At 36.7% G+C, this 288358-nt stretch overlaps 1 protein-coding gene across 3 annotated transcripts; it reads left to right on the top strand.

Annotated features, from left to right (window-relative positions):
* The first annotated feature begins 65344 nt into the window (after positions 1 to 65344).
* Positions 65345 to 219683, top strand: TBL1XR1 (TBL1X/Y related 1). Of its 3 annotated transcripts, none has more exons than XM_081301145.1 (16): positions 65345 to 65838; positions 134773 to 134847; positions 171167 to 171269; positions 181520 to 181665; positions 184129 to 184351; positions 185065 to 185197; positions 185616 to 185757; positions 188592 to 188655; positions 188744 to 188841; positions 190064 to 190124; positions 205791 to 205912; positions 206052 to 206126; positions 209214 to 209341; positions 209900 to 210065; positions 213939 to 214040; positions 214874 to 219683. In XM_081301145.1, exons 3-16 carry the CDS (start codon positions 171212 to 171214, stop codon positions 214898 to 214900), a joined length of 1545 nt encoding a protein of 514 aa, XP_081157271.1. In that variant the 5' UTR covers positions 65345 to 65838; positions 134773 to 134847; positions 171167 to 171211; the 3' UTR covers positions 214901 to 219683. The 3 variants fall into 3 exon arrangements, with proteins under 3 accessions (XP_081157271.1, XP_081157273.1, XP_081157272.1); XM_081301146.1 differs by lacking the exon at positions 65345 to 65838 and adding an exon at positions 66484 to 66628; XM_081301147.1 differs by lacking the exon at positions 171167 to 171269 and having other exon boundaries at positions 65771 to 65838.
* The last annotated feature ends 68675 nt before the right edge of the window (positions 219684 to 288358 follow it).

Below are 288358 nucleotides of genomic sequence, written 5' to 3'. Positions count from 1 at the left end.
ATTATAAAAGCATGGAATATATCTTGTTCTAATTCAGACTCCAGTACCTCTCCTTCTCTTCCCCTTTCCCTTCTCTCTCCCCACTCCGTGCTCCCTTCCATCTATTAATTTTTCTGCCATTTATCCAAGTATGGAGATTCCTCAAAAAACTAGGAATGGAACCAGCACTTGATCCAGTTATCTCACTCCTCGGTATATACCCAAAGGACTTAAAATCAGCATAATATAGTGATGCAGCCACATCAATATTTATAGCAGCTCAATTCACTTTAGCTAAGCTATGGAGCCAGCCTAGGTACCTTCAACAGATGAATGGATAAAGAAAATGTGGTGTATATACAATGGATATTCTCAGCCAAAAAGAAGAATGGCTTTATGACATTAACCAGTAAATGGATGGATCAAGAGACTATCATGCTAAGTGAAATAGGCCAATTTCAAAAAACCAAAGGTCAAATGTTCTCTCTAATATGTGGATACTAACACACAATAAGGAGGTGAGTGACAAAAGTTCATTGGACTAGACAAAGGGGAATGAAGGGAAGGGAGGAGGGATGGGAGAAGGAAAGACAGTGGAATGAATCTAACATAACTTGCCTAGGTACATACATGAATATACCACGGTGAATCTCACCATCATATACATCCACAAGAAATTGTTGTTGTTGTTGTTGTTGTTGTTGTTGTTATTATTATTATTATTATTTGGTACCAGGGATTGAACTCAGGGGCATTCAACCACTGAGCCACATCCCCAGCCCTATTTTTTGTATTTTATTTAGAGACAGGGTCTCCCTGAGCTCTTAGTGCCTTGCTTTTTGCTGAGGCTGGCTTTGAATTTGTGATACTCCTGTCTCAGCCTCCTAAACCACTGGGATTATAGGCGTGTGCCACTGAACCTTTCTCAAGAAATCAATTTTTTAAAAAGTAACTCTGGGTCACTTTTAAACAACACACACATGCAGACACATACATACTCCCAAGAAGAAACAAAAACTCATTTTCCTAAAGCAATCTAATATTCAAAATTTTTCCAAACCTAAGAGAAAAATACATTTTTAAACAATTATGTAGAGGAGTTACAGACCCCTTTAGCCTGCTTCCTCAGCAGGCAAAAACTACTTGGCTGCTGGGCTCGGTGGCGCACACTTGTAATCCCAGTTGCTCAGAAGGCTGAAGCAGGAGGATCATTAGTTCAAAGCCAGCCTCAGCAAAAGCAAGGTGCTCAGCAACTCAATGAGACCCTGTCTCTAAATAAAATATAAAGTAGGGCTGGGGATGTGGCTCAGTGTTCAAGTGTCCCTGAGTTCAATCCCTGGTACCAAAACAAACAAACAAAAAAAAATTATGTGGCTGAACTGAGTATTTGCCTAAAGTCAGCTTATTCTCAGGTGGATCAATTGTCCCTTTGTTCAGAAAATTGGTATTTTTGTTTTTGTAGAACACATCTCAGTGTTGGAAATTTTTGTCTTGTTATTCATCCATTTATTCGAAGGTTGTTTTTTTTTTTTCTTAAAACATCTTGGTTATTGCTATCTAAATTCCTATAAGAACTGGAGTACTAGTTTTGATCTTTGTTGTAAAAATAAGTATCTTTCAAAATCAAAATGAAAATCCAAAGTTAACAAAGAACTCAAAAGGTGATTTTTGACCATATTAATCATGAAAAAATTCTTCTAATTTGGGCTGGGGTTGTGGCTCAAGCGGTAGCGTGCTCGCCTGGCATGCGTGCGGCCTGGGTTCGACCCTCAGCACCACATACAAACAAAGATGTTGTGTCCACCGAAAACTAAAAAAAATATTAAGAACAATTCTCTCTCTCTCTCTCTCTCTCTCTCTCTCTCTCTCTCTCTAAAAAAAAAAAAAAATTCTTCTAATGGAATTGTTATACAATTCCATGTTTCATTTGAATAATTCCAAAGATTAGTTTAACTTTTTAGTATCAAAGCAAAATCACCATGTTCTATTGTCACATTGCTTTATAAAATCCAGTTCTACCCCTGAAATTTTAAAATAGTCTTACTTGTCAGTTCAATATTGAAGAGTCCATATAGTCTTCCTCTTTAAATAATATTATTTTTGTCTATGCTTTATGTGACAAAAAATTATAATTTTCTCTAGTCTTATTCTCTGTCACTTTGGGACAGCAAAGGGATTAGCCACCCCACCCCCTGGAAAAAAAAAAAAAAAACATTAACTAAGTTTCTTAGTAATCTTCCATTGTAGATAGAAGTATCCATGTGTTCTGACTGATGACTAATTTTTGTCCCAGTACTACAAAAAAAAAAAAAAAGGCAGGGGCGGGGGGAACAGGCAGTAGGAACATATAGGTTGTACATTTGGAAAATGTACAATTTATAAAATTCTTATGATTAATAAAAATTCTAAGAATGAGATTTGTCCTACATATTTTTGATACTAACAATAGCTACTATGTAAAGTATGTCAATAATAGGCCAAGTTCTACAGTAGATTTTGGGTTTTAGAGGCAGGCCTTTTGACTGATCTCAAAATCTAGGCTTTAAATCACTGGACGGAACATAAGAATCCTATCCTTGAAGATGAGTCGCATTCGGTGGACTCATTGACGTATGACCTAGTTTATTCTTCTCCTGCCTGCGTATCTCCAGGAAAGTATTCCCAATGCATATATAAAGTGAAGAGATTTGAAGAGGCATTTTTATGCCGCTAATAATTCTCTCATTGATGGATCCTAATCACATCTGTATTCATTTTCTATTGCTGTATAACAAATTACCACAAACTTTAGCAGCTTAAACGATACCCATTTATCACCTAGCACTTTCTGTAGGTCAGAAGTCTGCCAGGGCATGCTGGGTTATGTGCTCAGGGCCTCCCAAGGCTGAAATCAGGGTTTTGGACCAGCTGTGTTCTCATCTCAAGCTCTCTGATGATGTGAGTAAAACTCAGTTCCCCTGGTAGAGGCCTGAAGTCCTTGTTTTTCTTGCTGGTTATTGGCCAGGACAGCTCTCAACTGCTCAAGATCACTCTCAGGTTCCAGGCACATGGCATCCTTCTCTCACAATTGGACAGCCTGCCTGTCCTCAAGCGAGCAGGAGAGCATTTCACTGATGCGTCACCTTCTTCTAAAGATCTCATTTGATTAGTTCAGACCCACCCAGGATCAGCTCCTTTGTGATGAACTCAAAGTCAACCAATTAGCAACCTCATCCCAGGTGTCCATGAAATTGTGGACTATGATTCCATCCCGATCACTGTTCCCACCTAGGGCATGTACACCAGGGGGCAGTATTGTGGGGATCACTTCAGAATCCTTCCTGCCCCAACCTAGAGCACTTTGTCACGTAAGGGAGTAGCTATAATGGTTACTTTTAATTCTCAGCTCTGAAGAGGGAGGCAATGCCCAGATCGAACCTAATTATGTGGAAATGCCATTGGCAACTCTGCACTTGTCACTACCGTTTTGAAATTTGGTATTCGACAGTTTAGTATGACTATTCCCCCAAATTAGGATAAACAGAGATGAACTGTCCTCCTTCCACTCTTCCATAGATGTACCTGAAGCAATGCACTTTCAGACCTCTCCTCATGGGGCTGAGACTCAGGACTTTTCTCCTAAGAGAAGTTCTGTTGCATGTCCTAAAGCTGGCAGTGAGAAACTGATGTGACTCCATTTTTGAGAAACCAGCTTCTACCTCAAGGCCTGTCCTAAGGAAGGGGGCATGACCCTTGTCCTGGGAAAAACCCACAGAGCACTCCTAAGCACATACCCATCCTCTGAGTTATTTGTCTGCAAATAACAGGAGAGATCTGTGGCGCCAGGTGTCCCTGACTCAGGCTAGGTGAAGACCCATAGCAACCCCCTAGCAACCATCAATCAGCATGAGACAAGGAAAATACCTGGGATGCCAGATGACCCCCCAGTAGTTCATGGTGGTTGGGAATGTTGGGAAACCATGTAGTTTAGCACGTACACCCCTCATGGCCTAAACCTATCGTTCAAAGGAATCCTCCTCTTGTGCTAACCAATCACCCCTACCCAAGTTGTTCCCACCAGTGAATGTGCTAATCAATGTTAAGAGTTTTTGTTTGATTTTTCCCGCGGTATGGAATGATTTGCTGTGTGATGTTGTGACGCATAGAGTATCCCTCCAAAACCTATAAAATCTCACTGAACAAAGGACCGGGACTCACTCCCTGGGACCGCTGCATCGGGAACAGTTGTGAGTCTAGGCTCGAGCTTGCAATAAAGACTCTTGTGTGATTGCATTGGAGTCGGCTCCTGGAGGTCTATTGGGGTCCCATGAATCTGGCATTACAGCAGCACTGGGGGCAAGTCCCTCCGTAGGCCAGTTCTTCAGTGTGGCCCTGGACTTTATGGAAACTGAGCAGTTTACTCTAGCCTTCTCAATTATCCCATGAGTTCCTTGATATCATTTATTAAATATATTTCAGATATATTTAACAGCAAACTCTGTTATTTGCAAACAAAAACCTTGACCATAAATATAATTGGTTTTATTATTAATGGCAGATGTGTTGATAAGCAAGGTTTTCAGGAAGAGCCTATCTGATGTGGTTGGGTTAAAAGGCAATGAGGCCCACACCGTGGCAGCTGTGGAGAGTTACTCAGATTATCATTTGGTCCCATGGAATGAGAAGCTTATCAAAGGCAAGTCTTTCAAGGACCAAGGAATTGCAATTATACAAAAAATAGAAGGACCTGTGGGGAAAAGGGATTGCACTCAGTGCAGTGGTGCATGCCTGTAATCCCAGCAAACTCTAGAGTCTGAGGCAGGAGCATTGCAAGGTCATAGCCAGTCTCAGCAGCTTAACAAAGTCCTAAGAAACTTAGCAAGACCCTGTCTCAAAATTTAAAAAGGGATGGGGATTTGGCTTAGAGGTAAATTGCTCCTGAGTTTAATACCCAAAAACAAAAAGGAAGAAAGAAAAGAAGGAAAAAAAAATGGCAGATGAGAAGAAGCCTCGATGCTTCTAATTGTTATGGAAACAAAATGGCAGTGTGATGATTAATTTTATGTGTCAACTTGGCCAGGCCATGGAATCTAGATATTTGGTCAAATGTTAGTCTGGATGTTGCTGTGAAGGAATTGTTGGAGACAAGATTAACATTCAAATTGGTCGAGTCTGAATAAAGCAGATTACCCTCCATAATAAAGGTGGGCCTTGTTCGATCAGTTGATGATTTTAAGAGAAAAAGACTGAGTTCCCTGGAAGAGAGAACTCTGCCAGTACATTGGCTTCAGAGCTGCAACAAGAACATTTTCCTGAGTCTCCAGCCTGTTGGCTTGTTCTACAGATTTCAGATTTCAGATTTGCCAGTCCCTATAATTGCATGAGCCAATTCCTTTAAAATCTCCTTCCCTCCCCTGCCCTCAGGGAAAGAGAAATCTGACTAACACAGACAGGCTTAAAGTTTGACAATGACCTGAATGAAACTATAGAAGCACATAGGCCCCATAAAGAAAGCCTAGCTCTGTGTGGCCACAGGGCTGTTACAACTGAAATTATAACACTTGGTGTTGTCCCATGGATTGTTGAATTACAACATCAGTTGATTTCACTGCCTCATCACTTCTCTAATTACTTCCCAGTCTGTAATTAGAATGGGACATACGGGAGGAGTCGGATGATTCACGGTGTTCCAAACTCCTAAATTCCATTGAGTTCCCAGGCCAGCTGAAGCTGAAGCAGCCCTTCCTGATCTGTCCGATGAGGCAATTTCTGCCTTTCCTGAACTCCTTGTAATTACTAGACAGAGGACATTACCATATAAGGGAAATATACTTCTCTGCATGCCCCTTTCCTGAGAATCCTCCTTGCCTATAGGCCAGAGACCTATTGCAAAATCAAATCAGAAAAGAGAAAGCTTATACATACATGTGTATGTGCACACAGAGGTGTTTGCACACATGCAAACAAACAAGATTTTACGAATGTTTATCAGCACAAATCTGGTGAATATCTGTGGGAATGACATGAAGGTGCAGAGTAGTTTCTAGTGAGGACAGAACACTGTCCCCCCTCCCATGTGCTGCTCTTTCACACTCCTGCCTTCAAGAGGTAAGGCCTCTGGTTCCTTCCTCTTCACTCTAAGTGGGCTTATGGCTGGTTTGGGGGCAAGGACATAAAAGACAATACATGTTTCACCTTGGCTGTCTTTGGGATGCTCAGTCTTAGAGCCCAACCAACCATGCAGTGCAAAAGTCTGGGCAACCACATAAAAAGGCCTCAGGTGGGGATCCAGCCTGCAGCCTCCACTGAGGTCCCAGGCGTCAATCAGTAACTATCCTCAGGTAGGTGAGCAGGCCTTCCCTCATCAGCCTAGCTTTAACATCTTTCATGTTGAGGCCTCAAACATCATGGAACAAAGACAAGCTGTCCACTCTTCACCTTTTCCCAACTCCTCTCAGAATCCATGAACTTAGCCATCTTTTTACTATGGCGCTGAGTTTGGAGTGGCTTCTCAGCATTAGCAACTGAAACAGTACTTAGGTCAGTTAAGAAGGGACATTAATTTAGATTGGGCTGTTATGAATATTAGTGCATTTATTACAGAACCTGGAGTCAATGCAGTAAGTCATGCAGTTGAGTCTAAGGTTTTGCTCAATTAGTTCAATGAAACTTGGGTTTGGTAGTAGTTTTCCTTAAGTGGAGATGTAAAAAAATTATATATATATATATATATATATATATATATATATATATATATATATTATGCAGTATAAATACCCAGATTTGAGATAAATAAGAACATTGGTGAATAGTTATAATTTGAAGCCATTCGCAGACATACAGATACACACACACACACACACACACACACACACACACAACTATTGCATTCAACAGAACAGAGAAGAAATTCTTTTCATCACATCACTGAAAAATATGTTGGTAAGTAAAGAGCCAACATCTTTGAAAAGTGTTATTTGCTCTGGGCAAGAGACACTGCCATGGAAACATGCTCTCTGATGAGTAGATCTTAGGTTGACAAGGGTGGAGTAACAGTTAACTTCAGGCGGGCGACCAGGGGCACAAGACTGTGATAGTATTTACTACAGTCAGCACAACAATCATTTATATAAGAGTGCCACCTTTGACAGTGCTACCTGATCATGGGATTGCCAGTGCAAAACAGGGTCAATCTACTAAGATTATATATATTTATAAAAAATACACAGCAACAAAATAATGAAAACCTCTGGTTCTGAAGAACAGAAACATAAAATGATCTGCCAAGGCAGTCAAAATCCAAAAACACATGTCAAGACTTGAGTCAGTTCATTGGCCACAAAGCCCATCAGTGAAGGAGATCCCAAAACCCTTGAGGAAAGAACTTATACTGACATCACATGAAGACAATATCTAACTCCTTCTGCTGGCCTCACTTCCAAAATGTTCATGAGGTTTATGGCCACTGTGCAAGGATGACTATGCACCACAGGAAAAGGAAGACACTTTTGGAGATGCTGAGCATTGGGTCTGAGCTCCAGTTTCTACCTGGGAACCCAGGCTTTTACTATGGTTCCCTGGCCAGAATGGGAACTATTAAGGCCAGGTGATAAGTTAGTTTTGAAGAACTAATCAGTCTTAAAGTGGATCCCATGCTTCCACTAAACTATCTTGTAGATATTTTCCCAGTTTTCAAAAGAGTTTGAATAGATACACTCAAGGACTCTCAAAATCCTCACATTAGCTCCTGATTCTCAGCCTAAAAGCTATTATGGTTGATGTGGTCAAATATAAGCCTCTGGACCTACCTTCCCTCCCAAAATGTTTGATCAAACTCTGTAACACACACCTGAGATAACATCACCTAGTGCCACAATTAAAGACTTAAAAGATGCATAACTGGTTGTTATCATCATATTCTCCTCTAATTTACCTGTCTGGCTTTTGCAGAAAAGGGATAGGTCTTACAGAATGACAATGAGTTATGTTTAACCAGGTTGTCATCGGGCATACATCAAACATCACATCAGAACATTGGTATGTTAGAGAATATCAGTTCAGTCCTGTACCTCAAAGGTAATTATTGATCTCTCTGATTCCTTGTTCTCTATTCTGATTGTCAAAGAACCCAGGGGCAGTTTTCTTTTACCTGGCAGGGACAGATACACACCTACACTGGTTTACCTGCTAAAGCACATGAACTCTCTGACTCTGTGCCATAATTTAATCCATAGAACATCATAGGAATTCATAGACTAATAACATTATGCTAATAAGTCCCTAGCCAGGAAGAGTATGTATCCTAAATACTTTCATAAAACATACATACCAAAGAAATGAAAAATGCAGAGACCTGTCACTTCGATGAAAATTCTGGGAGACCAGCAGTTTCAAGCTTCTTCAAATATCCCTTCCAATATGAAAGAAAAGCATTGCACTGTGAATTCTTTGTCACCAAGAAAGGGAAACAATGCTTGCTTGCCCAATCTTTTTGTATTTTGGAGAAAACATATGTGACGTTTAGCTATGCCTCTCCAAATGCCTGAACAAGTCACCTGAAAGTCTTCCAACTTTGCATGAGGCACAAAGCAATGGAAGGTGTCTAACAGAATTATACTGCAGTGCACACCTTCTCAAAGTAAGTAAGTAAGCAATTTGAGAAATCCTGGGCCTGCCATTGGACCCTGCAGAGACTAAATATGTGTTACAACATGTGACTAGAAATGAAGCTGCCCTCCATGAGCTATGTGTTATCTAATTTACTGAGCTAGACTCATATTTCTTGCTGCATTTCATCACTCCCCTGCAATTGCTTCTATCTGGAAAGATTCAAGAAGGTCCTGAAGAACACAAGTTGTAAGAGCAAGTGGCATCTACTCCTGCCATACTGCCACTGCTCTCTCAGGCACATCTCTAGTCTTGTTGACAGACTACTATGGCCAGGTGATAGAAAAGAAAAATATTCCAGCTTAATTTACTCTTGGCTCCATGGCCCATGCAATACTAACAGGCACCCTATACAGATCCCTGTATAATGGAAGTACCCTTTTGTGCCCATTCTATGTAGTAGATCCCTTTGTCCCTTTTTAATGCAGCACTCAATCACCCTACTTGCAGGGGTGAATGGCTGTAGCATGGAAACCCTACTTAGAGATGTCCTGGTGGTCAGCATATAAAAATAAATATTCCCAACAGGCAGAACTTCAAATAGTACATCTTGTGATCCATTTATCTAGAAGGAGAGATGAAATGCAGTTCTACATTAATTTATAGGCACTAGTTAATAACATCAACAAGCCAGGGATTTGAGAGGAATAAGATTGGAAGACTGGTGATAAAGAGAATTGAAGCAAAAACCTCTCAGCCTAAGTCTAGAGTTTGAGAATATTTATGTCCCATGTGAATAATCAAAAAGACTGACATTGTGGATGGCTTGCAGTAGATGACTGGACAAGATGATCTGCCCTATGAATTTGTTAACATCTTCTCATAGTCACCCCAGTAACTATTTAATGATCTCATGAAAAGGTGGTCATTGTTTCAGAAAGGTTTTATTCATGGGCTTACCAATCTGGCCTTCCTCTCTCTGCTGAGTGCACAATTTGAAGGCAGCAGTGGACAAATATAAGCCCTGTCATATGGTACCATATCCCGAAAAGAATAGCCAGCCACCTGATGGCAGGTTAATTAAGGACCTCTTCCAACATGGAGAGAGTTGGAATCTGTTCTCTCTGAAAGAGTTGGAATCTGTTCTCTCTGAAATTGATCCATTCTTGACATGAATTTGTCTACCTGGTCTACCAAGCTTCTGCCAGCAACACCATGTGTGGACTTACCAAATGTCACTGTAATTCACATAACATTGCTTCTGACCAGAGATTTTATCTACAGCAAAATGATTAAAATAGTGGATCGATGCATTCAGAATGCATTAAGGTTTCTAGCCAGAAGCAGTTGGCTTTATAAAGCAGTAAAATGACTTAGTTTTTATGCCTAATGGAAGATTTTCTTTTAAAGTTGGGATACTTTCCTGTAGAATACGGTATATGCTATAAAACAGCAACTAATATATGGTGCTTTTTTCTTCCATGGTCAGAACAGATGGGCTTAGAAACCAAGAAGTGAAAACAGGAATTGTACCTCTTAATATTTTTTCAATGACTTGTTAATAAAAACTTTATCTGGGGCTGCAGTGTAGCTCAGTTGAAGAGCATTTGCCAAGTATTTGTGAGGCCCAGAGTTCAATCCCCACCTCAAGAAAAAAAAAATTTACTTCACACCCTCTGAAACACAACTTGGACATGCAAGGATATTTTGTTAATATTAGCATTTCTGTAGAGTGTTTCTTTGTAAATGTTGATGGGAAACTAGAGCTCCCTCATACAGGCAGAATGACTAGATACTCAAATTCCAAAGAATAAATGTTTGTGTTACTCTACACTAAAGAAATCCCAGTTAACTGAGTCAACACTTATCTGAAAATAAAAGTAATATGGAATGGTTAGTTGATGGAGAAACTTATAAACATTAACTAAAGACCATTTGCAAAAAAAATACTACTGATTTTATGTTTTACTCTTGGTTAATTTAATGTTTTTATGGCATTCAATAATAAAATATCGAGGAAGAGACCAGGAAACATAATCACCACTACATATATTAGACCTATGAACAATTTTACTAAGAGTCTTAGAGTCTTCTTGCTTGGGGAGAGGGTAAAATTTTTTTTTTTCATTTATGTGAGAGATTGTCACCTTGTTAGGTGGGGACATAGTTTTTGTTGCTATCTTTATTTCAAGTTTGGAAAATGGATGTATGTCCAGACAAAGGGTAGACCATAGTAGATATCTATCTTGTGTGACTGCTCAAAGTGTTTAAATAATTTGCTTTCTTCTTTCGGTACTAGGGATTGAACCCAGGGATGCTTTACCACTGAGCTACATCCCAGCCCTTTTTAATTTTTATTTAAATCAGGGTCTTGCTAAGTTGCTGAGGCTGCCTTCGAATGTGCGATCCTCTTGCCTCAGCCTCCTGAGTTGCTGGGATTACAAACATGTGCCAAGGTGCCGAACATAATCTTTTTGCTTTTGATTGTTTCTTATTTTGCCTTATTTTCTCCAGCTGGAATTCCCAAAACCTATCTTTATACTCTTACAAATCGTGCAAGGAGTTACCTGTTTTCAGCAATGTGGGAAAATGAGACTATACAGAGAATTCATTTTTGGATAGTGATGGAGGCTTCCTTTTTAATTCAGTGCTGAAACATGGATTTGGAGTCAGCCCCAAGGACTCTGGCAGCTCCCTCCTCAGGCAGACATGTGGCATGGTTCTGGAGTCAGTGGTGTGACAAGTGACAGCTCCATGGTGTGCCTCAAGGTATCGCTCCTGGAGCTTAATCTGTTCCTCCTGCTCTCTCCAGGATCCTATGCAGGGTGACCAGTAGTTTATGACACCAAGTGAAGACACGTGATGTTGAAAGGGAAGCTATTCCTAACCTTCAGGGTCAACCAGGACTGCATTGAACACTGGGACGCACTGTAACCCTAATACTGTGCTTTACCAAACACTTTTTGCTACTTAAATTAGTCAGAGTTGACTTAACTTGCTTTTAATTAAGAATCCTAACCAAAGTACCATAGGGTTTTTTTTAGGATTACAACATTATTTTATAATCTAAATGGACCCTGTGTACTATATGATGCCAAATAACACAGGAAAAACAATATACATATTTATAAAGAAACATAGATTATATCAAATTTGTAGAATCTATAATAGCAATATTAGTTGATAGTATAGTCATATGCATTTTTTGTTTTGTTTTGTTTGTTTTGTTACCCAGGGACACTTTATCACTGAAGTACATCCACAGGATTTTAATTTTAAGACAGGGTCTCACTGTATGTTATTTAGAACCTTGTTAAATTGCTAAGGCTGGCTTGGAATTTGGATCCTCCTTGCCTCAGCCTCCTCACTCTCCGGGATTACAGGTATGGGCCACCAGAACTGACTTGTCATAATGCTTCTTGACCAAAAAAACATTACTTACACTGATGTTATATGTTGTTAATGAAGCTAGGAAATGGAAACAGAGTATCTCATCACAGTGATTCACTAACATAAATGTAAGCTGAAGTTTGAGAAATAAAATACTATTAGGAAAAATATATACTTAAGGAAATGAATAAGTTTATCTATTAAAATTGTCATTATCCAATTTCTGCTATAGGTACAAGTTGTTATTTTATACTACAGATACATAGCTATGTGTGTGTAAATGCATACACATACATATTGCTCGATGTTAATACAGGAATTTGTGCTGTACTACAAGAATCAAATACCGGTCTCATTCATCATTTCAATATCTACATTTCAATGACATTACTGAACCTTTACTGGAACTTTACTTGTTCGTTCAAAATTTCACCATGCTGGTAGCTGAGAATACAATGAGCAATACAGATGTGATCCTCAGGCCATGATTGTGAGTCTACCAGTCTCAGAAAAGATAAGTATTAATCAAACTATAATACCTTTAAATCAAACTACAAATCATAATGAATGTCATGAAAAAAATGCTATGATGCTCAGGGACCAAGGTCATGTGGGGACTCAAGAAAGATCTTTTTGCAGAAGTAGCATTGGAAGTGAGACCTGAAAAGGACTAAGCGATAACTAGAGTGAGTGTATATGGAATGAGCTGCTCTAGACACAGAGAAAAACACACAAAAGGTTGTGGAGCAAAACAGCATGACTCTTGGTTCAAGGCACTGAAAGGAGATGTGCCCCTGGAGTTGAGAGCAAGGGAGAGCTGGGCCCAAGTGCAGCTAGCTGCCGGTACCACAGGGCAGTACTGATAAAACAGGAAGGAGGCCTGGCCTAGATCCTCTCCCATTCTCAGGAACTGGGCAGGTCAGTAACAGCATTAAACGCAATACCAAAAATAGAAATTGGGTTCTGAGACAGCCAGTGGGAGTATGCCACTAGAAACAGTAAAAAGCAAGAGAGGTAGAGAGGGAAGCCAAGCCAAAGTCCCAGTAGGAAAGGAAAATGAGGAGTCCAGATGCCAACAACATCAAAACCAAAGTCAAAGATGAAGTTTAGGCCAAAATGTCAAGCTGAATACAGAGATCTACCTACCCTTACTCTCACCAATCCTTTTAGCCTGAAATTTTTTTAAAGAATAATTATGATAAAACCCTAAAATACTGCATCATCATCTGAAGAGAAACTTCGGGAAGAAACAAAGTGATACAAAATTGAATGGAAAGGGGGTTGGGGTGTAGCTCAGTGATAGAGTGCTTGCTTAGCAAGAGTGAGGCCTGAATAGCTTTAGGAAGCCTGGGATTTCTACAGGGTTAGTATATCTAGAAGAACAGCCCTGGGCAATTATCTCCAACTCACCTTTTCTTACAGTAAGCATTCAGGAATGTGCTGGGTGGTCACAAGTTAGCTTGCATCTGGTAAGCATTAGAAACATAACCAACGTCTCCCCAACAGTTGAAAATGATTAAGTAGAAATCTCTGAGAAGGGCAGAAAGAGAACTCTTGAAGATGTTTGAGAGTGCTTTCCATCAACAGGTGGTACAAGACACTTCTGTGGGATATGACAACCAGGTAAGTTTCCCCTCCAACGAGACTGCTACCTACCATGCCTTTTGCCCCAGATAGCTATCTGGATATAGACACAAATCTTTTTCTACTGCTATTCCAGGTATTTGAGTTATTCACCTGAAACATTTTTGTTTTCCAACATTTCATCTTTATGAAAATTACAGTTACCTATTTTTTAAATAAATAAATGAAGATAAATGATCCTTTAAGAGCACTTGGAGAAAAAGCCACATTACACATGACTGTAGTGCTGTTTAAGTTTCAAGCACAAATGGTTTTCCCTCAACATTGGATCAGAATGGTATTTCTTTGGTTAAAGACCTGATGCTGTGCTTAGCTTACATTTAGAAGCCATTTTATAGGAGAAAATCTGTATCCTCTTTGATCATTACTGTCATATTAAATATGGTGACTACTTCTACTATAAGAGGCACAGGGAGAGAAACACAATTGAAAGGACAAAATTAAATCTCCCATTCAAGATTTGCTTATTCCAGAACAAAACTCATTGAGTTGAATGAATGACAGGAAAAATTATCTGCCATATTTGAAAATTTGTTTTTTCTTTATTTTTACCCTACAATGTAATTGAATGGGGAAATTAAATATAATATAATTCTACAATAAAAGTAAAAGCCATTCCAGGTATACTGTAAGTCTAAGGGCAACAAAAATGGAAAGTAGAGTAGTTTGGACATAAAGCTACACAGACTAATTCATTAAATTGTGGCCTTTGTATAAGCTACACGAGTCATAGCTTTTTCTCCTCCTAGCAGTTAGTAAAGGTTAGCTACTACCACTTTGTCCCCCAAAAGTGAATAATCTGCCTGGAACAAGTGAGAGGAGTGTTGGAGCTGGCGAAAGGGGAACACTGAAGTAACTCCCAATCTCCATAGTGGTAAAGTGAAAAAGAGAAAGTAATGGGGGTGGGGGTGGATAGATCAAGCACTTGTCTGCTGGAGAGAAAATTTTATTGTTCTCTAAAATGGGCTATCAAACACAGCAGGATCTAACAGGGGCCAGAGAAGCAACGAAGAATTTCAGATAAGATCCTGAAGAATGATAAGGAACCTTGCCCCGATATTCAAAATTAAGCTATTCACAGACCCTACACAGACATATACACTACACAATTCTCAAAGAGCACTGAAAACATGAAGCCTTTGGGAACAAATTCCAAAATTCAATCTAAGAAAACATTGCTATGAAAATAAATAAAAAATGTTCTAAGTCAAAACTACATGTTTAGGGAATTGCCACGTATCTATTGTTGCCTAAGCAACTGAAACCATTTTACATTTTTAATTTGTTCCTTTTTAGATATACATGGCAGTAGAGTGTTTTTTGACATACATACATGAATATAACTTATTCTAATTAAGATCTCATTCTTGTGGTTGTACATAATGTCGAGTTTCACTGGTTGTGTATTCATATATAAGGATAGGAAATCTGTGTCTGATTCATTCTACTGTCTTTCCTATTCCCATCCCCACCGGCTTCCCTTCATTACCCTTTGTCTAATCCAGTGAATTTCTATTCTTCCCCTCTCCATCTTCCCTGTTTTGGGTTAACATCCACATATCAGAGAGAATATTCAGCCTTTGGTTTTATGGGACTGACTTATTTCACTTAGCATGATATTCTCCATCTTTGATCCATTTACCAGCAAAAGCCATAATTTCATTCTTCTTTAAGGCTGAGTAATCTCCATTATGTATACGTACCACATTTTCTTTATCCATTCATCTGTTGAAGGGCACCTAGGTTCATTCCATAGGTTGGCTATTGGGAATTGAACTGCTATAAACATTAATGTGGCTGTGTCACTGTAGTAGTACGCCAATTTTAAGTACTTTGGGGTATAAACCCAGGATTGGGATAACTGGGTCAAATGATGGTTCCATTTCAAGTTTTCCAAGGAATCTCCATACTGCTTTACATAGTGGTTGCAGTCCAATTTGCATATATTCCCACCAGCCATGTATGAGTGAACCTCTTTCCCCACATACACTCCAACATTTACTGTTACTTATATTCTTGATAATTCCCATTTTGACTAGGAATTATTTCATCTCACTGGAGTGAGATGAAATCTCAGTGTAGTTTTTTATTATTATTATTATTATTATTATTATTATTATTATTATTTGTTTTAGTTGTAGATGGACACAATACCTTTATTTTATTTATTTATTTTTCTGTGGTGCTGACAATCGAACCCAGTGCTTCACATGTGCTAGGCAAGCGCTCTACCATTGAGCCACAATTATAGCCCCTCAGTATAGTTTCAATTCACATTTTTCTAATTGCTAGAGATGTTGAACACTTTTTCATGTATTTGTTGACCATTCTTATTTCTTCTGTGAAGTGTTTGTTCAGTTCCTTGGCCCATTTATTGATTAGGCTATTTGTATTTTTGATGTTAATTTTTTTTTGAGTTCTTTGTATTTCCTAGAGATCAATATTCTATCTGAGGTACAGGTGGTAAAGATTTTCTCCAATTCTGTAGGCTCTCTTTTCATTTTCTTGATTGTCCTTTGCTTTGAAGAAGCATTTTAGTTTGAATCCATCCCATTTATTGATTCTTGATTTTATTTCTTACATTTTAGGAGTCTTTTTGAAGAAGTCGGTTCCTAAGTGAACATGATGGAAAGTTGGGCCTACTTTTTATTCTAGTAGGTGCAGGGTCTCTGGTCTAATGACTAGGTCCTTGATCAACTTTGAGTTGAGTTTTGTTGGGGGTGAGAGATAGGGATTCAATTTCATTCTACTACATATGGATTTCCATTTTTCCTGGCATAATTTGTTGAAGAGGCTATCTTTTCTCCAATGTATGTTTATGGTACCTTTGTGTGGGTATGTCTCTGTGTCTTCTATTCTGTTTCACTGGTCTTCATGTCTGTTTTTTGTTTGTTTGTTTGTTTTTGGTTTTTTGTTTTTTTTGGGTTTTTTGCCAGTGCCATGTTTGTTACTATAGCTTCATATTATAATATAATGTCTGATGTTGTGATGCCTCCTGCTTCACCTTTCTCACTAAGGATTGCTTTGGATATTCTGGGCATCTTATTTTGCCAAACTAATTTCATGACTGCCTTTTCTATTTCTATGAAGAGCATCATTCGAATTTTAACAGGAATTGCATTAAATCTGTATAGCACGTTTAGTAGTATGGTCATATTGACAATGTTAATTTTGCCTATACAAGACCACTTCCATTTTCTAAGGTCTTCTTCAATTTCATTATTTAGTGTTCTATAGTTTTCATTATAGAGGTCTTTCACCTCTTTTGTTAGATTGACTCCCAAGTGTTTAATTTTTTTTTTTTGAGGCTATTGTGAATGAGATAGTTTTCTTAATTTATCTTTCTGCTAATTTGTCATTGGTGTATAGGAACAGAATTGATTTATGGTTGTTAAATATATATCCTGCTACTTTGCTGAACTCTGAAACCATTTTATTATATCTCACCATTTTTCAGGGCAGGAAATCAGGTATGTTTCTGTTGGGTGATTTTCCTGTTCCTTGTCATTGAGTGAGATCACTTGGATTATACATGGTTGACAGATTAACTGGTCTAGAGGGCCTAAGACTAATTTCTATACACACTTTGTGCCTTGATGGCAATGGCTAAAAGAAGGAATTTAGTTGAAACTGTCAAGCAGAACACCTAGAAGTTGCCACTCAGCAAGGCAGTCTCAATGTAACCAAGTTTCTTATATGATGGCTGATGTATTCATTGTTTTTGTCACACTGTGACCAAAATACCTGACTTAGAGGAATAACCTACAGAAGCAAAAGCTTATTTGGGGCTCACAGCTTCAAAAGTCTCGGTTCATGGTTGACAACTCCTTTGGAAGCAGAGAGGGAGCACAGGAGCCAGGGACAAGATATAATCCTCAAAGGCACACCCCCAGAGACCCACTTCCTCCAGCCACACCCACCTTTCTAAAGTTACCACCCAATAGTCCATTCAAATTATTAATCCATCAGTGGATTAATACACTGATTAAGTTACAGCTCTCATGACCGAATCTAATCTGAAAACCTCTAACATGAGTTTCTTGTGGGGTCTTCTCACATCCAAACCCTTTTTAGCCAGCCATTGCTGGCTTCCCCAGAGCAAAAATTCCAAGAGTCAAAGATTCCAAGTGTCTCAGAACTGAGCTCACCTTCTATTAGTCAAGCAAAACTAAGACAAAGCCAGATTCAAGAGAAAAGAATTCAAAGGAAATGAGCTCACCTCTCAATATAAGAAGTAGAAAAGAATTCGTGAGCATCTTGAATATGCCAAAGATGGATAGTTTCCACTTCTGGACATATTGAAATAACTAGTACCAGAAAAAGCCTTCTAAAATAATCAACTAGATAACAGGGAAGATGTATGAAACAATTGTTTTCAGGTATTGGAAAAACTGCAGTGGAAGATTATAATCTCTGAGAAAAGAGAAACACATGAGATAACCCAACAATCACCTGGCTTTCTGCCTAGAGGCACATCACAGAAAACATTTGGGAAGGTGGAATCCAAGCAGAGCACACTGGGGTCAATGAGCTGAGAAGACAGAAATTGAACTTTGGAGAGGCTGAAGGGACTGAAAATTGAGGAAGGAGGAAGGAACACAATGAAAGTATCCCATATCTGCATCAGTGTCTTAAAATCTTGGCTTAATACTAAGCTCCTGCCATATTGGGCAAATAAAAATTATGGGGGAAGTACAGCTACCAGGGACTTGTAGGATGAACAACTACTGAAACAAGTTTAGATTAGAAAGCCAGAGTGATGTTTGCCTGCTGGGAGACAGTCAGTAATATAGAGAGCATTGGATTGTCATAACTGGCTGGGGAGTGCTGCCATGGATATCCAATGGGTAGAGGGCAGAGATGCTGCTAAAAATCCTAGCATGTACAAGACAACCCTACCAAAAGAAAGAAGTATGTGAGCCAAAATTCCAAAAGTCCTGAAGTTGAGAAAGCCTACTTTGACCTAACAAGGTATAAGAGTAAGCCTCCAATAGATCAAGCTGTTGTTACAGGAGTTAATACACAGATAAAAAAAGAAGAAAAGAAAAACTGCCTCAATATTCTTTAAAGGAAACAACAAACTAAAAGAAAACAAGGCAATTTTTTAGAAACATAATTACAGTGTCCAACTTCAAATGAAAACTTTCTAAACATTCAAGAAACAAGAAAATTTAACCCATTACAGGCAGTGATGCACATCCATAATCCCAGAGGCTTGGGAGGCTAAGGCAGGAGGATTGAGAGTTCAAAGCCAGGAGGATAGAGAGTTCAAAGCCAGTTAAAGCAAGGCACTAAGCAACTTAGTGAGACCCTGTCTCTAAATAAAAAATACAAAATAGGGCTGGGGATGTGGCTCAGTGGTTGAATGTCCCTGAGTTCAATCCCCAGTACACCTCCCCAAAAGAGTCGGGAGAGTGGGTGGAGAGTCTGCAGAAAAAAAACTCAGAAATGACAGATATGCTGGACAGGGAATTTAATACAGCTATTATGAATGTTTTCAAGAAGGCTGTGGTTGTAGCTTAGTGATAGAGCGCTTGCCTACCATGTGTGAGGCACTTCGTTCAAATTTTAGCACCACATTAAAAAAAAACATAAAATAAAGGTATTGTGTCCATCTACAACTAAAATACTATAAATAAATATTTTCAAGAACTTAAAAAGAAAACATAAATATAATGAAAAGAGAAATGGAAACTATGAAGAGCTGAACAAATTTCTAGAGCTAAATTACATATATATAAAGAGAAAATTTTACCCGAAATTCTATAAAGATTATAAAATACAGAGAAACAAAACTTTACACTGAAAACTTTTAAAAAACAGTCCTCAGAGAAAGTAAAGACATTAATAAAGAAAGATATAATGTGTTCAAGGGTCAAAAAACCATATATTGTTATGATGTCAATTTTCTACTTTGATCTATTAATTGAGTCAAGTTTTAATCAAAGTACTGGCAGTCATTTTTTTTCCCATTAGAAATTGACAAACTGATTCTGAGACTTATGAGAATGTGTCATAAGTCGTAAAATAGTTTAAAAGTCTGTTAAAAGTTAAATATGCATATATCATATGACCCAACTATTCTACTCATTCTTATTTGTCCATTAGGAATGAAACATATGGCCAGGTGTGGTGAGGCACACCTATAATCCCAATGACTTGAGAGGCTGAGGCAGGAGGATTCCAAGTTCAAGGCCAGCCTCAGCAACTCAGCAAGGCCCTATGCAACTTAGTGAGACCCTATTTCAAAATAAAAAAGAAAAGAAAAAAAAAAAAAGGGCTGGGGATGTAACTCAGTGGTTAAGCACCCCTGGGTTCAATCTCCAGTACTATAAACAAACAAATAAAAACCCCAAAGAGGGCTGGGGATATAGCTCAGTTGGTAGAGTGTTTGCCTCACATGCACAAGGCCCTGGGTTCAATCCCAAGCACCATATTAGAAGAAAGAAAAGAAAGAAAAGAAAAGAAAAGAAAAGAAAAGCCTATGCCTATGAAGGGCTTAAACACAGACCTTCATCAGCAGATCTACTTCTAATACTGCTAACAGCTCAAATTTAGAAACACTTCAATGTTCCAAACAATGGAATACTTCTCAGTAAGAAAAAGGAATGGACTCTTTTTTTTTTTTCGTTGTAGATGGACACAATATCTTTTATTTAATTTATTTATTTTTCTGTGTTGCTGAGGATCGAACCCAGAGTCTCACACGTGCTAGGCAAGTGCTCTACCACTGAGCCACAACCCCAGCCCCCAGGAATGAACTCTTAATGAATGTAAAATCACACATGAATCCCAAAATAACTGTGCTGATGGCAGGATGTTAGATTAAATGAGTAAATTCTATACAATTCTATTTCCAGGAACCCTAAGCTGATCATTAATTGGAGAAAACAATTCAGTAGTTGCTTATGAACTGGGAGCAGCAGGAGGAAGGGATTTTAAAGGTGCATAAGGAACGCTACATGAGTATGGCCATGTTATCTTTCTCCCCTGGGGCAATGGTTTCATGGATATTTATACCCCGTACTTCAGAACTCATCCGATTGTGTGCTTAAACATGTGTACTCTATTGAATGTTAATTCCAACCTCCACAAGAATTGTAAAAAAAATAAATAAACAAAAGAACTCTTAGCCCATTTTTCCAAAATTTGATAAAAATTACAAATACTTGTATTTTTAAAAAAAAGTACAATAAGGATTCATCCTTGGGATGCAAGGCTGGTTCAATATACGGAAATCAATAAATGTTATTCACCACATCAATAGACTTAAAAATAAGAACCATATGATCATCTCGATAGATGCAGAAAAGGCATTCGACAAAGTACAGCATCCCTTTATGTTCAAAACTCTAGAAAAATTAGGGATAACAGGATCATACCTCAACATTGTTAAAGCAATCTATGATAAGCCACAGGCCAGCATCATTCTGAATGGAGAAAAATTGAAGGCATTCCCTCTAAGATCTGGTACAAGACAGGGATGCCCTCTCTCACCACTTCTGTTCAACATAGTCCTCGAAACACTGGCCAGAGCAATTAGACAGACGAAAGAAATTAAAGGCATAAAAATAGGAAAAGAAGAACTTAAATTATCACTATTTGCAGACGATATGATTCTATACCTAACAGACCCAAAAGGGTCTACAAAGAAACTATTAGAGTTGATAAATGAATTCAGCAAAGTGGCAGGATATAAAATCAACACGCATAAATCAAATGCATTCCTGTATATCAGCGACAAATCCTCTGAAACGGAAATGAGGACAACTACTCCATTCACAATATCCCCCCAAAAAATAAAATACCTGGGAATCAACCTAACAAAAGAGGTGAAAGACCTATACAATGAAAACTACAGAACCCTAAAAAGAGACATAGAAGAAGACCTCAGAAGATGGAAAAATATACCCTGCTCATGGATAGGCAGAACTAACATCATCAAAATGGCGATATTACCAAAAGTTCTCTATAAGTTCAATGCTATCCCAATCAAAATCCCAACAGCATTTCTTGTGGAAATAGATAAAACAATCAGGAAATTCATATGGAATAATAAAAGACCCAGAATAGCAAAAACAGTGCTAAGCAGGAAGTGTGAATCAGGCGGTATAGCGATACCAGACTTCAAACTATACTACAGAGCAATAGTAACAAAAACAGCATGGTACTGGTACCAAAACAGGCGAGTGGACCAATGGTACAGAATAGAAGACACAGTAACCAATCCGCAAAACTACAACTATCTTATATTTGATAAAGGGGCTAAAAGCATGCAATGGAGGAAGGATAGCATCTTCAACAAATGGTGCTGGGAAAACTGGAAATCCATTTGCATCAAAATGAAACTGAATCCCTTTCTCTCGCCATGCACAAAAGTTAACTCAAAATGGATCAAGGAGCTCGATATTAAATCAGAGACACGGCGTCTGATAGAAGAAAAAGTTGGCTATGATCTACATACTGTGGGGTCAGGCCCCAAATTCCTCAATAGGACACCCATAGCGCAAGAGTTAACAACCAGAATCAACAAATGGGACTTACTCAAACTAAAAAGTTTTCTCTCAACAAAAGAAACAATAAGAGAGATAAACAGGGAGCCTACATCCTGGGAACAAATCTTTACCCCACACACTTCAGATAGAGCCCTAATATCCAGAGTATACAAAGAACTCAAAAAATTAGACAATAAGATAACAAATAACCCAATCAACAAATGGGCCAAGGACCTGAACAGACACTTCTCAGAGGAGGACATACAATCAATCAACAAGTACATGAAAAAATGCTCAACATCGCTAGCAGTCAGAGAAATGCAAATCAAAACCACCCTAAGATACCATCTCACTCCAGTAAGATTGGAAGCCATTAAGAAGTCCAACAACAACAAGTGCTGGCGAGGATGCGGGGAAATGGGTACACTTGTTCATTGTTGGTGGGACTGCAAAATGGTGCAGCCAATTTGGAAAGCAGTATGGAGATTTCTTGGAAAGCTGGGAATGGAACCACCATTTGACCCAGCTATTCCCCTTCTCGGTCTATTCCCTAAAAACCTAACAAGAGCATGCTACAGGGACACTGCTATATCGATGTTCATAGCAGCACAATTCACAATAGCAAGATTGTGGAACCAACCTAGAAGCCCTTCAATAGATGAATGGATTAAAAAATGTGGCATTTATACACAATGGAGTATTACTCTGCAATAAGAAATGACAAAATCATAGAATTTGGAGGGAAATGGATGGCATTAGAGCAGATTATGCTAAGTGAAGCTAGCCAATTCTTAAAAAACAAATGTCAAATGTCTTCTTTGATATAAGGGGAGTAACCAAGGACAGGGTAGAGACGAAGAGCTGGAGAAGAAGAATAATATTAAACAGAGATGATAGGCGGGAGGAAAAGTGAAAGTTAAGGGAAATTGCATGGAATTGGAAGGTGAGCCTCAGGGTTATACACAATTACATATAAGAGGAAAGGAGGAGTAGGAGAAAAATTATATAAGTGGAAGAAACGATTTATAGTAGAGGGGATGGAGAGAGAGAAGGGGAGGGGAGGGGAGGGGTGAGGGGACAGTGGAGAATGGGATAGACAGCAGAATACATCAGTCACTAGAAAGGCAATTTGTAAATCAATGGAAATGTAACTGATGTGACACAGCAATCTGTATATGGGGTAAAAATGGGAGTTCATAACCCACTTGAATCAATCTGTGAAATATGGTATATTAAGAACTATGTAATGTTTTGAACAACCAACAATAAAATTAAAATTTAAAAAAAAAAAAGAAGTAGTCACATACCAAAAAAAAAAAAAAAAAAGAAAAGAACTATGTAATGTGTTGAACAACCAACAATAAAATTTAAAAAAAAAAAAAGTACAATAAATTCCAAGTCGAATGACACAGAAAATCACACCAAGTGTTTTACACACAGAAACACACCACTCAGAGCCCCCTTAAAGGAAAGACTTGTCATCCCAACTCCAAGAGTGCTGTGGGCAGACAGCCTTCAGCTGTGAGCCTTCCTTCCCAACTTTGAGCCCTGAAAAAGTCTGTCTTGAGCAAGGTTGAGCCCCCAGGTGGGGCTTACATGCAGTGATTGATGTAGTTATCCAGAGTGTCCTGTGGGGCCAGCTGGGGCTGCTGGGCTTCCCTCATAGTTCCATGTCTTCCTCTGCCCACATCCTGCTGAACCTGAGCTGTACCCACAGGTGGGGACCCATAGGCACTCCCTAGTGAGCAATCTGAACACTATTGTCTCACAGTCTACTTCCCAGAGAACCCAACCCGAAATGACAAGGCACATCATAAGCCAATGTCAGTAATTCAAAGATAAAGAAACAATTCCTAAAAGCAGACAGAGATAAACAGACGGAGATAAAGACACATTACATATATGATTTTTAAATCCACTGACTTCTCATCAAAAATGCTGCAAACCAGAAAACAATGAGTAACTTCTCTAAAGTGATTTAAAAGAAAAAAGACTTCCCCATGCTAGAATTCTACATCTAGTGACGATAATGAAGGCAAAGTGAAGACCTGTTAGAAAAATAGGAAGGAGATCATTTCTCACCAGCAGACCTAGAGACCTGTACAACAAGAAAATAATTAACTTCTTTAGATGGAAAGAAAATAATACTAGGAAGAAAGGATGAGGAGTGGGAGAAGTGATAAATATCAAAGTACTTGTAAAAAACTTGCTTTCCTTTTGTTTTTAATTTCTTACATGAGAGTTAACTATTTAAAGCAAAAATAATAGCAATAGATTCTAGCATTTAAAACATGTAGGGCTAAGGTTGCGGCTCAGAGGTAGAGCATTCACCTAGCATGCGTGAGGCACTGGGTTCCTTCCTCAGCACCCCATTAATATAAAATAAAGATCTTGTGTCCACCTATAACTAAAAAATAAATATTTTTTAAAAACATGGGAAATGTGTAAAAAATAGCAGCATAAGGGACGAGAGAGAAGATAGACCTGTAAGGTCAGATTTTAACATCTTTTCCAAGATGGCCTTTGACCATCTTTGATACTCATGCAATTGTACAGCACCCTCCCACGCTGAATCTGGTGACAGTGTGACCAAAAGAATTCTACCAAAATGATTGGGTGTTGTTTTTGAAGTTAAGTTGTGGAAGGCACCATGGTTTCTGGCTTGCTCTCCTGGTTTACCTTCTCAAAGAAATCATGAAGTGGGATTCATGCCGTAATACAAGCCTCCTATATCATGAAGACAATAAATTAGCTATGCAGAGTAACTCTGTGGGAAGAACTAAGGCCACTTACCAAGAAGGGCAAGGCTCTTAGGAAGCATTTCCTTCAGCCTCAATAAACTCAATAAACTCTTCAGGTGACTACATCCCCAGATAATATCTTGACTGTAACCTCATGATAAGCCTCAAGGCAGAAATACTCAGTTAAGCCACTTGCAATTTTCGGACCCTCCAAAACTGAAAGATTTTATTTATTTTTTTCTATTTTTCTCTTAAGCTGCTAAATTTTGATGTGATTTGTTATACTGCAATGGATAACTAATAAAGATTTTAAATGCTACAGTTCTGTACAGGGAAGTATCTTAAAGTAATATGGGCAGCCAGCTCACAATCCCTACAAGGCTGTTACCACTGAAACTTGACATCTCAAGAAAGCAGTTAGGGAACAATTTAAAAAAAAAAAAAAGGAAGAGAATCAGAACTAATAGGAAAGCACAAGTATAATCTGAATGAACTAGAAGTTGTCCCAGCCTCTCTGCATCTCCAAATTTAATGAAGAATATTCTTTAAGAAAAGCTTCACTCTTTGTCAGAGAGCCAAACACTGCTGACCAAGATTCATAGAAGCTGAAGGAAGACTGGTGGTAGAAGAAATAGAGCAGTGGTACCTGGCTGTTGCCCCAGAGCCACAAAGCCAGCCAGAAAGCAAGTGACAGGAGCTGCAATTACATCTTGCATACCCGCACAACCTTTTGAAAATAAAAGCAACACGAATACTGTTTAGTTTCTGCCCTCAAATTTCACCCCAGGTATCCTTCATGGTCCATCATAACCAGAAACAAAGGAAGGGAATTCTAGCAACCAGGTTAGCCTAGCCACACTTGCACATTACAAAACCATTACATATCACACAAGAAGGAATATATTATTTAGAGGTAGAGCCTGAGAACAAATTTTATAAAAATAAAACAAAGAGGAAGACAATAAGTAAAACAAGTGGGAAACTGAAAATAAATAGAATGTAGTAAAAATTCTACTTTTACTTTTTATGGACATAATGTAGTAAAAATTTCAGTGGAAAACTGAAAAACTAAAACAAAAATAACTCTCAGTTCAAGAACTAGGAAAAAGAAATGGTGTAACCAGAAAACAATAATAAGTTTATTATTTTTTTCAACAAAATCTATCTTATCAATAATTACAATATGTAAATATTTCAATACATAAAAGGATGTAATATGCAAACACTAAACATAAGGAGTGACTGAGTATATTAGACAAAATAAATTTCAGTTAAAATATTCTCAGAAGAGTACAGTTCATAATAAAGGGTTGACTCACAAAGAAGAGAACAAATCTAAATGTATATGCATCTAATAAATTCACAATTTAGTAGAAGATGTCAACACTTCTGTTTCGCTTGTAATATAACAAGTCAGTATGGATTAACACGACAGAGTAAAGACATAGAATGGGTAAACAGAAGTATTGATCACCATAGCATTGGACATTATACCAACAACTACTGTAGGACAGAGATGTTTGCATAAGCACATTAGGGTGTGTTCACCATAACAGAGCTTATACTGGGTCACAGGACATATCTTAGTAAATGTTGAGGAAATTGAAATCATATATAGTATGTTCTATGGCGACAACAGAATGAAATTATAGAATAAAAAATATGTGGGATATTCCCAAATATTTGAAAATTAAATAGCATACTTTTAATAACTAAATGGTCAAAGAAGAAATCACAAGGGAAAGTAGAAAATCATTTATACTAAAGTATACTAAAGTATTTAGGATGAAGCTAAGTGAACAACTAGAGGGAAATGTATAGCAGTGAAGCATTTTTGTTAAAAAAGAAGTGAGAAAAAAAAAAGAAGTGAGGATTTAAAATGGTGATCCACGGTTCTCTCTTATGAAGCTGTGAAAAGGAGAACACTGAAATTTAAAAAGAGAGGAAATAAAGAACAGGCATCAGTAAAATACTGAACAGAAAAATAATCTTTTAAAGATTCCCAAAACAATGCTAGATTTTTAAGAGATTGGTAAAATAGATGAATCCATGAATATATTGATCCAAGAAAGAACAGGAAGGGGAGAGACAAGAGACAGACACACAGAGGCACAGACAGAGAAAGCAAGTGAGAAAAAGACAAAGGTTTAACACTGGAAATGAAAGATGGACCATTACTACCCATAAGATATTTAAAGGATGACAACAGAATATTATGAAGAAGGTTATGCCCATAAGTTTGACAACTTAGAGGAAACAAATTCCTTTAAAAAAAACTGCCAAAATAAAAACAAGGAGATAGAAAATCTGAGTGTACCTTTTATCTATTTACAAAATTGGATTTCTAATATAAAACCCTTCCACAAACTCAACTCAACCCAGATGACTTCACTCATGAATTCTATTAAACATTTAAGAAGTAATGCTAATTTTATACGTATCTCCTGTATAAGCATTGTCCTATCTCCCACTCATTTTATAAGCATCAAAACCGGATAAGAATATTACTCAAAAGGAAAAGAAAAATGAATGTAGAAACAAAACCCATAGAGGAAAACATGCATTTCATAATCACAAAGAAATCATGAAGTGGGATTTATGCCATAATACAATGTTTAAAACTGAAAATCAGACTACAGGATATAAGAAGGAAATTGTATGATAATATCTATAGATGTAAAAAAATAATACATGTAAAAAAATAATTTGGCAAAATCCAACACATATTCATGATTTTAAAACAAGAATTCAGTAAACTAGGAAGAAAAAAAAAGGAAAGGAAATTCCTGAATTTTTGTTAAGGACAATTATAAAAAGTCTGCAGGCTGCATTTAAGTTTATAATAAGGGCTAAGATGACAGTCCTTACAACTTCTAGTCAACAGTATATTGGGGATCCTAGTTTGGTAAAATTAGGCAAGAAAAAAAAAACACATATAGACTGAAAAGAAAAATAAGAAAAAATTGCTTCCCTTTGTAAATGATAAATATAGAAAATATCTGAAGAATATAAAAACAATTAATAGAACCAATACTTTGATTTAATATAGGCACAAGGGCTGGGGAGATAGCTCAGTTGGTAGAGTGCTTGCCTTGCATGCACAAGGCTCTGGGTTCCACCCCCCAAAAAGAAAAAAGTTCTGTTGAGATTAATATAATCACAAAATGTAGGCTGATATACAAAATCCACTTGTATTTATATATACTAGCAACAAATAATTAGAAATTAAAAAATGTAAATAACATTTCAAATAGCACCTAAACACACACACACACACACACACACACACACACACACACACAAACTTAAAGTACATGCAAAGCCTATGTTTTAGGCCAGTTTTTGTTGCTGTGACAAAAATACCTGATAGGAACAAGTTAGAGGAGAAAAGATGTATTTCTGACTCTTGATTTCAGAGGTTTCAATCCATGCCAGTGGCTCCCTTGCTTTAGGCCGGAGGTGAGACAGAATTTCATGGCAGAGGGAAGCTACCCAACTCATGGCATCCAGGAAGCAGAGAGGATGAGAAAGGACGGTGCTGGGAAGAAAATTAATCCTTCCAGGGCAACCCCTGCCTCTCCTAATGAACCACTTCCTCCAAATAGGTCCCACTCCCCGATATCCACTCAGCTATCAATGAATTAATCCATTTGCAGTCAGAGCTCTCATGATCCAACCACTGCCTAACCATCTCAGCACTGAACCTTGCTGCATTGGGGACCATGCTTTGTATGTGAGACTTTGGGGACATTCCAAACTCAAACCATAGTAGCCTATGTACTGAACCACAAAGCACTACTGAGAGAGATTAGAGAAGCCTCGTGTAAATGGAGACATTCACCATGACCGTGGCTCAAAGGACTAAAGGTTGTTATGAGATACCTTTTCCAAAAGTCACTTATAGATTTAATGCAATCTCAACCAAAATCGGAGAGGATTTTTGCATAAATTGACAAACTGATTCTAAAATTTATATGAAAATGCAAAAGACCAATAACAAACAAAACAATTTTGTAAAACATTATAATTAGAGGATCTATGCCACTTGATTTCAAGATCTACTATAAAGCAAAAGTCTGGTATTGATGTAAAGATGAACAGATTAATGAATCAAAATTGAAAGTCCATAAGTAACACAAAATATCATGGCAAAAGTCTATGGAAGAAAATATATGATCATTTTATCTTTTATTACCAAGGCATCAAAGTAATTCAGTAGGAGAAGAATAATATTTTCAATAAATTTGCTAAAACATCTGGATATCCATGTCTCCAAACAGCTATGGAAAAAAGAACCTTTTTTTGCTCACATCATACACTCAAAGCACTAACCATAAAGAAAAAATTGTCATCTGTATTTCATCAAAATTAAAAATTCTCTAGGCTTTAAAAAGTACTTCTCATCAAGAAACACTTAAGAAAATTAAGAAGTCAGGCCACAGACAGGAAAAAGTCATTTGCCACACATATAAAGGACTCATAAGCAGAATCTTTATGAGTCAATAAGAAGACAAAAGTCTACTTTAAACTAGACAAAATCTATAGATAACAATTAGTATTATGCATTTCATAAAGATATAAAAAAATATTTTGAATGTTTTTACCACATAGAAATGATAAATGAGGAGATAAATATGTTTAACCTGATTTAAAAATTAGTAATATATACATATATCAAACATTACATGATACTAATATATACATATAACTTTTATGTTTTTGTGTATCAGTTAAAAATTAAAAATAAAAATAGGACACATGTCTGAACAAACAGGAATATATATGAAAGGTTATAAAGCCATGAAAAGATGTGCATTATTATTACATACTAGAAAATGCATGTATAAATGATAATAAAATACAACAAAGACTTGAAAATGAATGTTACTAGTAAGTTCAGTCAAAATAGCCTCAAGTGGGAAACAACTCAAAAGTCCTTCAACTGGCAAATTGTGATATATTCATGTAATGAAATACTGCTCATTTGAAATAAAAGAAACAAACTACTTCTTTATGCAACAGCATAAAGAATCACTCAGATGTTATGGTTAGCAAAATGCAAAACATAAAAACATTATGTGAAGTTCTGCAACATGCAAAACTAACCTATAGTGATACATCTCAGGTCAGTGGTTGCCTGGGGTGAAAAGAATGGGGGAGATCAACTGCATCAAGGCAAAAGGAAATTTTTGAGGTGATGAAATGTTCTGTATCTTGATTTTTACATGGGTGATGTCTACATGGGTATGTACATTTGTTGAAATATTATTATTATTATTATTATTATTATTATTATTATTATTTTATACTGGGGATTGAACTCAGGGGCACTCGATCACTGAGCCACATCCCCAGCCCTATTTTGTATTTTATTTAGAGACAGGGTTTCACTGAGTTGCTTAGTGCCCTGTTTTTGCTGAGGCAGGCTTTGAACTTGCATTTCTCCTGCCTCAGCCTCCCAAGCCACTGGGATTACAGGAGTGCACCACTGCGCCTGCCAGTATTGGGTTTTCATTGGCATAATGAAATACCTGAGGCTAGCTAATTTTATAAAGGAAAGCAGTTTATTTAGCGCACAGTTTTAGATGCCACAAGTCCAAACAGCATGGTGCAGGCCCTGGAGAAGCTACACACCTAGCTGTGTCACCTCATGATGACACAGTAGAATGTGTGCAGAAGCAAGGGAGATCACATCTCAAAACACAAGACAGAATGATTCAGGGTTCAGGCTCACTCTTAAAACAACTGGATCCGGAGATTGCTCAGGAGTCCTATGAGAGCTACTTAATCCACTTGGGGGGCAGCTCCCCTTCTCAACAGTCCCATCATCTCCAAAATTATCACCCTATGGAACCAGCTTCCAACACATGAACCTTTGGGGACACGTTAAAACTGTAACACCATCGAATTGTATACTTAAAATATGACTATTTTGCTGTATGAATGTTTTACTTCTATAAAGTTGATTTTTAAAAACAAACATTCTCTTCTTGTAACTGAAAATTTATGTTTCTAAATCAATAAATGTGATAAATAAGGAATAGATTCAGTCAAAGATAAAATCAGTGAGCTAAAGAATTAAAAGTAAGATTTCTTAACTCAAAATTCATGCCAATATCAAGTGTGATAGGCTAGTTGGATATTTCAGATAATTAAAAGTTCCTGGGGATATAGCTCAGTTGGGAGAATGCTTATTTCACATGCACAAGGCCCTGGGTTCAATCCCCAGCACCACAAAAATAAATAAATAAAGAAATAAATAAAAAATAAAATAAAATAACAGCCATCAATAAGAGTTCTAAAAAAGAAAACAGGAAGAATGGAGAACTTTTTTGAAGACAAATACAATCTCCCAGAGTTTAAAATAGTAGAATGAATCACACATAACTTTCCTATGTTCATATATGAATACATGACCAGTGTAACTCCACATCATGTACAACCACAAGAATGGGAAGTTATACTTCATGTATGTATGATACATCAAAATCCATTCTACTGTCATGTATAACTAAAAAGAACAAATTTTTTAAAATCACAGAAACAAATAAATTGATACACTCATACAATGCTAGTGGGACTGCAAATTGGTGCAGCCAATATGGAAAGCAGTATGGAGATTTCTTGGAAAATTGGGAATGGAACCACCATTTGACCCAGCTATCCCTCTCCTCGGTCTATACCCAAAGGACTTAAAAACAGCATACTACAGGGACACAGCCACATCAATGTTTATAGCAGCACAATTCACAAGAGCTAAACTGTGGAACCAACCTAGATGCCCTTCAGTAGATGAATGGATAAAAAAATGTGGCATATATACATAATGGAATATTACTCAGCAATAAAAGAGAATAAAATCATGGCATTTTCAGGTAAATGGATGGAGTTAGAGAAGATAATGCTAAGTGAAGTTAGCCAATCCCCAAAAACCAAATGCCGAATGTTTTCTTTGATATAAAGAGGCTGATAGTGGGATAGGGAGCAGGAGCATGGGAGGAATAGGAGTTCGTACTCTAGATAGGGAAGAGGGGTGGGAGGGGAAGGGAGGGGCACGAGGTAATTAATGATGGTGGAATGTGATGATCATTATTATCCAAAATACAGGTATGAAGACACAAATTAGTGTGAATATACTATGTATACAACCAGAGATATGAAAAATTGTGCTCTATATATGTCATAAGAATTGTAATGCATTCTGCTTTTATATATAAATAAAAAATATATAAAAAAGGAATTTCAACAAAATGATTGCTTATGTATGTAACTTAATTAAAAATTTTATCATTAAAGTTTGTGCTTCCTTGAGAGCAAAATACCTGAAAAAAAATAATAAAAATAATTTCCCAGAGTTGAAGAAAATCAAGAAGTTTCACACTGCTACTTGAGCCTGCAGATAAAGTAGGACAAATGAAAAAAGAAAAGTTTCAATCAACACAAATACTGGTGAATTTCCAGATTCTTAGGAAAACAAGAACATTCTAAAAGCTTTCAGACCCAAAACAATGTACAAAGGAACAAGAATGGACAGGAATAAGATCTTACTTGACAACATCATTAGAAAATCGTTAAGTGACCTCTTCCCTTTTCTAGGAAAGTGATAATTGTGTAAAACTTCAAACCAGGTCAAACCAGCATTTACTTATGAAGGTAGAATAGAGATGTTTGCAGACATATGACAACTGAGAAAAATTCATCCTCCTCATACATTTCCTGAAATAACCTCGGCTCTTTCCATTGATTTCCATCTCCACTTGGTTTATTGCTACCTGGTCTCTCACTTCTGGTACTGTCCCAGCCCATACATTTCCCACTTTGCAGCTAGGTGACCTTTTTATAAAGCAAATTGCGTCCTTCACTCCTCTAGTAAAACTCCTCGGGAATTTCTTCTCTGTATTCAGCTCCAGTCACTCTGCTTTCCCACCAGCCACTTCTGCTCTCCCGAGAGCCATTCCTTCTTTCCCTTTTCTCTCTGAGTCTCCAGAATGTACCATGCTTCTTCCTAATTCCCTCTGCTAGGATTGCTCTTCCCCTGGTTCATTCTTCATCCTCCTTCAAGGCTTAGTCTTGATGCTAGCTCCTTGGAAAAGTGTTCCATAGGCCCCCAGTCCCATCCCTGCCCCTCCATCAGATTAGGTTGACTCCTCTGTTATTGACTCTAATGGCACCTGTACCTCAGCGTATAATTACAGTAATTATGTATTATACAGCTCTAATTAAATAAATATTTAGTAGTCTAATGTCTTTCCCCCTCCAATAGACGGTAAGTTCTGTAAAGGTAGTTTCATTTACCTACAGCCCTGTGGGTGAGAATGCTGTCTGTCTGTCCCCAATATTTGTTTTCCACTTCTCCGGCAACTGAGTCAATTTTCCAGTTTCTCTTGGTTGTGTAGCCAAATTCTGGCTGACGACGTGTGAGCACAAGCATGTGCAACTGTGGGTTATGCTCCTAAAAGAAATAGGTTTGATTTTCACTTCCCATTTTCCTTTCCTGATGGCTAGTAAATCATCATAAACCTGACTGAGGTTAACACCTTAGGGAGGGAGAAAAACATGGCAAGAACCAATATCCCTGACCCTAACTAAGGGGCAGCCTCATACCCATGTTAGGATGATATGCTTGGACTATTTATTTTGCAATGCTGGGGATCAAACCCAGGGCCTTATACATTGCTGGGCAAGCACTCTACTGCTAAGCTCATTCCCAGCCTTTCTTGGACAACTGCATGAATTCTACAAGATAATACCGCAGCTTAGATTGCTGAAGCCCAGCTTTCCTCCAGAAAAATAGTACCCTTCCACCCAAAGGAAAAATTCTAGTCTTGCCTCCCCATTTTCATGTATGGTTCCTTATACACGTTTTCCTTTCACTCATGGGTACCATAAATATTTATTATATTCAATGATCTATTTATATAACCTTTCAATATTTTATTATCCAGTTATCTGGATGCCCTCTCTAAGAACTGCTGCTTCCATGTTATCAATCTTAAATTATAATGGGAAAGAGAATATAACTGCAAAATGCCTTCTAAGGAGTTATATTTAGTCTAAATGTGTTCTCAACTCAAGGAGAAATAGGGTATCCATACTGAAACAAGGAAATTTCAGGTCTGTACAGGAAGGTCTTATTGTATTCTGGGTTTTAAGGGGGTTGGGCAAAGACAATCTCACACAAAGATATGACAATTGTATAAATTTAAGTATATGTGAACAATTGCAGTAGTTTCTGAGTTTACCTATTTTAAGTAGGAACAACTCAAAAGATTTTTCTAAAGTGAGAATTTGACAGGGAATATAGCTCTGTGGTCGAACACTTGCCTGTCATGTGTTAGACCCTGGGTTCAAGCCTCATCACTGCAAAAACAAAAACAAAACTAAAATGAACTTTTGATTATGTATTTTCCCCTGCTTAAATTCCTACATTGGATTTCCATTGCTCTTGGGATAAACATTAAAAACTTCCTGTGGGGCTGGGGATGTGGCTCAAGCGGTAGTGCAGTCGCCTGGCATGCGTTCGGCCGGGGTTCGATCCTCAGAACCACATACAAAGATGTTGTGTCTGCCGAAAAACTAAAAAAAACACTTCCTGTGGCCTGTGAGCCCTTTTGGGATTCTCTGCCAGCTTCTCCAAACTTCCATGCCTCTCTCTCCTTTGCTTTTGTGTGTAGCCACATTTATGTTTCTTCAGTTCCTTCAAAAGTACTATCTCCTTTTTCAGAAAACTTGGAATGGAACCACCATTTTTTTTAATATTCATTTTTTAGTTATCAGCAGACACAACATCTTTTGTTTGTATGTGGTGCTGAGGATCAAACCCAGGTCGCAGGCATGCCAGGCGAGCGCGCTACTGCTTGAGCCACATCCCCAGCCCCTGGAACCACCATTTGACCCAGCTATCCCACTCCTCACCATATACCTAAAGGACTTAATATTAGCCTACTACAGTGATGCAGCCACATCAGTGTTTATAGCAGCTCAATTCACAATAGCTAAGCTATGGAACCAACCTAGGTGCTCTTTAACAGATGAATGGATAAAGAAAATGTGGTATATATACACAATGGAATATTACTCAGCCATAAAAAAGAATGAAATTATGGCATTTGCCTGTAAATGGATGGAGCTGAAGACTATCATGCTAAGTGAAATAAGCCAATCCAAAAAAACTAAGGCCGAATGTTCTCTCTGATATGCGGATGCTAACACACAGTAATGGTGAGGGGAGAGAATAGAAGTTCATTGGATCAGACAAAGGGGAATGAAGGGAAAGGAGGGGAGATAGGAATAGAAAAGATAGTAGAGTGAATCAGACATATATGTTCATATATGAATATATGACTAGTGTAACTCCATATCATGTACAACCACAGAATGGGAAATTATACTCCATGTATGTATAATATGTCAAAATATACTCTACCATCATGTATAACTAAATAGATTTTTAAAAGTACTATATCCTTTATTGAAGAGCCTTCATAATGGTTATTTCTTTTGGTGGATGTCTTCCTTCTTCCTGCCTCACTCAACTGATCTAACCCTTACTCAACTGTCATATTTTTAGGGAAGCAAGCCTTGCCTGATCTTCAGACTTATTCCTATTCCCAACTATATATCATACTTTTTCGCAAAACATATACCGTCACGTATTTGTGAGCACATTTGACTCTAGGATGTCATCTTTACTGGTCACAATGCTCACAACAGCAAAGACATGTCTACCTTAGTCTTATGGAGAGACTTACTAAATATTATTTGAATAATATGAATGAATGGATGAAGTGTGAATTGTAAGGTAAGAGTATAAGGCACCCTCACCGATCCTTCTCTTAGGGTCTTTTCTTAGGGTCTGGAATTCTCTTCACTGTTTTCATCTGATGAAGCTGAACATAGACTGGGAAATTTATCAAGGGTTTCTGGAATTTGGTTGTTGAGTTTGAAATATGTATTGACAAAATATGTATCATCCTGTCAAACACACCAATCACCTACCACCCAAGGACAGGGCCAGGAACTCTGGATAATTTATGTAAATTAATTGCAACTGGGGTTTCATCATCCATTTCTATCCAAATACGCCATTCCAGTCAAAAGCCCCCACCCCCTAGATTACTAAGGTGTACTCTTAGGTCACTATTGATACTGATCTCTTGGTTCTGCGGAATGATGGATGTATTGACATGCATGCCATTTCTTGAGAACTCTCTCTGTTCCTAGTAGAATCAACCAACATTAAATGTAACCTGCATTCAATTTACATACCTGCCCCCTGTCCAGGCAAAATTCCACTCTCAAAAGTTACTTTTTGTATAGTTGGTTTTACTGAATGTGGGAGTGAAGGGATTTACTTTACACAATCCAAGGAACACTTTTTCTTAGAAGTTCTTCAACTCTAACAAAAAATGAAAGTACCAGAGGTAATACTCAGAATACTCTTTGGAAACACACAACAAATACACAGTTGCCACCACAGCAAATTTATAGTCTGATGGAAAAGATAACACAAATACAAATTGGCTATAAATCAGAGTAGAGGATACATCTCACCAGCCAGCTCCTTTCATACCCCACAGGATTCTGGGAAAGGAGCAAAACTGGGGGAGTTCCTCTCTATTCTAATCACTTGAGGAGAACTTTTTTAAGGACTTTAAAACAGTTTTCCCCTCACAAAAAGGGAAAGGCTTTTTTGTCTACAGCTTTTTAATTTCATAACAGTCTTTTCTCTCCGTGAGAAGAGAAAATCAAATTCCCATTCTACACTCCAATCCCAAATAGTAAATTAGTTCTAAAGAACAATTCTAATTCAAGGGTTTCTCTTGTTTTGGTTTTGTTTGTGATGAGAGCTTAAGTTAGAACCCTGGACTATACTTTCTTTGCTAGGTAATGTTATTAATGGTTTTATATTTAACACCAGCTTTGTTGTTGAAGTTATAGATAAATGGCTCTCAGCAGTAGTCACCTTGGATGCTTTTATTATGGGATGTTACATTTTAAGAAAAGCACAGTGTAGAAAACAACTCAGCACCTTAAGTCTTCAAAATGCTTCACTCTGTCATATATTAATTCTGAGCCAAAAAGCTCATCATATCAGATGATTGAGAGTACAGAAGAGAATACTGTATAATTATAATCATCCATGACAGAACTGATATTTGATAGAAAGAATTCACTGAAAATGCAGATACTATCATAGTAGTACAATCTCTGAATCAAAGGCTCAGATTTTTATTAGAATCTCCTGGTTAAACATGTCTTAATTAATAAACTGATATAATGAAGTTCTTTTCACATAAAATGATATTTATAGGTCTCAAAATATTTGTAACCTTAGGACTGGGTTGTGGCTCAGCCATAGAGTGTGTGCCTAGCATGTGCAAGGCCCTCGGTTTGATCCTCGACACCACATAAAAATAAATAAAATAAAGGTATTGTGTCCAACTACAACTAGAAAGTAAATATTTTTTCAAAATTGTGACCTCTTTTTATCCTATAAGCATCAATAGGCATAATGTTCATTTTACTATAATCATGAAGAAAAGTTAATTTCCATTACTATTTATTTCTTTATTTTTTGGTACTAGAGGTTGAACCCAGGGGTGTTTAACCATTGAACTACATCCCCAGCCCTTTTTAAAAAACATTTTATGTTGAGTCATGATTTTGCTAAATTGCTTAGGGCCTGCCTTGCTTAGTTGCTGAGGCTGACTTTGAATTTGTAATCCTCTTGTCTCAGCCTTCTGAGCCACTGAGATTACAGGTGGGTGCCACCATGCCCAGCAAATTCCATTACTATCTACTTTTCAAAAACCCATAGATTCTAAGATTCTACTCTGAATCACTGATTTTATTTCTTTCAAGAAATGGAAGATGTAAAGATTGAGAAACTGAGGTGAGTTAGAGATATTTTTCTCTGCTCTTGAAGAATGAGAAATGAAACTATTACATATGTATTCTGAGCCTTTTCTATTAGCTTTATTGATCAGATATTCAAAAACAGTTGAAAACAGAAGATCATAAATAAACTCTGCATTCTAAATTATTATTGGTTGACTGACTGGGCCTGTGAATCAGTATATTACCTTCATTCCCCCCAGAAACAGCTGCATTTCAATAAATCTTTTATATTAGCAATGTTCCCTGTGGAGTGAGAGAGCTGGACTTGACAACTGTGTATGTATTTTTCTAGCATCTATAAGAGTAACGGAAACAAAATCATAGACTTTAGGAACTACAAGGGACTTTTGACTCTTCATTTGTAAACTGGACATCCTACTTGCCATTTGTTACATCGTACTTGCTTAAACACGAAGAAAAACCTCAATCAGGCTTTGAAATACAATAAAATGTTAATCAACATTTAAGCCAATAAGAAGTAGCAGAAATGAGATTACTTCAACTGGTTTTAACTTTTTATTTATTTCTTATCATTTTAAATGTATTTATTTACTTATTTATTTCATTTAGATTTCTGGGTATTGATCCCTGGGTGCTTTACCATTTAGCTATATTTCCAGATTTTTTTTTAATGTTTTAATTTTGACACAAGGTCTTCTAAGTTGCTGAGTCTGGCCTCAAATTTGCGATTCTTCCACCTCAGCCTTGTGAGTCCCCGGGATTGCAGTGTGTATCACCATGACTGGCTTCACTTCCTTTTTAAAAAATGATTCAAGAATTTTTCATTTTAATGGGTGCATTATTTCATCATTTCCCCTTGCTTTTCCTCTACCATTACACACAATTGGACTGGACTGTAGAGAAAGCTGTGTGGAGCCTGGAGGTACAAAACAAGATAGTGAAAAGTATGAATGGGTTCCAGCAGAAGAGAGGCCTGGGAGGCAGCTTGGCCTAGTGGGTCCCAGACTGCAACGCGGTGGAAGTCCAGGGAGTTTTCAAAAAGGCAGGTTTTCAAGGACTACCAGAGAGATTTCCATTCATGTTGTAAGACAAGATCCAGGAGCATATATTAAATTTCTCAGGTAATTCTGATAAACAGCTGACCTGTCAAACCTCCATTTTAGAGAGTACATAACTGGAAATGATTTTCACAGAATTAAGTATTAGTCAGAATTGAGATTAAAACAACTATCCATATCCCATGAACACCTAGTAATTATTTTAGGTACTAATCAGAATTGAGATTCAAATGCCAATAACTGTATCCCATAGATTCCTATATTCATGTTCCTCAAGGTTACCATTCCTAGAGGAGAATGGAGGGACAAGGTGCCAGCCTGGGAGAACAGCAGACCTAGCTACATGATTTTACCTGGGATTGTTTTGGTATCATGTACTGAAGAATTTGACTCAGCAATTCTACCAGCAATTCTACCAATAACTAAATTGAATTGATTTGATTTACTGATTTATAAATTTAAATTGAATTGATTTATTGATTTATAGATTTAAATTGATTTGATTTATTGATTTATAGATTTATTGATTTATGATAGTAAAGTTGACTAACAAGGGGATATTTTATTACAGTATATGTTTATGGCGAAAGGGGAAAATACATGGCATTTAGCAATGACAATGGAGATGCATACATCTATAGAAAAATAGTCACAATATGTGTAAATACACATATAGAAAAAATTCTGAAAATATATACATCAAAATATTGACAGTAGTTTTCTATGGATAGTGAGATCATAGAATTTTTTTTTAAATTTGCTAATCATATTTCAAATACTTTGACAGCAACCTCATTTCAACTGTAATCGACACATACACACAACATATTTACATACAAATCTAGAAGTTTTATGGTTCTGGGAGCAACTTGTTACCAGTTAGTGATTTTCTCTTGATCCAAACTTCAGCCCAAACAAAAATAAAGATGATGAGAAGATTGTAGTTCTTTTCCTTGATACACTTTTCTGTGAGTATTTTTTTTGTGTTTGTGGTCTATAAAATTAAAATAAAAGCTTGTATGATGTGTATATTTGAATTAATTGTGTATTTGTTAAAGATCTGTTTCTGTGAAGACGGTTCCAAACATATAAATGTGATTTTCACAGTAAATGTTAGTTTCCTTCCACTTGAGGAATTTGATTAGTGGTTTAGAAGGATACAGTAGAAGGGGCTATAACAGTAAAAACATATAGCAGTTTTATATAGAAGGAAAGGTGTGAGATTTTGTAATTGACCCAATATTAGATCTACAGTTTCACCAAAGACCTTGCCTTTACTATGTTTATTAATAATTTAGCTATAGTGGTGCACAAAGGAAGTGGTTTGTATTTACAGAGAAAATACTGAAACCTCCATTGAAGATAAGGTTATATGGTCTAGCAATAAAACTGTAGGCATGTGTAATATATTACTATCTTTTCCTTGTTGACTGCAGTTCTAGTGAGCCAAAGGTGATTATTTCTTCTACGACACAGGGTGGTGATGGAAAGAGCATTTGCTGATTTTGTGATTTTAATCTCATCTCTTCTACTGACTAGTTCTGTGACCTTGGGTAACAGGCAAATATAAAGTTCAGGGTTCAAAATAAATCTAGAATGTTCCATAGAAAGTGCTACATTTAGATGTGTATGTATCTACATGGTTTTAGCTATTGTAGATGTGCAATGTTTATCCATGAACTCAATATGCAATGTTCTTATATTTTTTAAGCTAGTTCATGAACTAGACATCATTTTTTTACAGACCATCTAAAAATAGATTGTTTTAAGCCAGATTCCCCAGATCATTAAAAATTAAACATTAAAAGTAAAGGAATGAGCCGGGCATGGTGGTTAATGCCTGTAATCCCAGGAACTTGAGAGACTGAGGCAGGAGGATGGCAAATTCAAGGCCAGCCTGAGCAACTGAGCAAGACCCTATTTCAAAATAAAAAAATGAAGTAGTTAGCACTCTGGGTTCAATCTCTGTACTATAATAAAATAAAATAATAATAAATAAATAAAAATAAAGGAATGAGAGCACAAGATATTTTTCATGATACTAACTTCTTACTGCCTTAGAACTTCAGTTTTCTTTATTTTCTTTCTTTCTTTCTTTCTTTCTTTTCTTTCTTTTCTTTTCTTTTCTTTCTTTCTTTTTTAGTACTGGGGATTGAACCCAGAGGCACTTGACCACTGAGCCAAATCCCCAACCCTGCTTTGTATTTTATTTAGAGACAGGGTCTCACTGAGCTGCTTAGCACCTTGACATTGCTGAGGCTGGATTTGAACTCCTGTCTCAACCTTCTGAGCTGTTGGGATTACAGGCATGTGCCACCATGCCCGGCCAGGGCCAGTTTTCTAATGGCAAGTATGCCATATTGACGCAGGAGATAAGTTTCGAGGCTGGAGATGTGATTTGATGATGTGATTTTATGTTTTGGGAGCATAGTTCTATATTACCCCTAACACACCTGGGTATATTCCAGGTTTGTGATCCTAATGGTGATAACTAGTACTTGCTGAGTGCATATTGTCAAGCCCTGTGCTAAACATTTTACATGCTTTACTTCATTTATTCTTAATTGTACTGATGATGAAAGGGGGGCACTGAGAGGTTAATTAACTTGCCTAAGGGTACTTAGCTAGTAAAAGGCAGAGCCAGGTTTCAAATTTAAGGCATCTGGCTCCAAAGCCACACCCTTAACAATTCCCCCCATACAGCCTCCTCTATGGGATTACTGCCAAACTCCAAGAGGAGAAAGGTCAGTCTCTTGTGTTGGCCTTGTACTCACAGTGCCTGGTTCTGTGTAGGTGCTCAGTAAATATTGCTAAATAAGAATTAAATGATATTGGTATTTCTCAAATCAATTATAAGGTATTTTGCAAATGATTTGTTTCAAGTGATACAGTGTTAAAGTTTGCTAACTCTCAACTTAAAAAAAAAAAAAAAAGCATCAAGGTTGCCCAGGAAATAGTGTAATATCTTATATCATTTGCCTTCCAATGTGGTAATAAATACACCCAGATATCTTAGTGGCTTAATGTATCAGAATATTTTCATTTACAGCAAGTCCTCGGTAGGTTCAGTTATTCAGCCTGGCAGTTGTCCTCCACATAGTGCCTCCTCTCCTCAGAGGCCCCACCCTCCCTGAGGAGAGCTCAGAACAAAAGCCACAAGGTCACTCTGGGCTCTCCACCTCTACCTCTGCCTGAAAAGACCTGTAAATGACACACTGCTTCCTCTCTAGAGTCATTGGCCAGAATTAGTCACATGGCCCTAACTAACTCTTGGGATCTAAGAAATAATCATCTCTGTGCCCAGGAGAGAACTGGACACTGATTAGCACTAGTAATGGCTTCCACAGAGATAAAAAGGAATGGATATTTAGTAGACACTGCGATTGCTCTTAACATTAGCGAGGTCCATAATGCATGTCACACAGTGGCCAGTGTTGCCTTTAGTGTGAGAGAGACATAAGAAAGAGAGAGGGGCATAATTTTAAATATGCAGGGAAGAATTGTTATGAGAAACTGATGTGACTCCATTTTTGAGAAACCAGCCTCTACCTCAGAGCAAAGCCTATCCAAGGAAGGGGGCATGGCCCTTGTCCTTGGAAAAACCCACAGAGCACTCCTAGGCACATTCCCACCCTGCTGAGTTGTTTGTCTGCAAATAACAGGAGAGATCTGTGGGGCCAGGTGTCCCTGACTCAGTCAGGCTAGGTGGGGACCCCTAGCAACCCCCTAGCAACCACTATCAGCATGAGACAGGGAAAATACCTGGAATACCAGATGACCCTCCCAGTAGTTTATGGTGGTTGACCAATCAATTCAAAGGAATCCCCCTCTTGTACTAACCAATCACACTTACCCAACTTGTTCCGGCCAGTTAATGTGCTAATCATGTTTTAGAGTTGTTATTTGATTTTCCCGAGGTGTGTGATGATTTGCTAAGAGATGCTATGATTATGTGAAGTCCCTGTCTTCCCCAAAGAGTGTATAAAACCGCTGCAAACCCTGGGCTCAGTGCCATTCAGCGTCACCAGTTGCTGTGTGAGTGGAGGACTGAGCTAGATCACAATAAACACCTCTTTGCTGCTTACATCTATCTTGGTCTCTGGTGATCTTTTGGGGGTCCCAAATTTGAGCATATCAGTTACTGTAGGGCCTTTCTGCTCATAAATTGTAATATTCATATATCACTTGTCTTATGCACATACAAAATGAAGATCACCTCGGGGTGTGTGTGTGTGTGTGTGTGTGTATGCATATATATATAATTTCACAGAAGGTAAAGTGCCAAATATTAAAAGAAATCTGTATAAGTATTTTCAAGCAAACAGGAGAGTATTATTATTACTGTGAGCTAGGGAAGCCTATCTGAAGTAAGACACCATACAAAGCCTCTAGAGGAAAAAAACTGATTTTTTCTGCTACCTGAAAACTAAAGCTTCTCTTTGACAAAAACACTGCATGGTTAAAAGACAATTGGTATGCTAGAAGGATATATGCCTAACTTGTTGAGAAAAAAGAACTTACATCCAAAATACATAAAAAATCCTAAATATAAAAAGACCTAATAATTACAATAATAACATATTGCAAGTATCAATAGCTTATGAAAATATTTTTCCCCTCAGTAATAGAGAAGGCAAAAGCAAATTAAAACAGCAATGAGATAGATGGCAAAATAAAAATGACTAATAAAGGCTAAGACGTGCTGTACAGTAGATGGTAATGCTGTTCTGAAGGCTATTTACCAGTCGTTATTAAATTGAATATCCTCTTCAACCCAGCAATTCCTCCTTTAGATTTCTATTTTATAGAAATTTGTATGAACCAAAAAAATGCACAGGCACAATATGCATTTTGATAATTTTCATTGAAACATTATTCCTATGGGACAAAAAGGAAAATGACCTAAAATGTTCAACAATATTGAAGTGTAAAGTAAATGACAGTGCATCTATGTCATAGGTTTTTACACATAGAAGGAGGAAAAAAAATGAGACAAAGGTAATTAGAAACTCAAGGAAAAATAAAAACAAAACTCCATAAGAAAAGGTCTGATGCTAAGATTTTAAAATGTGCCATGACCTTGAGCAACTGGTTGACTAGAACAGACTAATTTAAATTACACTAAAAAACCCTGTAATTTAAAAAATTTTGCCAGCCAACATGGAACACTAAAACAATACAGAAAGAAATACATCCTATTGTTTACCTCAGCAGTGAGCGATATTTGTGTAGTCATGAGTGTTACTATTGTTCTTTATCCTCCCTCACCCCCCAGGATGCATAGGATCAACCCCAGAGCCTGGTGCATGCTAGGCAAGTGTTCCCCCACTGTGCTACATCCCAGCCCTGACTTTTCATTGTTTAGAATTAACCTACAAGCATTAAAACTTAACGTTACAAAATACTAAAATTTTTTGCCAACCATAACAATACTAGAGTTGGCATAATACATAAATAATAAAGCTCTGGGAGTAACAGTGGCAGAAAGGATCTGTGTGCTCAGATTCTTATCTTTCATAAAGGAGAGAAACACTCTTAGGAGACCTTCACTTGATCTCTACTGATTCAAATGTTTGCAATTTGGTATACTTAATATGAATTTTTGCAATGTGAATTCCTTGTGTAGTTAATAATAGATTTAAAATTTTAATTGCTATTTTTTAAGAAAGAGAAAATAAAGGGTAAGAATAATTTAGAAAGCCCTCAAAGACCTAGTTAAATACCTTAATATACCTATGAATGAGTTTGTTATCTAATTATCTGAAAAATTCTTCCTATTTTCCACTTTAGAAATGGGGACATACAAAACAAAACAAATAACCCAATCAATAAATGGGCAAAAGAACAGATACTTCTCAAAAAAAGAAACATAAATGGCCAACAAATATGTGAAAAAATATTCAACACTTCTAGCAATCAAAGAAATGCAAATCAAAAATACTTTAAGATTTCATATCACTCCAGTCAGAATGACAATTATTAAGAAATGCAAAAAATAATAAATGCTGGTGAGAATGTAGGGGGAAAGGTACACTCATACATTATTGATAGGACTACAAATTAGTACAAACACTCTGGAAAGCAATATGGAGATTCCTCAGAAAACTAGGAATGAAACTACCATATCACCCACTCCTTGGTATTTATCCAAAAGAAATAAAATCAGCATGCTACAGTGATACAGCCACATCAATGTTTATAGCAGTTCATAATAGCCCAGTTATGGAAGCACCCAAGATGACCATCTACAGATGAATGGATAGAGAAAATGTAGTATACATACACAATGGAGTTGTACTAAACCATAAAGAATGAAATTATGGCATTTGCTGGTAAATGGATAAACTGAAGAACATCATGCTAAGTGAAAAAAGCCAGATTCAGAAAATCAAGGGTTGAATATTTTCTTTCATATGCAGAAGCTAGAGTAAAATAATAGGAAAAAAAGTGTGTATGTGACAGTATCAGATATCATAAAGATATAGGGAAGATCCATGTGATAGAAGGAGATGGAGAAGGAGGGAGGGAGGAGGGATGGATAAGGGAAGAAAATTCAGAATGATTTAACAAAATCATGAGCATGTACAAATATGCCACAGTGAATTCCACCTTTATGTGTCTATAAGGCACAAATTAAAAATAAACAAATAAATGAGTGAAAAAAGAACAATAGAGTAACAGGAAGGAGAATGGGGGAGGGAGCAGAGAAGGGAGGCAGACCTAATGGATGGAGGAATGAAATGAGGAGGGTGGGGGGACAGACAGTGAATGTAGAAATGAAATGGATAAATCAAATTTATGTATGTATGATGTATTTTAAAGAATTTCCAAGTACCTCCATGTAAAGAATGTCCCTCTTTATTTTTTAAAATTCAGATAAATGTGTATTAAGTAACACATTTGGAATTCCTATAATATTCAATATAATATTAAATGAGAAAAATGATAAAGAAATATCACTCCATGACTTTAAAAACATTAAATTATCCAATATATCTCTTATGTCCCAATTGTACTATTTTCCTTGTAGAAAATCCAACTATCTTTTGTCATAGATAAAAGCAGTAACATTGGAAAAAGAATTCTTGGCTGGGTGCTGGGTCACATACTCTTATAATCCCAGTGCCTTCAAGGCTGAGGCAGGAGGATCAGAGGATTGCAAGTTCAAGGCCAGCCTCAGCAATTTGGGCAGACCCTAAACAATTTAACGAGTTGCTTAAAAAATGAAATATAAAAAGAGCTGGGGATATGGCTCAGTGGTTAAGAGCCTCTGGGTTCAATCCCCAATTTAAAAAAAAAAAAAGAGGCAAGAAGAAGAAGAGGAGGAGGAGGAGGAGGAAAGAAAAGAAGAAAGGAAGGAAGGAAGGAAGGAAGGAAGGAAGGAAGGAAGGAAGGAAGGAAGGAAGGAAGGAAGGAAGAAAAAAAAAAGCCCTTGGTCTAGTAGTTGACTACTTACTTGCTATTTTAAAACACCTAGCTTTCCTCCAAATTCCTGAGCTGTTTTCCTTTCAATCACAAATAAAAATGAAGGAAATGGTTGAGGCGGAAGTATGTTAATGAGAGCTTATTTTACTCGACTTATTATTTGTTCATTCTATACCTTCCCTGGTGAGCTGGATGGTGCCTGGCACATCCTTACACAAAGCATCAAAGAGCTTCTGCCTCCCAGAATCAGAGGCTGCTGGGAACCCTGCCGACTTCAAGGTCTGCCCAAAACCACTAATAGAAGAAAAAGCCAAGGATGGTAGCCCACTCTCTTCCGCCTTCCAAATCTCTCATCAAGATATCTGCTTGGCACAGCTCAAAGTGTACCTGAAACCCTGCTGACAAGAGAATATGAGAAAAGTTACTTCCAGGCTTCTACCTCTGCAAACGAAGGGATAATCAAGGTGTAAACATACAGACACCTCTACACAACATCTAGCCCACTGGTGTATTAACAAATCAATGCAAGTAGCCCTGTTGGACTAGAATAGAAGCATTAAACAGGAATAGGGAAGAATGATAACTGGTTGCAGAGAGGAGAAAGGACAGGGAGTGAAAGCTAGATCTAAAGATGGAAGAGAGTAAATAGATATTCACTAGTTGTCTATTATGGTTCTTAAACAGGAAAGTGACATTGTTAAGGCAGTCCTTTAGGTCAGGGAGGGAATGGATTTACGTTTGGTGTGGCAGTGGAAGGAAAAGAGAGAGGCAGGGAAGCCTTTTAATACACAATTTTAGGGAAAAACAACAACAACAACAAAAGGACAATTTTAGGGGGCTGGGATTGTGGCTCTGTGGTAAAGCGCTTGCCTAGCATGTGTGAGGCCCTGGGTTCGATCTCAGTACCACATATAATAAGCAAAATGAAGTCCATTGACATTTTATATATATATATATATATATATATATATATATATATATATATATATATACACACACACATACACACACACACACGCACACACACACACACACACACACACACACCAGCAAGATTGTGTAGCCCGCTAATTAGGGTTAAAGTAATGAGAAAGGGCTTATGGGAGAGAGATGTGGTCCCTTATTCCTAAAGATGTTCTAGTGCCCATTATCAGCAGCCACACTACCTGACTGATCCATAGCTCCAACATGATATCCTGGAGGAGCAGCAAGCCAACTGGGACTTCTATCCACAAAAAGAGCAACTAGGGGGGAAAAAAAAGAGGCTGTTAAATCACCCCTAGGTTCAATCCCCACTATAAAAGAAAAAAAGAAAAGAAAATGCTCTTGAATACCAAGAAATTAGATTTTAGGACTTTGAAGGGAAAGACAAGTCAGATGCAAAAAGTTAAAACTCTGAAGGAGGGCTGGGGATGTGGCTCAAGTGGTAGCGCGCTCGCCTGGCATGCGTGCGGCCTGGGTTTGATCCTCAGCACCACATGCAAACAAAGATGTTGTGCCCGCCGAAATCTAAAAAATAAAGATTAAAAAAATTCTCTCTGTCTCTCACTCTCTCTTTAAAAAAAAAAAAACTCTGAAGGAGAGATTATTTTAAAAGCCTTTCAAAAATGAAATTTTAGCTCAAATATTTATTGATCATCAGCAGTACAGGACAAACTGTACCTGGGGCTGTAATTCTTACTCTCAAGGAATTTATAGTCTTAGGAAAGCGCAAAACAACACGCTCAGATATCCAGCCACCATTTATTGAACATCTACTGTGAAAGACAATATGATTAATAATTTATATGATGTTTATAATATTTACAAATACTCTGCAAGGTAGATATTTTCCTCAGATAACAAACAAAGGGACTAAATGTTTAGACTGGTTAAGAAATTACTCAAAGACTCACAGCTCAGGAGGAAATCTGAGCTCTAGTCTCCCTCCTGCAATTATTGAATCTGCCTGCTCCCAAGGGCTTGGTACAGCCAAAGGAAGCTTTGATGGGTTCTGCTCCCCGCTCCCCCCACATATTCAAGAGCACTAACAATTCATTTGTATGTATTTGTTTCCTAAAACTGGTCACCATTAACAGCTGACTATAAAGGAATAAAATAAGTTCTGTCTCTGAAATTTAGAATATCCACTGGATGACTGGTAGGAGAATCAATTCATTGACTCAAAGATGCACCATGACACATTCTCCCATATTTAAAATCGCCTGTGCTGTCAGAAACTTTGGAAACTTATCTTTTAAAATAAAGCTGTTGATGGGAGGGGAGGGGAGGGGGGATAGTATAGGATAGGAAAGGTAGCAGAATACAACAGTTACTAGTATGGCATTATGTAAAAATGTGGATGTGTAACTGATATGATTTTGCAATCTGTGTTTGGGGTAAAAATGGGAGTTCATAACTCACTTGAAGCTTATGTATGAAATATGATATGTCAAGAGCTTTGTAATGTTTTGAGCAATCAATAAAAAAAATAAAATAAAATAAAGCTGTTTAATAAAACAATATTTAAAAATGATCTATCTTACCAATATAAGTTATAGAGTTTTAGAAAAAGATCAACTCCTTACTGTTGAAAATAACTTTAGAGGGGAGGGGAGGGGGGATAGTAGGGGATAGGAAAGGTAGCAGAATACAACAATTACTAATAGGGCATTATGTAAAATTGTGGATGTGTAACCGACGTGACTCTGCAATCTGCATTTGGGGTAAAATTGGGGGTTCATAACCCACTTCAATCTAATGTATGAAATATGATATGTCAAGAGCTTTGTAATGTTGTGAACAACCAATAAAAAAAAGTAAAAAAAAAAAATAACTTTAGTTGTACAATGTGTATAAGAAGCCTAAAATCTCAAGAAGTACATAAAATTACAACCTGAGAGTTTTACCTAAAATATTTAATAAGTTATATAGTAGATTAAATGGTTGACTAAACAAAATGGAATCTTCATCAATTATTCACTATCCAATTTGGGCATATTTTTACATATTTTTTTTCAATTTGAGTCAAATTAGTTAGATACCTACTTTCTTTTCTATGAGTTAACTATTGATTGAATCATTGGAAAATTAAATTTACATTCATGTTTGTTTGCCTATGTAAATTCAAATAACATGTTTTAGTTAAAAATAATAAAGCCAGGCAGGTGGTATGGTATACACCTGTAATCCCAGCAGCTACTTGGAAGGCTGAGGCAAGAGGATCACAAATTTGAGTCCAGCTGGGCAACTTAGCAAGACCCAGTCTCAAAATAAAATTTTAAAAAAGGGGTAGGGGTGTAGCCAGTGGGGATGCAGATCAGTGTCAACCTATTGGCCTGAACCCAGACCCTGAGTCAGTACCACAACTGAGAATAGCCCACCTTGTCTGGTGCTTAAGGTGGCAGCAGTGGGAGGTCCAGCCAAGGGACTTCAGGCATCAGAAGGGTCACTTAACTCCCACCATTGCTTGTGCATTCCTGGAAGAGGAAAATACCCAACAAACTAAACATGAAGAACACATTATAATAACTCTTATCAAGCACAACAAAAGCTTTCCTGAAAGTTCAGGGGAAAGTTGTCCATGCTTTTCTTTCAATAGCAAAAAAACAAAACAAAACAAAAAAAACAAAACAAAACAACAACAAAAAAAAACTATTGTTTAGCCAGGCTTAGTGACTTGGGAGAACAAGGCAGGATGATTGCAAGTTGGAAGGCAACCTGGGCAGTTCAGTGAGATCCTGTCTCAAAATTAAAAAATAAAAAAGGCTAGAAGCCAGGTGCAGTATTACATGTCTGTGATCTCAGTGGCTTGGGAGGCTGAGGCAGGATCACAAGTTCAAAGCTAGCCTCAGCAACTTAGCAAGGCCCTAAACAACTTAGCAAGACCCCATCTCAAAATAAATATAAAAATGGCTGGAGATGTGTCTCAGATGTTAAGCACTTTTGGGTTCAGTCCCCTATACACTACCTTCCCCAGCAATAAAAAAGGGCTAGAGATATAGCTCAGTGCTTAAGGCCCTGGGTTCAATTTCCACCACTGGTGGGAGCGGGGGACTATGTTTAGAAGTAAATACTGATGAGATTTCATCCATCCATATTTCTCCATACACAGATGAATTAGAAAAATTCATAAAGCATATCTAATCAGTTTTTTGCTTTGTACAGAGATACACACTTGGAGAGTTCTTCAAGATTCTCTCATTCCCTACAGGGCTGCCTTGTTGCTAGGTAGGTCGGGCCCTGCACAAGTGGTGTGAGGGGGTTGCAATCTAGCCTGCTCCCTCTGGCCAAGCCCTGCACCCAGGTGCAGCACTGGGTCCAAGAGAAGCACAGTGTACCTTGTTCTAATTGGCCACACAGCAAGGACACAAAGGACCTGGCTGGGCTGGCTGAGGCCCTCTAGGACTTTGCTTTTGTAAGGAGGAAAAAAAAAAATGTAACCTAGAAAAAGATTTCTTTATGAGAATATAAGAATAAATGCATAAGTGCAATCTCAACTTGGTTTTTCTGAGCTCTACGTATTCTGGACAGCATAGATCTGAGATAACAGAGCACAGGGTCACAGCCTCTGTGATCTGCTCAGGGAGTGGGGTGGAATGTGGTCAGGTTCTAGCTAAGCTTGCACATAAACGTGCTCTTCTCTGCCAGAGGGCATTTCCTTGATTCTGCTGGCTCTCAAAGAACATAACCATATTTGTCTACTGAAAACCTGGCCTGAAATAGATTCCTGGTCAATATTATTTTATGGCTCTGATGGGGAACATCTTCAATAATTTGCTTTCTTCCCACCTCCTTATAGTCTCCCCCCCCCCGTCCCCCACCACCTTGACCCTAATTACCACATGGCCTAGAATCCCAAAGTATTAGACAGTGAAGGATCCTTTAAGACCAAACCCAGCAGCCTCTTGCTTTCTGCATGAAAGAACTGAGGCCACTATGTGCTCTCTGCCCCACTTAATTCTTTTTTTTTTTTAAAGAGAGAGTGAGAGAGGGGGGAGAGGGAGAGAGAGAGAGAGAGAGAGAGAGAGAGAGAGAGAGAGAGAGAGAGAGAGAGAGAGAGAATTTTTAATATTTATTTTTTAGTTCTCGGCGGACACAACATCTTTGTTGGTATGTGGTGCTGAGGATCGAACCCGGGCCGCACACATGCCAGGGAGCGCGCTACTGCTTGAGCCACATCCCCAGCCCCCACTTAATTCTTCTGATATCTGCTCACATTTTGCATCATTCACAAGCTCCTGGAAAATATGAGCCAGAAAAATAGGCTCACTGAAAATCTTGCTCTGCATAATTCCCAAACAAAACTAAGGAGCATGAGTAGAGAAAGAAAACGAAAGACCTACAATGGTTTGGGAAATTAAAGCACTGTTGACATTCATTCTTTTTTTTTTTTTTTATGCCATACAAACCTTCTATTTCATTAGTTTAAAACTTCTTTGAGAGTAGGGGCTGTGTTTTTAAAATTATCTTTTAATATATATGTGAAATCTAGCATCTAGTATCAGGAATGCCCAAGAGTTTAATAAATATTATTCGTGGATGATAAGCTGGTCTATCCCCCGGCCTACCAGCACAATCCCACATAATCATCCTAGACAGATGAGAATCCGTCCTGCTTTTAAAAACCTCTAGGGAATGAGAATCTAAACCTTCTTCCATAACTCATTTTAGTGTCTAATAAGCTTTAGTTGTCTGCTGGAAGATTCTTCCTAAGAAGGTAGCATTTAGAATAGTTGCATTATAAATGCTAGACTCCCTCTGAAGGCTCTGGAGCCAGTCACTTGAATTACTAGAAACTACCCTATGGCAGGGGATAAATGAGGGAGCTTGGATGGGTACAGGTAGAGAAGGCAGTCATATCAGGAAGAAAAAAGGCAGAAATAGATCTCTTCTCTGCTCAGAGGAAACGAAGTAATACACACTTGTTGAGAGAACTGTCCACTGTTAATGGGATTTGATGGGTAGTAGCCATCAAGTTAGAGAACTGGGCAGAGCTCTCTGATGGCAGAAAGCAAGTCTTTCATTGGTTACCCAGGTTTTTACACCCCCCCCCAACAATCTATGTCAATAAAATTGCTGTTACTGTTCTCTCAGTAGTATCCCCACAACATCAGCAGTAGTTCTTTTCAATAGAAAAGGAAACTACATACATATCCTAGCCATGCAATGCCAATCTGAATATTTCCTTTGTAGCATGTGTGTGTGCATTCTTGAGTGTGTAGGTATGTGCGAAGATGCTTGCGGGCAGGGTGCAGGGGTAGAATGACAGGAGGTGAATGAAGGAAGGGGTAGTTGGGAAACTAGCAACCTTTCAGGTCAAAAGAGGCTCAGACATTGGGATATAGGTCAGGGCTTTCCATCGCCCTATATTCATGTCTTGGACTGCAGAAAGGGCAGTAGGAACACTGTGATCAGAGGACCAAAGGAAGACACATAAGGTGACCCGGATCCCTGGGGTGGGGGGATTTGGATGAAATACAACTGGTTGGAATAACTACTACTGGACAGATTTGAGGAAGTATTCAGATAGGGAACAAACCAGACAAATTTTGAATTCTGATGAGTCCTTATTGTTTAAGGATAGAACATAATGCCTATTCCAGTTATCTAGATGGAAGCATGATTTCGGGTAGCTGAGGGCAGGAGGGATGGGGCAAACAAGACCAGTAGAGGGGTTGGTACCTCAAAGGCAATCAAGAAATGAATCACTTAGGAGAATCTAGGTCAGTTTGGGTGAAAAATGTCCTGGTCTACAATGCCTTAGTCCTTCTTTTACAAGGTCTTCACAAACAGAGAAGGCATTTGACTGGAGAACAGTGGGAAACTGTGCATTTAAAAACCTAGGATAACACAAGAAGCCCTGGTGAAATTAAGAGCCTGGAGAAGAGGAGTGGGTGGAAGCCTGTGAGTCATAAGTAGTGATTTGTGAGCATTCTAAAGAGTGTCAACCCCTGGGAATAGAACAAAGGCTCCATACACTAGTTCTAGCCCCTGTTTCCTATTAGCCCCCACAAGTCATTTTCTATAGCTTTGCAGGAATCTGGTGTTATTTTGCTCAAATTGTAAATGATTTATTTTATGAATGTTGAATCACAGGATTACTGTTGAAGAAAATAATCTCCACCTAAAATAAATAAATCCCTAAACTCTGTTTTCCTCCCTCACCTGTGTGCACGGATGTGTTCATTGGGATGCCTATTCCAGTTATCAGCATCTGCTTTAGAACACACGTTTTGAGAAGGGTTAGATCAAACATCTATATTCAAATCTAAAGTTGGCCAGAGCCTTAAATACCATTCCTACTTTTCTTGGCATTTTCAAATTTCTCTGAGACATTTCTGTGAACAGTAATGAAATATTGCTGGGCATGGTGGCAAACTCCTGTAATTCCAGTGACTCAGGAGGCTGAGATAGGAGGATCACAAGTTCAAGGCCAGACTCAACAATTTAGTGAGCTCCTCAGCACCTTAGTGAGACCCTGTCTCAAAATAAAAACAAAAAGGTCTGGGGATATGTCTCAGAGGTTAAGTTCCCCTGGGTTCAATCCCTGGTACCAAAAATAAAATTAAAATTAAAAAATTAAATACTACTTATTAAACCTTTTGGTTATAATGTACATTTTGTAAACCTTTGCTTACATGTTATTATGTACTTGTTTTAAATTAAATCAGGCTGCAGCACTCACTTTATGAGTTCACCAAGTATAAGCCTGATATGCCTATGGATAAATGAAAAAATATATATACATATATAAAATACACTTTAGAGGAAAAATGTTTTAACATATATTGATTTAGGCTTAAACATTGCTAGAGTTTAGGGATGGATCTTACTTATTATTAATATTCTAATTTCATATTTTAAATGATCAGAGAAAAAGAAAGCCTTCCATATCTAAAATGTTTTTATAACATTCTTTTATATACCTACAATATTTCTACATGTAAGACTACACCTAACGGTAAAACCAGAGCTCAAACTTTTTTTTAACATTTCTTTTTTATCTCCAAACTACATAATAGTCCTTTGTTATGCTATAAAATTATCTCCCCAACTATGCCCCCCCACTAACTCATGAACAAATTGACTCTTCTAAACAATATACCATATTTATCTAATAGCTTTGTTTCTCACGTTTGTGTGAGTTTATCAGATTGACTGGTTTGGCATCAGGCTTATGCAGTGGTTGATAATATTTTATTTTTTGTCAATTTTACAAGTAGTAAACATACAGATAGCATTCTAAACAAATCCAAATGAAAAGCTGATCTGCCACTTCAGGTGTATGAAACAATAGTAACTCATCTTGAATGCTTACTCTGTGATTTGCACATTAATGAGTAAATCTAACATAATCTTTGCCATCAAGAAGCTCATAGTCTAGTGGATGAGAGACTATAAATCAAATCAGCAGACAAATACATGCAAGGTGGCTGCCACATAGGACTGTGTGATTAGTACAGGGAAGGAGCAGAGTCTTGTTGTAAAAAGAGAGTATATGAATAATAGAGACACTAAACCTCATCAGAAGTGATCAGCAAAGTCTTCTCAAGGAAGTGATGCTTGAACTGAGACCTGGAGGAGGAATGAAAGTGTAGGGCTAACTGGTGGAAGGCAGGGTGTGGAGGTTGGCAGTTTGGAAGGAAGGATGTCCCAGGCAGCTACTGCTCCAATGGCAAAGGCTTGGTGGTGAGAAGCATGGTGCATTTGTGATTCAAAAACTTGGTGTGACTGTCCCCATGGAGCCCAGGGGCAGTGGGGGCACATGAAGAGACAAAGGGGTGGGCAGGAGCCAGAACACATGAATCTTCAGAGGTTTTTCAGCTGCCTTATACAAATGTTTGGAGGAGAGCTGGAAAGTAAGCAGGCACAGTCAGGAGGTTAATGAAGATAAGAAACACAGACAGATGCTAGGTCTAATTTCCAAATATACTTTTAAAAAAATCAATTCATAGGATTTGAGATCTCTACGATAAAATTTATTTCAGAGTTCCAAACCAATTTACTTAGTCTATTCCAAGTAGATAATCAGTTATAATTTTAAACCTTCATGAAACGTAATTCTAAAATTCATTGCGGGGCAATTCTCTTCTTACCATCTGAAGTCTGGTAGGCATGCTGAAGTCCACACAGGAGCCCTTGGAGAGATCTCAATGGGCTGCCTTGTTGAACGAACGGGCTGTGCAATGAGTTCAGGAGATGCTTTTCCATACATCTTTAGGCCGGTTTTCAGTAGGGTTTGTGAAATGGGGGAAATAGTTCCCAAGATCTTTCTGCCCTAACCAGTGGCCATTCCATCCTCTAAGATACAGTAACCAAAGCTTCCCCACTGAGTTTTGCCTGCAGTCTTCCTCCTTCTTACTTTCTTCTTCATAAACTTCATGTTCCTATTAAAAACTCTTCTGTCCTTAGCCCCAGACCAATAATCTTTTTCTGTATTCCACCATAAGTAATGTCTCTGACACATTAAAACTCAGGCTAGATTATTGGGTATGAATGTGCTTTTTTTCTTTCTTTTAATAAACTCTCTCCCCTCCCCTTAATGCCCTACCTTAAAATTATGTTGCTATTTAAGAATAGATTTAGTAGTCAACACTTCACCGTTGAGGTGGGAAGAGAAGACTTTCATGTTTGGCTACGGGGAAGATAGTTGGGACAGAGGGTAGGAAAAGGACACAAAGAGTTGTCCTTTTAATAACAAGATACATAAAGTTGATTATCTTTGTATATCAATGGTGCTTCCTTATTGCAAAGCTGGGTTCTTTTTTTTTTTTTTTTTAAGAGAGAGTGAGAGAGGAGAGAGAGAGAGAGAGAGAGAGAGAGAGAGAATTTTTAATATTTATTTTTTAGTTCTCGGCGGACCCAACATCTTTGTTGGTATGTGGTGCTGAGGCTCGAACCCGGGCCGCACGCATGCCAGGGAGCGCGCTACCGCTTGAGCCACATCCCCAGCCCAAAGCTGGGTTCTTTAAAGGAGACATTATAACAGAGTTAAGTCTACTACAAGGTATACTTCCTTTTTGCTGGGGCAAGCTCTTTCCAAAGACTTTGAGATGTCCCATTTTGGGGTTCTAAGAAAGAAGGTTTGCTACTCCATTTTCCCTGGAATAGAGTAATGCTGAGTTTCATTGCTCTGCAATGTTGTCTTGGGCATCAGTTCCCAAATGGAATGTGGCATGAAACATAATTCTTGCAGAGTTGCTCATGTGTGCAGCTGTGCATGGCATGAAAATTCCCAGAGCAAACCTTTGGGTTGCCAAACAGAGTTAGTCCTAAAGTACCTCACTGGAACATACCTCAGGGTCCATGAAGCATCACCACAGTCAGACCTCCATGCCCTTTTCCTCGTCTGAGTACCTCTCTCACTTCAAGGGAGGACCTAATTCAAGTTAAGTGTCCAACACCAGAGAGGAAGGCAGCATCAGATACAGTTTACAGATTATATCTTTAGAGCAAAAATCAGCAAACTATAACCCACAGAGGAAATCTAGCTCCTGATATGAATAGTGTGTATATTTTAAAAGGTTGGGAGGGAGGAGGACAACAAAGAAAACATGGTCTGGGAAGCCTGAAATAGTTACAATTTGACAGTAAATTTTGCTAACTCAGAGCCTTTTGGTTGCCCTTGCCCTTTCCCTGTACTCCGTTCTCTTTAACACCTTCTCTTCTTCTCCAGAAAAGAGCACAGTCCAGCCCTTAGCTCCAGGTTCATTTACTCAATTAAGTACAGTTAATCCTCATATCCAGAGGCAGATCCATTGACCTGGGGAACTAGGTGCTCCCCCTCCCCACTGAAGGGAGGGGCTGCTGTTTTGATTCTTCCTCTGTTTTTCCTTCTTGCCCCTTAGAGCTTTCCCCCCTCAGGCTGTAAAAGTTTCATAGTCCAGGACTAGGGTTCTCATCAGCCAGGAGCTCATGGAACTCAGGGCCTTGTGCATCTGTTGCAGGAGCAGTGGAAAGGTCATCTCCTTGGGACTCCTTTGGCCTATGACACCTGTAGTTCCAGAGAAAATTCATGGGATCAGTGAACTCACAATTCTCTAGATGCTAGCCCTTCAATAGTTCCCTGCCTCCCTTGCTAAGCCTGGATCTGTTTGCTATACCTCATGGTGGGAAAGATTAATGAATTAATCTGCATAAGATTGTTTAGAAGAAACCCTAACACACTCTAAGTACTCAGTAAAGTACTAGTTCTTACTATTGTTGATGTTTTGAGGTTAAGATCTGTGTTCTGGCTGGTCTTGGTCTGGGTTCTTTACCTCCTTAGGCCAATGTAGCTCAAGGTAAAGTCTGTAGGGCTGGGGATGTAACTCAGTGGTAGAGCACTGCCTAGCATGCAGAAGGCCCCGGTTTTAATCCCTAGCACACCCCCCCCCCCCCCCCCCCGCAAAAAAAGTGAAATCTGCTCTCAAGTTTTAGGCAGGCTTCTCCATAGGACAGGTGAAATGTGTTAAGAGAAATTCCCATCTCTCTTGTTCTTTGTGTCTTTTACTATACAGAATAATATTGACTAAAACACTTTTTTTTTTTTTTTTAGATAAGGGCCTCCTGCTGTCATAAACAATTTGATGTATGCAACAATCCTGTGAAATTTGCTCAGGGTAGGCATCCATGAGTGAACTAAATGAAGATTATGTGCTATGAGGCTTCTAATTAGCAGAATGATCTGGTGTGGTATATTTGTTATTCTCTATTATGGGTTGGTGGCCACCTAGAACTGTCTGATAAATATTTTGAATATCCACTCTGAAACAATGTAGTTAATGTGGTTCCTAGTTCATCAATAAGGACATTGAGTTTTGGAGTTGTTTGAAGCCTTGTCTAAGAACATACATCGGTGATAGTACAGGTAGGTCCACAATCCAGTTTCTCTGGTCTCTCTTCTAGCCTTATGCCTTTTATGCCTATTGTTAAATATGTATAAAATCAAATTTGTTTTGTTTGATTACAATAATAAACATGCACAGTCATCCTGGGTTGTTGTTCAAGGAACACTCACAGTAGAAGACTGCATGTAAAGGGCAGGGAGCACTTGGGACTTCAGAGGAGTTCTCTGAAGTCTTTGCATCAACTCCTTTTCCTCAAAGGACAAATGGTTTACAGGACTATAGGAAAGGAGTGAGCTCAGCTGGTCAGTGACTCTTTTAGAGGGGCCTTGCCTCTAGACATAATGTTCCCTTGCCCTTTGTCCTTGGGTGAGGAGTTGCACTGCAGGGAAGGGCTGTGACTGTTCAGTTTTCCCTGTGGCTAGGTGGGACAAATTTAAGGGAAGGGAAATATTAGGAAGCCCATTTGGTTGCATATCTAAACCCTGATGTTCTAAATAAATAAATAGGTCAAGAAATTAAAAAAATACCAAATGCAATTTATCAAACTGTGTTCCTTACACCACCAGGTTTGCAAGATTTTTAAAAGTGTCTTATTGGGGGGCTGGAGATGTGGCTCAAGCGGTAGCGCGCCTGCCTGGAATGCGTGCGGCCCGGGTTCGATCCTCCAGCACCACATACAAACAAAGATGTTGTGTCCGCCAATAACTAATAAATAAATAAATATTAAAAAAAAAAGTGTCTTATTGGGAGTTGGGTACAGTGGTGCATGCCTGCAATCCTAGAGGCTCACAAAGTTGAGGCAGGAGGATAGCAAGTTCAAAGTCAGCCTCAGCAACTTGGTGAGGCTCTAAGCAATATAGTGAGACCCTGCCTCAAAATATTAAAAAAAAAAAAAAAAAAAAAACGGGCTGGGGATGTGGCCTAGTATTTAAGTGCCCCTGAGTTCAATCCCTAGTAACAAAAATAAATAAATAAATAGATAGATAGATATTCTGTGCATATTTGTATTTTAACACTTTATCATCTTTAAGATGATTTGAAATTTTAGAATAATAAATATCCTCATGAAACCAATTAAAACATCTAAATGAGGACCATAATTGGTTTAGATGTGTGGTTTTTAACTGAAAAGATATATAAGAATTTTATTAAATATGTAAACGTTTTTGTAATGTTTTGAGAACTTAAGATTCACATTTTATAATTAGTTTATCATATTATGAGAATTATTTAACTACCTGTGATTCTTTTATTTGTTAAGCAACCCAAGTATTTTAAAAAGGAAATTGAATGCATTTAATGTATAAATGCAGTTTAATAATTCAAGGGAATTTAATTAACCAAACTGTAAATATTCTTTTAAAAGGGAGAGTTAGATTTGTAACTCGAATTTCAAAGCAAAAAGGAAAACTAGATTTTCAAACCTGTAATAAATGCAATGGGCTGTCTTTTATTATCTTCTTTGTCTACAAGACCTGTCTTCAGGAACAGCCCAAACACACATTGCCACAAGATGGCATGCCAGGTGGTGGCGAGAGGTGGGAGTGAGTGGGACAAAGGTCTCCTTCTCTAATCAGTAGATGCACTAATAGTATTGAGAAGTGCAACAGAGGAAGTCCAACTGATTGATTACGACCAAGTCTGCATTCAATTAACATTTCTTAGATGCTAATTTAGGAGATGTGGGCCATATAAATGTGATGAAGGTGTGATTCTTCCCCTCAAGCCATTTCTCCTTTTTTCTGCTTTGCATTTCTCAGCTATTCTTCATTCACTGAAGCATTTAGCAAACACTTGTGCTTTCCTGCCTTGATTTGTTTAGTTTCACTCAGCAAAAAAGCAGACAATGCACTTGGACAGTCTTGAGTTCAGATTCTTCTTTTGCTATTTGCAGCAGACTTGAGACAAACTGTTGGGTCTCAATACTTTAGTTTCTTCATGTTAATCTGAGATAGTAATATTATTTATCTGTTATGGACAACATGTTTGTGTATCCTCTGGTATGGCATCAGTAGCTGAGGCCTTTGGGAGGTTGAAGGAGAACTGTAAGTTCAAGGTCAGCCTGGGCAACCCTGTCTCCAAATAAAAATAAAAAGATCTAGGGGTGCAGCTGAGTGGCAGAGTGCTCCTGTGTTTAATTCCCAATACCTAAATAAATTTAAAAAAATAAATAAAATAGAAGGTGGATCAAATCACTTCTTTGACCCAAATCTTCTAATGGCTTTCTATGCCAGGAGAAGGAACAAGCCCTTCAAATCTAGTCCCTGACCCGCCTCTTGCCACTCTTTGCTTTGTGTCAAATTACATTGTTTTTACTTCTAAGGTACAGCACATTTCCCCAGCTCTGTTCCTTTGCATTTAATATTTCCTCTGCCTTGAATGTTTCTTCTGATATTTGCACACTTACTCTTCTGCTTGGTTTAGTTTTCTGGTTTCATGTCATCTTGACCAAACACCCTGCTCTAAACTACCTATCTAAAATAACATGTGTCCCAGCCCCCTTCCAACCTTATTTAAGTGTGGTTACCCTTTGCCTGCCTTACCTGCAGCTGAGTGTGATTACTGCTATCTTCTGGCCAATGAAGTTGGGGGTCATAAATGCAACTGAGAACATGACACTGGAAAGGGAAGGCACAGTCCTCCATATCTCCTTTCTATCGCAACAACTGGAATTTGAATGTGATGGTAGGAGCTAGAAAAGCCATCTTACATACCAGTAGAAAATGTGTGTTAAGATAGTAATCTGGGTCTTTAACACCTTACTCTTACATTTGAATGTCAGCAACATAAGAGTAAATTTAGTTAAGCTATTTTTATATTGTCTTTGTGGTAACAAAGTATAATCTAACTAGATGTATGTATTTTTTGAAAGTCTGACTATATATTTCTAAGCTCCACTCAACATGAGACTGGAATGTAAATTCATGAAGAATAAGGGCTGTATTTGGTTCACTGTAAATGGCTTTGGGGGTTGGGGATATAGCTCAGTGATAGAGCACTTGCCTAGCATGCCCTAGAACCCAGATCTGATCCCCAGCACCAAAAAACAACAGCTTCCCCAACATTGCCTTGCACAGTAGGCATTCAATAAACATTTGTTGACTGAACAGTAAAACAATAAATATTCTATAAATGTTTGTTGAATGAATGAACAAATAGGCAAACTATCAATACTTCAAAGACCTGCCTGAGGAACTACCTGGCTAGTCAATGTAGGTAAGTGATTGGTCATGCCATACCCTGTATTATGCTGTGTGGGGTTAGTTTTGTGTTCATCCTGAGTCACAAACACAAGATATAACCTGCCATTTCCATTATCTGAGATAAATACTTGTGAGATAGTTAAGGGTTTCCTTTGTAATTTAAACGAAGACTCCCAAGTATAGTTCATGGTTGTAATGAAATCAGGTCACAGAGGCATGGAAAACTGAGACAAGTTTTCCACTGATGAGTAAAGGTCACAAGCAGCATGCTATGCACAGACAGGAAAATGAACTCTTATGTTGAGATGTGGGTTCACATGGCCAAGATGTGCATCAGTCTGAATGGCAAAAGCCACGAGACTGAAGAACCACAGATGAATTGCACAAGTTCAGTCAATGTGAAACAGAAACATATCACAGGGGATCAGCAAGATGCCTGGGGGTGAATGCTACAGACAGAAAGCCACTGCGTTCCAGGGTGAGTAAAAATACAACATGTGTTATAGCACCAGGATAATACTTGTGGTATCAAATATCTTTTTCATGCTATTAAGTTTGTTTTGAATACTTTAATTACGTAGGCCAGCTAATGTAAACAATTTAAAACACCATGGTGGTTTTAAACATACATATAGTAATAAGATCTTGTAGGCCTGGGATTAAAGCATTTTAAATGTAAAATGTTTTGTTTTTTGAGTGATGAATGTTGCCGAGGTATAGTGTCTTGCCATTCCACACTCCCTAGTATAGTATTACTGAAGTAAAACAAGTCAGGTTTCTTTTTGTTGAGTAATTAGCTAGAAAGTTCAAGAGAACCTTCTTTTTTTTTTTTTTTAAAGAGAGAGTGAGAGAGGAGGGAGGGAGGGAGGGAGGGGGAGGGGGAGAGAGAGAGAGAGAGAGAGAGAGAGAGAGAGAGAGAGAGAGAAAAGAGAATTTTTAATATTTATTTTTTAGTTCTCGGTGGACACAACATCTTTGTTGGTATGTGGTGCTGAGGATCGAACCTGGGCCGCACGCATGCCAGGCAAGCGCGCTACCGCTTGAGCCACATCCCCAGCCCAAGAGAACCTTCTTAACAATGTCTCCCTTTCCTGTAGAATTTTTTAGTAACAGAGTAATTTCTCTTTTCTAGAAACATGTTAACATTTGTATTCAAAGCATAACCGTTTTTAGATTAGGATAAGCACTGAAAATTAGTAAGGATAGTTAATTCTTTTTTTTATATTTATTTTTTAGTTGTAGTTGGACACAATATATTTATTTATTTATTTAATTTTATGTGGTGCTGAGGATTGAACCCAGGGCCTCACAAAACTAGGCGAGCACTCTACTGCTGAGCCACAATCCCAGCCCCAGGATAGTTAATTCTTTGTCCTTACCTCCCCTCGTGGGTCTAATTATTGTTTGAATTTTGGTGCTGCGTCTGATCTCAGGTGCTGGATGGATATGCTGGAATGGCCAGAGGAGTGAGGAGGCAACACATGCCTTTGTATGGGGATCATTTATTTGAGTATTTAATGTTTAAGCTCCACTGCTGTTTCACGTAAGTTTCCAGAATATAGAAATCAAAGTGATCAAAAAATAGTCTCATGTAACACACCTCTAGTTGGGGGAAAATGAAAGTTGTTTCCATATTTAACTATTTCAGGTGTCTTCAATGAGTATGGTTTAGTAACGGTGGGCAAAGTGCATTTTACTGGAACAACTAAGTGTGGTACAGATCCCCAACTTTGCTGATATTTATCATGACATGCAAATTAAGTAATTTGCATAGATTATTATTATCATCATTGTTATGAGGCTCAACTAACACTAAACAACTTTAGGAAGTAAGTTGGTGTAAGGCTGGAATTCTTGACTCTATGACTCTAAAGCAGGGTAGGACATCCTTTGTAGAGCAAGAGTCATTTAAGCAGAGGATGTCTGGCCACAGGTTTGGAGATGACCCTTTTTGTTGTTTTGTGGTACCATGATTGAACCTAGATGCACTTGACCATTGAGTCAAATCCCCAGCCTTTTTTTATTTTTTAATTTTGAGATAGGGTCTCACTAAATTGCTTAGGGTCTTGCTAAATTGCTGAGGCTGGTTTTGAATTTGCCATCCTCCTGCCTCAGCCTCCAGCCACTGAGATTACAGGCATGCACCACCATGTCTGGCTCTAAAAATGACCTTTTTAAGAATCAGTATGGTTGGGAAGTCCTTATCTACTGAAGAGTGGTTTGATTTTATAGTAGCTGTTGTCTACAGAAGACCCATCTGTAGCAGAAAGTGGCACAATGTGAAACTTCAAAAACAATCTAGGTCAAGGGCTGAGGACATAGCTTGGCAGTAAAGCATGCCTAGCATGCATGTGCAAGGTCCTGGGTTTGATCTCCAGCAGCACCATCATCACCACCACCACAACAAAACCCAGAAACACCACTCTAAGGAGGATAGTTTTTAGTGACATATATCATTAGTCAACTCATTAAAGTATTTTTAAAAGCAGGAAGATAATTATACTCTCCTTGCACCTGAAATAAGACCTTTGTTCTGGGGTAAAGAAGCATGGGCTGTAGAATCCTGCAGAAATACAAAACTGGTTTTATTTGTGCTGTTTCCCTGTACACTCTGCAGAGTGTTTTGGAAACCTGCAGTTATCTAAATTCCCATCAGGTGACATTGTTTAATCTAACATTCCCTCTTTCATATATGAAAATAGCTCTAAGGACACACCACTGATATGCTTTGAACTCTCCTTTTAGTGGTTGGAAGGGAGTTTCCAATCCCACTCTATTTTCTCTGATAGTTTTCCTGCCCCCCCTCCCCCCATCCTCTTATATTAGTCAGGAAAAGGATTCTGGCTGCTTCCCCCAACCAAGGGTTCATTAAGGGAGAAAGACACTGACCTTGGCTACAAAATCACTTGCCTAACTAATGAATTATTAGGTGACTTGGAGTCCAGAGTGGTTAAAGTTATTTCAGATAATACGTTGTGTAAAAATTTAGGTCTCTTGATTATTCAGAGGAAAGATTTGCTTTAAGATGATTACCACATACTTCCAAATATTGCTAGAAAAATATGAGAACAGAACCTCTTATCCAGCCTGCGAAAATATTATTTTACTTTGAAAACTGTAATAACTGAAAATTAAAAAAAAATTCTAAGTCATATCTTAAAATTAAAAGGGTGGCTGCTTTTTATGTCCTAGGTGTATACCGGGTGTGAGAAGCACCCTTCACCCCTGATTTCTGAGGGGCTTATAAAGATTAACACCAAATGTGCTTTAAAACAAAACAACAACAACAAAAAACATTGCACTCCTTCCCTCAATCATAATGTCGCATTATCAGTCATCTAAGTTACACTTTATAATCTGCCTTGATGTGCTACACACATGCAAAAAGTACACAAAGTGGATAAACTTCTACTGGTGACGTTGCATTGTCTGATATATATATATGTATTTATAGTTACATTATTTTATTGTTGTGAAATGAGAACCGATCAACTAAACCTTTCGAACAGACCCACCAGATGATAAATACCACCATATGTTTGATTCACAGTACATTTGGGCATACACACTTGGATTACAGTTTTGTGTTTAGTATCAAAAACCTTTTCTTGTGTGCATGTTTTCTCTACAGATCCGGTCATCTGGATTGTATTTTGAAAATCGCTGATTACAGATAAGCACCTTTCCAGGTACGCTTCCGAGAAACACATGTATTTACGCACACAAAGGTGTGCACCGAGGTTTTTCGCAAACAAATGTCCATATGATGTCGGCGCCGCGCTCCCGCACATGCCCACCGCGTGTCCGCCCAGCCAGCCGCGCCGCGCCGCCGGGGAGCCCGCGGCCTCCCCGGGAAAGTTAATCCGCGCTTCCGCACCGGCTTCAGCGCGAGCCTCCCGGCCTCCCCCGCGCCGCCCCGCACCCGGCCACCCGGCGGTGGGGGGGTGCGGCGCCGCCGGGCGCCTCCGAGAGCCCGCGGGGCTAGCTTTCTTTTTAAAAGAATGCGCCGCACACACCCAGCCCCCAGCGCCGCGGCAGCGGGCCGGGAGGGAGGGCGGGAGCCGGCCGGCGGAGCCCCCCCCCCGCCGCGCCGCCGCCCGCGTCCGCGCGCCCCTCCCCCGCCGGCCCCTCCCCCGCGCGCCCGCCCGCCCGGCGCAGGCCGCTCGGGTTTGTTTTGCTGCGCGGCCGCCGCCGCCGCCGCCGCGGGCCTCGCGAGCTCATTTGTGCCTGGCTGGTCCCCATTCCTCTCTCCCCAGTGTTGAGTGTCTGAGCCGTTGGCTGCTCCGAACCGTTTGGCTCTTTCCCTTAGTAACAGCTTTTACCTTCTGCCTCAATTCCTCTCCCCGCTCGCGCCCTTCCCCCGCGCGCCGCCTCCCCCCGCCGCCGGCCGCGTGCGCCCCCGCCCCTCCCCCCGCGGCGGGAGCACCTCCGCTCGCCACCTGGGGACCCGCGCCGCGCTCCCCGCCCCCGCCCGCCCGCGCCCATCCCCCGCGCCCTCCGCTCGCCGGGGTTATAATTGCCTCTCACCCCCCGGAGGGGTTATTTTGGGGGTGGTTGGAGGCGGTGGCGGCGGCGGCGAGGAGGGGAATTTCCTTGTGCCTCCATTCCCGGGAGGGGGGAGCGGCGTTGGAGGCCACCGTTTCCAGGTAAGCGCCGGGGGCCGGACCCTGGAGTGGGGTGGCCGCGGGCCGGGGCGGGGGGCGCGAGCCGGAGGCGGCCGGGGGCCCCGGGCCGCGGGGGGGGAGGGGCGCCCGCGGAACATGCATTTTTCAACTTGGCCCTTTGGGGAGCTGGGGCTTAGGTGGGGGAGGGGAAGGGAGGGAGGGCATTTAGGGTGCCCCCATCCCCCCTTTCCCTCTCCGGCTTCTTTGAAATGCTCACGTGCCTGCCCACCCCCTACCCTTTCCTGGTCTCGGGGGATCCTCACCCTAATTATGTTGTTGTTTTCTCGGAAAATGTGCACCTCGGCCTTCTCCCCCTCTTCCACCCTTCGTGCATTTACACCCCCTTTTTGTGCGTGTGTATGTGAGGCGAGCAAGGCTTTCAGGAAAGAATTTGCAGCAAATTGAATCAAGGAGCCATCATGAGGCCGACTCCTTTATAGCCTATTTTTAGCAGAGGAGAAGGCTCCTTTCGGTGCATGCTGTTTTGTTAAACCTTGGGCTGCGATGAGAATTCGCTCCCCTCCCGAGGCGCTTCCCTGGCCCTGCGCGGCGACCCCGGCTGGAGTGCAGGGGGCTGCGGGCGGCTGTTGGGGCCGCGCGGCCGGGGCGGGGGCGCCGGCCGGGGGGAGGGGCGCGCGGCCGCCGGGCCTCACTCCGGGACGTGTTTGTTTGTAACTTAGCGCTTTCTGCCTTCTTAGGGAAGTATTTGGTAGAGACTCTTTGAAGTTGGGTTCAGAAGTGTAGAATTGGCAAAGTTATTGCCAGCGTCCTGGTAAGTTTTGGGTGGCACGGAGTTACATTATTTTCTGACAGTGTAAAGGCCACGTTGTGAGGGTGGTTTCTCGGTAACTTCCTCTTTGCAACCGATGTCATTTTTTTTTTTAAAAGAAGCAGACTTTTATTTAAGCGAAATATTAATCGTAAATGGCAGCACTAGGAAAGCCATGCATGCGTTAACGTGTTCAGTATTTTTGGAAGTTCCTAATTTGCTGAAATAGGCATCACTTTGCAGTGGCAACCGGAATTAAATTTAGATTGTGGAAATGATGTGTTCCATGTAAAATTTGGGTTGTGATGGCTTTTAAGAAATCTCTTTGTTAGGTTATCCACACTCTGTAAAATAATTTGGTGATTACACGGGGGGTAAGTCTTAGAACCTAGTTAAAAATTATATATTCTGCGTGTTTGGAGTTTACTTAAAATCGTGGACTTTGCAGGTACCAGTTGTAGTAAGTTTCAATACCTATGTAATTTACAGTTAGGGAAGTTTACTGTTGACTTTTCCAAACAGGAGCCTTATGCTGATCTAAACATGTTGTTAATAAAATATGGTGGGTGAAATGATGGGTTATTTTTAGTTTGAATCTTTAGTATTAGTGTCTCCCCGCCCCCAATACAATTGAGTAATCATCTTCACCTCTCTTCCCTAAAGACTCCAGTTTGGATAACATAAGGTCCAATCGTTAGGATTTTTATCCTCTTACTAAAGCGACTTGCAATAAATATCCTGATTACACATTGAAGACAGTGACTTTTTGGGTTTCCCAGTGTGATTCATGTTCATTTTTGTTAAATAAGACAGATGCTCATTGGTGAATTCATTAATCCTGACTTCCTGGGGACTGTATCTACTCACCATTTCACTAAGTTTTATGATCTTTAGGGAAGTAGGGCAGCTTTGTCTCCATGAAAACATTGTATATGTTGGATTGAATCATGAGTTAATGGCAAGCTTCCCAAATTATCTTTCGGAGTTCTGGAAATAGTTTGCATTTACCAGTGGGGGAGGGGAGGCAGAAAGAAAACATGCCTGAGGGCGGTCAGGCGTGTTGTGTATTTATACTCTTGCTTTTAAATCGGTTTTCCCTGATTGTTTGGTATATGATTTTTTTTCATTTCTGCTATCCTGCACTGTCTGATGTATGCAGTTGCAATCATTAACTCCATAAATAACTACTTTTTTTTTTGGCCATTTGAATAGTTAGAATCAGATTATAGTATTTAGAACAAATTGGTGAACTGTATGGAGGATGAAAACAGTATGGGCATGAGAAAGTTTTGCTTACAGTGGAGGAACTTATTGTGACTCGCTAATGGCTTAAAAATTGCTGCTAAGCTCACCATCAGCTTAAAACATTCTTCTGTTATTAATATGGGAGAAACTGGAGTGGCCCCCTTATGGAAATTATTGTTATTTTTTATTGATTGTGTAATAGAAGTGTTAAAGTATCTTAATAACTTTTACATATGTTCAGGAATCTTCATGATACTTGTGTTCTCAACACAAATGGACGTTTTTGCACAGTTACCAAGATACCTATCTACAGAGAGAACAAGAAAAAACTGCTTCCTCTGTACTGGGAACCTTTCAAGTAAATGAGAAAGGGCAGCAGCTTAATATAAACATGGGGTTACTGACAAAAGGAGCTGTGAGTAATGAACGTTTGGAACATTAACCTGTTGATTAAATACATTAGTTCATATATAGCAATACTGTATAAATATAACCTGGTCAGATGAGTAGCTGGCAAAGGAATCCCCTTTACACAACAACTTATAGCAGGATTACTATGAAGAATTTGTTAGAACACATTTTAGATGGAGTTAGTAGAAATTATTTGTTGGGCTTGTTCAATTTCAGAGTTATTTATGTAAAAAGAATAGAGGAGAATGTGAATTGGAGGAAGTGTAGGGGAATGGCAGAAATACTGGCACTGCCTGGGACTTTGTATTTTTCTAGTACATGTGAATTTGACATTTATAACATTTATAGTGTAAGTTATTTAAATGCAAAAAAAAAAGGATCTAACATGAGGCATTTGTATTTTGTATTCAGACCTTCCCATAGCAGAGAAGGGATAGGACCTTAAGAACTGTAGAAAAGAATTGGTTAAAAGTGGTCCATTTGCAGACCACCTTGGCACTATCTCCTGCTCTACCACCACTAGAAAATGGAAGTTTGAAGATAGAAAAAGAATTCTTTGAGAAAGTAGATGCTGAAGAATTTGGCTTTACCTATTGCCTTTGGGATTGTACTCAGAGGGCAATTAATTGTCCTTTAGTTATAGAGACCAGAGGAAAGGGGCTCAGCCTGGTTTGCACCTCTAGGAGGTGGGTGGTGCTTTGTGTCATTTAGACCTTGGGCTAAGGTCAGTAGTTTTGGGCTTTCTTTGTGGAGGATGAAACATAGGTGCAAAGAAGTTAATTCACTTGTTCAAGGCTCCCAAAATGTTCAGTGATATACAAGGATTCAAGCCATGTCAGTCTGTGTTCTTTTGTGGTGACCTTATTTACAATAGATTTTCCCACCTTTTTTAGTCTTGGTTTGTAGATATCCTTACAAAAATCTTTCCTTTCCTTGGTGCTGGGGACCCAACCAAGGGCCTTGTGTATGATAAACAAGTCCTCTACCACTGAGCTATCTCCTTCCCTGTTTGTTCTTCCTTTTTTGTCCAGGCTAGCCTTGAATTTGATCCTCCTGCCTCAGCCTACTGGGTAGTTGGAGGTACAGGTGTGTGTCACTGTGGCCTACAAAAACTGTGTTTATAATCACATTTATATTTTTACAGTTTTGTAGCTCTACTAACTGGGTCAAGTGATTGTACTGGATAAATGAAAGTTGTAGGATTCATATCATTGTGCTTATTAGCTCCCTAGCACTATTTAATAAAATGCAATCTTCTTGTTAGCTGCTGTATTTCCTACCTTGAGATTAGCAGTGGTGAAAGGAGCCTCTTGAAATACCACCAGCGGAAATGTTGTTTTGGTCCAGGCATGGTAGCGCAGGCATCCCAGTGACTCTGGAGGCTGAGGTAGGAGCATCTCAAGTTTGAGGCCTATTTATTGAGGCCCTAAGCAACTTAGACCCTGTCTTAAAAAAAAAAAAAGGCCTGGGGTGAGGCTAAGTGTTATGTAAAGTGCCCCTGGTTCAATTACAGTATCCAAAAGAAAAAAAAAATGTTCTGTTCTGTGCTAGAAAATTTTTATAATTTTTTAGTTATAGAAGACAGTACAATGTTTTTTAAAAAATATTCTTAGTTGTTGATGTACCTTTTATTTATTTATTTTATTTATATATATGTGGTGCTGGGGATTGAACCCAGTGTTTCACACATGCTAGGCAAGCGCTGTGCCACTGAGCCACAACCCCAGCCCCAGTAGAATGTATTTTGACATATCATACATACATACATGGAGTATAAATCTGTGCATGAAATTAGCAAGGAAGAGCAAATAAGAGTATGCTTAACTTAAAAGTGTGCATTTCTGAAAATTTGTGTAGGAAATAGCATTTATATTTTTGTGTTGTATAGTGGTTTAAATGAGGGTCCTTGTGCAGACCTGCCTCAATTCAAACTGCCTCAATTCAAACTCAGGTTGTATCCCTCACTAGCTGTGTGATCTTGGAGTAGTAGTAACTCCTGCTGTGTAGTTATTTCACTTGGGCAATGAATGGGGCAGTCATTGAGCTCAGTTTGTTTGATAGTTTGTCAGTTGAGAAGATTGAGTTAAATGTTTGTAATATGTGTAGATGCTTGGCATACCAAGGATCCCTTAAGTGTAATGGGATGGGTTTGGTTTTGAGGTTCATTTCTTTGTATTATATTTTATTTGCTTGTTATTAGTTTTAGTAGGGTCATAATGTCAAAAAAATTTTTGCAGTTCTGTTTCCTGAGGTCTTGGGAACATTTGAAATAAAAAGCAATAATATATTTATTCTCAAAGTTGTGAATAAGGGCTTAGATACACCCTGAAGAATTAGATTGAATGTTAACACTGGGTACTACTTTTTGGTGTGGATATAGTCTTGGACCTTTTGCATGCCTTTGTTGCTATTCTTTTACTTGAGTTTTGACTTTTTAAATCTACTTGCACCATTTTGAACATTTTCCAAATCTTAAAATAAAAATGTGTAACTCCTTTGAGGCTGGATTCAGCAGAGCCTAGGATTTGCCTTTTAGTTTGGAGTGATTACTTCAAGTAGGCGTTTTTTTTTTTTTTTTTTTTTTTGGTCCCCTCTAGTTTTGACCATTTGCCTGAGTTCTTGCTCCATATTTTCAGTTTGGTCAGGAAAGTTCTTTTCCTCTGAAATACCTGTAAATCTTGTCCTGATTTCATTTCCCATTCTTATTTCAGCAGTGATTTTTGCTCATAATAATCAATGATCAAGACTGTACTGGTGCTTTGACAAGTACTGTGGCACTCTGAGCAGCTGATATCCTTAATTTAGCAGGAAAATAGAGGTTTAGGTAGTGAGGGGCAGGAGTAGGGATGTAGGCTCAGTTTGTCTGATAGTTTATGCCAGTGTTCTTACCTGGCAGTCTACTGTCTATAGTGAATGAATGAGTGAGGGAATGGTCATTAAGTTTGGGTTATTGCCTTAATTTTTTAGTTGGTTGCCCTGAGCAACCTTTCTTCTCTATCCCATCTTCTGTAACTACTGACAGTGTAATTTATTTAAAATACTGGTTTCATTATGTCAGCTCCCCTGCTGGAAAACCCATAATGGATTCCCTGTGCCAACTGGATTGAGTTCATATGCTTCAGTCTGGCTTTTAAGGTGTCATTCTACCTAGTCAGCTTTATTTCCCATTCTTCCCTAACTGGGATTCTTGCATGTCTTTCAGATCCTGCAGTTTTGCCATACTCATTACAAATTTCTGTGATTTTGTTCATTCCATTTCTTCCCTTTGTCCTTTTTATAGCCTAGTTTCAGTCCTACTACTCCTGTAAAGTCTTTTCTGGCTGTCTTGACTCAGGATATTTCTTTGAGATCCTGTTGCATTTAATGAATATAACAAACTGCATATCTGTTGTTTCTGTGGCATGTGGCATGTTGTATCAACTACATATTACAATTCTAGAAGGGAAGAACCTGTTTTCCTTTTAAAAGAAATTTTTTTTAATCAAGAGCTGAAATAATACTATTTTAATGTTAAAATGAATTGTTTATGCAGGGCCTCTGTTTAAATGAGAGCAGTGATAGCCCTATTTCACTATTACTAATAAGGTAGAATTTTCTTTTTTGAATTAGATTTCCAAGGTTTAGGTGTATTATTTATATTTAATTGTTTATTTGAATTTTAATACTGCCAGAGTGAAGGAAAAAATCCTTGTCAGTTCTTAAGAGTTAGGTGAAAGTGGATATAGGTTTGTTCTCTTACTGGTGAAATAGTAGCCACAGTAGAGAGTCAAAACATAATTAGGAACCATGTCACACTGAGTTGACTTTATCTGATTATACAGATTGACTATTTATCTGAAAGTCTTGGGTCCAGAAGTGTTTCAGATTTTGGAGTTTTTCAGATTTTGAAAAATTTTTTCAGATTTGATTTTGTGGATGGAACCCAAGTATAAGCATGAAATTCATTTGTTTCACATTCACATTGTACCCATAACCTGAAGTAATTTTATATAGTACTTTCAGTGTGCCGGTGGCTTGACTTCATCTTGTTATAGGAAATCAGGTGTGGAATTTTCCACTTGTGGGGTCATGTTGATGCTCCAAAAGTTTTGGATTTTCTGATTAGGGATGCTCCATCTGTAGGCTGGCATAAATATGGTTAAAATTTTGAATTTTTTGAAATTCTAAATCTTTTTTAAAGAATTTTTTAATATTTATTTTTTAGTTTTTGGTAGGCACAACATCTTTCTTTGTATGTGGTGCTGAGGATCGAACCTGGGCTGCACACATGCCAGGCGAGCACGCTACCGCTTGAGCCACATCCCCAGCCCGAAATTCTAAATCTTTAAGGCTTTTCTTCCTTATTTTCTCAGTGGTATACCTACATAGGTTTTTTTTTTTTTTTTTTTTTTTTTTTTTTTTTTTAAATTTTTCTAAAGCTTTAACTCTTGTTACATCATATAGCATTCTAACCACACTAGAATCTCATTTGGGCTAATACTATTGACATATTAATATTCAATATAGAGTGTGTCTATTATACAGCATAAGTGGGTTTAATCTACCAGAAGAATGTCATCTTAACCATCTTCCTTCAATAAGTTTTATGGTAGACCTGTGCGATATTAGTTCTAACCAACCAGGATAATTGACTCTACAGGTAAATAATTTGGTGTTATAGCTTTTCAACATTTAAAAAATTTTTAGAGTTTTAAAATGAAAGCTTCTTGCAAGATTTTGAGTCAAAATGAGCTATGTTGCTTTCTGAGAGCTTAGTTTTGTAACTCAGAAATAATATAATGAACTTTGTGAGAGTCATGCTGAAAGGTCGGTAATTAAATTTCAGTAAATATAGAAAGAATACCCAGATTAAGGAAAAGATTTACATGAAATGAATAAATTGAGGAATGAATGAGGAAGAGTAGGTGTTGAATATTTAAACTGGGAAGTTTGCCTGTTTCCCCCTTTGTCTACTGAAGGTTTGTTTCCTTTTTCTTTTTTATATTTTCATGTTTTTTGGGTACTGGGGATTGAACCCAGAAGGGCTTTACCATTGAGCTACATCCCAGCTCTTTTCACTTTTTATTTTAAGACAGGAGTCTGACTAAGTTGCTTAGGGCCTCTCTAAGTTGCTGAAGCTGGTCTCAAACTTGGAATTCTCCTGCCTCAGCCTCCCTAGCTGCTGGTATTGCAGGTATGGGCAACCATGCCTGGCTTGTAGGTTTCTTGTAGGAGGTAGAATTTAAGAAAAAGAAGAGAATGTGATGATCAAGAGTCAAAGATAGTTATTCCATTATCTTAATAGAACAGTTATTTGTATGAAATTTACTCTGGATGTGTTAAAACTTTTTTAAAAACAGGATGTTTAAAAATTTTAATACAGTAATTTTTTTTAAAACTCTTTAGGACTAGATATCATTCTACTTGATATTCTTTGTTTCATCAGAGGTCAGAGATATCAGTTAGTGCTTTTACTTCTTTCTTTGTCTCTCTCCCTTGCCCTTTTTTAGTATTCTAAAGAGTGGGGCATTATAAAGAGGCAGTGAACTCTACACGGTTTTTAAGCGGATGTTTTGTGTTTTTGTGTATTTTCTCGGAATGGTGAGTAGCATTTTAACAGGGATCCAATATTAAGTGAGCAGATTTTTTTAGTAATTTTTTTTTTGAGCAAAACCGTGGTTGTGTGGGGAAATCATTTCACTTCTACAAATATATATATATCAATATGATCAGATAAAATGTTACCTAAAATTTGCTCATGTATATTAAATATACTCAATCAACCAATGATTGATTGAGTATATTTAATACTTTTAATCCCTTTATTAAAACTCTCTAAGATTTGGTCATTTTAATAATTTTTGGGGGCTGGAGATGTGGCTCAAGCGGTAGCGCGCTTGCCTGGCATGCGTGCAGCCCGGGTTTGATCCTCAGCACCACATACAAACAAGATGTGTCCGCCAATAACTAAAAATAAATAAATAAATAAATATTTAAAAAAATTAATAATTTTTGAAGGATATCTATATGGAAAGTTTGCTTCAATTAATAGTTGACTCAAAAGCTATAGCCTTCTGTAGAACAATAGTCTTGAAAGCACTCTATTAGTAGTAAGCAAACACCATGCCCAGATGTGTATTAAAATAATAGAGCATTTTGGTTATTAACTACACATAGAACACAGCTGATGAATTAGGGGGAGGTGTTCTATGTGTTCCCTTAATTTGAACAGACTAATTGAGTAGAGTGTAGGCTAATTTTGTTTGATTTCTATTTAGTTTCTGTCATGCCATTAACTCACAGTATTAGGCATTTGGGTCATGGTAATAGATAATGAAATTCCTTAATATCCTTTTCTGTTTTTCTGCATAATTATTCTTTTATGAAATAGAACTTATGTATGAATTTTCAAGTATGGTTTGTGGCTATAGAATTGTTCTTTAGCACCATTTATTTATTTGGTACTGGGGGTTTAATTCAGGGGCACTTGACCACTGAGCCACATCCTCAGTCCCATTTTGTATTTTATTTAGAGAAAGAGTCTCACTGCATTGCTTAGTGTCTCACTTTTGCTGAGGCTGGCTTTAAACTCTTGATTTAAACTCTGCCTCAGCCTCCTAAGCTGCCGGGATTACAGGTGTGTGCCACTCTTCCCAGTGTTAGCACCTTTTAATAACAAAGTATAATATACATGTTTTCCCCTAGTACAGTGTTTATTTAAATCACTTTTCTCTGTAAGCAATGAACATTTATAAGATCTTAGAATGGGGTTAGGAGTAGTCTGGTGTTGTGTCTGGGAAGTAGAGATTTCCTGTTCTTGTGCAAAAACAAAAGAAGAAGAAGAACAACAACAAATAGGCCCACAGTGGTATTACATCTTTGATTTTAGACTTCCTTGTGTCCAGCCAACAGAAGTCACAAAGTTTTGACATCTGGTGAGAAATATTTGTGTGTGAATTGTTCCCTTATAGATTTGTGTAGATTTGGTGTTTTTCACTGACATTTAAAGTTTCTTCTCAAAAATGTCTAATTAAAAAAACAAGGGATTGGGAAATCCAATATCATTTACTGTCATTTTAATTTAAAAAGGGATATATAGTAAGAGTATGTGTGTTTACGTATATGCTTGTTGTACATGCTTAGCAAATGTAGAAAGATGTGTAAAAGACCAGCAGTGGTGTTGGAGTGGGGCTGGAGTGGACAGATCATTTAGTCAGGTGTGGGAGAGACTTATTCATTTATAATCTTTTGAATTATTTAAATATGTTCATATACCATTTTGAGAATGGTAATTGTGAAAAATCAAAGTATCTCCTTGAGAATTTTTAATTTTTGAATTTGGACAGTCAAAAGAGCAAAAACTGTTAATATCTTGTGCTTTTCAGGCAGTTTTTTAAAGAAGTAGAACTGTATGTACGTATGTACATACGTGTACACACAGACACAAATCTTTCTCTCTCACACATACACACACATATACATATTTTTTTGTACTGGGGATTTAACCCAGGGGTGCTTTACCACAGGGTCTCATGAGATACCTTGCTAAGTTGCTGAGTTTGGCTTTGAACCTGCGAACCTCCTGTATCAGCCTCCCAAGTAGCTGGGATTACAGGTGTGGTCCACCATACTTGACAAGATTGGAAACACTTTTATTCCTCAGATTTGTTGGCAGAATAACAGACCAGTGCTGAACTTGTGATTTATGAATTCTGTCCAAGCTTGATAATTAGAAACAATTCAGTGCCAGCTTTCAAAGGAGGTTTTGTTGTCCAGAAGTACATAAGTGTTGTCTTATTTCAAAGGTATTAGTCTTCCAAAGGTTTAGGAATCAGGTGAAAATTGGGATTCTCATAGGTTAATAGTTGATTTCAGGAATTGTGATACATTTGGGTACAGTGGGACTTATGGAACTATGCATTCTGATATTGTATGGACCTTACTGTGTGTGACCTGTGAACTTAATGTGTTATTGACTCCAAGGAGATAGAAACATTGATTTTAATTCTGTGGCACAGTTACTTAATGCTTGCAATCCTGAAGCCATGGCCCTCTCTTCATCATTAACAGAGGACGAAGTAGGATCTGATCTGGTAGTAATCTCTCACTCTTGGTTGATGCTGTGAAGAGCTAGAGCCCGGCATACCTGGTTTGAATCATGTCACTCCTATTTACTGTTAGGGCTTTGGGAAATAGATATCTAACTATTCCAGTTGGTTTCCACATCTGAAAAATGGGACTAATGGATAATTAGTTCTTCACAAAGCAGTTGTGAGCATTGAAATGGGAACACATGTAAAGTAGCATAGAGTATGGCAGAGAGAGAGAAGAGGTACTTAATAAATAAATGTTAGCTACTCTTGGTGGCCTTTGCTAGCTGCAGCAGAAACAGCTGAAGAGAGGTGGAAAATTGACACCTCTTCTGACAACTTATTCTGTAAACCTGTCTTGGCTGCTGTGCCAACTACAGAGATGAGATGGCTAATAAATGTTAGAATTTCTAATCCAGAGGGCTAAGACTGCATTTGGTGACTGAACTTTTATTGCTCAGTATAGAATAAGATTGTGTACTATGGAGCTTCATTAATGTATGATAACCATGTTCTTTTGCGTTCGTATTTTATATTGAATTTGATCACATTTTGACATTCCAAGAAAAAGAAAATTGCTACCTTCATTAAAAAGTAAATTAGGGCTGGGGCTGTAGCTCAGTGCCAGAGTGCTTGCCTAGCATGTGTGAGACAGATCCTCAGCGCCACATAAAAACAAATAAAATAAAGGCATTCTGTTCATCTACAACTACTAAAAATTTTATTTTTAAATAAATAAATTGGCCAGGTATGTTGGTGCACACCTGTAATCTCTACTATTCAGGAAACTAAGGTGGGAGGATCATAAATTTGAAGCCATCTTGGGCAACTTAATGAGACACTGTTTCAAAAATAAAAAAGGGATAGAGAGTTCAGTGGTAGAGTACCCCTGTGTTCAATTCCTAATACTGGGATGGTGGTGGTGGTGGGGAGAATTTGTACTCCTCTTCTCCAGTTCCTAGGAGATCAAACAGTACTGCTTGGGTCAGTCATATACATATACATGTTACATTTTATGCAAACTATGACATGAACTTTTATTAAAAATACATATGGTGCAACACATGATATGTATATATACAAAAGAAACTGAAATAAGTTTTCAGGAGCTGATTGAACGCCAGAACACCAGACACACAGTTATTTTCCATAATTTTCTGTCCCGCTCCGCTTTTTTTTTTTTTTTTTTTTTTTGTGGGGCTGGGGGTTGAACACAGGGCCTTGTGCATATGAAGCAAGCACTCTACCAACTGAGCTATATGTGCAGGCCCCTGTTTTCTATTTTAAATATACTTTTATAAACCTCTTATTATTGTTATTTGTGATACTGGTCATTGAATCCAGTGGTGCTTTACCACTATATCTTTAACCCTTTTTATTTTGAGACATTCTTGTTAAGTTGTCCAGGTTGGCCTTGAACTTGCCATCCTCCTATTTCAGCTTCCCAAGTAGCAGGGTTTATAGGTGTGTGCCACTGCTACTGGCATTTATTTATTTATATTTTGGGGTAAGAAAACCAGGTCCTCATACATGCTCAGCAAGCACTGTATCCCCAAGCTACATCATCATTCCTCATTTCAGTATTTAAAAATAATGATTTTATTATTCGTTGAATTTAGAAAATGCTGGGTCAAAGGAATATAGAATTGTGATTTCCTACACTCGGAATGGAAACAAGTTGACATTCCGAACGATGGAGGCCTAGATAAGTCCCATTTATTGTTGCTGTGTCTTTAATATTCTAAGGCTGTGTTAGGATTCTGAAGTTCGGATACACCAGTTTTGTAAGGTGTGAACTGTAAGTAAGATACAAAGGATAAAAAGGAATTTTGATGGCTAATAAATGTAAGCATAAAGACTTTTTGGGAAATCTGCAAGCAGCTGCAGATTAAGACCCGTGAATATTTCCCATAAAAGGTTAGTAAGGATTAACAGGAATGACTGTTACAGTAGGTTTCTTATATCCTATTAGAGAAAAAGTTTAGATAATTACTTTATACTATTTTAAGCAAAGATGAACATGCCTTAACATGTTGGTTGCATGAAATTATACTATTTGAAGATTGAGTTTCTGTGATATTTAAACTGACATTCTGATCTATGACCTCTAGTCTCTGTTTCTAGCACAGATCTCTCCTTGATCCAGAGTTAATTTGTGGACTCTTATTAGGGAGAGCCTTCCTTGAAGACAGTTGTCTTTCACTCATTTTATTTTCAGCACCTAATAGAGTGCCTGATACCCAATAGACTTGCCATTCAATTTTAGTTGAACACATGAAATTCTGAGTTATAGTTATAATACAGTAGAACTTTGATCTTAAGATGATTCACATATATAAAACTAGAAGCCCACCCAATTTCACAAATTCGTTGCCCCTTGGACTCATTGTGTTTATTATATGTAAGAATTGTGAGGGTCTGGCTCTGTGCAGTGGTACACACCTGAAATCCCAGTGGCTCTGGAGGAGGATGGTGAGTTTAAAGCCAGCTTCAGCAAAAGTGAGGTGCTAATAAGCAACTCAGTAAGACCCTGTCTCTAAATAAAATACAAAGTAGGGTTGGGGATGTGTCTTAGTGGTTGAGTGCCCCTGAGTTTAGTCCCCCCAAAATTGTGAGGGTCTGCCTGATGATCCAGCGTCCTGTCCTTCAAGGTATGAGTTCTCAGTTCATAAATCTTCTGATGCCTTTGCCTTTGAGTCTGGCTTTCCCCCAGGGCTCAGAGGATGTTTATGCTCTAAGTCCTAAACTAGCCCTTGCTCTATAAGTGAGTTTGTGGCCCAGATTGCCTCTTAATTTTGGCTGCCTCCTCTCCTACTTTAGTTAGTCTGTTGTGGAAACAATTTGCACTTTCTTCCAGTGTTTTACTATTGAGTGTAGACTGGTGGTAGCATTAGATTTTCACTTGATGCTGATAAGTGGCAACAAGACAATTGGAAGACAGATGAAGGTCCTAATTTGAATAAGAGTAGGTGATGGTAACACCATGTTGTCATGGTGAGCAGGGCCACATTTTTTTACTTATCAAAATATTCTGAGAGGGGCTGGGGATGTGGCTCAAGCGGTAGTGGGCTCGCCTGGCATGCGTGCGGCCCGGGTTTGATCCTCAGCACCACATACAAACAAAGATGTTGTGTCCGCTGAAAACTAAAATAAATAAATGTTAAAAAAAAAAATATTCTGAGACCTGGGATATTTGGAGTAGAGGTTTAAGATGAGGGAACTTGGTCTCCTTGATTCTTTTACTTGGAGCCTTCCAAATTAGGAGAGCCTTCCAAATTAGGTGACCCTTTTGTCATTAAGGGAGGCATTTGAACTGCTTAATAGAAATATTAATTTGTTGTCAGGGAAGAAAGGATTTTCAGTTTAAAAGTGAACTAAAATGATTGCTACAATATTTCAGTGGTATTTTAAAAGAATACTTAAAAATGAATGTTTTAAAAATTCATTGGTAAATTTAAAATCACCAAGGATAGTACATTTAAGAGATGAATATTTTCACTTTCCCCTAAATGTTACTAAATGGGGGAATGAATGCATCCTACAGGCTTTTTTAGCTTTATGTTTGCTTGTCTGGACCAGTGTGCTCTTGCTCAGGTAGGTAACTTGGTCTTTGGTATCTCTAAATAACTCTACTCATTGTATGCAGGTGTATTTTCTAATTTCTTTTCCACCCCACCCCTCTTTGGGTCAGATGTTGTGGGGATCTTGTTGCCTTGTTTCAGCTAGCCTCATTTGCCTTTCTTGTGTTTTCTTCTAGATGACTCATAAGTTTTGGTAGTGAATACATTGGTTTTTAGCATAGCAGTGACTTCCTACAAAGTGAGAACTGGCAATGACAGGAAAGTGTGTTTTGTTTTGTTTTTTTTATTTTTAGACTGTAACAACATACTCATGTACTTTTGATAAATATTACTATGAATGCCTATGATATAATTTAAAAGTTAGGTTTGAAGCCATCTTCAAACCGTAGTTTTCAGGACTGTTGTCAGTGTGAGGGCTGGGACTGTATTTCAGTGGTAGAGAGCTTCCCTAGCATGTGTGAGGCTTGGGTTCCATTCCCAGCACTGTAAGTAAGAGTAGTTGTCAGTGTGAATGGGGGCGGGGGTGTTTCTGGTTTGATTTCAGAATACATTCTGCATCTTCTGTTTTATTCTTTGTAAAATTTGGGTACATTTTTACTTATCTTTCTGGAGTTTCAGTTCCTCTAGTTGCAAAATACCAAATACTTACAAGGATTTAATTGGAATACAAAGATGGCGTAAGTTAAAAAGAACACTTGGTTTTACTCCAGTGTATGTCTGTTTGTGAATGGGCTCTGTATGATTGTAAATAGGGGAGTTATGTGAGTATAATGAGGAAATTGCTCTGGCTTATACATTTTCTCTGGTGTATTCATGTTTTGCACCAAGTAGCAATAGCTGAGCTCAAAGTAGGCTAAGAGCTGAATGCAACAAGCCATGGAGGTCACTCTTGAGTTCTTTCTTCCTTTTGGCCTAGTTTGGCCATGTTTTCAGTTTTGAAAGTTATTGTGTGATTCTTCCCGATCTCTGTGCATTTTGCCTATGTGCACCAACATTCTCAAGTATTTATTTATTTATTTTTTGGTAGTGGAGATCTAATCCAGGGATCCTTTACTACTAAGCCATATCCCCAGCCCCCCAACTCCTTTTTTTTTTTTTTAGTTGTAGATGGACACACAAAATCGTTATTTATTTTTATGTGGTGCTGAGGATCAAACCCAGGGCCTCACGCCTGCAAGGCAAGTGCTCTACCACTGAGCTACAACCCCAGATCCCTTTTCTATTTTTTATTTCACTTAGTTCATTTAGTTGCTCTTTAAGTTGCTGAGGCTGGCTTTGGAATTGAAATCCTCCTGTCTTAGCCTCCCCCAGTTGCTGGGATTATAGGTCTGTGCCACAATGACCAGTCTCAAGTATTCTTTTTCTTACACCCCCCCCCAACTTAATGTTGTATATTGCAATTATTTATGAGGAATTTAACATTAGAAATTTATTAGTATTTTGTATGGGTTTTAATTGCTTTTGTTAATGTTTTGCTTATAAAGTTGCATAAGTTTTGAATGTCTCCCTTAACCTTGTTTTTTTTTTTTTTAAATTTCATAAAGCTGTTACTTTTAACAGGTGATTTTGCACAAAGTGAAGTTTTTCATGAATGTATATATTGTCTTACAGAATGCACAATGCTGTGTGTGTGTGTGTGTGTGTGTGTGTGTGTGTGTAAGGTTTTGTCTGGCACTTTAGAGATACTCAGGAAATGTCAGTTTCCTTTCCTTTTCCTCAGAAGGCATTTTCATCATATTCAGCATAAAGTTCAGACATTTTTCCTTAGCCTTTGAGCCACCCCTTCTCCATGTGATCTGGTCCCCAGGCACCTCACAAACCTTTCCTAGTTCATAGTACCGTTCCCCTTGTTCCCTGTGCTCAGCCATACCAACTCCACACTCATTGAACAAGTTTATCTCTGTCTCAGCATCTTAATTACTTTGTCCTTTGCCTCATGTTCTGCCCTGATATTATCATATACCTTACTCTTTCATGTCATTCATATTTCAGTTTCAGTGCCATCACACCAAAGAGGTGACACTGAAGCAGCTGCACATTCCCAACCATTTTTAGTCATAAGACCCTTCTCATTGCACTTATCTTTTTTTTCTAATGAAGTAGCCTTAGTGGATGATTTATTTTCTTCCCTGGAGAATTTAAACTTCATGAGAACAGAAATAGGCTCTGTCTTGTCACTCTGTCTCCAGTACCTAGAACAGAACCTGGCAGGGACTTAGGAAATATTTGAGTGAATTAATGTCTTAGGAATGTTCTTGTCACCTGCTGGTATTCTTAAACTGGTTCATCCTTACAGTGGAATATTGAAAATAAGTTATTCAAAGAGGGTGTTCAGGGTAGGGTTAGAAGAGGTTTTGTTAAATTAGTAGTTATGTTTGGAAGCCCAGTGACATGATGAGAGCTGTATGTTTTTCTTAGAGGAATGTTTTTTAGAGAGAGAGAGAGAGAGAGAGAGAGAATGAATTTTAATATTTTTTTAGTTTTTTTGCGACACAATATCTTTGTATGTGGTACTGAGGATCGAACCCGGGCTGCACGCATGCCAGGTGAGTGTGCTACCGCTTGAGCCACATCCCCAGCCCTAGAGGAATGTTCTTAAAGATGGTATTTGAATCAATCTAGAAAACAGGTAAAGGGAATAATTAATGATCTGATCTTAAAATGTCATTTGTGCTAATCATAAATGCTAGATTTTTATTCATTTATTTATTTGTAGTTGGAAACAATACCTTTATTTTTATGTGGTGCTGAGAATTGAGCCCAGCGCCTTGCACATGTTATGCAAGCGCTCTACCACTGAGCTACAACCCCAGACCCCATAAATGCTAGGTTTTCAGAAATTAATATTTTGTTTCAATTAAAGATACATACTTCATCATTCAAGTAGCTTGAGGGCTAGGTACCATCATTTGTATTTAAGAAATTTCCTTTACATTTACATACAATATTGTCTTCATTAATCATGCTTATCTCCTCAAGTTGGCATTTGAGTCAGAATTCTTAGTTGTACTGTAGTAACCCAATTCCTATTTTTGGTTTCATCCAAGAGAGGTGTGGTTCATTGGAATGTGGAATCCAAAAGTGGATTGAACATTTATATATAGGAAGAACATCAAGTCAGCTGGGCTTTCTGTCAATCCAAATCAGATCCAATTTAATGCTACCGAAAGTCTGTGTCAACAGCCCTGTAGTTTTTTTATTTTTTATTTTTTAAATTGTTGATGAACCTTTACTTTATTTATATGTGGTGTTGCGAATTGAACCCAGTGCCTCACACATGCTAGGCAAGCACTCTACCACTGAGCCACAACCCCAGCCCAGCCCTGTAGTTTTTTTTTTTTTTTGAGTTGGTTTCATACTTTCATAGTAGATTGGCTTTCTTTACACAGTAGAAATATAAATTGACAGTGCCTGAATTTTTATTTTCTCTTTCCTCTCTTGTAGAGACAACTGTTGGTTTTTTTTTTTTGTTTGTTTTTGTTTTTAATTTGGAAACTTGAAAGACACTGATCAATTTGGTTTTGGAAGGTGCCCACATGGCCACATTAAAACTGATTTCTCCCAAGTTCTCAGAGGAGGCCAAGAACAGTGGTTGTGAAAGTTAAGTAAATAAGAGAGTGTCTAGGGAGACCCCTTTTTCCCTAACTGACCTTTGTATTCATTTTTAGTTGGGAAGATTAGGCCTTTAGTTCATGATACAGTGGCACTTAAAGTTCTGTTTTATCCAGAAGTGACATATTCCTTGATTAACTCTGAGCCTTTTCAAATAAAGAATTCATTTTTAAAATTAAAAATTGAGGATACTCATGTGATACTAATTGTAATTTTGTGGGAGGTACTGGGGATTGAACTCGGGGTCTTGTATGTGCTAGGCAAGTGCTTCACCACTAAGTGACATCCCTAACCCTTCTTAAAAAAAAAAAATTTTTTTTTGAGGTAGTACCGCCCAGCTGACCTTGAAGTTGATAATCTTCCTGTTTCAGCCTCCTGAGTAGCTAGGATTACCAGTATGTGCCACTGTGCCTGGCAGTAATTGTAGTATTATGTACTTTGATTGTAGCTAACAAGGGTTTTCAGATGAATTGTCTTGTTAAAATGAGATGTAAAATAAAAATTTGATGCAATTTATTTTGGTATTCTTTTTAGTATTAACATTGCTAATTTAATAATAATGGAAGCAGATATTTAAAGGCACTAGGTAATTGTCAACAGGTTCATTATACAAGTTTAGGGGATATTTTAACCTCTCAGGAAGATAACTGTCTTTATCCTAATGAGACACTTAATTTTGTTACACACTAAAATTATTTAAGTTTTAAAAATGCTTAATTAGCTTACCAAAATAAGAAAATGAGTTGCTACATAGAGGAAACTTTCTGTGACCTAAGAGATTATTAAATTCTTTTAGACTTCATTTCCTTCGTTTTTATGACATTATACTGGGTTTCCCAGGTGTCCTCTGGATCTAATGTTCTATGACCTTAGGATTACATGCATAGTTTAAAAATTGTATTGAGCCAGATTGTAGGGAAAGTATACAATACTGATATCTGCCTAAACAGTCCCCCTGCCTTTTTTTGAGTGGGGAGTGAGTATTGAGGGTTGAACATAGAGGTGCTTTGCTACTGAACTATATCTTCAGTCCTTTTTATTTTTTAAGATAGGGTCTCACTAAGTTGCTAAGGTCTGCTCTTAAGTTGCTGAGCCTGACCTTGAACTTGTGATCCTCCTGCCTCAGACTCCCTGGCTGCTGGGAGAACAGGTGTGCACCACCACACCTGGCTGAAACAGTTTGCATTTCTCAGACTCATTTTCAGTTAATATTAGTCTCAAAGAATATATTTTAGATACCTGAATATGAAAATTTTATTCATTAATTTTTCTTTCATGAGTTTCACATGCATAAGTTATATCCCATTTCATTGTAGAGAATTAGAAGAAATAGCACCACATGAGAAGATACTGTTCACATCTATAACTTTACTAATACTAAAATTTCAAGAGCTGACATGTTGACAACTAATTGAAAATTTTCATATGATAAAATAATTTGCAAAAAAATTATCTAATGTATAGGTTGTATGATAGGAGGAGAGGGTATCAAGGCATGAAGGTATCTAACAGTGTGGTCTTTTCTGGCCAACAGTTTGGTTTATGTCTAGCATGTGGTTTGTAAATTGAAAAGCAATGAGAAAGGAATAAGAAAGGTAAGCAAGAACATTGTTGCACTGAAGAGTTTGGACCTTCTTTGATGAGAACTAGAGAAGGGTTTTAAGCAGAACATCAGGATTATATTTTAGCCCTGGATGTAGTGCATGGAGAATAAGGATTTGGGAGGGAAGGGTCTTTAGCTCTGAATGGGAGTTGGGGGTGGGGGGAGAGTTAAGCTGGTAGTGTTAATAGGTGTGAATGACACCACATGGTATAGTATGGTATAATGATCAGTGTTTCTCAATTATGTAAAACAATTGGAAATTTTAGAGCTAAGGTTTTCTTCTCTGATTTGTTTTTCTGAGGAATGGGTGGGGGTAATCAAGATTGAGAATTTACGGGGATGGGGAGTTCACTTGTTATTTGTATAGCTAATAGATAAATGCTAAAATAGGAGGGCAGGAATGGGAAATTGCTTGAGAATGAGGAATCTCATTTCCATTATGATTCTCATATTTTTAAAATTCCTAAAGATTTTACATTAATACGAAAGTTATTAGAATCTGGCAACATTAGTGTGAGTTATATATTATATATTGATTGTTACTATATACTGTTTTAGTCAGCTTTTTTGCTGTTGTGATTTAAAGAATTTGCCTAGAACAACTGTAAGGAGGAAAAGTTTATTTGTGAGGCTCATGGTTTTAGAGGTCTTAGTCCATAGAAAGCTGGTCCCATTCCTTAGGGCTCCAGGTGAAGCTAAACATCATGGCAGGAGAGGATGGCAAAGGGAAGCAGCTCACATCATGGTGATTGGAAAGGAGAGAGAGATAGAGAGAGAGAGAGAGATAGATAAATATACTGCACTCTTCAGATACAAATATATAGCCAAAGCCACACCCCACTTCCTCTAGCCACACCCTTACCACTTCAGTTACTCACTGATTAGGCTAAGGCTCTAACCCAGTCATTTCTTCTCAAAACTTTCTTGCATTATGTCACATGTGAGCTTTCTGGGGACACCTCACATTCAAACCATAACATACATATATATATGTAGCTTTTATAAACTTGTTATTGTGGCCAGGAGTGTTAGCACATACCTGTTATCCCAGTGGCTCAGGAGGCTGAGGCAGGAGGATCACAAGTTCAAATCTCTCCTGAGCAACCCAGAGAGAGACCCTGTTTCAAAGAAAAGGAAAATAAAGGGGTCTGGGGATGTGGTTCAGTGGTTAAGCACCCCTGGGTGCAATCCCTGGTGACAAAACAAGACAAAACAAAACAAATGAAATAAACTTTGTATTGTGAAATAATTTAAGGCTTAAGAAGAATTTTAAAGATAGTCTAAAGTTTTCATGTACCTTTTACCCAACCTCTCTGTGGTTCTCTATAACCATGGTGTGTGTGTGTGTGTGTGTGTGTGTGTGTGTGTGTATAAAATAAAATGTAATCACTATCATTGCTTTAACAACTGGAATGGGGTATACACACACACACACACACACACACGATCTAAGCTACATTGATACAATAGTGAAATGTAGGCTGTAGTTGGATTTCCTCAGTTTTCCCCCAGTAACATCTTTTCTTTGTTCTGGGACCCAATCAAGGACCCCATATTGCATTAAATTGTTTTCTTAGTTTTTTTCTTATCTGTGACAATTTCTGTCTGCCTTATTATCCATGATCTTGACAGTTTTGAAAACAGTGTTGGGTTTTCTGATAATTTTAATGTTGGAATGAATTTATGAGTACTTGGGAAGAATACCACAGAGTCAATATGTCTACCTCATTGCCTTGTATCAAGGGAGTAGGGTACATATGGGTATGTCTTATCACAGTGGTATTAACCGTCTTCAGATGGATAAGGTCATGTGTGTCAGGTTTTATTACTGTGAAACAACTGTTTTTCGTGTTCTATACTCTGTTCATTACAAGTGAATCCACTGATTGGAAATTTAGCTCAGTGGTAGAGTGTGTCTTGGCAGTGTGAGACCCTGGGTCCAGTCTGATGGGTAACCTAGGGCATTGGAAAGTTGAGGGACCTGTTGAGGGAATTAGAGCGTCATGGTAATGTAATCTTAGCATCCTGGCAGCACCTTAAAGGATGCATTGGGTTTAAGAATCTGTTGCCTTGATAAAGGTGAGAAGTGAAAGTATTAACTAAAAACTGTGACAGTGTTTCTCAAACTTGAGTGTGGATCAGAATCACCTGGAAGGTTTACTAAAACACAGATTGCTCATCCCTCTTCCCCTCATGTTTGTTCAGTAGGCCTGGGAAAGGGTCTTAGAATTCACAGCTCCAGTAAGCTCCAATTGGTGGTAGTTTGAGGACTGCACTTTTAGAGCCACTGGGCTGTGTGTAATAAAAGTATTGGGCAGAAATGAATTAGGTGGAGGGATTTAAGAAATGGTTGTCGTGGATCTCTTTATCTCCTGTTATGTATGTTGACTATGCCTATGCAGCTTGGTCTTGGTCTACTTTAAATCCTTTAGAACCTCTAACTTTTTTTGAGAGAGAGAGAGAGAGAATTTTTTTAATATTTATTTTTTTAGTTTTCGGCAGACACAACATCTTTGTATGTGGTGCTGAGGATTGAACCCGGGCTGCACGCATGCCAGGCGAGCATGCTACCGCTTGAGCCACACCCCCAGCCCAAACTTTTTTTAAAAATATTTATTTTTTAGTTGTAGTTGGACACAATACCTTCATTTTACTTGTTTTTATGTGGTACTATGTGGTACTGAGGATCGAACCCAGGTCCTCGCACGTGCTCCCACCTTTGAGCTGCAACCCCAGCTCAAAGGAAGAGTTTGTTTTGTCTCACGGTTTCAGAATCCTTAGTTGACTGACTCCATTGCTCTGGTTCTCATGGTGAGTAGCAGAGAGAGGCTGCTCTGCTCTTGGTAGTCAGGGAGCAGAGAGAAGGGAAGAGTCCCTAGAGAAGATGCACCCTTCCAGAGTATACCCCCAGTTACTCTCATTCAGCCTTGTCCCACCTGCCTACAGTTACCACCTAGTCCATTCAAACTAGAATGGACTAATTGGGTTACGGTACTCACAATCCAATCATTTCACCTCTGACTATCCCAGCATTAACACAGGAGCGTTTGGGGGACACCTCATATTCAAACTATGACAGTTTAGTTTCCAAAGTGTTTTAATGTGACAGAATTATTTTGGATAGTTTTTTTTATGGATGGTATCTGTCATGACCATGCCTTTTCCTGCTTTAATGTTGTCTCCAGGAACCCTTGTATAATGACTGAAATGTGAACTGTATTGTTTTTGTAACTCTGAATCTGAACATATAATGCAGTATTTTTAAAAAGCACAAGTTATTTTAAAATTTAATCATTTTAGTTGAGTGTGTGTGACTGCAGTGTGGTATAGTTATTTCTTCTTTAGACTAATGATTACATAAGGTGTGCTTTCTAGATTTTAAAGTCTTTAAAAAAATGGTTACCCATGGAATTTGGTCTCTAATGAGCAGTGTATTGGAGTGATAAATGTCAATTTTTTCTTTATTGATTAATGAACAATTTAAGAAAATAATAAAATGTAGTCACTGTCATTGCTTTAACAACTGGAATGGGGTTTTCATTTTGTTAAAAGGACATATAAAATGTGTGTGTATGTAAACTTGCACGCAAGAATCCTAAAATAAAAAAGGCTAATTTTGCAGTAGGTTAGGAGACAGTGAAAAAGCTAATGCTAAATTTAACATGATTGGCCATGTGGATGGAGGATAATTGGATTGGTATGGCAAAGGCAGAGAGGGTAGGCTAACAATTGCTTATCCCCTCCCCCACGTATATATTTCTACTGGATAAAATAATAGTAAAGTATCTAAAGATTTTACTGAAATGAATACTTTAGTTGTAAATCAAATAATGGAGACTTTAGGTTTAATAGGTAAATATAATTCAGGGACAGTTGGCTTTTATTTTATACATGATATTTTAAGTAGTATATTTTGGTATTGTAATTGAATGTGTACAACTTTGTATAAAGAGAAGTGTGTTATATTTGGAGAATTTAGAAAATGGTTTGTATTTTTAAAATTTATTTAGATTTCTTTTCACTTGAAGTATATTTCTTAGAATTTTGTGCAACATGGTGAACACTTGTAAATATAATTTTGAAAAAAGGAATTCATAACTTTTTTTTGGGACTTGGGGGATTGAACCCAGTGGTGCTGTTCTGCTGAGCTATATCCCTAATCCTTTTTATTTTTTATTTTGAGATTGTGTCTTGTTAAGTTCCTGAGGGTCTTTGCTGAGTCGCTGAGACTAAACTTGTACTTGAGATCCTGAGGCTTCCAAGTAGCTGGGATTATAGGTGGGAGCCACCATGCCTGACTCATATTTTATTTTTAAGTTACCTGTGACAGAAACTTGTGTTCTTTTAAAAATATTTTTAAGTTGCCAATGGAGTTTTCACTTTGTTTATTTATATGTGGTGTTGAGGATCGAACCCAGGGCCTCACACATGCCATGCAAGTGCTCTACCACTGAGCCACAATCTCAGTCCCATGGAGTATTTTCACTGCTCTAAACATCCTCTGTGCTTTGCCTATTTCTCTTTCTTCCAACTTGCATTCCTTGACTATCACTGACCTTTTCCTGTCTACATAGTTTGCCTTTTTCAAAGTTCCCTATAGTTGGAAGTATACAGTATGAAGCCTTTTCAGATCAGCTTCTTTTACGTAGTAATATACATTTAAATTTCCTTCTTGTCTTGATACCTCATTTCTTTTTTGGCACAGAATAATACTCTCTTGTCTGACTGAACCCCTTTATCCATTGACCTACCAATGATCCTGATTAGTTCTGAGTTTTGATAATTATGAATAAAGATGCTGTAGACACCTGTGCGTAGGTTTTTGTGTATACATAAGTTTTCAGTTCATTTGTGTAGATACAAAGAAACATTGCTGGAAGGTGTGGTGAGGATATGTAGTTTTAGAGGAAACTACCAAATTGTCTTCCAAATATTTTGCATTTTTAAACAGCGGAGAATGTGAATTCCATTGCATAACATCTCCCCAGCATTTGAAATTTTTAGTCTTCTAGACTTTGACAGTTCTAATAGGTTATGTGTAGTGATAGCTCATTGTTGCCTTAATTTGTATATACATGATAATATTTGTGGAACATCTTTTCACGTGCTTATTTGCTATCTGTATATCTTCTTTGTTTAGGTGTTGGTTAAGATCCTTGACCCACTTTTTGAGTTACTTGTTTTCTTTCTGGTGAGTTTTAAGAGTTCTTTGTATGTGTGAAGGTCCTGGGTTTGATCTCTAGCACTGGATAACAGTCCTTTATCACATGTGTTTTGCAAGTATTTTCTCATAATTTTGTAGCTTATTTTCTGTACTGTCTTTTGCAGAGAAGATTCTCTTTAAAAACAAACATTTATTTATTTTTAGTTGTAGTTGTACACAATACCTTTATTTATTTCTTTATTTCTTTTTATGTGGTGCGAGGATAGAACCCAGGGCCTCGCATGTGCTAGGCAAATGCTCTACCGCTGAGCCACAACCCCAGCCCAAGAAATTTTTAATTTTAATGAAGTCTAGCTTATCACTTTTTTCATAAATTGTGTCTTTTTTGTTACTCTTATACCCAAGGTCATCTAGGTTTTTTCCCCTAGGTTCTAGAAGTTTTAGAGTTTTGTGTTTTACAGTTAGGTCTGTGATCCATTTTGACTTAATTTTTGTGAATATGATGAGGTCTGTGTAGATTATAAATTTCTATGCTGTAGATGTACAGTTAGTTGCTCCACTTCCAGCACCCTATTTGAAAAGAATGTCTTTGCTCTGTTGTTGAAGGTCAATTGAGCTGTATTTATGTGGGTATAATTCTGTGCTTTCTATTCTGTTCCATTGATATTGTCTAAACTTTCATGTATGCTGCACTGCCTTGATTACTGTAGCTTTATAAGTCTTAGGTGAAATAGTATAGTTTCTCCAATTTTGTTTTTCTCTCCTTTAGTGTTGTGTTGACTATTCTGCATCTTTTACATACAAGATATCCACAAAATAACTTGCTGGGATTTTGATTGAGATTGCATTGAATCTGTGGATCAGGCTGACAATATTGATTGTTCTATTTATGGACATGGCATCTCTCCATTTATTTAGTTCTTTGAATTCTTTCATCAAATTTTGAAGTTTTCCTGTTATAGATCTCGCATTTATACATTTATATCAAAGTATTTAATTTCTTTAGGTATTATCTTACTCTGTTTTTTGTTATTGTTATGAAATACGTGAGATTGGATAATTTATATAGAATAGAAGTTTATTTGGCTCATGATTCTAGGGGCCAGGAAGTCTAAGAGCATGTTGCATCTGCTTGGCAGCTATCGAGGGCTTTCTTAAATCATTATAATATGGTGGAGAGCATCATATAAGGTAAAATACATGCGTTCAAAATGTATGACTCAGTAAACTTTCTTTTAGTTGAGGTATAATTTACTAAAGTAAAATGGACAAATATTGTGTAAATGTAAAATTTGGATGAATTGTTGACCATCTGACCATGAAACTCACCCCAGTCAACATTTAAAACATTTTTTAAAACCTTCATTTATTTATTTATTTTTAAGAGGATTGAACCCAGAGCCTCACACGTGCTAGGTGAGTGCTCTATCACTGATCCACAACCCCAGCCCTTAAAACATTTTTATCACCCAGAAAGTTCCTTCAGAATCTTTGTTCCTTCAGTTTCTCTTCTTTGTAGCTCAGCAGTTCTTTAGTTGTGTCTATGATTTAGCAATTTTTAAAAATGTATATTAAACCCTTGTAACTACTAACAAGATTAAGATACAGAATCTTCCATGAAGATTCCCTTGTCCTTCCTTCCAGTCAGCATCTTTCTCATCAGAGGTATCCACTGTTAGCTATACATCATCTGTGTGTTTTTTTTTTTAAACATTCCCCAGACTGTCATGGGTTCAAGTGATTCTCTTGCCTCAGTCTTCCAAAGAGCTGGGACTATAGTGCCTTATTTATGTTGTATCAAGCAGTAGTTTTCTCTCTCTCTCTCTCTCTCTCTCTCCTTCCCTCCCTCCCTCTCTCTCTCCCCCTCCCTCCCTCTATCCCTCCCTCTCTCTATCCCCCTCCCTCCCTCCCTCTCTCTCTCCCCCTCCCTCCCTCCCTCTCTCTCTCCCCCCCCCTCCCTCCCTCTCTCTCTCCCCCCCCCTCCCTCCCTCTCTCTCCCCCCCCCCATATATACATGAACATAATAATACTACTATTTACGTTCATGGACAGACTTTTTTTTCCCTTCAGGATTGGGAATTGGTCTCAGGGTCTTGTGCTTGGTAGGCAAGTGTTCTCTCACTGAGCTACATTCTTGGCTACCCTTTCCTTCTTTTTTAAAGTATGATTTTTGAGACAGGATCTTGCTAGATTTCCCAAACTGACCTAGAACTTGTCATTCTCCTGCGTCAGCCTCCCAAGTAGCTGGGATTATAGGTGTGCACCACTACATCTGGCGACATTTTGGTTTTCAACTTTGGGCTATTTAAAATAAAACTGCTGTGAACATTCTGAAGTACTTACATCTTTTTTGACTGTTAGAGGTGGAATTGATGGGTAATAGGGTATAGTATATGTATGTATAATTTTAGTAGCTCACAGTTCCTCAGAGTGGTTGTATCATTGTACATTTCAGCCATCAATGTTTGAGCTCTAATTGCTCTATATCTTTAATATGTATTGGTCTCCCTTTCAGTTATTTAAGTGAAACTGGTGATGCCTCATTGTGTTTATAATTTGAATTGTCTTGGTTACAGTGTTGAAGATCTCTCTCTCTCTCTCTCTGTGTGTGCGCGTGTTTTTTTTTAATGGGTACATGATTCTTAATTGGGTGACAGAGCTTTGAATAATTGCAGGGTTTTTTTTTTTTTGTAGTTTAGAGAAATTTGCCTATTGTGATAGGAGTTTGAAAAGTGTGTGTGTGTGTGTGTGTGTTGTGTGTGTACGTATTCGTACACATGCTTCTTAACTTGTTTGAGGTATGTCTTTTTACTTTTGACTGACAAAAGTTACAATTTTAAGATTTAAATAAAAATTTGGTTACAATTGTCATTCTTCCTAAATTGCTTTTGAGTGTATTGATATAAAATTGAAAGCCCTCTTTTCCATTTTGAGATTATCATATTTTAATGAATCTAATGTGCCATCAAATATAAGACATCTTGTTATTTGGCATATCCTCATAAAGTAGGAAAAATGCTGTTAATTAAACTGACATTTTCTTGTATGTAAACTTTCTACTTTTAGATTTAATGTCTTGTTACATACTACTCTCTGCATATATGAGGGGAAAAAAGTTTAAATGAAATAAATTGGCTAAATATTTTCCTCTTTTTGACTCATTGATGTTTCTCCACTTTGCTGAGTGCCATGAAGAGTGCTGTTAGGGAGTGTTTCTTAAATGGATATGGAGAGCTAAAAGCCGCTAGTGGTGTGCCCTTAAGCTGCCTTTGCAATTGTAGAGCTAACCTTTTTTAGAAAAATTTAGTTTTAGGACTCTTGGAAAACATGTCTGATTCTCTAGCTCCCAAATTCCTTCCTTTTAACTTTTTGCTATAAATGAGTTTAAAGATTGGCCTACTTAGGTTTTAGGTTTCTTTCCAAGTTGTTGACTGACTGTCATTCTGTAAAAGTTGATTCTGTTTGCGTGTTTACAAATACAACATAATAGTAAATGACCAACATGTAAGATGAATCTTGATTTTAGTCTTTTCTTACAGTAAATAAGTACAGTGTGAAATCAAAGTAATGCATTCCTCCCCAAGTTTATCTGTTTGAACTTTTATTTTCCCAGCTCAATAAATAAATCAGATTGTCCTGTTCAGTAATGGTGTTTGTGTGTTTATATATTTAAGTTTCATAAATGCAAACTGTATATTGCCTTCTAAATATTCATGGACTTGCCAGTGCTGCCTGGGGGAATTTTCTCTGGTATTAATGGTCGTTTTACAATAATTTCATTTTATGTAGGGTTTTACATGCTTACTGATGATTTCAGAATTCTTTACTTGCATTTTATTAATTAAGACATGGAATTAATCTCATTAACTTACAATGTAAGTAAAAATGTGAGATAGCTGTGGGAAATAATCTGTTTACCAGCTGCTTGTAAAAATATACTTTCTTCAGTCAGGGTTTCGGGGAAAAGAAAACTTAAGGCACATAGACTAGCCAAACAACCATATAAAAAGTGAAGATGGGAAGAACTGACCAAAAGGTTATTAAGATAATATATAAACACAGCAGATGAACAGGAAATCATATCAAAGAATATAATACAAATAGAAAATTATGGTGTTAAGCACAAATTAAATTTCCCAAAGCAAAACAAAACAGAAACTTAAAACTAGCTGTGTTTGTATCTATTTATATATCAAAGATTGTTACCTGGCTTTGCTTGTTTAGTATTTAATACATTTTATTTGTTTATGTTTTTAGAGTGTGTTTTAAGTGTTTAAACATGTTTTGTGATTTAGAACTCTGACATAAAAAGCAATAATAGAGCTGAATGAAAAAGGAAAATTTAATGGAAAGCATCTCATGAAAACTTGATGCAGGGATGTATTCTGGTATTGGAAATTGGAACTAGGAACTAAGGACTTAGTGGAGACTGTTCTGGATGGTATTTGGTTCTTCTTTCTCCCTACATACTGGATAATTCTGCTTATCAGATCCCATGAGCAGTGGGGATGATGGTGGGGGGCTTCCAGTAGCTCTCTAATTTTCATGTGTCTTGTCTAAGCACCTCAAAAAAAAATGCAGTCTTATTCCCTCCCTTCCCATTCCCCCCCCCCTTCTCAGATAATGTAGTGTACTCATACAAATATAGCTTTCTAGCCATGCTCTTAAGCACTAATAAATATTTTTCAGTTCAACTATGGAGAATAGATACATTAACATGGTGATATCAGTGAATTTGAGCTATTTGTTAGGCTTTTAAACAATTTAAATAAACGAGCTCAGTTTACCAAAACAAGCAATACATGAGTTCTTATAAAGATGCATAGCTTGTGTCTGGAAACTAAAGGGGTTTTGGGGGCAGTTGTCCTAAACACACAAATGGTCATCCTCAGTCTTTGTCAAGCCCTGTGCACCAGGTGGCAGCAGTACGTTTCTTGCTTAGAAGGGGACTTTCTTGATCTCATAGGAGGTGGTTCTCCTCAATACTGACCCTGATTATAATTATTTACTTGGGTGACTCCCCTGTCCCTTTTCCACTAGACTGTTAAGGAATAATGTATTTTTAGTGCTTGAAAGGGATGCCATAAATGGCATATGTTAAGAAAGAGGAGAGAATGGATAAAAGAACTCACAATACTGAAAATGTGAGAATTTTGTCTTTTGTGTTTTCAAGTAGTTATTTTGATCAGACTTTTCATTTTTTTGTGTATAAATTGCATATATATTGACTTATGGTATTTCTTTTTTAATCATTCAATTCTGATAATACATGCTCTCTCTTAAAAGAGGGCCCTTATTTTATAAAATGTATACTCCAAATTGTGTTACATATGTGATTATTACTGTTTTGTGGTAAGATTTTAGCATTAGAGAATTAATATAATTTCAAGAAGTTAGTTTATTCAGTTTTAGAAGTGATTTTTTTTTTTTTTTTTACTTTTTTTTCCTCAGTAGCAAGAATCAGGCTTAGCATTTTAAACCCATGATGGAAACTGATGTCTCCTTTTTGACCATTCAATGAAGTGTCACATAAGTAAAAAACATCTTCACTACAGAAATTAAATTCTTTTCACATTTTAGAGTTGTAGAGCTAAAACCTTAGCAGGATATCTTTCTGTTAAAGCTTTTTGAATTCTAATGATGAGAGCATATTGCACTTTTTTTTTTCTTTAAGGTACTGTGGATTGAACCATCTAGGGGTGCTTAACCACTGAGCCACATTCCCAATCCCCCCTACCCCCTTTGTATTTTATTTAGAGACACGGTCTCTCTGAGTTTCTTAGGACCTTGCTAAGTTGCTGAGGCTGGCTTTTAACTCAAGATCCTCCTGCCTCAGCCTCTCAAGCCCATGGGATTGCAGGTGTGCGCCATGGTGCCCATCCATATTGCATTTTTATAGCTTTAGTTTTGGAGGCGGGAAGATAATGTGTCCTTTGAGAGGCCTTAGTAATTTAAATGTGGCTTATAAGATGGATGTTCTGTTCTTTGATATATTCAATTATTTGTAGAAGAGTATTTATTTAGTATTACATTAGAGAAGTTAGGTTAATTTTTTGGATTTATATCTTTAGGATTGTTAGTGGCTGTTCAGTTTTCTTTAAGGTGGCAGTGCTCAGCTAAGATGCATGAAGCATCACAGATAATTTCCTAACTGAATTCATCTACAGGCCTGTCGGCTTCTTAGCTCTTCTTGATTACTGCTGTTTTTTCTGTTCCTTTCCTCTTTCTTTCACACTCTCCTCCACTATCTTTCTTTTTTCCTTTTTTCTTTTGTAGTGGGGACTGAGGCCTGGGGCATTATACCACTGAGCTACATCCCCAGTGCTTTTTAATTTATTATTTTGAGTCAGATGTCTACAAGTTATCTAGGCTGGCCTTCAACTTGGAATACTCCTGTCTCAGCCTCCTGTGTTGCTGGGATTACAGGCATGCACCACTGCACCTGGCTCTAGTTATTATTTATGAACTGTCTCCTAGAAGCAACTTCATAGCAATAGGATTTTCAGTCTCTATATAATACCGTATTTTAGGATCATACTATAAGGGTGAATGACTTCTCTGCCAGAGTAGTGGCCCTTTTCCTTGTTCACATTTGTACATAGGAATTTGTAGTGTATAGTGTGGTACTTATGTCCTATTCTATTCTTATTTGTGTTATGCATTAGTTTTAATTTAATATTGTTTTATTCCTTACATACTTTGCTAAATTATTTTTGAAACGAGGATTGGTAATTCTAAATAAGAGGAGTTCTTGGTGGAGAACACTGTTAATACTGTATTAAACCTTGGCTTGTCATTAATAAAATATGGGGTGCAGTGCAGATCAGTTTGCTGCTTTCTTGGGGCTATAAAAGATAATACTTATACACGTCTTGATTATAAACCAGCCTTCAAGTTGTGTAGTTCTATGGAGGTAGTTTCAGCTGAATTGGAATGAGAGAGGGAATGGGGAAGAGTTAAAACAAGTTTTTAGGAGAGCTATATGGTGGGGGAAGCAGAGGGAGATTGAAGCAATTATAATTCAATTAGGGCTAATGAAGAGCAAAGTGAATGGGATAGCAAACTCTGAAGAAAACTATTAGAATGATAGAGAAATCTATATAGAAAATAAAGAAGAAATGTATAATCCTGGTCCAGCATTACTTGAGTAGGTGAGGAAAAGAAATAAGGTTACAACAGTTTTCTGTAGAAGCTGCCTAGAGTATGGCTTACATCAGTCAAATATGTGGCTCTGGGCAAACCAAGAATGATGATCATGGCCTAGGAGTGAAGAGTAAAACGTATGATGCAGGGTGAAGATAGCAACTTAAGGACAGGTCCTGTGGGCTGAAAGGGAAGGGCAATAGCTGGGACCATCTGTGCAGGAAGTGTTTCAGCACAACCAGGCCAAATGAGTAACTTAATTTGCTATGATTATGTTTAATATATTCCTGAATTCCCTCACATTCTTGTCTCTTTGAACCAACCTAGAACAAATTATATTTAGCAGTATTTAGGACTGTAGTCTCTAATAGAAAAACTCTTTTACCCTTGAGTGCTAAAGAATTTTGAGATTTCACAGTAGCCAAGACTGGGAAATAAACTGCTGGTGTTCTGGGTATATATCTGGTTGCACACTCATCCTGTTTGCTACATTATTATGGAAACCATTTACCAACTAAGGGAATCAGATGCACCTGTTTCTTAATATTGCCTCTCATACACACTGAAAAAGTTAAGCTATACTGAGAAACATGCTTAAAAAATATTTCATAAGTAGAGAGGGTTCAGTATGAAAAAGGTGTGCCTTTGGGAGTCATAGATTTGGCTCTTCTCCCAGCATTGATTTTACTGTGACACCTGGGACAAGTGATACTATAAAAAGAATTTGAATAGCATCTTTAAAAAAGTCTTCTGATTCTGAGATCCTGTGAAGTTTTTTCAATTTTTTTTCCTGAAATATATACAATCTTATTTACAGGAATGAATTCCAATATAGTGAGGTTGTCTCAGATTATCACAAGTTGTAATTTGTGCCTTGATTTTAAAGGAAACTAAGATTAAAAAAAAAAAACAACTTTGTGATTATTGTTGCTTGCTAATGCTTTCCTGTACTGGGTTTGAAGCTTACCTTAAGCAGGATTATGTCAAAAATTGTCCTTAAATGATTCCTTTCTGTTAGTTGCAGGGCATCTGAACAGAGGTGTTGATTTTTGCACATGGTAAGCCACTATGGGGTTTGCAGGCAGACAGATAAAGCTGGGAATACTATCTACAAGTGGGAAGAAAAGTTCTAAAATACTCAACTACATGGCCGTGAAAAATAATGCCTGGATCAAAGAGACATGATTTTATTGTTTTTGCTGGACAGTTATTGAAAGAGTAGAAAAGGATTGGGACTGGTCATTTTTCAATTTTAGTGACCTGGTAATTTTGATCTCTGGATTTTGATGTGGTTTGAAAGTACCCTTCTTGGTATGGGAGTTGTTCTTATAGGCGCACTATCATTTACCTTTGAATTTCTGTTTTGCTCATTTTACTTAGTTTTAAGGAACTGATAAGTCTTCTCTCTGCTAAAATATCAACTCCTTTTATACTACACTGTTGTTCTACTGTGTTTTTGAATCCTGTTCTCCTGTGTACCCCCTTTAAAAACTCAGTGCCAGTTAGTTTGAAAAAGTGTCAGTTACCCTTGGCCTTTTCAGTTTCTAGGGAAGAAGCATAATTAAGGGTACATTTGGTTCTTGGTTACCAGCATCCTAATTGTTCTGAAAACAGCCCTTTTTGACATTAACTTCTAGTTTGATGTTTATCCTTGTTATGGAAGCAGATCGGTATTCTCAAAGTAGAGAACTTGGGAGAGTGCAAATATCTATGTATGTACTTTCAGATTTGTTTACATTATTGTTTCCTCACATTTTTAAGAATTTTAGAGCAGAGATTAGCACAGTGTTTTTGCAAAATTTCGGAAAGCAAACATTTAAGGCAACTACTGAGGTCAACTGTAGTGGTAAGCAGCCATAGACTGGTATTTAAATGAGTAGAAATGACTGTGTTCCAGTGCATTCTTATCTATGTAGACACTGAAATTGAAGTTCATATGGTTTCACATTATTTTTCCCCTCTCACAAAACTTAAAAATGTGAAATTATTTAGCTTGTAGACCATACAAAAGTAGGTTGGATCTGGTCTACGGGCCATAGTTTGCCAATTCATATTTTAAAGCAATGATGAGTGGGCAGGGGTTGTGGTTTAGGGGTAGAGCACTTACCTAGCATGTGTGAGGCACTGGGTTCGGTTCTCAGCACCACATATAAACAAATAAAGATCCATTGACAACTAAACAATATTAAAAAAAAAAAGCAATGATGATAAAGTGTTTCAGTTGTTTTCCTATGCTGTTTAGGTAAATAATTGCAGAATTAGTAAATATAAAATTAGCAAAATAAATCTTTGAAATCCACAAAGTTTGGTATCAGTAAATTACCCAACCATTGTATTATTTTTACCCAACCATTTTAAATCTCAGTTTTCTTTTATGAAAAAGAATAATGCAAGAATTATAAATTATAGTTCTTAATTACAAACGCAGAACTCACCCTAGCTTTTGTAATCAGACTAGGGAATTAATAAAGATACTTCACAGTCACTGGGAAGTTTTGGGGATACAGGCTTTAATTCAGGCTTTTGGAAACATTTCCAAAACTAAACTGCAGAACTAGGTTTGAGAAAGTCACTGATACTGAGCATTTAGTACTAGATACTCAGTCTGAATGCAGATGGTACTGCTGTTTCATTGCTAGATATTCTGCATTTCAGCCACTGGGAAATGGTTAGCATTGTTTATATTATGTACATGTGTGTATGAATGTATCTTTTTTTTTTTTTTAAATATCAGACAGCTATAATGAGCTCTTAGCTAACAACCCTGAGTTTATGTAAAGCTTGTGTTCTAAGTTGGTATGTGAGTTTATCTAGAACCTAAAACACATTCTCTATTAAAAAAAAATGTAAATAATGGCTTTGTTACCCTGTGCCCAGAATAAGATGTATTACAAAAGCAAATTGTTTATTTTATGGAGAAAAATTTCTTAAAGGTGAGAAGATACCAATTATTATAATTTTGCTACCAGGTGGCTGCTTGTTCTTTGTGAAATGTGCTTCTGTTTGATGTAAAGGTGAGGAACACTCAGAACTCAATTATTTATTGCTTGATAGAAGATTGTATTTTAAAAAAATTTTGTTTCTCCTCTTTTACTAAGTTCTCCCTTCAGGTTTTACTATCTGTTCTATGGAAAGGGAACTTTTTTTTTGTTTCCGTTGGCATCAGATTTGATTATAGGACCTGTTTTGGCCAATGGTTGATGAATAGAAGTAGCATATATCCTGTCTAAATGGAAACATTAGGAGCCATTGCATGAAGTGATTTATTTTTTTCTCTTGCCACAAGTAAAACAGGCTGTTTTACTAGGTTCCAGAATGAAAAAAAATTCCCGTAGCAAATCTAAAGCTTACATAACAAAAATGACAACTATACTTTTGTCTTAGTAAAATAGTGGTTCTCGAAGTGCTGCTAGTTTTGAACCCAAGACCCTTTCAGGGTTAAATTATTTTTAATAATGCTAAGTGCCTTTTTCACAGTGTTGACAGTTGCACTATTGTTCAAAAGTGACTCTTTTGAAAATTGTTGGCCTCTTAGGAAAAAAATCAGTGTAGTAACTTTACCATCACCACATATTTTCGTGATAATTTTTACTTAAGAATGTGTTTGATGAAGTAATAAAGATTTTTTAAAAATATCTTGATCTTAGCATGCATCTTTTTACAAATCTTCATAATGAAACAGGGATTGTGTAAAAAACTTCTGAATGCAGTTATATGATGGTTGTCACAGAGAATAGCACTTGTGTGAATGAGTTATATGCTGAACTAGCCTCTTCATTTTCACTTGAAGTAGTGATTCAATATGGTTATTCTGACATGTGCATTTGATGGACATTTTCTCGAATGAGTTAAGTGACCCTTTACTTTAGGGAAAACAGCTGACAGTATCAGTTGACATAAAATCTGAGCTTTCGAATGAAAATTAAGATTTTTGAAAATTATCAGCAACACTGAGTCAGTACTTAGGTTTTTTCTGATTAATTTGGTATAGATAGTGAATGTTAACAATTTGCTGCTCTACAATGAAACACTAACATATGGTAGACTTGCTATTATGGTTTGGATATGGGTGTCTGCCCAGAAATCCTGTGTTAAGGCAGGAATGCTCAGAGATAAAATGATTGGACTGTGAGAGATTTAATCTAATCAGGCCGGCTGACTGGGTGCTATCTGCAGGTAGGTGGGGCATGGCTGGAGCAAGTGGATTACGGGGGCGTGTGCCCTGGAAGGGTGCATCTTCCTTGTGACCCCTTCCTTTTCTCTTTTCTGGTTGACATGAATGGAGCAGCACTATTACCAACCCTTCCAACATGATGGTTTGCCTCAGTTTGGGCCCCCCAGCAATGAAGCTGACCATCCATGGACTGAAATCTATGAAACTGAGCCTTAAATAAAATTATTTTCCTCTAAAGTTGTTCTTGTTTGGTGTGGGTCATAGTGATGAAAAACGGACACACACACCTGCTTACTTCAGTTGATCCATATTTTCTAAATGGTGAATGGTATTACAAAATCATGGATAAACAACCCATATTGCTAGACCACAAGCTTTTCATGTGACTCTGTGAAAAGTTCTTTGATAGGGTTTAAGATTTCACATCGCAGTGAACCTTTAAGAAACTACCACTTGAGTTTTGCTGTAGTGTCAAAAGATTAATAGTATCTATATCTGAAAAGTCTATAGAAAACTTTCTTCAATTACTCTGTGTGAGGTTGGATTTTCTTCATTTTTCACCCAAAATAACACACTGTAGCCGATCAGATCCAGAAGTAGATATGAAATATCTATAGTCTTATATTAGAGCAGTACTTAAGGAGATTTGCAAAAATGTAAATCACTCTTCTTAATATATTTTTTTCTGCAAAATCTTTTAAAATAGAAATTTTATTTGTGTTAACATGTAATTGGTTATTTAAAAAATGAATGCATAAAATATACATTTTAAAGATTCTTCATTTTAATTTCTGATATACTAAATATAGCTCTAAATAAAAAAGTTTTGGGTCCTCAGTTTTTATGAGATTAAAGAGATGATTAAGCTGGGCATGGTGTTGTACATCTGTAGTATCAGATACTTGGGAGACTGAGAAAGAAGACTTGCAAGTTTCAAGGCCTGCTTGGGCAATTCATTGAGACCCTGTCTCAAAAAACAAAGCACACATACACAGATACACATATAAAAGGAACTTGGTAGAACACTCAGTGGTAGAACACCACTCTCAGTGGTAGAACACTCCTTGGTTCAATCCCCAGTAATACTAAAATGTTTAGAAACCACTGCTGCAAAATACTAAGATTTTTGAATTATTACCAGATTGTAACCCAGAGTAGGATGACAGTAGCAGCATAGCTAAATCAATCTTGGTGAGAAGTACAAGTTGATACAACTTGTTGAGTTCCTCTTGGGCCATTATAGCTTCTTGCGAGGGCATTCATAAGGCACTGAGGTCACTCATTAGGGAGCATACAAATTGCCTTGCAAAGGGATGGATTATCTTTATGAGATTCAACATGATGGTGGAAGTTGCCACAGTTAGGACTTTCTGGTGAGCTTTCATGTGGGACAAAAGTATTTTTATACTTAGTCAATTCTAACAGGTCCATATACATCTCTATTATTTTTTCTCTGCTGTGTTGGGGATTGAACTAGGACCTTGCATGTGTTAGGCAAGTTTTCTACCACTGAGGTATGTCCCTAGCCCCTACTTATCTCTCAAATTCATTTTGTTTTTTTTGAGGATATAAGCTGGAAATCTAGCCTTGTGATTAAGTCTCCATGTAAGAAGCAGTATGTACCTCACTCTCTTTTCCCTTCCTCACAGTGTGGACAGTGAAATGCACTGCTTGCTCAGTGGGATGACTTTTTTTTTTTTTTTTTTTAAGCTTTTCTATAAGAAAAGAGCTACCCCAGATGATTGATAGAATCAATTTCTAGATTGTACCAGCATATTGTGCAGAGTGATCTGTAATCCAGGCTCATGTTTTTTTCTTTCTCAGCTAATCATAGAGAATTCCCTGTGTAGTTATAAGCCTTGTTTTATGAAGAAATAGCAGTGTGTCAGGAGTAGACACTGGAAATGTGAACACACAGTAGTACACACAGATTAAGTCTGTGTGTGTCTGTTTCAAAACTAGCCTGAACACTGTCTTTCTTGTACCATCACCACATGGTAATGAGCATTTCCATCTGTGTCAGCATTAATGTAGTAGTTCAGATAATTGTAATAAGCATCCCATGTTTCATAACTATCTGTGGTTAGGTCCTCATTCTTTATCAGAACAAGTATAAAAATTATTCTTTTGAAAACAGTTCTTATATTTTGGTTTGGCAAAGACGACGTGACCGCCCTTTTTAGTGGTCTAGATTGTGCTACTTTTGAGATGTTTGCCAGTGCTCATGGCACTGATCTTTTATACTTTTATTATCCCTGAAGTCATAGGCTCATCATGGTCAAGTGATAGAGCTAGTTGTATTGTAGCATAGATTGGGGTGAAAATTTTCCTCTAGGCCAAGCTTAAAACTGTGGGTTTTCAGATCACTCAGTGAATAGAACACACAGTGAGTAGTACACACAGATCAAGTCTGTGTGTATGTTTTCAGTATCCCAAGATGCCCAGAAAGCTTTTTTGTTTCTTTCATAGTTGTAGGAGATTTAAGGTATACTGCCTTATCTTTTGGAGAGTATATTCTGACATACCACAGTTCACTGATCCCTAGAACGGTATTACTGGTGGCAGGACCTTATTTCCTGGTACCTGTTTTCTATTTTCTGGCATGCATGTCTTATTAAGTCATCTAGTGTACTGCTGTTTCCCCCTCACAAAGCCCTTTTGGCCAGATACTATCAGTGTAGTGAACCAGTGTGATGTGCACTGGTGTGGTGAAATAAATTAAGCTAGAAAGTTGATTTAACCTGAAATATAGTGAATAGATACTACTTACTGTAAAAGCCAAATGAAAAGCAATTGCTTCTGGGATTCTGTTTGTAGAGAGAATCAATTTGTCAGAACCATAGTTGCTTGTAGGTACTGTACTAAATAGATCAAATTTGGGTACTGGTTATGTTTATAATCATTGTTAAAATCATTAAAATACTGTTGTTATTTAAGAATATTTGTGTTCTGCATCAGCAGTTTTGTTAAGTAAATATCTAATAGGGATTGCAATCTTTGTAGCTTTGAATTCTTTGATAATTCTCCCAGGGATTTTTTTTTTTTTTTTGGCCGGGGGTGGGGGTGGGGTGGGGAGAGCTCCAAGAGTCTCCATCTCACCTTTCCTGATAAAATACTATCATACTACTGCACCTCTCATGGTATCAGGAGGTCTTTTATCTGTTGGTGAGACTAAGCTTTGCATTCATTACCTGGGAAAATATCCATGAGCTGTAAGATAGATGGTACACTAATAAATGGACTTGGGCCAAAGCCTCAAATTCTTTGAGCATTGTAGTCCTCCATTCTGACAAACACCATAGTGGTGTTATCTAGGTCTTCAGGAGTTAGTTTAACAGTTAGATTTTATAGTCCCAGTTAGGTTTGGGTATTTTACTTTCCAGGTGCATGGTTCCCTAAGAAGTAGGAGTGGGTTGCCAAGAGGAAAATTATAGTACTTTTGATGTAATCATAGAGCCTTGTCTGAAGGATACTTTGCCTTTCCTTCATTCCAGAGGCTCTAGGTCTCGGGAGGGTCTTTGAGAGGCTATGTTTTTCTGTTTGGTGACTTATGTCTCCTTTGTCAAACCTGTCTGTATGCCAGACACAGTTGTTTATTTGTGTAGAAAGGGGTCAGCAAACATTTTCTGTTGGGGGCCAGATGTACACAGTTACTGTTAAAAACAAACAAACAAACAAAAAACTAGAGCTGTTATTGTTGTGTTGGAGCAGCTAGACAGAGTACATAAATGAATGTGTCTGTGTTCCAATAATTTTTTTTTAAATAAAAATGGAATGGGTCAGATTTGGACCATGAATTGTACTTTCTATACCTTTGGTACAGATCATGTGGTATTATGTTATGGTTTTAGAGACTATCCAGGGTTCCTGCAGACAAACTTATTTTGATGACAATAGGTTCCTGTTTATTTAACCTTGCCTGGCACCACTTGGTATTATAAAATCAGACTGTGTTATTTGGTTTTTGACTTTTGTTTTATAGCAAGGGTTGGAAAACTACAGCCTGCAGGCCAAATGTAGGCCACCACCTGTTTTTATGTGGCCTACAAACTAGAAATTTTTTTTATATTTTTAAGTCATTGGCAAAACCAAAAAGGGTTTATAAAATAATATATGATGGGTGAAAACCAGTGAAATTCAAATTTTCATATTTTATAAAGTCATACAGGAACATAGCTGCAACATTCATTTGTGTATTAGGTTATAGCTGCTTTTATTTTATAAGGGCACAGGTAAGTGGTTATGTCAGATCTACCTAGTAGGCCTTAAAATAAATCACTACCTGACCTTTTACAGAAAAATTTCTTCTAATCCTTGCTCTAGAGAATGGAGAAAGATTCTTTTATGTTAAGAATATTTCGAGGGCTTGGGATATAGCTCAGTTGGTAGAGTGCTTGCCTCAAATGTACAAGGCCCTGGGTTCAGTCCTGAGCACCACCAAAAAAAAAAAAAAAAAAGATAGTCAACCTCTCTTTGCTATACCAGAATACTTGACAAAAACGGCTTAGGGGAATAAATTGCACTAGTGGCTCAATCTCAGAGATCTCAGACCATGGTTGACAGACTACATTGCTTTGGGCCCCAGTTGAGGCAGAACATCATTGTTGAAGGGCACGCTGAAGAAAACTATTCTCTTCATGGTGACCTTGAAGCAGAGGAGTTGGGAGAGGTACTAGGGGCAAAACGTAAATCACAAAGGTATTCCCCCAGAGACCTACTTTCTTCAGCCATTCTCCATCTGCCTATTCTCACTTAATCCATTCAAACTAGGATAGACCAATTGTCACAGCACTCATAATCTAATCATTTTTTCCTCTGAACATTTCTATTTGGTGTCTTGAGTCAAGAGTTTAGACTCTGAACTTATTAACACTCTTTTTTTTTTTTAAAGAGAGAGTGAGAGAGGAGAGAGAGAGAGAGAATTTTTTTTTTTAATATTTATTTTTTAGTTCTCGGCGGACACAACATCTTTGTTGGTATGTGGTGCTGAGGATCGAACCCGGGCCGCACGCATGCCAGGCGAGCGCGCTACCGCTTGAGCCACATCCCCAGCCCCTTATTAACACTCTTAACAGTAATTGTCCTTGGACTGGGAATGTAGCTCAGTGGTAAAGCATTTACCTGGCATGCATGAGGCCTTGGTTTCCATCCCTAGCGTTGTGGAAAAAATAATAAAAATTATGCTCTAGCCAAGTGGATTATTATTTTGCTGGACATGGTGGTGCGTGCCTGTAATCCCAGAAATTTAAGAGGCTGAGGCAGAAGGTTCACAAGTTCAAGGCCAACCTCATCAACTTAAAAGAACCCTGACTCAACCTCAGGCCCTTAACGGGAGTCACCCAATCACGTGTTAGAATGGCTTCCCACAAGTAGAAAAGACAGGAGAAGTTGTGCAGTGGTGAAGTACCTAGTACCTCACCCCCTCCAAAAGTAATTATCCCATTCTACTGTCCTTGTATATCTATATCATAGCCTTCATGTTTTTCTACTGCAGTCTCTTATTTGGTTCCCAAAACCTTGGTTTCAGTATGCATTTCATTACAGATGACCACAGTTGATAAATTTTGTTATGGCCTGAATGAACTATGAGATCCATCTTGTATAATTGTCAATTATCCTAATAGAATTCAGACCTAACTAATTAGGTGGCACTTTTACATTTGCTCATACACCTACTTCACAGATTGGTTGTAAGAATTTCATAAGATATTCTACATTTGTGGGTACCAAGTTAAGTGCTTTTTACATTAAGAAATAGTAAAAATGCTTACTAGTGAAGTATCTGCCAAGTAAGTGTTTAGTAAAGGTTAGCTGGTATCTGTTTTTTAGTTGATGCCCCATCATTCCTTCATGCATTATACAAAACTTCATTGGCCTTTTAAAATTTTAAAATTAAGGTTAAAGTAGTTGAAATAAATTATTATTATTATTTTGCCTATAATAGTCCTTGTTTTTTTGACTTGTAAATAAATACAGTCAAATTTCATTATTTCTAGTACTTGTACTCTATAAAGTTGCTGTGGACATTGAATCGGCGACATTTGAGTCACTCCTCCTAGGTAAATACAGGATTAGGTTCCTGTGAACTACTTCTGGTCACAACAATTTTGTCAACTGATAGATAATAATTATTTTCTGTGCTTCTGTTTAAAAGATACCTTATTTAATATATATTGTTGATTCACTATTATTGCATTCAGAGCCAACAGCACTACAACTCATGAATGAAACTTACCTAACAGATGTTTTCTATATAAGGCACATCACAGCCTTTTTTCACTGAAGAGCATTAGATAGCATTTCATCACTGTGCTTAGGGGCTGTTTTAAATAGTGAAATGACAAATAGAGAGCACAAAGCTGTGGCACTAAATAGATCAAATAGAGGGCATTTTCTCACAGTATAATGGCTGAGACAAATTTAAACATTTGTTTACAGTGTAGTGGCAGAATGCAGCATTGTTTGACTTCAACTGAGCAACCCCAGGTTTTTGCTGTTTTGCACACTTCTTGTATGACCTTAAGAGTGCTGAAAAGTATTAATTTTGGCACATATATATTTTAGCAAACAGGTAAATTGGCAAATTTGAAGTCTCTGAATTAGTAGAGATTGACTTTCTCTGACTTCATTAATTTATCATTTTAAATTCATCTTTATTTTACATCTTTTTTTTTTTTTTTTTTTTTTTTTTTTGGTATCAGGGATTGAACCCAGGGGCACTTAACCAATGAGCCACATCCCCAGTCCTTGTAATAGTTTATTTAGAAACAGGGTCTCACTGAGTTTCTTAGGGCCTTGCTTTAAACTGCTGAGCTCCTGGGATTACAGGTATGCACCACCATGCCACCACTTAAAAGTTTTTTAAACGGTAAAATACACATAATTTATCATTTAACTATCTTAAACTGTGTGGTTCTGTACTACATTCACAATGTGGTGCAACCTATCTCAAGAAATTCTTTTAATCTCTGCCCACTAAAGAACAACTTCCTGTTCCTCCCACCCCCAGCCACTGGTTTATTTTCAGTATTTATGAATTTGAGTACTCCATATAAATGGAATCATATAGTTTGTCATTTTATGAACAGCTTTATTTCCCTTAGGCATAATATCTTCACAGTTCATCTTTGTTGCAACATGTGTTAAAATTTCCTTCCGTTTTAAGGCTTAGTAATGTAATGTTCATTAAATGCATAGATTGCATTTTCTTTTTTATTCACCTATTGAAGAATATTTGAAATGTCCAACTTTTAGCTAATTGTGAAAATTGCCGTTAGGAACTTTTAAAATGAAAATGCCCAGCTTTTATTCCCCTTAGCAGTTTATCTTTTATATGTTATACATGTATATTGTAAAAATGAGTGAACCAACCAAATAGAGCAGATGTGCTATAAAGTGACATGTAAAAGTTCTCGTTTGGGCTCATTCCATTCACCAAAGATGGCTTAATTTTGTACTTTCCTTTTTCCTGTGGTGTGATTTCAAAAAGTTGAAAAAAACAGCCACTAATTGTTATGATTCTTATTTATTTATGAGGAAGAAAATGTAATGTCATTAACCTTTGCTTTGCTATTAAAGCTTACTCTCCTGTTAGTGAAAGGTGTACCTGCTCTTTTTAATTTTCATTTGTTATTTTTTATTCACACTCAGCGATCATTGTTTCTGGTGTTTTGTTGGATTCCTTTTTTGCTTACTGCTTACCTTTTCATGTTTTTCATGTAAGTAAAATTTCAATTTTTGAATGTCTGAAACGGAGTCTCTGACTCCGTCTGGCTTATGAGAGCAGTGTTCTCCAGTGTTTTAGTTTCCTGACGTATTTATAGAAAATGAATAAGCTGCTTACACTAGGGTCTACAGGCAGCACACCTGGGAACCTGTGTAGCATACTTGCTGGGAAAGCTTTGGGTTAATAAGAATCTAGTTTCAAGGATTTTCTCTTAGAACTTTGGGGATACTGACCAGATCTTTAAAAACCAATGTTTCTGATCCAGAAGATGGCTGATACAGTGATTCTATTTTCTCTCTGGAAATTTCCTTGGTATTCTTCAGTTTTACAAATATGACTCTGTTATTCCTCTCTCCCCTATTACTCTGTCTTTTCAGTTTGATAAGGAAGTCCTTCTTTAGCTTTTCACCTGATCTTAGCCCCCCTCCCCTTTTAAATTGTTTTCTATCTCTGTTCTCCTTTTTTTTTTTTTTTTTGCTTCACCTTCTGGGAAATTGCTTCAACCAACCTTGTATTATTGGTAAATAATTTGGTGTTTAGCCATACCCATTTTGTTTCTCAACTACATTTACTTTATTTTCTTATGCTTTAATAATTCTTAATAACCATTGCTAATACTTCCTTTTAAAATGCCGCCTAATTTATCTTGCAATGTTTTCTTGAGGCCCTCTGAGGATATTAGAATGCAAATACACTTTTCTGTTTCTTGTTATTGGTTCTCAGTTAACAGTTCTGGCTATTCATCTGACTCTTCTCCTTTATACTATTAGGTTTCAGGATTGTTTGGTGGATCTTTGTTAATATTGGCAACTTCCTGTTGCAGTAGGTAATTCTTTTTCTATCAGACCTCTATTGCATGGTGAATTTTGGTGTTGATGGGTTCTATGTGAAGTTGTGTCTGGTATGAACCACAGGACTCTCCTTCTAGGGAAATCAGGCAGAGTGGCATCCTGTTTATTTGACTTGGGTAACTCTTTACTTGCATGATATTGAGAGAGCTTCTTCCTTTCCTCTCTCCCTCTTTTTATTTGCTACCCCTTTTTCTCCTCGAGCACTTTTGATTTCTTATTACATTATAAGTCTGGTGTTCTCTCCATCATCTTTACTTCTCAGGCCTGGTTATTTTCACAGGAAGCCTTAACCAGGCAAAAATTCCCACTTTATATAGAGATCACTTCTCTTATCCTATCCTAACTGAAGAAGCTGCCACCACCAGCATCTCCTTTCACAAGGTCAGAGGATGAGGTTATTTGTCCAGAATATGGGTAATACAGTGCCCTTTGAAGTACCCTATTGTTTCATTTTTTTCTTGTAGATGTGATTAGTTTGATTATAACTTGGAACTTGTATAGTGTCTATTTTCCCCTCCTCAGCGTTTTCTACTTTGTATCTGTTCAGAAATCTTTAAAATTTATGATAATCCAGCAACATCTGTTTTTGCAATAGTGGTATAATTTAATTTAAATTTAAGTTGTTTTCTGCCATTTTGGTGGGATGTTGGGAAGGAGGAGAGCTAGATTTGTTCATTCTTCAGCCTTGAACTACAGTTGATTTATTTGTAATGATTTTAAAAGCCCTTTACCTGCCTTTTAATGTGCATTATTTCTTTTGGTGTAGCATCTTAAGAGGAATTAAGAAGTCATCTTCCCTCCCTCCCAGTAACAAAGAGTATTTTAATTCTTAGCCTGTGCCATAATACTCTCTGCTGTTCTGTGGCCATCAGATCTCTTACCGAAGAAAACATGCACAGCCATAGTCATTGCTTGCCATTACTTCCTGAGGTTGCTTGTCTTTTAATAGTTATAAATTTTTATAGGGTTCAATGTGATATTTTGATACATGTATCCAGTATATAATGATCAAGTTAGGGTAATTAGCATTTCTGTCACCTCAAACATTTATCATTTCTTTGTGTTGGGGAGCATTCAGAATCTTTCCTTCTTTGAAATACGTAACACATTGTTATAAGCTATGTGAGTGCTATAAGGTTATATATGTAAGCGAAGCAATTATTTTCAAGAGAGGGTGTATGTTGGACAATATTTCTCCATTCACTCATAAAAATACTGATAAAATTGGGTTGTTAGCAAAATAGGGGAATATTTTTTGGAAAATGATTTAGTAAAAGCCCTAGGGAAAAGAGTGAAAGACAAGCCCTGGGGAAAGAATGAAAGAAGGAACAGCTAGTTCATTTTTGTTCTTTGTCATCTTATAGATGTGCAGTGTAGTTTCAGGATATACTGAAATATCTGAATATACTGGGGGAGACAGATGACACCTAACCCCAAATGCCTTTTTACTTAAGACCTTTTAAATCTTGTTTGCTTATTTATTATATATATATATATATATATATATATATATATATTTAGGGCATTAAGTGAAGGATCTTACCGGGTCAAATGTTTTAAACATTAATTTTTGATGAAAATTGATGTCAGTGCATACAACAGTAATATTGCTAGTGTCCATAGTTCTGAGGCTTTTTGACATTTAATATTGCTGCCTGTATGTGTGTATATAAAACTGAAATAGAGTTTCATGAAATAGTATTAGCCCTTCATGTGATGTATTCATATTATTTCATTATAAAAGGATCTGACTTTAATTTCATGTTATACAAATTGTTTGTGACCTGCAGGTTGGAAACTGTGAATTAGATTTTGATCTTTGGAGTAGTGGAAAAATAGAAGATTTGAATTCAAGTATATCTAGGTGGTTCTAGCTTGTGGTCTTGGGTAATTTCCTACTTTTGAGTCTATTTTTGCAGCTATAAACTGGGAATAATAACATCTTTAGCACAACTGTGAGAATTAGAAATACAAGGTGGCTAGAAGCCCTCTTTAATAATTAGAAGCCATCTATTATTGTCATTAATTTTGCTCTACCCTAGGTATTAAGTAAACACTGAGATTCAGACTTTATTTTTGCCTTTGTGGAGGTTAACATTTAACTGTAGGAACACATAGGCATAATTGCATGCAAGATGAGAAGGATGTTAGTAGAGTATATATGAGGTCTAAAAACTGAAAGGAGGGACTGGGGATGTGGCTCAAGTGGTAGCGCGCTTGCCTGGCATGCGTGTGGCCTGAGTTCGATCTTCATCACCACATACAAACAAAGATGTTGTGTTGGCCGAAAACTGAAAAATAAATGTTAAGAAAATTCTCTCTCTCTCTCTCTCTCTCTCTCTCTCTCTCTCTAAAAAAAAAAAAAACTGAAAGGAAGGAAGTCAGTGGGGAAATCATAGAGGTGTCATTTTTTTTTTTTTTTTCAAAGTAAAGTATCAGACTAAGGGTGGATTCTCTCATATTACCTCCAGCTGATTGGGTTTTTATTTTAAGGAGACATAAGGGATGTAAGAAAACAGGAATGATTTTAAAGCTCCAAAGCCTGCTGAATTGCAGAACTATTTTGACCATAAATGATTATTTTTCCTTTTTGGCTTTATGGATAATTGGCATGTGTTCTAGAATGTAATATGGTCTTAGGGACTGAATTATCATGTATTCCCCTCAGGAGCCGCAAGAAGTCTAGTGTTCTGCCATTATTAGCTCAGTTCTCTTCTTTTCCTGTGTGTAATCCCATTAGAGTAGCCTCTGCTCTGCTTTATGGTTCCTGCTACATCATGACTTCCACTGATCATTGTCACACTCTTGGTTTATTGACTCTTGGCTTTTTGTTTGCAAGCTAGAAAGTCTAGTAAAATGATGAAAAAAGAGAAAGGATATGTAGTGGTACACTAAAGAAAATCCGAAGAACAAAGAATCTGGGTGGTTGGAATCAGTGGGTTAACTGAGCAGTGATTAAGAATCAGTTTCAATTATTTCTCTTTATAGCTTCTGTCATTTTATATTGGATATTTAGGGGCATGTCTGATTTGCCCAGCTTGAGTTATGTTTCAGCCTTTTGGCCAGGGAGTAAAGGGTTACATAATTGAAAATCCCAAGACTACAGAACACACACACAAAACCAGACCTTCAATATGGTGTTAACTTTGTATGGTATGAGGGAGAGGGGGAGAGAGAGAGAGAGAAAGAGAAAGAGAATATTGAAGTCAGACTATACAGTGTGTTTTGGGAAACACATTTGATATAAAAAGTGAGAACTTTGGAGCAATGTGGAATTAGAGCTTAAAGCATGTATCTTGAAACTAATGTGAGAGGAGAGAGATAATAAAGAGAATGTTGACCCAAGGATTTTAGATTCATTTATTTTAAGCTCTGAAATTATGTGATTGTATTTCTTTCTTAGAACATTCACTCTGGAGGCATTATAATGTTGGTGGGAGAGTAAAAGGCTATATGAACAGATAAGAGCAACAAAGACATTTAATAAAGCTATTTGCTTAATTGAAATCCAAATTTATAAGATCCTCTGTGATCTTGTCCCATCTGCCTGATTTAATTTTCTACTGTTTGTCCTTTGCGTACCACTTTCTAGCCACACTTCACAATTTTTTTTCTCAGATCATACTTGTTCTTACCTTAGGGGTCATGTACTTGCTGTGTGTGGCTCTTTGTCTAAAAATTTCTTAATCCTGGTTGTCACTTGCTTACATTCTTGATGTTTTGACCTCACTGCATTATATCCTCTCAGCCTTTTCTGATAATATTTTCTAATTTCATTGCATCTATGGCTTTCAACTGTTATTTCATTCTATTTAATTTTTTAAAAATCACAGTTAATACAATCTTATTTGAATTGTTGTATTTGATTTTTGGTCCTGTTAACAGTGACAGGCAAAGAATGGTTGCCAAAGAAGACTTCAATGACCCCAAAATGGTTTGTTGCCAAGAACAATTGCATTAAAGAAAGGTACATCACAGTCAAAGGCTGCCTCACAGCAGTGGACCTGAAAAGGCAGAGGATGAGCTCCACTTGTTACCCCTTTGCAGGACCATATGTCTATCGTCATCTCAGATCAGAATTACTGATGTGTCCATGAACTCCTTGAACCAGGGAACCTAGAATGAGTCTCAGTGGACCTCCTTCTTTTTTCTCCTCCTCATTCTTTCTCCTCCTCCTTCTCCTTTTTTTTTTTTTGTTAATATTTATTTTTTAGAAGTAGTTGGACACAATACCTTTATTTTATTTATTTATTTTTATATGGTGCTTAGGATTGAACCCAGGGCATCGCACATGCTAGGCAAGCACTTTAGTGCTGAGCCACAACCCCAGCCCTCAGTGGACCTTCTTATATTCTGCTGGGCACATAGATAGACGTTTTAACCAGCAGTGTATTAGTGTAATACTACAAAGTGTCATAGAACCTTTTTAACTTTACCATACTAGTATCTTCCATTTAAAAAATACATATGATTTTCATTTTTGATAAAATATATATAATACATAAAACCCAAAGTGCAGCTTGATGGATTTCACAAATTGAAAGCATCTGTGTAAATATTAATTCAGGTAGCATCCCTACTCCACCCCTAGCCTCTGGGAATGTAACCATTATCCTGACTTAATGTCAATGCTTCATTATTTTGTACTTAATATAGACTGTATAGTATGCACTCTTACTTATGGCTTATTTTGCTTACTCTGCTCAGGTTTATATCTGAGAAAATCAAGTTGTATCAGAAGTTCTCAGTGAAATCTTAATTTGCCTTTCTCTTACAAGGAGTATTGAGCAGCTTTTAACATTTTAAACTTTACCATTTTTATATTCTGTAATCTGTATTTCCCATATTCATAAGTAGAGGATCATTTTGTCTTATGGATATCTTTATATATGAAGGGAGTTAATCATTTGTGATATAAGATATAGTCATGCCTTTTGATTTTGTATATCATTAAATTTTTTTGTAATTATTATAATTTTTACATTAACTTGTTTTTTTTTCCATGGGCCTTCTGTTTTCTAAGCATCCCATAATGTTGGTTAATTCACACCTTAATGTCAACAAAGATGAACATGGAATAAACAAAGAGTGATAATGTTCAAAGCAAAATTTGAATCAAAGACGTGTCAAATTAGAGTGTTGCCACTGTCCTTGTTCGGTAGACTCTTGATATGTTGGAAAAGTTTAGTGAAGGTGAACTTAGGATACATGTGAGGAAAGTGGCTGTAATGAGAAGGATGCTGATTCAGAGGGAGTGAAGCTGGCAAACACTTTCCGCTAAGGAAATTTCTCTGGGAGACATTTCATTACATCTAATGTACAAAAGGTAAAATATTAGAAGTTGGTCTCAAAGACAGTTCCCCAAGGTTTAGAAAAGATGCTTGCTCTATATCATTAGTTATACCATGAGAAAACAAGTGATCTTCAAAGTATTTGATAAGTTAATGTACAAAGAAAATAATTGACGATTTTCTAATGTTTTAAATTATAGTAATTTTTATTTTCCTATACATTTATAACAGTAAGGGAGTTTTTAATATTTTGGTAGAATTTTAAAGGTCATGTAACAATTGCAAAGCACTGATTAAGATTGCCTTCCTTGATTTCATCTTGCTTTGATCATTTTTATGACCACACACTACCATCTAAAATATCTTTAAACAAACAACCAACCTCAAACTCTTTGAGTGGGCTTAATAATTCTTCAGACAGTGATCCCTTCAGTTGTCTGTTTTGACCTTGGAGTCAATCATAGGTTAAACAGAACCACAGATTTGGTGTTTATACAATGTAATACTAACATACCCTTAAAATTAGTATATCCCTGTAATTGCATACTGAGCACATTTGTGGAGAAGTTGTGTTGAGAGTTTGGAGAGCTATGAGAATGTCTGGCAGTAGGCTCTACGAAACTTACTTTTAATAGGCGAGATGAGTTTTGACTATGAATAGTTGAACAAATAAAACAGGTTAGCAGTCAGTGTTATATGGTATCACAGGTGATAAATTAACGAGGCTTAAAGGAGTAAGCAGGTATTTATCCTGGGGGAATCATTTGTTAGAGGAAATAACAGAAATCTCTGACAATTTAAAAGCTTCTCATGTATCTTAATTTTATTGTATAACCCTTGTTTGATAAATGAAGCTTGACAAATGATTGCTGAATCATTAATATTATTTTTTTTTCCTAAAGAGAATATTGCTGGATAATTCAGGATAGTAGAGTACTTAGAGTTGTATCCTGGCAAAATTGATATTTCCTTGTAACTTGGTAGAAATGCCAGTTCTTGGTTGAATCCCATATACAGCAGTAGAATCAGAAAGTCTAGGCGCAGGACCTAGCAATCTGTTTGATAAGACTTTTCTTTCTTGTAGAGCAGTAGGCATTTCTAGTCCTTTTGTAAAGTATGATATTTATCAGCTTTATTAAGCTATTATGATTACTAGCTCATTCTGTAATTTGATTAAAGGTCATTGTTTTCCACCTTGCTGACTGAGAGTAAGTTCATTTGTTAATTTAAAGGACAATTGATTTTTTTTAACTTTAAAATTCGAATGTATAGAAATTGAATAATCTAGTAAGCTACTTTAATTGTCTTGTGGTTAATTACAAAGAAAATTGGGCTGGAGATGTAGCTCAGTAGTAGAGTATCTGCCTACTTGCCTAGCATGTGTGAGGCCCTGAGTTCAATTCTTAATACATTAAAAGACAAAACAAAACAAAGAACAAAGAAAATTGCCAGCACTCTTCCTTGATATGTCAACTACACTGGCTATTTCATTGCCACCTAGAATTTCATACTGAGTTATTGTAGTAACACAGAGGAAATGCATCCTTGTCTTTTTTCACATTGTGAAATCTTGTGATACCTGTCGGTTTTACACTAAGTGCTTTTTGAATTTTGTCAGTTCATTTATTATTATTTTGTCAGTGGACCTTTATTTTATATGTGGTGCTGAGAATTGAACCCAGTGCCTCAGACATCCTAGGCAAGCGCTCTACCACTGAGCTACAACCCCTAGCCCCTGTCAATTCATTTTTCCTAATTAAATTCTAATAATTAAGGAACTATCATATTGTTTTCCCTTGTGACGCCATCATTTTACATTTCTACCAGCAAGATGTGAGGGTTTTAATTTCTCACATGCTCACTAACATTTATTACTATCTTTGTTTGTAGCCATACTTGTAGGTGTGAAGTGGTAGCTCATTGTGATTTCGATTTGCATCTCCCTAATGGTTGTTGATGCTGTGCATTTTTTCATGTTCTTATTGGCAATTGGTATATTCTTCTGTGGATTAACTGTTCAGAGTTTAAAATGGGGTTCTTTTTATTGAGTTACAATATTTCTTCACACATTCTGATATAGGTCCTTATGAAGTGATGCACAAAAATTTTCTCATGTTCTCTGGGTTGTCTTTTCACTTTCTTGATGGTGTCCTTTGAGGGAAAATGCTAAAATTTGTATGATATCAGTTTCCTTTTTGTTCTATGGCAACTTGTGGTTTTAGTCCCTAAGAAGCCAATGCCAAATCTAAGGTCATAAAGATTTACTAATGTTTTAGCTCTTACTATTAGGTCTGCAATCCATTTTGAGTTAATTTCTCATGTGGAATGAAGAATGAATAAGGTTCCATCTCTCTCTCTCTCTCTCTCTGTCTCTCTCTCTCTCTCTCTCTCTCTCTCTCTTTCTTTTTTGTGGATACGGAGGTTGAACTCTGGAGCTCTCAACCACTGAGCCACTCCCCAGCCCTATTTTGTATTTTTATTTAGTTGCTAAGCACCTCACTTTTTGCTGAGGGTGTTTCAGCCTCTTCATTTATTCTTTTATATGGGAATATCCAGTTACCCCAGTACTATTTTTTATTTATTTATTTATTTATATTTTAAAGAGAGAGAGAGAGAGAGAGAGAGAGAGAGAATTTTTAATATTTATTTTTCAGTTCTCGGCGGACACAACATCTTTGTTGGTATGTGGTGCTGAGGATCGAACCCGGGCCGCACGCATGCCAGGCGAGCGCGCTACCGCTTGAGCCACATCCCCAGCCCCCCAGTACTATTTTTTAGCCTCAGTTAAAATGACAAAGTTTTTATGAATTTTTATCTAGACTTTCTGAATCTTATTAGCAGTTTAATAGATTTTGAATTTTGCTACTAATCCATTGTCCAAATTAGGAGAATAAATATTACTAAATACTGAGGAAAAGAAAATTCTGCCCAAGCACAGTTTTCAGGAGTCATTTTAAGAAGGATACAAACTGGAGCAAGGTTTTGTAATTGTAATATTGCAAATTTTTAAAACGGGAAATATAATGTGTATTTGGGGATGGAGACTGGGAGAAAAGATTTTCCTGTAGTTTGAGAGTGGAGTTTAGCTTGTTTTGTGCAACCCCAGAGGCAGTAAGTGAAAATTATAGGTAGATTTTGAATCCAAGAAAACAATTAGAGCTATCTAGCAAAATGTCACCCTTCACCTGGGAGTGAGTACTTACTGAAGGAGCTCAAGTGAGGTTGGATGATAGGTTATCATTAATAGTACAGAAAAGATTTCTACATTGAAACAAAGGTTAAGAGTTCTGAGATTTTGAGTTACTCAAATCACTTGATCAAGTTATGGTTTACATTTCACATCTGTGAAGCTTTTCTTTTCATGGCTCATTCTTTCCCAGACTTTTGTTAAGTAGTGGAATGAGAGTGAGGGAAAACAGAAGGTTATTGTGTTGAAGGATTAGATTGTAGAAGCACCCCAGTTTTTCACTAGCTAGCATTATTGTGCATTACCCTAAAAATTAGTCTCATTGCTTGAGCCAGTTCTTTTCTTTTTGGATTCCTCAGAGTAACTTTGTTGTCCAAGTAACACAAAGGGTAATGGGGATGAGGCCACTGTAGCAACAGGGAAAGTTGAGTTGAGAATTAGAAATTCAGGTATTAGTGTAACATCAAATTTTTGCATGGTTGTAATTTGTAGATTGTGGAACAAAGAACTTTTATGAATTGCAGCAAAAGCTAAATTGTGATAGTGTAAATAGAATTTCATTGTCATCTTTTCAGGAAAATAAAAAAAGCCACCATTACTGATTCAGGGAATTACGCTCTTTTAAAATGATCCATTAACAAAGTAGATTGTTAAAAATGTATTTGGGAGAAAATAGTGCTGATTTGTACTTTTAATGAGTGTATTTGAATCATTTTTTCTGAGGGGGGCTTTGAGAAACATCATGATAGTATAATCTGATTGAGGCAAATGAATGAATTGAAACACCTGGCTTTCAAGCAGAATAAGGATCTTGTAGCTACAGGGCTCTTAAACTTCGAAGAAGTTTTATTGCTCAAAATAAAATTGGGAGCATGAAAAAATTAAATGTCTTTTTTTTTTGAAGTGAGATTTTTGGAATAATCTTTTAAATAGGTAAAACCTTTTAGGCTGAGCCTGTTCCATTAAAAAAAAATGTTTCTAGTTGTTGATAGAACTTTCTCTATATATGGTACTGAGAATCGAACCCAATGCCTCATACTTGCCAGGCAGGTGTGCTACTGCTCAGCCCCATCCCCTGTTTCCATGTTTTAAAAGTTATCTTATTTGCTCAATTTTAGGAGCTTTCCCTTATTTTAAAGCTTATTCCAAAATCTCATGGAAGTACAGCTTAAAACTTCTTGGTTTGCTTCCAACAAGCAAACCAGGTGGTATGGTTGTAGACATGCCTCAGTGAACAGTTGGAGCAAGTCTATTAAAGACACCATCTAATTGTACTTTATAAAGACTTAAATTTAGAATTTTTGTTTTATATATGTATTCTCTTATGATTAAAAGGTAAAAAAAGATATTGTTCTTAGTGTGATATAAGTTCTCTAAAGTTAACTATTTTTTTTAAAGAGAGAGATACTTTTTTAATATTTATTTTTCAGTTTTCAGTGGACACAACATTTTTATTTTATTTTATTTTTTATGTGGTGCTGAGGATGGTACCCAGCGCCCTGCGCATGCCAGGGGAGCGTGTTACTGCTTGAGCCACATCCCCAGCCCCAATATTTATTTTTTAAAGGCTGTTCAAATATGCCAATAAAAATTATTTTTTCCTTTGCCTGCTTTTACTTTTTTAATATTTATTTTTTAGTTGTAATTGATTACAATATTTTATTTATTTTTATGTAGCGCTGAGGATCAAACCTAGGGCCTTGCATTTGCTTGGCGAGCACTCTACTGATGAGCCACAACCCCAGCCCCTTTGCCTGCTTTTAAAGGGACAAACAAAAGATGGTGTCAGCGGGTTTCTCTCCATGATTCTATCAGGAGTATAACACTTCATCTCCCCTCCTTAGTCACAACATTTATAGAAGACACTTCATGTGTGGGAAACAACTCACAGGTGTTTTCTTATGGCTGACTTTTGTTCATGATTTTTAACTGGAGAGGGGTTCATTGTGTTAAAATGTACCCCACATTCAACTATACTATGCTGTATTTTTTTAAAAAAATACCATTAGAGTTGGAAGATGAAGATGCTGATGTAAATTGTTCGGTATTTGTAGATGAACACAAAAGACTAGTATTTGATTACCAATCCTTTCTGCACACATATAATGCATTAATTTGCAGATATGATGACTATTTAAGGGACCAGTTGCTCTTTGCAACTACCTTGTTTTGCTCTGTCTGCAAGAAGCCATTGATCCAAGAGCTCTGCTTTTCCTCATACTTGACTGTAATAGCTATATGAAAGCTATCCCAGCAAAATTGAATTTCCACCAGTGTGATTTCAGAGTTGATGGGCTTGTATGGTTACAGTTCTTGTCTTCTTCGAGCATACAAGAGTTCAGATTAGTGTGTATATATGGCTGAATTTGACACCTGTATGAGAGGCAGATTTCATGATAGTGTTAGGGACTTTGGATCATTACTTTGCAACAGGAACATGGGGAACTTTTTGATGCTACTTTCTTGGTTCTGCCATAGCACGTTTTTTGTTATTTTAGCCTAGAGTGATATTGTTACTAAATTTCTAGATGCTTTGACACAGGCTTACAGTGTTTACATCTGTCTTACAGTGTAGTTATAGATTTTATTTTAGAGGAGGAGGAAATATTTTAATTGTGTAACCCTGTAACATCTAGTAGAATGTATTCTACTTAGTAAACAGTATTATGGAATAAGAAACTTTAAACAGTTACTATTTAGAAGTAGCAGTTTGTGAATAAATCAACATAGCATAGTGAGCCTTAATTTAAACGTATCATCTAATAGAATAAAACCTTATTAATAGTTTAGATTTTTAACTCTTTTTTTTTTTTTTTTTTAGATTTTTAACTCTTAATGATTTCACTTTTACATCATTCGAAATGCTGGGATTATCCTAAATTTGTTCATCTGTGGGGTTGGGGATGAGGGTTGCTCCTTACTGTATTTCCTTCAAATACTATTTCTCTAGGGCTTATAATAATTCCAGGTCTCTGGAAATCATTGGTTCTTTTTTGGTTGCAACTTCCATGCATTTTTACATCTTTAGCTAAGAACTACTCTTACATCTTTACATCTTTAGCTAAACCAAGGTAAAAATCTAAAAGTATGTCAGTCATGAAGGTAGTTGAACAAAAACAGCCCTGCCTACTTTACTTATCTAAATGAACAGGCTCAGTGAGATTGTGAGAATTTTATTTCCCATGTGTCAAAGAGAGCCAGGGTTCAGAGTCAGTGATGGAAAGGAACTATATAATTTACGTTAATCATTAGATAAGACCCCTTCTGTCAGGGAGTTTAGTATTTTAAAGAAACTTAATGCATAAGTAACTTGTAATCTACATAACTTTTAGTCTGGTTAAAAAGTTGCACATTTTTTGGGAGACTAATTTTTTTCTTTATTTTTTATTCGTAACTGGACACAATATCTTTATTTTATTTATTTTTATGTGGTGCTGAGGATCGAACTCAGGGCCTCACATGTGCTAGGCCAGCGCTCTACCTCTGAGCCACAATCCCAACCCCAGGGAGACTAATTTTTGAAAAATGTGTGAAGTCAAATTTTGACTTCTTTTTGGAGGGGATAGGCTCTGGGCAGGAAGAGATTAACACCTGGGAAGATGTCTCACTGAAAGGTTTGGATTTTATTTTTGAACTTCTATTGTGAAAAATTTCAAAGTATACTGAATTCGAATCTTCCTTCTGTTTAATTTAAGCAGTTATCAACACCCATTAAGTTTAGTTATTATGTTTCTTTAATCTGATATAGTTCCTCAGTCATTCTGTATCTTTTCTGACATTTATAGTTTTGAAGAATATTTTCTTTTCTGTGCATTTGATTGGTTCCTCACAGTTGGTCAGATTATATTAAATATGATTTTAATATTGTTAACGAAAGAAGCCACCAATTATAAAGGCAAGAATTGTGGAACAAGAATGAGGTCAGGAGTCTTGAAGTCTACTTCTCAGAAAAGAATTGCAGTATGCTATATTTACAGAACCTAGGCTTTGGAGGCAAAGTCAACCTAGACTTGACTCTCTGAAGTACCTACTGTGAATAATTGTGTAAATGTAAGGAAGTAACCTGAGATTTTAGGGCCACTTATGAAATAAGGCTAATAAAATTACCGTTTCTTCAAGTTGATTTGGAAGCAAATGAGATAACGTTTGAAGTCCAAAGATGCTATGCTAGATGACAGTGATTAAAATAAAGTTAATTTGGAAAAGAGACAAATCAGCTGGTTGAAAGTGACAAAAAGAAGTTCAGCTGGAGAAGATTGCACCTGGCATGTGATTTGAAGGACATGTTGGATAAATGTCTAACATTCTTGTGGAGAATCCACTGAAAATTTTTATGTGTGAGGAGATATGGTCAGATTAGTGTGGAATATAGTGTTAAGAGTGAGGCGATTAAAAGAACAGATAAACCTTGGAGTTTAAGTTTGAAGGTTTGGATTATATAGTCCAGCTTTTATCACTAGTTAATTGTATAATTTTGGTTAAATTATTTAACCTTCTGGACTTTATTTTCCAACACTGTAAAATGAATGCACGACTGGCATTTTTCAGAGAGGAATACTACGGGCAGGACAAAGTAGTGAGGAAAAGCTTTTAGCAAGGAGTTCAACAGGATCTTGAAAAATGCACAAACTCTAGGGGGAGAGGGAAACTAATAGCCAATATAACAAATATACTGAAATACAGAAGATACTACTGGAAATAAACCTATTTCACAGGTTAGGGAGGGACACACTGTTAGAAAGTAAAGAGAAGTTTTAAGGTTATCAATTATGTACTCTATAAGCAGGATCTTTGTAGTTATGTGTGACATTTAGAATTGGTGTGGTGGGAACCTGGCCCTCATAGTTATTGAAGTGAAGGTTAGTGAGTTACCTAGTGGTCTAGATTTGCCTTAATACAGCATTTTGAGATGATAGCTTGTAGTCAGTTTGCTTAAGGAGAATATCCCAGTTTTTTTCTCCCTGAAATTTGATTTAACAAACCAAGACTTAGTGGAAGGAAAGACAGCAATAAAATGACCTTGAAGGATGTGAGTGAGGTTGATGTTCAGATTCATTATAAGCCTAAGGATTCAGTCATCCAACCATGGTATTGACCTTGGAGTAACAACCAAAAGTCACACAAGTAGGAACTAAACGATGTGCAAAACTGGTTGTTGACTGAGACCAGATCTAAATGCAGCAGCATATCATAATGTAGTGAATGGCTTTTGGCCCTTTAAAATTTTTAACAATTCTGTCACGTCATATTTGAAAATCAAAGATTGTAGGTCTTTCTGCCTTAGGATTGATAAACTGTCTCCCCTTAATCACTTTATAGTAAAATCAAGGGAAGTTCTAATTATGTAGGAATCTAATCCTTCATTGAAGAAAGGGAAATGGGATCACCACATTAGATCACAAGTTGCTGGAAGACTTTCTAGGAACAAAATTAATTGCATAGGGTATAAATATTCTTGTTACATGAAACTGTTGTGATTTCTTTCAAAACTTAATAATTATCTAGGTTTTTCTTTCTTTTTATTATTAAAGAGCTTATGCGTCCAGTAAGTCCTATTTTTGTTATCTGGAGTTGCTATCTCTGGTTTGCAGTCATTACACTCCATTGGTTTGAGTGCCAAAACATACCTCTTGATTTTATGAGATTTCATTTGGAGAAATTGAGAAAATAAGACACTCCCATATATTTTAATGTGTACATTATGTTTGTCTCCACACACACACACACACACACACACACACACACACACACAAAAAAACCTCAAGGAGTTTTCTTTACAGCTATATCCTTAGTGTCTGAAATATGATGCCTGGCAAATAGTTGGCACTCAATAAATAGCTTATAGGTGAACAGTTGCGATACTTTACAGTATAACATCCTTTTAAGCCTAATAAGAATTCACAAGAAATTCTAGAAATTTCACAAGAAACACTAGAGATTCTTCCTAGGCCTTTCTTCTCCCTTCCTTCTATGGTCTTTGTTTTGAATAGTGAAAAGGTCTGACAAACCATATTTTAATTTTGTTTGGGAATTTAGTCATGCCTTTGGATAAAATACCACAAGAAGGACCTCATTAGGTGATTTTGAGTAATAAGACTTGGTGTGGAAGATATCAGGGATGGGAGCCTGCAGAAGACATGTGTAGTAGTTAATGTTTCCCATCTCTGTGAAAGTAGTTTATTTCTTGGCCCTGGAAAACTAGAAGATTTTTGTACTCTTTTAAAAATAAAGTACTATAGAAGTAATGAATGCATATAATATTGAAACATTGAGGGTTCATTTCTAGTCTTGTCTGTCTGTGAGGAGACCCTAAAGTTACGGACTTGAGTTTTGGTTCTGTTGGTGGTTACTGTTTTACATTTGTAATTCTTCAGGGTTTAGTGTTAGTGTTTATTGTGAACCTTCAGCTTATTTAAATGAAATATGCTTGATCATGTCTTTGTGAAATGTTTTTGCATGTGTAGTGTGGTTACAACTAGATTTTTTATCTCCCTTATTAGAATGTAAAATCCCCAGTAACCATGCCTGATCCTTAAATAAACTCTTAGTGAATGAATGAATATTCAAGAATACCTTAGAGACTTGAAGAGATTGATTTTTGAAAGAACCGACTAAGGTCTGGGCCTTCTATATCGGCCTGGAATGAACTACTTTTTAGAGTGTTTGAGTTAGGGTAGTCATTGCTTGAGCATTCTATAAATAAGACCTCAGTTTCTGGCATGGAATAGTGGATAAAATTCTAAATAAGGAAAAGAAAGTAAGCGACAGTTTATAAATCTATGAATGGCTATTGCCCATTTGAAAAAGTCTTGGTTTCAAATTGTTTACTACTTTGCGTAGTATGAAAAATAGCAAATTGATGGGGTCAGAAGACTCACTGGGTTTTGGCTGTCATTCTCCTCATTCTTTCTCATTGAATCCATTTTGCCCTTCAATGCTGCTTCTCTGTACTTTAAAAGAAATGGCCAGTTTTGCTTTTATATTTCTCCTGATTAATGACATGGAAATAAAGTGGAATTCATTAAAACTCCAAGTGGGATTTGCTGACTTCTTTCAAATTAGAAAATTAGTCACTGTACTAGAGCAATTTGAAGTTAGACTGAATCAAACTGTTAACAGCTTTATTACTACACTAGAGAAGATGCATATTAATAGAATTTATAGAACACATTAATTTGTCCCAGGTAGCAAACATCCAAGAGAACGGAGAGCTTATATCATTTGTAAGGAACAACCTTGAATGGAAATCTACAAGTTATTTCCTCTTAATGTTTTAAAATTATTTTGATGTCTCATCTGGAAGGGAAATAATTTCACACTATTCACTTAATAATCTATGTGACTTTCAAAACCAAAATAAAAGGTACTATTTTAAAATACTGTATAATTATGGGGGAGGCTTAATGGAAGCCTTATTAAATTTACCCATTATTTGCCATTACTGAAAATGTCTTTCCCAGGAATCCAGTGTTGCTGATTTAGGCAATAGTTTCATTTGCTTCTTAGTTACTATTTGGAAGCCAAGAAACAGGAATAATTATATTTGGACTGATGTTTGTTTAAAAATGGACATTTGATTATATAATACCCATTATAAGTACTTGGTTGTGTGTATTAAAATGGGTATTATTTCTTAGGAGCCATCAACTTTAACAAAAACATTCATACTTAAATTTTAAATATGGTTATGTATTGTTGTGCTGGCTAGAGGCCCTAATACCATACTCTTGACCCACTCCTCTAACTACTTCAGTAATCTTTTTTTCCTCTCTATTTTATATCCAATATTTAACTCAGAAATATCCTGTTTTCAGAATGCCTGTAACAGTGTGTTAAAAAATAAACCATATTTTTGTTATTATAAAGTAAGTTGCAAGATGTTTATAAGCATACTAAGTATTCTAGGTATTCTAATCGAATATATGAATTGATAGTTTATTATAGCAAATCTTTGGTTCTAATAAGGACAGCTCAGTGCTTTCTATCACAAAATCTTAGAATGATAACAATAGCTATCATTTATTAAGTGCTTTTTAAAGCCCCAAATGCTATTAAATGTTTGATACACATTCTTTTGTGTAGTTCTTACAATAACCCCTTTGAAAGTAGATAATATTATGATCTTCCTTTTACAGGTGTGTAGACAGGTTTGAGAGATTGAATAACCAGCCTAATGTTTCGTCCTCAGTAAGTGATAGAGTCATTGTATCTTTGAAGTCCTGTTCTAGTTTTGAGTAGTTTTCTCTACCCTTTTTCCTGGTATTTGGTAAGAAACAGATGAATCTGTGAAGTGGATGACAATGCAAATGTTATTGAATAAGTGAATGCATTATACAATTAAAATTATAAAGAAGACGACATTTGTGTTTTACAGTTGTATTTTTAAGGTTTTTATGTGAAATGTCCTAGTATTAAACAATGTGGAAAGAAATAAGGAATTTGGTTTGGTCAGAACAAGGACATAAAATGTTCAGATAGTAGGAGAAGGGAAGCAAGAAATAAATGGGTATGATAGAAGGGGTAAGATAGGGATATAATTACCTTCTGTTGAGTTCCATATCATATTAACTGCCAATAAACCTAGAAGACTTGAAATGTAGCTAGCTTCACAGAAAGCCAGGCCTTTCAAAGCAAAGAAGAAAATAATCTCTTGCCTTCTTTGAAATGGCACAGGTATAAACTCAAACCAGTAAACTAAAAATATCTTACAAATATCACAGAACACATGTTTTGATAATATGAAAGTTAAAAGAAAGTTTAAGAAAAGTAGTTTAGTTCAGTCCCCTTTGTTTTATGCACAAAGAGATTGAGGCCCTCAAGAGGTTAAATGTTTTTGAGTATCTTGTTTTTAACAGAGATGACAAAATAAGCATTCATCTTTGTGTTGCTTGTGTAGTTGATATCATTGAAATCTCAGACCACGTTTACAGTAGGTGTTATAAGTTCCTATTCCAAAAACAAGTTAACTGAGGTTCAAAGAAGTTCCTAGACAAAGATCACACTGCTGATAAGAGGCAGAAAGTGGACTGCAGATGACAGATCTTAAAATTCTCAGCCATCTTCCTTTAGTTGTCCCAGATCTCTTTCGAAAGACCTTCTTACCCACAAAAGATGGCCAAAGGTTTTAAGGAAAGTTTCACTTTACTAAGGGAGGTCTTTTTGACTAAAGAAGACTTTCTCTCATTTAACCTAAAAGTTGTATGCTGCATCCTGGATTTGTGGAATTTTGAGTGGTTTTAAGAATTGCTTCAGGATCAGTGATGTTTGTGGATAATATCTGGTTTGTTGCTTTTTTTTTTCCTCAATAAAATTTTATTGAAATACCCATTCATTTCTGTTTTGTCTTTGGCTGCTTTACTACTTAATATTAGAGTTAGATAGTTATGAAAGAAAGTCCAAATGACCTGCAAAACCAAAAATATTTACTTTCTGGTCGTAGATACCAACCCCTAACTCACTGCATGGCAATGTCTGAAAACTCAGATTCTGTAGTTATAGTTATATTCAGCCCTCTGAGTCTGTGAGTCCTGTGTCTAAGTATTCAACCAGCAACTACTGAAGATAATATTCAAGGGAAAAAAATTCCAGAAAGTTTAAATATGTATAAGTAAAAGAGAAAAAAATTAGAATGATTGAACATAAAAGACTTATGTGAACAGGAAAGTTTAAAAATGCATAAATAAAAGCATAACTTTTTGTGCATGTGTGTGCGTGCGCTCTGGGGATTGAATCCAGGGCCTTGTGCATTCAAGGCAACTGAGCTATATCCCCAGCCCAAATCATAACATTTTAGAGCTCTGAAACTAACACCTAATTTAATATATATGTATTTTTTAATTTGTGTCAAAAGCACTTCAAAGTGGAAGTTTTCATTTTAGTATCTTCCTGATGACTTATTCGTAATTTTTTATTTAAAGAGGCTTATCCTATTTCATCACTAACTAAAAATCAAAGACACTGTTTTTAAAATGTGCTTGAGAGGCTCTTTGCTTCAGTGAGGAACATCAGATGTGTTCAGTGTCAATCTGAGGTTACACCAATCGGACATTGGTTACATTTGGGCACATTCCAAATCTGTTATCATTAAAAAGTTTATCAACTGTGAAAATGTTTTGAGTGTTAAATTTTTAACTTACAAAAGGAATACTATAACTGGACTCTACAGGCACAGCAGCACACAAATAGCACAGTGTAAATGGCAGAACTTCACAGAAGTACCCAGCCAAGGGTGCATAGTGTTCATGGCAGTCCTGGCCATGTTGTCGGCCATGCAATTTTTCTGATATACAACTGTGTCTTCTCAGAGAAAGGTACTTCTTTTGGCTTGTTTATATTGTTAACAACTAATTGCACCTGAATCCTGTGCCACTCATTGTTTAGGGCTTTCATAAATGTTAAGTTATTAAACTCTCATTATTCATTTTACAGATTTAAAAAACTGAGGCAGTGAAAAGTTATAGTAATTTGTCTTAAATCACTTAGCTAGTGTACAGAGCCAGGATGTTCAACTCAAACTGTGTGGACCCATAGATCAAGATTCTTTACCCCTATATCTGTGACTCCCCCTTTCCCCAACTTGTCCTGCTAGAGTCTGATTTGCACAGGTATCATAGAGGCTAGTGCTGGCCCTGATAGCACACTTGATTGTTGAATTGGAAGAGACAGAACACACATATAACCAACCAACCCCATATCATCCATCTAACTAGATGATTTCCAAGATGGGTGATAGAGCCAAGTTTCATTTGCTGTGGCCATTCATTTATATGACTTTTTTTTTTCCATTATAGTGAGTAGAAAAAAAGTACTTTTCTAAAATTTGTCACAGATAGCTGAAGCTTATTTAGTCTTTTTTTTTTTTTTCTTTTTCTTTTTGAAGTCAGTGCACCTTTGGTGTCCTTCATGCCTTTTTTGGTAACTCCTGTTTTATAGTCATGGTCTCTGTTTATGATGTCTTCATCATCATTGTCTTTCCTTTGCACGTTCAGTTTTAAGAAGACAGATGAGTTTATCTTGTTTTTCATTGTTAATCTTAAAATTAATAAAACATGTACTGATTGATTGATTGATTGTACTGGGAATTGAACTCAGGGGTTCTTTACCACTGAGCTGTATACGTAGCCCTCTTTATTTTTTATTTTGAGACAGTATTGTCAAGTTGCTGAGGCTGGCCTCTAACTTGTGATCCTCCTGCCCCAAGTCTCCGGAGTCACTGGAATTAACAGGTGTGCATCACCACACACAGCTTAATTTACTCTTGATAATAGTATTTTTCTCTATGTCTGAGAACTACTTCATTTACAGTCTGATATTTGAAAGAAATCATTCTTCTGCTTCTCTTCCCCAACAGTAGATTAAGAATTAGAATCTTGGGGCTGGGGTTGTAGCTCAGTGAGGGGTAGAGCACTTGCCTAGCATGCATGAGGCACTGGGTTTGATCCTCAGCACCACACAATCAATCAATAAACAAACAAACAAACATAGATAGATATTGTGTCCATTTCCTGTTTAAAAAAAAAAAGACTCTAATTAGATCCTTTCCCTCCACATAGGCTAATGGAGCTTTTAGAGGATATGACTAACTTGCAGGTTCTACCCTAGACCAATTAAATCTGAAAGAGGGATCCACTAAATTATAGCTAGGTTTGAATTTGGAAGGTCCTTTCTGTAGTTCAGAGTTAAACTAAGACCCACCATCCTTGGCAGAGCTATTCTCATTTCTGCTAAAAAGGTATCATCCTGGTGAATGATTTTTGGGTTCTGGTAGCCTAATTAACTTTTCAAATTCTTGGTATCTTGAATAAAATATTCTGTCCTTCGGGAGAGTGAGAAAGCTAATAAGGTCTAGGAATTCTCTCTCTGACTTAAGTGCCAATGTACCTGATCGTGTTGTCTTCGACAATATAGGTTGATTTCCCTGTCCTCACTCTAGTATTTCTCAAAAAATCATGCTAATACTGCTGTCTGACCTCACTATGTTTTTACCATTCTACTGGTTTCATTATCCCAAACTACTTTATTAAAATAACAAAGGGTAGCTGCTTTGTGCTAACAAGAAAATAATGTAAAATCTGAAGTATTTTGAGGCATTGTAAGTTGTACCATTAATTTAGTACCTTGTTTTTTGTGGAAGAAGAAATTAGTTGTAATTATATATTAATGATGTGCTCACATTTTTAAAGAAACTGACAGTCATGTATATCTGTCTACATATTTTAATGTCATGTTTTTAGTATCAACTAAAGTTTGTGGAAGTTCTCATTCAGATTCTCTATTCTTGGAAGTTATTAAACTGCTGAAGGCTTTTGATGGGTTGATGTTAGTGCCCAGTTATAAGTTTGGCTTATAATAGCACTTGAAATTCCTCAAATCTTAAACTCTTTTCTTTAGATTGAGTTTGTGATTTTTATTGACTTTAATTTGCATTGCTTATTCTGTGACGGTTAAATTTTGAAATACTGATAACTTATTTTATTCCTATGCAGTATTTTGTCTTTTGTAAGTTTAATAAAATATTTAACCGTATATGAAACTAATTGGACTGAAGTACTAACTGGATGATTAGACATTAGTGCATGTTTATAAATTGTTCTTTACTTAGGTGGATGTGTGGCCTTAAGAATGACTTATTTTTAGAAAATTGGGGTTACAACACAAAATTTTGAGTCTGTTTTTCCTCAAGTCATTTGAATAACAATGAGAAGTGAAAACATAGGTGATAATAGCAAAGCTGTGTTTATTCTGACTGAGTCAGATTTCAGGGTCAATTATAGCTTATCCCCCTTCCTCCTTTCTACCTACTTTAGTTTCTGATAGTGTAGAATAATGTCTGTCTGTCTGTCTCTCTCTCTCTCTCTCTCTCTCTCTCTCTCTCTCTCTTTGTAACTCCATGGGAAATAAGGATAGGGCCAGGGGTACAGAATATAGTGCTTCAGCGGTTTTGATATATGTATAGTGGGTTATTAGGAATTGTGATGTTGAAGGCAACTAATAAAGTTTATTTTTGTAAAATGAATCAAATCAGGGAGGTTCAGCTGAACTCTGATTTTCAAATATATTCCTTTTTTAATTGATCTATTTGCAGGTAATTACTGTTGTGCTATCAATCATGCACTAAGCAATTTAATCTGAATTTCATTTGTGACCTCCCCCTCTAGGAGTTCATTTAATTAAAAAGGTATGTATATTTTAACAGTGCTGGGGATCAAACCCAGGGCCTTGTGCATGCTGAGCTACATACACAGCCATTTAGTAAAAATCTTTCTATGCTGAATCAATTCTGGTTAAGATTCTTATATTTTTCTTTTAATTTTTCAGATGATTGTTCCAAATTCTTCACATTAACTAAAAGTTCATCTTTAGCTTCTGTTTCTTTAAGCATGCCACATATATTTTCTTGAATTTATTGCTGGCCACTGGGTTGAGATTAGATTTTGTTGCTGCCCTACATAATAAGTACATTTTCTTATTGTTTTTGTTGTGTTTGTACTTTTTCCTAGGGAAAGGGTTCATAATGTCCATTTGCTTTTCAGAGGGTTCTTCAGATGAAATCAATTCCAGAGATCAGTTAAAGTACATTTTGTCATTTCACAGAATATTTACAATTAAAAAAAAATCTTACCAATTATGTGTAGGTGGACAGATCTTAGGTGTTTGTGTAGTCATCAACATCTTTCTATTCTAAAATTATTCCTTTATTTTAGGTAAAATGTTCTGAAATACAGATTATAGAAGCAAAATATTTATTTTGTTACAAGAGGAGCAATTAGGTATAAAGTAGTTTTTGTGGTGTGATTCATCATGTGCTTTTTGATTTTTTTTTTTTTTGTCAATGATGAAAGATCAACTTTTATTGGCTGCCTCCTGGAAGCAGAACTAAAATTATTGGTATAATCAGGCTTTCTTCAGTATTTTCAAAATAGCAGTTCATTGTTGAATTCTTCACCAATGTGATTTATTTGTGCTTTGAGTCTCTACTGTTTTTATTTTGAAATATGTGTGTACTATATATGAACTATATATGTCCAAGGTACTATTCTTAGTGCTGTGGAGAAACAACAGTAAAATGAATAAATCAATTCCTGGTCTCCAGACCAGAAACTTCTTCAGAAGTTTGATGGGGGTTGGGACATGATAAAAGGATAAGGTACTACACAGCTCTGAAAAGGGAAGTGTGCTGAAGGGGTTCTTATTTCTGTCTTTGAGTAGTGAGGTGAATAACCAAGGGAGGAAGCTAATTTGGATTGAAACATTGAGACAAAGAATGGGCTAGATTTGCTTGCATATAGAACCATGGAAGGATGGTTCTGGTGGGTGAATGACAGGATCATGACAGCAGAAGACTGCAGAGAACAGTCTCTATGGTGAGAGTAGGGGATGCTGAATGAGATTAGTAAGGGAGAGGTATAAAATACATATTTTCTTTACTGAATAAGGAAATACTTTGCTATAAATAGTTTTAGCACACATTGTTATCTTAAATGCATCTCTAATTTTTGTTATCACTTTATAAAATAAATGTCTTTAAAAATTCCTTTAGATTATATGGTATAAATGCATTGCACAATGGCAGGGTATGTATAAGTGAGTTGACTAGGAAAACATTTGTGACAGAAATTGAAATATGACCTTGTATATACTTCTAGAAATTCTTCAGATTTTCAGGTTGAATTGTATGTGCTAATTGGTACATCTGTTGGCACACTGTTTACCACAGATTCATTTACCTTTCAAATCCCAGAATCAGATATTTAGTTAATCATTTAATTATTTATTAAATCACTACTGTAGTCTTTTCCTTACTTAAGGAACTATAGACTAAAAGGAAATGTTAAATGAAGGAATGATTATAAGGGTAGAGGAAAAACATAAGTGAAAACTGAGAGATATCTGCAAAGGTGGTGAAAGACTCAGTGACTATTAGTAAAGTAAGAGAAAAGAGGGAGAGGGGGTAAAAACTGGAATTATCTACAAGGTATATGTGTTTTTATGTGTGTTGTATATGTACAAATGGGTCAAACCAAATATCTGTTGCTGTAGAGTGCTATATTTATTTATGTTCAGTTTTGATTAAAGCATTTCGGTTTTAATATTTAAATACAGGAGTTCAAATATGCACCCTCATTTGTTCCTAATATCAGGAGGGCATGTACAATGTGGTGTATAATGGTATTTGTAGTAGAGTGAGGACTGCACAAAGCACCAGTGGCATTTCAGTTCTTTCATTGCCATATATTTTAGCTTACCATTGTGAATTATCTCGCTTACTCACGTTCATTATGTAGATTTATGAATTATCTAGTATATTAAGCAAATGCCGCCTAAAGATTCTTGTAAAAAAACTGCATGTAGGAAGAATAGGAATGAAAAACAGAATGGTACAACTGCTAATTATAAACTACTAAAGTAAGTTCTTTCCCAGTCATGATGTTCATAGCAATAACCTTTAGGTAAATAGACTAGCAGTGTTACTCCATCACTTTATAGACCTGTGCTTGAGCACATGGGGAACTGTACTGGTGGTCAGCCTACTACTAGAGTCCTCTCTCTGAGACAGTGTGGGATTACAGTTGCTTGAAAGGTTTATGGGGTATAATGCACTGAAATTTAACAATTGAAAAGGGTTAAGGTATACTCTGTAAAATGTGAACTCTGAAAAGATTTTTAACAAGTTCTGAAGGAAATTGTTGCAAAACCAGTTATCTGTTTGTTGCTTTTTATTATTAATCAAAATGTAGAAGTTCAAGTTTATACCATTTTTATAGCTCATGATTTTGTTATGAACATAGTATATTGGACCTCAATGCAGTACTTATTGGAATGTGTTGAACTGAATTTGGGATTGAGAGCACTCTGCAGATTCATCTCTTTGAGTCTCATTTGTTCACTATGTCAACCTCTTAGAAGTGCTCTAAAGATACTCTGAATGGCACTCAAACATTGCTGCTTTTTTTTTTAAATACTTGCTTGAGACGTTTTCATTGGGTGGGGTGGGGGGTGCATTACAGGCATAAATAAAGAATACTTCAAACATGTAGGATGGTATAGAAAAATCTTAAACTGAACTTATTTACTTTTCCTTTTTTTTTAGAATCAGCAACAGCTTCTTGTGATCGGTGGTACCGGATCTTCAGTTGCGCATCCCTACATCAATGCACTGCCAATGGTAAGAGTCTCTCCAACCCCGATTGTCAGTGTTTAAAGACTGTTATTATCTTGAAAGTACTAAAACTTCTCAACAGTTTGGCAAAGTGCATGTATTTTAAAACTAAGTAAGTTAAAAACATATAATTAAGTTGAAATAATTTTTGAGTATTTAGCGAAAGAAACCCCTACTTTAAGGATTTCCATTTTGTGTAATTTTGATTACCTCTTAATAATCAGAATGGTTCCATTTTGTGTAATTTTTATTACCTCTTAATAATCAGTCTTACATAGCATTGTGTTTTGTCAAATGACCTAAACCACAAATAGAATTTTCTCACTTAAAATTCAGTAGTCTTTTGTTTTCTGTCCAGCATTTTGCTCAATTTTTGGGTATTATCTTAATATTTTTAGTTATATGCAGTTAAATGGCTAAAATTCTGCTTTCATTTTATTGAACAAATATATTTAGATACTCATTCTTGTCTACTTAAAAAGATTATTATAATCCTTTCACTTGAAATATAAATATCAAATCAGCCATTTGGTATAACAAAAACTACTGGGCTCTGTAGGGTTTGGGATTTGCTCTGTTTCCTGAATGTGCTAGGAATCTTTGGCTTTTGGCAAGGGCTCTTATAAACATTAGATGATGGATTGGATTACATTTCTAAGGTTTATTCTAGCTGTATGCTAAGGGATCTCATTTACTTAAGTACAATTCAGAATGATTTTTCTTTACAGAAGTGAATTCTTTCCTAAATAGAATTGCTGTATATTTAGGGGATCAAATAGGAGAATGAAGTTTTACTGGTTTGTTTTTGATATTGGGGATTATATTCAGGCCTTGCACATGTTAATTATTATTGTCCCACTGAGCTACATTCTAGGCCCAATTTTCACATTGCCAAAGAATTAATTGCTTAGAAATATCCTCTATTTAAAGATGTTTTCTATAGTGTATTGCCAAAAAGTTTAATTATTTTTATTTTTAGTTTTAAACATTAAATCTGGGAGATACAGAAACTGATTTGAGTTTTGTAGAATTTGGTAGGTAATCATAGGTTTATCAGTTTGAGTTAACAGGAACTAGAATAAGTAAGATACCTGTGAAAATACTGCTGGGAAATGATTCTTTTTAAAGATGGACTTTAAGGGTGTTGATGAAGAGGAAAACTTCCTTTGTCTCAATTATTTTCTGAATTCTTGTTGTGGAAAGAAGTGGATTTTTTTCCTTTTCCTCTTCCCATTCTCTATCTGCTCCTCCCTTTTCATTTTCCTACCCCCTGTAGTTGGTAGGGGAGGTTGAAGAAAAAAAAATGTTCCCCAGCTTTAGCTAGCACAGAGGATGACTTTATTTTTTCATCAATTTATGAAGCACTAGGCCCTTTAGATTGCTTGGGTGACCAATTAATTGTCATTACATTTGCTGTTTCCCATGAAGCACTGCAGAATTTCTCATTTTGTTAGAACTACTCCAGGTAAATCAGCTCTTACTGTGGTCTGTTCTTAGCTTTTTTGTTGGAAGTTCACATTTGAAACATGTTAATATTCTTGGTTGTTGGAGTATTACTACTGTGTTATATCTTCCCTGAGTATCATTTGCACAGACTTGCTGTGTGACTTAGTTGCAGGTGCTGTGCAACCAACTATTTCTTCTAAGGCCAGAACTCCAGTAAATTTTAAATGTGCTACTCACATAGACTACCCTGTTTGTTTTGTTTTTGCAACAGATCATAGACTATGTTTGATTAGATTATCCCAAACTTATTCGCCGATTTCATTGAAAACCCCTGAAATCGTGTTTATATCATGATCACAGAAGTTTAAGCTTATTGTTCATTACACATAGGTTAGTGTTAAGAGATAAAGATGGCAAAGATGACAACAGACGTGCTTGTAGTCTACCTGACGATCCAGAAACCATTTCTACATATTTGTACAATATGCTAGTAAATTTATAGATTGGTTCAAAATGGTGAGTTTCCTAGAAATAGTGGTGCTGTTAAACCTGTGTAATAGTGTACAGTAGTTCCCCTGTATCTGCACTTTCACTTTCTAAAGTTTCAGTTTTCTTCCTGTATGGTTTGACAAGATTAAATAAACAATTCACAAGCTTAAAATTGCACACTATTCTGAGTTTCAATCTAAAGTCTTGATTAATCTCACTTTTTACTGCATGGGATGTGAATCATCCTTTAGTCCAGCATAGCCACACTATCTGCCTTCCCTGCCCATTAGTCACTTAGTAGCCATCTGAGTTGTCAGATCAACTGTTGCTGTAATACAATGCTTATGTTAAAGGTATCCTTATTTTACTTAATAATCACCAAAGAGGAGCAAGAGTAGTGATACAGAAATACCAGGGTATACAGCATGGAAGAACAGATTAACTCTGGTACTATGTGGTAGTGTTGTAGGCATATAGAGGGGGGAAATGATATATATATATATATATATATATATATATATATATATATATATATATATATGACCATTGGAGTTCCAGACATCCACTAGGGGCCCTAGTAGATAAGGGGCGACTACTGTATCTTATGTTTTTACTTTAAAATTTTATATGTGAATACTTTAGGGAAATAAGTAGTTACCTTCAGTACACCTGTACCCACTCACAACAAAATTATCATTGTTCTTGATAAAGTAACCCTGAGGGATTTATAATAATCTTTATTTGCCTTTACTCTTTACTTACTCATTACTTATTACTACACAAATCACTACACTTACTTATTACTACACAAATTACTTTAAGTTGTACCTTAAATGTCCATGATTGTTACTTTCCTATATGAATGTTTCACACTCCTTTTGTAATTATTCATTGCATTAATAGGACCCATTGGCCAATAGGTATATATAATTATTTTGACCTATTGTTAAAAAAATACTTATATTTTAGTTGTAGTTGGACACAACACCTTTATTTTATTTATTTATTTTTATTTGGTGCTGAGGATTGAACCCAGGGCCTTGCATGTGCTAAGCGAGTGCTCTACTGCTGAGCCACAACCCCAACCCCTTGACCTATTATTAATTTGGAAAGAATAGGCAGGTGCTAATAGGCTCTTATCTGGCTGCAGTAGTTGCCAGTCTTGTCTTTAACAACCCTGTGCCCATAACAATTTCCACTGGCAGATTATTTTGAAGTCAATAATTTATCATATAATTTTATTCATAAATATTTCAGTATTTGTCTATAAGAGATATAGACTATCAAGAATACACAACTTCAGCACCATATTACACTTTAAAAATTGATATTTCATTTTCATTTGAAAAAGGATTTAAGTATACTTTTTAAAAATTGTGGTAAAACCAAATAATATAAAGTTTAAGTTTACCATCTTGTATATGTATGAGAGGAGGTAGGTAGAGTGCTGGGGATTGAACACATAGCCTCTTGCAAGCTAGGAAGGTGCTGTGCTACTGAGCTACATCCCTGTCTCTTTAAAAAATAAAATAAAATTGTATTTGCTTGCCATGGTGGCTCATACCTGTGATCTCAGCCACTTGGGAGGCCAAGGCAGAAGGATTACAAGTTTGTGGCCAGCCTCAGCAATTTAGAAAAACCCTCAGCAATTTACACTGTTTTAAAGTAAAAAAAAAAAAAAAAAAAAAAAGGAGGGGGGGAGTGGGGCATTGGGTAAAGTGCCCCTTGGTTCAATCCCCAGTATGTATGTATGTATGTATGTAATTTACATACATGCATAACATTTATTTTTATTTCTTGAGATAGGGTCTTGCCTAGGCTGGCCTGGAACTTGGATCCCCTACCTTAGCCTCCCATGTAGCTGGGATTATAGGTGTCTACCACCTTGCCTACCTAAGTTTACCATCTTGACCATTTTAAGTATACACTTCAGCATTGTTTGCTATATTCACATTGATTTGTAATTGATCTCTATAATTTTTTTTTCATGGTGTACAACTGTTACCTGTGCCCTGTTTCCTCTAGTCCCAGGCAGTAACCTTTTTACTTCTTGTCGCTACTACTTTGTTAGTTTGACTACTTTAAATAGCTCATAAAATAACATCATTACAATATTTGACTTTTTAAAATTGTCGTCTTCTGTTTAGTATAATGTCCTGAAGTTTGTGTTGTAGCCTCTAACGTTATTTCCTTTTTATTTTTTAAAAGGCCGAATAATACTTGGTTGTCTATACATACCACATTTTCTTTCTCCTTTTATTTGTTGATGGACATTAGGATTGCTTCAACCTTTGGGCTCTTGTGAATAGTGCTGTTGTTAACATGGATGTGTTATATTTCGTTGATATCCTAGTTTCAATTCTTTTGGAATTCATTTTTGGAATACTAGAGGTGGGATTGCAGATTTTAACAGTAATTTTAGTCTTACTTTTTTTTTTTTTTTTTTTTTTAAGTAAGGTTGGGGGATTGAACTCAGGGCCTTCCACATGGTAGTCGAGTGCTCACTGGGCTTACATGTATCTCAGCTCTAGTTTATCTTTTTCAAGGAATTTTCATACGCTTTTATGTAGCAGCGTCACCATTTTACATCCCCACCTTAACCTTAACAGTACACAAGATTACAGTGTGTACACATTCTAAACAACTTTATTTTCTGTTTGAGAGTGGCCATCCTAATGGATGTGAGGTATTGGCAATAATATCACCAACATAAGTTAGTTGTTCCTAAACCGCTATTAAAAAATGTTTCTATAGAATCTGAACACAATTCATACATTTTACTTGGTTGCCGTGTACAGGTTATGCTGCTACCCGTTTATTTAAATTTTTCCCCTTTTTTTTGGTCCTGAAAAACTTCCCACGTTATATATTTTGTTAGTTGTATCTTTGTAGTAAAAAAGTACCTCTTTTTCTTGTATTTTCTGCAAATCCTAATTAGATATACAGCTCCTCTTTTGGGGAGGCACAATATTTCATAGGTGGTGCTAAGTGCTCCCATGAAGAGGCATATAACACTTGTTGATTCCATTCATGATATTGTCATGATCATTGTATAGGTTCATTATTTCCTTGAGAATGTACTAAAATGTCAATATACAAATGACATCATGCTTAGCTGTGATATTTCTGTAAAGAGAAACTTCCATCATATATTTGGTTACTCTATGGCACAGTTCTGTTTGTGCAGGTAAGTTACATTGGAATGTTGTTTGTTTCCTTTCTTTGCTGATTTTCAAGGACTTAGTTGTTACCTAGATTCCTGGAAAGGTAACCACTAAGGGTTTTTTTATTGTTGTTGTTTTTCCCAGTGTTATTTTGAACTTGTACATGTAAACATACAATGTGTTTTACTGCTTTGTATTAGCATTCTTACTAATGTCAGATTGTCTTGGCCAGAGGAAGCTTTCCAAGTTGATTTTGAGTCTTTGACATGATGCCACTAGTCTGGTATTGTTCGTACAAGATGTTTATAATCTCTTGTGCATGCTCTTCCTTGGTCCCCAAATCATCTCTGTCTCTGAGAAGATCTCGGTTCCTTTTAGTGAAAAATAGTAATCAGAGCCACAATCTAGTGCTAACAATGTTCATTGCTTCTGATTGGGGGAAGCGAAGTATGTGTATGGTATTTTTGATACAGATATAGCATTTTATTTTTTTAAATGTAAATTCTTTGTGAGTGTTTTTTCCTTTTTATTGATGGATGCACATTTGGATTTGTTGTTACTTATTGGTACATGCACACAATATCATATTTTTAATTTCATCAGTTTTATTCCTTGGTACACTGTCTTCTGCCACTCCACTGCTCTCTTTTCTGTTGTGAGGAGCTGCCCCCTCTCCCCTACAGTCCCCACACTCCTTCGGGCCTTCCCTCCTTCCTAGTTTCCATATGAGAGAAAACATGTGACCCTTGACTTATTTCACTCAGCATGATATTCTCCAATTCCATCCATTTACCAGAAAATGATATAATTTCTTCTTTATGGCTTAATAAAACTACTGTGTATATATATCATATTTGCTTTAACTGTTGATGGATACCTAGGCTGCTTCTATAATATGACTCTTGTGAATTATGCTGCTGCTATTATGGGTACGCATGTATAGTATGCTGATTTTAGATCTTTTGGAGAAATATCAAGGTATGGGGTAGTTTGTCATATGATGGTTCCATTCCTCATGTTTTGAGGAGCCTGATTTCTATAGTGATTATACTAATTTACAGTTCTATTACCAATATAAAATTATCCTCTTCAGCGTTTATTCTTATTTGTATTCTTGATGGCTGCAGTTCCAACTGGAGTGAGATGATATCTCTGTATAGTTTTAATTTGCATTGCTAAAAAATGTTAAACATTTTTTCATGTATTTGTTGGCTATTGGAATTTCTTTTGACAAGTATCTGTTTAGTTCATTTTTCATTTGCCCATTTGTTTATTATCTTATTTGTTTTTCTGTGGTAAGTTTTTTGAGTTCTTTATACATTATGTATTTTAATCCTCTGTGTGAATATGAGGTAGGAAGGATGTTTCTCCCATTCTGTAAGTTCTCTCTTCCAATTCTTAATTGTTTCCTTTGCTCCGTAGAAACTTTTAAATTTGATACCATATCATTTATTCTTAGGATTATTTCTTGAACTTTACGAGTTCTATTGAGGAAGTCATTGCCTCTGCCTAGATATTGGAGTATTAGCCCTGTTTTCTTCCAGCCAATGCAGTTTTTGGTTTAATTGCAAGATGTTTGATCCATTTTTAATTGACTTTTGTCAAAATGATTGATACGGGTCCTTTGTTTATTCTGATATGTGTGGATATTCAATTTTCCTAGCACCAGTTGTTAAAAAGATGCTCTTTTCCAGCGTATGTTTTCGGTGACCAGTTGACTATATCTTTGTGGGTTTCTTTCTGTGTTTTCAGTTCTTTTCCATGGGTCTAGGTGTCTATTTTTATGCAGTACCATGCAGTTTTTATTACTATAGGTCTGTAGTACAATATTGTGATGTCTCTAGCATTTATTTCTCTCCCTCCCCCCCCCCCCCCCAAATGGTTTTGGCTCTTCTGAGTCTTTTATTCTTCCATATGAATTTTAGGGCGGCCCCTCCCCCATTTCTTTGAAGAATGTTATTGGTATATTGCTGGAAATTACATAGAATCTGTAGATCACTTTTGATAATATGGCCATTTTAACACTTTTTAAAAAAAATTGTGCTTATCTGGTTTAGTCAGCTTTTTTGCTGCTGACTAAAAGATCTGACCAGAATAATTTTAGGAAGAAAAGTTATATTTGAGGCCTCATAGTTTCAGAGGTTTCCATCCCTAGAAGGCAAGCTCCATTCCTCATGGCTTGAGGTGAGGCTGAACATGATGGGGGGAGAGTGTGGCAGAAGGAAGCGGCTCACATGATGATCAGAAGCAGAGAGAGAGAGAGAGAGGGAGAGTGGATCTCTACTCTCCAGATACAAAATTCCATAGCCATCACCCCAATGAACCACTTCCTCCAGCCACAGCTCACCTGCCTCCAGTCACCACTCAGTTAATCCTATCAGGGATCAGCTCACTAATTATGTTAAGGCTTGACCCAATCATTTCTCTTCCAGACCTTCTTCCATTGTTCCCCTTGTGAGCTTTTCAGGGACACCTCATCTCCAAACCATAACACTATCCATGAACATAGGAGATCTTTCCATTTTGTGGTGTTTTCATTTTCTTTCTTTCTTTCTTTCTTTCTTTTTTTTTTTTAAGAAAGAGAGAGAGAATTTTAATATTTATTATTTTTTAGTTTTCGGCAGACACAACATCTTTGTTTGTATGTGGTGCTGAGGATTGAACCCGGGCCGCACGCATGCCAGGCGAGTGCGCTACCGCTTGAGCCACATCCCCAGCCCCGTGTTTTCATTTTCTTTCTTTAGTCTTCTATAATTTTCATTCTATAGGTCTTTCATGTCTTTGGATAGATTTATTCCTAGGTTGGTTCAGTTTGTTCATTCGTTCGTTCCTCCCTCCCTCTCTCCCTCCTTCCCTCCCTCCCTCTCTCCCTCCTTCCCTCCCTCCTTCCCTCCCTCTTTGAGGCTATTGTGCATGGGATTCCCCCCCTCCCCCATTTCTTTCTCAGCAGATTTATTATTGGTGTACATGAAAGGCATTATTTTTGTATATTAATTTTGTGCCCTGCAACTTTACTGAATTTCTTTATCAGCCCCAGCAATCTTCTGGTAGAGCTATTTGGATCTTCTAAGTAAAGGATCTGCGAACAGTGATTATTTGACTTCTTCCCTTTTTAAACTTGAACCCCCTGTCTTGATTAATTGCTCTGGCTAGAATTTCTAGTACTATATTGAAATAGGAGTGATGAGAGTAGACATCCTTGTCTTATTCTGGATTTTAAAGGAAATGTTTTCAGTTTTTCCCCACTTACTTTGTTGTTTGTTTGGGGTTTGTTGTGTACAGCCTTTATGATGCTTGAGGTAGTAAGATCCTTCCCGCTCTATTTTCTCAGTGTTTTTATACCAAATGGGTATATCTGCAATGATATCTCCTTTTGTATTTCTAATTTTTGGGTGGGGTACTGGGGATTGAAACTAGAGATATTTACTGTTGAATAGTACACATCCCAGTCCTTTTGTGTTTTGAAACAAGATCTCACTAAGTTGCTTAGCGCCTTGCCAAATTGCTGAGGCTTGCCTCTAACTAGCCATCCTGCTACCTTAGCATCCCAAGTCACTGGGTTTGTTTACAGGTGTGTGCTACTACATGTGGCTTCACATCTAATTTTAATGTTTTGGGTCTTCTTTTTCTTTGGGTTAATTTGGTGAAAGTTTTATCAACCTTGCCTGTCTTTTCAAAGACCCAACTCTTTAATTTCATTGATCGTTTTATTTTTTTTATTGTCTATTTCATTGATTTTCATCTGACCTTAAGTATTTTCTTCCTTCTGCTTATTTTAGGATTATTTTTATTCTTGCTTTTTAAGGGCTTTGAGACTCATGTTAGATTGCTTATTTGGGATCTTTCTGATTTTCTTATGTGTAGGTGCTTATAGCTATAAATGTTCTTCTTAGAAATGCCTTCATAGGTGTTTTTTGGTCTGGAATATAGTGTGTTTTTTGGAGAAGGTATCATGAGCAGCTTAGAACAAATTGAATTTGACTATTGTTGGAGGAAATGTTTTATAGATGTGTGTTAGGGTCATTTGATTTATAATATTTTTTAGGCCTGAAGAATCTTTATTAAGTTTATGCTGAGATGGCTTATCTATTGATGTGTTGAAATCACCCAGTATTATTGAATAGAGTTCTGAGTTTCAATGTCTAGTGATATCTGTTTTATGTAGTTAGAAGTGCACTGACATTTGGGACATAAATATTTAGTATCATTGAAATTTTTTGTTTAAGTTTTACTTTTACCATTATAAAGTGAATTTCCTTGTCTCTGATTAATTTTGGCTTGAAGTCTGTTTTGCTAGTTTTTTGAAGTTTGTTTCTGCTAGTTTTCCAGCTACATTTGTATGGGCTATTATTTTCCATTCTTTCTTTTAGCCTATCGCTGTCTTTTCCTGTAAGATAAGTCTCTTGGAAATAACGTATAACTGACTTTTGTCTTTTAATCCATTCTGCCAGTATATATCTTTTAATTGGAGAATTGGAGACTTATGTTCATTGTTCTTAGAGATGTTTATTAATTATGCCTTTTTTGATTTATGCCTAATGAACATTGGGTCCTGTTTTTCATTCGCTTTTAGTTTGCAGTCCCACCAGCAGCGTATGAGTGTACCTTTTTTCAGCATCCTTACCAACATTTATTTTTACTTTTATTCTTGATCATTGCCATTCTGACTAGAGTGAGATGGAAATCTCAGTGTATAGTTTTGATTTGCATTTCTCTAATTGCTAAGGTGTTGAATATTTTTTTCATGTTTGTTGATTGATTTGTTTTTCTTCTGTGAATTCTGTCTATTCTTTAGCCCATTTGTAGATTGGATTATTTGTTTTTTTTTTTTTTTAAAGTTTTTCAAGTTCTTTGTATTTCCTGGAGGTTAATATTCTATCTGAGGTGCAGGTGGTAAAGATTTCTCCCATTTTGTAGGCTCTCTTTTCATGTTGTCGATTGTCCTTTGCTGTGAAGAAGCTTTTTAGTTTGAATCCATCCCATTTATTGATTCTTGATTTTACTTCTTGTGCTTCAAATAAGAGTCTTATTGAAGCACTTGGTTCCCAAGCTGACATGATAGAAAGTTGGGCCTACTTTTTGTTCTAGTCGTTGCAGGGTCTCTGGTGTAATGACTAGGTCCTTGATCAACTTTGAGCTGAGTTTTGTGCAGGTTGACAGATAAGGTTCAATTTATTCTACCATACGGATTTCCAGTTTTCCCTGTACCATTTGTTGAAGAGGCTATCTTTTCTCCAGTGAATGATTTTGGCGCCTTTGCTAGTGTGAGATAACTGTATTTATGTGGGTTTTTCTCTGTCTTCTATTGTGTTCTAACCATGCTGTTTTTGTTACTATGGCTCTATGATATAGTTTAAGGTCTGGTATTGTGATGCCTCCTGCTTCACTTTTCTTGCTAAGGATTACTTTGGCTATTCTGGATCTCTTATTTCTTTAAATGAATTTCATGATTGCTTTTTCTGTTTCTATGTCATTGGAATTTTAATAGGAATTGCATTAAATCTGTATAGTGTTTTTGGTAGTATAACCATTTTGACAGTGTTAATTCTGCCTATCCGAGAATATGGGATATCATTCCATCTTGTAAGGTCTTCTTCAGTTTCTTTAATGTGTTGCAGTTTTCATTGTAGAGGTCTTTTACCTCTTTTGATAGAAAAATTCCTAAATATTTTATTTGGGGGGCTGTTGTGAATGGGATAGTTTTCCTAATTTCTCTTTCAGTGAATTCATTACTGATGTACAGGAACCTGTTTGATTTATGGCTATTGGTTTTTATATACGTGTTGAATTTATTTAATTTTAGAAGTTTTCTGATAGAATTTTTTTTTGATCTTCTCAATATGAAATCATGTCGTCAGCAAACAGTGATAGTTTGAATTCTTCTTTTCCTATTTGTATGCCTTTAATTCCTTTTTGTCTCTCTAATTACTCTGGCTAGATTTCCAGGACTATGTTGAATACAGTGGTGATAGAGGGGCATCATTGTCCTGTTTCAGTTTTTAGAGGGAATACTTTCAATTTTTTATCCATTTAGCATGATGTTGTGTGTTTAGCATAGATAGCTTTTACAATGTTGAGGTATGTTCCTACTGTCCCTGGTTTTTCTAGTGCTTTGAAGAAGGAGTGCTGTATTTTGTCAAATGCTTTTTCTGCAGCTGTTGATATGATCATATGATTGTTGTGCACTATCTTTTTAATGTTTTTGTATGCGATTTGCCAGAATTTTATTTAGAATTTTTGCATCTCTGTTCATCAGGGATATTGGTCTGAAGTTTTTTTTCCTTAATATGTCTTTGTCTGGTTTTGATATCAAGGTGATACTAGCTTCATAGAATGAGTTTGGAGGAGTTCCCTCCTTTTCTTTTCATGGAGTAATTTGAGAATTGGTGTTAATTCAACTTTAAAGGTCTTGTAGAACTAAGCTGAGAATCCATCTGGTTCTGGACTTTCCTTGGTTAGTAGGCTTTTGATGCCTACCATCTTTTATTTTATTGCTTGAAATTGATCTTTTAAATCTGATTCAATTTAGGTAGGTCATGTGTCTCTAGAAATTTGTCATTGTCTTCAATATTTCAAGATTTTCTATTGGATTATAAATTTTCAAAATAGGCTCTGGTTATCTTCTGTATTTCTGTAGTGTCCTTTGTGATATATCTTTTTTTATTATGAATTTTAGAAATTTGAGTTCTTGTCTCTCTTTGTTTGCATGGGTAAGGGTTTATCAATTTTGTTTTTTTTTTTTTTTAAAGAATCAACTTTTTTGTCAATTTTTTTGAAAAATTTTTTTATTGCAATTTGATTGATTTCAGCTGTGATTTTAATTATTTCTTGCCTTCCACAATTTTTGGTGTTCTTCTTTTTCTGTGGCTTTGAGATATACTGTTAGGACAGTTGTTGACTTTATATTATCTTAATGAGCTCAACACACTGAGCTTCCCTCTTAGTACTGCCTTCACAGTGTCCCAGAGACTTTGATATGTTGTTTCCGTGTCCTCATTTACCTCTAAGTATTTTAAAAATTTCATCCCTGATTTCTTCTCCTATCCATACATTCAATGGTATATTATTTAGTCTTTGGGGTAGCTTCTATTTTTTATTTTATCATTGTTTTCTAATTTCATTCCATTATGATCTGATAGAATGCAGGGTAGTATCAATTTTTTTCTATTTACTAAGAGTTTACTAAGAGTTCCTTTGTGCATAAGATATGGTCTGTTTTAGAGAAGAATTCATATGCTGCTGAGAAGAAGGTGTATTTGCTGATTGACAAGATGAAATATTCTCTATATGCCCATTAAGTCCAAATTATTGATCGTATTATTTAGTTCTGTGGTTTCTTTGTTTAGTTTTTGTTTGGAAGATCTATCCAGGAGTGAGAGAGTTGTGTTAAAGTCACACAGTATTATTGTGTTGTGGTCTTTTTGATTCTTGAAATTGAGAAAGGTTTGTTTGATGTATGTAGATGCTTTATTGTTTGGGGCATAAATGTTTTCGATTGTTATGTCTTGTTGATGTATAATTTCCATAGGCAGTATGAAATATCCTTCTTTGTCCCTTCTGACTAACTTTGGCTTGAAGTCCACTTTATCTGATATGAGGATGGAAACCGCTGGTTGTTTATGTGGTCTTATGACTCTAATTCACAAAATTTCATATTTTGTAGAGCTGTTCGCATTTTTTCTTTGAATTGTTACAAAGATATATTTTTATCTTAAAACATAGAAGCCTTTCGATCTTATGGATCAATTCCTCAACTCTTCTGTTTTCTGGTTTTGATACTCCATGTATGTAACAAGTTCTAAAAACTAATTTGGTTTTACAAGAATTTCTACTACTAATAAGGCCCAACTGAGTAGTTTTAGAAGGTTTGCTTCTCACAGAATTAGACCCTTGATTGTAACCTTTTTTTTTTTTTTTTTGAAAGATGATTCTAGAAATTTCCAGCGGGAGAGCAGAGAATAGAGAAGAGAACCAAAACACTCCAAAGAGAAGGATTTATTGTGCAGAGGCTCAACTCAATTTGGCTACAGTGTTTCTTTGAGTTATTCTACTCTAGGGACAAGGGTGTCTGGATATTTTTTTTCTATCAACCCCTTTCTTAATTGGTGAGGTTATGCTTTGGGGAGGACAGGGCATCAACTCCTTTGCACTTTATTTATGACCTGACCTAAGGTCAGTAAAGATTCCAGATTCTTTGTAATGAGAAGTGGAAATTTTCTTCAGGAGAGTTGGGTGAAGGGGGGATATGGCCTTGGCACTGCCAGCCTCTGCTGTCTCCATGAATATTCCATTTAATTGCCAATTCCAGTTCTTAGTGTAAATTAGCAAACCATCTACATTCTTCAGCTTCTTTGTATCTCTTTAACATTTTTTCTCTCAGAATTTGATTATCCTTAAAAGAACTGATAAAAATTAAGTATGGCCTGCCACTATAATAGTAAGAGCTCAAAAGTATTGTGTCCCAATGAAGAGGTAGCTACCTACCAAGAAGTAGTTTGCTGCATATTGAGGAGCCAGTAACTTGTTCTCTTATTGTCTGCCACTTAAGTGTATCATGTATAAATTAATTTGTTCTACTTGTTGTATAAAAGTTCATTGTCATTTACCATTTGTTATCATTTATTGTGTGACTTTGAAGTGGTATGAACTGTGAAGAATGAATGACACTGCAGTATGCATAGCATTAAGTATTCATCCTAATTTAAGCCTCTGGGGAGCTGATTTTTCAAATCAACAATAAGAGGGTATAGTGAAGAGGTGTAAGTCCTATAGGGTTTTACTTTAAATTTTTTTTTTAAATGAAGAAAAGGGCACAAACAAAATGGAGTATATTTAACAATCCCTTGTTTCTTTGTTGTTAGATGATCTGAGGCTGTAATAACAAAAGTCTAAAATAGAACCTGAGGTGTTTTATTATCACTTAAAAGACAAACTGCAGATATTCACATGGATTCAATCCTTATATTAAATTGCGGTAAATTGCTATTGTTATTTAAAAAATAGTTTTCATACTTTGAATAATTTTAATGGAGTAACATTAAAATGGGTTTTATTACTGAGCATTATCTACATATTTTTAGGTTTTACTGACTTCTCAAATTCTCCATAGTCTATTAATTTAGTCTCACTAGGTTCTGGCCATTTACGTCAGTTTGCTTGGTCCAGTCTTAGCAATATAGCCATAAAATTTGAAACTGAAGACCATTGATTATTTCATAGGTATATTGAAGTCATTGAGGGTTCTTATTTTTGTCCCCATTCTTCCTTCTTTTTATCCATTTATCCTTCCATTTGATAATATTGTATAGTTTTTAATCTTTGCTATAAAGAGAAAGAAATATGCTAAAATTAGTGTGTAAAAGAGATATCCAGGTAAATATTTAATGGGATCATTTTGAATTCCTCACAACCGGATTTTTTTAAAAAACATTTGTTTAGTTGTAGATGGACATGATGTCTTTATTTTTTTGTGGTGCTGAGGATTGAACCCAGGGCCCTCACGCATGTGAGGCAAGCACTCTACCACTGAGCTACAACCCCAGCCCACAACCTGATATTTTTTAATGGTGACTTGAAGCACAAGGGTTTGTGAACTTAACAGATTTTTTTTTTTGACAATTTAAAGTTAATAGGAATATTTTAAATGTTTAGGAGAAATTCCAAAAGACAATATTGATTGATTTAGATTTGATTTACAAAATATTTTTATAATGATTAGCACACATTAACTACACAAATAATGGGTTTTATTGAGAAATTTCTATACATGTCTATGTGATTTGATCTTATTCATTTTCCTTTTATTTTCTTTACTACCCATTCCCATTCTCTTCCTGAATAGTTCCTATTACTTTCATGTCTTTTGAAAGTGTTTTTATACTTGAAAAAGTAAATAAAAATCGTACTAAAAGTGAAATGGTTAGCATGTATTCTGTGTTAAGAGTAGATACCTTAAATATTCTTGCAAAGTTGTTTTTATCTTCATTTTATTGACAAGGAAACCATTATTTCTGTTTAACCAAGCCTTCTCCTCTCTTAGCATATGTCTGTACTCGCTTCTGATATGCAGAAGATAGAAACCATGGCATGTTGAAATAAAGCAGGACCCCAGATTCTCACAAAGATCAGTTGTTGATTTGTAATATGCTTGAAAAACAATTTGGTGATTGCAGTTTGGGGAAATTCTGGAGTAAAGAATACAGTATTTGTTAAGTAAGCTTTAGATTATTTCCTTTTGAAGGAGGGATTTCATATTTAACTTAGAGGAACTTCTTTCCTTAATTGCAGACAGGATAGAATAAATGATTTTTCATAAGAATAAGTATTCCCTAATTTATTTATTTTGAAATAGTACCTTATAGTTTTTTCCACCATTTGAAAAAATTATAGACTCTAGCTACAGTATAGCAATGGAAATATATTTCAAAATTAGGATTTATTTTATACTGTGCAAAAGGGCAGACACTTTCAGTATCATTGTACAGTTTGTGTATGTGTACATATAAGCCAGAGTACTTATATTGAGACATCTTGGCCCTTATTTGCTGTTGGCTCTACTTCCTTCCCCCATCCTTTCACCTATATTACTAGACCTAGTCTGTACAGTGTGGTAGCCACTAGTTATTGAGACTCAGAAATATGACTAGTAAGAATTGATATTCAGTGTCAATATAAGATGCTTGTTGAACTTTTTAAGGCTTTATTTAGAAAAAAGTGAACACATCTAATTGTAAAATAATGATAATAGCAGCCCCCCCAACACACACACACACACGCACGCAAGGAATATGTTCTAAGACATATCTTGAATGCCTGAAACTGGATAGTACCATACTCTCTGTATACTGTATGTTTTGTTGTGTTTGGATTTTTCTATTTAATATTTACAAGGCTTGGTTGACTATGGGTAAATGAAACTGTGCATAAGAAGGGACTGTGTAAGAAATGATAGTATTCTGGATGTATTGGGTTAAATTAAATATATTACCAAAATAAATTACACCTGTTTCTTTTTTTTTTTTTTCATGTGGTTACTAGAATACTTAGAATTTGCATATGTGGTTTTGCATGGTGGCTTGCACGATATATCTGTTGGAAGGTGGTGTTCTAGACCTTTGAAATTACAACTACCTTGCTTGTCAGTTTCCTCCTGTCTGCTGGAAACCAGTAATCAGAATACTGAAGAAAATGGGTAATGCTAATATTTGGGAAGACTGGAATGACCCTCTTGTAAAGATTCCTAAAATTAGATCCTTGGACTTTATTATTACAAAACAGTTTTCATTGCATATTGAGTCAGTCCTCATTTTACAAACAGGGAACTCGTGCTATAGAAGTTATCCCATATCATATATTTTTGTCATAGTTACTGAACCAAGACTTGAATCTGATCCCATTCTTAGTTTTAATTTTCTTTTAAATTCTGCATAAGAGAATGTTCTTCAGAGGTGAAATGTAAAGAGTTTTCATGGGACCACAGGAGAGGATAGAATGATAGGGGTGAAAGCATCTTGGTGACAGTTCTCTAGCTTTGTATCCTTGTTGAAAATTAAACAACTTATTATTTCAGGAAATTTTTCATGTATTAAAACTTATAATTCTGTTCTCTATTTGTATTCTCTTACCTAGGAAGATCATTTATTTTCATTGTTACTCTCCTTTTTCTATACTTTGTTATCTATTTTTCCATGTTTTTTTCCTAGTTGTAAAGTTTCCATTTGTTTCTTTTTATACTTATAAAGAGAACATCTCTTTTCTGTCATTCCAAGTGCTTCTTTGTTTGATAATTCTCATATCTGGATCTTCTCAAGTTTGGCATCTATTGTCACAATTGGTCGGCTTTTCTTGGATCTTTGTATGTTTATTTAATTTTGGATGGTACCAGCTCTGGACAATGTTAGTTTTTTTAATTTGTAATTTTTAAAATTTAAAGCAGGTGATAATTTATGGTTAGGCTCAGACTACAAATTCTTGAGTTTGTTTTTGTGGATTTTTTATGGTTCTGGGGATTGAACCCAGGGCCTTTCATATGCTCGGCAAGTGCTCTACCTGTGAGCTATATCATGGGCTCCAGACCATTAAACTTTGTCTTGCTTGTGGGCAGTAGTCCGGAATCATTTCAGTTTTCAAAGCCTTCACTATGTTGCTTTGGGTCTACTCCTTGAATTGGTCCCACAGGACTTAGTTTGGCACTTGAACTGTGGCTTTCATCTTTAGTTTTGCAGACCTGACCAGTGCAGTAAGAAGCATATCCTCTGTGAAGACTTTGGAGTGAATTTGGGACTTATTTTGGTTAATATACAGAATTATAGGATCCCCTTCTGCATTCCCTCTAGCCTGGATTTCATTTCATACTCTTCATCACCAGAGACCATATTTCCTGGTTTAGTTTAGCTCTTTTCATTGAGAAGAACTGGCTTAATCAAGATATTGAGGGTGGGAAAAACACAACAAAAAGGTAAATTCTGTGTTTTAACAAATGTGTTCAGAAGAACAGTAAAGTTTTAATTCCAAAAAAAGAATACTGTTTCCCATGGGACAAAACCTCCTATTGGGATAAAACCTCCCACAAATATGACCATAATCTCTGGGCAACATATGAAAAAAGAAGCATTATAAGATTACTGTAGATCAAACCAAAAAGAAGTATAAAACAGACTGGAGTGGATTCTTTAAAGAGACATTGGAACTTCCAGTTTCAGTGTTTTTGCTTAAGGACAGGATCCTGTTGGCAGAGAAATCAGAAAAATTTGGAGTTAACCACAGTAGTTGTAGAGTTATGGAGTTATGCAGGAGAAAGGAGTAGGAGATCTCAGAAAACCATGCTGACGGTGTGGCTGATCCTTAATCTGCAGACTAGAAAATGGATAAACAGACCTGAAGCTATTGAGCAATTGAAAAGAACAAACTTTATACCTGCAACAACATGGATTTATTTCAAAACACTATGTTGATTGAATATAGTCTTAACACAAAGCTGGACATAATGTGTGATTCCATATATATGACATAATAAAAACCTAATCTGTTGTTGTAGAAATGTGGAAGACACAAAGCTAATAATTTATGCTGGGAGAAAAAAGAAGTAGTTGACAGGGATGGGAAAAGTAAAAGTTGAAGTTTTATGAAGGTGATTTTAACATTCTGTGTTCTTTTGGGGATTTCAGTTAGTTATATGAATTTGGCAGAACTCTTTGAATGGTATAGCTAATATGTGTTCACATCAATGATGGGCGAGCTGAAGTATTATGTAGGAAGTATTTTGATGACTGACTTTGTGATGAATACTAGAAAATGTTAATTTTAAAGTCCATTTGGTTGCTATGTAAACATTTTTATCTGTATGTTTGAAAATTTTCATAAATATAAAAATAAAGCTAGTCGGTAGATGTTCTCTAAATCAGGTTTCTATTAATATATGTTTTTGTGGCATTTTTCAAAATGGGTATTTTTTAAAATTTGAAAATAGTTCAGAGTTCATCAGTGACTTGTTTCTGCTTGTGCATCAAATTCTGAACTACTTAGTTTGCAGATAGAAGTATAAATAAAACTGAGAGAATGAAACATGCCTAGGTGACAATTTGTAACAGTCCCCTGTATCCATATATTGACTTTTCAAGGTTTCCTTTACCCACATTCAACCACAGCCTGAAAATAATAAATGGAAAATTGCAGAAATAAACAATAAGTTTTAAACTATTTGCCATTCTGAATATTGTTTGAAATTTTGAACTGTGGTATTCTGTCCTAACCAGGATCTTGATAATTTCTTTGTCCCACTGTATCTTTTCTGTATATGCTCTCCACTTTTTATTCACTTAGTAGCCATTTGGGTTATTGGATTGACTGTTGCTTTATCATAGTGCTTGTATTTAAGTACCCTTATTTTTACTTATTAACTGCCCCAAAGTGCAAGAGTAGTGATGCTGACAGATTGGATATGCATTGTATTTCCTTCATGTGAAAGGCGGAAAGTTTTTATAGTAAGATAATTTGAGAGAGACACCACATTCATATAACTTATATTGCGGTATATTGTTATAATTATTCCAATTCAATTATTCCAATTATTACTAATCTCATTGTATCTTATAAACTAAAGTTATAGTTATGTTTAGGAAAAATGGTGTGTGTGTGTGTGTGTGTGTGTGTGTATAAGATTTGGTACTATCTGCTATTTCAGGCCCATTGGGGGTCCTAGAATGAATGTATCATTGACAATAAGATGGGGAACTACTGTAGTTCAGATTGATAACTCAAGATTTGTGGGAAGCCGTTCTTACATGTGATTGGGCACCTCCCTGACTGGGTGTGAGGCATTCTGGCCAAGCTGTGTCAGAACTTATCCCCACCCTTTTTAAGTTCGAGAGCCCATCCATGTTGGGGTGTGACTGACCATTGACCCTGAGACCAATGACTGACCCTGACCTTTGCCACAGTCTGGCTGGGCACAAATAACCACAAGGCACTTGTAGGTTCAAACAGGAACTCCTTTATTGCCTGAACTCCACCGGCACTCCACTTGCACTCCCCCTGCACTCCCCTACTCCACTTGCACTCCCCGGGAACTCTCTCCTCCCTCTCCGGGAACTCAACAGGACCTCCAAGGGAACTCTGGGAGAATTCAAAAACAGCAGGAGCTGCCCTGTTGCCGAACAGCAAGGGTCTATATACAACTGAATACACAACCTGTTTCTATCCAGCATCATCCAGTCACAGCAATTATACACAGCTTAACTTAATTATCATCATCTTAATGGCTCACCTCTCAACCACTCCTTCTGGCAATGCCATGTGCCATCCCTACTTGGCTGTGGCTCTCAACAGACCTTGGAATGCTGTCCCCCTCCACCTACATTGGATGATATTTTCCCCTGAATTTCTTGTTCCCCAATAAAAGGCCCCTCTCTGGCGTGCCCTTCCTCTCTCCTGCTAGTCTCTTGTGTAAACCTCGCTACCCCACCAGGTGGCAGGAGCCTGGGAGGGCCGTCTCTGACCTGGTCAAGAAAAAGGTAAATTGAGTTTATGTGTGTTTATTTTGATCTCACTAGTTAACTTCTATGCTTAGGACCTCTAGTATGAAGCTAGCGTGCTGGTCACTCGCAGATTAAGATTTTACATTTGGAGAGGGTGGATACATAGAGTGTGCTTATTCAGGTATGATCAACAGGTGATGATCCCTTGGTTTGTTTATTTTGAACACATTTTAAAAATGCTATTACAGGAAATGATTAGATTCTCTTCCTACTCTTCTAATTGCCCAGTTGTCATTTGTGAAGTGTGGTTTATGACATCTTCTAGTGTGTTGTATTTATTTTTCAGGAAAGAAATGCTGTCTAGATTTTAATGTTAATGTTAGAATTGTTAGCCAGTTTGAAATGACTAGATTGTGTTTTAAAAAATAGTGGTTTTTTTTTGTTTTTTGTTTTTTTAGAAATACGGTAACTTATTGATGACTGTTGACAGATTAAAAAGTAGATTATCACTGTTCAGGATTTTGTGGTTCTTTTATTATAAAGTTTTGAGAAACAAGCATATTGTTATTAAATGCAGTCCTATAATATCTAATTGTACCCTTGCTAATTTTACTCTTAGGAAGGCTATTCTGGTAGACTGGGTTATAGCCCAGTGGTACAGCACTTATCCAGTAGCATGGGTGACATCCTGGATTTGTTTCCAGGACCACCAAAAAAGAAGAGAAAGAAGAAACTTAATTGGGAGCAATCAAGTGGACTTCACAATTATGTCACATACCAACTAATTGTTTAGCTAAACTCTCCTTCAATTACTATTCTTTGTACTTGTGCCTTTCTACAGAAGAATATTTTACCAGTATTTCAGCCAGCCTTCAATTTTTGCAGCAGCTGCTTTACATCTGTATGTTGTTGACTAAAGAAAATACTTTTCAGGGGCTGGGGATGTGGCTCAAGGGATAACACACTCGCCTGGCATGCTTGGGGCTCTGGGTGCGATCCTCAGCACCACATACAAATAAAATAAAGATGTGTGTCCACCGAAAACTAAAAAATAAATATTAAAAAAATTCTCTCTCTCTTTCTCTCTTTTTTAAAAAAGAAAATACTTTTCATAATATCTATACTTTTTATTATTAAATATCTTCATGTTTAAGTCTCTTTGAAAAAGTGATGTGGGAGGTAAGGTATATGGAAAAAAATAGCTGAAAACAGCTCAAAACCAAAATAGAACCTTTTAAAGTACCATTTCTGTTATTTGCCATGAAATACGATGTTATTTGGTCAGCCCATTAAGATTATAAGTCATAATACCCAAACTAAAATGGAAAATATACAGTATAAATGAAAGTTTTGTTTTAGAGACTTTTATCTCAGGAACACTTGGATAGCTCAACCATTTAAAGACTAGCCAAGAATAAAATTTCATTCCCATCATGGTTGCTTTATTTTTGTCTTTCTTTCTACCAATCAGAGAGAAATTTTATTAGTGACTCTGAATATTATGTTATTATGTATTGCCAAAGTGAAATAGTCAAATGACTGAGAAATGAAATTGTGTATATGCCAAGTTATTTTAAAGCCATTTTAGGTGATTTGCATTAACACAAACATTAAGAAACAAGTTTTTCTTTTCATTAAATGTTTCATTATAGTATAAAGATATTCTGAATAAATTTTTGACTCATTCTCTGGGAGTTCTAAGTCTACCAGGTAAAAACTTTTGCATCATCATAAGTTCTAAATAAATAAACATAAAACAGAACACCAGCTTATCTTTGAATTTAAAACTAATGGTTAAATTTGCTAGCTCCTCCTGGAGGATTAGCTAGAACCAGTTAGTTATATCCAGGAAGTTGCAGTTAGAAAACCACCAGTTTTTGAGGGACCAAAGCCTATTATTTGTTACTAATAGAAACTTGATGTTTCAACATAGATAAGGATTTTTGTGGTTTAGTTTTCTATCTTTTTATGTTTCTATGTGTTACCTAAAACAAATCATTTTTTTTTCAATTAGTCTTGTCAGAGGAGCTGAGTTGTGTTTTGGGGAAGCTAGCTATAAAAAAAAATGTTACACATAGGGAAAATATAGTCATTAATGCAGAAGGATATCACAAGCATAATTATTATTTTTACTGCATATTAAAATTGTTTAATTTACTGTGATTATTTTTGTCATTTTATTCTTTATCCAGTTAACTTATTCAAATATAGTTATAAGGTACTTTATTACTTAAAGTAAGAACTAGCCCAGTAGTGTTTCTGTTCTGTTTTGTAGATTCACTTGGGCATTGTGTCTGGCCAAAAAGTAAGTCTTTTCATGTCATAATTTGGTTACTTATTACCAATCCTGTTTAGATGATAATATTAACAAGACTGGAATGTCCTGAAAACTGTTTTAGCAGTTAAAAGTTATAAAGTAGTTGCTTTTTGCAACTAAAATTTTGTGTCCTTTTAAACTTTACACCTAACAAAAACCCTACGTTTTATTGCTTCTTTCCAAATTAATCTATAGACATATTCAGTGTTAAAGCTAGAGGAAACCCTTGCTGATTATAGTAGTCTTCTCTTTATCTGTGGGGATACATTGCAAGACCCTCTAGAACCCTGAAACCCGGGTAGCCTTGGTCACTAGTATATAATATGCTAGTTTTCTGTGAATATATACCTATGATAAACTTTAATTAATAAATTGGTCACAGTAAAAGAACAGTGATAAATTTTAAATATAATAATCATAATAATATACTGTAATAAAAGTTATTTTAAACTTAGCAGTTTTTTACTTCTGTATTCTCCATTTAATATTTTTTAGGGCATGATTGACTGTGGGTAAGTGAAACTGTGTAAAGGGAGTTGTGTATAAGGGGGACTACTGTATCTTTACAGATAGGAAACTGAGGTCTTAGACTAGAACAGAGGTCTCCTAACTCAGTCCATGACTGTTTCTATTACATCATGCTGCTTGATATTTGTATTTATGGAACTCAGCAACATCATATACAGGGTGAGCTTTTTTTTTTTTAATAACACAAAAGTGATTTGCTGTTCTCACCAGCTGCTGTTCTTCATTCCTCTCATTTACTTTTATACCAATAGCTATTTTAACCCTTTATAAAGTCTAATAATTTCTTTTTGGACTTTTAAAATTTTTACTTAGAGAGTTTTAGATACTAGCTTGGGATATAGTAAAGTGGTAAGAGTACTTCCTGCTGTCTGTGGTGGCCTGTATTACACCCAAGCACTAAAATAAAAAACCAATAAGCAAAAACATCTTAAAGTTTGTGGAATTTTTCTTTTGTTGGTGCTACTATTTCTTAGCATTTGACTACTATTTTTAAGGGTTATACTCTCATTAAGATGACTACTTCTTGGTAACTACTGCAATGTGACCAGGCACTGTAGCAATAGTAGATTATTTAGATTGATTTGCCAAGGTCACCTGCCTGCAGGGAATTGCTCCTCCCAACAAGGAATTGTTAATGAGTACCCTTCTGGTGGCTCCATTCCTACCTTTCTAGGGCAGATGTGGGAAAATAGGAAGAGGTGCCCCCAGGCAGCTCCTCTCTGGGCTTTTGGTTACTGCTTAGCCAAGATAAGAGAAGAAAGGAAACCTAAAATTTATAATAAAGTCAAGTCACCCCCACTCCTTGGTGCACAAACTCTGGAACCCTTCCTCTCTGGATGAATCTCTCTCTGTTCTATTCTTTAAATAAAAATTCTTGCTCTTGCCTAGGCATTTCTCAGGTGTTTATTCTTCAACCCTAGGGAAAGGGGACCCCATCCTGATTTTCAAAACCAGTTTCACCAGTAGTCCAGAAATGATGTAAGCCCATGAGAAACTGGAAGAGGTAAAGGGAATTAATGTTTATTTCTTTTGTCTTGAATGACAATTTCAGATGATAGTTTTAGTCAAAATTCAGTTAAGGTATACACACTGCTTTGGGGGTACTGCATTGTTAGTCTCTTTCACTTTTAGAAGAACTTGATGTATTTGTCCTGTAATATTTCCCATATTTTGGCTTTAGGTAATTGTGTGCTTGAGCATATTCCATTTCTTATTCAGTGATTTCTCTAAAGTGGTAGTTAGAGACTTGATTAAGTTCACTTTTAATCTTTGATCATAAGGTCCTTTTCCTTGTACGTCATGCCATGAAGCACAAACCTTCTGGTTATCTCACTTTCAGTGATACTGATATTGATTAGTAGGTTCAAGTATTTTTAGCCTGCTCCATCTGCTGTGGTCTAAATGTCTTTTTGAAATCCATGTTGAAATCTAATCTTCAAGTTGTCATAAGAGTTGATATCTTTCAGAGGTGACTGGGTCAGGAGGATTTTAAAAGAGGCTTGATGGAGTCCATTTGTCTCCTTTTTACTCTTTCATCTCATGTGGATGTAGTACAAGGTACCCCATATGTTAGGCTGTAACTAGACACCAAGTGTGTTGGCACCTTAATTTTGATTTCTAGTTTAATATAATTTTGATAATAGAAGCCCAAATGAACTAAGACATCATCCATTATAAAATTTCATAACAGCTTTTCCCCTAATACATTTAAGCACCATACATGATTGTGTCCAGAGATATTATTTTCTTAGAGATGAACAAAATGGTTATTTCCTAATTGTATGTATTTTATGCTTCTCTGTTGCTTAGATGGAATTCTGTAAAGAAGGATTTACAGGGCTGGGGATGTGGCTCAAGCGGTAGCGCGCTCGCCTGGCATGCGTGCGACCCGGGTTCGATCCTCAGCACCACATACCAACAAAGATGTTGTGTCCACCGAGAACTAAAAAATAAATATTAAAAATTCTCTCTCTCTCTCTCTCTCTCTCTCTCTCTCTCCCTCCCCCCTCTCACTCTCTCTTTAAAAAAAAATAAAATAAAAAAAATTAAAAAATCTAAATGTTGAAAATTAAAAAAAAATTAAAAGAAGGATTTACAATTAGTATTGGGCTATCTTGAAATTGAATTTGTACTGAAAAAGCAGGTATTTACCTGACAGCCTTGGTTATCAATTTTTAGAATAATGAATTGATTGTACACTAACAAGATATTTCATTTTTAGCTTTTAAAATATTATAAATTAAGAACTATATTTAATATATTTTAATGTAGTAGTTCTTTATTTTATTCAGACCATCTTTGGCTGATGAAAATGAGTCGCTTTAAGTTGGCTACCTTCTCTTTTTTTTGTGATACCAGTCATTTTTGATAGTTTCTTTGCTTTCTTAGGGGACCTGCTATTTCAGGCTTCCTGCTTCAGCCCTGATATTGGCCATTACTCTAAGGAATTCCAATTTGTTTAAGTGAAAAATGTTTATTTTAAGGGACTATAATGTAGGCATGGTGTGCTCATTACCAATTGGGTTGTCATTAATTGGCTATGGGTCTTTTTAGAACTAGGTATTGCATGTTTTTAGTAAGAGAAAATAATTAATGTTTTTAGTAAGGAAAATAATGTTTTTAGTAAGAGAAAAATACTAGTTTTTAATGTATATTTCAGCTTGACTATGAGTACATATTTTAAGGCTTTATTTTCATTGTATGAATTTTATTGAAAATATTAATGTGATCGTTAAACTATTTTTTAATTCACTTCCATCGTATAAAATTTTAAATGAAAGCAAAATAATTCAAACTATTTACTATCAAGGAGAATTATCTCTAGGATAATTTGGCACATTCATCCTCCCACTTCTTGTAATCTCTTAGGATATTGCTGTATATTCTTCAGATACAGCCAGTTTGAAGAATACTATACTATACCATGAAGAAGAGGCAAAACCTTTTCTGTATTTATATATATTGTCTTATTGAAAATTTTGGTTTATGATGAGTAGAACATAATTTCTTTATGATGAGTAGAACATAATTTTCTTTCAGGGATTCTGTGTGTGTGCACTTGCGTGCGCACACACACACTGAGGCAAACTCTGGGGATCAAACCCAGGGCCTTGGATCCTAGGTCTTGGACATGTTAGGCAAGTGCTCTCCCATTGAGATCCATGAGTAGGCCCCATAATACCATTTTAAAGTGTATTTATTTCCCTTATGATAACAGCTTCATTGGTTTACAGTAATAAAGATTTATTTTTTATTCACCTTGCATATAGATAATGTGGATTTACTGTGGGTTGCACGGATCCAGGACTTTGGAGAAGGCTTCATGTTGGACATGCTCAATCTTATAGCAGAAGAAAAAAGCAAGAAAGCTAGTAGACACACTAATGTCTCTTAAATGGTATTTTTCATTGGCCCAAAGTATGTCATACAACCAGTGTTAAAGTCATTGAATTGCGGGTGAATAACTCTATGGTAGGAAAAGAAAAAAGTGGTTAAATTCTGAACAATAACTACAGTGGTGTCCTTTTAGCTACAGTTTGGGTTTCTGTGTTTTCAGTTACCTATGGTCATCTACAGTCTGAAAATATTAAATGGAAAATAACAAATTTGTGTGTGCTGTTTTGGGTGGTATGATGAAATATGTAGCTTCATCCTGTCAGAGATGCAAATGATTCTTTTGTCTAGCATAACCATCCTACATATGCTGCCAATCCAATAGTCACTTTGTAGCCATCTGAATTATCAGATTAAGAATCTCAGTGTTAAATTGCTTGTATTCAGATAACCCTATTTTATTTCATCCATCAAGTCTTAGGTTTTCAATTATGCGCGTAATTCAATGAAATAGACATAGTTCATTAAAATAGGTTGAAATCATAATCTAGAGCTTACATATTTATTAACTAATATTAATATATACTATTATGAAATTGTATATTATATACTATGTTTAAGTTTTTATGTGTTCCGTAACTGGAATGATCGGATAAAATTAGTTAACAATGGTCTGACAGTGTAAGGGTAGTATTGCTAGAAGTTTAATTTTGATGTATTGTTGTATTTGTTCCATTTTATTATTAACCTGTAACTTATAAATCAAACTTTGTCATAGGTCTGTATGTATAGGGAACAATGGAGCATATACAGAGTTTGGCACTATATCTGCTGTTTGAAGCATTCACTGGGGGTCTTGGAATGTTTTCCTCCAGGGAAGCAGGTACTACTGTCTACCCCAATACCCATGTATTTCTTCCAACTAGTTATCATAATTAATATTAGTTCTGATTTCACTTTAAAGGATTATCTGAAAGTCAGGTTGATGGATAATTGAAGGTATGGGAGAAAGGCTTTTATTAGCCCTTGTCTATACCTATTATCTACAGCATGGGAAGGGCAAAATAGTGGGCTTTTTAAAGTTTAGTTGTTGTGTTGAATTTTGTCCATCAAAGTTAATATGTTGGAGTTCTAACTAGAATACTTGTACTTCAGAATGTAATCTTAAAGAGGAAATTTGGATAAAACACAGGGAGAACATGTAGGAGTGCCTGGAGTGTTGCATCTGTAAGCCAAGAGCTGTGGTCTGGAATATGGCTTCCAAAATTCAAGTTGAAACTCAGTCCCCATTGCGGTGATATTAAGAGGTGGGATGTAATTAAGTCTTGAGGACTTTGCCCTCATGAATAGAATTTATGCTCTTACAAAAAAAGGTTGGAGAAACTCTCCCAACCCTTGTACCACTTGAAGGCACAGCAAGAAAGCACCATCTCTGAAGTAGGAATCCCTTACCAGATACCAGATACGTAGCTCCCAAGACTTGGGCTCCCCAGCTTGTAGAACTGTGAGAAATTCCTTTTATTTATTGCCTGTTTGAAGTATTTCGTTCTAGCAGCCTGAAAGATTAGAAGAAGGACCTGCGCATATCTTTCCTTGGCACCTTTAGGGGGAACATGGCCCTGCGCATACCTTAATTTCAGACTTCTAACTTCAAGAACTGTGAGACAATACATTTCTTTTGTTCTAAGCCACCTGTTTTGTGGTACATTGTTATGGCAGTTGGGAAACTGATGTACTGTTGGCTTGATTAGAAGAGTGCTGGAAGGAATGTGAGCTATAGCTATAGGTTTCTGTATTAGTGAGAGTTTACTGCCAAGCTAAAAACTGGGGGCTTTGATAGAGGAGTTCCTCAAAATAGAAGTCCAATAGCTAGGGAATAAGAAACTATTTGAGGGTAGGTAATTTAAAAAAAAAAAAACACATTTATTGGATAATAATGGGGGATGTCTAGCTGCTTGACAGAATTGATGCTCTCTGCTTGGATTGAGAATCACACCTTCAAATTTCCTGTCCCTTCCAGTCTGAAAAGGTACAACATACTTGATTAGTTCTTTCTAAGCTGGAACAATGCATCAAACCATGTAACACAAAGTTATTATGTAGGAAAAATTTGGAAGTTAGAAGGTGTTATGGAATGTTGAAGTCCTAACCTTCACCACCCATGAATGTGACCTTATTTGGAAATGGGATCTTTGCAGTTATAATCAAGTTAAAATGAAGTCATTGGGATGGCCTCTATTCCAATATAACAGATGTTTTAATAAAATGAGGAAAATTTGGACCCATGCACTATGAGGAAAATGCCATGTGAAGGCTATAACATAAGGGTGGTTGATGTGAAGACTGAGGCAGAGAATGAACTGTTGGTGCCACAGGCTATTGAAAACCTACAGCCATAGAGCTGGAAGATGTGTGTAAAATGATTTTCTACAAGAGGTGTTGGAGGGTACATGGCCCTGCCAACACATTTGATTTCTGGCCATTAGAACCATGAGAGAATAATTCTGTTGTGGTACTTGGTTATGACTACCTAGAAAAATGATATGGAAGGAAATAGGGATTTTGAGTACTTTGTACTCCAAAGAGGTGTTTCTCTTAAAATCATCACAATTAACACACATTACCAGAATATTTTTACTTGGATATTTTAGTTCCCAAACTTGGTTGTGCATTGTATTCACTTTAGAATCTTTGAACAATACTGCTGTCTGTCTTCCATATCCAGATATGTCCAGATGTATGGAGTGTGACATGGGCATCAGAATTTTTAAAAGCTTCTCAGAAGTTTCTAATGTACACCAAATTTTGAGGAGCCATGGGCAAAACCTTTTGACTTTGGCCAATACCTCACTTGGACATATAAAATTTTGTTAGTGAAACTTTTAAAAGCCTCTTGCTCCCTACCATCTCAACTCATTTGTGTTTTAACCTACCATGACTTTTTTTTTTTTTTAAAGTTGTTTATTCCTTTCTGTTCTTGGACAGCCTGGCTAGATATGATTATATTAATCTTCAAGTATAATGGATTATTTATAAATGTCATGCCAGATCTATTTTTAAAAAATATCTGAGTTATATGCATAGCTGCATTTGAAGAGTGAATTGGTAGGGTTACATATATTGCAAGAAAATAAGTAACTAATAAACATTAAATGTAGTATTTAGTAGTTTTAATTATTCAAGTCACCATTGACCATTCTTTTGCAAGATTGGATGAGCAATGATAAACTGAAAAGATACAAAAAAAACCTACCTTCTCAAGTATTCCCTTTTTTATCTTCAGGTCTCACACTTTATTTTATTTTTTCCCCATTGTCAGATCATAAAGTGAGTGATTTTGGATTATCCATTTGTCCAGTTCTCCAATTTACAGTAAGACTTGAAAGTCTTCTTTAATTTATGTTTGTTACCAATCTCTTTTGCCCTTTGTTTTCCAGATTTACTAATAGCTGGTTTATAATCTTTTGTACAGTTTTACTCCTATCCTTCCAAAGAATTGACTGAATATAACCAATCATGGACAGTTGTTTTGATTTACTTAGGGCCAAGTAGTCTTTTTATTGTTTTCTTAGGATTTCCACCCCCTTTTGGGGAAACAAGAAATAACCTTACCTTCTTATCCAGTAGCCTTTTACTGTATCAGTTAGTTACATTTTTTTTCCTCTTTATTCTTCCTATACTATTAAACAAAGTTCCTTTCCGCTCTGGTGACAGACTGCTTTTTAAAGCTTTAGCATGTATTTCAGTCTTTAATGTCCTAATGATATATTCCAAAGGTAGAATGATAAACTAGCTTGTTTTAATTGGATAAAAAAATTCATTAGCTTTCCAATTTATACAAACTCAGAGCTTTTCATACAACTGGAAGGGTTCGAGCATCTTGATTTTTATTTTTTTATTTTTATTATTATTGGTTGTTAAAAACATTACAAAGCTCTTGACATATCATATTTCATACATTTGATTCAAGTGGGTTATGAACTCCCATTTTCACCCCGTATACAGATTGCAGTATCACATTGGTTACACATTCACGTTTTTACATATTGCCATACTAGTGACTGTTGTATTCTGCTACCTTTCCTATCCTCTACTATCCCCCCTTCCCTTCCCTCCCCTCCCCTCCCCTCCCTTCCCATCTTCTCTCTCTACCCAATCTACTGTAATTCATTTATCTCCCTTGTTTTGGTTTGTTTTGTTTTTTCCCTTTCCCCTCACTTCCTCTTATATGTAATTTTGTATAACAGTGAGGGTCTCCTTCCATTTCCATGCAGTTTCCCTTCTGTCTCCCTTTCCCTCCCACCTCTCATCCCTGTTTAATGTTAATTAATTTTTATTTTCATACTTGCCTTTCTCTGCTTTCCCAGGCTGGCAGTGGTTCATTTACCTCAAGTCCTGTCACTGACTACCCCTCAGTTATTAAAAAGATGGTCCAGAAATAGACCTTGTCTTCGCTTTCCTTAAAGATTTCACTTTTTGTACCCCTTCCCCCATCTATACACCCTGACTATAAATGGTTTAATTATTCAACATACTTATTCTTTTAGAAAAATATTTTTATATTTTAAAAGAATCTTAGGTACCATCTCTGTAAACAAGTACTCCCTTCTATTTTGGAAGTTGAAGTCAACATCTTTTGACTATGTGGTAGCTCTTCAGAGCTCTTTTGGATGTAAAATGAAGGAGGGCTGTAGCTAATATCCATTGGTTTTAAAGTTCACCGTTCCCAGTCTAGATAATTTGCTGAGAGGTATTAAAATTGCTCTACCAAGATTCTTTTTTTTTTAAAGAGAGAGAGAGATTTTTTTTTTTTAATATTTATTTTTTAGTTTTCGGCGGACACAACATCTTTGTTTGTATGTGGTGCTGAGGATCGAACCCGGGCCGCACACATGCCAGGCGAGCGAGCTACTGCTTGAGCCACATCCCTAGCCCTCTACCAAGATTCTTAATTAGTGTTTCCTATCATCAGATGGACTGCAGATGTTCTGTTTAAAAAAACAAGGTGTTCTGTGTAAACCATGCTTACTTTGTGGGCTGTACAGATGTAGGTAATAAGTTGAGTTTGACAAATAGGCTATAGTTTGCAGATTCCTAGTATACATAATTTTGTGATCCATAGATGACTGATTCCAGTAGTTATAGTTACTAGTGAATAATTGGTTTGGTCTATTGTTCTATGTCAGCGTTTTAAACGATGATAGGTCCTAGTAAGTATCATGTGTGGTTGTGTGTTTCTGTTTTTTGTTTGTTTGTTTAGTTATAGATGGACACAATACCTTTATTTTATGTATTTATGTGGTGCTGAGCATCGAACCCAGTGCCTCATACTTGCGAGGTAAGGGCTCTACTACTGAGTTACAACCCCAGCCCTCTTAATGAGATGGACCTTTTTTTTACCCCTAATTCTTGAAGATGTCCATCTGGAGATATGACCATTTAAAAAAATATTGTAATGTGTTTTTTAGGTGTGAAAAAAATACTTTATTAAAATTATTGTATTACCTGGTATTCTCTTGTGATTTGCAGGTTTCATCCATAATACTCTGTAAATTGTGCCAGTTCAATTACTGAAGGTTGAAAGAGGGAAGAGACAATGTAAATTCAGTTTCCTGAAGAAGTGGAGGCTAGAAAGGTTCACATGGCATGCATAAAATTATACAGGCTGCTTGTGATTTTACCTCTCTTGCATATTTTCTTAAATTTGTGATTGAGAGCTCTGGATTGTAGTAAAAAGGGGGAGGAAACAAAAAGTAGTTTAGAAGTTTATCTTTTCTTTTTTATTTATTTTTTAGTTATAGGTGAACATAATATCTTTATTTTTTTTTTATTTTTATTTGGTGCTGAGGATCGAACCCAGAGCCTCAGGCATGGTAGGTGAGTGCTCTACCTCTGAGCCACAACCCCAGCCTGAAGCTTATCTTTTCTAAGTTATACTTTAATTTCTTAACATTCACCAATTATTTAGCTCTATGGTGACCATTAATCTGTTAACAAAACAACTGCCTCTGGCTCCAGAAAAGTCTCACAGTATAAAATTTGCCTATAAAAATTACCCTTTATGTAAAATATACACGTTACCACGCATAGGCTTGGGAAACTTACCTGAAAAATATGCATGTATCAAAAAAATCAGAAGGTAAAATTCATGCCAGTTCATAAACTATCTTGTCTACCTGTTTTGTTTTAAACGTGCATTTATTTCTCTGGGTGGGGAGTGAAGAAATCATAAACTTTTCACTAAGATATTATATTCAAATTATTAAAGACATTTTGTAAAAAAATAGCTTATGAATGAGATGAAGAACCAATGATTTATTTAAAAGGATATTTTCATTTTTAGTGAATAAAATAATTTTCATGAGATTGAGTATTTAAAAATATAAACAGCATTTATTCTCATTTTAAGTATGAATCTCTTTGGGCTTAATATTACAGACAGCTGTGAGAGACGATATCCTTAAAATATTTTAAAAAAACAGTTTCAGTTTTCAGGGCTAATAAATACAACAAAGTAAATATACTCTTTGCCATTGATGCTTTTAAGAAATCAAATGATTTAATTTTGTTTATTATTGTTTGACTAGTTATTGTATTAAAATAAGCTGAAACACATTTCATTTAGAGCTTACTGTTTCTTCTTGAGATTGTCTAATTATATCTAAATCATGTTGTATTTGCTTTACAGTTTACAAATATATTTAAAAATACTAAATAAAATAGGATTTCATTTAATAGTATACTTAATTTATTGTGTTTTAAACTATCTTTTAGAAGATATTAAAGTTAGGTCTTAAAATTTACCTTCCTTCACCATATGATATTTTATACTCAAAAAAGTTGTGTTTCCTAACATTAGGGTTTTAATTCTTTTAAATGAGGTGGGAAATGAAGGACAAAGCACTTTTTGGTAATGTCTTGAAGAATTTTTTTTTTTTTTTTTTTTTTTTTTGGAGGGGAAAAGGGACATTAGTGGGCAGAACATGATGGATATTGATACAACATGTCCTTTCATGGTCTTAAAGGTAGTCTTTATTTACTAAAAGGTAGATTCTAACAATTGTGAATTAACTTATAATTTTAAAGGTATCAAATGATTAAATGGAGAGTTTTTTTTTTTTTTTTAAGAATTTGTGATAATGAAGTCCATCATGCTGCCTTGTGCCTATAGTCCTAGCTACCCTGGAGCCTGAGGCAGGAGGATCACTTGAGCATGTGAGTTTGAAACTAGTCTAGGTAACATAGAGAGCCCCTGTCTCTATGGAAGGAAACATATAATATATGATGATTAATATTTTAGATTTTCTGGGGCTGCCATGACAAAATACTGCAGACCGGATGGCCAGAACTACAAAAATCTATTTTCCCCCCACAATTCTGGAGGCTGTATATTCAAGATAAAGTTGTTATCAGGAATGGTTTGTTCTGAAGACTCTCTCCTTGCTCAAAAGTGGATGCCTTCTATGTCCTTACATGACCTTTCCTTTGTGTGCATGTCTCCCTGGGGGACTCTTTTATAAGGGCACCAGTCACATTGAATTAGGGTTTACCCACATGGCCTCATTTTAACTTAATGACTTCTGTGAACAGGGTTTGTTTACATTCTGAGATGATTTAATACACACACACACACACACACACACACACACACCTTGTTTACTGTGATTTTTATAGTTAAAAGGCACAATTCTAGAGCTGTATGGGGTGGATCATGACTGTCATTCTAGCTACTTGGGAGTCTGAGGCAGGAGGATCATAAGTTGGAGGCCATCCTGGGAATGTTATCGCTCAGTGGTAGTGCACCCTTTCATTTGATCCCCAGTACCATCCCCCCCAATAATAATAATAATAGGCCCTGCCATATTAATGTAGGTGGTATCATCGCGTTGTGTCTTGGTTTCAACAAGTTTGACCAAATTGGCTGTGATAACCCAGTGAGCAGCCTGGCCACAGATGACCTGTTTTTATCAACCTACTGTGATTGCTTCACAGTAGATTGAAAACACATACACAGCAAACAAAATAATTTTAGTAGATTATTCTGTATCTAAAAGTGGGAATAGTATGTGATAGCAGAGGCTGGCTGATCATTTTGTTTTGTCATTTATTTATATCATTGTTCATATAAACTGTACAGTGATAGTCTGCACTGAACATGGGACTTGACGATATACATTATGTCTTGAAATTAGCAACAGGACCCTCTAGTGCTAAGAATTCTTTGTATTTATTTTGGTGTCCCCCCCACCATGGAATTCATCAAATTGTAGTGTTTAATAACATTTCCATACACATACACTCATGTTATTGTTATATTAAAATGAGGAAGATAATAAAATATTGTGGAAGAGGAAATTAAATGGTGTAAGGACTAGCTAGCCATGTATGTATTATATAGCACGTAATCTATAAATGGAAATATTATTCTTCTTTTTCCTTAACATTCAAAATAATAAGAAGTAGCATGTACATAAATGGGAATAAATAGATATATTTCAGGTATTTTGAATTAAAAAGAAAACTTATCCACCAATATGCCTCTTAAAGAAGCTTGTAAGGTACCTACATTTTACATTCTTTGCCTGCTTGTACCCTCAACCTTAGGTTCTGTCTGATCTCAATTTGCTTTACTTTTTCTTACCCAACCTGTAGTTAACTAATTGACTTTCTTCCCAACAACTTTTTAGGGCATAAGGTGTGTCACTAGTCTACCCTTTTTATTCATATTTTCAAGACCTGTCATTGTACCATTCAAAGTGCTCAACTATAGTTTTGAGTAAATGCATTAAAAAGATCTAAATAAAATGCTCAGTGCATTATTTTTGTAGTGTTTCCTTGTTATCTAACACATTTAATCAGCACTTGTTTGGACATCACTCCAAAGTAATATGAGTAATTGTACATTTGACCTTCCTGGATGATGGGAGCAGAACCATAGGGCCACTCTCCTTGCACTGTGTGATTGATAATGTTTAAATGTTCTGGTGCAACTCTGCAGGGATTTCCTTCCTTACCTTCAGTTTAGCGTTCTTTAAAGCATGATTCACTAGAAGGCCTGTGCATCCTAGAAAGACCCATGGCATAGTGAGACAGTTGTTATCATTAAGTCTATAGTGTTAGGTACTGTCTGTGGGTCATATCCAGTCTACTACCCTTAAGGTCTACAAGCAGAGAAAGGTTCTTACATTTTAAGTGCTTGGGTGGTGAGAATCAAAAGAATGCTAATATTTTATGACACAGCAATTATCATGAAATTTGAATTGCAGTGTCCATAAATAAAGATTTATTGGAACACAGCCACACTCATTTGTTTACATGTTGCTGCTTTTGCAACATACGGCAGAATAGAGTAGTTGTGACAGACCGTATGGTTGGCAAAATCGAATAAATTATTTAACTGTCTGGCTCTTTACAGAAAAGTTTGTTGACCTCTTCTTTAAATTATTTCTGTGATGAAAAAAAAATGGATAAGTTTAACTAGATACACTTAAGTCATGTCTTTTACCCATTCTGTGTTCAAGGTTTTTATATATCCAGTAAGAGTATTATTTGGATTTTAGGAAATTTTTCCTCAGCTTCTCTGCCACATACAAATTTACAAACCGTTGAGACTTGAACATTACATAAATGTTCAGAATGGAGACGTCAAATTCTGCCAAATTATGTAGACAAAGCCAGAGTAGATGACTTGTTGTTTTCCCCTACCCAGTATTTTCAAAATATCTTTTCCTAAATAAGTAATATTCTTGATTTTAACAATTTACTGTTTTTCTACTTAAGGAGAGTAAAGGAAAAAATAATATAAAAAAGTTATTTGATATCTTTAAAATAGGATGTTGAAGCCCTCTTGATAAATTTTGCTGATGTTGCCTTGCAGAAAAATAACAGCAGCCATGTTTTGATCATGTAATCATTTGCTAACTATGGAAGTAACTTTTTTAGGGATTATTATTAGGCAATATAGAACCTCATTTTAAATCATTTAATAAAAATCAAATGGTTTTTACAACATTGTTTACAATTTGTTTAACAATATTTTACTGAGAAAATAATTAACTTTGTTTTATTTTTAGGGTTATATCCTGTGTTGTGACCTCATGGTTTAAGTGGGAATAAAGATGAGTATAAGCAGTGATGAGGTCAACTTCTTGGTATATAGATACTTGCAAGAGTCAGGTGAGTACTTTTATAAAGTAAATAGGCCTCAAATTATTTTAATATTCTCAAAATAATCTTTTATGCATTTGAAATTTGTATCAGTCCAAACTGTTGAACCTTGTATGTTTCCTTAATGTCTGGACTGCCATTTTAAAGCTGTTTTACTGCATGGTTTAACTCTCTGACTCTTTCAAATATGTTGGAATTATCTCAGGCAAATATTTGTAACAACCAGTTTGTCTTTCTCTGTTAAAAGGCCATTTTTATAATTTGTTATTAAATAAGATTATTGCACATGTTTAGTCGGAACATATAAACTCGGATATCATCAGTTTGAAAATGTATGTCCAGTGTCCTCAGTTAAATATTATTGGTCCTAATTGCAGTTAGCATTTCAAAAGCTAAATTCATTGTAATTTTTAAAGAATGCTATCCTAAGTATTATCCCATTTGATTAAATGTATCATGGATATGAATTCTGATGAATGTATTGGACATGGTTATAAACACAGATCATTAAGTCATTGGCAATTAATATTAACTAAGTCCCTGATCATCCAAGTTTTCTAGATATGTTAATAGATTAGGCAGAAAATAGAAGGATTACTGCAAGGGAAAATGAATGGATCAAGCTAAAAATGTAAAAGTGGAAGAGGGAAAACTGTTCAATATAGCTGGAGTGTATGACAGTCATAAAGATAGATTGCAATGATAAGTGCAGATTTTTAACATTAGATGGAATAATTTAGTTAAAAATGTAAACTGCTAATCCAGAGATTAAATTTTAGAATTTATACCTTAAGTGCATTTAAGTAGTAGATTGAGATGTGGTATAGAAAAGATAATTTTGATAGTTGTATGTGAGGGAGGACAGAAGGAATACAATAGAGAGATAAACTTCTAGGACATTGAGCTCTTAGGTTTTGATTTTTAGACTGGATTTTTAGGCAATTTTTTACTGAGAAAATACTAAGCCCTTCTTATAGGGCTTAGGGAGTTGTCCTTTTATTTTCGGGGAACCACATGGCCTTAGATTTAAACCTCATTGCTTGCTGAAAATGTCCCCATCTGTATTCTAGGTCTGAGTTTTTCTCTTGGGTGGATATTTTCTATTCTCAAGAACCTTCACTGCTCCTCTATGAATAGCTAAGAATACAGGGACCAAGAAGGAAGTTTAGGGAAGGAAGTAACCAACCAACAGATAATAACTTATTATGAATCTTTAAAATTAATAGATCTTGTTTTGTTTAAACTGATATGGAAGGTCGATCTGAAAGAAGACTTCCAAATATTGATTTGAATAAGATAAAATGACTAATAAAGTGAAAAAGTAGTGACCTGGTGATTATTTTCTATGTGGCATATATAAAATTCTTTTGGTCAAAGTGGAAAAGAGTTTATTGGATCAGAATAACACTGTTTTCTACTTTTAAACCTGACCACCTCTTTAAGCCAGAGCTTTGAGTCTTTTGGACAAAAGTCTCACAAATTGAACAAACACTTTTACAACTGAAGGGTAGATAGATTGGAAATATATTATAAAAGCTTATTGATATAGTAGGAAGGCAGCAGTTTAGGTTGAACCATAGAAGGTTTTGGAGTTCAAAAACAGTTGAACAGCTCATCAGTGTTCTGCAGTTCATTCAGCTTGTGCTGAGGTGAAGCAGAGCAAATCGAGGTTAGAGTGTTAATGAGTATTCAAATTTTCCTGTTTCCAAGTGGAAGTCTACAAATTGATATTTTATGTTCTTATAAGAATATATAATGAGGAAAAAGGGGCAGTAAAATAATATTCTGGTTTAATTTCTGAAAGAGTTCGAGTGATGAAATATTATCAAAAGCATACTTAAAGTTGCTTATGTTCTCAGAGAAACCCCTTCTAAATTCCATGTTTTAAGGTATTTTAAGTCACAGTAAAAATAAAGCAAACAGTATATTTTTAAAACAACATTGTATTATGGACTGATATGTATCTTAAATCCTTTAGAATTGTTTCCTGCATCATTAGGTGTGCTTTTTGTTATTCTTCAGAAACTTAAAAGTTTCTGTGTACTGGTAATGAGGTACATTAGTAAGTCACATTGCTAAAAATAGAAACACCAGTCCTTTCTGTTTATGTTATGATTTATTGGGAGTGGAATCAGATTCTGCTGATAACATTTTGATTTATGGCAATTTTTATAGGTTCACAACATAAAATTTATAAATTTAGGAACAGTCTTTAGCAGAGTTCTAAAGTCTGATGCTCTGACCACCTGTATCAGAATCAGGTAGGAAGCATTGAGTGGGGCCCAGGAATCTGCATTTTACAAAGCCCCAAGATGATTCATAGGTATAATAATGTTTGAAAGCCAGTGGTCTGTTTTAATTGAAGGACAGTTTAAACTTGACAACAGAGTTGACACCAGGAAGGTAACATGTTCTGAATATCTTGAAAAAAAATTATAATTAGTAACTACTCAAGATGAAATAGAAAGTATGAAATGTACATGCACTGAGATTTGGAGTGCAAAACTATCTTCTAAAGAGGAGCTAGCTGCCTTTAAGAGTGGTGTATCTGTAGTTGTGACCAAGGTTTACCGGGACCATTGAGGCATATTTTTGTCAGAAAGGTTACCATGAGACATAGATTTTAATTTACTTCAAGAAACGGGAGGCAGTAGAGAGTTTTAAGAATTTTATAGTTCCGTGAACTCTGGACAGGGTTCACAAAGAATCCAGACTCTCACCCATAACCAGATTCTGTAGATCTGGTTGCTTGCCACGTCATGTATTCCAAAAGCTCCTTCTTGGTTCTGATTCCTGATTATACATAAATTTGGTGATTTTTGCAGTAGATTCAAGTTTGGAGTAACCTGGTCCAGAATTCCTTTTCAGGGTTATTTTGGGAGTAGTAACTTATGAGGGATAACTATTGAGAATTAATCATTAAGTATTTAAGCAGTATGACACATTGCTTGCAGGTTATAACTGTTTTCTTTTGAAAGATTTAAAGCAAATATAAAAGAAACTATAGAGTCTTAACACTGCTTCCTTTCTTACAAAAGAGCATTGATTGAATTGGGGTGGGAGGTTTGCAGAAAGGGAGCAGTCAAGGCAAAGAAAGAATGTGTGCAAAGGTGTTGAAGGATCTGGTTTGTGAAGACTCCAATAAGAAAAATAAAATTTCCTCCCCTATCTAATTATCTAAAAGGCTCTCAAAGTTCAGAGACACCTTGTGAAAGTTTTGTTCTGCTTTGATACAAAAATGCTTTCGAAGTAATATTTTTCAGTAAGAATCTTAAGCATTTCTTCTCTGCCGTGTTTAATCTTGGACTGTGGTTTCTATCTCCCGAGGGAATAAAATTACCTAAATTAGGTTAGTGTTAAGTTTTTTTTTTTTAACTACTATCAGCATTAGAAGATATTATATGTTAAAAGTCCATCTCCTTCCCCCAGATTACATACCTTTTCAGAGAATCATTTTCCTCATTCATAAAATTTATTCCTTATAGAAAAAAGATTACACTGTGATCATCAGCCTTGAATGTTTAATGGACTTCACTGTTACAAATCAGCCATCTCCTCACACATCAAAACAAATTAAAAGTAGATTTATTGTTGGGATTTTATTAATGTTATGACTTTTAATTTTTCTCAATTTTATCTCTAGAAAGTGCACCTAAGGTAATTAATTGGTGTTTACCATTCTGCACTTATATGAAATAGACCCATATTCTCGTATATTTCCTAGGAAATAAACACTTTTTCCCTTTTGAGATGACTTGAAAATTGAAAACATTTGAAATATAGTACTGTTTGTCATACTAGATGATTGACTGGATTCAGCATTCTCCCTTTAATTGGTGTTTGCCCACTAGCATTAATTTGATTGCCCCCCAAACTTATACATTTATCAATTATGTGCAGATAAATACCTTAGAGGCTTAGAGTAGGATGTTTTAAAATTTCCCTCTTTCCTAATCCCCTTTCCTTCTTTTACCTCACCAATGACTCTTGTCAGTTAAAGTTTATTTTTTTCTGAAGAAATTGTTCCTGGTAATTTTTTGTGAACCTCCTTTTTGTTGTTTTATATGCAAATGTGCTATAATATAATCTTGCTTAAATTGTGTATTTAGTTGGAGAATTTTTTGTTAGACTATCATCTTACATGTTTAAGAGCTCCATAGCATCTCTATTGATGTGTTTGACTATCGGAAGCCAGGGAAACAGTTGCTGCTTATGATTGAAAGACTAACTGGAAGTGGCAAAAACAAAATGACTTCATTATTAAAATAAGTTATTTTCACGCTACTTTAAAAAATTCTAATGTTTTAGAACCGAGATTCATCTTACATACATTTACTGTTTATTTGAAGGTGATGATATATGTAGCATTTGATTGATGAAAGATCATCTCATTTCTTTTACACTTCACCTCTTTTCATTGTTCACTTTTCTAAACTTTAAAAAAGATCCAGTATATAGGCCTTGTACCAACCACACCACTTTTATGAGATGGCACTATTACTCAAATGTTGAACAGGTTGAGCATCCCTAATCCAAAAATCTGAAATCCAAAATGCTTTTGAACAACTAATAATAAAAATTAAAAAAAAAAAAACACAACAGACACTAGTATGGCAGTATGTAAAAAAGTGGATATGTAACCAGTGTGATTCTGCAATCTGTATACGGGGTAAAAATGGGAGTTCATAACCCACTTGAATCAAATGTATGAAATATGATATGTCAAGAACTATGTAGTGTTTTGAACAACTAATAATAATAATAATAAAATGCTTCAACACCAACAACTTTGAGTGCCAGTAAAATTAATGCAAGTAGAAAATTCCACATCTGATCTCATGTGAATGATATCAGTCAAAATGCCGGCATGCTGGGGCTGGGGTCATGGCTGAGAGGAAGATCGCTCGCCTAGCATGTGTGAGGCCCTGGGTTTGATCCTCTACACTGCATAATAAAATAAAATAAAATAAAGGTATTGTGTCCACTTACAACTAAAAATAAATGTGTTTTAAAAAATGCAGGCATGCTAAAAATATTATGTAAAATTACTTTCAGACTGTATATGAGGCACACATATGAATGTGGTGCTGCTTGGGAGACAGAAGCAGGAGGATCACAAGTTCAAGGCCAGCTTGGTCAAGTTGGACCATGTTTCAAAACAAAAAGGGGCTTGGGTTGGAATTTAGAGGTAGTATGCTTTGAGGTTCAATTGTTTGTTTAGCCCCGCCCCCCCAAGGAAAAAAAGGATTTTGTGTATCAACTTGGATTTCATCCATAAGATATCTCATTATATATGTGCAAATATTCCAAAATCCAAAGTCTGATACATACATAGTCTCAAGCATTTCAGATAAATACTCGACTTATATTTGTTTATAAGATCACACATCAAAACCATATATTATTATCTTTCAACTTAGAAAACATGATCAAAATAGGCAGAAAATAATATGTATAAAGTTAAGGTCTTCACCTATATTACACATAGCTTATGCATTCACTTATCTCATTTAGCTATTAATCTATTAGCCCCATTAATGGTTAGTAAAAAAAATGTCAGCAAATTACAGTGTAGTTTTTCTTGATTTGAATAAAGGTAACTGGGATAGGTAATCATTCCTTCCTTCATACCTCACTTCCAGTGGCATTTATAAGCAGACTGTAACATCGGATTGGATGGAGTTAGGTTAACTTGCTAATCAGTAATGTGCCTCTAGCCATGAAGAACAGGAGAAAAGAGCTCAGTATCTGATATGTCCACCTTCAATTATCCTTCTAAATTTTATGAGTAAATGACTACCTACAGAAGTACAAGTAGGTACATAGTTTTTCTTTATAATGAAAGGTGGAGTGACCTTGATTTGACATAGTTGTTGTATACTTGTTCAATTAAAAGTAAACAGCAAGTACTTATCATAAGTGCCAGTAATTAAGGTACTTTTATACTTCCAAATCAGTTTTTCCTGTTTTGTAAGCTAAATAATCATTTTTGTCAACACAGAAAATTTCTACTATTCATTCCTGCTGACATACTTATGAAGGACAAAGGTCTTTTGAGATAATTACCAAAGTTGCTTAATCTTAATTTTTTTAAAAGAATACCCAGTATATCAAGGATATAAGGAAGCGTATAGATTTTAGTGGCATTATAAATTCGCATACACACACACACACACACACACACATACACATATATATATATATATGCAATTTCTTTTTTGAAAGCAGTTTGGCAATCCTGAAACTCCCTTTAAAATGCTAATGTTCCATTCAGCTTTTGGGGAATCTTTCCTAAGGAGAAAGAAAAAAATTATTTATGGCAAAAGCCTATACATACAGATATTTGATGCAAGAATCTTTATAAATAGTGAGCACTGAAAAAGGTGCTCACTATTGGTATGAATAATTCTTTGCCACATATATTTATTGACTGAATATTATGATAGCATTAAAATTATTTCAGAAAATAGAATTTGTATAAAGTGTTTTTTGTGTTTCTGTTTTCTTTGTTTTTTGTTTTTCTACTGTGCTGGGATTTAGTTCCAGGACCTTATGTATTGTAGACAAGCACTGTACCACAGTTACATCTACAGCCCTATATTGAAGGACAATACTGGGCACAAAATTGTATATCTAGTGTGTAAGTGCTGGGTCTAACTCTTCAATATCTAGTGTCCCCCTTAACATCCCTTACCCACTTTCTTTTTACCTTTTCTGAAATCTGGATCTGAAGGGCAGAGTTAGAAATAGTTTTTCCACTTTGGAGGCGCTGGGGATACACTTTTCTGATCTGAAGTTTAATAGGACTTTGAATAAAATTGCACCCCACCCCCTCAAATTAGGACTCTGTGTTGTGTTCATAGTTAAGCTTTGCCTTTTAAAAAATCTTTTGGTCTGGTTCAGATACCCTATTCCATAATAATGGTGTTTCAAAGTCCATTTTCTTATTTCTGTGCTCCCTGTGTAGAGTAGAGTAGCTGGTTCTGGAAAACTGACTCCCATTCAAGAACAGGATCTCTAACATCAGAGGGAAAACACTTTCTGGAACAAGAACTACAGAGAACAGTTGTTTTTTGATCCCCTGTGTAACATTACACACAGATGCAGGCACATACCTGCTACTCTATATCTCTGTCACAAACTATTGTGTACTGAACTTCATGGTCTTCAGCCACATTGTCTCTAGATTTTCTCCTCTTCTTATTCCCTAAATCTTACTTACCTTATTGAGTATTACAGAGGTATTATTCATGTCAGATTTTGCTTTTACTCCTGAAAAGAAACATGCTATATTCTGGCTACTAGATTTCATGGTGCATTTCATCAGGTCACACATTTAAATGATCCCTTTTGCCTTCTATGTAAATTAAAAGCTGTTTCTGAAAAAGTTTTTCTTGTTAAATATATTTATAAATAAATGGGGATTTTTTTGTGTGTGGCATAAACTTTGTTCAAGTTGTAGATTGTTTTTTCAAAGAAGAGTTAAGCCATATGCTTTTTTAGAGTCACAGATTTTTAGATATGCCAAAATACATTATGGTAGAATTGCATTCTCATTTAACAAATGTTTATAGAGTTACTTGGTAAACCAGGTGATATGCTAGTTTCTCAGAATTAAAGGATTACTAGACTTAAACCCTTTTACTCAGACAGTCCAGTCTAGTAATCAGACATGTGCATAAATCATAGACACAGGTAATGGCTATTTAGTGTGGCAGTTGCTGTGCATCAACATTTTGCACATTGTTTTGGCAGAAAAGAATAGGTAAGTGAGAGTCAAGAGACAGTAGAGTGATGGAATTTGGAGGTAAAATGACAGAGCTTGGCAAATGGTCGAATGCCAGAGGCCAGAGGAGAGGTGGGAACTTTATGATTATGACTTTCAGGTATAATGAAGTGAGAACAGAATTTCCTAAGGGGGGGGGAATTTTTAAGGAAGAGAAGAATAAAAGTAGTGTTGAACATAATGATTTTAGGTTGCCTCTGACTGAAATAAAGAGAACATTATAATTGAGCATGTTAACTGGAACTTCTTTAGGGTAAACATTAATGGGAAGTTAATGATGCTAATGACTACTTCAGGATTGTTTCGTTACCATTGAGAATATCCTGAACACATTTGCGTAACTTGGGATGTATATGAGAATCTAAGATGGCTTCTCTCTTGACCTGACAGAATAATATCAAGATGTATACAGCATTCCATCCAGAAGTGGGCACAGTTCCTCCTGAAACTCTCAGATAGGCAGAGTACTACTTCAAGTTTAAATTATAAGCAAATTAAATAGAGTCTAAATATAGCAACTTTGAATAAATTGTACCCATGAACAGAATATACAGAAATCATGGACTTTGTGTAATTGTTGAATCTTATGTAAGTCAACACACTTTTAAAACCCTGCTGCCAAATACAGCTAAGATATAATGTTTCATGCACTATATAATGCTACTTTCTAGGAAACTGAGTTGAACACAATACAGTGATGTACTCAGGAGCAGGTGTTCACTGTCTCTCTGCCTTAACTCTATCCTTGTCTATGTTCTGACTTTGTTAAAGAGGAACAGTAGCGTGTGTTGGAATTTGAGTCCTTACTCTCCTACTTAGAGGCTTTTTTCCCCACCTGGTGATTCAGATGAAAACATAATAAATTTTGTACTTGAGAATGGCAGCCGACACATTGTGTAGGCCCTCACTATGAATGCTATCTTCTATCTCTAAGTTGTTTCAAATTCTGAACCATTTGGCCTTTTGGCTTTTCCCACCTCTTAGTTATGATTTATTGAAGAAATTATTTAGGATGTAGCAGGGTATTAAAAACAGGAGTTTCCAGCCTTACTGCTTGTGGATTTCATTGCTGTATCTCAAATTCCTTCTCCCAATTCTCCTGAGTCCCTAGTCTTAGCTTTCTACCCTGGCAATCTTGAGACTTATTCATATTCCAGGAGTTGTAGGTTTCTTGATAAGACAGTTTTAAATGATGCTTTTTCCCCCCATTAGTATTTTTTAAAAATCATTTTTGTGAACTCACATTAAGTTGCAAACTATGAAGTGTTTAATCATAATAATTTTGCTTGTGGTTGAAGTCAGGAGGTTAAAAAAAATCCAGGTCTTTTAGAGGTAATGTCTTTTCACTTCTTACCTATCCCTCTACCAGAATGTATGGATGTAGTAGGGTTAGGTGTTCTAAGGAGAGAAGAGAGCCCTGAGGAATATCAGCTTAGGTGTGCTTTGACTATCTGAACTAATTGAAATATTTCCTAGCTACATGCTATTTGTGACCCTCATGGTGTTTATTGTAAACTGTTCATAGGTTCCACAAAGAACCTTAAGAGTAGGAGCATAAAATACAAAAAGCCATGTATAAACACTGAAAAACAAGGATAAACTGTTAGATTGTTAAGTCAGTTTAACTAAGAACCAAACTCATTCATTTACTTTTTTTAGTTTGAAACTTTCTTAAAATTCTATATATATGTGTGCAAATGGAATTGTTTTACAAGACTTATAAAATTGCTCCCTTACTGATAAAATATGATGAATATTTTGTTAAACAGAGCAACCCCTCTTGGGTCTATTAGTTTCCTAGAACTTCTGAGTATGGACTAGATTTTCATAAAAAATAAGGCTAACTAAAGAGATTTTTGTTAAGTGAATATTCTGGTTTTAAGTATTTCACATGAAAAGTAGATAATTTAAACACTCAGCTCATACATAAAGAAATTTAAATTTTAGAATTTCATTTATAAATTTGCTTTCATTATACTCTGTCTTTTATTTCTGAAGTAGTTTGAAAAAGCTGCATTATATTAAAGGTGTTAGACAATTTGTATGTAGAAAATTAAATACACTGGAAATATTAAGTGTCAGTCTTTTGTGGTCTCAATTATCCTGAGTGAAGTAATTAAATCACAGGATTTCCAAAGGCCTTTTTAACTTTTTAAACTTGATGCTTTTGTTGAGGAAAATTATGTATCACTGCTAAAGTTTAGAAAATTTGAAGCCAAGCAATCCAGTAGGTACTAGAAATTTTGAAGAGTACTTTAAGTAATTAGGAGAAAGGGAAATACATAAAGGCTACCATATTTAGATTTTTTTTTTTTGTTATTTGTTTGTTTAAAACACACTTGACCTTAGCTATCATTCTAGAATTTAAATGATGGAATGCAATTTTGAACGATTGTGGAGGTCTTTTAATTCATGTAATTTAGTTTGTTGGCACTAGGAAAATAAATACTCATACCTTTTCTTTTGCTTTTAGGGTTTTCTCATTCAGCATTTACCTTTGGTATAGAAAGCCATATAAGTCAGTCTAATATAAATGGTGCACTCGTCCCACCTGCTGCATTGATTTCTATCATCCAGAAAGGTCTACAGTATGTAGAGGCAGAAGTTAGTATTAACGAGGTAAGGCAGACTTATTTCAAATACTAATTCTTAAATGTGTTCTTAAATTAGCTGTCATGTCTGTTTGTTTTCTCATTGTCTCTGACTTTAACTTCCTTGGCTTAATAGAAACGAAAGGGTATTATTCCTGTTGTATTAGATTGTTCAGGCAAGGCATGTTGGATCACAGGTATAAGGACTGTTATTTGTAACTTATTTTCCTTAATATGTTTTTATAAGTAAGCAGTAGGAAATGATTTTCATTAACACACCAGCATTGTATTGAAATACTGAGACCAAATTTATGGTGGAGAATTGGAAACTCAATGTTGTTTGGATATACCCTGATTTTAGAAGCAATTTATAATTGAAGCCAGCTCTTAACACTATTGTCTAAGATCCACATATGAAGTAATTTGTTTAGTTCAGGTGTCAGCAAACTGTGGTGCATGCATGAGGCAAATCCCATCTGTCCCTGATTTTATATAAATGTTTTAAAACACAGACACATTCATTTATTCTGGTATAGGCTGTTTATGACAGAATTTGGTAGTTGTAACAGAGCCTACCTATGAGGTCTAAGTTAATATTTACTAGCTGGGCTTTCACAGAAGTTTGCATACCTCTGATCTAAGGTAACATTTTCATACATGGATAGGAGTCAGAACATGTGGAGTTTTTTTCTTTATTTTCATTTGAGAAATTAAATTTTTCCCCTTTTGCTAGAATTTAGCTGAAACACTTATGATTTCTGTATCTGTGTTTATTAAATACATAGTATACTACATTATTTATGGATTTCCTCATTCCTATGACTAAAAAATCCATTAGTACTAATTGAAATATGTCTTTATTATCTTTTAGCACTTTCTCTTTCAAAGTATGCTTTATTGTAAGGGTGATAAGCAAGTTCCACCACTGGCCAGAGGTGGAATCTCAGTTTAGCCAACAAATTTTATCTGAATTTATCCTAATATTCCACACTGTATCTGTGTTGGTTTTAGTAAGTAGTTTGTATTTATGTTAAAATGTTTTTTTCCTCTGAATAATTCAGTATAATCTAATTCAGAAAAAATGTGCTGAATTTTTGTAACTCAGCGTGTTCTATCACATTACTATAGATTATGAGTAGTACATGTTCACTAGTAAGTGAACCAGGCTTCACATATGCATGTTCCTAACTAATTTGCATTGTTTCTGTTTCTTACTTGCTGCCCATTACTGTGTCTCTCTTTGTGCTCACTGGAGAATTTTATTAATTATGAACTTCCTAATGTTAATAAAGTGGAGCATTGGAAATTATAGCAATTTCATAAAACAGAGAGCGCTAGCCTATATTACTGATGGAACTTCTCAAACATCAGAGCAGCGAAGACTTAACTGGAGAGCTTGTTGGTCCCTGATTGTTGAGCCTGCCCTCAGAGATTTGATTCTTTAGCTTTGATTCTTTGTTTTTTTTCCCCTGATGCTGGGGATTATTGAATAGGCAAGTGCTTTGCGGCTGAACTACCCTCCACCCCTAGCCCTAAATCAACATTTCATATAAGCTACCAGCTGATGGCCTTGCTGTTGGTACTTGGGTAGTATTTTGAGTAGCACTGGGTTAAGGGATCCCAGCTGCCATTGACTAACTCTATAAAGTCTTTAAATCTTACTGTGTTTTCATTTCAGCATTAATAAAATGAGATGATTATATGGCATGATATCTGAAGCCTATTTCTGCTTTAATATTTTAATCAAATCACAAGGAACTTTATTTTCCAGCCAAAAATATTTTAAAAGTTTTTAGTTTCTTAAAGAAGTGTGATTGCTGCTCATTATTCTCAAGGATTGTTTCTATGACCCCCACCACCACAAATACCAAAATCTGTGAATGCTAAAGTCTGTTACATTAAGTGGTGTATTATTTGCAAGTACTACATATATCATACTTTCAATCATCTAAGTGCTTAGGATGATGTAAGTGCTATGTAAGCAATTGTTGTTCTGTATTGTTTAGGGAATAATGACAAGAAAAACATCTGTGCATGTTCAGTACATGTAATTTTTATCATAAATATTTTCTATCCACAGTTGTTTGACTCTATAGATTGGGACTTGTAGATACAGAGGATTGGCTGTATAATGTGGCACTAAGCCACTTAAAATTGTATAACTATTCCATATTGATTGTCTTTTTTGACAAACAGAATTTTAGAATCAAAAACCTTTGTACCATCTGGGCCTATGTTCTTATTTTCAGCCTTGACCTCTTATATTTCAACTGCATCTTTCCAGCATTAATCAACATGAAGTAAGTGAAAAGAAAAATTTGAACAGCCAGCTGGAGTTGTCTCCTAAAGTGTCCTTCTGTCTGTTCTTCCTTGTATGAGTTCTGAAAATGTCTTTCATGAAATGAAGATTTTCATTTCTGCTGTTGATTGAATATAAGTAACCCTAAATAGTACCTTTTATTTTTCCCCTCTCATGATTTTCTGTTTCCAGGATGGTACCTTGTTTGATGGTCGACCCATAGAGTCTCTGTCCCTGATCGATGCCGTAATGCCTGATGTAGTACAAACAAGACAACAAGCTTATAGAGATAAGCTTGCACAGCAACAGGCAGCAGCTGCTGCAGCTGCCGCAGCTGCCACCAACCAACAAGGATCTGCAAAAAATGGAGAAAACACAGCAAATGGGGAGGAGAATGGAGCACATACTATAGCAAGTGAGCTAAAAGTTTGTAGACTCCTTTTCAGGGAAAATATTTTGCTTTCTTGAAATGCCCCATCTTCTAAATTGAAATAACTTTTAACTGTTTCATTTATACCAGCTTGTTGCCCTAACTTCTATCATAGAGTTTTGTTTTTTAAAGCTCCACAAAGCTAGATTTATTTTATTGTTTTTATTTTCTTTAAAAATATTTAAAAACCCCTTCTTCTGCTTTTAAATGAATTTTTGCATCTGCATTTAGTTTGTAAATAAAATTTGCAAGGCTAGTTATTAACAAATAAAGTAAAGCTCTCACAGTGAGCTATAAAGGTGATTCTAAATGTTATAAGAATGATATCAGCAGCCCCTACTGGCAGAAACACAGAATAGTATTGCTATATATTACATTTAGTTCATACCATTTTATCATTCTAACCATGTGTAGGTTTATCTTTTCCAGTCCTTTTCTTCCTCATCCTTGCTTCCTTCATTTCTTTAAAGTATTCATATACATACTTTTAAAAAATAGTATCCTACTTAAGTTGGGAATTTATTTTCCATGTGACAAAGACTGTGTAGTTATAATAATGTTAAAGTTAACCTAACATAGCAATAACAAAGTTACATTGTATATTATAAAAAGGAAAACATTGCTTATTAAGTACCCACACCCCCCTTGTGTTGTCATATTACCTAACTGGAGTTTTCTACTTGTTCCTCATGATACAGATAATCATACTGATATGATGGAAGTGGATGGAGATGTTGAAATCCCTCCTAATAAAGCAGTCGTGTTACGGGGCCATGAATCAGAAGTTTTTATCTGTGCCTGGAACCCTGTTAGTGATCTCCTAGCATCAGGGTGTGTTTCTTATAGTGATTTTACAGTACCTTTCTAATGTAGATTGCTGAATGGATAACATGTGTTGTGTTGTTTAAATTTCTCAAGAATTTTCGTTGCTTGCTTGTTGTCATTTTTGCCTCAGTAAATTTTTATTCCTTCATAAGAAAAGTAATTTTAGAGGCTTTAATTAAACTTCATACTTCCAAGAATGCTTGGGGGACTTTATTTCCATCAGGCTTTATTTCCATCATTTTCTTCATACAGTGAAGAAAATGATGGAAATAAAAATCCCTAATAGTCTATTTTTTAATAATACCTATTATTACGATATTATTAATAGAATATAAATGTGTTGTTTTGATTAATAATAGGATATACATATGTTGCTTTGATTCTGGGATTCTTGAGAATTTAAAATACATTACGTATTTTGTAGGTCTGGTGACTCAACAGCAAGAATATGGAATCTTAGTGAAAATAGCACTAGTGGCTCCACACAATTAGTACTTAGACATTGTATACGAGAAGGAGGGCAAGATGTTCCAAGCAACAAAGATGTGACATCTCTAGATTGGAATGTGAGTATCATCATACTGTTCATGATGGATGTACTTACTCTAGTATACTTGGCCTCTTAGAGTCTCATTTCTAATAGGGTTTTTCGATTTGTTCAGATATTTTTGGATTTCATTAAATAGTAACAAGTGGGAGTCCCACCGAAATATGGTGTTAAAAACAAAAAATGGCCCTGCAGTAGTCAGACCAGGGTTCAGGTTCCTAGCTCTTCAGTATATCTGAAAGCATAACTTGATAAAATTGTTACTTGACTGTAAAGTAGAAGTATGAGAATTATACTGAGATAAATGTGTAATTGATGAAAATCCTTAGCATAACATAATAAAACCCCAACAATGAGTTGTTTGTTGGAATATGTGTAGAAAAACATTTTACATTTCTCATTATACTATGAATTGATAATTTTTTTTAACATTTATTTTTTAGTTGTAGATGGACACAATACATTTATTTTATTTTTTTTATGTGGTGCTGAGGATCGAACCCAGGGCCTCATTCATGGTAGGCAAGCACTCTTTCTCTGAGCCACGACCCCAGCCCTGAATTGATAAAAAATTTTATTGCTAACTCTCTTTTACTGATCAATAGTCCAGATGACCTCCAAGGTTTATTCCGGCTGTAGAAGTCTTATAATTCTTTGATTCTCTATGTGATTCAGAATTTTTTAGGATTACTTGGCTACTCTGGCTTACCATAGTGTGAGATTTCATTATTGATACATCTTTAGTCTTTCAGTATCAAAAATATTTGTTACCTGTACAACCCCTCTCATGATCAGGAGTCTTTTCCTCTGCAAGTAAGCATCCTTTCTTCCTCTGGCCTCTGTATTTTGTGGTGCTCTCCAAAGAATCTTCTAGGGCTATTGATGTGGTTCAGTGGCAGAGTGGCATCTGTGAGGCCCTAGGTTTGATCCCCAGCAAAGTTGGGAGGTGGGGAATCTTCCAAATCTTTGTGATGTTTTTTTGTTTTGTTTTGGTACCAGGGATTGAACCTGAGGGCGTTTAAGCACTGAGTTACATCCCTAGCCCTTTTTATATTTTATTTAGAGACAGGGTCTTACTGAGTAGCTTATGTCCTCACTAAGTTGCTGAGTCTGGTCTTGAACCTGCAGTCCTCTTGCCTTAGCCTCCTGAACATGTGCCACCACACCTGGCCCTGATCTCAATCTCCGGAATGAGATCTATCTTTAAAAAATGATTATTCTGTAGACGAACTCTAAATAGGGCTGAGGGGTGGGAGGGAAAGGGAGGGGGCATGAGGTTAGAAATGATGGTGGAATGTTATAGTCATTACTATCCGAAGTACATGTATGAAGACACAAATTGGTGTGAATATACTTTGTATCCAACTAGAGATGTATGAAAAATTGAACTCTATATGTGTAATAAGAATTTTAATGCATTCTCCTGTCATATGTAAATTTTAAAAAATTAATCAAAAAAAAGATTATTCTAGCTAAAGATCTCAGTTTCTGTGGGATTCTTCCAAACCCCATGGCTAGACTTTTTTAACGTTCAAATCCAAAATTTTCAGTAATGTCTTTACCCTTTTTCTGCTATAAAGTATATATTGACAGTTATAAAAATTCAAAATTGTTTAGCACATTGCTATTATTTTTGTTATAGCATTAAAACTAAGAATTATCTTTTTGCTCCTCATTTTATTTTAGGTAAAAGCCCCTAAAACTTCTTTTGTTTATGTGACCCAGTGATTATGTCAGTTTAATGAAATTTGCGGTTTACACTAAAAAGGATGGTTAATGAATATTCATTTGTTCAGCTTGGTGATTCTGAACTGTAAATTATAGTTATATAAAGTGTGGGCTTTTCAAAAAGGAAAAAATAATATATTTTCTTGGCTGAATGGTCCAAGAATAAAAACATTTGGGAACCTGTAGTTTAAAGGAAACTTGACATTTTTACTTTTGGCTTCAATGTGGCTCCACTTCCTCAGATAGAACCCCGAGGGTTCCAGATGCTAGCAGAACTCCACCTGTCACTTTCCCTACTGCTCAGTGGCTTGAGGGGTCTGAAATAGGCAATCTTGTTTTGAATATCCTTATGAGAAACATCAAGAAGTTGCTAAGGAAGGCAGGATTTCTGTATGTCCAGTAGTATTTTCCCTTCCCAGCAATAGTCTTCAGTGCACTTTTACTATTAAACCATCAAGGCAAGACACAGCAAGGAAATACAAGTTTAGAGAAATTTTATATGGATTTTTCTTCATGGTAAGGTACTCCTAGGCAATTGTATAGCCTGCACTCTCTGAGTGTTTTCCTTTTGTTGCCCTTTGATTAGTAAATATCTCATAGTGGGAAGTTATTAACAAAGAAAAGAAACAGTGTTCTAATAATTTGAAACAGCAGTATTGTTTGGAATACATACCTTATTTAGATAGTAAAGGATTTAAAGGAGGAGTCACAAAAAGTTCCAGTTTTACTTAAATATTTTGGAAGATTTTGATTTTTTTCTTAAATCGTTGTAAAATTCGCAATCTTGATGTCCTTCCCAATCCTCCGCCCTGCCTCCCCCTTAGTCATGTACATACAAGATCGCAGCAGACCTTTGGACATGCATGAGAAAAACACTGACCATTCTGCCCCATAGTAGTTACTGTCTTTGTTCAGATTGAGTATAAAGCTTAGAGAGAACACTAACTTCACAGCATGAAGGGTGTTATGTACTTCTTTGGTGGCATTCACAGATAACCCTGTTAGGTTTTTAAGCAGAGAATGTTAAGAGTAGGCTGTACCAGGAATTTAAACATGAATTGTTTTTAATAACAATTAAATGGCCTTTCTGGGTTATATATTGAAGAAAATGTGTTTCTCTTACAGAGTGAAGGTACACTTTTAGCAACCGGTTCATATGATGGATTTGCCAGAATATGGACTAAAGATGGTAAATGAAGTGTGTTTCTTTTTACAACATTATTGATCTGAGTTACAAAGTTTGAAGTAATTTTAAAGTTTTTGATTTTGAATTTTAGGTAATCTTGCTAGCACCTTAGGGCAGCATAAAGGCCCTATATTTGCATTAAAATGGAATAAAAAAGGAAATTTCATCCTGAGTGCTGGAGTAGATAAGGTAAATGCACATTAAACTAAACTCTATAAAGGTTAATGTATTACATAATATAATTGAAAGTAATATTTTTTATTTTTTGCTAATCACATAAATAAAACATTCACATTTCGGAAGTTCAAGTATGAACTTATGATAGAAATAGAAATGCTTTCTTAGGTCAACTTATTCCTGAATCTACTCATTTCTTTCTTTCTTATCTGTATGACCATTTCTCTCTCTCTCTTTTTTAAAATTTATTTTAGATGTTGATGGACCTTTATTTTATTCATTGATTTATATGTGGTGCTGAGATTTGAACCCAGGGCCTCACACATGCTAGGCAAGCGCTCTACCACTGAGCCACAACCCCAGCCCCATTTCTCTCTTATTGGAATCTGAAACATAAAGAAATAACATACCTTTGCTCCCCTAATAAATCTGTTCAGCGAATATGGCTCTGGAGTGATTCCAAAGCCAATCCTAGAGGCAGTCTGTTATCCTAGAGCCAGTATGTTAGCTGAACTGTTGCTTAATTGAAACTGTAAGAAATGCAGGTCTTGTCTAGTTGTCTTTACCTAACTAGCTGGGTGAATCTAGGTGGGCTAAAAATATGGCCTCCATCCAACTTTAGTTCCTTAGGTCATGCCCTCCACCAAACCTCAGAATAACCAAGGGTTTGAGATTAATCTAGGAAAGGACATGTTGTTAATAATTAACTGTGTGTGATGTTAGGGAAGTAGGTTTGAGCTTTATATTTAGTAAAAATAAAAAAATGATAAGAAGAAAAGAAAAAATATGGGATAGGAAGAAGAAAGTCAGTCACTACCATACATAATATTTTAGTTCCCTGGAGTTTTGAGAACTGATTTCATTATTAACCAATAATTTGCCACATTACAACTCAACTGTTATTAGAATCTTATGCTAAATACTCTATCACAGTGGAGTTTGTTAGGTAATCCAGTAATGCCTACCACTTTCTTGACAATCAGTAATTTTTATCTGAAGTAAGTTGATTAAAAAAAGAAAAATCACAAGGGAAAAATCAAATTGCTTAATGATCATTTCCTTCAAAAATGGAGTGTATATAACATTGTTTGACTTACTGTTGGGGTAAAATAAATTGTTCAAAATTAAGTCCAAACATTTCGTACTGCTTTGATGCACTTAGGCATTTAATTTATATATTCATGATAAACTCCTTTTAACTTCATAGCGAAATTTGTTTTTCTTTTAATCTTAGACTACAATTATTTGGGATGCACATACTGGTGAAGCCAAGCAACAGTTTCCTTTTCATTCAGGTAAATCTTTGCAATTTACATAAAAGCTGGAGCTTTTTTGCATTTTTGTAATTTAACTTTTAGTAGCTTATAATTCATTTAAAATCTTGAAATATCAAATACTAATCTTTTTACTAGTCCTTCTAGGAGCTGATATTCTATGACATTCTGATTGTTAATTGTCAGAGTATCATAAGATGTTTTCTGTGAAGTGTACCATAAAGAAAGCATCTATAGCCTGGTACAATTGGGGATGGTTTTATTTAATGGAAAGAACATAGGTTTTTGAGTGAGAAGATCTGGGTTTGGATGTCATTTCCACTTCACTCAGCAAGTTTTATGAGTGAGCAAGTCACTTAACCTTTCAGAGCCTCATTGTCACTATCTGTAAATGAGGGATAGTAATGTTTATTTGCTATGAGGATAAGAATAAATGGTGCATAGGAAAATGTTGTATAAACTTCTATTAATTTAGGTATTGTTGTCATTTTCTTGTTTTAGATATGTAAGTTGGACTCCTCCTGTATACATGAAATAAAAAGCCAGGCTTTTCAAGTGTTGTTAGAATTGTTGCATCTTAGGTAGATTTCTCTTTTAAAAAATACTGATTCTTCTTGCATGGTGTGGACCCATGTACCAGGGCATGCAGCTTGATGAGTGAGACAACTGAATTAGTACCCTACTCCTTTTTAGCCTAGAACCTTTGTGCCTGTCTTCAGTGGATTTCTTGACTGAAGTAACCACGTGAGGTTAACTGCAACGAGATATCTAATGATTCTCAGAACAGTAGTTTTAGTACAAACTGATTTGGCTGCTGCTTTCATGATTTTGTTGTGGTTAGAAAGAGTTTTGATCTAGAGGCTAAGATATAAGATGGCCCTGGTTATTCTCAAATCTTTAGTAACATTTCCTTTCCCAAAGAGACAGTGGCATAGCATCACCTTTGAAGGCAAAACTTGCAGCATCAGGCATTTTACTTTTTGTCTTTTTTAGTTTACTTCGAGGAGACAAGCCAAATAAGACACAAAATGATTTTTCTGTAGTATGTGAATAACTTGATTTGCAAGTATTTGTTAAACATTAAACACTTTTGCTTGAGTGAAGCTTATGCTGATAAGCATTAGCTCATCAGTTTTGGCTTTCCTGATTTACTTTCTTTTTACCTTCACTTCTAGTCAGCCATCTCCCAGATAGGATTCCCTTAGGCTTCTGGCTATTCCTCAGAAGTTTCTCATATACATCCTAGGACTAATTAAAGTTGAAATTATGTTTACTAGTTACCGTGTAATGAATACTCATTGTACTAGAGATGGTCTGCTTTGTGTGTATTATTATTGTTTATTTGTTGTTGTTTAGTACCAGGGTTTGAATCCAGGATGCTTGACCACTGAGACACATCCCCCGTGTCACGTGTCCCCCCTTTCTCCCACCCCCCATTTCTTGAGACAGGGTCTTACTGAGTTGAGGACACTGGTTTTAAACTTGTGATTCTTCTGCCTTAGCCTCCAGAGATGCTGGGATTACAGCAATACACCACTGCCCCTGGCTTGTGTACATTATTCTCATGAGCATGATGAGTAAGATAGTATGGAAGTCATATTACATATGAATTTATTATATTTTGACAGAAATATATACCATTGAAACTGCAACCACCCTGAAGATAGTGAATACATCAGTTACCTTGTAAAGTTTCCTCCTGTACTTTTGTGGTATCACTCTCCTATCCCCAGGCAACATTGATAATGTTTTTGCCATGGAGCTTAATTTATATTACATAAATGGAATCACTGTACATACTTTTTTTGGTCTGGCTTTCACTCTGTGTAATTATTTTGAATTCTTCTATGTTGTAATAAATATATTCCTGTTTATTGCCACTAATATTCTTTTATGTGGCTGTACTACAGTTTGTTTATACAGCCATTGAAGTAAATTTGTGTTTCTAGTTTGAGGCTATTAGAGACAGAAATATTATACATATTCATGTACAGTATTTACATAGGCATGTATTTTTATTTCTTCTATGTGAATAACCAGAAGTAGAATGGTAGTTTCTTATCAAGTTAAAACACTCATCCACTAAATGATATAGCCAAACTGTTTTAGGAAATGGTTTACATTCTCACCCTTCCATGTGCTTTTCAGCACGTAGTATATAGTTATTTTTTAAAATGTAGCCACTCAAATAGTTGTGTAGTGATATCTCACTGGTTTTAATTTGTACTTTCTCATGATTAGTGACACTAAACTTCCTTTCTTGTGCTTTTTGTCCTGTCTATATCTTCTTAGTGAAGCATCTGTTCAAGGCTTTTTATTTATTTAAATTGGATTATTTTTCTGTTAGTGTTTGAGTTGTTCATATTTCTTGGTTACAAGTCCTTTATCAAGTTTATACTTTGCATATTTTCTACTAGTCTTTGACTTATCTTTGCATTCTTTTTGTTTTAATCTTTGCATTCTTTTATCAGTGTTCATCAAAACCAGTAGTCTTAATTTTTTTTTAAGTTATAGGTGGACACAATATCTTTATTTTATTTTTATGCGGTGCCGAGGATTGAACCTGGTCCCGCATGCATGCTGCTAGGTGAGCAGTCTACCTCTGAGCCACAACCCCAGCCCCTAGTTTTAGTTTTGATGAATTCCATTTATTTATTTATTCTTTATGTATCATGTTTTCAGTGTCAGACTAATCTCATTTTTCTTAAAGTGGAAGTTGAGTTCATTGAATTTTTTTGGTTTTGGAGGGGGGTGAGGCGGTGGGTTCAGGGATTGAACTTCAGGGCAACTCAACCACTGAGCCACAACACCCTTAGCCCTATTTTGTGTTTTATTTAGAGACAGGATCTCACTGAGTTGCTTAGTGCCTCTATATTGAGAGTTCATTGATTTTTGAGACCTTCTTTTGTAATAGAGGTATTCAATGCTTTAAATTTACCTTTAACTAGTATTTAATGTCCTCCCAATATTTGCCATTCTGAATTTTTTATATATAGCTTGTGTTTTTATTCAGTTCAGAATACTTTCTGCCTTAATTTTTATTTCTTCATTAACCCCATGGGTTATTTAGAATTGCATTACTTGGCTTCTGAGTATTTGGGTATTTTCCACAGGTCTCTCTAATATTGATTTTGAATTTAATTCCATTGTGCTTTATAAATGTCATTAAGATCAATTTGTTTGATTAAGTTAGGTTGACCCTTTATTATCAAGTTAATAACCTTTCCCCAGTTAATATTCTGTGCTTTGAAATCTAATTCTGTGTTAATAAAGCCTTTCTGACTTTCTTTTAATTGGAGTTGGCATGGTTTATATTTTTCTCTATTTTGCTTTCAATCTGTTGATCTTTATAGGTGTGTCTGACATAGATAGCATAGTTGCGTCCTGCTTATTCATTCAGTCTCACATTCTCTGCCTTTTCATTATAATATTTAGACTGTTTACATTTAATGTGATTTGTGATATGGCTACATTTAAAGTCACTTTTTTCTGTTCTTTTTATTTCATTTCTGCATCCATCTGTATTAATCGAATATTTTTATGATCCCATTTTTTCCTTCCATCTATTAAGTGTAATTCTTTGTTTTATTTTAGTGGTTGCATTAGGATTTACAGTACATACCTTTAATTTATTACTGGTTGTCTTGAAGTGATATTTAAAATGGGATACATATTGAAGTAATTGACTTATAGCTACCATTTCCTACATACTTCATTCCTTTGCATAGGTAAATATCTCCATCTGGTATCATTTTTTTCTGCCTTAAATAACATTTCTTACAGTGCAGGTGTGCCAATTATGAATTCTTTAGCTTTTAACAATCTGAAAAATTCTTCATTTCTTTTTCTTTTTTTTATTTGTTTTAATTAGTTATACACGACAGTACAATGATCTTGACATATCAAACATTTGAATCAGATGGGATATAATTTCTCATTTTTCTGAGTGTACAGGTTGCAGAATCACCTTGGTCATGCAGTCATGTACATACCCACAGCAATAATAATGCCTATTTTATTCTGCTGTCCTTCCATTCCCCCCTTCCCCTCCCCTCCCATCACTTCTCTCTACCCAAACTAATGTGACCCACTTCTTTTTTTCCCCCCCTTACATCTTCATACCTGAATTCTGTATAACAAAGGGGCTCTCCTTCCCTCTTCCATGCAATTCCCCTTCTCCCTCCCTTTCCCTCCCACCGCTCTTTTCTATCTAGAGGTAATTTTCTTCTCATGCTCTTCCTCCCTACCTCATTTTGAGTCACCTCCCTTATATCAGAGAAGACATTTGGCATTTGTTTTTTTTGGGATTGGCTAACTTTATTTAGCATAATCTGCTCTAATGCCATCCATTTCCGTGCAAATGCCATGATCTTGTTATTTTTTTAGTGCTGAGTAATATTCCATTGTGTATAAATGCCACTTTTTTTTTTATTCATTTATCCTTTGAAGGGCATCTAGGTTGGCTCCACAGTCTAGCTGTTGTTAATTGTGCTGCTATAAAATTGATGTGGCTGTGTCCCTGTAGTATGCCGTTTTTAGGTCCTTTGAGTATAGTCCGAGAAGAGGAATAGCTGGGTCAAATGGTAGTTCCATTCCCAGTTTTGCAAGCAATCTCCATACTGCTTTCCAAATTGGCTGCACCAATTTGCAATCCCACCAGCAATGTATGAGTGTGCCTTTTCCCTGAATCCTTGCCAACATTTATTATTGACTTCATAATGGCTGTCATTCTTACTGGAGTGAGATGGTATCTTAGAGTAGTTTTAATTTGCATTTCTCTGATTGCTAGAGATGGTGAGCATTTTTTTGTGTATTTGTTGATTGATAGTATATCCTCTTCTGAGAAGTGTCTGTTCATGTCCTTGGCCCATTTGTTGATTGGGTCATTTGTTTTTTTGTTGTTTAACTTTTTTCTTTTTTCTCTTTTTAATGTGCTACTATTTTCTCTTTGTTGATAATTTGTCTTTTTTCCTGTGGCTGGTCTTAATATTTTCCCCATTTCACTGATTTTGAAGAATTTGAATATGTTGTTTCTTGGTATTATTTTCCTTATGTTTCTTATCATTGAAGGTCATTAAGCTTCTTGGATCTTTTGGTTCATAGTTTTCTTCAAATTAGAAAAAATTTTGGCAATTATTTTTTCAAATTTTTTCTTTCCTTTCCCTAACTCCTACATTTTTGGGGGTTCTTACATATTAGTCTGCTTCAAGTTGTCCCACAATGTACTGATGCTGTATTCTTTTTTCTTCTTTCTTTTCCCCCTTCTTCTTCCCTTCTTCCTTTCTTCCAGTGTTTTCTGTTTTTCACTTTGGATAGTTTTCTGTTTTCTATTTTGGATAGTTTCTATACTGCCTTTGGGTTCACACATCTTTTTAGCTTCTAGAATACATTTTATCCCATCCACTACACTGTTCATTTTACTTGTAGTTTTCATCCAAGTTTGATTTAACATATTATATTTCTTTACTTTTAAAACATGTATATATCCCAGTGCTTTCTTTCTCAGGAAGCCATTATAGATGTATGCTACCAAGATGAAAAAGGCCTGGAATTTAGAAAATATAAGATCAACTATAGAAGAGAGGTAAAGGGAATTTCTGGGCTGATGCTAGAAGCAAATTTCAGGATGAGAGTTGGGCAGCAGGATTAGTTTACAATCAGCCCTGAGAGGGGTAGGATGACAGATGGCTCTAGGGGATGGCTCCATGAGAAAACCAAATGAGTAGTCCACCTGATGTGTCTGAACCAGCCAAGAGCAGATCTACTGCTGTGGCAAAGAGGTGAAGGTTAAAACAATTCATAGTTATATAGAACACTAAACAAGCAAAAATATGAATACTATTCCTGGGAAAACAAAATGTGTGCAAGAAAAAAATAACATTGTAGTCACCATGTTACTTAGTTATAAAAAAATAGCAATATCAATAGTGGAAGGGCTAGGAGAGTGCTTGCCTAGCAAGCACAAGGCCTTGGCTTTTATCCCCAGCACCTCAAAAAAGAAAGACAGACAGACACACACACACACGATTTACATTATATTAACCTAATAAAAATGATAATTTACCTACATTAGGAGAATGGGGTAGGGAATAAATACTTGATTGAACATAAGACAATTGCAAGACTACTAAATCATATCTTCTATAGTAAAAACTCAAAAGATATATGTACAATAAGAAAGAGCAGTGCATGCATATAATTTAGAAATATCCTGGAAACTACCAGAAAGAAATTTCCTCTGATAAGAAGGAAGCGGAATTAGGAATGAGGTAGTTAAGGAAGGTAACCATTTACTGTTTCTTATATAACACTATATTTTTCATTAATTATTAATTTGTATTCATAAAAATTACATTTTCTGAAATCCCTGGCACGTAAATAAAATAAAAATAAAACATTTATATAGTTGCAACTGCTTTTAATTTAGGTTTGATTTTTCAAGAAATCCAACTGAGCCAAATGTTTGAATAAAATGATATATTAAGGAAACTTTTTTTTGAGGAGGGGCACTAGGGATGGAACTTCTGGATGCTTAACCACTGAGCCACATCTCCAGCCCTATTTTGTATTTTATTTAGAGACAGGGTCTCACTGAGTTGCTTAGCACCTTGCTTTTGCGGAGGCTTGCTTGTTAACTTACAGTCCTCCTGCCTCAGCCTCCCAAGCTATTGGGATTACAGGTGTGCACCACTGAACCCCGCTATTTAAGGAAACTTTTTAAAGAGAAACAGTGAGGTAATAGAGAGCAGATTGGAAAAGAAGAGGGGAAAACCAAGTAAGGATGAGTTTCTTGGGTAAAGAAGGCCCAATCTTGTCCCGATTCCCAGGTATTAGGAATATTTAGTAACTTGAAGTAACTCCAGTCTTGAACCAAGGGTGCTGGTTTTATCAGAGAAAACTTTAGGCATTTATTTTTTGGGGATTGGCTTATTTCACTTAGCATTATATACTCCAACTCCATCCATTTACCTGCAAATGCCATGATTTTATTCTCTTTTAATGCTGAGTAGTATTCCATTGTATATATGTACCACATTTTATTTATCCATTCATCTACTAAAGGGCATCTAGGTTGGTTCCACAGTTTAGCTATTGTGAATTGTGGTGCTATAAAATTGATGTGGCTGTGTCCCTATAGTATGCTGTTTTTAAGTCCTTTGGGTATAGACTGAGGAGTGGGATAACTGGGTCAAACTGGTTCCATTCCCAGTTTCCCAAGGAATCTCCATACTGCTTTCCATATTGGCTGCACCAATCTGCAATCCTACCAGCAATGTATGAGTGTGCTTTTTTCCCCACATCCTCGCCAATGTTTATTGTTATTTGTATTCATAATAGCTGCCATTCTTACTGGAGTGAGATGAAATCTTAGAGTAGATTTGATTTGCATTTCTCTAATTGCTAGCAATGATGAACATTTTTTAAAATATATTTGTTGATTGGTTGTATATCTTCTTCTGAGAAGTGTCTGTTCAGCTCCTTGGACCATTTACTGATTGGGTTATTTTGGGGGGTTTTTGGTGTTAATATTTTTGAGTTCTTTATATGCCCTAGAGATTAATGCTCTATCTGATATGCGTTTGGTAAAAATTTGCTCCCATTCTGTAGACTCTATTTACTTCACTGATTGTTTCTTTAACTATGAAGAAGGTTTTTAGTTAGAATCCATTCCATTATTGATTCTTAAGGAAGTCAGGGCCTAATCCAACGTGATGAAGATTTGGGCCTACTTTTTTCTTCTTTCAGGCGCAGTGTCTCTGGGTTAATTCCTAGTTCCTTGATCCACTTTGAGTTGAGTTTTGTGCATGGTGAGCAATAGGGGCTTAATTTTATTTCGCTGCATGTAGATTTCTAGTTTTCCCAGCACCATTTGTTGAAGGAGGTTATCTTTTCTCCAATATATGGTTTTGGTGCCTTTGTCTAATATGAGATAATTGTAGTTTTGTGGGCTAGTCCCTATTCTGTACCATTGGTCAATACCATGCTGTTTTTGTTACTATTGCTCTGTAGTATAGTTGAAGGTCTGGTATAGTGATGCTACCTGCTTCACTCTTCTTGCTAAGAATTGCTTTAGCTATTCTGGGTCTCTTATTTTTCCAGATACAGTTCATGACTGCTTTTTCTATTTCTATTTCTATGAGCAACGTCATTAGGATTTTGATTGGAATCCCATTAAATCTGTATAGTGCTTTTGGTAGTATTTGCATAATGACAATATAAATTTTGCCTATCCAAGAACAAGGTAGATCTTTCCATCTTCTAATGTCTTCTGTAATTTCTTTTTTTAGCATTCTGTAGTTTTCATTGTGTAGGCCTTTTACCTCCTTTTTTAGGTTAATTCCCAGATATTTTATTTTTCTCGAGGCTTTTATAAATGGGATAGTTTTCCTAGTTTTTCTTTCAGAGGATCTGTCACTGATGTACAGAAATGCCTTTGATTTATGGGTGTTGATTTTATGTCCTTCTGCTTTGCCGAATTCATTTATTAGTTCCAGAAGTTTTCTTGTGGAATTTTTTGGATCTTCTAGTTATAGAATCATATTTTCAGCAAATATTAATAGTATGAGTTCTGCTTTTCCTATTCATATCCCTTTAATTTCTTTCATCTGTTTAATAGCTCTGGCTAGAGTTTCAATAACTATGTTAAATAGAAGTCGTTAAAGAGGGCATCCCTGTCTTGTTCTAGTTTTTAGGGGGAGTGCTTTAAATTTTTATCCCTTTAGAATGATGTTGCCCTGAGGCTTAGTATAGATAGCTTTTACAATGTTGAGATATGTTCCTGTTATCCCTAGTTTTTCTAGTGTTTTGAACATGAAAGGGTGTTATATTTTTTCGAATGCTTTTTCTTCATCTATTGAGATAATCATATTGTTCTTATCTTTAGTCTATTGATGTGATTAATTACATTTATTGATTTCCGTATGTTGACTAACCTTGCATCCCTGGGATGAACCCCACTCGATTGTGGTGCACTATCTTTTTGATATCTTTTTGTATTTGTCAGAATTTTATTTATTTTTTTAAACTTTATTTTAATTTTTTTTTAGTTGTATTTGGACACAATATCTTTATTTTATTTATTTATTTATTTTAATGTGGCGCTGAGGATCAAACCCCGTGCCTTGCACAAGCTAGGTAAGCGTTCTGCTGCTGAGCCATTACCCCAGACCCCCCTCCACACACACACACACACACACACACACACACACACACACTCCAGAATTTTATTGAGAATTTTGCATCTATGTTCATTAGAGTTACTGGTGTAAAGTTTTCTTTCTTTGATGTATCTTTGTCTGGTTTTGGAATCCGGGTAATATTAGCCTCATAGAATGAGTTTGGAAGTGTTCCCTCTCTATTTCATGAAATAATTTGAGGAGTATTGGTATTAGTTCTTCTTTGAAGGTCTTGTAGAACTCAGCTGTGTATCCATCTAGTCCTGGGCTTTTCTTAGTTGGTAGGCTCTTAATGGCATCTTCTATTTCATTGCTTGAAACTGATCTGTTTAACTTGTGTATATCATCCTGATTCAGTTGGGCAAATCATGTGACTCTAGAAATTTGTTGATGCCTTTGATATTTTCTATTTTATTGGAGTACAAATTTTCAAAGTAATTTCTAATTATTGTTTGTATTTCTGTAGTGTCTGTCATGATATATTTCCTTTTTCATCAGGGATGTTAGTTGAGTTTTATCTCTTCTGTTCATTAGCATGGCTAAAGGTTTATCAATTTCATTTAATGTTTCATAGAACCAACTTTTTGTTTTGTAATGAAATCAGTTTCATTGATTTCAGCTCTTATTTTAATTATTTTCTGTCTCCGCTGTTTTTGGTGTTGATTTGTTCTTTTTATAGGGCTTTGTGATGTAATGGTAGGTCATTTATTTGTTGACTTTTTCTTTTTTTAAGGAATGAACTCCATGCAATGAACTTTCCTCTTAGTACTGCCTTCATAGTGTCCCGGAGATTTCAATGTGTTGTGTCAGTGTTTTCATTTACCCCTAAGGACTTTTTAATCTCCTCTTTGATGTTTTTTTGCAACTCATTGTTCATTCAGTAGCATATCATTTAGTCTCTAGGTGCTGGAGTAGCTTCTATTTTTTTTTAACTTTATCATTGATTTTCAATTTCATTCCATTGTGATCTGATATAAGGCAGGGTAGTATCTCTGCCTTTTTGTATTTGCTGAAATGCTTCTTGCCATAATATTTGGTCTTATTTTAGAGAAGGGTTCATGTGCTACTGAGAAGAAAGTGTATTCACTTGTTGATCAATGAAATATTCAATATATGTGTTAAACTCACCAGAATTCTTGGGTTATGTCCATTTGACTCTTGAACTTGAGAAGAGTTTGTTGGATGAACGTAGATGCTCCATTGTTTGGGGCATATATATTTATAATTGTTATATGTCTTATTGATGAATGGTTCTCTTAAGCAGTATAAAATATTCTTCCTTGTCCCTTTTGATTAACTTTGGCTTGAAATCTACTTTATTTGAGATAAAGATGGAAACCCCTGCTTGTTTTCGCAGTCCATGTGGTGGTATGTTTTTTTCCCAATCTTTCACCTTCAGTCTGGATGTCTTTTCCTGTGACCTGACTCTCTTGAAGGCAGCATATTGTTGTGTCATTTTTTTAAATCCAATCTGCCAGTTTATGTCTTTTGACAGGTGAATTTAGGCAATTAACATTCAGGGTTATTATTGAGACATGATTTGTATTCCTGGTGTTATTTGTTTATTTTTGGTATTAACTTGATTTGGTTTCTCCTTTGATTGGTTTTTCCTTTAGTGTAATACCTCCCTTTGCTGATTTCCATTATTGTTTTTTGTTTCTTCCTTGAGGAATATTTTACCGAGGTTGTTCTGTATTGCAGGTTCTAGTTTGTAGTTCTAGTTGTTTTTAGTTGTATAAGATTCTTGCTTGGTATATGTTGTCCAGGATCTTCTAGCTTTCAGGGTCTGGGTTGAAAAATCTTCAGGTATCCTAATTGGTTTCCCCCCATATATATAAAATCTGATTTCTTTCTCTTGTGGCTTTTAAAATTCTCTCCATCTTCTGTGTGCCAGGCATTTCCATTGTAATGTACCTTAGTGAGAATCTGTTGTGATTTTGTAAATATGGTGTCCTGTAAGCCTCTTGTATTTTATTTTCCAGTTCCTTCTTCATGTTTGGAAATTTTTCTGATATTATTCCATTGAATAGATTGTTCATTCCTTTGGTTTGGAACTCTGTGCCTTCCTCTATCCCAATAATTCTTAAATTGTGTCTTTTTATGTTATCCGATGCTTCTGAATGTTCTGCTCATGGTTCTTACTGTCTTTACTGTGTGGTCAACATTCTTTTCAAGATTATATATTTGTCTTCATTGTCTGAGGTCCTGTCTTCATGATCTAATCTGTTCGTGGTGCTTTCTATTGTGTTTTTAATTTGGTTTATTGTTTCTTTCATTTTAAGGATTTCTGTTTGTTTGGTTTTGTTTTTTGTTTTTCAGAACCTCTATCTCCTTATTGAAGTAAACTTTTGCTTCCTGATTTGCTTATTTAGCTCTTTATCAAAATGGTCTTTTGCTTCCTTTATTTGCTCTCTTATATCCCCCTTTAATTCACATAACAGTTTAATCATGTACATCCTGAACTCCTCCTCTGTCATTGCTTTCTTTTGTGCTTGTCATAGATTCTAATAATGTAGTATCTTGGTTTGTTTGAGGTACTTTCTCCCTTGTTTTTTCAAGTTGTTTGTGTGTCTTCCCTTCTAGCATTTTGGATATGAAGCATTACAGTTTTTACCCTATAGGTTTATTGTGTCCTTGTAGGATTCCAATACCTCTCTCCTTTAAGGGGGAGAACAATATTAACAGATCCCAAAATATAAAACCTAAAGCTAAATAGCTGCTATTAAGACGTTTACTTTTTTGTCACAATATACAGAAATTGTAAGTTCAGTCATTATCTACAATATAAACAGTAGGTTTGCAAAAACGGTCTACAGTTTCTGATGGTGGACAGAGATCCATGGGTGAGGTGTAGAATGAAATGCTGAGGGGGTAGGAGGTGATGGTATAGAGTTATTAGATCTTAGAAAGCGTGAAAGAAGAATCTGAAGAAGTTGGTTTAGTAGTAGGAGGAGAGAGAGAAAGTGATTTTGGGGAGACAAATAAGTGGGAAGACAATAGAGTACAAAAAACAGAAATATTAAGAAAAGTAAGAAATATAAAAATAGGAGATAAAAGAATATACAACACAAATGGTACTGTACCATTCAGACAATCTGATTCTCAGTAGCTTAATTCATGAAAAGTACTTGGTTTCACGAATGTTGGGGATTTGAGGGCAAAAAGAGTGGGGGGGAATCTTGAAGGAAGATATAGGGATTGTTTTTGTTGGAGATCATTATCTTTCCTGCTTCCCTTCTCATCCAATGGGTGGGTTTTTCAATTGTTTTCTGGTGTATCCACCCTCAGGATGGTAAAAGTTATTAGGGTGGGAGGGTTGGTCTTCTGGGCAGAGCTCGTGGAGATGGGGTATAGCACTTGCCGGTCCTGATGGGAGACTGCACCCTAAGGATCTCCTTTGGGGCCTGCTTGTGCGATGTGGGTGCCTGGTCTTATCTCTTTATATTTCATGTAGACCTCACAATTCCTGGTCTCTAATTAACTGTACCTTACCCCTTCCTTTCTACTTCCAATCAGGAACCTTTCTCTCTGGAGGTCTTGTGGTCTTTGCTTTTGGGGCTGCACACTCTTTGCAGAGAGCTGTTTTGTATTGGGCAGTTTGGGGCCACGTTTTGTGAGCTATGGATGGTCTGCATAGCCACAGGCACTGTGCCAGGTTAGCAGGTGCCAGGGATATTGGGGAGTTGGGGACTAAAGAAAGGTACTATGATATTGCTTCTAAACCCCAGACAGGGTTCCAAGCTGGCGGTTGCCTCAACTAAAGATAGTGATGAAGGTGTCTCAAGATAGAGGTGGCTGCTTTCAGCAATGGGGTGTCAGGTTGGTGGGGCCAGGTGGTGGTGAGATGTAGCTCCATGGCATGTGTGTTGTGGCTGGCAGCTATCTCCAGATCCTGTGCAGTATCCCCAGGTGCAGGCTACTGGGTATAGTGGACTGTGGAAGTGGCTGTAGTGTACCAAAATGGAGGCAACTGGGGAAAGCCCCACGTTGGTAGATGGGGGTCCACATGGGAGCAGCATCCAGGATTCCTGCACAGGTGGGAGGCCAGAAGTCCTGTGTAGGTGCTGATGTTGGTAGTCCTGGTCTAGCACCCAGAGGTCCTGCATGGCCAAGTGGCCTGGAGTTTTGCACTGATGCTTAGGCCTGGAGGCCTAAGCCGGCACAGCGGCTGTGATTCCTGTGCAGGAGCAGTTGTGAGGATCCTCTAATCACTTGCAGAGAAATATTATTCCCACTACTTGAATCCCAGGTCACGGAGTGACACAGAATGCAGCCTCCCTCTAGCCTACCATCTTGGGTCAATGCTAGGTTTTTAACCCTCTTTTCTCCCCAAACCATATGCCACCAGTCATTGGGGATTAGCCATCATGAGGTACATAGGCAACAGCAGAGTAGGACAGTTCTGTGCCAAAGTTTGCCACTGGAAGTCCTTAGCAAGCACTCTGAGGTTAGCTATGACACAGCACAGGTTAAAGGATCTATGAGAGGAAGGCCACATACCAGCTAGAGCAATGCTACCTTATGACAATAAGGAATACAGTCAACAGTTTACTCAGCGTCTAGCCATAAAATGGTGCAATTCTCGAGTGTTTTCTAAATTGGTATAAAGTCTTGTAATTTAAAAGTTTGTACTAAAGGTGAATTTATGTATGTCACTGTAATTTTCTTAAGGTTGCTTTTGGGAAGGGTTAAATATGACATGGAGAGGGAATCGGTGAATTCCATATACCTTCTGTGGCAAGTTCCCTTTAAATATTCCTTTCCCATCTAGTATTACTTTTGTTTATAAACTGACTCAACCAGAAAGTATTCTGATTCCTGGTTTTTCATTATAGAGATATAACCCAAACTAGATGATATCTAATCATATCATTACCATAAGCTTCCTTGAGCTATGCTTTAGATCTTAGTGTTTACCTAATTGTCCTGAGCCAGGTAATGAATTCAGTCTCGTTCTTGTGTCTTGTCCGTTATCTTTTTAAAAATGTTACATCATAATTCTGAAAATTGTCATTAATTTTCCCTCTATAAATGCTTCAAGTCTTCTTTTTTTCTGTCTAATTGTTTATTGTAATACTGGGATTGAACCTTGGGCCTGGTGCATTCTAGGCAAGTATTCTGCCCAGAGTTACACCCCCAGCCCTTTTTATTTTAAGACAAGTTCTGAGTTATTTGGGCTGTTCTCACACTTAGGATTCTCCTGCCTGAGCCTTGTGAACAATTCGGATTATGGGCCTATACCCCCACATCTGGCTCTTCCTATCTTTTTTTGTACTTCTGACTGTACATTTTTACTTTGTTGCAAGTTCTCATACGTGATACATTCCTTTACTTGTTTAGTATAACAGGGTTCAAAACATCTGTTTATAATGTTTAGTTTAAGTATAGCCAGTCACTACTGTTCTTAGATACAGTAAAGGAATGGTTTTATTTTCTGATCTCCTTTATTAAATGCTTTGTGTCTTATTATAATAACGAGTACTATGTGTACAACTTAACTTTAGTCTTCCCATGTTTCTCTAAGTTTTTCTTCTAAATTCTATTGACATACTTTCTGTAAAAGGCCAGAAAGGAGCTATTTTGGGGCTTTGTTTGCTAGAGGGTCTTCAGTGGAACTAGTCAGCTCTGCCCGTAACAGTGCAGAAGCAGACATAGAAATATGTAACCTAATGAGCTTGACTGGGTTTCAGTAAAATTTTTTTTATAGACACAAAAATTTAAATTTCATGTAATTTTTACATTCAAGTATCTTCTTTTAGCCACCTACTTCTATCCCGACTGACTGTGGCTCCTGTGCCACAGTATGCTTGAAATCCGGAGGGGTTTTTTGGGCTCATATTAACCCAATTACTTGCTATCATTACCTTAATTGTTGTTGCTAATTACAGAGAGTCTTGTACCATGCAATAGAGGAAAATGAAAGAATGTTTTAATCATATCAGAACTAAAATCGAACTAAGTGTTAAATGCTAGCCAGCTTTTTAGGTTTTAAGTTCAATTATTTTAAGAGGTATTTGATTTTTTTAAGGGGTATTTGACTAGATATTTCTTAGAAGAAAAAATATTCACTAATGATGTTTCATTGTTCTGTTATCAGGGGGTTAATGGCAGTAATAGTTACATGAATAACTTTTGTCTAACACTTGTACTTTTGCAAAGTTCTTGCATAATCTTCATAATATCCTGCACACTAAGGTTATAGGTAGAATATTATCATTCTTAAATGAGGAATCACCATGAGAAGTTTAGTGACTTGCTTGGGTCTGAAATCAAGTTCCTATGCTAGTAATTTATGGAACAGATTACTAGGCCAGTATATTTTCTGTTAGGCTTTGTCTCACATAGAAATAACTAAACCAAAATTTATTAATGGTTATTATATTTATTTAGCTTGTTAAATTTTTTCTTAGTTTCTTAAAAAGTATAAGATGAAATACTTAAGTGTTATTTAGCATACTTGTTATTCAGTACATGTGGAATAAAAGCAGACCTAACTTTTATTCCTTTCCAGCACCGGCATTGGATGTTGACTGGCAAAGCAACAATACCTTTGCTTCTTGTAGTACAGATATGTGCATTCACGTCTGCAAATTAGGACAAGACAGACCTATTAAAACATTCCAGGGACATACGGTAAGAAACCTTTTTCCCCCTTTAAAATGACAATGATCAAAACATTCTGGAACATTATTTTTTAAAGTATATATGCTTGTTGTCCAAGTATCACTGTAGTTTGTAAACCAAAAATGTGAAAATTTACTGTTATTTTTAGAATGAAGTAAATGCTATCAAATGGGACCCAACTGGCAATCTCCTGGCCTCCTGTTCTGATGACATGACTTTGAAGGTAATTCATTTAGTGGGAAGAGATGGGTTAGGGGTACACATAGTATGGCTACTCTGGCCGTTTTAAGATTGTTTAGAATATCCCTGTTACATTTAAGCCTAGCTGAGTACTTGCTGACTCTTGAATGATTAATCCCCCCCCACACACATATTTTGTATTTTCTTAAATATGTAAAAATTCTTGAATAGAATAAGTAAATTTTATTAAAAGAAAGGCTGTATCATGTAAATTATGATAATGTATTAATCAGTATTCTCCATAGAAATAGAACCTATAGGAAGTGAGAAGGGGAGGGGGTTGATCTGTAAGAGATTATGAGGAATTTGGTACACATGACTATGGAGGATGGGAAGTCCCCCTATCTGCTGTGTGCAGTCTGGAGACCCTGGAATGCTGGTGCTGTCTGAGTCACAAGGCCTGGGAACCAGGAGTACCAGTGATGTAAGTCTCAATTCAAGAGCTGAAGACCCATCTTCCACCTCAGCAGTCAAGCCAGGGAAGAGAATTCTTTCTTCCTCTGCCTTTTTTATTTTATTTCATCTGTCACTAGATCTGCATAATGTCTACCTACATTAGGAAAGGAAATCTGCTTCACTTGTTTCTCATCCAGAAACACCCAGAGGTAGAGTTTAACCAAATATTTGAGTACCCCATCCTCATCCTTTCTTGGTTTCTTCCCTTTTTTCCAACCTGCTTCCTCTATTACCTTACTTGTTTCTCCTCAGAGTTTCCTTAATATATCACTTTACTCAAACAGTTGGCTGAGTGTATGATTTCTAGAAAATCGAACCTAAATCAGCAAGTAAATGTGGATCAACTTCTCTCAGCACTGTGTATGTACTCTGCTGCTCTGGATGTATCTCAGCTTCTGGCAGCAGTGTGGATGGCTGTCCTACTCTTGTTGGTCTGCTCTCAGATTCATTCCTGACCATACTGTGCCCTGATAATGTTCTGTAACCCAGGGGGCTCACTTTGCAAATCACACTTCCCAGGTTCCTGTGCCTGTTTTTCCAGATGGGTTCATACAATGGAATACAGGCTGGGTCTCTGGGAAGGGTCTTGCTCTTGCCAGTCAGGTTCTTCTCTGTATCTCCAGTTCCCACTGGACAAACATCTCCTGCTTTTTCTGCAGCCTTAGTCTTCTTACAGTTGCTCGCCTCTGGAGGACCTCACATTCCTCTGTTTTTCACTCTTCCCAATATTTCTAAAATTATTTCCTTGTATTAAACTCCTTTTCTTTACCTAATTTAGATTTCTGTGACTCAATAAAGTTGTCACAGAAAATTAAACATCATAGATAATAATAAGTGTGATAAGTTATCTTCACTATTAGGAAGTTATTTGTTGGTGCAGTTAAAGTTTAATTGTACCTGTAAATATTTGACCACTAAATACTTGAGATCTTGGTAGCATATGTGCATTTTACTAAAATTCTATGAATTGTATTAACTTGATTTTACTGTGGTATGATTGTATAATACCCTTACTGGGAAATTTGATACATAGCATAGAACCTTGTAGTAAGTGAGGGAGCCTAATGAACATGCCACATATTTCAATGTGGATTTTTTTTCCTTCTTTGTTGTGTGAGTGGAAAAACAAACAAACAAACAAAAACAGGTCTTTCACCTAAGAATATGGCATACCTCAGTTAGGGAAAAAGAATTTTGAGGTAAAGAACAACCTAACACAAATCTCAAATGAATGAAACCTGGAATCCTCTTCTGCATTAACTAACTCTGCTGAATACAGTTTTATTCTTGACTTTGCAGTACCAATGGCTGCAGACTAATGCCCCTTGCAGATACGACAATTGTGAAAACTGTTTTCCTTCTACCATAAAAAGAATAAATTTATCCTAGAAACCTTATGGACCCCTCCATCCATCCCTATAAGTACTTGCTGTGTTTTCAGACAGACAATTCTTGAGTCTGGCCCCATCTTGCAAGGTTTGCTAGTAAAAATTATTTTGGGACAGTGTATGGCACATATGAGGAAATGAAAGAAGACTAGTGTCATGGATTGAGTTACAAGCTGGAGGAATAGGTTGGAACTAGAAATTTTCAACCTTTCTTCATCTTGGATTTTAAAGAAGTGACAGAGAATAATCTTAAGAAACTCTTTAAGAAGAAGGATGAGTTTCCAAAGGGAAACTGAGAAGTAATGACAAAAGTGGAAAGAGAAGCAAGTATGTAGAGAAGAATTTTTCAAGAAATGGTGGTGGCCAATAGTATTACTTGCTATTGACTGGTCTAATAAAATAAGTTTTGGAAACGTGTTTTAGATTTATTTATTTCGGGTTATAAATACTTAACCATAAAAAAAAAATCACTATGATAACGCTTCATTGCCTTCCATTAGTTACATTACCGAAATGTGAATTTCAGCTAATTTTTATTTCTCTTTCAGTTGAGGTTAGTATTTGTGTTTGGCAAGATATTGCAAAACCTCCATCCCTTGCCCCTCCAATGTTTGTATTGAATACAAGAAATACTTCTGTTACAGACTTCTGTTAATTTTTGTTTAAAAATAATAAGCATTTAAAAATCTGTATGTGTGTATATATGTGTGTGTATATATATATATATAAACTATAGGCCCATTTTGATCTTAGGAAAAGTTATTCTCCACGTGGTCATTTTAACTTTAATTATTGTATCTGTTAGTTTATTCTCTATGAGTTATTATTATATTAGTTGTAGGTTGCTTTTTTTCACTTCTAAATTTTAAGAGCAATTTATAATTTTGGGGAGAACAGCATAAAAACTAGGCATTCAACAATTTAGGATCATTAGTCAAGGACCTTCTTAAAAATTGAACTTGCACCATCTAAAAGTATCCAAAGTAATCAGAACAACTACAGTTAATTCAGCCTTCAAGTCCTCAGAATAGTGAATATTTATAGAGGGCTTAAAAGCTAATTTATCATTTTTATAGAGAGAGAAATGTTAAATATATTCCATTGCATACAAATCTCTATAAATATTCTCTTGATTCCTATAATTGTTCTGATTTTCTGGCAAAATAGCATTTTAAATGTTTCCATTTTATAGAAAAAATTATATTTGTTTTTCTTTTTTTATTTAGATATGGAGTATGAAACAAGACAATTGTGTCCATGATTTGCAAGCACATAATAAAGAAATTTATACTATTAAATGGAGTCCAACAGGACCAGGGACAAATAATCCAAATGCCAACCTTATGTTAGCAAGGTGATATTTCCGTTTTATTCTTCCTTTTATGATTCTTCTATAAATAATAACTTCTAACTATGACAGAAAATTAGGGAAGTTTTCATGAAATAGGAATCTATTTTACAAGAATACATTTTATGGAAAGCTTTAAACTTGGGGTTTTCATAGTAGTATTTCTGGGAAATAATCAAATATCAACTGGGGATATCTAATGTTGATTAAAATGCAAGTAATTGAGGCATAGTATGATAAAATTTCATCAGCATTTTTTTAAAAAGATAAAATATAAAATATGGGCAATTTTGTGTGGATCAGTAAAAATGGATTATTTAAAGAGAAGAATGCAGTAAATTAGCCCATTTATGTTTTCCAATTCAGGGATTTGGAGATGGTTTAAAGCTGCCTTTCTCTTTGGTTAGCTTTTACTTTCTAAAATACTTTCATCTTAACAGTCCAGTCTGCTTCTCATAAAGGATTTGTAGCAAGCCATTTAGGAATAGTAGACTATGGGAGGTTGGGAGCAAGTCTGAGAAAGCATTCTATAACTTATAAAAAAATTTTTCCCTCCCTTTTCAGTGCATCCTTCGATTCTACTGTTAGGTTATGGGATGTAGACCGAGGAATTTGCATCCATACTTTGACAAAACACCAAGAGCCTGTGTACAGTGTAGCTTTCAGTCCTGATGGCAGGTATCTGGCAAGTGGTTCTTTTGACAAATGTGTGCACATCTGGAACACACAGGTATGTCTTAAGTTATTTAAATGATCAAACACTCAAGGATTTAATGGGAAACATTTGCTTTTGCTTACCCATCCCTCCACCCCTTTGGTTATTCCTCATGCAATATTACTTCAGTTCTTACTTCTAAAAATGCAGTACATTTGGGGGGGGTGGAATTTCCAGTTAAATAAAGATGAAAACAAATATTTTCATATGTACACCAGAATTTAGAAATAGATTTAGATTTCTTATTTTTATTTATTATTATATTTGTTTTATTTATTATTATATTTTAAGTAGCATAGTAGACATAGAGTGTGAAAGCTTAAGATACATTTATTTAAGTAAATGACACTTTCTAAAAGAATTCTTTGAAGGAGCTCTATATGAGTAATCAAAAATATATTAAGAAGCCAGGCATAATGGTGCACGCCTGTAATCCCAGCAGCACGGAGGATTGTGAGTTCAAAGTCAGCCTTAGCAATGTCAAAATACCAAGAAATTTAGTGAGACCCTCTCTCCAAATAAAATACAAAATAGGACTGGGGATGTTGCTCAGTGGCCAGTTGCCCCTGAGTTTAATCCCTGGTTCTCCCCTGCCCTTCAAAAAAATGTATTAAGAGATAAGATTTTATGGCTGAACACAGTGAATTATTAGGAAAAAAAAAAAAAACTTGTAATCCATATGATGTTTTCAGAGACTGTGCTGTGTACAGGTCCTTTCCTAAAAGTAGCACCGCCTATTGCTTTCTTTTTCTTAAAAAAAATTTTCTGGGGCTGGGGTTATAGCTCAGTGGTAGAGCTCTTGCCTCGCATATGTGAGGCGCTGGGTTCGATCCTCAGCACCACATAAAAATAAAGAAATTTTTTAAAAAGTTGAAAAAATTTTGTTTCCCGTGTTTTAGTTTTTGTGTTCCGTGTACCACATTTCTTTTATAGTATAGGCTCTGCAGTCACCTGTCTCTTCATTGGTCTTTGCAGTTGTAGGACACATGTTGCTTGAGTTATTGATCTTTTTGATTTCTATAAACGTATACTAGAAAAATAAGGCCCTTGGCATGTGAATATTTAATGTTGATATTTCACTGTTACTTTCTTGTCTCTGCTCTTCCATTTTCTCTCTTTATGAATATTTGCCTGTGTTGGATATATTCTGTAACTAAATGTACATGCTTTAGAAATTTGTTTCTAAATTTTAACTGTGTCTGAGAGGACACTAATTGTGTACCTAACTCAACCTTTTAAAACTTTTCAGTAGAATATTTGTAAAAGTGAATCAAAATATAAATAACAGTAATATAAATCTTCACACATATTTAAATTAGTCTTGTTTTTCATTTTCACTTTTAATTATATTTCAAACAAAATATTATTATGAACATCCATATGCCTACCAACCAGATTTAATTGATAGGAACCTCTTGCCACACTTGTTTTAGATCCTTTTCTTTCTGCATTTACATGACAAAAGTAGATAGAGCTAAAGTGTTTACCTCCTTTCTTTTTTCTCTTCCTTCCTAGAGGCTCTAAGCAAACCTGTACAGTGTATTTGTTATTCCCATGATGTATTAACTCACATGTATTAACTGTTTTGTGTTGTCAAATTGTACATAAATGGTATGAAATTGTATATATCATTTAAAGCTTGTATTTTTTACCATTTTATGTTTTAATTATAATCACATGAATACATGTAGGTCAAGAATGATGATTACTCTAGAACATTGTCTGAATGTAGCTGTTTATTCATTTTCTAATTGGTAGGCTTATAAACATTTGCTGTGAACATTCTTGCATGTGTTTTCTTTTGCAAATGAATGAAGGTTTTTCTAATACTTTTACCACACATACATAATGTGCATGCACATACATACTTGTCTGTGAATGTGTATGGAGATTATGGGCCTACAAAACTGCTTTCAGACTCCTTATACCAAATTTTTACTTCTAGTAGCAATATTTTGGATTTCCTATTTTTCTCTGTCTTGATATCATCAAACTGCTAAATATTTGTCCAATTTGGTGGATAATACTTTGTTTTAATTTGTTCTTCCTTGATTGTTGGTGAGTTTAATGTCCTTTTAAATTCTTATTTTCCATTTGAATATTCTTTTTTTGGAGTAGATGCACTCAGTGCACACATCTCCCCTTATATTTCTATAGTGTATTCATCCCCCCACCCCTATTGAATAGTTGGTGTTCTGTTCATTTTGTATACTAATTCACTTTGGTCATATGGATTGCAATAATCTGGCAGTTCATTTTTTTTTTCATTTTTTTACTATGGTATTTATCATGGAGAAGTTTTTAATTTTAGTTTTCAGATTTATTTTTTTTTTTATTGCTTCCTTTCATAAAGTACTTTAAGCTTTTTGTATGTGCTTTTAACTCCTTTGGGATTGATTTTTATATATGGTGCAAAATAAAGTTACTTTACTGTTCTTCGCCTTTGGTCTTTAATATTTCCAACAAAGAGCATATACATTTCTGGACTTTGCTTATGACTGCTTTGAATTTATAGGTGAAATTGGAGGAAATCATTGTCATTGAATTTTATCACCCATAAATATATTTCCATTATTTGTCTTTTATTCATAAATTCGGTAAAATGTTATAATTTTCTACCAAGATCATCTTTTCTTTTTCTTAATTTATTCTGAGGTACCTTTATGTTACTATGCAAAATACATTCCTTAAAATATATTCGTTAATTTACTCTTTGCTTATGTTTGATCCATTTTTAAGTTCTCATTTAGTTCATTGTGACAAAGTCAATTTTAATGAAATTTGGGTAATGAAGTAGGGAGTAGTACAGCACATTGCTGTGCTTATAAGGGCATTTGATCAGCTAACCATATTTTATTGTGTCACTTTGTTTATGAGATACCTCATTTTAATTTAAGTTCAAAAGTAATAAAATGGTACCTAGTGAATTTTCATTGAAGGAGAAAGTGATGATTGTTTTGTCATATCTACATACATTTGGGGGGAATTTCCAGTTAAATAAATGCCTTATTTCCAGTTAAATAATGCCTTATTTAAGTGTTTGACAGGTAAATGATTGAGGCTTTTCCCAATATCTGGGCCATTGGCCCTTTAGTGTCGTAACCCTGACTTGTTGACCATACCATTTTGGTTAATTGTAGTCCAGTTCAAACTTAGAGATTAAGTATTTTGAAAAGTACTTTTTTAACTCCAAAGACATCTGTAGATTATACATGTTTTATTTTCTATACCTCAGCTGAGCTATTGGTAGAGTGCATGCCTTGCATGCATAAGGCCCTAGGTTCAATCCCCAGCACTAATAATAATAATAATAATAAATATTATTTTAATAATAATAAATATTATTTTAATAATAATAAATATTATTTTATCCTCCTCTTTGACCTATTTCCTTCTGTAGTTAAGGACTACTGAATAAATATAAATAAATATGGTATAAACAATAGGTTTATATTGGGATTATCTTTATTTGTTATATTTCCTCTTTGAAATGTTTTATCAAACAGAATTAATTTTGTTTTTGAACATGATAGCAAAATATGCTTTTTTAAGTGATAATAACAAATATGTATTTCATGTCACATACTAAATCTTTATTTATGGCTGTTATTATCTGTGTCAAAGAAGCCAAAGATATCTTAGTCAAGTGTTGTCATTAACACTAGTATAACTGAATATGTGTTAGAGTAATCTTTTGAGAGCAAACTGATAGTATTTTTATTTTTTAAAAAAATCTTCATTACATTTCTAGCATTTCAGAACTTGCACTTATTTTGGACTTGAAGCCAAGTCCAGCTTCTGATTGCTAGACATAAAACCATGTAATATTTTTATCTCACTGTTGGATTTGTAATTTTAATTTTTAAGATTCTGCTTTTCATTTTTTAGACAGGTGCTCTAGTTCACAGCTATAGGGGAACAGGTGGAATTTTTGAAGTTTGCTGGAATGCAGCAGGAGACAAAGTTGGAGCCAGTGCATCAGATGGTTCAGTAAGTATAATAGTTTCTAAAGGAGTGTGAGAGAGAGAGTTTGTGTGCGCATGCATGCACCTGTGTTTACCCATTGGAATGTGGCTTATCGCAGTAGCAACTAATTACTGAAGTTCTTTGCAAAGTAAATTTTAAGAAATGATATTGATTTTTTTCTCCCCTGAAGGCTATATACTCTTTATGTTCATTATATTCAAATAATGTAAATAAAATTTAGTTTCTCTTTTGCTGGAAGATTTTCTTCATAATCAAGGAAGGAACAGTTTTTACATAACTCTTAGATTAAATATAGTGGACTTTCACTCTGAGACAAATTAGAATTTTTAATTCCTATTTCTACTTTCTCCTTCCTGTAAAGACTGTTGGTGGTTCAGGGAAGGAAGATTAGATGCTATTGATTTCTGCAGAGTAAGGTGTGATATTGAAAGACTCTCAAGATGAGTTTGTACATTTTTAAAAAATATACCAGCTATGGCTTCTGGAGCTCTAAAAAGCAGAGGGAAGATGGAAAACCATTAGCTGTATACTGAAACTATAGCTAAATATTATTTGTGAATGGTCTATTTTGTATGTTTCCCCCCTTCTTTTTCATGAACAATGCAATTCCTAATAATTCTAGCTATGTTTCTTCCCCAATATTATTAGCTTATGGTTGTTTCCTTTGCTTAGATAATCTTTTAACTTCTCTGTTAGTAAAGTGCCCATTTTGCTGAAGGTTCATGAACTTAGAACTGAGAAACAGATTTGAAATTGTACTACAGAAAAGTTAAACTTGAAATGTAAAAAAAAAAAAAATTCTGAACTCATTGTTTGATTATTTTAATTTCTTTCAGGTTTGTGTATTAGACCTTCGGAAATAGCGCTACTAGTTGGAAGCCATGGACCGACTATGAATGTGTACATAGCCAAAATGACTGTCCCTGACCCACGTACTGCTATAGTCCCACTTGAACCATGGCCAGTCCACTACAGCCAAATCTAAAAGAAATATATACATACAGTGTATATAAACAAAATTGCACCCTGAAGATGACAGAGTTTTGTCACAGCTTGTGAATTCTGTTCACCAAGTGCTGGAATCTAATCTGCTGTGCCCCTAAAATAGCATTTAGAAGTTTGGATATGAAAAACAGAAGAAAGAGATATACGTTATAAAAGCAGACCATACATACATGTACCAGTTTTTGGATACTAATGACAGCCTTGTCTCCCCCTTTGAATCAGCAGACACCATGGATTATATTCTTTTTTTTCCTTTCAGTAGTGAGCAGTTTGTATGTACAGAGAAAATGGACTTAAAAAAAAAAACTTGCAGCAGTAGTTTGTTCTTGCTTTTAAATTTTGTTTTTGGTTTAGATTATGGATGCATGAAGTAAGGGAGTGAATCAGTTTCTTGTTTATATTTTTTTCACCTTTTAAACAAAAAAAAAATCTTAAAAATATTTTAATGCATTCTTTTGAAGAGGTTAATGTTTGGTACATTTTATGGCTCCCAGAGCATATATTCAATTGGTGCATATTGTGGAAGGAAGGGGGAATTTGAAATTAAATGAAAACATATGACTTGGGTCATGGCAATCTGTAAGACACATCAGTAAAAGGGTATTATGCTCTGTTTTTTTTTTGTTGTTGTTGTTGTTTGTTTGTTTGTTTTTTTTTTCTGGTTCTTTTTTTGTGATGTGGCTTAAATACAATAGTTTCTTTTTTGGGACATATTTCTGCCAATTAAAGACTAGAAGGGCACAAAATTTTTTTTTTTAAATACCATAGAGAAGATACATTTTTAAAAAATCTTCTGATGTTTTGTAGCCATAACTGAATTATGGTTAAAATGTGCACTATTGTGAAAAGGAGCAAAGTAGTTTTGGGTTTTTGTTGTTTATTTGTTTTGCTTTGTTTTCTAAGAGATTAAAACGTTTCTGGATAAGGATTAGCTTCTCAAAGTGTCCATCATTCTGTATAGAAGCTTAACTATGTAATGTAACCAAACTCCAGTATTAAGAATCTCTCATGTTGTTTTTCTTTTATACAAAGCAAGATAACGGCATATAACACTGCCATTACATGGCAAAATGCTTGCTACCTTAGTTTAAAAAACAATCTTTAAAACAAAAGACTTGCTTCAAGGTATTTTTAATAGCAGTGATTCAGAATTAAAAAAAAAAAGAGAGAGAGATAATTGCACTAACCTCCTTGCTGCTCTGATTCTGCATTTGTGGTACTTGTGACTACATTTTTTTTTTTTCAAGTATAAGATAGATTTAAGCTGCTATTTTTTTTTCCAGTAATCACTACTCTATCATGTCTTTTACTCTGTTTATGTCAAGTGTTTTCTTAAAGATAACAGGCATCAAATCTCTTGTGCTCATGCAACTAAAAGTAAAATATACAGACAAATGTTAGCATGAGGCCATGTTTATGTGTATGATTAACAGGGTTTGTCATGATTAACATAAGAATCTAGGAGTGTCAATTTGGAAGAGAATAGTTGTCAAATTTATATCTTACAGATTTTAATTAAGGAATTGTTTATTATCAAGCTTAGCAAATTTACAACACTATTTCTGTCAATAATTATTTTGAGGCCTTTACTGCTAAAATTTTAACCTGTGTTCTGTGTTGAAGTGGAAACTGATTTAACCCAAGTTAATGCAGCTTTGATTTGCAGCATTTGTTGTTTTGCTATTTTTACAAAACAGCATTGATTGAAGCAAGTCTTGGTTTTACTAAGGTAGAGTAGCATTTGCTATAGGTAAAGAGAATAAATACACTTAATTTTCACAATACATTGTTATATGTACCCCAGTTGTTGATAGTGGGGACTATGATACTGTAATAATATTTTTTAAGATTTACATCCAGAGAGGCAGTCATTCATGATGGTTTTGTGCCAGCTGTTTTTAGGGTTTTGGATCACATTAGAGATAATTTAGAACTTATTACCCTGTGACTTATGTAGGAAACCTAATATGCTGAGTATCTGGCACTTGAAATCCTGCTTTTATTGCTAGAGGTTCACATCTGGTTGACCTCTGTTGTTGTTTAAAAAAAATAAATAAAAATAAAAAAATCTGTGCAATAATTTTTAAATGTGCTCCCAGGAATAGACACAAATGTTTTGAGTATGTTTAAGCTGCATTTTCCTTTAGTGATGCATTTGTCAATTGCACTGAATTTAAATCTGAAAGTCAGAGGTGATTATTGATAGTACTTTTGTATTTTGATATGGACAATTTATTCATTTGCATACAGTTATTGACTTTTTTCCCAGCTGATTAAAAGATAGTCAAGAAATTCTGCAATATAGCTGTCAAAATGGACAGCTACATTTTTATGATATTGTCATCTTTGCTGTTTTTTTTTTTAATTCTTTAGCTATTTTACTTACGCATAATAGCCACAATAGGACATATAAATATTATAAATGCAGAGCTTTATTATCCTGAAGTCTTGGGTCTTTCAAGTGCAAACTTCTCTGAAAGGTATCCATTTTGTAGGCTTGGGTTCTTGGTGAGCATACAATTGTTTGTTTTTGCTGCTGTTCTCACATCATCATTGCCTGCTGATGTGCCACGATGCTGCTCCAATAGACAAAAACAAGATCGTCTCTAATTTGAGCAGTAACATGATTGCAAGAGACCAAGTTTCACAGCCTGTAAAGTTCTATATTTGGGGTTCTTACTCATTTTTCCTCCCATTTTTTCCTGAGAATTTATTCCTGAAGATCAACTGAATCCAGTAGTTGGTCTATGGAATTCATTATGTTTTATATGCTACTGTAAGAAATGTATGATCATATGGAAAAATAGGAAGGGAAAATTTGATTAAAATAGAATGAAGAAAGAACAGCTGCCACTCTTAAATGTCATAAAGGAATTTTTTTTCTTCTCCAAGTAGGAAATCCCTTAAGTACTTACATTTGTTCCAGTCCCCTTTCCCACAATCAGGTAATATTATTGACTTTCAAATGACTTTTAGAAGTGGTAACTGATAATTTCCTAATAGGTCTTAGAACGTATCAAATTGTTTTAATTAATTATTCTCTAGGTAAGTATGTTTTAGGGTAAAACATCTTTTACAGATACTGAAAGTGCCTCCTTTTGTGGTGTAAAAAACAAATTATGGTGCAAAAGTAATCACTAGATTGAATTACACGAAGGTTTTTTGCTTTTTGACATACAAAAATGTCAAGAGAAAGGCCAAAGATTTGTACTTTTTCACTTAACTTATAAAAGCACTCCTTTTTTCCTTAAACTTCTTTCTGTCAAATTAGATTTAATGAGAGAGTACTATTTTTAAGGAGCTATCTGTTTATGTAGACTGATTTTGTTTAGAGTAATGTAAACTAATAATGAGTAGAGGCCTGAAGAGGACTGTGCATTTTTGCTATTAAAGGAATCACAAATGACCATACTTCTGCGAGCAAAAATGACGAGTTTTATTAGATAAGTAGAAAACTAAATCTTAAATGCAGTGCTATTTACTCTTTTAAGTCAGTTTTCATTTTCTTATATACATTGTACATTTCTACAGAACCTGTGTTTATTCTCATATGGTAAGGAAGGTACTTGCACATGGTAAATTACTGTTAACAGTTTCCGCAGAAATCCTGTTTCAGTGGACCAACATTGTGGCATGGCAGCAAATGCCAACATTTTGGGGAATAGCAGCAAACCTACAAGAGACCCTGATTGGTGTTTTTGTTTGTTTATTTGTTTGTTGGTTTGTTTTTGGTCCCTTCCCCCTTTCTCTGAATCAGCAGGGATGGAAGGAGGTGGGTAGGGAAGTTATGAATTACTCCTTCCAGTAGTAGCTCTGAAGTGTCACATTTAATATCAGTTTTGTTTTTTTAACATGATTCTAGTTAAATGTAGGAGAGAGAAAAAAAGGAAGTTCACTTTTTTTAATACACTGATTTAGAAATTTGATGTCTTATATCAGTAGTTCTGAGGTATTGATAGCATTCTTTATTTCTGCCTTTACGTTACCAGTGTTGAAGCAGGGTGAATAACTAGGGCATATTTTTTTTTTCTAGTAAGCTGTTTCATGATGTTGTCTTTGGAATTTCTGGATAAGTTCAAGAAAACATTCTGCATGTTGTATCTAGTCTGATGTATTTACCCATCTCATTAAAACAAAACCAGGCAGACTGCATTTTGTAGCTCTGTAATCCTTGAATACAGAAGTAATTTTCTCTTTCCTGACTTTGACATTGTAGCTATGTTTTCATTTTAATTTTTACAAATCCTTTGGGTCTAATTCTGTGAGCCTACCTATAGCACTGGATTAAAATGTCTGCATCATTTCTTTAGTTATCCAGTTAACTTTAAAACTGTTGTAAAAGTGTAAACCAGCCCATGACAGTTTTTTGTACATGTTAAACAACTTTATTGTTCAGTTTTCATGATTATTGTGTAAGGAAGACTGATATAGATGTTCTATGCTGTCCTGGACCATGTTAATTACACTTATGATGTATTTTGGTTCCACATCACAATGATTTGTCCCCAATGACCCTTTTATCCTTTCTAGGCACATTTTTTGTTGTTGTTGTTGCAGATTCCCTTTGCATTGTATTGCTTTGACAACTGTAATTTGAATCAGATCTGAAAGAGGTCCAGAATAAAATATATTTTGATATTATGTTGGCTGTGTACATATATAAAACCTTTGATATCTACGTAGTTTGTATAGTCTATTTGCTAGTCAAGTAATGAGAGAGGGATATTTCCTGTTTACATTTAATTACTTTATTTCCTCCAGTGTTGTGTAGAATAAACCTTCTTGCTCTGAGTTAGCCTTCATAACATAACATGTCTATTTTCTCCCTTACTATTGTTACCAATTATAACAACTTTCATCAGAACCCCCAAACACTGTTTTTCACAAACATTGTTTTCCAAGATAAATACTTAAAAATTAAGCCCATAGATAAAATTACAAATTTTACTATTTTATTACTTCTTGCAGAAGATAAGATTTTTTTAAATGAAGGAATTATTTTCTATTTTTATTAAAGAATAATAGAGCATCTAATCAGCTGAGGGATAGCAATTACTTTTAAGTTATTTTGAAAACTCAATATTGTATTTAAAGGATATTATCTCACATAACCAATCTAAAAGAGACCTCAGATTTATTTGTTTGCTTAGCATGCAGTTGAGAACAAAACAGTGTCTACATGTTATTGGCAATTTTTAGGGCAGGAGGCTCAATGTCCTTAATGATATTTTCCCCTTCATATAGAACATTTATGACATTCATTTCCATCCTTAGCTAGGATGTTTATGTTATTACAACCTTAATAGCCTATGAGAAATGATATTAGGCACCTTCCAGGTTTAATTAATCTCAGTTCCTCAGTGTTACATACAGACTTTTTCAGAAGAATCATTGAGCAAATTTTTGTATGTTGTCTTTAGAAAACGTCTTTCTCCAGGTCTTCTGTCTTTTCTTTCCATTTCCTTAAACAGAAAAAATACAAGTATACTCTTACCATGTTTTATTAGTTATAAGCCACTGCTAACTAAATCTTTGGTTTTCAAGGGGTTAACTTTTATTGCATGGCATAGATTGTTAATATGCATTTTATACTTTTCCAGAAAGTATTGGACTACTAAGGATTAGAATCCATGTGAGCTTGAAGTTAAGCTGAAATTAATTTAAGCAGTCATTGAAGGGATTACTTTTAATTTCATAGTTCTTATACTTTACCATGGATTAGATTTCTTACCTGTTATAATACATAGCCAATGAAAGTTTACTGTTTTTCAATATAGTCCTTTGAAAAATACAGTGAGGGAAAAGCCACCGTGGAGGGTGCTTTTCTCTACTGTCCCAAAGCTCCCTGTCAACAATGAAATGTTAACCCTATGCTACTTTTTCTGCATGCTTCTTAAATGTTATATCTCAATGCTTAATTGTCCTAACTTGTAATATTTTTGTATTAAATTTTTTAGGAGTTCCTTGTAATTTCTTTATAATTTAAAATATATTAAACACAAAGTGTTTAGTAAAGTACAGATGACAATTACTAATGTTTCTTGGTTGTTGGGTTTGCATGATTAGTTGGGAAGACAATTCACATTTTAATAATTAAGACCAATGGGGTAAGATCTACACTGAAAAAGATCACAGTCTTCTTATTTAGTCATTGTTCTGTTTTTAAAAGCAACTTTCTAACATACTAATCCATTATCAGAATGGGCTGTGTTAAGAAATAGTATGCTACAAGATAGTACAAAAGCATAGGTTGGAGGACTGCTGGGCAGCACTGTGGAGAACTCAAGCACCTCAGGAGAACTTCAAGCTATCAAACCCTTCCTTGCCTTAAAAATACAGTCAGACTGACTCAGCCTGAGATTAGACGTCTGAAAAACATCAGCTTAGGAAATTTTGAAAAATCTACACATTGCATGTTGACTTTTTCTGTGTAAGTTTTTGTTGGCTTATTTTATACACAGTATTGCATTAGGTTAATTTTCTGATTTCCAATTTGGTTACCTAAGGAACAGTATACTCCAGTGGAGGGCAAAGAATAGCTAAAAGCAGAAACTCTTGCACATTTGATGGCATAAAGTGAAATAATTGAGTTTAAAATGACATGGAGATATACTATGTAGCATTAGTTTCATATTTCCAGCTGAAGTTGAGATATTTTAATGTTTGGAAACAAGATTTAAAGTGGGACATACTGTTAAAGTCTTGCGATAAAGAAATCAAGATTAAATTAGAGGTAAGTTTATTTGGCTTTTAAAACAAAATACCTGGCCCTACCTTTAACCTATTGGTCAATATGGTAGCACTAAGTAAGTGCAGTTTCTTTTCGTTTGCTTCTTTGTATAGATGACCTGTGTGGGAGGGGGCACTGTCACTGGCATATGTTTTATTATAAGAGTGTATACTTACAGAGAAATTCGGATACAAGATATAAATAATAGATTCCCTTTGAAAACCCTTAACCAAGTCATCAGTGATATCTGCTGGTAGCATTTGTATCCTTCCAGACTTTTTTGGAGGTGGGGGAGCACATACCAAGTATTAAACCTAAGGCCACTTAACTGCGGAGCCATGTCTGCAGCCCTTTTAATTTTTTATTTTGAGGCAAGGTCTGGCTAAGTGGCTTTAGTCATGGACTTGAGAAACTCACCTTCTCATTGAATTCATCAGGGAATGTTGTCACTACCCTGTAGATGTAGCTTGAACTATAGGGTTTCAGAGCTTGCATTCTGCCTAATGGTCCAGGAATCTGAACTCCACCATACTTGTTTGTTTGTTTTATTTGTAGATGGACACAATACATTTATTTTATTTATTTATGTGGTGCTGAGGATTGAACCCAGTGCCTCACACATGCGAGGTAAGCGCTCTACTGCTGGGCTACAACTCCAGCCTCCATCATTGTTATTTTTTTTACCTAAGTTTTCCCCATCTATAAAATGTTGCTAGTGATAGTTACGTCATAGACTGGTTACAGGATTAAACTTTTAATACATCTGTAAAGCCCTTAAAGAACATTGTCTGGTTATGTAAACTGTATTTCACCATTTTGATTTTTTTTTATGGTTGCATTGTATTACACACCAAAATTTAGCCTCCTCGATGTATATTTACTTTTCTTCATTTATTCCCATTAAAATCAATGGTACACAGTGAGCACAGTAGTTGCACACCTTTATAATCCCAGCTCTTCTGAGGGCTGAGGCAGGAGAATTGCAAGTTTGAGGTCAGCCTTGGCAACCTAGATGAGCACCCGTCTCAAAAAAGGGCTTGGTGCATAGCTCAGTGGTAGAGGTAGAGCGTCCCTGGGTTCAATCCCCAGTACTGCCCCTCTATTTCTACCTTTACACATAAACACAATAGTGCAGTAAACAAATATCTGCGTATATGTAGGACAATTCAGCAGTCCACTCTGTTTCACACCCCAGATTAACAGCCACTTCAAAGAATCTATAAAACTCACCGCTCAGTCATTTTCCGGCAATTTCAAAAGGGGTCATTTAGGAATTTGTTGTAGGGAGAGTTCTTGGGAATCATGTTTTATAGATTTAGTAATAGTGAGAGAAGGTAATTTAGACTAACAAGTGAGAGGCATGGCAGGGTTTAGGAAAAAAACAGCCTTTTTTTTAAGCATTTAGTGACTAAATGCTTAAGATACAACTAGGATTTGTTAATCATGGGTGGATTTTTCTGCTGCAGAGCACAGTAAACACGTTAAATCTAACTAAGGTGCATGGAACTACCAAACTGAATACCATATACTTTTATTGAGAGCCAAATTCTTAGTCCATTTGGGAGCTTACGAAACATTTGGGTTTTTTTTTTTTTTTTTTCCTGGAACTTTTTTTTTGGCCACTTTAACTCATTTTCCCACCCCCATTCCTGAGTTCTTGTTGGATTTTTTTTTTTCTTAAAATATTTGTTGAGTATTTAGCATGTCCCAAGAAGTGTGTCTGGCACTGGATGACTAGTGAGCTAGAAAGAAATAGGCTCTGTTCTTTCAAAGGGAGGTTAGAAAAAGAATTAGATTGAAATATCTACAATTACCATTTTTCTAAGTCAGAACTGTTGAAGATTCAAGCCATTCAATGTAATTTAAAGGAGAGAGGTACCTGAAGGTCAGAGGTTTTTAGTCTTTAGCTCGCATGACTGCATCTGTAATTTTTTTTGTCTATCTTGTAGTAGTGGTCACTATTATAACTTTATATATTTGCATATTTACATCTTTTAAACAGTGTCCAATAGATGCCTTAACCATGGAGGACAAAGAAATTAAGTAGTTCTTATTAAGAAGTTTATGATTTTTACCTGTTAAGAATAATAGGCATATTTCAACTATTATTGCTAATATAGCCAGGAACTCAGAGATATTGGAGTCTTGTATCAGTCATTGTATCCCTTTTCTCAAACCTTCATGCCCTATCAGGTTTCCAAAGAAGCAAAAGTAATAGAATATTAAAGAATTACATTAAAAGTGATATGAGCTAACTTTATCACCAGAGGCTGGTTTGGTTTAGTACTTTCCTGCTCAAGAGTAGCCTATCAAGCAACTTAGCAAGACCCTGTCTTAAAAAGGGATTGGAGATGTGGCTTAGTGGTTGAGTGCCCCTGGGTTTAATCCTGGTACCAAATAGACAAAACAAAACAAAGCCAATCAACCAACTGGAGACTTCTTAGGAATCATCTCAGATCCCTATGAAATCAGAAGCTGCAATTGTAGGATCTCCCAAGAGAATTGTTACACACTTGAAAGTTTGAAAATTCCTAGTTATGGCCAAGTCAAAATGGAGGGTCATAAACCTCCCTCTCCATGCCCATCCCACTTTCTTGAGGCTAGCAGCAAATCTTGAGACCACTGTAATACAGTTATTGGTAGGAGTAGAGGGAGAGAGGAAGAGGTCTCCAAAAGGAACCCTGAGACTCTAATGATTAGAAGATCGAGTGAAAAAACAATATAGAGTATCCACCTTTCTTTAAAGGATCCTCATAAAAGATGGGAGTCCTAATTAGTTGGGAGTGGTGGTGCATATGTATAATCCCAGCTGTTTGGGGGGCTGAGGGCAGAGAGTTGCTTGTTCTAGGCCAACCTAATAACATGGTGAGATTAAAAAGGCTGGGAATATAATTCAACAGCAGAGTGCTTGCTCAGCATGTGTGAGGTCCTGGGTCCAGTCTCCAGTGCTGTAAGAATAAGCAGTAATCATGCCTACATTAGTAATGTCATAATCATCTCAGGCTCTGAACAATTGAACAAATTACTTGGATAATCTGGGCAACCTACCCTATCTACTTATGTCTATCTGTAAACTGGGGAATGATTACTTCCACAGGTTGTAAAGATTAAAAAATAACACATGCATTTTTAAGTGCTAAACCTACCACATAGTAAAGCATGAGAAATAGAACATTCCCTTCCCCTGATTGTGATGGTGGTACAAGAGTTAGGACGACATTTCAGGAGCGGAAGTTCCCGTCCTTCTCTGTTCAAATTTACATTATGTACCTTGGGTTATGTTACCACAGCTGTTGATGTTCAATAATCACATTGAAAATGACTATGGCTGCTTAAATTCTTTTGGAACCATCCTGTGGATTTTATTTTAGGAGAGGGCTGGTGAGTCATATCTTCCCTGTATCCTTGCATATCTGTGACTACCTGTGTTACCTTACCCAGAAATGAATACTCAATACCAGTGTACAACTCAATTGGTCGATGCTGAAGTCAGTCAAGGACTCTCACATGAGAGTGACATTCTATTCTAGACCTACTATAGTAGAACATATGCAGAGTGAGTATCCACAGTCTGCATCTTTCATACCAACTTTTGTCAGTCATAGTTGCTGTGTAGTTGTCTAAGGCCAATGCAGACTTTTTCTTCTTACTGGTAAATTTTTTTTGATGGACCTTTTTTTATTCATTTATTTATATACAGTGCTGAGAATCGAACCCAGTGCCTCCCACATGTGAGGCAAGTGCTCTACTACTGAGCCACAACCCCAGCCCATTACAGGTAAGTTTTTTTATACCCAAGGATTCATTGATCCTTAAATATGGTAATTACTCAGGTTATGCCTATGTATTGATCATGTCTGCTTTGGTCCTAGAACTTAGGAAATTATTTCTAGCTACACATATATATTTCCCTTTTCTTAAAGGAAATAAAGCTTATTTGTAATTGAGTATGGCATTTCATGATGTTTTGTTGATCCTTGCTGCAAACCCAGTTGAAGTAAGTAAGTATGAAGGTACAATAGCACCAAATATATAAAAGCACCATTATGATTTTTATTTTCTCCACTAGTGCTTGGTAGATCTAAGAAGTAGATGACTTGGGTAGTGATAGAGAAAAGCAGGAACACTGGGTGCAGAGCATTTAACAGTCCATGGGAGCCCTCTAGTTAGTGAGGATAGGATAATACCTAGGAGAGGTACAGGTAACATTGTTGGAAAGTTTTGTGTCTGGAAAGACTCCATTTCTCTGAAGGGAACAAACTGCAGCCTACCTTGAGGACAAGAACAAACTGTCTCACATTTGAGTTTAACTGTGTCTAGTGTGTAGACGTCAGTAGGTGAGAAGCTATGCTGCAACAAAAGGGCCCATCTGTTTGTAAAGTGAAGGATGCTCAGTTGTGGAGAATCTTCTGGAGATGGATTGGGCCTGGGGGTGACCTGTTGTTCATTATGAACCAAACATCTGGGAAAATTATTTTCTCCCCAAATTCAATCACAGTCTATACCATACTGAAATACATACATGCACCATCTCTAAGGTTTCTTCTCTTTTTTAATTCTTTTAAGTTATACATGACAGTAGAATGCATTTTGACATATCATACGTACATGGAGTATAATTTCCCATTCTTGTGGTTGTACATGATGAGGAGTTACACTGGTCATGTATTTTTTCATGATCATAGGAAAGTAATATCTTTTTCGTTCTACTCTCTTTTTCATTCACATCCCTCCTCCCTTTCCTCCATTTCCCTGTCCAATCTGTTGAACGTCCACTCTACCCACCCCACCCCAGCCTATTGTGAGTCAGCTTCCACATGTCAGAGACTATTTGACCTTTGGGTTTTTTGAAATTGGCTTATTTCACTTAGCATGATAGTTCCAGTTCCATCTATTTTTTAGTAAATGCCATAATTTCATTATTCTTTATGGCTGGATAATATTCCATTGTGTGTATATGTACTACATTTTCTTTATTTGTATATTGAAGGGCACGTAGGTTGCTTCCATATCTTAGCAATTGTGAATTGAACTGCTGTGGACATTGGTGTGGCTGTGTCGCTATACTGTGCTGATTTTAAATCCTTTTCTTTTTTTTTTTTTTTAAGAGAGAGGAGAGAGAGAGAGAGAGAGAATTTTTAATATTTATTTTTTAGTTCTCGGTGGACACAACATCTTTGGTATGTGGTGCTGAGGATCGAACCCGGGCCGCATGCATGCCAGGCGAGCGCGCTACCGCTTGAGCCACATCCCCAGCCCCTGATTTTAAATCCTTTGGGTGTATACTGAGGAGTGGGATAACTGGGTCAAGTGATGGTTTCATTCCAAGTTTTCTAAGAAATCTCCATACTGTTCTCCAGAGTGGTCGCACCAATTTGCAGTCCTACCAGCAATGTATGAGTGTGCCTTTTTCCCACATCCTCACCAACATTTATTACTTGTATTATTAATAATAGCCATTTTGACTGGAATGAAATGGAAATCTCAATGTAGTTTTGATTTGCATTTCTCTAATTGCTAGTGATGTTATACATTTTTTCATATATTTGTTGATCATTTGTATTTCTTCTGTGAAGTGTGTGTTCAGTTCCTTTGTCCATTTGTTGAAATGATTATTTGATTTTGGGTGTTGAGTTTTTTGAGATGAATGCTCTGTCTGAGATGCAAGTGGCAAAGGTTTTCTCCCTTTTCTCTCTTCATATTCTTGATTGTTTCCTCTTCTGTGAAGAAGCTTTTTAGTTTGAATCATTTATTGATTCATTTATTCATTTATTGAATCATTTATTGATTCTTGCTTTTACTTCTTGCACTTTAGGATTTTTGTTGAAGGATTTATTTCCAAGCTGAAAAGTTGGAGATTTGAGTGTACGTTTTTCTTCTAGAAAGTGCAGGATCTCTGGTCTAATGCCTAAGTCCTTGATCCACTTAAGAGTTGAGTTTTGTGCAGGGTGAGAGAGGTGTAAAATTTCATCTATTACATAGAGATTTTCAGTTTTCCCGGCACCATTTATTCTTTTCTCTAATGTATGTTTATGGCACATTTGTCAAGTGTGAGATAACTGTATTCATGTGAGTTTGTCTCTGTCTTCTGTTCTCTACCATTGGTTTTCATGACTGCTTTGGTACCAATACCATGCCATTTTTGTTATTATAGCTCAGTAGTATAATTTAAGGTCTGATATACTGATGCCTCCTGCGTCACTTTTCTTACTGAGGGTGGTTTTGGCTACTTGGGGTCTCTTATTTTTCCAAACAAATTTCCTGACTGATTTTTCTATTTCTGTGAAGATTGTCACCAGAACCTTAACAGGAATTTCTTGAATCTGTATAGTGCTTTTGATAGTATGGCCATTTTGACAATAATAATTCTGCCTATCCAAGAACATGGGTGATTTTTCCATCTTCTAAGATCTTCAGTTTCTTTCTTTAGTGTTCTGTAGTTTTCATTGTAGATGTGTTTTAACCTCTTTTGTGAGATTTATTTCCAAATATTTTTTGAGGCTATTGTGCATTGGATAGTTTTCCTAATTTCTCTTTCAGTGGATTCATCACTGATGTATAGGAACACACTTGATTTATGGATGTTAATTTTATATCCTGCTACTTTGCTGAATTTAATATTTAGAATTCTGGAAGTTTTCTGGTCTTCTAAATTATTGTGTTATCAGCAAATAGAGATAGTTTGCGTTCTTCTTTTCCTATTTGTATTCCTTTAATTTTGTTCCTCTAATTGCTATGGCTTGAGTTTCCAGACCTATATTGAATAGAAGTGGTGAAAGAAGGTATTCCTATCTTGTTCCAGTTTTTAGAGCAAATACTTTTTCCATGTAGTTTTTCTTTATGTAGAATGTTATTGACCTTGGGTTTAGCATATAATAATTTTATAATGTTGAGGTATGTCTCTACTAACCCTAATTTTTCTAGTGTTTTGAACATGAATGGATGCTGTATTTTGTCAAATGCTTTTTCTGTGATTCTTGTTCTTAAGTCTATTAATTTGATGAATTACATTCATTGATTTTCGTATGTTGAACCAACCTTGCATCCCTACGATGAACTCCACTTGATCATGGTGCACCATCTTTTAAATATGTTTTTGTATGCAATTTGCCAGAATTTTACTGAGAATTTTTACATCTGTGTTCATCAGGGATATTGGTCTGAAGATTTCTCTCCTTGATATGTCTTTATCTGGTTTTGGTATCTATGCAATTCTAGTCTCATAGAATGAGTTTGGAAGGGTTCCCTCCATTTCTATATCATGGAATAATTCAAGGAGGATTGGTATTAGTTCTTTGATGGTCTGGTAGAACTCAGCTGACAATCTATCTATTCCTGGGCTTTTCTTGGTTTGTAGGCTTTTGATGATATCTTCAATTTCATTGGTTGAAATTGATCTGTTTAAATTTTTTATGTCTTCCTGATTCAGTTTAGGTAGGTCATATGTCTCTAGAAATTTGTCAATGTTTTCAAGATTTTCTATTTTATTAGAGTATAAATTTTCAAAATAGGTTCTGATTATTGTCTGTATTTCAGTAGTGTCCATTGTGATATTTCCTTTTTCATTATGAATTTTAGGAATTTAAGTTTTCTCTCTTTCTCGGGTTATCTAACGGTATATCAGTTTTATTGATTTTTTTTTTCAAAGTAGCAACTTTTTGTTTTGTCAATTTTGGGTGGGGATTGTTTCTTTTATTTCAATTTCATTGATTTCAGCTCTGATTTAGTTATTTTCTGTCTTCTGCTTTTAGTGTTGATTTGTTCTCCTTTTTCTAGGGCTTCAAGATGTAATGTTAGGGGTTTTTTGTTGCCTTTCTATTCTTTTAATGAAATAGCTCAATGCAGTGAACTTTTCTCTTAGTACAGACTTCATAATGTCCCAGAGGTTTTGATATGTTGTATCACTATTCTCATTTACCTCTAAGTATTTTTTTATGTCATCCCTGATTTCTACCCATTTGTCATTCATAGAGTATTATTTAGTCCCCACGTGTAGAATAGCTTCTTTTTTTTTTTTTTTTTTTTTGGTTGCAGATGGACACAATACCTTTATTTATTTTAATGTGTTTCTGAGTTATCGAACCCAGTGCCTCACGCATGCTAGGGAAGTGCTCTACCACTGACCACAAGTGCAGCCTCACTAGTTTTTATTTTATCATTCATTTCTAATTTCATTTTATTATAATCTGATAGGATGCAAGGTATTATCTCTATTTTGTTGTCTTTGCTAAGGGTTGCTTTGTGGCGTAAGATATGGCCCCTTAGAGAAGGGTCCATGTGCTACTGAAAAGAAAGTATATTCAATCATTGATGGATGAAACATTTTATATATGTTTATTAAGCCTAAATTATTAATTGTATTTTTTAGTTTTGTAGCTTCTTTATTTAGTTTTTGTTTGGAAGAACAATCTAGTGGTGAGAGGGGTATGTTAAAGTCACCCAGTCTTATTGTGCCGTGGTCTATTTGCTTGAAATTGAGAAGGATTTGTTGAATGTGTATAGATGCTATATTTTGGGAGGCATAAATATTTACAACTGTTATATCTTGTTGATGTATAATTCCCTTAAGCAATATGAAATGTCTTTTTCCCTTTGATTAACTTTGACTAGAAGTCCACTTTATCTGAGGATAAAAAACCCTGCTTGTTTACAAAATCCATGTGAATAATATGTTTTTTTTCCCCATCCTTTAACCATCAATCTGTGGATGTCTTTGTCTATAAGGTGAGTCTCTTGAAGAGAGCATATTGTTGGATCTTGTTTTTTAATCCAACCTCCACTCTATGTCTTTTAATTGATGAGTTTGGGCTACTTACATTCAATGTTATTATAGAGATATGATTTTTATTCTCTGTTATTTTGATTTATCTCTTTTTAATTTGAATTACTTTGTCTGTTGATTCAATATTTCTTTAGTGTAGTTTCTCCCTTTGCTGGTTTTCACTTTTATTTTTCATTTCCTTCTCATGAAATATCTTACCAAGTATGTTTTGTAGTATAAGCTTTCTAGGTGTGAATTCTTTTAGCTAAAGTGTTTATCACAGAAGGTTTTTATTTCATCATCAATTCTGAAAGTTAATTTTGCTGGGTATAGTGTTGTTGGTTAGCATCCTTTTTTTTCTTTTTTCAGAGGTTGGTATATATTATATTATTCCATGACTTCTGAGCTTTGATGGTCTCTGTTGAATGATCACCTGAGATCCAGAATGGTTTCCATCTAACTGTTACCTTCATTTTTCTCTGGTAGCCTCTAAAATTCTATACTTATTCTGTAATTTAGGCATTTTCATAATAATGTGCCTTGGTGTGGTATGTTATAATTTTGTATATTTAGGGTCCTGTAAGTCTCCTATATTTGATTTTCCATTTCATTCTTTAGGTCTGAGAAATTTTTTTCCTTATATTTCTTTGAAAAGATTGTGTATTCCTTTGGTTTATATCTTGGAGCCTTCATCTATCCCAATAAACCTTACATTTGGTCTTTTCAGTTTATCCCATATTTCTTGGAAGTTCTGTTCATGGTCTCTTAGCATCTTATCTCCACAGTCAACTTTGTTTTCAAGATTCTATATTTTGTCTTCATTGCCTGAAACTCTTGTCTTCCCAGTGATCTAGTCTGTTGGTGACGCTTTCAATTGAATTTTTAATTTGGTTTATTGCTTCCTTCATTTTGAGGATTTCTGCTTGTTTGTTTTTGAATCTCTATCTCTTCATTGAAGTGATCTTTTAATTCCTGCATTTTCTCTGATTTTACTTCTTATACTGTCCTTTACTTTGTAGATCAGTTTAATTGTGTATATTCTAACCGTCTCTGAGATGTCTTCCACTTTGATGTTGATGGATTCTGTTATTAGAGTATCTTGGTTTGTTTGGGGCAATTTGTTCCCTTGCTTTTCCATGTTGTTTCTGCGTCCACCCATCTAACCACGTGGATCTGAGGCAATAGAGTATCTATGCTGAGACATATAGTGTCCCTGAAGGTTTCCAGTACGTTACTGTTTGAGGAGAGACACATAATAACAACCAATGCAAATAATATAGAGCATTAAAGCAAATGGTTCCTATTATGACTTCTACAATGTTAATCATCACAATAAACAAATGATATGATCAGTTATTGCTCAAGTTTGCAAAAGGGTTTACAGTTTTGAATGTTGAACCAGGGAGAGGACAGAAGTGATGATTATGAGGGAGGAGGAGAAAAGATAGAAACAAAAAAGTAAGAGAGTGAAAAAACAATAGAGATTAGCTTTTAGTTGAAGAAAAGAGAAAAAGAATCAGTAAACATAAGCGAAATGTATATAAAATAAAAATTTAAATATAAAAGAGTACAAAATAAAACTAACATATACTAATCAAACATCCTAGTCCTCAAAAAAACTGATCCCTGAAAAATAATTTGATTCAAAAATGCTAGAAATCAGTAAAAAAAAAATATGAGTATGTATAAATGTCCATGTACTATAAAGGTCACAAAGAAAAGAAAATGAGAGAAATAAAATTTCAGTGAAATATTCAAGAATTTTTTCTGTTAGAGTTCAAAAGATCCTCAGCTTCTCTCTCAGCAGTTTTAGGTGGGGTCGGCTGGAGGAGGATGCTCCTCTCTTTTAGATTGCTGGAGTGAGAGAGGTAATCCGGCAAGCAGAATTCCTGGAAGCAGGGTGTAAGCTTAGTTGGGCTGCAGGCTCTTTGCTGAATGCCAATTTGGAGATTTTAAATCAGTGCACCTCTAGGGCCTACTACTTTCTTGTCCAGGATGGAAGAATGTACTCCAGGGATCTCTCCTGGGTTCAAGGAGCCAATTCTTAGTCCAGTATATCACGTGCGGACCCCATGTTTCCTGGTCTTGAGTTCAGTCTCCAAACTCAATCTCTGCTACCCCTGTGCTTCTACCTTCCCAGCCAGATACATCTCTTCCAGCAGCTGCAAGCATTGTAGGGGGATGGTTAGAGCCAGGCAGGTTCCCATGACCAGTTGTCTCCTGTGTAAACCTCTCTCCATGTTTGATTTTTTCCTGGTCACTTAAGCATACTCTATATCATATAACATATTTACTGGGCTTGTATTTTGGGACAAACTTGTGTTTGCCAGGAATTGGATTCCTCAGCTGCTACCGCTTGGAAAGATGGTGGCTTCATTCTTGCCCAAAGATACTGTGCTGCCAGCCTTTCAGTTTAGTCAGCAATCTCCTTGATCTCTAAATTCTTAGTATCTAGACAAGCCTCCTAATAATGGGGGTTCCTTTAATTCCCTTATCCCTCCACTTTGCTCGAAGAGGGACCATGTTGGTGCTTCTGGGTCAGCCATGGCAGAGGCTATGCTGCTGGGGATTTCTTATATATCCAATCTCCTGAGTCCTCAATCTGCTCAACTGTCCAATTTTAAATTCCAGTAAAGTTCCCCCTGCCTTTTTTTTTTTTTCCTTTTTGGTTTACCCACCTTGCTGAGAAGTTGCCTATTTTCTTGGTTTCATGCCATGGAGCAGCCAGGGAAACTACCTCCTCTATTGCACCATCTTGAAAATCCCCCCAGGTTTCTTCATTTTCCCTTTCTTTCATTTGCCGTGTGTGTGTGTGTGTGTGTGTGTGTGTGTGTGTGTGTGTGCGCGCGCGCACGCGCACTTGCTGGTTATTAAATCTAGAGCTAAGGAACTGCACTACCATTGAGCTACATTCACAGGTACCCTACCTTGATTTATGCAGTACTGGGGATTGATCCTAGGTGCTCACACATGCTAGACAAGTGCTTTATCACTGAGCCCCATTCCCAGCCCTTTTTTAAGAAAATTCCATTTTAAGACAGGGGTCTTACTAGTTGCCTAGGCTGTCCTTGTACTTACGGTCCTATTGGCTCAGCCTCCTAGGTTGCTGAGATTATATAGGCAGGCCTGTGGCATCCCACAGGGCCCTATTTTTTTTTTTTTTTTAACCACTGAGCTCTCTTCCCAACCCCTTTTTTCAATTTTTAGGATAGAGTCTCACTAAGTCTCTAAGGATCTCACTAAGTTGCTGAGGCTGGCTTTGTGATCCTCCTGTCTCAGTCTCCAGAGCCACTGGGATCACAGGCACATGCTGCCACACCAGCAGACTCTATTTAGCTGAGGACTTCAAACTTGCCATCCACCTACTCGTCTCTCACTGTCTACTGTTTCCTGCCTCTGCTCTGTGTTGTGTCACCATTTCTCTCAGCTTTTTTTTTTTTCCTATAGAATTGTTTCTTAAGTGTCTCTTAATAATCACTGGTTTCCTAAAGGACCAAGACTATCATACTTATCTCTGGATCTCCAGAGCCTAGCACAGTATAGTAGATAGTTATCTATTAATATGAGTGTTGATAAGCAGGGCAAGATTGTCATCAAGGTTATTGGTGATGAAAATTACATATAATTAGATATTCCTGGAGATAACATTGTAGAAATGAGACGCTAACATAGTGCAGTGAAAAAAAAAAAAAAAAAAAAAAAAACACCAGCTTTTTCCTATGGATGGGAGCTTGAATCAGGTGATTTTAAGAATTAGCAGTCATCTAAATAATTTAGCACAGTGACTGTCATATGTTAGGCTTTCATACATTGCATTATTGTTGCTATTTTTACTATTAAAAACATTGTGGAGAAAACATTTAACACTGATTTGTTGAAAATAATTTGTTGTAATTAGATTTACAAGCTATGGACAGGAATGTGGAAGTAAATTGTTAAACAAATTGTTCTTTACACTGTATCTTTTTATGATGAAATACCTTAAAATACATAATTGGTTTTCTGCATGCAACTGGTTAGGTGATAATGATGTGTGTGTAATCAGTTCCCTTCTCTTACTTTATTGTATTGTGTCTTGATGTAGTGACTACTACATTGATGTTTTGTTTGTTTGTTTTGCATTGTCAAGAATTGGGTAATGAGCTAGCAATGGTGGCACACACTTAGAATCCCTGTTCCTGGGGAGGCTGAGGCAGGAGTTTTGCAAGTTCAAGACCAGCCTCAGCAATTTAGCAAGGCACTTAGCATCTTAATGAGATCCTGTTTCAAAGTGGAAAAATAAAAAGAGCTGGGGATGTGGCTCAATGGAAAAGTGCCCCTGGGTTCCAAAAAAAAAAAAAAAAAAATTGAGTAATACATTTTTTAAAGGAACCGCACCAAACGTCCATCCTGTAATCTGTTATTTTTAGAAAATATCAGAAACTGCATTAGTATTAAGAATAATATTTCACAGTTTTTTTTTTCCTTTGGGCTTCTATTTCAATTATTTCAGACTTCAATTTTGAAACATTAATCAAGGTCAAAATAACACTCTACTCTGCTTATATTTGGTCACCCTTGTCTTTTCAGCACAGACCTTTTGTTCTATGCAGTCTTACTTTTGATGGTAATACATGTTCATTTTTTTTTTTTTTACAAAATTTCCAAGTAAATAAAATGGGATTTGTGTGTCCGAACACATGTATATAAGAGAAAATTACAGTGCAAATTTTACTGGACTTTGAGCAGCAGCACTCTTAGATACTACTAACTATAGGCCATTAGGCCATTTCTGTGAAGAATAGGCATCCTGCTGACCTCCACTGGACATGTAGGATGAGTGAGAAGTCAAGTCTGTGAGATTTTGCAGTTATTGTAGTACGACCATACTGATACTGATTATACTCATTCCCCTGCTCACATGCTGACCCAGCTAGACTTTTTTCATTTTGGAAATAGCCTCTTTTAATGTCAAATGTTAGGAACACTTTGCTATGCATTTATAAACATAAACAAATTTTGTATTGACATAAAGAAAATTGTGCTATATTTGTTTTTGTGTGACTTGATTTTATTTAAGTTAATAAAATATTTTACATTTCATTGTTTAAACAATACAGCCGTATTGAGCTGTTTAAACAGCTATATTGAGCTCTAATTAACAAAATAAATACTTATTTAACTTATGTAATTTTATGTGCTTTAACATGTAGGTGGCTGTGAAATAATCCCATTTAAGACATCTGTCACTTTTGAAAGTTTCCTCTTGTCCCTGAGCATCCTTATATCTTAACTCTTCTTTGTATCCTGCCCTACCATTCTCAGGCCACTACTGATTTGCTTTCTGTCACTATAAGTTGGTTTATGCTTTCCAGAGTTGTATACAAATAGAATTATACATTGTTTACTACCTTTGGGAGGGGACTTTCTAACTTCTTTCACTCATTATAATTATTTTGAATTTCATTCATATTTTATCAGTCATTCCCTTTTGGGATGAAGTACTTTTGGCTAAGTGTCCTACTATATGAATAAACCATAATTTCCCATAGGCCCTAAGTTCCCATACATCCTTTATACCCAGTTTATCCTTGCAGTAATATATTTGGGATATTTATCACAACTCATAAATTGACATTGGTACAATACTTTTAACAAAACTAATTTATTTATGTTGTTCCACTGATGTCTTTTTTCTGTTCTGGGATCCAACCCAGGATACCACATCAATGGAGTCATTGTGCTTTTCAGGTCTGCAATCAGTCTCCCCTATTTGTTATGTTCTTGTCATTTGGGGAGTAATTTATTAAGTATTTTATAGAATGATCCTGAAGCTGGGTTTGCCTGGTGTTCTTCATGTTCAGAATTTTGGAGAAGACTATCCCAGGAAGAATTTTTATTACAATTGGGTACACAATAACAACATGATTATTGGTAATGTTAAATGAACATTTTGCAAAGGTAGTTAAGTTTTCTCTACCATGAAATTCATATTTTTCTTTTTCCATACTCATTAGAACTGAGTTATTGATACCAGCCCATATTCCAAGAAGGAATAGTAAGCTCCACCTCCTAAAGGGGAAGGACATCAGTGGATGTATGTTGAAACCACCTGGCCGTTGATGCATATTTTAGGGGAATACTCTAAAGCTGTGCAAATAGCTTGTTTCTCCTTCAAGTCTGGTCCTCTAATTTTCCCTTTCATTAGTGCATCTAGCCTGTGTCAATCATTACTGTGGTGTTTTGATCATGTTCTTTTTTAAAAAAATTTATTAACACATGTTATTTTTACATATTAATAGGACTAAGTGTGACCTTTCCATACATGCGTGATTTTCTTTTTTCATCATCACTTTTTCATTTTATTTGGAATTTTTCTGTAAAGATGATTTATCCCTTATCTTATATTCATGTGTTCATTCAATCATTTATGTCAGTGCAAAGTTTGGGAATCTCACTTTTTTTAAAGGGATGTTTATTTTTTAGTTGTAGGTGGACATGATACCTTTATTTTATTTTTATGTGGTGCTGAGGATTAAACCCAGTGCCTCACACATGCCAGGCAACTGCTCTACCTCTGAGTTACAACCCCAGTCTGGGAATCGCACCTCTAATGCCAACTACAAATGTGTCTTCAAGATTACTCTCAAATTCAATAATTCCCTAGGAGGATGCAAGGAACTCAGCAAAGCCATTATACTCACAGTTGTGGTTTATTACAGGAAAAAAAAAATGATGTATGAAAGCCAATGTAAGAGGAACGTGGAGTGAGGTTCAGGAAACAACTAGTATGGTTTCTAGTCATCCTTTCCCGATGGCGCTGTGCATGTAGCACTCACCGTTGCCTGGGACACACACATGGCTTGCCAGCTAGGGAAGCTCTCCCAAGCCTTGGTGTCCAGATTTGGTAGGGTCTGGGTTATATAGAAGTAGATGGCTAGCCACAGGGCTGAGATCAGAGTTGGAGCTAATACTCAATGCCCCAAGGCTACCCACCATAAATCTCAGTATTAGCATGGTTTATTGATATGGTTCAAGGTAAACAAAAATACCCTTATAAAGCAGTACCTTCCAAGGGTTTGGAGCTTACTTCACAGAAGCCAGGGACAAAGGCAGACTCTCAACTTCAGCAAAGTTCACCCTTTATTGCACAATTAGAGTGCACTTATAGATATTTTATTCTTTGTTTTCATCTAATCAACAAATATTTATTGAATACCTTACATTTTTATTTAGGATTAAAGTTCAACAAAATTAATTTGTTGCTCATGTTATACCTCCTTTCCCAGTGAGAGCTCTTTCAGTTTGGCTCTTGTGTCCTTTTCACATGTCCCCATCCTTTTTAAAATAAAGCACTTTTCTACTCTTCTGCTGCAGCCACAGAATAAGTCATTTCTTCAAAGAATCCTGGTTCCTTTAACTGGAGAATAGTATTTTGAAACCAATACTTAGCTGTCAATGTTTCTAGTCTGCTCAGTGGGTATAGCCAGTAAACAGGTCTATTTAACACATGTATACTTATATTTATACATATTAAAAACACACTCAGCCGGGTGTGGTGGCTCATGCATGTAATCCCTGTAGCTTGGGAGACTGAGGCAGGAGGATTGCAAGTTCAAAGCCAGCCTCAGCAATGGCGAGGCACTAAGCAATTCAGTGAGACCATGTCTCTACATAAAATACAAAATAGGGCTGGGGATGTGGCTCAGTGGTTAAGGATCCCTGAGTTCAATCCCTGGTACCAAAAAAAAAATGCACTCATACTGATATTTGTGACTCTAAGCATCACTGGATTTTAGCCTTTCTCACTTCTTTCTTGTAACCTGGCTCCATTATCTACAATTCCTTTATTTGTTTTTTCAGTCCTAGTACATAGGTGAATTCCTTATAGAATTACTAAACTATACCTGTGTGCAAAACCAATTTACCAACTGGAGTACAGTGTGTTTTGTAGAGCTCTTTCATCTTTACTCTGCCAGAATCTAGTCAAAGTTGTGTTTCTTGGATCAGTATTTTTCCCCCCTATCCATTCAGTGAGCTTATGTAACATTGGCTTTTTCATTTGCAATATTATTGGTTTCATTTATCAGTCTAGATTGCATCCCGACACCCTAGTGAATTATTTCTAAATTTGCATGTAATAAATTCATTCTTTGCAATGGGCAGTTCTGTGGATTTTGATAAATGCAGAGTCATTTTTACACCAACCACCAAAATGCGGTAGAGAAATAGTTGCGGGACTATGAAAATCCCCATGTGCAATCACTTTGGAGTCAATTCCTCTCCTCTTTTCACCCTTCAATCAGTGATCTATTTTCCACATAGTTTTGCCTTCTCTGCGATATCAGATAAATTGTATAGCCTTTAAATTTAGCTTCTTTCAGTTGTTAAAATGAATCTATGATTCATCTTCTTTGTTGGGCTTATCAGTGCTTTATTTCTTTTTATTGCAAATTACTACTTACTTCATTGTATTGATATACCAGTTTGTTTATCCATTCATCTGTTGAAGAACATTTTTTTATGTTTCTATTTTTTTATTATTTTGAAGAGCAAGTTGCTATTTTTCATATTAACTATAGCAATTTACATTCATTTTTCTATATACTTGTAAATATTTACAATCACTAGTATCTTTTGTCATAATATTCTAATAGTGTGAGGCAATTGTTTCCTTTTGCTTTTGATTTGCATTTCCCTGAAGATTATTGATCTGAGTACCTTAGCACACAGCTTTTCACCATTTTAATGTCTTCTTTAAAAAAAGTATATTCAGGTCCTTTACATTTTTAGTAGGTTTTTTTTTTTTTTGGTCAACTGAATTATCTTACTTTTTCATTTATTTTAGATATTAACCTCTTATCAGACAAATGGGCAACAAATATTTGCTACCAATAAACAGGTTCCATTTTCTTTTTACTATTTCTTTAGCTCTATAGAAGCTTTTTTGTTTGACAACTAGGATTCTCGCTTCTTGGGTATGGTATAAGTAAAAGTGCTCATGCATTTGAGCTAAACAAACTTGGATTAAGCTCTAATTGAGTCATTTTCACATTAAGTGATTTCAGGCAAACTACTTAAACTCTTGGGAATTCAGTTTCTTTTTGTTTTTTTTTGTTTTGTTTTTTCTTTTTTTCTTTTTTTTATTGTTGGTCTTTCAAAACATTACATAGTTCTTAATATATCATATTTCACAGTTTGATTCAAGTGGGTTATGAACTCCCATTTTTACCCCGTATACAGATTGCTGTATCACATCAGTTACACTTCCACTGATTTACATATTGCCATTCTAGTGTCTGATGTATTCTGCTGTCTATCCTATTCTCTACTATCCCCCCTCCCCTCCCCTCCCCTCCCCTCCCCTTTTCTCTCTCTACCCCCTCTACTATATATCATTTCTTCCACTTGTATTATTCTTCTCTTACCCCTCATTTCCTCTTATATGTAATTTTGTAAAACCCTGAGGATCACCTTCCATTTCCATGCCATTTCCCTTCTCACTCCCTTTCCCTCCCACCTCTCATCCCTGTTTAATGTTAATCTTCTTCTCAAGCTCTTCGTCCCTATCCTGTCCTTGGTTACTCCCCTTATATCAAAGCAGTCATTTGGCATTTGTTTTTTAAGGATTGGCTAGCTTCACTTAGCATAATCTGCTCTAATGCCATCCATTTCCCTCCAAATTCTATGATTTTGTCATTTTTTAATGCAGAATAATACTCCATTGTGTATAAATGCCACATTTTTTAATCCATTCATCTATTGAAGGGCATCTAGGTTGGTTCCACAATCTTGCTATCGTGAATTTTGCTGCCATGAACATTGATGTAGCAGTGTCCCTGTAGCATGCTCTTATTAGGTCTTTAGGGAATAGACTGAGAAGGGGAATAGCTGGGTCAAATGGTGGTTCCATTCCCAGCTTTCCAAGAAATCTCCATACTGCTTTCCAAATTGGCTGCACCAATTTGTAGTCCCACCAACAATGAACAAGTGTACCCTTTTCCCCGCAACCTCTCTAGCACTTGTTGTTGGACTTCATAATGGCTGCCAATCTTACTGGAGTGAGATGGTATCTTAGGGTGGTTTTGATTTGCATTTCTCTGACTGCTAGAGATGGTGAGCATTTTTTCATGTACTTATTGATTGATTGTATGTCCTCCTCTGAGAAGTGTCTGTTCAGGTCCTTGGCCCATTTGTTGATTGGGTTATTTGTTATCTTATTGTCTAATTTTTTGAGTTCTTTGTATACTCTGGATATTAGGGCTCTATCTGAAGTGTGTGGAGTAAAGATTTGTTCCCAGGATGTAGGCTCCCTGTTTACCTCTCTTATTGTTTCTTTTGCTGAGAAAAAACTTTTTAGTTTGAGTAAGTCCCATTTGTTGATTCTAGTTGTTAACTCTTGTGCTATGGGTGTCCTATTGAGGAAATTGGAGCCCAACCCCACAGTATGTAGATCATAGCCAACTTTTTCTTCTATCTATCTGTCTCTGATTTAATATCAAGCTCCTTGATCCATTTTGAGTTAACTTTTGTGCATGGCGAGAGAAAGGGATTCAGTTTCATTTTGATGCAAATGGATTTCCAGTTTTCCCAGCACCATTTGTTGAAGATGCTATCCTTCCTCCATTGCATGCTTTTAGCCCCTTTATCAAATATAAGATAGTTGTAGTTTTGTGGATTGGTTACTGTGTTCTCTATTCTGTACCATTGGTCCACCCGCCTGTTTTGATACCAGTACCATGCTGTTTTTGTTACTATTGCTCTGTAGTATAGTTTGAAGTCTCGTATTGCTTATACCGCCTGATTCACACTTCCTGCTTAGCATTGTTTTTGCTATTCTGGGTCTTTTATTATTCCATATGAATTTCATGATTGTTTTATCTATTTCTACAAGAAATGCTGTTGGGATTTTGATTGGCATTGCATTGAACTTATAGAGAACTTTTGGTAATATCGCCATTTTGATGATGTTAGTTCTGCCTATCCATGAACAGGGTATATTTTTCCATCTTCTGAGGTCTTCTTCTATATCTCTCTTTAGGGTTCTGTAGTTTTCATTGTGTAAGTCTTTCACCTCTTTTGTTAGGTTGATTCCCAAGTATTTTATTTTTTGGGGGGATATTGTGAATGGAGTAGTTGTCCTCATTTCTGTTTCAGAGGATTTGTCGCTGATATACAGGAATGCATTTGATTTTTGCATGTTGATTTTATATCCTGCCACTTTGCTGAATTCATTTATTAGCTCTAATAGTTTCTTTGTAGACCCTTTTGGGTCTGCTAGGTATAGAATCATGTCATCTGCAAATAGTGATAATTTAAGTTCTTCTTTTCCTATTTTTATGCCTTTAATTTCTTTCGTCTGTCTAATTGCTCTGGCCAGTGTTTCGAGGACTATGTTGAACAGAAGTGGTGAGAGAGGGCATCCCTGTCTTGTACCAGATCTTAGAGGGAATGCCTTCAATTTTTCTCCATTCAGAATGATGCTGGCCTGTGGCTTATCATAGATTGCTTTTACAATGTTGAGGTATGATCCTGTTATCCCTAATTTTTCTAGAGTTTTGAACATAAAGCGATGCTGTACTTTGTTGAATGCTTTTTCTGCATCTATCGAGATGATCATATGGTTCTTATTTTTAAGTCTATTGATGTGGTGAATAACATTTATCGATTTCCGTATATTGAACCAGCCTTGCATCCCAGGGATGAATCCTACTTGATCATGGTGTATAATTTTTTTGATATGTTTTTGAAGCCGATTCGCCAGAATTTTATTGAGGATTTTTGCATCTAGGTTCATTAGAGATATTGGTCTGTAGTTTTCTTTCTTTGAAGTGTCTTTGTCTGGTTTAGGCATCAGGGTGATGTTGGCCTCGTAGAATGTATTTGGAAGTTCTCCCTCTTTCTATTTCCTGAAATAGCTTGAAAAGTATTGGTGTTAGTTCCTCTTTAAAGGTTTTGTAAAACTCTGCTGTATACCCATCCGGTCCTGGGCTTTTCTTAGTTGGTAGTCTTTTGATGGCTTCTTCAATTTCCTCTATTGTTATTGGTCAGTTTAGGTTGTCTATATCCTCCTGACTCAATCTGGGCAGATCATATGACTTAAGAAATTTATCTATACCTTCACTATCTTCTATTTTATTGGAGTATAAGGATTCAAAATAATTTCTGATTATCTTCTGTATTTCTGAAGTGTCTGTTGTGATATTGCCTTTTTCATCCCATATGCTAGTAATTTGAGTTCTCTCCCTTCTTCTCTTCATTAGCATGGCTAAGGGTCTGTCGATTTTATTTATTTTTTCAAAGAACCAACTTTTAGTTTTGTCAATTTTTTCAATCATTTCTTTTGTTTCAATTTCATTAATTTCAGCTCTGATTTTAATTATTTCTTGCCTTCTACTTCTTTTGCTGTTGTTTTGCTCTTCTTTTTCTAGGATTTTGAGATGAAGTATGAGATCATTTATTTGTTGGTTTTTTCTTTTTTTAAGGAATGAACTCCAAGCAATGAATTTTCCTCTTAGAACTGCTTTCAATGTGTCCCATAGATTCCGATATGTTGTGTCTGTGTTTTCATTTATCTCTAAGAATTTTTTAATTTCCTCCTTGATGTCTTTTATAACCCATTGATCATTCAGTAACCTATTGTTCATTCTCCAAGTGATGCATGATTTTTCCTTCCTACTTTTATCGTTGATTTTCAGTTTCATTCCATTATGATCAGATAAGATGCATGGTGTTATCTCTACTCCTTTATATTGTCTAAGAGTTGCCCTGTGACATAATATATGATCTATTTTTGAGGAGGATCCATGTACTGCTGAGAAAAAAGTGTAACTGCTTGATGTTGGGTGGTATATTCTATATATGTCAATTAAGTCTAGGTTGTTAATTGTGTTATTGAGTTCTATAGTTTCCTTATTTAACTTTTGTTTGGAAGATCTGCCCAGTGGTGAGAGAGGTGTGTTGAAGTCTCCCATGATTATTGTATGGTGGTCTATTAGACTCTTGAACTTGAGAAGAGTTTCCTTGACAAACATAGCTGCACCATTGTTTGGGGTATATATATTTATGATTGTTATGTCTTGTTGGTGTATGGTTCCCTTGAGCAGTATGTAGTGTCCCTCTTTATCCCTTTTGATTAACTTTGGCTTGAAATCTATTTTATTAGATATGAGTATGGACACTCCTGCTTGTTTCCGCAGTCCATATGAGTGATATGATTTTTCCCAACCTTTCACCTTCAGTCTATGTATATCTTTTCCTATCAAATGCGTCTCCTGTAGGCAGCATATTGTTGGGTCTTGTTTTGTGATCCATTCAACTAGCCTGTGTCTCTTAATTGGTGAGTTTAAGCCATTAACATTTAGGGTTATTATTGAGATATGGTTCGTTCTTCCAGCCATATTTGTTTATTAATGTTACTAAACCTGATTTGTTTTCCTCTTTGATTACTTTCCCCCCTTTACTATCCTACCTCCCACTGTTGGTTTTCATTGTTATTTTCCATTTCCTCTTCCTGTAATGTTTTGCCAAGGATTTTTTGAAGAGATGGTTTTCTAGCTGCGAATTCTTTTAACTTTTGTTTATCGTGGATGGTTTTAATTTCATCTTCCATCCTGAAGCTTAATTTCGCCGGATACACGATTCTTGGTTGGAACCCATTTTCTTTCAGTGTTTGAAATATGTTATTCCAGGATCTTCTAGCTTTCAGAGTCTGTGTTGAGAGATCAGCTATTATCCTGATTGGTTTACCCCTAAATGTAATCTGCTTCCTTTCACTTGTAGCTTTTAAAATTCTCTCCTTATTCTGTATGTTGGGCATCTTCATTATAATGTGTCTAGGTGTGGATCTCTTAGGATTATGCACATTTGGCGTCCTGTAGACTTCTAGGATTTGGGATTCTGTCTCATTCTTCAAGTCTGGGAAGTTTTCTCGTATTATTTCATTGAATAGATTGTTTATTCCTTTGGTTTGGAGCTCTGTGCCTTCCTGTATCCCAATGACTCTTAAGTTTGGTCTTTTAATGTTATCCCATATTTCTTGGATGTTCTGCTCATGGTTTCTTAGCAGTCTTGCTGAGCTGTCTATGTTCTTTTCAAGTTGAAATACTTTGTCTTCATTGTCTGATGTTCTATCTTCTAAGTGATCTACTCTGCTGGTAGTATTCTCAATTGAGTTTTTAAGTTGGTTTATTGCTTCCTGCATTTCTAGGATTTCTATTTGTTTGTTTTTTATTACCTCTATCTCCCTGTGTAATTGATCTTTTACTTCCTGGATTTGTTTATGTAGTTCCTTGTCAAAGTGATCTTTCATTGTCTGATTTTGCTGTCTCATGTCTTCCTTGAGACTCCAGATCATCTGAAGCATGTATATCCTGAACTCTTCATCTGACATTCCATCTGTTGCAGCTATTACCTCTTCTAAAGTTGAGTTGAACTGCATTGCTTGTGGTCCTTTCTTTCCTTGTCTTTTCATACTGCTCGCATTTCTTTCTGCTTGGTGAAACTGTTGTGTTTTTGAAATTTTCCCCCTATTTATTTATATTGCTCTTGTATAGTTGGAAAATCTCCCTTGCAGGGCGGGTAGTGGCTGTGCTCCTCCTCTAATTAAGGTGATCTGTCTACCACGCTGGTCGGTCGCAGGTCTGCCCACTCTGCGGGCGCGGGTGGCAGCTCTGCTCTGCCCGCACTCCAATTGTGGTGACGTAACTACCACGCCCTCGGGTCGTTGGTCCTGATCCGGATGTGGGCGGCCGCTCTGCTCGGCCCCTACTCCAATTGGTGTGACGTGTCTACCATGCTGGCAGGCCTCTAGGCCTGTTCCGCCGGTGGGTCGCAGGTCTGTCTACCTTGCCGGCTCGGGCGGCAGTTCTGCTCAGCCCCCACTCCCAATGGGGGTACCTGACTGCCTCTCCAACGGGTCGCTGGGCCTTTTCCGGACACAGGCGGCGGCTCTGCTCCACCCCCACTCTAACCAGTGTGACGTGACTGCCTTGGTGCTACGTGTCCACCACGCTGGCAGGCTACCGGACCTGTCCTGCCAGTGGGTCGCAGGTCTGCCTACCTTGCAGGCTCAGACGGTGGCTCTGCACAGCCCCTACTCCAAATGGGGTGACTTGGCTACTGCGCCGTCAGGTCGCTGGTCCTGTTCTAGGCGTGGGCAGCTACTCTCTTCGGCTCCAGCTGCAGTTGGGGTGTCGTGATACCACGCCGGCGGGTCACTTGGCCTGCTCTGGGCGCAGGCAGCAGCTCCACTCTGCCCCCCTGGCCCCCACAGCACCCAGCAGGACCCGGACCTTGCCGGCTCGGGTGGCAATTCTGCTCAGCCCCCACTCCCAATTCGGGTACCTGACTGCCTCTCCAATGGGTCGCTGGGCCTTTTCCGGACACGGGCAGCGGCTCTGCTCCACCCCCACTCTAACCAGTGTGACGTGACTGCCTCGGTGCTATGTGTCCACCACGCTGGCAGGCTACCGGACCTGTCCTGCCAGTGGGTCGCAGGTCTGCCTACCTTGCAGGCTCAGACGGTGGCTCTGCACAGCCCCTACTCCAAATGGGTTGTCTTGGCTACCGCGCCGTCGGGTCGCTGGTCCTGTTCTAGGCGTGGGCGGCTACTCTCTTCGGCCCCAGCTGCAGTTGGGGTGTCGTGATACCACGCCGGCGGGTCACTTGGCCTGCTCTGGGCGCAGGCAGCAGCTCCACTCTGCCCCCCTGGCCCCCACAGCACCCAGCAGGACCCGGACCGAGAAGCAGTCACCGCAGGTTCCCCAACCCTGGGCCAAAGCAGCTTCGGGAGCCAGAACCCGGCCTCTCCAATCCTGGCTCACACTCCGCTAGGAGCAGGCTCCAAGGAGCAACTCCCGCAGGTTCCCCTGCCCCAGGCCAAAGCAGCTCCGGGAGCCAGAGCCCGGCCGCTCCAAGCTCTCCGAGCTTGGTGCACGCCCCTCTGGGAGCAGGCTCAAAGACGCAGTCCCCGCGGGCTCCCCAACCCCAGGCCAAAACTGTTCCGGGAGTCAGAACCCAGCCGCCCTGAACTCAGCGCATGCTCCACTTGGAGCTGGCCTCAACACGCAGTCTCCGCAGGTTCCCTAGCCCTGGGCCAAAGCAGTCCCGGGAACCAGAATCCGGCCGCTCAGAGTCTGGTGCACACCTTGCCAGGAGCGAGCCCCTAGGAGTATTCTCCACTGGTTCTCCAGCCCCGAGCCTGAGCGATCTGTCTGTGAGACGCAGGCAAATACCAGCCTGAAATCACCTGTTCCGTAGCTGAATGAGCTGAGATCAGTAGAAAACAGGGATGATTACATCAGCTCTCCAAGATGGCGGCTGCTGTCCTCCTCCGTGGTCCGACCGGTGTCGAGAACCGAACTGGACTGCTTCTCTCCTCTGTCTCAAAGCCGGAGCTCAGCACTAAGCACGGCCATTGCACCACTGGCAAGAGCCCCCAGAATCCGCATCGCTGCACTCCCGCTCCGGCACCTCGCCGCTTCCCAGCGCACGCCGCAGACTCTATGTGTGGGGCAGTCCGCAGATCAGGCAATGCGACCCTCCGTGCGGAGAAATCGCCCGCGTCCGAGCCCCCGCAGCCGAACCTCGCGCGATGGAAATCCGTCCACTAGATTCTGGAGCACCTCAATTTCACTGGAAATTCCCAACAAGATAGCCTTCAGCTGTTTCACCTCGTCTTTCTCCCGCACAGTGACGCAGCGCACTGGGGTGATGCACTCCCTTCGCCGTCATCTTGAAAAAGCCCCTTGAAGAACATTTTGATTGTTCCCATTTCAAACATTTGACAGTTATGCATAAGCTGATAGAAATATTCAGGTACAGGCTTTTGTATGATCTGAAGTTTAAAGTTCATGTGGGTAAATGTACAGGAGTAGGATTGAGAGATGCTGTGAAATATAGATTTAACTCTTAAACAGCAAAACTTCGTCAAAGTGGCTAGCTAAACCATTTATTTATTCCCACCACAATCAAATGAGAGTCCCTACTGCTCAACATCCTTAACAAGAATTTCTAATTGTCAGGGTTTTTGTTTTTTTTCGTTAACCAATTTTAACAGGTGTGCAGTGGTATCTCGATGTAGTATCTTTTCATGCATTTATTTGCCAGCCAGATATCTTCCCCTTTCCTTGGTACTGGGAATTGAATACAGGGATGCTTTACCACTGTGCTATATCCCCAGTTCTTTATTTTTAATTTTAAGTCTCACTAAGTTGCTTAGAGACTAATTTGCTGAGGCCTCAAACTTGCAATCTTCCTGCCTCGGCCTCCTGAGCCACTGGGGTTATAGGCATGTACTACCACACCTGGTAACCAGCCAGAGACATGGTGCAGTGTCTGTTCAAAACTTTTGTTTATTGTCTAATCGAAATGTTTGTTTCCCTTTTTTGAGTTTTGATGGTTCTTTTATATGAGTTCTTCATTAGATATTTTTTCCACTTTTAACAGTATCTTTCAAATTGCAAAAATTCTTAATTTTGATGAAGTTCAGTTTATCATTTTTAAAGCAATCATCATTTGCTGTCATATCTAAGACCCTTTGCCTAATCAATGTTCACAAACATCTATGTTTCTTTTGGACGTTTCACAGTATTCAAATTTACACTTGTGTGTATTTATTTTGAATTAATTTTTGCATATGGTACAAGATATGAATTGAAGTTCTAATGGGTATCCAATTCTTCGAGGAACATTTGTGGAAAAGACTGTCCTTTCTCCACTGAATTGCCTTTGTCCTTCTTCATCAAATTTAAATCTTTCTTATTTGTTGGCATAGGCAATACTGTTGTATTCAGTTTCTAGTTGTTCACTGCTATTACATAGAAATGCAATTGGTTTTTGTATATTGACTTTCTATTCTACAAACTTACTAAATGTACATATTTGTTCTAATAGCTTTTTAAGGGTTTCTTTGCAAGTTTCTGTGTAGATAATAATGCATCACCTGCTGATGGACATAGCTTTTATTTCTTTCTACAATCTGCATGCCATTTAAAATACATTCTTTTTGTCTGGTTGCACTCACTAGGACCTCTGGTATGATGATGAATGGGAGCTGTCAGAGCTGACATCTTTAATTTTTTTTTTCCTGATCTGAGGGAGCCAAACACTCATTCTTTCACTATAAAGCATGGTGTTAGCTATAAGCGTTTTCTAGATGCCTTTTCATGAGGTTCTTGTTTGTTGAAAATTTTATTATGATAAATGCATACAGTCATTTTTTGAAAGTTTTGTTAAGAATAAATGTTAAATTACAAATACTCTTCCTCCATGCATTAGGATACTCCTGATTTTCCTTCATGTGCCTATGGATGCGGTGGAGTACATCAATGGGTTTTTCAAAATTGAGCCATTGTTACTTCCTGGAGTATGCTCCATTTGATCATAAAGTACTATCATTTTTATATATTTCTGGGCTATTTTACTAATTTTTGGTTCCATGTTCATGAGGTATATTGTTTGTAGCTTTGTTGTTCTTTATCTTGTTTTCAGTATCTTGGTATTAGGATAAGGCTGGCTTCACAAATGATTTAGAAAGTGATCCTTCCTCTTTTTTTTTTTTTTTTTTTTGGTACCAGGGATTGAACCCAGGAGCACTTTACCACTGAACCACATCCCCAAACATTTTTTATATTTTATTTAGAGATAGAGTCTCTCAGAATTGTTTAGAGCCTTGCTAAATTGCTAAGGCTGACTTTGAGTTCTCAATCCTCCTGCCTCAGCCTCCTGAGTCACTGGGATTTGAGGTGTGCACCACCACACCCTGCTGATCCTTCTTCTTTCATTTGCTGTAAAGTTTTATGAATAATTGGTGTTATTTGTTCCTAGAAATCACCAGTGAAGTCATCTCAGTCTAGCACTTGTTCTGTTGGGATGTTTTAACTATGAGTCTATTTCTTTAGTAGAGGTGAGTTATCTATGTTTCCTATTCTTCTTTGATATGCACAACGGACAAATCTTTCAAAGGCACAAACTAAGTTTTGAACATCTGGGTCAAGGTTGTTTGCAATGTCCTCTAATATAGGTTTTTAATAGTTCTAAGATATGTTGCTTGCTTTTTCATTCCTAATATTGGTAATTTATGCCATCTCTTGTTCTTTGTCAAAGTGGCTAGAGGTTTATCTATTTTATTTCTCCTTCCAACTAATTAAGTTTTGATTTGTTTTCTCTATTGTTTTCTGTTTTCAATTTGATTCCCTTTCTGTTCTTTATTATTTCTTCTTCATGTTTTAGGTAAATTTGCATTTAATTTTCTAGTAAAAGTGGAAGTTTCAATTCCCAGTTGGAGGAACACTTTCCCTTTTAAGGCTCTGCATGTCCTTCCAAGGACTTCAGTAGCTATATCTTACAGATATATTATGCTTTCATTTTTATTCAGTTTAAACATAATTCATAATTTTCCTTGTGACTTCTTATTTGGCCCATCGTAGGGAGTTTTCATTTGTTTGTTTTGGGGATTTCTGTTGGTAATGTGTTTTTTAATTTCCAATATTTGAGTGTTTTCCAGATACCCTTCAGGTTTTTCTTTCTAGCTTAATTCATCATGTTCAGAGAACATCCTTAGTATGAACTTAGTTCTTTGGGCTTTACTAAGGTTTGTTTTGCAGCCTAGAACAGAGTATGTTTTGGGGACTTCCACGTGCACTTTTAAGAATTTTTGTTCTCTTGTTAGAATGTTATGAAGTGACAGTTGGGTCAAGTGACCAAATCTTGTTTAGCTCCTCTGGATGATTGATGCTTTTCTGTCTACTTAGTCTATTGATTAATCTGAAAAGTGTATTGAATGTTTCAGGAAAGTTTGGATTTGCCTACTTTTCAGTTCTATCATTTTTTGTTTTATATATCTTGGGAGTCCTCTTTTTAGGCACATGCATATTTAGTATCCATTGTTTCTGTGCAATAAAATCCTCTTAACTTTATATTCTTTCTTCTCATCTCAAAATCTGTACCTTGTGATCAAAAAATCAATAGTATATTCAAAAGAATATTAAGCTTGCTTTGATCTAGAAACCTTTGCCACCCACCACTTCTCTGTCACTTAGTAGCTACAGTGAAATCTTTTACCTTCTCTCATTTCCTTCATCTGAAAAAAAAAAATTAGGACGATAATGTTTACAGGATTCTTATGAGAATAAGTATAAAATAGATTAGAATAATAATTGTCACAGAGAAAGCACCAAGGAGCGTTGGTGGACCTTGGAGGGCTTTCCAGGTAGTCACTGTCTGTAGCCTCATCCTTTCCCTCTGCCCAGCTTCCCGGCTGGGGCAGGGAGCCTGCAATTGCTCTTCCTAGGACTTTCTTGTTTTCCCTGTGCACTCTCCTAAAGAGACAGATGGTGGGGGAGAGGCATCTTGGAAGATGACTGAGCCAGTCTTTTTTCAACTATGTGTACTTGCTCAGGCAACAGCCATGCAGGTTCCAGATGTGACAGTGTAGGCTCAAATCTGCCTTGTGTCGCTGCAGCTCTTGCAGTGACTCCACAGTACCCCGTGTAGTTATTTTCTAGGACTGCTGTAACCAGTTACCACAGACACAGTGCTTAAAACAACTCAAATTTATTATCTAACTGTTCGGTAGTTCAGAAACCCAAATGGGTCCCATTGGGCTAAAATCAAGACCAGACTTAGATTTACTCGGCTAAAATGTGTCAAAACCAACTAACTCCCAAAGTATAATCTACAATTGGACTTTATTATATTCTACAGTTGAAAAATCTATGGCTGAGCTACAACATGGACAGGGCTGCATTTCTTTCTTTTGTCTCTAGGGAAGAGTGCATATTCTAAAAGTCCTTGTCACTTTTAGAAGCTACCAACATTGCCTTGGCCTTTTTCCTCTGTCTTCAAAGTTAGCAAAAGTCAAGCAAATGCTCTCCTATTACCATCTCACATGTTCTTTTTTGTAGGGGTGGCGGGTACCGGGAATTTAACTCAGATGCACTTGACCACTGAGCCACATCCACAGCCCTATTTTGTATTTTATTTAGGGACAGGATCTCCCCGAGTTGCTTAGTAGCCTTGCTTTTGCAGAGGCTGGCTTTGAACTCATGATCCTCCTGCCTCAGTCTCCTGAGCTGCTGGAATTAGAGGCATGCACCATCACACCCAGCTATTTTCTTTCTATTTTAAGTCATCTGATGAGCGCTTCCATTCCATCTGCAACCTTGGTTTGCCTTTGTCAGGTAGCGTACCCTGTTCAGAGGATTAGGATATGAACATCTTTGGGTGCGGAGGGGTTGGGTCATAATTCTGCCTATTTCATCCCATCATACCTCTCTTTTATTTTACTTACTTATTTTATTATTGTGGTGCTATGGATTGAACCCAGGGCTTGTGCTCTACTTCTGAGCTACATCCATGGCCCTTCGTATTTTGGTTTTGAGACGAGATCTCTCTGAGTTACCCAGATCAGCCTTGAACTTAATGATCCTCCTGCCTTAGTCTCCGAGTAGTGATTCCAGGCCTGTATCACTACGTGCAGCCATCCTTATTTCTTTTTTAAAAAAAGTTGTTTTAGAGAATATGAAATGTTGAAGAGTTTAGCATTAGGAATCACTCTTATTGCTGCTAAGTAGCTATACTTATGCTGAGTAATAAACAGGAAGCTCTGTCCCCTCCTTCCTGACATTCCAGCAGGTAGCAAGTTTTTTGTACATTGCCTCAAGGAAGGCATATGGCAGGGCCGAAAGCTGAAATGTTCTTCAGGTCTCTAAGTTTTGTTACCCATGAGCTCAAGTCCTTTGGAGAAGAAAGTGGGGTTTCAACACAGTAAGAGTGTCACAAGAAACATGAAGTGAAAAAGATTTTCTTCAACCATGGTGGCAAGGACTGGGGACCAAGCCTCCAAGGACTTTTCCATGGGGAAAGAGTAACTAAAAGTGAAAGGCTGTGCACTGCAGGACCAGGGAAGACCACCTCGCTTTCAGACCACACTCCTGTGTAGTCTGCCTAATCCTGAGAGGGACAGTAAACGATGTACAGGCAGGTGGGACCCTGCAGCCAAACCAAAGGCTCCCATGTCTCCAGAACGGTCTAAAAGAGGCAGAGAATCATGAGTTCTAAGGAGGCCATAAACACAGGACAGATGAGCTAATCTGTTGCACCAATAAAGGATTATCTCAAAGGAACATTCCTGTCCCTGTCCGTGCTTTGGAATTTCAGAAGGCCTGAGGGTTGTGTCACAGCCCAGGAGAAGAGGCTGGTAGGGATCTTCATGAATTATAAGGCAGGTTTTGTTTTTTTTTTAATCTAAGCCAGTGAAATAGAGTAGGCTGGAAGGTTGCTCAGAGTCAGAAATAAAGTTTTGTTAAAAAAGAAGAAGAAGAAAAAAGAGTGGGTATAGTGGCACACAGCTGAAATCTCAGCTACTTGGAAGGCTGAGGCAAGAGGATGCTGCAAGGTTGAGCCAGTCTGGGAAACTCAGTGAGACCCTGTTTCAAAACAAACAAAAAAAAAATGAAAATAAAAAGGACTGAGGATGTAGCTCAATGACAGAGGACTCCTGGGTTCAATCCCTAGAACCACAATCAATCACAAAAGAAAATTCCATTACTTTGAATTTTTTTTTACATGTTGTTGAATATCATTCACACCTGGTGCTTTGTAGTTGGCTTGCCTGAAAATAATTTATTCTGCCTAAATTGACAAAATAAACTTCTGTATTCAACAATGTTGGTGAAGAGTAAAAATAAGATGAGTCATCTGTTTATCTCACTTAACAATCCTGTGAGGAAAGAAATTTACTTAAATATCTTCAACTGCAGAATATAAGTCTAAATATAAGTTATCCTTTGGCAATCAGTTGGTTTTGACACATTTTAGGTGGAGTAAACAGTTGTAGTCAGGAAGATCCAGGGAGGACTTAATCTAAACTCGCTTAAAATTTTTTTCTCTAAAGTCTAATATTATAACTTGATAACATTTTTACAAACTCTTCACCTTCCCTTAAAAGAAATTATCTGAAATTGCTTCTTGACAGGTAATGACAGCATTTTAAACAAATAGTCTGAAATGGTGTTGCTTCATTTTCAATACAGTGTTCCAAAAATGAAATTAGGGTTCTTTAGAGTGAAGATTATGTCTTCAATAATGAGATTAAAGTGAGGGAAAATGGAAGGCTTCTTCATAAATCTGAATGGAATGATTCGTGAATCTCTGCATCATCACTGTGTACTAAAGCAGAAGTTGGAGAAGGTACTTTGGTGGGCAAGTACTTTTATACAAATATAGATGCTGGGAGAAGATGGCCGCTGCGTAAGGGGGTTGCTGAAGTGCTGAGCCTGGTGCTCAGAACAGCGGCTTTAATCGAGACTTCGCCCAGCTTGTTAGAGCTCCTTTCACCATTAATCTGTAGTGGACCACCCGGCCAAGCAGCAGAAAAAACAAAGAGATTGAAAAAGAGACGCTTGGCTCCCGGACGCTTTCCTGCTCAGAGCCGCGGGCGCTTTGCGCCCATCTGCTTGCTCTTTCACTTCGCTCCCGGCAGAGAAGCTGAATGGGTAATCAGCAGGGGATTGTAAGTACCTGAGGCAAAGAAAGCTCAGTACACCCCGCCCTTTTTTTTTTTTTTTGAATATTGTCTATACAGGGAGAGTTAGTGGATTGGAATTGTTGGTGGGGCTGTAGTTTCGGGGCCGAAAATCCACTCCGCGGGAGCCGCCATTTGCTTTCTGCATGCTGTCTTGATGGCCCTGTCTACACGGTCCAGCTGCCGCATCTAGAGACTGGAACTGGGCTGCGTGCTGAGCCCTGTCCTCCGAAGGCTGGACCACGGCCTCAAGTGCCTCGGTTGCCTGTTCCCTGCTGCACCTTGGGGCAGAGCCTGCTCTGGGGTCGTTCGGCATCCCCCTGCGAGGGGACCCGTGCTCCGGAGGACAGGGCTAGAGAGGCGCGGCGGCAGCCGCTTGGGCCCTCCGCGGCGGTGCTGCTAAGGTCGCGGACAAGCGTGGTGCCCAAGAGCGCGGACCAAAGGTGGAGGCGACGGCAGCAGGGTTTCAGTTCTAGAAAACTGGACTGGAAACAGAAGCAGCAGTTTGTATAACCCCAAGATCTTGCTTATGCCAGGAAACTGTAAGGGTAACATGAATATCATTGAGGAGGTCTAACATGGCAGCAGGCGCGGAGAGATCAAGTCTCTGACCTCTTCAACTGCGCGGGCATAGGGAGCTGTAAATTATCTAAAGCCTATTTGCTCAGGATCACTAGGCAATGCTGAGCTGACGTGGAGCTAGGGCGTACACTTTGGGCCCCTCAGAAAACACACACTGAGCACGAATCTGCTGCATTTAAGCCCCGGATCACCTGCTTCTCATGACTCAGCACTAACGATCCTGCTGAAATAACTAGTCAGCCCACCTGATCTCACAGAGGTAAAAGCCAACTGAGCACCATAGCCAGACCCAGGGAATCAGGAGTGACATGGGACTAGCGGTGCAGAATCCCCGGCTATCGCTCCCACCAGGGCTGACAACAGAGGTCCCTTGCACCAGCTACCAGGGGAGTTGCTACCTGAGGGCAAACAAATTTGCTGGGGGTCCTCAGCCCCAAGCCCTACAAACTTAGGGTCTGAGGGAGGCAAACAGAAAGGGTGTGCCCAGGCATCCATGAAAACAGGGCTCCCAGGAGAAGCAGACCCGGCGTGTAGCCACTAATGTGGTAAGTGTCACAGGTGAGTGGGGCATGGATTGAGGAACCACAAGAGAAGGACCTAGGCACTCAGGACTGGAGACTCGCACAGTCTGGGAAGAAGAGCTGAGGCACAGTGATTGGTTCCCACCTATCACAAGGAGAAGCCTGGCCCAGTGGGCATAGCTCCACCTACTGGAAGAGAAGTTAATCGAGTTCTATGACTGCATTTATTATTATTATTATTTTTTAATGATTATTATTAGTATTTTTTTATTCTCACTTTTGGTAGTTGATGTTGTTGTTGTTCTTTAACTTTCTTATTAATGGTTTCAATTTTTTAAAATTCTTTTTATTCTATTATTATTAGTAGTATTATTTTTTAAACTTCAATTTCCATTTTTTTATTATCATTATAATTTTTTTGTTTGTTTTAAATTTTTATTTTTTCGTTTTTTCTTTCTTTTCAATTTTTTTCTTTTGTCTTTTCATTTCTTTTCAATTTTCTTATTCCCCCTCTCTTGAATTCCACCTGCCTAGACTCACTCTCTTTAGTCACTTCTTCCCTTCCCTTCTAATACCTCTCCTCCCAAGCATCAAATAAATTTATAAGAGTAAACAGTAACTCAGCAGTCAAACAGAACAAGAAGTATCATGAGCATAAAAAAGCAAGGAAGAAAAGGAGTAAAAACAATGAAAGACAGCCTAAATATTCAGGAGGACCTGGAGTCATCAGAAAAATGGCCATATAAAGAACTCAAGGAACACCTTAGACAGATGGAAAGGAATCTTAAAGAGCACATTGAAAATGAATTACATAAACAGATAAAAGAAGAAGTTAAGCATCTTTATAAGGAGATAGAGATTATAAAAAAATCAAACAATAATTCTAGAAATGAAGGAAACGATAAACCAAATTAAAAACTCAATTGAGAGTATCACTAACAGAGTGGAGCAAGTAGAAGCCAGAACGTCAGATAATGAAGACAAAATATATCATCTTGAAAAGAGACTAGCCAACTCAGACAGACTGGTAAAAAATCACGAGAAAAACATCCAAGAGATTTGGGATAACTTAAAAAAACCAAACATACGAGTCATCAGGATAGAGGAAGGCACAGAGATTCATGCCAAGGGAATGAGTAACTTGCTGAAGGAAATAATTACAGAAAACTTTCCAGAAATAAAAAAGGAAACAGATATACAAATTGTAGATGCATACAGGACACCGAGCACACAAAATCACAGTAGACCAACGCCAAGACACATTGTTGTGAAGCTATCCAATATACAGAAGAAAGAGAAAATATTAAAAGCTACAAGAGAAAAGAGGCAGATTACATTTAGGGGTAAACCAATAAGGTTGACAACGGATTTTTCATCACAGACGCTGAAAGCGAGAAGATCCTGGAACAACGTATTTCAAACACTGAAAGACAATGGATGCCAACCAAGAATTCTGTATCCAGCAAAATTAAGCTTCAGATACGACAATGAAATAAAAATCTTTCATGATAAACAAAAGCTAAAAGAATTTGTAGCCAGAAAACCAGCATTGCAAAGTGTCTTGAGCAAAACTCTACACGAGGAAGAAATGAAAAACAATAACCAAAACCATCAGCGGGAAGTGATTCGGTAAAGACAGAGGACGGGGGGAAAGCTAATCATGGAGAAACAAACTACATTAGGGGAAAAAAAGAGATAAATAATCAAACATGGATGGAAGTACAAACCATATATCAATAGTAACTCTAAACGTTAATGGCTTAAACTCTCCAATAAAGCGACATAGGCTGGTAACATGGATTAAAAAAACAAATCCAACAATATGCTGCCTCCAGGAGACACATCTGATTGGAAAAGACATACACATGCTCAAGGTAAAAGGTTGGGAAAAAATATACCACGCACACGGTCCTCGTAAGCAAGCAGGGGTGGCCATTCTCATATCGAATAAAATCGACTTCAAGACTAAGTTAATCAAAAGGGATAAGGAAGGACATTATATACTGTTAAAAGGAACCATTCACCAACAAGACATAACAATTATCAATATTTATGCACCAAATAATGGCGCTGCGACGTTCATAAAACAAACTGTCCTCAAGTTCAAGAATCAAATAGACCACAACACAATAATCATGGGTGACTTCAACACACCTCTCTCACCATTGGACAGATCCTCCAAACAAAAGTTGAATAAAGAAACTATTGACCTCAATATCACAATCAATAACCTAGACTTAACTGACATATATAGAATATATCAGCCATCATCAAGTGGATATACTTTTTTTGTCAGCAGCACATGGAACCTTCTCAAAAATAGATCATATATTATGCCATAGGGCAACCCTCAGTAAATATAAAGGGGTAGAGATAATACCATGCACTTTATCAGATCATAATGGAATGAAACTGGAAATCAATGATAAAAGAAGAAAGGAAAAATCCTACATCACATGGACAATGAACAATACGTTACTGAATGATCAAGGGGTTACAGAAGACATAAAGGAGGAAATCAAAAAATTCTTAAGAGATAAATGAAAATACAGACACAACATATCGGAATCTATGGGACACAATGAAAGCAGTTTTAAGAGGGAAATTCATCGCCTGGAGGTCATTCCTCAAAAAAAGGAAAAACAACAAATAAATGAGCTCACACTTCATCTCAAAGCCCTAGAAAAGAAAGAGCAAAACAACAGCAAATGTAGCAGAGGCAAGAATTAATTAAAATCAGAGCAGAAATCAATGAAATCGAAACAAAAGAAACTATTGAAAAAATTAACAAAACAAAAAGTTGGTTCTTTGAAAAAATAAATAAGATCGACAAACCCCTAGGCATACTAACGAAGAGAAGAAGAGAGAGAACTCAAATTACTAACATACGGGATGAAAAAGGCAATATTACAACAGACGCTTCAGAAATACAGAAGACAATTAGAAATTATTTTGAAAACCTATATTCCAATAAAATAGAAGATAGTGAAGACATCAATAAATTCCTTAAGTCATATGATTTGCCCAGAGTGAGTCAGGAGGATACTCACAACTTAAACAAACCAATATCAATAGATAAAATAGAAGAAGCAATCAAAAGACTTCCAACCAAGAAAAGCCCAGGACCGGATGGGTATACAGCAGAGTTCTACAAAACCTTTAAAGAAGAATTAATACCAATACTTTTCAAGTTATTTCAGGAAATAGAAAAAGAGGGAGCTCTGCCAAATTCATTCTATGAGGCCAACATCACCCTGATTCCGAAACCAGACAAAGACACCTCAAAGAAAGAAAACTACAGACCAATATCTCTGATGAACCTAGATGCAAAAATCCTCAATAAAATTCTGGCGAATCGGATACAAAGGCACATCAAAAAAATTGTGCACCATGATCAAGTAGGATTCATCCCTGGGATGCAAGGATGGTTCAATATACGGAAATCAATAAATGTTATTCACCACATCAATAGACTTAAAGATAAGAACCATATGATCATCTCGATAGACGCAGAGAAAGCATTCGACAAAGTACAGCATCCCTTTATGTTCAAAACATTAGAAAAACTAGGGATAACAGGAACTTACCTCGACATTGTAAAAGCTATCTATGCTAAGCCTCAGGCTAGCATCATTCTGAATGGACAAAAGTTGAAGGCATTCCCTCTAAAATCTGGAACAAGACAGGGATGCCCCCTATCACCACTTCTATTCAATATAGTTTTCGAAACACTGGCCAGAGCAATTAGACGAAAGAAATTAAAGGCATAAAAATAGGAAAAGAAGAACTTAAATTATCACTATTTGTGGATGACATGATTCTATACCTAGAAGACCCAAAAGGGTCTACAAAAAAACTACTAGAACTAATAAATGAATTCAGCAAAGTGGCAGGATATAAAATCAACACACATAAATCAAAGGCATTTCTGTATATCAGCGACAAAACTTCTGAAACGGAAATGAGGAAAAACACTCCATTCACAATATCTTCAAAAAAAAAAAAAATACTTGGGAATCAGCCTAACAAAAGAGGTGAAAGACCTATACAATGAAAACTACAGAACCCTAAAGAGAGAAATAGAAGAGGATCTTAGAAGATGGAAAAATATACCTTGTTCATGGGTAGGCAGAACTAACATCATCAAAATGGCGATATTACCAAAAGTTCTCTATAGGTTTAATGCAATGCCAATCAAAATTCCAATGGCATTTCTTGTAGAAATAGATAAAGCAATCGTGAAATTCATATGGAAAAATAAAAGACCCAGAATAGCAAAAACAATTCTAAGCAGGACGTGTGAATCAGGTGGTATAGCGATACCAGATTTCAAACTATATTACAGAGCAATAGTAATAGAAACAGCATGGTACTGGTACCAGAACAGGCGGGTGGACCAATGAATGGTACAGAATAGAGGACACAGAGACTAATCCACAAAGCTACAACTATCTTATATTTGATAAAGGAGCTAAAAACATGCAATGGAGAAAGGATAGCATCTTCAACAAATGGTGTTGGGAAAACTGGAAATCCATATGCAACAAAATGAAACTGAATCCCCTCCTCTCGCCATGCACAAAAGTCAACTCAAAGTGGATCAAGGAGCTAGATATCAAATCAGAGACTCTCCGTCTGATAGAAGAAAAAGTTGGCTCCGATCTACAGATTGTGGGGACGGTCTCAAAATTCCTTAATAGGACACCCATAGCACAAGAGTTAATAACAAGAATCAACAAATGGGACTTTCTTAAACTGAAAAGTTTTTTCTCAGCAAGTGAAACAATAAGAGAGGTAAATAGGGGGCCCACATCATGGGAACAAATTTTTACTCCTCACACTTCAGATAGAGCCCTAATATCCAGAGTATACAAAGAACTCAAAAAATTAGACAATAAGAAAACAAACAAGCCAATCAACAAATGGGCCAAGGACATGAACAAACACTTCTCAGAGGAGGACTTACAATCAATCAACAAGTACATGAAAAAATGCTCACCATCTCTAGCAATCAAGGAAATGCAAATCAAAACCACCCTAAGATACCATCTCACTCCAGTAAGATTGGCAGCCATGATGAAGTCAAACAACAACGAGTGCTGGCGAGGATGTGGGGAAAAGGGTACTCTTGTACACTGCTGGTGGGACTGCAAACGGGTGCGGCCAATGTGGAAAGCAGTATGGAGATTCCTGGGAAAGCTGGGAATGGAACCACCATTTGACCCAGCTATTGCCCTTCTCGGACTATTTCCTGAAGACCTTAAAAGAGCACACTACAGGGATACTGCCACATCGATGTTTATAACAGCACAATTCACAATTGCTAGACTGTGGAATCAACCCAGATGCCCTTCAATAGATGAATGGATAAAAAAAATGTGGCATTTATACACCATGGAGTATTACACAGCACTAAAAAATGACAAAATCACGGAATTTGCAGGGAAATGGATGGCACTAGAGCAGATTATGCTTAGTGAAGCTAGCCAATCCCTAAAAAAGAAATACCAAATGTCTTCTTTGATATAATGAGAGCAACTAAGAACAGAACAGGGAGGAAGAGCAGGAAGAAAAGATTAACATTAAACAGAGACATGAGGTGGGAGGGAAAGGGAGAAAAAAAGGGAAATCACATGGAAATGGAGGGAGACCCTCATTGTTATACAAAACTATATATAAGAGGTTATGAGGGGAATGGGATAACAAACAGGGAGGGAAATGAATTACAGTAGATGGGGTAGAGAGAGAAGATGGGAGGGGAGGGGAGGGGGGATAGTAGAGGATAGGAAAGGTAGCAGAATACAACAGTCACTAATAGGGCAGTATGTAAAAATGTGATGTGTAACCGACGTGATTCTGCAATCTGTATTTGGGGTAAAAATGTGAGTTCATAACCCACTTGATTCTAATGTACGAAATATGATTTGTCAAGAGCTTTGTAATGTTGTGAACAACCAATAAAAAAAAATCAAATATAGATGCTGTATTCATTACTGTGTAAAACTAGTGTAAAAACAGCTGTTAAGAGACCACAAATTCCTCCCTTACACACACCATTTCTTTTTCACATGCTGTATACATTTGAAAACTGCTTTGAATGGATGACTTCCTGTATGATTGAACTGATTTTAATTTATCATGTATCACTAATAGTTAAGAAAGTACCTGGTAAATGGTTGGTACTTAAAATGTCTTTTTAGATTGAACTTAAAAAAAAAAAAGAAGAAGAAGAACAACAAATCAATGTATAGACTAGTCATGGCAACTCATGTCAGTAACACTGGGTGATTGCTGTATGCTCAAGACAGCAGTTCCTACCTGCACTAGCTGGGGGCCTTTGCTTGGCCAACTCCAGAGCATTGGCTGTACCATGGTCCCTGATGGAGTGGATCAGAACAGAAAGAGCATCTGGATTTGAGTTGGTGATGCTTTGTGTTTCACCTAAGCTCCCAGAAACTGTTCCCCCGCCACAATGCTGGCATCACAGGGTTGCTCTGGAAATTAACCATATTCATACATAGGGCACAACACACTCTGCAGATGTTAAATATTGTTATTTGTCAGTAAAAGAAAAATGTTCTGGGATTGAGACAGTGCTTACATTTTCAGGGGGAAAAAAAGTACCTAATATTTTTGTTCTTGAAGCGGAAGTTTAATTAATTTGTACCAGTTGATTGATTTACTAAGTTATATATTTTTAGGAGTTACTGTTCTGCAAATTCAGTAGAGTTGTGTGTTCTCATAAATCCAAACTCCGTTACTGTTAGTCTCCCTTAGTACCCACAGCTCTCTTACTCAAAGTCACTTAGCCAACATCTTAAAAAGTTTGATAATGGGGGAAAAATGAATCAGTTATCATCAAGATAGGTTAATCTAATTGCTATGGGACTTCAAGCCATTCTCCATTAGCAGCTTGCATTTACTAAGACGATGAGAACAGTAAATTACAAAATAATGACAAAGCATTAAGAATGAAATTAAAAATACATTTTGCATAAATATTTGAGATTATGAACCTAAATGAAACATCAAGATTGTGAGTTAAAAATATAAGAGTTAATGTTAGAAAAATTGTAGAATTTGAAGTGTTTTTTAATGAGAAAAAGTTATATTCTTATGATTTTTCAGCCATCTTGGTAAAATAATTTTAGGATTTGGAGTAGATATAAAGATAACCTTTAAAGTCAACCGTAGCATTTTTAAAGACCGAAAGTAAGTAAATATTTAACAGCTGGTACTAAATATCAAGTCAGTGGTGGAGAAGGTTCATGAACTCCAGAGAGCAAGGACTAAGTCTTTGGTATATGTACTATGTTTTGTTAATTCATAGGTTGAGTCCATGAAATAAAAGATCCACATACTAATATTTGGTCCTAGTTAATATTTTCTCCAGTTATTCATTGAAAGCACTGGGGTGTCATGGAAATCTGACTCTGAAATGAGCAACTAATATAAACTCAGGCACATCTTCTTTAAAATTCTGTTTGCTTTTTAAAAAATCTGAAGAGTAGAAATAAAGTATGCAGGATGACTTGGAAAATAATAACTGTTTTATGTCATTTTTCCATTAACAACACCATACTTGTACAGATGGCTCAGGTGTTGGGACTTTTGACCATGATGTGAAGTGAATTGACACTGTGTGATGTTTGGCCATGTGATGAGTAGAGGGTGATATGGTGACAGCTGCTTGAGGTCCTCCTCCCCATTGTTGGTTCCCTGCTGCCTTCCTTCTTCCTGGCTCACATCAAAAAACTTGCCCAGTAATGATAAATTGATAGTGATAGTTCCATGACCATCATTCTGGAGAATATTAGTCTCTGCTAAATAACTATGGAAAAGATCTACTTAAGAAACAGATTTGCTATTTTAGCAGCAATAGACTCAAGAGTGGTGCTCAAGAGAGGGAGCTCCTTGCACAGTTCCCCTGCAGGCATTAGGGAAATGTCAGAATGTTGTCAAAATGTCCAGATGCCACCATTTTTGTTCAGACAGTACTAACATCTTGTGACATGCTGGAAACTCTTACACACAGAGGAATTGCCTCTCCACAATGTGGACTAGGTGCATGTGGCTGTATCTTTCTTTGAAGAAGAGTATTCTTCTTGCAGTCCAGTATCATAAGCCCAGGAGTTTTCAGAGTTCTGCTCCACTTTGCTGGTGTGCTTCAATACACAAACCATTTCTGCAGTTACACACATCTGGTTTTGAAAAGTGGATCTATTACATTTCCTTAGTGTTCTGTTTTCACCCACGTATAAAGTTGGGGTAATAATCCAGACCTTTCAGTGCTATTATAAGGACTGAATGGCATCATATATATCAGTATATATGAAGTGTTTAATGCGCACAGGAGCAGCTTGATAAATGTTAGTCTCCACATGGATAAGTTATTTCACAGAATAAGTTATTTCACCTACTCTAGAAAAAGACAAGGATTCAGTGTTTCTGTTTTTGTAGAGACACTGTTGAAGTTCCCACTGGGTCTCCTTGATATTTCCACAGCAGATTGACTGGAATCCTACTGGCTGTTTTTAGGAAAGCAGGCTGGGATCAATCCACACAATACTAGGCCATTCCCCTGGGTGCATCTGAAAGGGTGGACAGTGCTACAGCATCTGCAAGAGTTTCTGGGCCCTCTCATTTTGGGGTGCCAGTGTCTACCAAGAATAGTGAGGTTAGAGACCACAGCAAGTAAGTGCCCTCAGCTCAGAGGGAAGGTGATGACCACGGCCATAGATTACCCACAGGTCAAAGTCAAAGTGAGAATGAGGCCCATATCCTGGAAGTCTCCAGAAACCCAGGCTATCAGGGGTTGAATGCACAGAAAAGCTTTCTGCTAGCCTCAGATGATACCCAATTTCCTTATGAGTGGCTTTTAATTGCCTTTGGGGTTCTGGCGAGAGTCCACATCTCCAGTGTCATCCTCTCTTTCCTCATGTAGATTGTGCTTCAGATACAGTAAAAGGATTTGTGTTCTTTAATCTCAAGGCTTATTCTATGGTCTTCTGGTTTCTAGATTTTTGGCAAAAGGCTTTATTTCTCCCTAGGATGCTATCTTTTGCCTGGTGACTATTTTTCAGGCCACAGCTTGTGTCTTTTTTTCTTTTTTTCTTTCAGGAAATCCACACTCCTGTCTGGGTGAGCCATGTGCTTTCATTGTATTTTATTGATTCATTAATCTAAGAATTCTTTGGCTCTCATTATGTAGTGAGTGAGTATTATTCTCCCAACGAAAGTGCTTTATTTTCTAATACTTAACCTTTTATCTGGCTGAAGCTCCAATTCCACCAAGCAAAACCTCAGAATGTCTCAGGATTTTCCTCCCAATCTCATCCTCACCTCGGAGTCAAGGTACAGTCCCAGGACCCAAAGCATGAGGCAGACTGCAGTAGTCACGGAGCAGTGGTCCTGGTAGTGGGTGCTCACCCATTGTTGTCCCTATCTTAGAGTCCCTTCAGGGACAGATTCTCCTGGCTGCACATGCTCCTCAGGGACATCTTGCAAGGCTGCCTGGTTTTCCTGGCTGTGACACTGGATGCCACTGAGTTTCTGCCAGCCCTGCTGGAGAACTGGGAAGGACTCTTTCCTCTTTCCAAAGAATTCCTCCCTAACTCCTTCCCTGCAAGCCCAAAGAGCTTGCCACTGATCTGCCAGAGAAGTGATGATCCTTCTTCACTGTTCCTTGCTGTCTCTCCACAGAAGCTGTTCACAACTGAACTTTCATTGCCACCTTTTGCTTCCTTAGTGACTTAGTCCATTCTGTGCTGCTGTGACAGAATACCACAGATTGGGAAATGTGTAATGAACATAAACTCAGTTGGCTCACCCTTCTGGAGTCTGCAAAGTCCAGGTCAAGCTGCATCAGGGGGACTTCTTGCTACAGGGGTAAAAGAGCAGACAAATAGAACTTGCCTCCTCAAGCCCTTCCATAATTGGCATTAATCCATCCATGTGGGTGGAGCTCTTGTGACCTAAACACCTCCCAATAGGCTCCACCTCCCCACACTGTTGCACTGAGGTTTAAGTTTCCAGCATGTGCTTTGTCGGGGAGGGCATATTCAAACCATAGCACTTGGCAAACTCTAAAATTCTAGACCTTAAGACTAGGGAAACAAGCCTGGAAGATGGCGGCGGGAAGTGAGTAAGCCACTCCGTGCTCCGCGCCGCCACGTCTGAAAAGATGAGGTAAAGATCATTAAAGGAGATCTGTCGACAAAGACCCAGCACCGTGTCAAGAAAGGGGCCTAGGTGGAGTGACTCCGCCACGACTCCAGCCAAGGTGGAGTGAGTCCATCACGACTTCAGCGCGAGCAGTAAGGCTGCAGCCCGAGCTGCCTGGCTCCCTCGGCCACTTCTCCTTCTCCTCTCCGCCTTTCCGCTTTGCTTCTCCCCAGCTGTCTCTCCTCCCACGCTCAGTACCTAAATCTAGATCTCAATTTCTTTCCCCCACCCCGCCCGCTCTCCCGTGTGTCTGGTACCCGGCCCGCGCGGCTCCGAGGCGCTGCCTCCCCTCCCCCAGCCCGCACCCCCTCCCCAGGGGTCCCGAAGGCCACAGCTGAGCCGCCACTGTGCCGCCGCCTCCTGTGGAGCACCATAGAGCAGACTCTTCACCGCGCGAGTGAGCTGCCGAGTTAAATGAAACAGCTGATAAGATGAGTGACAATTTAAAATCTAAGTGATCCAACATGGCGGCGGACGCGGAGAGATCAAGTCTCTAACCCCTTCAGCTGCGTGAGCATAGGGAGAAGTAAACTGTCAAAATACTGTTCGCTCAGGACCACTAGGCACTATTGAGCTGAAGGGGATCCCGGGCGAACAGTCTGCCCCCTCAGAACACACCGAGCCCGGATTGGGCTGCATTCTAGTTCTGGTTCGCCTGCTTCTAGTGTCTCAGCACTAATGATCCCGCTGAAATAACTAGTCGGCCCACCTGAACTCACAGAGGTAAAAGCCAACTGAGCACCATAGTCAGACCCAGGGTATCCCTCTGCTGACAACACAGGTCCCTTGCACCAGCTACCAGGGGAGTTGCTACCTGAGGGCAACAAATTCGCTGGGGGTCCCCAGCCCCAAGCCCTACAAACTTAGGGTCTGAGGGAGGCAAACAGAAAGGGTGTGCCCAGGCATCCATGGAAACAGGGCTCCCAGGAGCAGCAGACCCGGCGTGTAGCCAGTATTGTGGCGAGCTTCACAGGTGAGAGGGGCCTGGCTTGAGGAACCACAAGAGAAGGCCCTAGGCACTCAGGATTGGAGACCCGCACAGTATGGGAAGAAGAGCTAAGGAACAGTGATTGGTTCCCACCCATCAAGAAGAGAAGCCTGGCCCAGTTCCCACCTACTGGAAGAGAAGTTAATTGAGCTCTATGACTGCATTTAATATTATTATTATTATTATTATTATTATTATTATTTTTAATGATTATTATTGGTATTTTTTTTAAATTTTATTTTCACTTTTTGTTGTTGATGTTGTTGTTGCTCTTCAACTTTCTTATTAATGGTTTCAATTTTTTTAAATTCTTTTTATTCTATTACTATTACTATTATTTTTTAAACTTTAATTTCCCTTTGTTTATTATCATTATAATTTTTTTTGGTTTTAAATTTTTATTTTTTCGTTTTTTCTTTTCACTTTTTTTTTTGTCTTTTCATTTCTTTTCAATTTTCTTATTCCCCCTTTCTTGAATTCTACCTGCCTACACTCACTCTCTTTAGTGACTTCTTCCCTTCCCTTCTAATACCTCTCCTCCCAAGCATCAAATAAATTTATAAGAGTAAACAGTAACTCAGCAGTCAAACAGAACAAGAAGTATCATGGGCATAAAAAAGCAAGGAAGAAAAGGAGTACAAACAATGAAGGACAGCCTAAATATTCAGGAGGACCTGGAGTCATCAGAAAAATGGTTATATAAAGAACTCAAGGAACACCTTAGACAGATGGAAAGGAACCTTAAAGATCACATTGAAAATGAATTACATAAACAGATAAAAGAAGAAGTTAAGCATCTTTATAAGGAGATAGAGATTATAAAAAGAAATCAAACAATAATTCTAGAAATGAAGGAAACGATAAACCAAATTAAAAACTCAATTGAGAGTATCACTAACAGAGTGGAGCAAGTAGAAGCCAGAACGTCAGATAATGAAGACAAAATATATCATCTTGAAAAGAGTCTAGCCAACTCAGATAGGCTGGTAAAAAATCACGAGAAAAACATCCAAGAGATTTGGGATAACTTAAAAAAACCAAACTTACGAGTCATCGGGATAGAGGAAGGCACAGAGATTCATGCCAAGGGAATGAGTAATTTGCTGAATGAAATAATTACAGAAAACTTTCCAGAAATAAAAAAGGAAACAGATATACAAATTGTAGATGCATACAGGACACCGAGCACACAAAATCACAGTAGACCAACGCCAAGACACATTGTTATGAAGATATCCAATATACAGAACAAAGAGAAAATATTAAAAGCTACAAGAGAAAAGAGGCAGATTACATTTAGGGGTAAACCAATAAGGTTAACAACGGATTTTTCAATCACAGACGCTGAAAGCGAGAAGATCCTGGAACAACGTATTTCAAACACTGAAAGACAATGGATGCCAACCAAGAATTCTGTATCCAGCAAAATTAAGCTTCAGATATGACAACGAAATAAAAATCTTTCATGATAAACAAAAGCTAAAAGAATTTGTAGCCAGAAAACCAGCATTGCAAAGCGTCTTGAGCAAAACTGTACACGAGGAAGAAATGAAAAACAATAACCAAAACCATCAGCGGGAAGTGACTCGGTAAAGACAGAGGACGGGGGGAAAGCTAATCATGGAGAAACAAACTAAATTAGGGGAAAAAAAGAGATAAATAATCAAACATGGATGGAAGTACAAACCATATATCAATAGTAACTCTAAACGTTAATGGCTTAAACTCTCCAATAAAGCGACATAGGCTGGTAACATGGATTAAAAAAACAAATCCAACAATATGCTGCCTCCAGGAGACACATCTGATTGGAAAAGACATACACATGCTCAAGGTAAAAGGTTGGGAAAAAATATACCACGCACACGGTCCTCGTAAGCAAGCAGGGGTGGCCATTCTCATATCGAATAAAATCGACTTCAAGACTAAGTTAATCAAAAGGGATAAGGAAGGACATTATATACTGTTAAAAGGAACCATTCACCAACAAGACATAACAATTATCAATATTTATGCACCAAATAATGGCGCTGCGACATTCATAAAACAAACTGTCCTCAAGTTCAAGAATCAAATAGACCACAACACAATAATCATGGGTGACTTCAACACACCTCTCTCACCATTGGACAGATCCTCCAAACAAAAGTTGAATAAAGAAACTATTGACCTCAATATCACAATCAATAACCTAGACTTAACTGACATATATAGAATATATCAGCCATCATCAAGTGGATATACTTTTTTTGTCAGCAGCACATGGAACCTTCTCAAAAATAGATCATATATTATGCCATAGGGCAACCCTCAGTAAATATAAAGGGGTAGAGATAATACCATGCACTTTATCAGATCATAATGGAATGAAACTGGAAATCAATGATAAAAGAAGAAAGGAAAAATCCTACATCACATGGACAATGAACAATACGTTACTGAATGATCAAGGGGTTACAGAAGACATAAAGGAGGAAATCAAAAAATTCTTAAGAGATAAATGAAAATACAGACACAACATATCGGAATCTATGGGACACAATGAAAGCAGTTTTAAGAGGGAAATTCATCGCCTGGAGGTCATTCCTCAAAAAAAGGAAAAACAACAAATAAATGAGCTCACACTTCATCTCAAAGCTCTAGAAAAGAAAGAGCAAAACAACAGCAAATGTAGCAGAGGCAAGAATTAATTAAAATCAGAGCAGAAATCAATGAAATTGAAACAAAAGAAACTATTGAAAAAATTAACAAAACAAAAAGTTGGTTCTTTGAAAAAATAAATAAGATCGACAGACCCCTAAGCATACTAACGAAGAGAAGAAGAGAGAGAACTCAAATTACTAACATACGGGATGAAAAAGGCAATATTACAACAGACGCTTCAGAAATACAGAAGACAATTAGAAATTATTTTGAAAACCTATATTCCAATAAAATAGAAGATAGTGAAGACATCGATAAATTCCTTAAGTCATATGATTTGCCCAGACTGAGTCAGGAGGATACTCACAACTTAAACAGACCAATATCAATAGATAAAATAGAAGAAGCAATCAAAAGACTTCCAACCAAGAAAAGCCCAGGACCGGATGGGTATACAGCAGAGTTCTACAAAACCTTTAAAGAAGAATTAATACCAATACTTTTCAAGTTATTTCAGGAAATAGAAAAAGAGGGAGCTCTGCCAAATTCATTCTATGAGGCCAACATCACCCTGATTCCGAAACCAGACAAAGACATCTCAAAGAAAGAAAACTACAGACCAATATCTCTGATGAACCTAGATGCAAAAATCCTCAATAAAATTCTGGCGAATCGGATACAAAGGCACATCAGAAAAATTGTGCACCATGATCAAGTAGGATTCATCCCTGGGATGCAAGGATGGTTCAATATACGGAAATCAATAAATGTTATTCACCACATCAATAGACTTAAAGATAAGAACCATATGATCATCTCGATAGACGCAGAGAAAGCATTCGACAAAGTACAGCATCCCTTTATGTTCAAAACATTAGAAAAACTAGGGATAACAGGAACTTACCTCGACATTGTAAAAGCTATCTATGCTAAGCCTCAGGCTAGCATCATTCTGAATGGAGAAAAATTGAAGGCATTCCCTCTAAAATCTGGAACAAGACAGGGATGCCCCCTATCACCACTTCTATTCAATATAGTTCTCGAAACACTGGCCAGAGCTATTAGACAGACGAAAGAAATTAAAGGCACAAAAAATAGGAAAAGAAGAACTTAAATTATCACTATTTGCGGATGACATGATTCTATACCTAGAAGACCCAAAAGGGTCTACAAAAAAACTACTAGAACTAATAAATGAATTCAGCAAAGTGGCAGGATATAAAATCAACACACATAAATCAAAGGCATTTCTGTATATCAGCGACAAAACTTCTGAAACGGAGATGAGGAAAAACACTCCATTCACAATATCCTCAAAAAAAAATAAAATACTTGGGAATCAACCTAACAAAAGAGGTGAAAGACCTATACAATGAAAACTACAGAACCCTAAAGAGAGAAATAGAAGAGGATCTTAGAAGATGGAAAAATATACCTTGTTCATGGATAGGCAGAACTAACATCATCAAAATGGCGATATTACCAAAAGTTCTCTATAGGTTTAATGCAATGCCAATCAAAATCCCAATGGCATTTCTTGTAGAAATAGATAAAGCAATCGTGAAATTCATATGGAAAAATAAAAGACCCAGAATAGCAAAAACAATTCTAAGCAGGACGTGTGAATCAGGTGGTATAGCGATACCAGATTTCAAACTATATTACAGAGCAATAGTAATAAAAACAGCATGGTACTGGTACCAGAACAGGCAGGTGGACCAATGGTACAGAATAGAGGACACAGAGACTAATCCACAAAGCTATAACTATCTTATATTTGATAAAGGAGCTAAAAACATGCAATGGAGAAAGGATAGCATCTTCAACAAATGGTGTTGGGAAAACTGGAAATCCATATGCAACAAAATGAAACTGAATCCCCTCCTCTCGCCATGCACAAAAGTCAACTCAAAGTGATCAAGGAGCTAGATATCAAATCAGAGACTCTCCATCTGATAGAAGAAAAAGTAGGCTCCGATCTACAGATTGTGGGGTCGGGCTCAAAATTCCTTAATAGGACACCCATAGCACAAGAGTTAATAACAAGAATCAACAAATGGGACTTTCTTAAACTGAAAAGTTTTTTCTCAGCAAGAGAAACAATAAGAGAGGTAAATAGGGAGCCTACATCCTGGGAACAAATTTTTACTCCTCACACTTCAGATAGAGCCCTAATATCCAGAGTATACAAAGAACTCAAAAAATTAGACAATAAGAAAACAAATAACCCAATCAACAAATGGGCCAAGGACATGAACAAACACTTCACAGAGGAGGACATACAATCAATCAATAAGTACATGAAAAAATGCTCACCATCTCTAGCAGTCAAGGAAATGCAAATGAAAACCACCCTAAAATACCACCTCACCCCAGTAAGATTGGCAGCCATGATGAAGTCAAACAACAATGAGTGCTGGCGAGGATGTGGGGGAAAGGGTACTCTTGTACACTGCTGGTGGGACTGCAAACGGGTGCGGCCAATGTGGAAAGCAGTATGGAGATTCCTGGGAAAGCTGGGAATGGAACCACCATTTGACCCAGCTATTACCCTTCTCGGACTATTTCCTGAAGACCTTAAAAGAGCACACTACAGGGATACTGCCACATCGATGTTCATAGCAGCACAATTCACAATAGCTACACTGTGGAACCAACCCAGATGCCCTTCAATAGATGAATGGATAAAAAAAATGTGGCATTTATACACCATGGAGTATTACGCAGCACTAAAAAATGACAAAATCACGGAATTTGCAGGGAAATGGATGGCACTAGAGGAGATTATGCTTAGTGAAGCTAGCCAATCCCTAAAAAACAAATACCAAATGTCTTCTTTGATATAATGAGAGCAACTAAGAACAGAACAGCGAGGAAGAGCAGGAAGAAAAGATTAACATTAAACAGAGACATGAGGTGGGAGGGAAAGGGAGAAAAAAAGGGAAATCACATGGAAATGGAGGGAGCCCCTCATTGTTATACAAAATTACATATAAGAGTTTACGAGGGGAATGGGATAACAAACATGGAGGGAAATGAATTACAGTAGATGGGGTAGAGAGAGAAGATGGGAGGGGAGGGGAGGGGGGATAGTAGAGGATAGGAAAGGTAGCAGAATACAACAGTCACTAATAGGGCAGTATGTAAAAATGTGATGTGTAACCGATGTGATTCTGCAATCTGTATTTGGGGTAAAAATGGGAGTTCATAACCCACTTGATTCTAATGTATGAAATATGATATGTCAAGAGCTTTGTAATGTTGTGAACAACCAATAAAAAAAAAAAGACTAGGGAAAGTAAGAATTCCCTCCGGAGGTAATGAATACATTGCTGCTGTGACCTAAAGACCTGAAAAGAACAATTTTAAGAGGAAAAGTTTGCTTGGGATCTCACAGTTTCAGAGGTCTAGGTCCATAGACCACCAGCTCCATTCCTTAGGGCTCCAGGTAACACAGAACATCATGGTGGAAGGAAGCAGCTCACATGATGATCAGGAAGCAGAGAGAGAGCTACACTCAGCTCACAAAATATAAACCCCAAGGACACCTCCCCAGGGATCCACCTCTTCCAGCCACACCCTACCTGCCCCTCAGTCTCCACTCAGTTAATCCCATCAGGGGGGGGACTAATTTACTGATTGGGTTAATAGCCTCATAGTCCAATCATTTCACCTCTAAACTTTCTTGCATTGTCTCACACATCAGCTTTAGGGGGGCACCTCATATCTAAACCATAACACCGCCTATCTGAAAGGTAAGTGGAGAGAAACAGTAAAGGATTAATAAGACTTCTTAATATCCCCAAATATTGTCTGTCTTTAATAGCCAAGTATAGGGATATAGACCTAAATTAAAAAGCATTTCAAATACCTTTTTCTTTACTAATCCCTAGACTTTATCGTACAATAAAACTATTTTGTTAATTTTATTCCAGCATTTATTTTTGGTCTTCTCATATTCCTTATTTCTTTCTCTGAGATCTTTTAAATGTCCCCACACCAGACTTAACTATTTGGACAAAGCATGTACCAAAATTTGAGTATGAAAAAAAAATGAAGCTATGGGAAGCAAACCAGAACTTGGTTCCCTCTTTCTGCCACTTAAAGAGTATGTACAGGTTGACTTACCTTTTTTCTATGAACTAATATCCTCTTAGAAATCATGATATGTAATAATATTAACTTGTATTAAGAGATAATGGTCTTTTTTTCTGGCTTTTTTTAGGGGGGTATTATTCTTTTTCTGTTTTCTAGGAAGGAGAAAAGTAAACAGCAATAAATACTCATATGCACTTAAAAGTAGTTTCATTACTTTTTAAATTACACATTTTGTTGTTTTTAATTATCAAGTTCAATATTGCAGCATATTGAAGTTCTTTAGGTTTTTTTTAGAAAACATCATCATCACTTAATGTACCTCCCTCGTCTGTTGGTTCCCTCAGCCTTGTTCTGGCAGCTGCTGGAGGCAAAGCTCTTCCTTGTGAAGCTCTTCTGTCGTGTTTATGTGCATATTAATGAAACTCCACAACTTCCCTATTTTAACTTGAACACTTCACTGCCACTTCAGCTGATTATGGCTCTGGATAATTGCCACAGTGAATCCCATATTTAGTGGAAACAAAATATATTGATGACAAACATGTTTCTTATCAAAAGCCAGAAAGATGGATCTGAATTCAGATTGTGCAGTGGAAACAAGTATGTAAACTCATTAGACAGACAAGATGCAAATGTACAGAGCCTGGCAAGAATGATGAGGACAGCTTCAAACGTGAGGGAGGAGGCAGCATCAGGCCTCATTATTGTAAAAGCTTGGCTAGAAAATAGATTTTTCAGGACATGCTTGCGTGGAGGTGAATATTAAATCATCTGGTCCCTGGGGAGGAGACTGAGTGAGTGCCCAGTCAATGTGGTAGAGCAGCTAATGGGCTGGAATCACTGTGATCATGGTTGTCATTTTTCGTTGTGCTTCTGTTCCAGTTCTGCCTAATCAGAGGACTAAACCAGGAATTCAAGGCCATAGGTTCTCTTTTTATAGTTACAGTTAAAAATACAATTTCATTTTCACATATCTATACCTAATGTCAATTATGTGTTATGCACATACAGATTTCTTAGCCAAACCAAACCTCCAGGACTAGAGAGAGAGAGAGAGAGAGAGAGAGAGAGAGAGAGAGAGAGAAAGAGAGAGAGAGAGAGAGAAAGAGAGAGAGAGAGAACAAGAACGCGTGTGCGTTCCTTATTCTTTATTCTCTTTGAAGTCCCACCTGAAATGTGACTTATGTGATAGGCTTAATAATGACTCACCAAAAGATATCCGTGCCCTAACTCTGGAATGTTGTTTTAGGTGATCATGACTCTTGGGGTAGGGAGATTATCCTGAATTATCTGGGTAGACACAAAATGTCATTGCCTATGTCCTCACAAGAGGGGACGGGGGGAATCTGAAACAGAAGAGAAGGCTACATGACTGTAGAAGAAGAGGGAGGAGTGATACAGCCGCTAGCTAAGGATCGCTGACAGCCAGCAGAGGCAGGGGACAGATCCTCTCCTGTAGCCTCTAGAAATGTGCAGCTATGCCAATACTTTGATCTTGGCCCAGTGAAACTGATTTTGGACTTCTGGCATCCTGAACTGTGAGAGGACATATTTCTATCATCTTAAGGCATCAAGTTTGGGATAGTTTGTTTCAGCAGCAGTAGGAAACTTTCTTCGACCTCCTGCATTGAGTTCTCAGTTTGGGGTTAGGTGCCCTTTCTGCATCTTTTGACAATAGCCAGTACTGATGATGGCACTGCTTAGCAGTTACTTGTCTAAATTCTGTAGATGTGGGAACCCTATTATTCTTATGGATAAGAAACTTAATTTGTTGACATTGTATTACTCAAACTTCCAATGTTTAAGGTTTGCCATTTTAGCTTTCTAGAAAGGGACTGTGTGTGTGTGTGATCCCAAAGATCCAAATACCTCAGTCCCAACCAACTTGTAGCTTAAAAGGGAGAAAAAAAGCAAACAAAATTTTTTAAAAAAATATTTATTTTTTAGTTATAGGTGGACACAATATCTTCATTTTATTTTTATGTGGATGCTGAGGATCGAACCCAGTGCCCCACACATGGTAGGCCAGTGCTCTACCTCTTGACCCATAGCCCCAGCCCCGCAAACAAAATTTTTAATTGAAAAATTATCTGTTTCTGCAGAAGAACTGACATTTGAGAAATAATTGCACATTATAAAGTTCTACATTTGAGTGATTAAATGTAAAATTTCCTTTGCTTTAAAGTTTTTAATACAAACTGAGTCTTTTACTGAGCTTACTTAATAAAATGGATTTATAACAAAATGGCCATGTATAAGATAATATATAAGTCAGACTTTGGAAAATGTGCCAATGGCATTTTTATTGTTTTCTGGTTGGTGCCATGGGACCCAGATGTCACCCTGTGGTGAGAATTGGAATCCCCTGAAGGGATGGCAGTTATGACTGATAGTCTTCATGGGAAGAGGTAAATTCCAGAATAGGAAGAGGTGGAAACTGATGTAGAAGATCTTCTTTACTCCTAGGACCAGGAGTGAATTGGACTCAACTTGCCACATCTGAAGACACCTGCAGTGGTGTTAGGAATGGGACAGAATAGCACCTGGCCATCTGAAGGCACATTGAGAACAATAAACCAGACAAGTCTATGCTGTTTGGCTACAAGTACACTATCAAAAGGGTAAAGAGTGGGCAACTTCTAATTTAGCCTGGATCTGTGAAGTCTTCTGGATCTGAGAGAATATGTTTGATTTTGGCTTTATTAGTAATGGAAAGGATAACTTGGGATGTGAAGAAACGGTCATGGAGACTTTTTGATATGGGAGAACGGGCCTTGGGCATGTCCAAACTTCCTTCTCATCTAAGTAATCAATGTCTTCAAGTTGGTATACTTGATAACTATTTTTTTGTTTACCCTAAACCAGTAAAGATGAATCCTTTGACTGACACATTTGGCAGTATATACAGCTTTCCTGTAGGATTGGAACCAAACATGGTGGGTTTACCCTTTGGTGAACGCCCAAGGCAATAAGCACAGGAGATAGAAAAGAGAGGTTTATGACTTACAGCAGGTGAGGAGAATGCTGGAGATAACTCCTGAAGTGGAGTCTCCCCAAACAAAGGAAGCAAGGGAGTTTTATGGGGGAGACTTTTGCATATCCCTACAGGAGAGGCATGTGTCTTTGCATGTGTAGTGGATGCATTCCTGCATGCACGATTCAAGATATGATTCTTCATGGGTATTTAAAAATGGCTGATAAGCACACCTCTGGGGCAGATAATTTAGCATTTTAATGAGATTTCATGGGCAAAGTTTACTTGCTCTAGGTCACCTAGAGAAGGGAATGGGCCATTTTGGCTCTTTTGGATTGGTTCCTTGTGGTTTTCTGTGGAAAGCCTTATCTGAAAGACAACAACTTTGAAGGGATGCAAGCAGTCAACAGCTTCCTTCCCCAGTAGAGAGTAGCAGATGCTTAACCCTGTCAGTTCCTGCTTAGCTGGGAACCTGCTGAGATGCCTAACTCCTCTATCTTAAGGAGTCCAGGGATGGAGGTCACTCTTACAGAACTGCTTCCTGCCTTCATATAGCCCTGAGTTAGAGAAATAAAACCCTCTTGATTCTTACAAATTAGGTCTTGAGATTACAAGGGGCACTCTGTATGGGCCAGTATTGCCACATGGCCATTGTTTATACCTTGAACCACTCCAGGCAAGAACGAACAAACTTAGCTAAGAGGTTGAAGAGGTAGGACCCAGAAAGCAGTAGTAGCAGTGACACTGATGAACACTGTCCTTACTTTGAAGAATAGCAGGAGTATTGGCCAGTGAACCATAACAGAATAAGGAGGCACCCTGAGCTAAACATGAGAGATACAAAAGTAGTGTTGTCGTGTTTTGTGCCTACTTACAGTAGTATGCAAGTCCATTGGTTATGGCGTAACTACATTGAACAGTTACAACTTTCTGGTCAAACACATCATAAGCAGACAGATGGTCAAATAATGGAGATAAATGGATCAACCTGGAGGGCAGAGCCCAAAAAACAAAACAAAACAAAAATCACTCATCACACTCAGGTGGATGAATCCAGGGAGTTACACCTTTCAATTTAAGAAAAGAGTGAGTACTTAGTAAAATTAAATAAGTCCCTGTCCAAAATGAGTTAGGATGATCCTGAGGAGACCCCCAACCCCCAGGCTTTTAAATGCACCCAATTCCCTAGTTCATTGCCCTAGAGTTTTATTTCTGAAGGAGAAGGAAGATTGAGGATTGTATATCTATTAAGGGCAGACATTACCCATCCTAGGTTGATTATGTGTTTACTTGCCATTCAACCTCTAGAGCAGGGTACATTCCAGAGCATATTCCCTCAGAGAGGAGCTTCCATACAGCATCTCAAAGGAGCTGAGCTTGGCTTCCCTTTGGGAGTATCTCCGATGTGGGTCAGAGCAGCAGGTAAGAGTTTTAACTGGTTTTCTTGAGCTGTTTGGTGCAATTTGGCCAAGGTAATCTTAAGTGTATAATGTAATCTCCATTGTATTCTAAGCATCTGGGAGACTCCAGTTGCTGTCTTTGAAACAAGAGCAGGTCCACTGTCACTTTGGGTAGACTGAGGACATCCAATCCTTGAGACAATTTCCTTTAGAAGACCTTTTATAACCTCTCTTGCTTTTTCTGTTCTGTAGGGGAAGGCCTCCATTCACCTAGCAAAAACATCCACAGAAATTAAGAGATACTTAAGTCCTCCTGGGGAAGCTGGTGTGACTGTGATATCCACTTGCCTGTCCTTTCCAGGCAAAATGCCTCTGGCTTGCACTCCCCTCACCAGTAGGGGCACAGGCAACCTTGTTGGAATGTTGTTTTGTTGACAGTTGTTGGTATCCTTTGTTATTTGAGTCTTCACTCTGGTGCACTCCACAGTGTACCAGAGCAAGTTTCTTAGAGTCTGTTACTGCCTGGAGCAGTCTAAGGATCTGCTTTCCAGAATTAAATGTCTTTTGTTGTCACTGGGAGGCCTCTCTCTTTCCTGATTACCCTATTAGCATGGATCACTGGGAATGTATATCTGGAATCAGTATGTACAGTTAAATGCGCTCCTTTTTCCTAAATTCAGGGCCTGGGCAGGGGTCTTATTTCAGCCTTCTGAGTGAAGTTCTTGGGGAGGTATTTTATCTCAGTGGTCTTATGGAGAGACCACTGTATAACTAGCCTGAGGTTGGCTGTTAGCTACAGAACTGCTCCCATCCACAAACCATGCTTCAGCATTTGGCAGGGGCTCATTCTGAAGGTATTTTCTGGTTGAATACACTTAGCCTATTAGTTCCAAGCAGTCATGTACTATTATGGTTTGGATCTGTAATGTCCCCTGAAAAGCACATGTGTTAGACAATGTAGCAATATTCAGAGGTAACATGATTAAGATTATAAGAGCTATAACCTCATAAGTGGATTAATCCATTTGATGGATTAATAATTGGAATGGACTACTAAGTGATAACTATAGGAAGGCAGGGCAAGGCTAGATTAAGTCAGTCACTAGGACTGTGACTTTGAGCACTAGATCATTTCTCTAGTGTGTTCTCTCTCTCTTTTTCTCTCTCTTGCCTTTCTGCTTACCATGAACTGACCATTTTTCCTCCATTGTATTTACTATGTCCTTCCACCATGATATTATATCTCACCTCAGATCCACAGCAATGGAGTTGACTGACCATGAACTGAGCCTTCTGAAACCAAATAAACTTTTCCTCACTGTTTTGGTTGCAGGGATGAAAAGCTGATTAACACATACTTATGTTTTTGTGATACAGGTAGCAAAGTGGCTGGGTTAAGTGTCCAACAAGGTTGTAGTCAGATGGGGGACATTTACCACCCAGTTAGGCTACTGTAGCATCCAGCCATTTGTCATCTCTGATGGGGTTCATACTGTTAGTGGCTTTCCCAGTTTTGGTTTTTCTGCCTCCTTGATTAATAAACAGGTTGCCTTTAAGCATGGTGACCATCCCCAAGACACAGTATAGAATTGTTTAAAGATATAGACTGTTACTCTTCTTAGGGGACCTCAAATCTGAATTAATGCACTGGCTGCGATCTCTTATCTGTCATGCACATATAAATCAAATTACCTATTTAAATGTGGCAAACCTAGAGCAGGGGTACTCATCAGCTTCTCCTGGAGCTTATCAAGAGCTTGATTGCACTGTCTGTACCATTCAAAGAAATAAGTCTCTCTATAGTTTGTCATATAGGTTTTGTTATTATTATTATTAACTCAAAAATTGGAATCCAATATGGCAGAAGCCTGACACACTAGAATTCCTCACAATTGCTTCTGGGTTTTTGGAGGGGCTAACTAGCAGATAGTTTTTTCCCCCCACTTGGGGTAGCTGCATTGTCCTTCAGATATTATAAACCAGATATTTTACTGTTTTTTGAAAATCTATGCCTTTTCCTTAGAGACCTTGTAGCCCTTTTCACTCAAGAAATTTAAAGCTTCTACTGAAGCCTCCTTAGATAGACTTATAATTAGTATATTGACTACATATTGTCGTTATGTCTGACTTTCCAGACTTATTTTCATCGTTTCTTTTCAGAATCTCTCCAAATATGATAGAGGAGTTTTTGAATCCCTGAGGAAGCACAGTTTAGCAATGTGGCTGTGTTTGGTGTGTCTTTGGGTTCCCCCATTCTAAGCCAAAAAACTGCTGGTACCCAGAGTTCAGTGGGATGCAAAAGAAGCATCCTTTAAATCTAGAGCCATATAGTAATTACTGCCCCTGGGCAAGTTAAATAATTATGTATAGGAATCAGTAACTACAGAATGACTTGTCTCTCACAGCTTTGTTTATTGCCCATAAGTCCCACGCAAACCTATATTCTCCCACCCCTGATTTCTTGTTTGGCAGGGTGAGAGTATGACAGGGAGACCTTCAAGGTCTTATTAAACACAAGTGAGAAACTGGTCAGGCAGGCTTGGTTTCAGCCATAGCCTGAGGTTTCAGGGGGTATTGTTTTACTGGAGGCCAAGTGTTAATTTGTTTTAAGATGATTTTTATTCAGGTTTAGCACTGATAGCTCATGCCACTTGCCCCTGAGCCCAGACCTCAGGTTTTACTTGAGTCAGTGTGTTTTCAGTGACATTTTTAGGAACTGTTGTTATTTCATCGAGAGCTCTGCAAACTCAACTCCACAACTCTTAGGAACCTGTATTTCCATCTTATTCTATTGAAAATTGATGGTTATCCTTAGTTTAGTTAACAGGTCTCTTCCTGAAAGGGGAACGGGGAACTCAGGAATATACAGAAATGAGTGCTTTAAAACATTTGAACCTGCTCCACAGGTTAGAGACTTGGTTTCTCCCTCTTCTTGGACCCTTTTTATGTTACATTCTCTCCCAGGCAGTTATCTTTTCAATAGTCAACATGGAATATGTAGACTCAGTATTGAATATAAACTCCACTTCCTTTCTAGCTATATTAAAGGCAACCTGGGGTTCCTTGGAGAAAATCTGGATCATATTAAGGGAAGCCAAACAGGGATTCTGTTGGCCCCAGCAATCTTTATCTTCTGCAAGGGGAAGCTGATAGGAGTTGTATTTGTCCCCTACCTTCCCTCTCTGGGAAAAATTCAGGCATTAACTCTTCCAGTGTCGCTCCTGCTTGCAGAAAGCATACTACTGGTTCAGTCCCAGCTTTGATGGGGTCCAAGTGCACTTACTCATGATAGTTTGCTTTTTACTCCTGGATTACTCAAAGCAGGCAATCTCTATCGGTTGAGAAGGGTTAGCTTTTGGGCCCACAACCAATATTTGGAGTTTTCTCTGGATATCAAGGGCATTCTGAAATGTGAACTAGATTCCCAAGACTACCTGGCTCCCCCTCTCCTCGTTCTTTCAATGGTGCCTGAAGGCCAAAGTATTTTCTTATGGCCTCTGCTGAATTTCTCTGTTTGCATCAGTTAACTGAGAGTTTGTTAGCTTCTTTTATCCCTTTGAAGAGCATATTCCTATAATGCTCTAATACAGCTCACCCTGCAGCTGTGTTGGAGTCCCAATCAGGAAGGACTCCTGGGACCCACTGTTCAGCAGTCAGCCAAACCTGGTTGTCAGTGTGATTAACAGGCTCCTTATCAGCTTACTTTGGGGGCCTCTGTCAGCATAGCTTATTTTCCTTCTCCAGGCAGGAGAGTGGACACAACAGTTTGAATATCTACCCATGGAGAAGTGTGAGTTGTAAAGATACCCTTCATAAGAGAGAGCAGTCCTCCCTGGCCATGTGCCTTCTTGTTGTACAAGTCAGAGTACAATCTGTACAATCATGCCCCTCATGATAAAAGGCACATGTACATAAGCAAGATGTACCTCTCCACCTGGAAACTGTTGGGGGGAAAACCCCACTTCCTGGTTTGTAATTACTCTCATATCTGGTGATACTATAAGAAAGGAGGATATATAGGATCAGGGGATGGTCTAGGTGCAGAGGCCCTAAGGGAGGCCTTCAAACAAGAGGGCCTGGGCAGAGAGGGTGTGGAGGAGACTGATTCATCTGCTCATGAGTTGGGTCTTGTGGAGCGGTGGGATTCAACTCTTCCCAGACCTGGGAGAAAGTAAAGCACTCTTCATCTTTCAGAGGAGTTTCAAACATTAGGAGAGTGTTTCCCTTCTTGGTCAAAGGTTTAACCTTCATTTTGGTTAATTTACTCTTCTTTTAGAGTCCTTCATTCTGATATAAAGCCATAAAACAATGTGTGTGGGGAATGTCATCCCATTTACCCTCCTTCTACAGACTAGATCAAGCTGTATTATGATTTAGGGACCCATTCTCAAGCCATTGCTCCTGGTCTCCCCCAGACCATTTGTGGCCCAGATGTGGTAGAGAAAAAGATCATGTGTTTCTTGGTCATGGACAAATAACCAAATTTTTTGCCAGTGACAAAGGAGATACCCTAATGGGCTTCCTTCTGGTATGGAGACTTTGTGCCTATACAAGTAACCTTCTGTCACAAATTTATTTCCAGCTACATAAGGAAGGGCTGGAAAAAATGATTAGATGGAACACAAGTGCCATATTTTACCCAACTATGATTTTCAAATTTGGTCTATTGCCAAAGGATTTCAGAACATTGAAGCTGTAAACTTACATAGCTGCAGGTTCTGAAATATTAAAAAGCCATGCTTTTTTCTGAAGCTCCGAGATTTGATTCTTTTTATCCTGGAGCAGATCTGCACAAATTCTGTAGTGAGTCTTACCATGGCCAGACATCCCCGACCAGTCTCCCCTTCAGGCTGGGTGAAGATATTTTATCATCTCCAAACCCGTTAATTGGTGGCAGCCAGAATGGACATGTCTTGTAATTTGCCAAGCCTCTAGCTGATATTAGCGACAACAGAGATGTCACAGTCTCCTGGACCTCTAGTTGACCTTTATGTCCACTTTCTGCACTAGGTTCTTCACATTATCACCAGAATCCTGTTAGCCTACCCAAGGGTCTGCCACTACTCATTGATCCAGGGAACTTCTAAGCAAAAGGTTCAGGGTGGCTGCTAAAGTTCACCTAGGATGATGGCAGCACAGGGCTGGTCTGTCAGGTGCCAAGTGCTTTCTCTGTCTGCTTGGGACCTGCTCTTGGCATCATGGAAGAGCCAGCTCAGAACAGGCTGTTGCTGCCCACTGTTTCTGTAGGGAGCCAGGTTGGCATAGGTCCACAAAGCTTCCAGAGGTCATCACACTGGTTTGCTAAAATTTGTAACCTAACACAAAGGGCTTGCCTCTTGGTGAGTGCAAAGCCAATAAGCACAAGCAGGAGATAGAAGAGGAAGAGAGGTTTATGACTTACAGCAGGAGAGGAGAATGCAGGGGACAACTCTCGAAGAAGTTTCTCCCCAAACAAAGGAAGCAAGGGGACACTTACGCACATTCATACAGGGGAGACGTGTCTTTGCCTGTGGAGGTGGACGTATGCCTGCACACGCACAGTTTAAGATCGTGGTTCTTCACATGTTGTATGTTTAAAAATGGCAGATGAGAACACCTCTGGGATAGAGAATTTAGCCTTAAAATGAGGTTATAATGGACGAAGTTCACTCCTCTAGGTCACCTAGAGGAGGTAGTAGGTGATTTCAGCTGTTTTGAATTGGTTCCTTGTGGTAAACTCTTTATCTGAAAGAAAAGACAACTTGAAGGGCTATTAGCAATCCACAGTTTCTTCCCCAGACGGATGCTTAACCCTGTAAGTTCCTGCCTAGTACCTCATAGGTGTAGTCAGCTTTCTAATTCCTTCTTATGATACCAGTAGCAAAATGATACCTTCTGACATTTCCTCTTCCTCTCTGATTACTATTACAGCACTCATTCAGTGACCATATAATGAAACTTGAGCCAGTTGGACATGAGCAAAATGGATATATGCAATCTCTGTCTTCCTAACTAAGAGAAAAGCTTCTATTTTTGGACTTTGTTTGGTGGTGCTGGGGATTGAACCCAGGGCCTTGTGCATGCAAGGCAAGCACTCAACCAACTGAGCTATATCCCCAGCCCCACTTCCCATAGTTTTGTATATTCATTTAACATTGACCCAATTTTGTCATGAAAGACAATGCCCCAAAATAATGCAAAGAAATAAGACTGAGAAAACTCATGTTCCTCAGTGATTTCCTGGAGAAGACCTCCCCCACCAGCCTCCAGCCACTAGGCTGTTAAATAAGAGAGAAAAAGAAGTCAATCTACTTTTGAAGTCACTTATTTTCGATGTCTTTGTTTTAGCAATGTAATTCCTATTCCAACTAATACAAATATTGATAGCTATCATCACAAAACCTTAAATATATGTCCTTGCCCTAGATGTTGGATAGTAAGCAATGAAAAAAATAAATATTGCAGATACTGGAAAGCTGGTGAACCTTGTAAATGTCAAGGCAATATTTGGTAAAATTGTCCTCTGCAATTACTTGGAAAGAAGACCACATGTCACATCATTAGCCAGTTGAGAAGAGCCAGGATCTTTATATGCTGGCTCCTCTTTGCTGCTTTTCATAGGATATTATGGGAAATAAATGAGCCCAGGGAAAACTAACCAATTTGCAAGGAGAGCTGGGAGAGAAGAGAACCCATGTGGTTGGAAAAATCAACTACTCTGAATCACACAAAGACAGGAGATGGGATGTCAGTAAGAGTGTTCTTCAGTGGCTTCTGCTTGAAAGATTCTCAACTGAATAAGTGAGTTAGATCCAGCAACAAAGATCAGATTAAGCCTATCATGTCAGACAGCCTCAAGGAAATTGTCTTTAAAGTGGGGAGAGAGTGATAACTAAATTCTGAAGCCGGAGAACAAGGCAAGCTAAAGTATTCACAAGTAAGAACTCTGGGTGGTTACTGACACATTAAATCCAACTGGAATCCAATAAACCAGAGACCTACCATGTATTTGGGCAAATTATATTGCTAAACAAACCACAGATCTGTCATTGTTTAATCCTAATACAATCCTCAGGCTCATAAAACTTCATGAGTGGAAAGCAATCTAAAAAGAAATGGAAATTCCCAAAGAGAGGCCAGGGAAGGGATGATTCGAAACCCAGATGTGAGCACTTAGAGGTAAGGCCCCAGAAGCTTAGGGGAAATGGATGTGGGAATTCCTCTTAGAATCCAGAACCAAAGTCTTACCAAGGGAAGTACTACCACCAGGCCAGTGCTCTCTGTAGTTACTGCCTGGCAAGACTTCATCATTGCCAAGGACCAATGGCAGGTATATATTTGTTTCTCTATCTTTTTTTGGCATTAGGATTGAACCCCGGGGTGCTTAACCACTGATACAAATACCCAGTCCTTTTTAATTTTGCAACAGGGTCTTGTTAAATTACCTAGGGCCTTACTAAGTTGCTGAAGCTGGTTTTGAACCTGGCATCCTCCTGCCTCAGCCCCCTGAGTGGCTGGGATTACAGGCGTGCATACTCTACCTGGCTTGTTTTTTCCTTTTTCTGAGAAGGAATTTCTGTTGTGCATACCTGGTCTAACATACTATTGTTTATTGAGAATGCTGCGAGTGTGGGGAGCATCAGAGGTGAGCGATGGTAGGGGGAGAGGATGAACTGGTAACTTGTCAACTGGGAGACACATCCAGATCTGGTGGAGGAGGCTGATCATTGCCCAGGTGGCTCAGATTTTAAGTTTTGCAGGAGCCAAAGGGATCCTGGGCTGTCTCTTAGGGAAGAGGAGAATGTGTTCTATGTGAGAGAATAAAAATCTCTACTGTGCTCTTTGGGTGTTCAGAGGGTGAACTCTGGGAAAATTCTATTCATTTCTCGGCTTTCTTTCCAGTTAGATGTGGACATTTAACAACTTTTGACAACTTTTGTGATGGAAGAACAATTAGAAAAACCTCTGTTCCTGACTTGTATAAACCTTTCCAGCTCATACTGGATATATTATTCTATGAGACATAACTTTCTCTTACATAAGTCATTATATTTTGGGAAACTCTTTGTTACATCTGTTTAATCTCATACAGATGCTCTCCAATTTATAATGGGGTTGCATCCCAGTAAACACTTTCTGGGTTGAAGATGTTGTAAGGTGAAAATGCATTTCATATGCCTAACCTGTACACCTAACCTACCAAGCATCATAGCTTAGCCCAGCCTGTGGTGAGCATGATCAGAATACTCACATCAGCCTATAGTTGGGCATTGTAAGAGAGCATCAGACTGCATTTCACTAGCTTGGGAGAAGCTCAAAATCAAAATTCAAACTACAGTTTTTAAACATGTATTGCTTTTGCATCCTCATAAAGTTGAAAAATACTAAACTAAATCCTCAGAAATTGAGAATCATCTCTTTTTGCTTCTTATATAAATATCAATTGACTGAACATGAAAACTGCTCTGGATTATACTTGGCTACCTGCTTATGGTGTTACATTAATGTAGGAAAAGCAAGTGGCCATTCTTGGAGATGGCTCTTAAAGACCATTTTGGGGAGTGTTGAGAGGCGACAGCATGTGGATGAGCTGGGACATCTGATATCCTCAATACCATGGTTCTCATGTCTGGAACAATAGGGCTCAGGGTGAATCCTACCACATCCATAGCTTGACTTCTTCTGTCAGAGATCTTTGAACTTATCTTTGAACTTTCCTAGCAATTCCTCTGGCATAACTGAGTATTTTGTAAGCATGATGGAAAAATCAATGTGAGATCCCAATAAACCCCCAAATCTCTCCAAATGTACTGAAAATTAGTGAGAAAGCATCACTTAAAATTCTGTTTATGCTGTGCTCTCTTTTGTTAAAATCCTCTCATAAATGTCTTGCTGCATGAACCTCACCCTCATGGGATGGTGATATCTGTAAACTTGATCACTAGTACAGAAAACAAGTTGTAGCCTAAAAAATATTTCCTTATTTCCAATTCTGTACTCGCTACACTACCTCTAAGTGCAATGAGGTTTCCTAATGACGGAGATCAGAGGGAAGTAGGTGGGATCTATTAGAATACTTCCTAGTTTCACTTCTCCTTTTCCTCCAATCACCTCTAGCTCTTGGTTCTTGCTTTCCATCCTGTGTGTGAGCTATGATGTTCCTTCTTCTCCACTTTGCCAAACTGCTTGACAGTGAGCAGGGAAGATACCAGACAGACCTCAAATCCCCCTGATTATGGAAGAAAACCATTAATATTTGAAGGTTTTAATTCTGTTACAACCCTCAATGATCATAAGGTCTTTGAAAGAAGATTCCAAAGTTCAGATTTCAAAAGAATGACAACTGAAGGTATCCCTGTCAACTTGGACTCCCCTTTCTTAAATTTCTAGAGTGGGACTATCTTGGTTTTGAATCTGACGAGACTTTCCCTTCTGGCTGTGCACTGTGTTTGGCTGGTATTTTACTCATGTCTTCCTGGCATTTGACTCCTTGCCCATTTCTGCAATTGTTTTCATTATGTGTATTTCGGTGACAAATATTTATTTGTAGAGGTTACAGCTCCTTATGTGCTTAAGAAAATAGCCACCTCCTAATTTTCTTTCTTCTTTTCTAAATAAATACATAACCTGTATGGTTTTGTATTATGCTGCACATCTTAGAATGATGTAATTCTTTTATGCTCACATGCAAATAAGCATTATCCAATAATAAAAAGTGCTAGATGTACTTGAATCAAAAGCTCTGATAATTACACAATCTTTAAATTAATTAATGAGCCAAAGGCAGCTAAACATTAGCATTTAGAAAGATCTCTCCAGCATTAGCTACTAATGAGTTCATTGAGATCCATCATGCAACTCGTTTTGGAAAGCATAGGCTGTATTTAATCATATTCAATCAGGTCTAATATTGAAATTATGAACACAAGGCATTGTTGAGTGTGAAATTACCATAGAATTTTAATTGTTAAACATATTTCTTGTTGGTACTCCCAGATGAATGATAATTTGAAGGAAGTAGGTAATCTGTGGGCCATTTGCTGAATAATAAGAAATTCTAAGGTGTCCTGATTCTAGTTAACCATTCATGTACAGATTCTACACACATTCATTTCAGTTGCTTCAGAGGGTATGCTGCCCTCAGGCAGAGGGGTGCACTTTTGACTTCTTTTACCTTTCAAAAGATAATTTTCTCTGGGAATGAAAATGGCTTTTTTTTTTTTTGGAAAGGATAATTTTTTTTGAAAATTTTAGAAATATGTTATTTTGACAATTGATTTATATTATGAAAACATTTAAATGGAAATAAAACAATACCGAACTACCCTTTACTCCCCACCTGCCTTCCTTTTACATAGTAGCCACATTCTGAAGAGACCCACTCCCCTGACCTCTAACAACATTGAAGCACTTTGCCTGTTTTTGTGCTTTTAATAAATGGAACCTTTTAGAATAGATGGTATCTTTCTTTTGTCTAGTTTTAGTTCTGCATAACATTGTAAGATTTATTCATACTGTTATATGTCATAGGTCACTCATTTCTTATTCTCTGTAATAATCCACTGTCCAAATTTGAACTGTAACAGTCCAAAATGAACTTATCCATTTTATTGTCATAGGATACAGGGTTAGTTTCCAGTTTTGGCTATTTTGGATTAGGCTACTTTAGTACATGGTTTTATTTTTGTGATAAAATACACATAACCTAAAATTTACCATCTTAACCATTTTTAAGTACACAGTTCAGTAAAGTTCTAGTAAAATAAATAAGCAGGAAGCCATTGGCCCAAGCACTTTAAGTTCCTCTATAACAAATTACAACCTAGCTTAGTGCATAAACAAATTGAAACCTAACTTAGGAAAATATATATATATATGAATGAATATATATGTATGAATATATGTATGTT

Source organism: Spermophilus citellus, assembly GCF_964194105.1.
Source record: "Spermophilus citellus genome assembly, chromosome: 7".
Lineage (NCBI taxonomy): Eukaryota > Metazoa > Chordata > Mammalia > Rodentia > Sciuridae > Spermophilus > Spermophilus citellus.
The sequence above is the reverse complement of the archived record's forward strand: the minus strand, read 5'-3'. Positions and strand labels throughout refer to the sequence as shown.

Excerpts from the sequence above, each read along its gene's own strand:
- TBL1XR1 (XM_081301145.1), top strand. The coding sequence starts at position 171,212 with ATGAGTATAAGCAGTGATGAGGTCAACTTCTTGGTATATAGATACTTG. Across the intron at positions 188,842-190,063 it reads TGAGTGCTGGAGTAGATAAG|ACTACAATTATTTGGGATGC; the intron begins GTAAATGCACAT and ends TTTTAATCTTAG. Across the intron at positions 214,041-214,873 it reads CCAGTGCATCAGATGGTTCA|GTTTGTGTATTAGACCTTCG; the intron begins GTAAGTATAATA and ends AATTTCTTTCAG.